Source organism: Telmatherina bonti (genome assembly GCF_933228915.1).
Source record: "Telmatherina bonti genome assembly, chromosome: 14".
Taxonomy (NCBI): domain Eukaryota; kingdom Metazoa; phylum Chordata; class Actinopteri; order Atheriniformes; family Telmatherinidae; genus Telmatherina; species Telmatherina bonti.
In genome coordinates, this window is record NC_136612.1 from 8015418 (window position 1) to 8274308 (window position 258891).

Genomic DNA, 258891 nt, shown 5'->3' on the forward strand with positions numbered 1-258891 from the left:
AGGTGGAGAGAGGCTTTGGAAACGAATCTGTCCTTGTCGTGTTTTTCTCGCACTTTTTGTTTTTTTCGTCTTTTTCTCGCGTTGTTCTTTTGTTTTTCTTGCGTTGTGCTCGCATTATTCTTGTGTTGTTCTCGTGTTTTTCTCGCCTTTTTCTCATGTTTTTCTAGCCTTTTTCGTGTTTTTCTCGTGTTTTTCTTGAGTTTTTCTCGTGTTTTTCTCGCGTTTTTCTCATGTTTTTCTAGCCTTTTTCGTGTTTTTCTCGTGTTTTTCTTGTGTTTTTCTAGTCTTTTTCGTGTTTTTCTTGCGTTGTTCTTTTGTTTTTCTTGCGTTGTGCTCACATTGTTCTTGTGTTTTTCTTATGTTTTTCTAGCCTTTTTGTGTTTTTCTTGTGTTTTACTCACATTTTTCTCATGTTTTTCTAGCCTTTTTTGTTGTTTTCTTGTGCTTTTCTTGTGTTTTTATCGCATTTTTCGAATGTTTTTCTAGCCTTTTTCATGTTTTTCTCGTGTTTTTCTCGCATTTTTCATATTTTTCTAGCCTTTTTCGTGTTTTTCTCGTGTTCTTGTGTTTTTCTTTCGTTGTGCTCACATTATTCTTGTGTTGTTCTCTTGTTTTTCTCGCGTTTTTCTCCTGTCTTTTTTTGCCTTGTTTTGCTTCTCTTTTTTTGCATTTTTCTCACATTGTTCTTGTGTTTTTTTTTGAGTTTCTGAAACAGTATAAAATCATCAAATCAGATGAATTCTGAACCAAATAAACTCCAAACTTTTTATTCCTTCACCACAATCAGCTGGTTGGTTTTGATTAAACATTTTCTATCTTGCTGAACGCAGAAATTTGTGTTTTCGACATTCCTCTGTGTCGGTACAGCAGCCTCTCTGCTGCAGAACCAGAGCAGGGATTCATCTGATGAACCAGTAAAAACAACCTCACTGAGAGCTTTGGGAAACTCTGGGATGATTTTTGGATCTGATGAAGAGGACTGAGGCTTTGCTTTCTGTTTGTGATGCTGTTAGAGAAGCTGTTTCAGGTCTCAGAGGTTTTACGTGATCATTTTTCTGTAAAGTTAAATTAATCTGGAACAGAAAAATGCTGATGTGATGAGTTTAGATGAAAATGTTCTGACGAGCAGAAACGTTTCTTCATTTGACCCAACGAAAACGTGTCAGCTGAAGCTTCAATTCAGTTCAGTTCAATTCAATTCAAGCCAGACTGGGATCCGGTTCCGCTTCCTGCAGCCAGACTGGGATCCGGTTCCTCTTCCTGCAGCCAGACTGGGATGTGGTTCCTCTTCCTGCAGCCAGACTGGGATGTGGTTCCGCTTCCTGCAGCCAGACTGGGATGTGGTTCCGCTTCCTGCAGCCAGACTGGGATGTGGTTCCGCTTCCTGCAGCCAGACTGGGATGTGGTTCCTCTTCCTGCAGCCAGACTGGGATCCGGTTCCTCTTCCTGCAGCCAGACTGGGATCCGGTTCCGCTTCCTGCAGCCAGACTGGGATGTGGTTCCGCTTCCTGCAGCCAGATCCTCTTCCTGCAGCCAGACTGGAATCCGGTTCCTCTTCCTGCAGCCAGACTGGGATCCGGTTCCTCTTCCTGCAGCCAGACTGGGATGTGGTTCCGCTTCCTGCAGCCAGACTGGGATGTGGTTCCGCTTCCTGCAGCCAGACTGGGATGTGGTTCCTCTTCCTGCAGCCAGACTGGGATGTGGTTCCGCTTCCTGCAGCCAGACTGGGATCCGGTTCCGCTTCCTGCAGCCAGACTGGGATCCGGTTCCTCTTCCTGCAGCCAGACTGGGATGTGGTTCCTCTTCCTGCAGCCAGACTGGAATGTGGTTCCTCTTCCTGCAGCCAGACTGGGATGTGGTTCCTCTTCCTGCAGCCAGACTGGGATGTGGTTCCTCTTCCTGCAGCCAGACTGGAATGTGGTTCCTCTTCCTGCAGCCAGACTGGGATCCGGTTCCGCTTCCTGCAGCCAGACTGGGATCCGGTTCCTCTTCCTGCAGCCAGACTGGGATCCGGTTCCTCTTCCTGCAGCCAGACTGGGATCCGGTTCCGCTTCCTGCAGCCAGACTGGGATGTGGTTCCGCTTCCTGCAGCCAGACTGGGATCCGGTTCCTCTTCCTGCAGCCAGACTGGGATCCGGTTCCTCTTCCTGCAGCCAGACTGGGATCCGGTTCCGCTTCCTGCAGCCAGACTGGGATGTGGTTCCTCTTCCTGCAGCCAGACTGGGATCCGGTTCCTCTTCCTGCAGCCAGACTGGGATCCGGTTCCTCTTCCTGCAGCCAGACTGGGATCCGGTTCCTCTTCCTGCAGCCAGACTGGGATGTGGTTCCTCTTCCTGCAGCCAGACTGGGATCCGGTTCCTCTTCCTGCAGCCAGACTGGGATCCGGTTCCTCTTCCTGCAGCCAGACTGGGATCCGGTTCCGCTTCCTGCAGCCAGACTGGGATGTGGTTCCGCTTCCTGCAGCCAGACTGGGATCCGGTTCCTCTTCCTGCAGCCAGACTGGGATGTGGTTCCGCTTCCTGCAGCCAGACTGGGATGTGGTTCCGCTTCCTGCAGCCAGACTGGGATGTGGTTCCGCTTCCTGCAGCCAGACTGGGATGTGGTTCCGCTTCCTGCAGCCAGACTGGGATGTGGTTCCTCTTCCTGCAGCCAGACTGGGATGTGGTTCCGCTTCCTGCAGCCAGACTGGGATGTGGTTACACAGAGAGGGACTTATACCTGCGGTTCTGCTGTGGAACCTGTGGGAACCAGCAGTAAACCTGCAGACTGAGAGAAGATCCGGTGGATCCAGGTCTCAGAGTTTATCTGAGGATTTCAGAGAAACTGGAGAAACCAGATGTTTATTAACGTCTGTTTAGTTTTCACATCATGAAAAATCCACCGAATCCCAACGAAATGAAAACGTCTCGATTGTTCGTGTTGCTTCTCCACGTTGAAATGAGCTGGGACAGAGACGAGGGGGGTCCTCAACTTATAGTCATTTTCTGCTGAAAAGAGTCCCTCCTCCTCTTCATCATCATCATCCTCAGTCTAACATGGTGTGAATAAAGTTTTCCGTTTTTAGTAGAACAGCTCTCCTGTCTGATGAGGGGGAGAGAGAGAGAGAGAGAAAAGGAGGAGGCAGAAGGAGAGAGAGCGAGAGAAGAAGATTGAAGAAAGAGAGAGACAGAGAGAGAGGAAGAGGGGAGAGGGATAAAGGCGGAGAGAGAGAACTTTTGATGTGTGTGAATCTTTCAGTTCAGGTTTTATTCCTGTCTGTTCGTCTGAGTCTCAGACAGGAAGCTTTTATACGGAGGCTGGGCGAGTCAGGTTCACTTCTGCTGGGGAGAGAGGGAAAGAGAGAGAGAGAGGGAGAGAGAGAGAGAGAGAGAGAGAGGTAGACAGAGAGAGAGAGAGGGAAAGAGAGAGAGGGGGGAGAGAAAGAGAGAGCGAGGCAAAGGTCTGATTGGTCAGTGCGGTGACAGTGATGGATTGGGCTTCCTGTGACTGGTTAATTAAAATGTGATGTCACTCATTGTGGGCGGGGTCAGAGAGAGAGAGAGAGAGGTAGAGAGAGAGAGAGAGAGATGGGTAGAGAGAGAGGGAAATGTAGAGTAAGAGAGAGAGATGGGTGGGATAAAATGATTGAGAAACCAGTTAAACCAGTGAAAATGTTGAACATTTTAACATGAAACTGGTTTTACAGGAAAAACTGAAAAACAAAATAAATCAGGGAATTTTTTAAATTAAAAAGCAAAATGATGTTTAAATGTTTTAATTCTGCTACAAAACACTTCAGTCTTTTTCTCCGTTTAATTATTTTTGTTTCATTAATCTTATTTTTAATTTTATTCACTATTATTTATGTCTTTTGTATTTATTTAAATTATCTACTGCTATAAATTCGTTCAGAATTCCATTATATTTAATGTGACGCCGGTCATGTTGTTTTATTTTATGCGACTGTAAATGAACCTAAAGTTTTGGGAACTTTGTGTGAATGATCTTCATGTCTCGGCCGTTTGAGCTCATTAAGCTGAATGTCGACCTGCAGACCTTCAGCTTCCCTCTGACATGCAAATGGAGTTATTCATATTTTTCCAGCTGGAAGAAATGAAAAGGACCATGTAAAACATAGAGCCTCTGACATCATGAGGAGACCACAGCCTTCCCTTAGACCAGCAGACCCTCAGAGACCAGCAGACCCTCAGAGACCAGCAGACCCTCAGAGACCAGCAGACACTCAGAGACCAGCAGACCCTCAGAGACCAGCAGACACTCAGAGACCAGCAGACCCTCAGAGACCAGCAGACACTCAGAGACCAGCAGATGTCTCCACTGGGAGACTTTCTCCTGTTTATTCCGTTGACACAAGACACTGTTTTGTGGTTGAAAGTGTAGAAAAACTTCTAAATTCCGGCTGAATTACAGATAAATCTACAGAAATGTGTTAGAAAAGCTCCAGAAACGGGATGATAGTGAGAGAGAGAAACTCCCTGATGGTGTTCAGACTTCCAGAAGCGTCTCTTTGTCCACATCAGAGCTGAGCCCTGCAGAGGAAACAGCAGCCCAGTCAGGAAGTCCAGAAGCCGTTCCTCATCCATGAGGCTCCATCATTCAGAGCAGAGAAACCCGACACATGGCCCGGACTCTGCTGGGCTGCACGGCTTCGACCCAAATCAATCCAAACTAAACAAATATGAGCCGGGTCCTGGCTGGAGCAGGCTGAGGGCCTTCTGGTGCCAACATCTGGATAAAGTTCATCTCTGCTGCACAAGATGAATTACTAAATATTAAAGAAAAAACTTCCAATGAAAGCCAGAGATTTCCCATGTGGACTTCCCACCGCACCGTCAACTGGTTTCAGGGGGCTTTACTGGTCATTAGAGGAGAAAGGTCCAATTAGGGTCCAGAGATGTGATGTGTTTCTCAGTCTGGCTTCAAAATGCACAAACGACATGTAATAAACAGTGGTAGCTGGAGCTGGTAGGGTCTCAGGTTATAAATGATGCCCCCGGTCCTGGAAAAACAAACCGGCTCGGTGCAGGATGTCAGAGCTCTGATTGGACAAACAGAAAACCAGCCAGGAGAAAAACACGCGCAGCAATTAGCAGCAGAGAAGTCATTTATCGCCGTGTGAAGGTAAACATGCAGAGACAGGGCGCTGATGAACCAGAGCAGGCCTCCGCTCGCCACACATTTCACTCCTTTTACAGAAAATCCTGAAAAACAAACTGATTTACGGTGATTTTTGGTCTTCATGTGGATATTTATGGAAATCTGAAGAGAGAAGCACATTTACAGGTTGTCAATGTTTCACAGATGTTCAGCTTTTCCTTCTGTAAACATGTTTTTGTTGCTTTCGTTGCATCTTTAAGATTGCAACGATCTTAAAGATCTTGTATTGCAATCTAATAATAAGCTTGTATTGCAACGATCTTAAAGATCGTTGCAATACAAGATTTGTATTTCTGCTGCTTTGTGATGATGAATGTAATTTTACTCATGAAACATTGCAGGTTGTTCTGAGTGTTTTTCTGGGATTTCTGCAGTTCCTCTTTCCGACCACAAGATGCTGCAGAAAGCCAGAGATGGAAACACTAAACAGACAGAACAGCAGAGCGACAGCAGGATTTCTGTCACTGTCACTTGTGTTTAGTCCTGATTTAACCAGAATGCATTTACACATCTGGAGTAACCGTCTACCTGGATGATGAGCCCTGAAGCAAACGGATGAACTTAAAGTGACTTAATGACTCAAAACATTTTTACATTAACAGTATGACACTGAAGGTTAAGAGAAACACGTGTGTTCACCATAGAGCCTCATTCTATACACCTAAAAACCACCAACCAGGCCAGAAACCTGGGCATAGCGATGGGCTCAGACCTAAAAACCACCAACCAGACCAGAAACCTGGGCATAGCGATGGGCTCGGACACAAAAACCACCAACCAGGCAAGAAATCTGGGCATAGCGATAAACTCAGACCTAAAAACCACAAACCGGGCCAGAAACCTGGCATAGCGATGGGCATGGACACAAAAACCACCAGTCGGGCCAGAAACCTGGGCCTAGCAATGGGCTCGGACATAAAAACCACCGACCATGCCAGAAACCTGGGCATAGCGATGGGCTCAGACACAAAAACCACCAACCAAGCCAGAAACCGGGGCATAGCGATGGACTCGGACATAAAAACCACCAACCAGACCAGAAACCTGGGCATAGCGATGGGCTCAGACACAAAAACCACCAACCAAGCCAGAAACCGGGGCATAGCGATGGACTCGGACATAAAAACCACCAACCAAGCCAGAAACCGGGGCATAGCGATGGACTCGGACATAAAAACCACCAACCAGACCAGAAACCTGGGCATAGCGATGGGCTCAGACACAAAAACCACCAACCAAGCCAGAAACCGGGGCATAGCGATGGACTCGGACATAAAAACCACCAACCAGACCAGAAACCTGGGCATAGCGATGGGCTCAGACACAAAAACCACCAACCAGACCAGAAACCTGGACATAGAAATGGGCTCAGACCTAAAAACCACCAACCAGACCAGAAACCTGGGCATAGCGATGGGCTCAGACACAAAAACCACCAACCAAGCCAGAAGCCGGGGCATAGCGATGGACTCGGACATAAAAACCACCAACCAGACCAGAAACATGGGCATAGCGATGGGCTCAGACACAAAAACCACCAACCAGACCAGAAACCTGGACATAGAAATGGGCTCGGACACAAAAACCACCAACCAGACCAGAAACCTGGGCATAGCGATGGACAGAGACCTAAAAAACACTAACCAAGACAGAAACCGGGGCATAGAAATGGGCTCAGACATAAAAAACCACCAACCATGCCAGAAACCGGGGCATAGCGATGGACTCGGACATAAAAACCACCAACCAGGCCGGAAACCTTGGCATTAGCGATGGGCTCAGACATAAAAAACCACCGACCATGCCAGAAACCGGGGCATAGCGATGGACTCGGACCTAAAAAACCTTAACCAAGACAGAAACCTGGGCATAGAGATGGGCTCAGACATAAAAAACCACCAACCATGCCAGAAACCGGGGCATAGCGATGGACTCTGACACAAAAACCACCAACATGGCCAGAAACCTGGGCATAGCGATGGACTCGGACATAAAAACCACCAATCAGGCCAGAAACCTTGGCATAGCGATGGACTCAGACACAAAAACCACCAACCAGACCAGAAACCTGGGCATAGCAATGGGCTCAGACCTAAAAAACCACCAACCAGGCCAGAAACCTGGGCATAGCGATGGACTCGGACACAAAAACCACCAATCAGGCAAGAAATCTGGGCATAGCGATAAACTCAGACCTAAAAACCACAAACCGGGCCAGAAACCTGGCATAGCGATGGGCATGGACACAAAAACCACCAGTCGGGCCAGAAACCTGGGCATAGCAATGGGCTCAGACACAAAAACCGCAAACCGAGCCAGAAACCTGGCATAGCGATGGACTTGGACCTAAAAACCACCAATTATGCAAGAAATCTGGGAAGAGGATGGGCTCAGACCTAAAAACCACCAACCGGGCCAGAAACCTGGGCATAGCAATGGACTTCAACCCAAATGTTAAAAATCAGATGAAGGAAATAATGAAGTGAACTTATTATCTCCTTGAGAAAATATGAAGGTAAAAGATCTGATGTCTCAGCAGGACCCAGAAAACCTGGTCCAGGCTTTCATCTTCAGTCAGATTGATGACTATAACAGGGTCTTTATGGGTCCTCCTAAAAGTCTGTCAGACCCCTGCAGCTCATTCAGAACTTCTGGTACTGGTTCATAAAGCTCTGAATGGTTTAGGACCCAGTATGAACCTAGCAGACCCCTCAGGTCATCTGGATCTGGTCTTTTATCAGTTCTCAGAGTTAGAAGGAGATCTGGAGAAGCTGCGTTCTGCTTCTATGCTCTACATGTCTTGAAGCCTCAGATCAGCTGGAACGTCCATTTAAAGACCCTCCAGCTGTTTCTTTTCAGTGGGAATTTTTAAACTTTATCATGTTTTTATTAGTTTATTATGTTCTTTTTATTTCTCTGTCTTATAATTTGTTGAATTGTGTTACACTTCACAAAACGTAAAGGCAACTTAGCTTGACTTATTTTCATAGAAGAGGAGGCGTTTCCAAGGGCAACCAGGAAGAATTTGCCAGTTAAAACGTAGCAGCATGAGACGTCAACAGGACAGATTCAGGTTTATTAGAACAGATCTACAGGAAGCAATAAGTCAGAATTAACTGTTAGATGATCTGATGAGGTATGAACAGTTATAGTAAAGTTATAACAAATTATGAGATGTACTAATAAGGTATGATAAGTTAGAAAAGTTAGAGTTGAGTCTGTACTGCTCAAAATCTGTCATCTGCCTAATAAAGAGAAAAAAGAGACATGAATTTGTAGATTTATTCACTTATAAAGTTTCACTTATCAAACATAAATAACCTGAATATTACCAGTTTTTTTCCATGAAGATAGGATGAATTTAATTTGTGTTTTAAGGAAATGAAATCAGATTAAATAAAAACTAAATTATGAACAACATGTGCATGAAAAGGTTAAACTGTCTTATTTATGATGCAGGACAGAAAACTAGACGTCCTGAAGACGGAATACGAGACAAGTTGCTTCGTCCAGCAGCTCTGAGGTATAAATCCAGTTCCATCACAGAGAGAACAGACAAAGCCAAGCCCTCCGTTACCCAGCAGGACGTGCTGGAGCCGGACGAGTCTACGGGCAGCCACTGGGACCTTTCCACGTCCTACTCCATCACCATGGCAACACAGAAACAAACGGAGACCAGATATTAACAGAATGTAACACACAGAGGTGATGCTAAAAGTTTTTACACCGACGAGTCATCAAGACTATTTATTAGGGTGTAAAAACATCAACTCAAGTTATTTCCTGAAACTAAAAGATTAAATATTGATTTTTTTACTTTCAGATTACTGGAACTGAATGTTGAACTGAAGCTGGTCTGGAAGCTGGAATAAACATCAACATGATAAAAATATATAAAATATGTCAATAAAATAAATGAAAAGTTTTACAAAATAACATGTATCAAAACGGAAAACAATACATTCAATAGAATATCAAGTATATTTAATATATGTAAAGTTAATATTTACAAATACAACATATATAAATATATATATATATATATATATATATATATATATATATATATATATATATAAAAAAATATTTGTTCATGTTTTTAATGTTATAATGGAGTGATGATGTAAAACAAAGTAAAAATTAGTGAAATGATTTTTCTCGCAACTTTTCAGGTCCTTAATAGTATTTTCTAAAAGGATAGTTAAATGTAAACATCTGGATGATGGGCTGATATTTATGTCACGTTGTTATGTGGTTCTGGATGTGGAACCTGGACCCGCTTCAGGGCGTCCTGGACTGAGAAACTGTTGTAGAGGGGAACAAAACCTTCTAAACCGGTTGGGAACCGCAGATCCAGATCAGAACCTGCCAGGTTTATAGTGTAACAGATGGATTCTGGGATTTCCAGACTGGGGTCATGGACTTCAAATCTAGTCTGACTCAGTGGAAACCAGTGTAAAGACTAATGTGATGTGCTTGGATCTGTTGGTCCTGACCAGGTTCCTAACTTGGTTTCTGGTCTAGTTCCTGGCCTAGTTCCATACCAGATTCCTGGTCCGTTTTCTGAGCTGGTTCCTGACCAAGTTCCTGACCTGGTTTCTGACCTGGTTCCTGACCTGGTTCCTGAGCTGGTTCCTGACCAAGTTCCTGACCTGGTTCCTGACCTGGTTCCTGGCCTGGTTTCTGACCTGGTTCCTGGCCTGGTTCCTGACCTGGTTCCTGACCTGGTTCCTGACCAAGTTCCTGACCTGGTTCCTGACCTGGTTCCTGGCCTGGTTTCTGACCAAGTTCCTGACCGGGTTCCTGACCTGGTTCCTGGCCTGGTTTCTGACCTGGTTCCTGGCCTGGTTCCTGACCTGGTTCCTGACCTGGTTCCTGGCCTGGTTCCTGACCTGGTTCCTGGCCTGGTTTCTGACCTGGTTCCTGGCCTGGTTTCTGACCTGGTTCCTGGCCTGGTTTCTGACCTGGTTCCTGGCCTGGTTCCTGACCTGGTTCCTGACCTGGTTCCTGGCCTGGATCTTGACCTGGTTCCTGACCTGCTTCCTGACCTGGTTCCTGGCCTGGTTCCTGACCTGGTACCTGATTGGTTTCTGAGCTGGTTCCTGCCCTGGTTCCTGACCTGGTTCCTGGCCTGGTTCCTGACCTGGTTCCTGACCAAGTTCCTGACCTGGTTCCTGGCCTGGTTCCTGGCCTGGTTCCTGACCTGGTTCCTGACCTGGTTCCTGGCCTGGATCTTGACCTGGTTCCTGACCTGGTTCCTGACCTGGTTCCTGGCCTGGTTCCTGACCTGGTTTCTGACCTGGTTCCTGGCCTGGATCTTGACCTGGTTCCTGACCTGGTTCCTGACCTGGTTCCTGGCCTGGTTCCTGACCTGGTTTCTGACCTGGTTCCTGGCCTGATTCCTGACCAGGTTCCTAATTGCTTCCTGGCCTGGTTCCTGACCTGGTTCCTGGCCTGGTTCCTGACCAAGTTCCTGACCTGGTTCCTGACCTGGTTTCTGACCTGGTTCCTGGCCTGGTTCCTGGCCTGGTTCCTGACCTGGTTCCTGGCCTGGTTCCTGGCCTGGTTCCTGACCAAGTTCCTGACCTGGTTTCTGAGCTGGTTCCTGACCTGGTTCCTGAGCTGGTTCCTGACCAAGTTCCTGACCTGGTTCCTGACCTGGTTCCTGACCTGGTTCCTGGCCTGGTTTCTGACCAAGTTCCTGACCTGGTTCCTGACCTGGTACCTGATTGGTTTCTGAGCTGGTTCCTGACCTGGTTCCTGACCAAGTTCCTGACCTGGTTCCTGACCTGGTTCCTGGCCTGGTTTCTGACCTGGTTCCTGGCCTGGTTCCTGGCCTGGTTCTGTACCTGGTTCCTGGCCTGGTTCCTGACCTGGTTCCTGACCTGGTTCCTGGCCTGGATCTTGACCTGGTTCCTGACCTGGTTCCTGACCTGGTTCCTGGCCTGGTTCCTGACCTGGTTTCTGACCTGGTTCCTGGCCTGGATCTTGACCTGGTTCCTGACCTGGTTCCTGGCCTGGTTCCTGACCTGGTTCCTGACCTGGTTCCTGGCCTGGTTCCTGGCCTGGTTCCTGACCAAGTTCCTGACCTGGTTCCTGACCTGGTTCCTGGCCTGGTTCCTGACCTGGTTCCTGACCTGGTTCCTGGCCTGGATCCTGACCTGGTTCCTGACCTGGTTCCTGACCTGGTTCCTGGCCTAGTTCCTGAGCTGGTTTCTGACCTGGTTCCTGGCCTGGATCTTGACCTGGTTCCTGACCTGGTTCCTGGCCTGGTTCCTGACCTGGTTCCTTACCTGGTTCCTGGCCTGGTTCCTGGCCTGGTTTCTGACCAAGTTCCTGACCTGGTTCCTGGCCTGGTTCCTGGCCTGGTTTCTGACCTGGTTCCTGGCCTGGTTCCTGACCTGGTTCCTGACCTGGTTCCTGGCCTGGTTCCTGACCTGTTTCCTGACCTGGTTTATGACCTGGTTCCTGGCCTGGTTTCTGACCTGTTTCCTGACCTGGTTTCTGACCTGGTTCCTGGCCTGGTTTCTGACCTGGTTCCTGGCCTGGTTCCTGACCTGGTTTCTGACCTGGTTCCTGGCCTGGTTTCTGACCTGGTTTCTGACCTGGTTCCTGACCTGGTTTCTGACCTGGTTCCTGGCCTGGTTCCTGACCAAGTTCCTGACCTGGTTCCTGGCCTGGTTTCTGACCTGGTTCCTGGCCTGGTTTCTGACCTGGTTCCTGCCCTGGTTCCTGACCTGGTTCCTGGCCTGGTTCCTGACCTGGTTCCTGACCAAGTTCCTGACCTGGTTCCTGGCCTGGTTCCTGGCCTGGTTCCTGACCTGGTTCCTGACCTGGTTCCTGGCCTGGATCTTGACCTGGTTCCTGACCTGGTTCCTGACCTGGTTCCTGGCCTGGTTCCTGACCTGGTTTCTGACCTGGTTCCTGGCCTGGATCTTGACCGGGTTCCTGACCTGGTTCCTGACCTGGTTCCTGGCCTGGTTCCTGACCTGGTTTCTGACCTGGTTCCTGGCCTGATTCCTGACCAGGTTCCTAATTGCTTCCTGGCCTGGTTCCTGACCTGGTTCCTGGCCTGGTTCCTGACCAAGTTCCTGACCTGGTTCCTGACCTGGTTTCTGACCTTGTTCCTGGCCTGGTTCCTGGCCTGGTTCCTGACCTGGTTCCTGGCCTGGTTCCTGGCCTGGTTCCTGACCAAGTTCCTGACCTGGTTTCTGAGCTGGTTCCTGACCTGGTTCCTGAGCTGGTTCCTGACCAAGTTCCTGACCTGGTTCCTGACCTGGTTCCTGACCTGGTTCCTGGCCTGGTTCCTGACCTGGTTCCTGACCTGGTTCCTGACCTGGTTCCTGGCCTGGTTTCTGACCAAGTTCCTGACCTGGTTCCTAACCTGGTACCTGATTGGTTTCTGAGCTGGTTCCTGACCTGGTTCCTGACCAAGTTCCTGACCTGGTTCCTGACCTGGTTCCTGGCCTGGTTTCTGACCTGGTTCCTGGCCTGGTTCTGTACCTGGTTCCTGGCCTGGTTCCTGACCTGGTTCCTGACCTGGTTCCTGGCCTGGATCTTGACCTGGTTCCTGACCTGGTTCCTGACCTGGTTCCTGGCCTGGTTCCTGACCTGGTTTCTGACCTGGTTCCTGGCCTGGATCTTGACCTGGTTCCTGACCTGGTTCCTGGCCTGGTTTCTGACCTGGTTCCTGACCTGGTTCCTGGCCTGGTTCCTGGCCTGGTTCCTGACCAGGTTCCTGACCAGGTTCCTGACCTGGTTCCTGGCCTGGTTCCTGACCTGGTTCCTGACCTGGTTCCTGACCTGGTTCCTGGCCTGGATCCTGACCTGGTTCCTGACCTGGTTCCTGACCTGGTTCCTGGCCTGGTTCCTGACCTGGTTCCTGGCCTGGTTCCTGAGCTGGTTTCTGACCTGGTTCCTGGCCTGGATCTTGACCTGGTTCCTGACCTGGTTCCTGGCCTGGTTCCTGACCTGGTTCCTGACCTGGTTCCTGGCCTGGTTCCTGGCCTGGTTTCTGACCAAGTTCCTGACCTGGTTCCTGGCCTGGTTCCTGGCCTGGTTTCTGACCTGGTTCCTGGCCTGGTTCCTGACCTGGTTCCTGACCTGGTTCCTGGCCTGGTTCCTGACCTGTTTCCTGACCTGGTTTCTGACCTGGTTCCTGGCCTGGTTTCTGACCTGGTTCCTGGCCTGGTTCCTGACCTGGTTCCTGACCTGTTTCCTGACCTGGTTTCTTACCTGGTTCCTGGCCTGGTTTCTGACCTGGTTCCTGGCCTGGTTCCTTACCTGGTTCCTGACCTGGTTCCTGGCCCGGTTCCTGGCCTGGTTCCTGACCTGGTTCCTGACCTGTTTCCTGACCTGGTTTCTGACCTGGTTCCTGGCCTGGTTTCTGACCTGGTTCCTGGCCTGGTTCCTGACCTGGTTCCTGACCTGTTTCCTGACCTGGTTTCTGACCTGGTTCCTGGCCTGGTTTCTGACCTGGTTCCTGGCCTGGTTCCTGACCTGGTTTCTGACCTGGTTCCTGGCCTGGTTTCTGACCTGGTTTCTGACCTGGTTCCTGACCTGGTTTCTGACCTGGTTCCTGGCATGGTTCCTGACCAAGTTCCTGACCTGGTTCCTGGCCTGGTTTCTGACCTGGTTCCTGGCCTGGTTTCTGACCTGGTTCCTGGCCTGGTTCCTGACCAGGTTCCTGATTGCTTCCTGGCCTGGTCCCTGGCCTGGTTCCTGACCTGGTTCCTGGCCTGGTTCCTGATTGCTTCCTGGCCTGGTTCCTGGCCTGGTTTCTGACCTGGTTCCTGACCTGGTTCCTGGCCTGGTTCCTGACCTGGTTTCTGACCTGGTTCCTGGCCTGGTTCCTGAGCTGGTTTCTGTCCTGGTTTCTGACCTGGTTCCTGGCCTGGTTTCTGACCTGGTTCCTGACCTGGTTCCTGACCTGGTTTCTGACATGGTTCCTGGCCTGGTTCCTGACCTGGTTTCTGACCTGGTTCCTGGCCTGGTTTCTGACCTGGTTTCTGACCTGGTTCCTGACCTGGTTCCTGACCTGGTTCCTGACCTGGTTTCTGACCTGGTTCCTGGCCTGGTTCCTGACCTGGTTTCTGACCTGGTTCCTGGCCTGGTTCCTGAGCTGGTTTCTGACCTGGTTCCTGACCTGGTTCCTGGCCTGGTTCCTGACCAGGTTCCTGATTGCTTCCTGGCCTGGTTCCTGGCCTGGTTTCTGACCTGGTTCCTGACCTGGTTCCTGACCAAGTTCCTGACCTGGTTTCTGACCTGGTTCCTGGCCTGGTTCCTGACCTGGTTCCTGGCCTGGTTCCCGACCTGGTTCCTGGCCTGGTTTCTGACCTGGTTCCTGACCTGGTTCCTGACCTGGTTCCTGGCCTGGTTCCTGACCAGGTTCCTGATTGCTTCCTGGCCTGGTTCCTGGCCTGGTTCCTGACCTGGTTCCTGGCCTGGTTCGTGATTGCTTCCTGGCCTGGTTCCTGGCCTGGTTCCTGGCCTGGTTTCTGACCTGGTTCCTGGCCTGGTTCCTGGCCTGGTTCCTGACCTGGTTTCTGAGCTGGTTCCTGACCTGGTTCCTGGCCTGGTTCCTGAGCTGGTTTCTGACCTGGTTTCTGACCTGGTTCCTGGCCTGGTTCCTGGCCTGGTTCCTGACCTGGTTTCTGACCTGGTTCCTGGCCTGGTTCCTGAGCTGGTTTCTGACCTGGTTTCTGACCTGGTTCCTGGCCTGGTTTCTGACCTGGTTCCTGACCTGGTTTCTGACCTGGTTTCTGACCTGGTTCCTGGCCTGATTCCTGACCTGGTTTCTGACCTGGTTCCTGACCTGGTTCCTGGCCTGGTTTCTGACCTGGTTTCTGACCTGGTTCCTGAGCTGGTTTCTGACCTGGTTCCTGGCCTGGTTCCTGAGCTGGTTTCTGACCTGGTTCCTGGCCTGGTTCCTGACCTGGTTTCTGACCTGGTTCCTGGCCTGGTTCCTGAGCTGGTTTCTTACCTGGTTCCTGACCTGGTTCCTGGCCTGGTTCCTGACCTGTTTCCTGACCTGGTTTCTGACCTGGTTCCTGGCCTGGTTTCTGACCTGGTTCCTGGCCTGGTTCCTGACCTGGTTCCTGACCTGTTTCCTGACCTGGTTTCTTACCTGGTTCCTGGCCTGGTTTCTGACCTGGTTCCTGGCCTGGTTCCTTACCTGGTTCCTGACCTGGTTCCTGGCCTGGTTCCTGGCCTGGTTCCTGACCTGGTTCCTGACCTGTTTCCTGACCTGGTTTCTGACCTGGTTCCTGGCCTGGTTTCTGACCTGGTTCCTGGCCTGGTTCCTGACCTGGTTCCTGGCCTGGTTCCTGACCTGGTTTCTGACCTGGTTCCTGGCCTGGTTTCTGACCTGGTTCCTGGCCTGGTTCCTGACCTGGTTTCTGACCTGGTTCCTGGCCTGGTTTCTGACCTGGTTTCTGACCTGGTTCCTGACCTGGTTTCTGACCTGGTTCCTGGCCTGGTTCCTGACCAAGTTCCTGACCTGGTTCCTGGCCTGGTTTCTGACCTGGTTCCTGGCCTGGTTTCTGACCTGGTTCCTGGCCTGGTTCCTGACCAGGTTCCTGATTGCTTCCTGGCCTGGTCCCTGGCCTGGTTCCTGACCTGGTTCCTGGCCTGGTTCCTGATTGCTTCCTGGCCTGGTTCCTGGCCTGGTTTCTGACCTGGTTCCTGACCTGGTTCCTGGCCTGGTTCCTGACCTGGTTTCTGACCTGGTTCCTGGCCTGGTTCCTGAGCTGGTTTCTGTCCTGGTTTCTGACCTGGTTCCTGGCCTGGTTTCTGACCTGGTTCCTGACCTGGTTCCTGACCTGGTTTCTGACATGGTTCCTGGCCTCGTTCCTGACCTGGTTTCTGACCTGGTTCCTGACCTGGTTTCTGACCTGGTTCCTGACCTGGTTCCTGACCTGGTTCCTGAGCTGGTTTCTGACCTGGTTCCTGGCCTGGTTCCTGACCTGGTTTCTGACCTGGTTCCTGGCCTGGTTCCTGAGCTGGTTTCTGACCTGGTTCCTGACCTGGTTCCTGGCCTGGTTCCTGACCAGGTTCCTGATTGCTTCCTGGCCTGGTTCCTGGCCTGGTTTCTGACCTGGTTCCTGACCTGGTTCCTGACCAAGTTCCTGACCTGGTTTCTGACCTGGTTCCTGGCCTGGTTCCTGACCTGGTTCCTGGCCTGGTTCCCGACCTGGTTCCTGGCCTGGTTTCTGACCTGGTTCCTGACCTGGTTCCTGACCTGGTTCCTGGCCTGGTTCCTGACCAGGTTCTTGATTGCTTCCTGGCCTGGTTCCTGGCCTGGTTCCTGACCTGGTTCCTGGCCTGGTTCGTGATTGCTTCCTGGCCTGGTTCCTGGCCTGGTTCCTGGCCTGGTTTCTGACCTGGTTCCTGGCCTGGTTCCTGGCCTGGTTCCTGACCTGGTTTCTGAGCTGGTTCCTGACCTGGTTCCTGGCCTGGTTCCTGAGCTGGTTTCTGACCTGGTTTCTGACCTGGTTCCTGGCCTGGTTCCTGGCCTGGTTCCTGACCTGGTTTCTGACCTGGTTCCTGGCCTGGTTCCTGAGCTGGTTTCTGACCTGGTTTCTGACCTGGTTCCTGGCCTGGTTTCTGACCTGGTTCCTGACCTGCTTTCTGACCTGGTTTCTGACCTGGTTCCTGGCCTGATTCCTGACCTGGTTTCTGACCTGGTTCCTGACCTGGTTCCTGGCCTGGTTTCTGACCTGGTTTCTGACCTGGTTCCTGAGCTGGTTTCTGACCTGGTTCCTGGCCTGGTTCCTGAGCTGGTTTCTGACCTGGTTCCTGGCCTGGTTCCTGACCTGGTTTCTGACCTGGTTCCTGGCCTGGTTCCTGAGCTGGTTTCTTACCTGGTTCCTGACCTGGTTCCTGGCCTGGTTCCTGACCAGGTTCCTGATTGCTTCCTGGCCTGGTTCCTGGCCTGGTTTCTGACCTGGTTCCTGACCAAGTTCCTGACCTGGTTTCTGACCTGGTTCCTGGCCTGGTTCCTGACCTGGTTCCTGGCCTGGTTCCTGACCTGGTTCCTGGCCTGGTTCCTGACCTTGTTTCTGACCTGGTTCCAGGCCTGGTTCCTGACCTGGTTCCTGACCTGGTTCCTGGCCTGGTTCCTGGCCTGGTTCCTGACCTGGTTTCTGACCTGGTTTCTGACATGGTTCCTTTGCTGGTTTCTGACCTGGTTCCTGGCCTGGTTGCTGGCCTGGTTCCTGACCTGGTTCCTGACCTGGTTTCTGACCTGGTTCCTGGCCTGGTTCCTTTGCTGGTTTCTGACCTTGTTTCTGACCTGGTTCCTGGCCTGGTTTCTGACCTGGTTCCTGACCTGGTTCCTGGCCTGGTTCCTGACCTGGTTCCTTTGCTGGTTTCTGACCTGGTTCCTGACCTGGTTTCTGACCTGGTTTCTGACCTGGTTCCTGGCCTGGTTTCTGACCTGGTTCCTTTGCTGGTTTCTGACCTGGTTCCTGACCTGGTTCCTGACCTGGTTTCTGACCTTGTTCCTGACCTGGTTCCTGGCCTGGTTTCTGACCTGGTTCCTGACCTGGTTCCTGACCTGGTTTCTGACCTGGTTCCTGGCCTGGTTCCTGACCTGGTTCCTGACCTGGTTTCTGACCTGGTTCCTGGCCTGGTTCCTGAGCTGGTTTCTGACCTGGTTTCTGACCTGGTTCCTTTGCTGGTTTCTGACCTGGTTCCTGGCCTGGTTCCTGACCTGGTTCCTGACCTGGTTCCTGACCTGGTTTCTGACCTGGTTCCTGGCCTGGTTCCTGACCTGGTTCCTGACCTGGTTTCTGACCTGGTTCCTGGCCTGGTTCCTGAGCTGGTTTCTGACCTGGTTTCTGACCTGGTTCCTTTGCTGGTTTCTGACCTGGTTCCTGGCCTGGTTCCTGACCTGGTTCCTGACCTGGTTCCTGACCTGGTTTCTGACCTGGTTCCTTTGCTGGTTTCTGACCTGGTTCCTGACCTGGTTCCTGACCTGGTTTCTGACCTTGTTCCTGACCTGGTTCCTGGCCTGGTTTCTGACCTGGTTCCTGACCTGGTTCCTGAGCTGGTTTCTGACCTGGTTCCTGGCCTGGTTCCTGACCTGGTTTCTGACCTGGTTCCTGGCCTGGTTCCTGAGCTGGTTTCTGACCTGGTTCCTGACCTGGTTCCTGGCCTGGTTCCTGACCAGGTTCCTTATTGCTTCCTGGCCTGGTTCCTGGCCTGGTTTCTGACCTGGTTCCTGACCTGGTTCCTGACCAAGTTCCTGACCTGGTTTCTGACCTGGTTCCTGGCCTGGTTCCTGACCTGGTTCCTGGCCTGGTTCCCGACCTGGTTCCTGGCCTGGTTTCTGACCTGGTTCCTGACCTGGTTCCTGACCTGGTTCCTGGCCTGGTTCCTGACCAGGTTCCTGATTGCTTCCTGGCCTGGTTCCTGGCCTGGTTCCTGACCTGGTTCCTGGCCTGGTTCGTGATTGCTTCCTGGCCTGGTTCCTGGCCTGGTTCCTGGCCTGGTTTCTGACCTGGTTCCTGGCCTGGTTCCTGGCCTGGTTCCTGACCTGGTTTCTGAGCTGGTTCCTGACCTGGTTCCTGGCCTGGTTCCTGAGCTGGTTTCTGACCTGGTTTCCGACCTGGTTCCTGGCCTGGTTCCTGGCCTGGTTCCTGACCTGGTTTCTGACCTGGTTCCTGGCCTGGTTCCTGAGCTGGTTTCTGACCTGGTTCCTGGCCTGGTTTCTGACCTGGTTCCTGACCTGGTTTCTGACCTGGTTTCTGACCTGGTTCCTGGCCTGGTTCCTGACCTGGTTTCTGACCTGGTTCCTGACCTGGTTCCTGGCCTGGTTTCTGACCTGGTTCCTGACCTGGTTCCTTAGCTGGTTTCTGACCTGGTTCCTGGCCTGGTTCCTGAGCTGGTTTCTGACCTGGTTCCTGGCCTGGTTCCTGACCTGGTTTCTGACCTGGTTCCTGGCCTGGTTCCTGAGCTGGTTTCTTACCTGGTTCCTGACCTGGTTCCTGGCCTGGTTCCTGACCAGGTTCCTGATTGCTTCCTGGCCTGGTTCCTGGCCTGGTTTCTGACCTGGTTCCTGACCAAGTTCCTGACCTGGTTTCTGACCTGGTTCCTGGCCTGGTTCCTGACCTGGTTCCTGGCCTGGTTCCTGACCTGGTTCCTGGCCTGGTTCCTGACCTTGTTTCTGACCTGGTTCCAGGCCTGGTTCCTGACCTGGTTCCTGACCTGGTTCCTGGCCTGGTTCCTGGCCTGGTTCCTGGCCTGTTTCCTGACCTGGTTTCTGACCTGGTTCCTGGCCTGGTTTCTGACCTGGTTTCTGACCTGGTTCCTGACCTGGTTTCTGACCTGGTTCCTGACCTGGTTCCTGGCCTGGTTCCTGAGCTGGTTTCTGACCTGGTTCCTGACCTGGTTCCTGACATGGTTTCTGACCTGGTTCCTGGCCTGGTTCCTGACCTGGTTCCTGACCTGGTTTCTGACCTGGTTCCTGGCCTGGTTCCTGAGCTGGTTTCTGACCTGGTTTCTGACCTGGTTCCTTTGCTGGTTTCTGACCTGGTTCCTGGCCTGGTTGCTGGCCTGGTTCCTGACCTGGTTCCTGACCTGGTTTCTGACCTGGTTCCTGGCCTGGTTCCTTTGCTGGTTTCTGACCTGGTTTCTGACCTGGTTCCTGGCCTGGTTTCTGACCTGGTTCCTGACCTGGTTCCTGGCCTGGTTCCTGACCTGGTTCCTTTGCTGGTTTCTGACCTGGTTCCTGACCTGGTTTCTGACCTGGTTTCTGACCTGGTTCCTGGCCTGGTTTCTGACCTGGTTCCTTTACTGGTTTCTGACCTGGTTCCTGACCTGGTTCCTGACCTGGTTTCTGACCTTGTTCCTGACCTGGTTCCTGGCCTGGTTTCTGACCTGGTTCCTGACCTGGTTCCTGACCTGGTTTCTGACCTGGTTCCTGGCCTGGTTCCTGACCTGGTTCCTGACCTGGTTTCTGACCTGGTTCCTGGCCTGGTTCCTGAGCTGGTTTCTGACCTGGTTTCTGACCTGGTTCCTTTGCTGGTTTCTGACCTGGTTCCTGGCCTGGTTCCTGACCTGGTTCCTGACCTGGTTTCTGACCTGGTTCCTGGCCTGGTTTCTGACCTGGTTCCTGACCTGGTTCCTGAGCTGGTTTCTGACATGGTTCCTGGCCTGGTACCTGACCTGGTTTCTGACCTGGTTCCTGGCCTGGTTTCTGACCTGGTTTCTGACCTGGTTCCTGACCTGGTTCCTGACCTGGTTCCTGAGCTGGTTTCTGACCTGGTTCCTGGCCTGGTTCCTGACCTGGTTTCTGACCTGGTTCCTGGCCTGGTTCCTGAGCTGGTTTCTGACCAAGTTCCTGACCTGGTTCCTGGCCTGGTTCCTGACCAGGTTCCTGATTGCTTCCTGGCCTGGTTCCTGGCCTGGTTTCTGACCTGGTTCCTGACCTGGTTCCTGACCAAGTTCCTGACCTGGTTTCTGACCTGGTTCCTGGCCTGGTTCCTGACCTGGTTCCTGGCCTGGTTCCCGACCTGGTTCCTGGCCTGGTTTCTGACCTGGTTCCTGACCTGGTTCCTGACCTGGTTCCTGGCCTGGTTCCTGACCAGGTTCCTGATTGCTTCCTGGCCTGGTTCCTGGCCTGGTTCCTGACCTGGTTCCTGGCCTGGTTCGTGATTGCTTCCTGGCCTGGTTCCTGGCCTGGTTCCTGGCCTGGTTTCTGACCTGGTTCCTGGCCTGGTTCCTGGCCTGGTTCCTGACCTGGTTTCTGAGCTGGTTCCTGACCTGGTTCCTGGCCTGGTTCCTGAGCTGGTTTCTGACCTGGTTCCTGGCCTGGTTCCTGGCCTGGTTCCTGACCTGGTTTCTGACCTGGTTCCTGGCCTGGTTCCTGAGCTGGTTTCTGACCTGGTTTCTGACCTGGTTCCTGGCCTGGTTTCTGACCTGGTTCCTGACCTGGTTTCTGACCTGGTTCCTGACCTGGTTCCTGGCCTGGTTCCTGACCTGGTTTCTGACCTGGTTCCTGACCTGGTTCCTGGCCTGGTTTCTGACCTGGTTCCTGACCTGGTTCCTGAGCTGGTTTCTGACCTGGTTCCTGGCCTGGTTCCTGAGCTGGTTTCTGACCTGGTTCCTGGCCTGGTTCCTGACCTGGTTTCTGACCTGGTTCCTGGCCTGGTTCCTGAGCTGGTTTCTTACCTGGTTCCTGACCTGGTTCCTGACCTGGTTCCTGGCCTGGTTCCTGACCAGGTTCCTGATTGCTTCCTGGCCTGGTTCCTGGCCTGGTTTCTGACCTGGTTCCTGACCAAGTTCCTGACCTGGTTTCTGACCTGGTTCCTGGCCTGGTTCCTGACCTGGTTCCTGGCCTGGTTCCTGACCTGGTTCCTGGCCTGGTTCCTGACCTTGTTTCTGACCTGGTTCCAGGCCTGGTTCCTGACCTGGTTCCTGACCTGGTTCCTGGCCTGGTTCCTGGCCTGGTTCCTGACCTGGTTTCTGACCTGGTTCCTGGCCTGGTTTCTGACCTGGTTTCTGACCTGGTTCCTGAGCTGGTTTCTGACCTGGTTCCTGACCTGGTTCCTGGCCTGGTTCCTGAGCTGGTTTCTGACCTGGTTCCTGACCTGGTTCCTGACCTGGTTTCTGACCTGGTTCCTGGCCTGGTTCCTGACCTGGTTCCTGACCTGGTTTCTGACCTGGTTCCTGGCCTGGTTCCTGAGCTGGTTTCTGACCTGGTTTCTGACCTGGTTCCTTTGCTGGTTTCTGACCTGGTTCCTGGCCTGGTTGCTGGCCTGGTTTCTGACCTGGTTCCTGACCTGGTTCCTGGCCTGGTTCCTGACCTGGTTTCTGACCTGGTTCCTGACCTGGTTCCTGGCCTGGTTTCTGACCTGGTTCCTGACCTGGTTCCTGAGCTGGTTTCTGACCTGGTTCCTGGCCTGGTTCCTGAGCTGGTTTCTGACCTGGTTCCTGGCCTGGTTCCTGACCTGGTTTCTGACCTGGTTCCTGGCCTGGTTCCTGAGCTGGTTTCTTACCTGGTTCCTGACCTGGTTCCTGACCTGGTTCCTGGCCTGGTTCCTGACCAGGTTCCTGATTGCTTCCTGGCCTGGTTCCTGGCCTGGTTTCTGACCTGGTTCCTGACCAAGTTCCTGACCTGGTTTCTGACCTGGTTCCTGGCCTGGTTCCTGACCTGGTTCCTGGCCTGGTTCCTGACCTGGTTCCTGGCCTGGTTCCTGACCTTGTTTCTGACCTGGTTCCAGGCCTGGTTCCTGACCTGGTTCCTGACCTGGTTCCTGGCCTGGTTCCTGGCCTGGTTCCTGACCTGGTTTCTGACCTGGTTCCTGGCCTGGTTTCTGACCTGGTTTCTGACCTGGTTCCTGACCTGGTTTCTGACCTGGTTCCTGACCTGGTTCCTGGCCTGGTTCCTGAGCTGGTTTCTGACCTGGTTCCTGACCTGGTTCCTGACCTGGTTTCTGACCTGGTTCCTGGCCTGGTTCCTGACCTGGTTCCTGACCTGGTTTCTGACCTGGTTCCTGGCCTGGTTCCTGAGCTGGTTTCTGACCTGGTTTCTGACCTGGTTCCTTTGCTGGTTTCTGACCTGGTTCCTGGCCTGGTTGCTGGCCTGGTTCCTGACCTGGTTCCTGACCTGGTTTCTGACCTGGTTCCTGGCCTGGTTCCTTTGCTGGTTTCTGACCTGGTTTCTGACCTGGTTCCTGGCCTGGTTTCTGACCTGGTTCCTGACCTGGTTCCTGGCCTGGTTCCTGACCTGGTTCCTTTGCTGGTTTCTGACCTGGTTCCTGAGCTGGTTTCTGACCTGGTTCCTGACCTGGTTCCTGACCTGGTTTCTGACCTGGTTCCTGGCCTGGTTCCTGACCTGGTTCCTGACCTGGTTTCTGACCTGGTTCCTGGCCTGGTTCCTGAGCTGGTTTCTGACCTGGTTTCTGACCTGGTTCCTTTGCTGGTTTCTGACCTGGTTCCTGGCCTGGTTGCTGGCCTGGTTCCTGACCTGGTTCCTGACCTGGTTTCTGACCTGGTTCCTGGCCTGGTTCCTTTGCTGGTTTCTGACCTGGTTTCTGACCTGGTTCCTGGCCTGGTTTCTGACCTGGTTCCTGACCTGGTTCCTGGCCTGGTTCCTGACCTGGTTCCTTTGCTGGTTTCTGACCTGGTTCCTGACCTGGTTTCTGACCTGGTTTCTGACCTGGTTCCTGGCCTGGTTTCTGACCTGGTTCCTTTGCTGGTTTCTGACCTGGTTCCTGACCTGGTTCCTGACCTGGTTTCTGACCTTGTTCCTGACCTGGTTCCTGGCCTGGTTTCTGACCTGGTTCTTGACCTGGTTCCTGACCTGGTTTCTGACCTGGTTCCTGGCCTGGTTCCTGACCTGGTTCCTGAGCTGGTTTCTGACCTGGTTCCTGGCCTGGTTCCTGAGCTGGTTTCTGACCTGGTTTCTGACCTGGTTCCTTTGCTGGTTTCTGACCTGGTTCTTGGCCTGGTTCCTGACCTGGTTCCTGACCTGGTTCCTGACCTGGTTTCTGACCTGGTTCCTGGCCTGGTTCCTGAGCTGGTTTCTGACCTGGTTTCTGACCTGGTTCCTTTGCTGGTTTCTAACCTGGTTCTTGGCCTGGTTCCTGGCCTGGTTCCTGACCTGGTTCCTGACCTGGTTTCTGTCCTGGTTCCTGGCCTGGTTTCTGACCTGGTTCCTGACCTGGTTCCTGACCTGGTTCCTGGCCTGGTTCCTGACCAGGTTCCTGATTGCTTCCTGGCCTGGTTCCTGGCCTGGTTCCTGACCTGGTTCCTGGCCTGTTTCGTGATTGCTTCCTGGCCTGGTTCCTGGCCTGGTTCCTGGCCTGGTTTCTGACCTGGTTCCTGGCCTGGTTCCTGGCCTGGTTCCTGACCTGGTTTCTGACCTGGTTCCTGACCTGGTTCCTGAGCTGGTTTCTGACCTGGTTTCTGACCTGGTTCCTGGCCTGGTTTCTGACCTGGTTCCTGACCTGGTTCCTGACCTGGTTTCTGACCTGGTTCCTGGCCTGGTTCCTGACCTGGTTTCTGACCTGGTTCCTGACCTGGTTCCTGGCCTGGTTTCTGACCTGGTTCCTGACCTGGTTCCTGAGCTGGTTTCTGACCTGGTTCCTGGCCTGGTTCCTGAGCTGGTTTCTGACCTGGTTCCTGGCCTGGTTCCTGACCTGGTTTCTGACCTGGTTCCTGGCCTGGTTCCTGAGCTGGTTTCTTACCTGGTTCCTGACCTGGTTCCTGACCTGGTTCCTGGCCTGGTTCCTGACCAGGTTCCTGATTGCTTCCTGGCCTGGTTCCTGGCCTGGTTTCTGACCTGGTTCCTGACCTGGTTCCTGACCAAGTTCCTGACCTGGTTCCTGGCCTGGTTCCTGACCTGGTTCCTGGCCTGGTTCCTGGCCTGGTTCCTGACCTGGTTCCTGGCCTGGTTCCTGACCTTGTTTCTGACCTGGTTCCAGGCCTGGTTCCTGAGCTGGTTTCTGACCTGGTTCCTGGCCTGGTTCCTGACCTGGTTCCTGACCTGGTTTCTGACCTGGTTCCTGACCTGGTTCCTGACCTGGTTCCTGGCCTGGTTCCTGAGCTGGTTTCTGACCTGGTTCCTGACCTGGTTCCTGACCTGGTTTCTGACCTGGTTCCTGGCCTGGTTCCTGACCTCGTTCCTGACCTGGTCTCTGACCTGGTTCCTGGCCTGGTTCCTGAGCTGGTTTCTGACCTGGTTTCTGACCTGGTTCCTTTGCTGGTTTCTGACCTGGTTCCTGGCCTGGTTGCTGGCCTGGTTCCTGACCTGGTTCCTGACCTGGTTTCTGACCTGGTTCCTGGCCTGGTTCCTTTGCTGGTTTCTGACCTGGTTTCTGACCTGGTTCCTGGCCTGGTTTCTGACCTGGTTCCTGACCTGGTTCCTGGCCTGGTTCCTGGCCTGGTTCCTTTGCTGGTTTCTGACCTGGTTCCTGACCTGGTTCCTGACCTGGTTTCTGACCTGGTTTCTGACCTGGTTCCTTTGCTGGTTTCTGACCTGGTTCTTTTGCTGGTTTCTGACCTGGTTCCTGACCTGGTTCCTGGCCTGGTTTCTGACCTGGTTCCTGACCTGGTTCCTGACCTGGTTTCTGACCTGGTTCCTGGCCTGGTTCCTGACCTGGTTCCTGACCTGGTTTCTGACCTGGTTCCTGGCCTGGTTCCTGAGCTGGTTCCTGACCTGGTTCCTGACCTGGTTTCTGACCTGGTTCCTTTGCTGGTTTCTGACCTGGTTCCTGGCCTGGTTCCTGAGCTGGTTCCTGACCTGGTTTCTGACCTGGTTCCTGGCCTGGTTCCTGAGCTGGTTCCTGACCTGGTTCCTGACCTGGTTTCTTACCTGGTTCCTTTGCTGGTTTCTGACCTGGTTCCTGGCCTGGTTCCTGACCTGGTTTCTGACCTGGTTCCTGACCTGGTTTCTGACCTGGTTCCTTTGCTGGTTTCTGACCTGGTTCCTGGCCTGGTTCCTGAGCTGGTTTCTGACCTGGTTTCTGACCTGGTTCCTGGCCTGGTTTCTGACCTGGTTCCTGACCTGGTTCCTGGCCTGGTTCCTGACCTGGTTCCTGGCCTGGTTCCTGACCTGGTTCCTGGATCAATGACGACGTTAAAGTTAAATTGTGATCGTTAGGATTGATCCGGATCCAGGCTGGTGATTCCAGGAATCTGGACACCAGCAGCAGGTCTCCAGCAGGTCTGGCTTCTTTGTGGTGTTATGAGTAGCCTGGACGTGTTTTTCAGGTGAATTTCCAGGAATGGTCTGAATGGAGGACGTAAAGTCCTTCCTCCCGATTCCCAACCGGCCGTCTGGTGACGACTTGGTACAGGCGGGAGCTCAGTATGGAGGAATGGTTAAAGAAGTCATTACCATGACAACGCTGTGTCGAAGAGGCCGTAGCGCCTCGTTCTGCTTTGATCACACACACATGCAGATGCTTTTCTGTCGGCGCTTCTCATGCACACACACCCATCCCTGCAGACATGTGAAAGCCACTTTGTTCTGCGGGTGTGAATCGGCCTCAGGCTGTTCGGGACAAAGGAGCAGCGAAGGATCTGTGACTGCTCATCAGATCCTTTGACTAGCATGTGAAGGCAGCTGGAGGGAGGCTGGCTGACGTTCTGTCGAAACGCCAGAATGGACGCCAGAACAAAGAGAGTTGATGAACAGAAGAACAAAATCCACTTGCTGATTACGAGTTCGAGGAGCACCTCAGGGGTCAGTACTCGGAACGCTTCATCTTTTATGGTGATGATATTATGTTTCCAAACTGTTTGGTAAATAAATACTTTTTCTTTTATTTCCTGGTGCAGATGAGGTGAAAAAGATGGTTTGAAGATGGTTTAAAATTTTTTTTTTTTTTAAATAATTAAAAAAAAAATATATATATATATATATATATATATATATATATATATATATATAAATAAAAGATGATTTGACAAACATGAATTATAAATTAATCGGGATAAAACATGATAATCAGTAATAAAGTCAGAAGACTGACCTGCATTTAAAGTTTTATTTATTTATCTGAAGGTATACATACTGCACATATCAGGACTGTCTGTCATTAAAACATTTAATAACAGGAGTTTTCTGAGTTAACACGACATTTATCATGTATTGATCACAGATGTTTTAAATCTGTTTCGAAGCATTATCAGGACATTTATCATGTTTTTATTTAGCATTCATGTACATGCAGTTATGGAACTAGTTACTTTAGTTGTAGACTTTTCTCACCTGAGGTTGCACATATACATGCTTACATGCGTGCACATGTCATCCCTTCACACACTCTCAGAGCACGTCTGACATGCTCACCAGGTCCTGCAGGGCTCCATCAGCATTTCCAGGTTCGTATCCACATTAGGGATGCGCAGATACCGATATTAGTGTTGGTATCAGCTCAATGCCATGTGTGTGTACCCGTACTCGGTATTAATAAAAGTGTTCTAATACCACACTGGTCAAACCAGTGCAGATGTGTTTGATGCTTCGGACGTGTTTTAAAAGAAAAAAATGCCTTGAATGTTAAAATGTGGCATTTTTTGTTCCACTAAAAGCAGATCTTTGTTCCAAAACCACACATTTATAGTTGTATTTAGGTTGAATGTGCCAAATCAGAATAAAACTTGTTGAAGTTGTTAGATCTGTAATGTTATTATGTTTGTATTGATGAGGTAACTTCAGAAAGGATGGGTCATTTATTACAATCTAATGAAATCTGACACAGTTAGAACAGCAGTAATAACCATAGTCACAATAATGTTCACATAAACATGTTTGGTGTCGGCGAATATTCAAATGTCAGATATCGGTATCGGATCAGAACTCCCAAAAAGTGGATCACTCCGTCAACATCAGCTGTTTGCTGCTGGTGGAACGATCCGGACGTCTCCGCTGGAAGCTGCTTCTCCATCGTCTTTAGAGGAGGAAGACTCTGAATCAGCTGTTTGCACGACGTACGGCGGAAACTCAGTTCACATCAACAGTCGTCTTGTTGTTCTCAGTCTTGTCCAGGGAGACATCTTTCACAGCTGGAAACCAGCACAAACACACTCAAATAGAATCTCTTCATTTATAGACGTCATTTTCTTATTTTATCATTGTTATATTGTTAGAAAAAGGATGTTTGGGGGGAAGCTGTGTGGATTCTGCATGTCCCTGTATGCCTTGCTTCTCTCCCAGTTTCCTCCCACAGTCCAAACACGTGATGTTTGCCTGATTCTGGTCTAAATTCTCTCCAGGAGAGTCTGAACGACTGTTTGTCGCTCCGTGATGGACCAGGAACAACTTCTTCAGAAACTTAATAAATGACCCCTTCATCACAAGGAGGAGGTGTGTAAAAAGCAGACCCTGCATCGGAATCAGTGGTTAGAATTATGAATGAATGAATGAATGAATGAATGAATGAATGAAAGGAACTCTGGAAACTGATCTCACTGCGGTGGAGTCTGATTCAGTTCCTCCTCCCTAAACCTGTTCTTCATCATCAGGCTGATGGTGCTGTAAAATTTGATTTTATTCCAAATTAACCAGATGACATCATCAGCACCAGCCAATCAGCTGCACTGGATTCCTGTGATGAGGAATCCTGCTGCAACGCCAAGGACACCAGAAAACAGCAGAATGTCCATCGTAGCCGTTTTCATTCCCATCTGAAGACGTTTCAGGTGGATTTTCTGTCGGTGGTCCTGCTGGTCGTTTCTTTCATCATCCCTCATTTCCACAACATGAAAAACTTGTGAACACCAGCAGCGCCACCAGCATGCTGGGTCGTTTCTATTTCTGAGACACATGAGGTCCAGAGTCTCCAACTCGTGTCCAGTTATGTCCAAAGGAACTGAACTAAAAGTGATCTTCTGTCAGTATTACAGGCTGTTTGTGTTTCAGCTTCAACTAAAGAACATGTTTACACCTCCCTCAGCTGGAGGTGACGCTCAGGACAAGAGGCTAAATGGGCCGTTACCAAGGCAACAGCAGCATGTGCAGATCTATGGTTTTCAGATCAGAGCCAACAGGACTGGTGGAACCCAGGAGACCTTCCTCTAAGGGCTCAGGTCACACCCACATGGAGATGGCTTTGGGTGAACCCAGGTGAACCCAGGTTTACCTTTTCTGTCAACGTCTCTCACGTCTCGGCTTTCAGGAGGAAAAATGATGGCATTGAAACACACACAACACACACTATTTCCATGTTTCCACACATCTTCCTGCTACTATCTACCTGCTATCCTCTCTAAAGCACCTCCACCTCAGCTGCATCCCAAACGTCTTCTTGGCTTTTTTCCAGCCATAGAGGATCATTATTTTCCTGCTTTTCTCATCACTTGTTGATCTTTGGCTGCTTCTGATTGGACGTTACCGTCAGTTTAAGCTCTCTGATTGGTGGAAAGTCTGACAGGAAGTGTCTTCATCATCATGTCCAGGTGAAAATAGAGGTCTCTTAGCAACATGGTAGTGATGGTGATGAAGATGTGATAAATAATGGTGGATTTACCATCTAGAGTCTCTGAATAAACATTACATCTGGATTGTAGACCTCCTGGACGGATAGAAACACTGGAAAACCTCCGTAGACCAGCTGGAGGGTCACATAACCATCGCAGTTTATCCCACGCCACAGTTTGCCACGCTACCGTTCCTGAGGAACAGCTGATAGTAGAAAAAGGTTTCTGATCACTTTCTGATGTCACTGTAGAAAAATTATCCAAGTCTAAAAGTTTAGTAAAATCCTCCAGTGTTATAAAAACATTATAATTATGTTATAATGTTCTAATAATGTGATAACAAAGTTCTAATTATGTTCTAATAATGTTCTAATAATGTTATAATAATATTATAATAATGTTCTAGTAATGTGATAACAAAGTTCTAATTATGTTCTAATAATGTTATAATAATGTTATAATAATGTTATAATAATGTGATAACAAAGTTCTAATTATGTTCTAATAATGTTCTAATAATGTTATAATAATATTATAATAATGTTCTAGTAATGTGATAACAAAGTTCTAATTATGTTCTAATAATGTTATAATAATGTTATAATAATGTTATAATAATGTGATAACAAAGTTCTAATTATGTTCTAATAATGTTCTAATAATGTTATAATAATATTATAATAATGTTCTAGTAATGTGATAACAAAGTTCTAATTATGTTCTAATAATGTTATAATAATGTGATAACAAAGTTCTAATTATGTTCTAATAATGTTCTAATAATGTTATAATAATATTATAATAATGTTCTAGTAATGTGATAACAAAGTTCTAATTATGTTCTAATAATGTTATAATAATGTTATAATAATGTGATAACAAAGTTCTAATTATGTTATAATAATGTTATAATAAAATTCTTTTCTATGGCTGAAGATATTCTGTAAGCGCCTCTTCAGGGTTCCTGAACGCTGTCGAGCAGCCGGTCCTCTGCAGACCTCCAGAGACTGACTCTGCTGTTCTGCAAGACACTCTGGACATGAGGACATGCTGGACATGAGGACACTCTGGACATGAGGACATGCTGGACATGAGGACATGCTGGACATGAGGACACTCTGGACATGAGGACATGCTGGACATGAGGACACTCTGGACATGAGGACATGCTGGACATGAGGACACTCTGGACATGAGGACATGCTGGACATGAGGACATGCTGGACATGAGGACACTCTGGACATGAGGACACGCTGGACATGCTGGACATGAGGACACTCTGGACATGAGGACATGCTGGACATGAGGAAATGCTGGACATGAGGACACTCTGGACATGAGGACATGCTGGACATGAGGACACTCTGGACATGAGGACATGCTGGACATGAGGACATGCTGGGCATGAGGACACGCTGGACATGAGGACACTCTGGACATGAGGACATGCTGGACATGAGGAAATGCTGGACATAAGGAAATGCTGGACATGAGGACACTCTGGACATGAGGATATGCTGGACATGAGGACACTCTGGACATGAGGAAATGCTGGACATGAGGACATGCTGGACATGAGGACATGCTGGACATGAGGACACTCTGTACATGAGGACATGCTGGACATGAGGAAATGCTGGACATGAGGACACTCTGGACATGAGGACATGCTGGACATGAGGACATGCTGGACATGAGGACACTCTGGACATGAGGACATGCTGGACATGAGGAAATGCTGGACATGAGGACACTCTGGACATGAGGACACGCTGGACATGAGGACATGCTGGACATGAGGACACTCTGGACATGAGGACACGCTGGACATGAGGACACTCTGGACATGAACACACGCTGGACATGAGGACACGCTGGACATGAGGACATGCTGGACATGAGGACACGCTGGACATGAGGAAATGCTGGACATGAGGACATGCTGGACATGAGGAAATGCTGGACATGAGGACATGCTGGACATGAGGACACTCTGGACATGAGGATATGCTGGACATGAGGACATGCTGGACATGAGGACACTCTGGACATGAGGACATGCTGGACATGAGGAAATGCTGGACATGAGGACACTCTGGACATGAGGACATGCTGGACATGAGGACATGCTGGACATGAGGACACTCTGGACATGAGGACATGCTGGACATGAGGAAATGCTGGACATGAGGACACTCTGGACATGAGGACACGCTGGACATGAGGACATGCTGGACATGAGGACACTCTGGACATGAGGACACGCTGGACATGAGGACACTCTGGACATGAGGACACGCTGGACATGAGGACACGCTGGACATGAGGACATGCTGGACATGAGGACACTCTGGACATGAGGACACGCTGGACATGAGGACACTCTGGACATGAGGACACGCTGGACATGAGGACACTCTGGACATGAGGACACGCTGGACATGAGGACACGCTGGACATGAGGACATGCTGGACATGAGGACACGCTGGACATGAGGAAATGCTGGACATGAGGACATGCTGGACATGAGGAAATGCTGGACATGAGGACATGCTGGACATGAGGACACTCTGGACATGAGGATATGCTGGACATGAGGACATGCTGGACATGAGGACACTCTGGACATGAGGACACTCTGGACATGAGGACATGCTGAACATGAGGACACTCTGGACATGAGGACACCCTGGACATGAGGACATGCTGGACATGAGGACATGCTGGACATAAGGACATGCTGGACATGAGGACATGCTGGACATGAGGACATGCTGAACATGAGGACACTCTGGACATGAGGACATGCTGGACATGAGGACATGCTGGACATGAGGACATGCTGGACATAAGGACATGCTGTACCAGAACAGAATGATTCTGGTTTGTTTCTGCAAAGATCAGGTGAAGTGAAAGGCCACGAGCAGAACTCTGACCTCTGATCTGTTTGATGTTTTATTCTGTGATTTTCAGCCTTTTTCTTGTGTTTCTGTGTAAATATAAAAATAAAAATGTCCGAATGAAGCCGAGGACGCTTTAGGAAGCAGCAGATGGAGAAGGACTCAGAACATAAGTGAATAAATGTATAAATCTGTGTGTGATGAATGAACATAGTGCAGCTAATTGAAAGCACTTGTTAAAGGTCTGCATCTCATCTAATGCCACACACACACACACACACACACACACACACACACACACACACACAATCCACAGTAAGTCATTATTCTCTGGATAAATTTAAAGCTAATTATTAAGCTCTCTGGGAGGCATATATCACACACACCGTCATGTCGGAGGTAATCATGAGCCAGAGTTAATTTATAATCAATCTCAGATGCCTGACACCAGCTGTAAACAAACACAACGGTGTGTTGGTGTGTGATTTCCATATGGTTGCTGCAGAATAGAAAGCAGCTCCACCATCTATCCATCACTCTAACCAAACCGTGATCCACATGCCGTGATTTTCCTCCCGGTCTGTGTGTGTTACCCTCTCTGATTGGTTGTAATCTTTACCACATGGCTGTAATGATGAAGCTCCCTCTCCCACCCACACACACACACTGTATTTGTTTGTTCAACCTGATCTGAATGACAACATGTGGGAGTAAATGAGCAGATGAAGAAATCCTGTCCTCCTCAACCAGATCATTACCTGCTAGTCAGTCAAAATTAGCACCTTGTATCACTGTGTTACAACAAGCTACGTCTCTAATTAACGGAGCTAAAACGTTCGCCATAAACATCAGTTTTCTTCTGCTGCTCTCCATCTAAACCAGGAGAGCCTTTTTAGTTCAGGTTCTGCATTCAGATCGATCTCCAGTGGGTCGGACCTGTAAAGTAACAGTATTATAAGTTATAAATAAGAAAAAATCCACATTTTAACTTTTCTTTTAGTCATAGACCTTTTATAAAAAATAAATGGTGCCTTCGGCGGTTAAAAGTGAAGCCAATGTGGAAGTGTATAAAACTGCAGTTCCCCCTTCATCCACTAGGGGCTGCAAAACAGAGCAAATCCCCATAGACTCCCATGTTAAAAAGACCAACTTCACAGCAGAAATAAACATGTTTGCAGCAGAAATAAACATGTTTACAGCAGAAATAAACATGTTTACAGCCTGATACAAGAATCCTTTTTTGGTTTAATAGGTCAAGTTTACCTTCATGAACACTGTGGGGGGGGGGAGGGAATTTTTTTTCTAACTCTCCCGTTTAAAAGTAATTTAATCTGCCATATTTAGGGGCGTGTCCTTTTGATTGACAGGTACCCGATCTCCCGCTTCAAGTCAGAAGAACGTGGAACAACCGCGGTTTTTAGCCGCTTGGTTTTAGTCCAGAGATGTACAAGTAAATTATTTTAAGTTTGCATCAGGGGTGATACTTGGATCAGAGTTTTAGGGGTGCTGAGCATCCAGAGAGCTGCTTGGCCAGGCAAGATAAATTTCACTGTTTGTACATAAATACAGTTTCATTCCCACATTTGTGAAAGAAAAGCAAAACAGTTTTAGGGAAAGTTATTTCAATTCGGAGACACAGTAAAAGATTATATCTATCTATCTATCTATCTATATATATATATATATATATATATATATATATATATATATATATATATATATGTATATATATATATATATATATATATATATATATATATATATATATATATATATATATATATATATATATATATATATATATATATATATAACTTTTCAACCAGGTACACTTTTATAGTTAGGCTGGTTTGTTTTTATTTTAAGAGACACTAAAAGAAAGAAAAAACTCAGATTTTAGGGATGCTTTTCTTCAATCTAGGGGTCCTTTAGCCCCCAAAATGGGCTAAAAACGTGTTTGGTTTACAGTTAATGAACTGTCCTGTTTGACTTGAAGTCTTTACACTACAAACCTGTTTTTCTGTCACAGTGAAGAGGTGTGGGAGGAAGTGGGGATGATGGTGGTGGTGATGGGAAGGGGGTGGACGTCAGTGGGCTGTTGGAAGGAATGCTCCGCTGAGGTTTGTTAAAATGCTCCTGTGTGGCAGATCCTGGGGGTTGAACGAGATCCCTCCCACGGTTCCTCCAGGCTCTTGGTGCTGCAGGGCTGTCGTGGTCGGTATGCCTCTTCAGCATCATGTGGACATCAGGGACAGCTGGTCTGGACTGGCAGACTGGTGGACCTCATCTTCCATAAGGGAGAGCAGAGGATGTGTTCCAACTAGTTGAACCTGGGACTGAGGAGGAGCAGTACCATTTTTCTCTTAGTTGTGGAACAGTGGACCAGCTCTACACCCTTTTCAGGGTTTTTAATCCTTCCAGTCCTTCTCTGAACAGCAAAAGGGTTGTGAGGAGTCTTCCCAGCTGACCTGGACAGGTCGCCAGTCCATCACAGGGGCACACAGAGACAAACAACACTTACAATCATTCCGTTGGAGGATTTAGAGTCAGTCAACCCAACATCATGTCTTTGCATGGTGGGACCTGGAGAGAACCCTGCACTCATGGGGAAAACATGCAAACTCCACATAGAGAGACCACCGTTTGAACCCCCTGCCAAAATAAAGTCCGACCTCTCCGTTACGCCGCAGCAACTGCCTGGTAAACTGGTTGTGAACTGGTTGTAAACTGGTTGTAAACAGGGATGAGATTAGAGTCTTTGATGTGTCAAAGGTTAACTGATCTGATTGCATTGATACTCTGCAGGATCAGAAAATCCCTCTGGGCACCTTCATGGCCAAAAGTGTCCCATTCAAGTCATTACAATGTAAAACAATTCTGTCAATATTTGGTTTGGAAAAAAAGTCATAATATTTTACTGGAATCCACCTTATTTAACTGGTTTTCCATTGTAAGCAGGAAAATCTGGCATTTCAACCAGTTCCATGACAAAGCCACGGGGCCACCAGGGTCACTGAGAGCGGGTTGTTTGTGTGTGAAATAGTTCCTCATGACTAAAATGTTGTTTAGATGCTGATAAAGAAAACGTTGACAAAGAAAAAGTGTCTTTGTGATGAAACCAGCAGATGTACAGATGGCTGAAGGATGACACCCTGCTGACGAGCAGGACCAGCTCTCTGTCCTCATGTCTGCCTCTTCTCCATTGTCCCTCCATCTATTCATTCCCAGATTACAGATTGTCTCTGGATTCGCCCTCCGGTCACGTTTGACCTGGAAGTGCTGTGATTGGTCTAAAGGTCATGAAACTTGTTTTTCAATGGTTTAGAGGTCATTCCATTGGCTGCTGTAGGTTCCATATCCATCCATCACTGTCAGCACAGCTTGTGTTCACACTCCATGTAAATGTAGGAGTCTTCTCCTCCCTGCAGGTTTTTATGTTTGAGTAATTAGTGGAAAAAAAATCTTACTTTCAGACATCGGGCGCCTCCACACACACCTGATCAGATCAATTAATCAAATCCAATCCAGCTTTATTTCTGCAGCACTTTTCATACAAAAGCAGCTCAAAGTGCTTTTCATAATAAATACAGGTTATGAATAAATATATAAAACCATCACACACTCAAGTTAAAACATCACAGGAACACACACCTCATACTCACATTCTCACACACACCTACGTAGTCACATATGTGACCCCTCACACACACACATTCTAGTTCCAACCATATTTTTTCTAACTTTTAGTTTCCGTCTCTTTAATCTAAACATGCATTTAATAAGAATAATTGGTGGTAAATGTGTGGCTTGACGCTGATGTGAGGAAACAATATCACCATGGAACCCATCCACACCAGGGCAGGTAGGAGTCCACGCAGCTAAGGCTGCAGTGCAGGACCCCAGCATTCCCCCTGAGCTGGACCATCTCCACACCATCACCCCTGCAGACCCAGCAGGCATGACTGCAAATGGGAAGTATCCCTGTTAGGAAAACACAAATAACCAGGAAAGAATAAAAACATACATAAATACATAAGTAAACAAGTATAAAAATAAATAAGTTAATAACTAAAAATACACTAAATAAAACAACCAAGGTGTTTTAATAAAATAAAGTTCAGCTGTAAGCTAAACTAAAAACGTAGGTCTTGAGCTTCTTTTTAAAGCAGTCTGCAGCCCTGAGGCTCTCTGGTCGTTCTACAGACAAGTACCGTTGAAACACGCCAAGTTTTAGTCCTACTTCTGGAGCACCCAAAAGGCCGATACCGCAGGACCTCGGGGTCCGCTCGGGCTCATAATTTAAGAGAAGGTCGGACAAATAAGAAGGCCCGAGACCATTAAGATATTTATAAACAACTAAAACAACCGTAAAATTAGTGCTGAAATGCAGTCATTTTAAATCTGGTATAATGTGCACTTCCTTTCTAAAGCTCTGTAACCCCCTCTGGTCTGTATGTCCTCAGGCTGACATGAAGGACCAGAGAGACGCAGCTTTTCTACAAAATAAAGATCTATCTTTTTCTCAACGACCCAGATACAGCAGCAGGATGAGTTGTTTTATATGATCATTAACGGTGATTTAAGCAATCAGAAAAGATCTTTGATTCCTTTCTGAGACAATGAACGCTCCAATCAGAGAGGCGGCTGTTTGTAGAGGACAGGGAATGGACCCGAGGCTCTGGAGAAACAGCGTTTCTATGCAACAGGAATTTTCCCAAACATCACTGAGGGTCCATTTATGCCCAACATGAAATCCAAATACAGATGGGGCCTTGTGTCCGTTTATTTCATACATAATCCTTTTTTTCTTTTAGAGAGCCTGCAGATGCACGAGCAGATACAGCAAACTGACCAGGACCTCCAGAAAGTGTGGAGGCAGCGCTGAGCTAAACAGCTTTCATACAACCAGAGGATGGAACAAAGAAGAGGAAAAAAACTGACATTAGGGGCATTTTAAGGCGGGGCTGTGTGACTGTAAACCGAGCTACAAAAAAACGTAAAAAGTACATTTTAAAATCCCTGTAATATTCTGGCAGCTGAAAAGTACTGAATAAAAACAGGTAAACAACTATTTGTAAAAAATAAATTAAAATTCTGTTTTAAAACATACAGTTTAAAGCATGTATATTGTGTATAACGATGATAATAATAATAATAATAATAATAATAATAATAATAATAATAATAATAATAATAATAGTAATAATAATAATTATTCAGTTTATTGCAGTGAAGGACTTGTAATTTCCAGCCAAATCGACCTCTTTTAGCCAACTCAGGATATTACATCAACTCCATGTATTTTTATTCATGTAAACTAGTAGCATATTAAAGTAAAGTAAATAAGATAAAGTAGCATATTAAATTCACAGTAAGGAGTAAAAAGGTAAAAAATAAAATAACAGTATTTGACTTGAATTTTGCATATTAACTATTCAGTTTTAGAAATACATTTTTGTGAAAAAATTGAAAATGTATTTTTATCTGATTTTAAATTTATATATATATATATATATATATATATATATATATATATATATATATATATATATATATATATATATATATATATATATATATTTATTTATGTACTTTTTTTTAATTGAAAGAGCAGTATTCGTTTTCTTTTTTATTTATTTTACATTAAATGTGTTTATTTGTAGTTAACATGCAACACTGAAAAACAACACGTCAGCTTGTAATTCATGTAATTGTACTTTTATCAGCAACTACCTTCTCATATAAGATTAAATAAAAAAGTCCAGTCAGATCCTGGTTAATATGTTTTCTACAGAACCATGACAACTGACAAACATTAATTCACAATATATATATTTAGTTCAGTCAAAACATTCTGACTAAATGAAAGCTTGTTATTTAGATATAAATTATATTTATGATTTTATCACATTCACCAGAAAAGTCCTTTTTTCAGATTTGTCAGCCTGCAATATCTTTTGTTATTTATAATTTTACTGAATAAACCTCTGAAATACCCATGGCACTTTTAATTTCATAAAGTCTGGAGTATGTTCAGAATTAAATTTATTAGCTTAAAGTGTTTTGCCAAATGCTTTGGCCGTGTTTACACCACAATGTTTCCACACAAAACGCAGAACTTCTTCCTGTGTGGATTTGAAATAAAGGCGTTCAGACGTCAGCATAATGACAACTACCTCCTGGGAAAACATAAACAGGACCAGTAACGATGTAGTGCACATGCCAGGCCTCTAGGGAGCAGTAAAGCTTTAACGATACACCCAGGTGTGCGTCGCATCCTCATTAACACAACAAAACAGAAGCATTGCAGGCTAACCGCGAGAAATGGTTTTGCTACAACGGACCAAATTAAGTCAAACTCGCAGCTGACACGGAGGTCCAGCGTTGTTGTTGTGCTGTTCGCAGGTTAAAGTCTGACTTCAGGTCTGAGTGTAAATGACGTAAAAGACGTGACCGTCACCAGAAGGTTTAATTCCAGTTTACACGGATTGGACTGATGTTGCAGGAAAATGTCACTCTGGAGGCTGTTGTCAGATCTTTGCAGTTTTATCCTGCAGCAAAATTCTGTAACCAAGGAAACAAGAAGCCAGAATGCACCAAACCATTTTAGTTTTACTGACTCAGCATTGTGGTACAGCAGAGATTCAATCCGGATTAAGTCTGATATGTTGCTGCTGTTTTGATTTGTAATATGTAAACACTGAGAGAAGATTCAGAAAATACATCATGGCGGATCATCAGGATCAACATCAGGAACAATATCAGCAACGTCCGGAACATCTTCAGAACAACTTCCGGAACAATATCAGTAAAATCCAGAACATTAGGAACATCTTCAGAACAACTTCCGGAACAATATCAGTAAAATCCAGAACATTAGGAACATCTTCAGAACAACTTCCGGAACAATATCAGTAAAATCCAGAACATTAGGAACATCTTCAGAACAACTTCCGGAACAATATCAGTAAAATCCAGAACATTAGGAACATCTTCAGAACAACTTCCGGAACACCATCAGGAGCAACATCAGGAACAATGTAAAAAAAAAAAAAAAAAAAATTAAAAAAAATTCAGAACATTGGGAATAATATTAGGAACAGCATCAGAAACATCAGGAACACATTCAGGAATAAAATCAGGAACAATATCAGGAACATCTTTAGAACAGCACCAGGAACAAGATCAGTGAATTCAGGAACAGATATCAGTAAAAATCTAGATCATGATTAACAACATCAGGAACAACATTAGGAACATCTTTAGAACATCAGGAGCAACATCAGGAAATTCAGGAACAAACATCAGGAAATCCAGACAATTAGGAATAACATCAGGAACAACATCAGGAACAGCATCAAAAAATTCAGGAACAAATATCAGTAAAATCTATATCATGATTAACAACATCAGGAACAACATTAGGAACATCTTTAGAACAACATCAGGAGCAACATCAGGAAATTCAGGAACAAACATCAGGAAATCCAGACAATTAGGAATAACATCAGGAACAACATCAGGAACAGCATCAAAAAATTCAGGAACAAATATCAGTAAAATCTAGAAAATGATTAACAACATCAGGAACAGCATTAGGAACATCTTTAGAACAACATCTGGAACAACATCAAGAAATTCAGGAACAAATATCAGGAAAATCAAGAACATCAGGAACAACATCAGGAAAAGCATCAGGAACATATTTAAGAACCACATCAGGAACATCTTTAGAACAACATCAGGAGCAACATCAGGAAATTCAGGAACAAATATCAGTAGAATCCAGAACATTAGAAATAACATGAGGAACAACATCAGGAATGTCAGGAGCAACATCCGGACCAATGTCAGGAACATCTTTAGAACAACATCAAGAACAACATCAGGAAAATCTTTAGAACAACACCAAGAACAACATCAAGAACATCTTTAGAACAACCTCAGGAACAACATCAGGAATATTTTTTGAACAACATCAGGAACAGCATCAGGAAATTCAGGAACATAAATCAGGGGAATGCAGAACATTAGGAATAACATCAGGAACAACATCAGAAAATTCAGGAACATATATCAGGAGAATGCAGAACATCAGGAACAACATCAGGAAATTCAGGAACAAATATCAGGAGAATGCAGAACATTAGGAACAACATTAGGAACAACATTAGGAACAACATCAGGAACAGGAGCTACATCAGGAACAACATCAGGAATAACGTGTCAGGAATCTACATCAGGAGTTCGGAGCAGGAGCTGCCCAGTGAGAAGCTGATGCGATGGAAACTCACCTGGATGAATCTCTTGTTCATCTCCAACCAGGAAACACTTTAATCCAGATCATATTTGATTCAACTTTATTCGACTGTATTTCCCGTTTAATTGCTCTTCCTGGCAGCATGACGTCTGCGCTCAAACATCTTGTTCTGTCTGCAGGATGGTATCGCTGCCAACTTCATTTTCATTAAATGAGGCAGAAGGAGAGCAAGCACACTGCTGAGGAAGCAGAGAGGCCAGCCTGTTTCCTGGGAGGATGCTGCCAAACAGGCGACATTTGGACAATTACAGGATAATTGCATTGGCGCCTTCTGTCCGTCTGCACTTATTTCATATGCATGTGTGTGAACAAACGACTGCACTCCCTCTTTTCATGTGTGTAAGACCTCACTCGGACAATCTGTGTCAACTAAAGAATAAAAACATAGTTTTCCACCCAGGCTGGATGCTCCCTCTCCTCTTTAGTCTGCAGGACATCCATGCTGTCCACAAACTATTCCACATCTTCATCCAGGTTTCCACTCAGAACATTTTTAATGAGCTTTGGTCCAGAGAAGACGGCGTGTTTCTGGATCCTCTTCACATATGATGGAGCTTTAACCTGCATTTCAGGCTGGTTTCTGGAACCTTCCTGAGTCCATGCACTGGTTTCCAGTAGAGAATCAAGTCAGGTTTAGTGCAGAAGACTCACATCCAGCTTTGTCCCAGCATACAGAGATTCCTCCTAATTCCCTAAACTTTGAGATGGTTTGAGTTTGTCTCAGAGTGGTAAAGTTCTGTTCATCTTTCCATCTGAGAGACTCTGCCTCTCTGAAATGCTTTTTTACACCCAGTCATGTTACTGGCCTGGTCCCAGTTAGAAAAGCTCCTCTAGTTGTTTCTGATTTGTACCAGTTACCTTTCCAGCCTTTTGCTGCTCCACGTGCTGCTGCAATCAGCTCCTCTTTTCCATCAAACGGTGAATTCATCTTTCTTCCTGTGAAACGATGTTTATGTTCTACTGGGAATAAAAGATGGTTTACTGAGATCTGGGAATCGCTGCATCTGCTGCTTGTGTTTACATGTTCCTGACCTTTCAGAAACCAGCGTGGTGTTTTATTCCACATCGTGCTGTGACAGAAGAGAACGTCGTTGTGACCCCGTGGCGTCTTCTGGCCGCTGCAGTGAACACTTCATGTAACACTTTATTTATCTTTTACAAACTGACGACCAGGTTGTGTTTCAGACATGCAAAATTCCTTAAAATGACTCCCAGATGTTTTCTCTTCGTTTCTTTTTTCTTTCTGACCCCCCCACCACCACCTCCACTCCACTTCCAAACATGCCACCCCCACACTGCGGTGCATCACTTCCACGACTACACACATCATCTTCGTGTCACATTCATCTGTCTGTGTGAGTGTCAGGTGGTACGCAGCCAGACCAGACTCCAGCGGGTCCACGTCCCTCGACACCAGAAGCTCTGCCAGCTGCCCTCCTCCCCCAGAGGGAATTAAACACACCTCCAGCACCAGCTGAGCTCAGCGAGGCGGGGAGGGGGTTGGGAGGAGGGGGAGACCCGTCCACTTAGAGGAGAACGCCGTGTCTGCAACGTGTGTGATGTCTGCGTGATGTTTGTGCACTTTGTGATGAACTATAAGTGTAGTAAATAAGAGTGTAATTCATGTGGATGAGCCTGTGTGTGTGTGTGTGTGTGTGTGTTTGTGTGTGTGTGTGTGTGTGTGTGTGTGACTGTTCCAAGGAGTTAGTTTGATTAATGCTCACCCCACCCTCTCTCTCTCTCCTCCCTCTGCACCCAGTAAAAAACAAAACAGAGAGAGAGAAAGAGATGGGGATGCTCTCTCTCCCTCTTTTCAAGTGGGCCTCTTGTGCTGTCAGAGCTGATTGATCGCCCACACAATGATTGGATAGGAATAAAGGTAGAGAGAGAGGGTGGAGAGAGAGAGAGAGAGGTGGAGACAAAGTGTGAGAGACGGAAAAAGAGCGACAGGGAGCTTTAAACCAATCAGCTTCCAGGACAGAGATGGATCGCCCAATGGCAACGAAAGGAGAGTAATTAAGGAAAATGAGAGGAGGTGGAGTTTGATCGTCCATCAGTGCACAAAGAAAGAGAGAGAGAGAAAGGCCCTTTTGTTAGTTTGTCAGGTTTTTTTAGTCACATCCAACATCATTAAATCTTCCTCATTGTTTTCTGACTCTGTGTGTGTGTGTGTGTGTGTGTGTGTGTGTGTGTGTGTGTGTGTTCCACACGGTGCCGTTGACGTCAGCCTGATCAGTCTCTGGTCACATATTAAACTCTGAAAGTTAACTAACGTGTTGATGAGTTAACTAACCAGTCAGCTGACTTTTACCTGCTGCAAACCGCCGAGTTTCATCAGGACAAATGTTCATCATGATCGTTTTATTTCTAAAAGTCTTTTCCAGCATGTTGGACATGAAGCATGGAAAGGAATCTGAAGGCGGGGAGAAAAAAACCTGCAGGAAATATTTTCCTCTTTTTCTGATTCAGTGAAGCTGATTTATAACCAGCGTCTAAAGTTTCAGCACGTCTGTCCGTAACAAGGCGGTGAAAACCTAAACTACAAATCCAGATTCATCCTGTAAAAACAAGCATTACAACACAAACATGTGGAAAGAGCAAGAACAAGCTCCGATCCAGAACCAGTTCCCAGCAGCAGACCAGTTCAGACTGGTCCAGTTAGTCCACATCGCTCCAGGTTGTAACAACTGTTCATAAAACAGCGGATGTCTCAGGAAACCTGGACCAGATGAATCATGTAGAAAAATCATCAGATCAGCTCATATTTTCCACCAAATAATAAAAAGTCTCCCTTCCATCACCTGCTGGGATGTTTGGCTTCTGCTGGGATGAAAACACGACGTGATGGGACCTGGAAAGAGGTTTTATTTCTGGTTTTATTCACATTTTTACCGACTTTTCCTGAACGAGGGGTGTTGAATCAGAACCAGATAAAAGAAAAGTTCCTCATGCGATGACGTAAACACCACGTCTGTCTGCAGTTAGAGAGACAGGCGGGGGGGTCACTGGTCACAGGGCACAGCGACGGCGCCATGATGACACACACACACACACACACTCCTCCTCACCTCTGCGTTTCTCATGCAGATGGATGAAGATGTTTGAACACACACATACAAACACCAGATACGATACGATCACACGTAATGTAGACCATGCAGTCTATCTGCGCCACACACACACACACACACACACACACACACACACGCGTGCGGCTAAAAAACACTCCTGGTTTGCTGGAGCTCCTGGTTTTGGGAGCAGAATCCATCAGTCTTGTTTCCATCCTTCAACCATCAATAAAATGTTTTGCAAACATCATAATAATTTCCTTTGATGTCACACACATGAAATGAATGTTTTCTGTGTCGAACCACGGTCCAGCAGCGCCTTCGTTTCAGAACCAGTCCAGAAACTGCATCAGGCGCCATGTGAGCCATTGCTCAGGACCAGAACCTCCAGTTATCGGACCCTCTCTGTGGAACCTCTCTCAGGAGGGAGGTCTGTGGGATTATAACCTGCCATAATCTGAAACTGAAAGAAAACGTTTTGAAACATTGAAAGTGTGTTTTTGAAAATTAAAAAACCTGAAATTCTACTCTATTCTATTCTATTCTATTCTGCAGTCATTTAGCAGAGGCTTTTATCTAAAGTGACGTACATATGAGAGCGAGAACAACACAAGCAGGAAATAAAACAGCAGAGGACATCGGAGGAAGATGCTGGTGGACTGTCCTGTTGGACGCAGGTCCTTCCATGAAGTATTAAAGGATTTTTTTGTTTGTTTGTTTTAAAAATAAAGTTTTGCAAGTCAGAAACTAAGTTTTGAAAGTGTGATGGCTGTGTCTACAGCCACACACAGGTGGTGTTAGTTGGTGTCTGTTTGCATCACACATACACTTAGATTCATTTTGTTTAACTAGGATTTAATTTACAGACCAACATTATTTTTGCTACACAGAAATTAGTCCAGTTAGTTTTGTAATTTTTCCATTTGGGTGACTAAACGGTAGTTTTGATTGAATGACAATGATCTTATTTTGGACTGATTTTTATTGACAGTCTTGAATGTCTTTTACTTAATTTTACATTTTGGTCTATATATACATATTTGTATTTTGTATGTATATATAAACATATGTGTAACTTTTAATTTCACAATGCAATGTAAACTGTGTATTTCTTATGGGGAATGCTGCAGTATGTTCCATCATTCATAGAGCATACTTGTCCCTATCAATAAAAACGAAATAAAATAAATAAACATTAGTTTCATTTAACATCCCAACTATTCTGAAAAAGCACACATTTTAGTTTATTTTGTGATGGTATCATTTATTTATTTCTTTTCTTTTCCCTTTGAGTTTCAGTCCCTTCACCAGAGACAGCCCCTGCTGGCCGTGAACCAGCAAGGGGCCACGGGGTGGAGCCAGCTAACTGGACCAGACCAGTGGCAGAAATGGGAGGGGGAATTTATGGTTTTCTTTTGTTCATTTAGTTTGGTTTGTCTGTTTCTGTTTGGGCTGATCAGCCACTATTTAAGTTTCCTCTTGTGTGACAGCTCAGTTTGTTTCATTCTGTTTGCTGAGTTACTTCTGTTACAGGTTCTTGGAGTATAGTTTAGTCCAGAGGTGTCAAACTCCAGTCCTGGAGGGCCGGTATCCGGCAGGTTTTAGTTGTTTCTCTCTACCAACACAGCTGATTCAAATCAAATGGATCCAGCAGCTTCTTGTCAACCTATTTATGAATTTTGGTCAAGTGTGTTGGAGCATGGAGACAACAAAAATCTGCAGGATACCAGCCCTCCAGAACTGGAGTTTGACAACTGTGGTTTTGTTAAATTGACCTTTTTTATGGGCCCAATTTATTCCTTCAGGTTAAAATTGTTTCTTTTCTTTTTGGGTTATAATGAAAACCTTTATGTTTGAGCTTTAAACTTGTGCCGGACTGTTTCTTCACTGCTCGGCCGCCACAGAAAGCTTGATGAGTGTTTTGAATGTCTGAAAAAGTTTGAGTCTCTGCAAGCATAACTTTGTAGATGAGGTTTTATTTTTCTATATCAGCAACACGGATGTTCCAGAGTTTCATCTTCACATGTTCAGGGATTCAAAGCTCATGTTGCAGCCTTGCTGTTCAGAGCTGCAGAAACAGCTTGTTGTTTCACTAAAAACTGCTGAAATATGAGATCTGAAAGCTGCTTTCTGCATGTTTGCAACAACGTTGTGAAACTTGAGTTATAAAATGTTTAAATCTGTGAACGTTGACATGTGTGTGAGCTCTGACTGCTGTTTGTGTTGCAGAGTTTCAAACCTCCAATTCACCCTGACATTTTCATGGTTTCATCCACAACCTGCAGCTCAGACTGAAGAAAAGGCTCGGGTTGGGGGGGCACCGGCCTCTTCTACCCAGTTGGTATGTTCTCCGCTGCGTTTCAATAAAGTATAAAACAAAGGAACACTAAAGTTCAGGAAGTGAAGAAGGATTAACGCGACCAGCAGAGGTACAGCACTGTGTGCTACAGCACTGTGTGTTACAACAGTGTGTGTTACAACAGTGTGTGTTACAGCAGTGTGTGTTACAGCACTGTGTGTTACAACAGTGTGTGTTACAACAGTGTGTGTTACAGCAGTGTGTGTTACAGCACTGTGTGCTACAGCACTGTGTGTTACAACAGTGTGTGTTACAACAGTGTGTGTTACAGCACTGTGTGCTACAGCAGTGTGTGTTACAGCACTGTGTGTTACAGCACTGTGTGCTACAGCACTGTGTGTTACAGCAGTGTGTGTTACAACAGTGTGTGTTACAACAGTGTGTGTTACAGCAGTGTGTGTTACAGCACTGTGTGCTACAGCACTGTGTGTTACAGCACTGTGTGTTACAGCAGTGTGTGTTACAGCAGTGTGTGTTACAGCACTGTGTGTTACAACAGTGTGTGTTACAACAGTGTGTGTTACAGCAGTGTGTGTTACAGCAGTGTGTGTTACAGCAGTGTGTGCTACAGCACTGTGTGTTACAGCAGTGTGTGTTACAGCAGTGTGTGTTACAGCAGTGTGTGTTACAGCAGTGTGTGCTACAGCAGTGTGTGTTACAGCACTGTGTGTTACAGCACTGTGTGTTACAGCAGTGTGTGTTACAGCAGTGTGTGCTACAGCAGTGTGTGCTACAGCAGTGTGTGTTACAGCAGTGTGTGCTACAGCAGTGTGTGTTACAGCACTGTGTGTTACAGCACTGTGTGTTACAGCAGTGTGTGTTACAGCAGTGTGTGCTACAGCAGTGTGTGCTACAGCAGTGTGTGTTACAACAGTGTGTGTTACAGCAGTGTGTGTTACAGCACTGTGTGTTACAGCACTGTGTGCTACAGCAGTGTGTGTTACAACAGTGTGTGTTACAACAGTGTGTGTTACAGCAGTGTGTGTTACAACAGTGTGTGCTACAGCAGTGTGTGTTACAGCACTGTGTGCTACAGCAGTGTGTGTTACAACAGTGTGTGTTACAGCAGTGTGTGTTACAGCACTGTGTGTTACAGCAGTGTGTGCTACAGCAGTGTGTGTTACAACAGTGTGTGTTACAGCAGTGTGTGTTACAGCACTGTGTGTTACAGCAGTGTGTGCTACAGCAGTGTGTGTTACAACAGTGTGTGTTACAGCAGTGTGTTACAGCACTGTGTGCTACAGCAGTGTGTGTTACAACAGTGTGTGTTAGAGCAGTGTGTGTTACAGCACTGTGTGTTACAGTAGTGTGTGCTACAGCACTGTGTGTTACAGCAGTGTGTGTTACAACATTGTGTGTTACAACAGTGTGTGTTACAGCAGTGTGTGTTACAGCAGTGTGTGTTACAGCACTGTGTGTTACAGCAGTGTGTGCTACAGCAGTGTGTGCTACAGCAGTGTGTGCTACAGCACTGTGTGTTACAACAGTGTGTGTTACAGCAGTGTGTGTTACAGCACTGTGTGTTACAGCACTGTGTGCTACAGCAGTGTGTGTTACAACAGTGTGTGTTACAACAGTGTGTGTTACAGCAGTGTGTGCTACAGCAGTGTGTGTTACAGCAGTGTGTGTTACAACAGTGTGTGTTACAGCAGTGTGTGTTACAGCACTGTGTGTTACAGCAGTGTGTGCTACAGCAGTGTGTGTTACAACAGTGTGTGTTACAGCAGTGCGTGTTACAGCACTGTGTGTTACAGCAGTGTTTTACAGCAGTGTGTGTTACAACAGTGTGTGTTACAGCAGTGTGTTACAGCACTGTGTGCTACAGCAGTGTGTGTTACAACAGTGTGTGTTACAGCAGTGTGTGTTACAGCACTGTGTGTTACAGCAGTGTGTGCTACAGCAGTGTGTGTTACAGCACTGTGTGTTACAGCACTGTGTGTTACAGCAGTGTGTGTTACAACAGTGTGTGTTACAGCAGTGTGTGCTACAGCAGTGTGTGTTACAACAGTGTGTGTTACAGCAGTGTGTGTTACAGCACTGTGTGTTACAGCACTGTGTGCTACAGCAGTGTGTGTTACAACAGTGTGTGTTACAACAGTGTGTGTTACAACAGTGTGTGTTACAGCAGTGTGTGTTACAACAGTGTGTGCTACAGCAGTGTGTGTTACAGCACTGTGTGCTACAGCAGTGTGTGTTACAACAGTGTGTGTTACAGCAGTGTGTGTTACAGCACTGTGTGTTACAGCAGTGTGTGCTACAGCAGTGTGTGTTACAGCAGTGTGTGTTACAGCAGTGTGTGTTACAGCACTGTGTGTTACAGCAGTGTGTGCTACAGCAGTGTGTGTTACAACAGTGTGTGTTACAGCAGTGTGTTACAGCACTGTGTGCTACAGCAGTGTGTGTTACAACAGTGTGTGTTAGAGCAGTGTGTGTTACAGCACTGTGTGTTACAGTAGTGTGTGCTACAGCACTGTGTGTTACAGCAGTGTGTGTTACAACATTGTGTGTTACAACAGTGTCTGTTACAGCAGTGTGTGTTACAGCAGTGTGTGTTACAGCAGTGTGTGTTACAGCACTGTGTGTTACAGCAGTGTGTGCTACAGCAGTGTGTGCTACAGCAGTGTGTGCTACAGCACTGTGTGTTACAACAGTGTGTGTTACAGCAGTGTGTGTTACAGCACTGTGTGTTACAGCACTGTGTGCTACAGCAGTGTGTGTTACAACAGTGTGTGTTACAACAGTGTGTGTTACAGCAGTGTGTGCTACAGCAGTGTGTGTTACAGCAGTGTGTGCTACAGCAGTGTGTGTTACAGCAGTGTGTGTTACAGCACTGTGTGTTACAGCAGTGTGTGCTACAGCAGTGTGTGTTACAACAGTGTGTGTTACAGCAGTGCATGTTACAGCACTGTGTGTTACAGCAGTGTTTTACAGCAGTGTGTGTTACAACAGTGTGTGTTACAGCAGTGTGTTACAGCACTGTGTGCTACAGCAGTGTGTTACAACAGTGTGTGTTACAGCAGTGTGTGTTACAGCACTGTGTGTTACAGTAGTGTGTGCTACAGCACTGTGTGTTACAGCAGTGTGTGTTACAACAGTGTGTGTTACAACAGTGTGTGTTACAGCAGTGTGTGTTACAGCAGTGTGTGTTACAGCAGTGTGTGTTACAGCACTGTGTGTTACAGCAGTGTGTGTTACAGCAGTGTGTGTTACAACAGTGTGTGTTACAGCAGTGTGTGTTACAGCACTGTGTGTTACAGCACTGTGTGCTACAGCAGTGTGTGTTACAACAGTGTGTGTTAGAGCAGTGTGTGTTACAGCACTGTGTGCTACAGCAGTGTGTGCTACAGCAGTGTGTGTTACACCAGTGTGTGTTACAGCAGTGTGTGTTACAGCACTGTGTGCTACAGCAGTGTGTGCTACAGCAGTGTGTGCTACAGCAGTGTGTGTTACAGCAGTGTGTGTTACAGCAGTGTGTGCTACAGCAGTGCGTGTTACAGCACTGTGTGTTACAGCAGTGTGTGTTACAACAGTGTGTGTTACAGCAGTGTGTTACAGCACTGTGTGCTACAGCAGTGTGTGTTACAACAGTGTGTGTTAGAGCAGTGTGTGTTACAGCACTGTGTGTTACAGCAGTGTGTGCTACAGCAGTGTGTGTTACAGCACTGTGTGTTACAGCACTGTGTGTTACAGCAGTGTGTGCTACAGCAGTGTGTGTTACAGCACTGTGTGCTACAGCACTGTGTGCTACAGCACTGTGTGCTACAGCAGTGTGTGTTACAACAGTGTGTGTTACAGCAGTGTGTTACAGCACTGTGTGCTACAGCAGTGTGTGTTACAACAGTGTGTGTTAGAGCACTGTGTGCTACAGCAGTGTGTGTTACAACAGTGTGTGTTAGAGCAGTGTGTGTTACAGCACTGTGTGTTACAGCAGTGTGTGCTACAGCAGTGTGTGTTACAACAGTGTGTGTTACAGCACTGTGTGTTACAGCAGTGTGTGCTACAGCAGTGGGTCTTACAACAGTGTGTGTTACAGCAGTGTGTGTTACAGTGTTTATTGTCAACGTAGTGATGTGGAGGACACATGGAGGACACACATGTCTTCCTGTCGCCACTTTAACAAACAGGAAACCGTCTGCATGCATGAAGCCAAGTGTGGAAAAACATTAGGAATAAAAAGAATGAAAAATAAATAAAACAAAACATGAAATAAAAAGAGTTAGTAGTAAATAAATTCATCTGAATCACAGGATGTGAAGGTAACTGAGCAGTCTGGTGTGTGTGTGTGTGTGTGTGGTTGGTCTGATCATTACATAAAACCGACATGGCTACGCCTCCGTCTGTGGTTCGCAGCGTCCCATCACACACAGCGAGCTGGTGCTGCTGGGGGCCCCTCTGGCTCCGTTAAGTGAGTCCTGAGTGAGACTGATGGGGGTCGGGACCTCCACACACACTCACACCGATACAGATGTACACACTCAGAACACACACACTCACACCGATACAGATGTACACACTCAGAACACACACGCTCACACCAATACAGATGTACACACTCAGAACACACACACTCACACCGATACAGATGTACACACTCAGAACACACACACTCACACCAATACAGATGTACACACTCAGAACACACACACTCACACCAATACAGATGTACACACTCAGAACACACACGCTCACACCAATACAGATGTACACACTCAGAACACACACACTCACACCGATACAGATGTACACACTCAGAACACACACACTCACACCGATACAGATGTACACACTCAGAACACACACACTCACACCGATACAGATGTACACACTCAGAACACACACACTCACACCAATACAGATGTACACACTCAGAACACTGCTGAGCATTTAAAAAGCACACACACATCAGAGCCTTTCCCCTTCGGCGGTACAGCGTTGCACCCCCTCACCCACGACTGCAGCTGTGCCAACGTTATGCCTCTTCATGCTGTGTGCATATGTGCAGCATGCATGTTTGTGCACGTGTGATATGTGCATGCTGGTCTGTTTTCTGAGAGCAAACGTATGTAAATGAGTGTGAAGCCATAATGTTGCTGTGCAGAGAGCCTGGAGCGAGGTCCCCTCCCTGCTCTGCATCGCCGTCTCTTCATCGTCTCTTCATCCTCGTTTAGTTCATCTTCTGCTGCAAACAGGCTTTCTCTTTGCTGTCACGTCCTTTCATATGTATCCGGTGTGATATAAAAGAAACAGATGTGGATTAGCTTCAGATAGAGACGACATGAACGACTGACAGGAACTGCAACTTTTATCCAGGAAGACCTGCAGGAAAAGGAAATATACGATTCTAGAAACCTGTTTTAAATGCGAGCTGAAGGACAAATCCTGGTCCAGAAGAACTCCAAGGTTCCTCACTGCCATACCGGAAAGTAGCCACATTAATACCGTCCAGATTAATTACATAGCTGAACAATGTTGTCCTGAGGTTTTCAGGTCCAAAGACAGAAACCTCAGTCTGTCTGAGTTTAACAGGAGGAAATTTAGAGACATCCAGGTCTTGATGTCTGTAAGACATCTTTGTAATCTATCAAACTGATTGGTTCATGGAGAAGTAAATCTGAGTATCATCTGCATAGAAAAGACAGTTTCTGCCATGCTGTCTGATGATATTACCTAAGGGAAGCATGTAGAAGGTGAAAAGTAGTACAGTAAGTAAGTAAGTAAGTACAGAACCCTGAGGAACTCCATGACTTCCTCTGGTGTGTGAGGAAGACTCATCATTTACATTAACAAGCTGAAATCTATCTGATAAATATGACTGGAACCACCATCATCAACTTAAAACACACATGGAGGGGCCGGTCACCACAACCTGTACCAGCCTGTCCCATACCAGCCTGTCCAGTACCAGCCTGTCCAGTACCAGTCTGTCCAGTACCAGTCTGTCCAGTACCAGCCTGTCCCATACCAGCCTGTCCAGTACCAGCCTGTCCAGTACCAGTCTGTCCCATACCAGCCTGTCCAGTACCAGTCTGTCCAGTACCAGTCTGTCCAGTACCAGCCTGTCCAGTACCAGCCTGTCCCATACCAGCCTGTCCCATACCAGCCTGTCCAGTACCAGTCTGTCCAGTACCAGTCTGTCCCATACCAGCCTGTCCAGTACCAGCCTGTCCAGTACCAGCCTGTCCCATACCAGCCTGTCCAGTACCAGCCTGTCCCATACCAGCCTGTCCAGTACCAGTCTGTCCAGTACCAGTCTGTCCCATACCAGCCTGTCCAGTACCAGCCTGTCCAGTACCAGTCTGTCCAGTACCAGCCTGTCCCATACCAGCCTGTCCCATACCAGCCTGTCCAGTACCAGTCTGTCCAGTACCAGCCTGTCCCATACCAGCCTGTCCAGTACCAGCCTGTCCAGTACCAGTCTGTCCAGTACCAGTCTGTCCAGTACCAGCCTGTCCCATACCAGCCTGTCCAGTACCAGTCTGTCCAGTACCAGTCTGTCCAGTACCAGCCTGTCCAGTACCAGCCTGTCCCATACCAGCCTGTCCAGTACCAGCCTGTCCAGTACCAGTCTGTCCAGTACCAGCCTGTCCAGTACCAGCCTGTCCCATACCAGCCTGTCCAGTACCAGCCTGTCCAGTACCAGTCTGTCCAGTACCAGCCTGTCCCATACCAGCCTGTCCAGTACCAGCCTGTCCAGTACCAGCCTGTCCCATACCAGTCTGTCCAGTACCAGCCTGTCCCATACCAGCCTGTCCAGTACCAGTCTTTCCAGTACCAGTCTGTCCCATACCAGCCTGTCCAGTACCAGCCTGTCCAGTACCAGCCTGTCCCATACCAGCCTGTCCAGTACCAGTCTGTCCAGTACCAGTCTGTCCAGTACCAGCCTGTCCAGTACCAGCCTGTCCCATACCAGCCTGTCCAGTACCAGTCTGTCCAGTACCAGTCTGTCCCATACCAGCCTGTCCAGTACCAGCCTGTCCAGTACCAGCCTGTCCCATACCAGCCTGTCCAGTACCAGTCTGTCCAGTACCAGTCTGTCCCATACCAGCCTGTCCAGTACCAGTCTGTCCAGTACCAGCCTGTCCCATACCAGCCTGTCCAGTACCAGTCTGTCCAGTACCAGTCTGTCCCATACCAGTCTGTCCCATACCAGCCTGTCCCATACCAGCCTGTCCAGTACCAGTCTGTCCCATACCAGCCTGTCCCATACCAGCCTGTCCAGTACCAGCCTGTCCAGTACCAGCCTGTCCAGTACCAGCCTGTCCCATACCAGCCTGTCCAGTACCAGTCTGTCCAGTACCAGTCTGTCCCATACCAGTCTGTCCAGTACCAGTCTGTCCCATACCAGCCTGTCCAGTACCAGTCTGTCCAGTACCAGCCTGTCCAGTACCAGCCTGTCCAGTACCAGTCTGTCCAGTACCAGCCTGTCCAGTACCAGTCTGTCCAGTACCAGCCTGTCCAGTACCAGCCTGTCCCATACCAGCCTGTCCAGTACCAGTCTGTCCAGTACCAGCCTGTCCAGTACCAGTCTGTCCAGTACCAGCCTGTCCCATACCAGCCTGTCCAGTACCAGCCTGTCCAGTCCCAGTCTGTCCCATACCAGCCTGTCCAGTACCAGCCTGTCCCATACCAGCCTGTCCAGTACCAGTCTGTCCAGTACCAGCCTGTCCAGTACCAGCCTGTCCAGTACCAGTCTGTCCAGTACCAGTCTGTCCAGTACCAGCCTGTCCCATACCAGCCTGTCCAGTACCAGTCTGTCCAGTACCAGCCTGTCCCATACCAGCCTGTCCAGTCCCAGTCTGTCCCATACCAGCCTGTCCAGTACCAGCCTGTCCAGTACCAGTCTGTCCAGTACCAGCCTGTCCCATACCAGTCTGTCCAGTACCAGCCTGTCCCATACCAGCCTGTCCCATACCAGCCTGTCCAGTCCCAGTCTGTCCCATACCAGCCTGTCCAGTACCAGTCTGTCCAGTACCAGCCTGTCCAGTACCAGTCTGTCCAGTACCAGCCTGTCCAGTACCAGCCTGTCCAGTCCCAGTCTGTCCCATACCAGCCTGTCCAGTACCAGTCTGTCCAGTACCAGCCTGTCCAGTACCAGTCTGTCCAGTACCAGCCTGTCCAGTACCAGCCTGTCCAGTACCAGTCTGTCCAGTACCAGCCTGTCCCATACCAGCCTGTCCCATACCAGCCTGTCCAGTACCAGTCTGTCCCATACCAGCCTGTCCAGTACCAGCCTGTCCAGTACCACCCTGTCCCATACCAGCCTGTCCAGTACCAGCCTGTCCAGTACCAGTCTGTCCAGTACCAGCCTGTCCCATACCAGCCTGTCCAGTACCAGTCTGTCCAGTACCAGCCTGTCCCATACCAGCCTGTCCAGTACCAGTCTGTCCAGTACCAGCCTGTCCCATACCAGCCTGTCCTGTACCAGCCTGTCCAGTACCAGTCTGTCCAGTACCAAACTGTCCCATACCAGCCTGTCCAGTACCAGTCTGTCCAGTACCAGCCTGTCCAGTCCCAGTCTGTCCCATACCAGCCTGTCCTGTACCAGCCTGTCCAGTACCAGCCTGTCCAGTACCAGTCTGTCCAGTACCAGCCTGTCCAGTACCAGTCTGTCCAGTACCAGCCTGTCCCATACCAGCCTGTCCCATACCAGCCTGTCCAGTCCCAGTCTGTCCCATACCAGCCTGTCCAGTACCAGTCTGTCCAGTACCAGCCTGTCCAGTACCAGTCTGTCCAGTACCAGCCTGTCCCATACCAGCCTGTCCAGTCCCAGTCTGTCCCATACCAGCCTGTCCAGTACCAGTCTGTCCAGTACCAGCCTGTCCAGTACCAGCCTGTCCAGTACCAGCCTGTCCCATACCAGCCTGTCCCATACCAGCCTGTCCAGTACCAGTCTGTCCAGTACCAGTCTGTCCAGTACCAGTCTGTCCAGTACCAGCCTGTCCCATACCAGCCTGTCCCTTACCAGCCTGTCCAGTACCAGTCTGTTCAGTACCAGCCTGTCCCATACCAGCCTGTCCAGTACCAGTCTGTCCAGTACCAGCCTGTCCAGTACCAGTCTGTCCAGTACCAGCCTGTCCAGTACCAGCCTGTCCCATACCAGCCTGTCCAGTACCAGCCTGTCCCATACCAGCCTGTCCAGTACCAGCCTGTCCAGTACCAAACTGTCCAGTACTAAACTGTCCCATACCAGCCATTCCAGTACCAGCCTGTCCCATACCAGCCTGTCCAGTACCAGCCTGTCCAGTACCAGCCTGTCCCATACCAGCCTGTCCAGTACCAGCCTGTCCCATACCAGCCTGTCCAGTACCAGCCTGTCCAGTACCAGCCTGTCCAGTACCAGCCTGTCCAGTACCAGTCTGTCCCATACCAGCCTGTCCTGTGCCAGTCTGTCCAGTACCAGTCTGTCCCATACCAGTCTGTCCCATACCAGCCTGTCCCATACCAGCCTGTCCAGTACCAGTCTGTCCCATACCAGCCTGTCCCATACCAGCCTGTCCAGTACCAGCCTGTCCAGTACCAGCCTGTCCAGTACCAGCCTGTCCAGTACCAGTCTGTCCAGTACCAGCCTGTCCAGTACCAGTCTGTCCAGTACCAGCCTGTCCCATACCAGCCTGTCCAGTCCCAGTCTGTCCCATACCAGCCTGTCCAGTACCAGTCTGTCCAGTACCAGCCTGTCCAGTACCAGCCTGTCCAGTACCAGCCTGTCCCATACCAGCCTGTCCCATACCAGCCTGTCCAGTACCAGTCTGTCCAGTACCAGTCTGTCCAGTACCAGTCTGTCCAGTACCAGCCTGTCCCATACCAGCCTGTCCCTTACCAGCCTGTCCAGTACCAGTCTGTTCAGTACCAGCCTGTCCCATACCAGCCTGTCCAGTACCAGTCTGTCCAGTACCAGCCTGTCCAGTACCAGTCTGTCCAGTACCAGCCTGTCCAGTACCAGCCTGTCCCATACCAGCCTGTCCAGTACCAGCCTGTCCCATACCAGCCTGTCCAGTACCAGCCTGTCCAGTACCAAACTGTCCAGTACTAAACTGTCCCATACCAGCCATTCCAGTACCAGCCTGTCCCATACCAGCCTGTCCAGTACCAGCCTGTCCAGTACCAGCCTGTCCAGTACCAGCCTGTCCCATACCAGCCTGTCCAGTACCAGCCTGTCCCATACCAGCCTGTCCAGTACCAGCCTGTCCAGTACCAGCCTGTCCAGTACCAGCCTGTCCAGTACCAGTCTGTCCCATACCAGCCTGTCCTGTGCCAAACTATCCAGTACCAGTATCTGTGTATCTATTTTATGTTATTTTTCTATCATTTATTTTCATATATTCCTTATAAATTTGCCAAACATCTAATTGAATTTATTTTCATAATCTTTTTATTTTTTATTTCTTTGTGTGTTTATTTTAATAATTGTACTTACATTCAAACATTAAACCTAAGTAAAAAGTTTTAACAACTTTTTTAAACAACAAAATCCCAAAGTTGCCTGTAATAATCAGACTTGGCAACTCTGAGTATTTGTCCATGTGTCTCTCTTTGTCTCTGGTGGGGGGATGAGTTAGGAAACTAATAGCTTGAGGCCTGCTCTTCCTCTTCCTCTTAGCCTCTGATGTGTTACACACTTTCACCCCTTCACACACACACAGATGGACGTGCACACGCCTAAACCCCGCTGTGACACTATGATGGAGTGTCAGGTGCTGCTGGCTAATTTCAGCCTGTGTGCAGCAGAGGTAGAGGCGATGGGTATGAATACTAAACAGCCAGCTAATGATATCTATTTTCTGTGTGTGTGTGTGTGTTTGAGTGTGTGTGCATGCAGCTAGCTAATGATATCTATTTTCTCTGTGTGTGTGTGTTTGAGTGTGTGTGCATGCAGCTAGCTAATGATATCTATTTTCTGTGTGTGTGTGTGTGCGTGTGAGGACGTGCAGCTAACTAATGATATCTATTTTGTGTGTGAGAGAGTGTGTGTGTGTGCGTGCAACTAGCTAATGACATCTATTTTCTTAGAGAACAAGCCTACTGTGCATCTCTGCAGAGCCGACTGCTGTTTCCAGCCCTCCTTTTACACACCAAGGCCATAAACATTTATTGTTTCAGCCTGACATAAAAAATGGCTGTTTGATGATGAGATTCAGCTGCTTTTTTATGGACAGATGTGTGTGTTTCTCTCTCATCTGTCATTTCTCTGTCAGCAAAACCACCATCTCTATTAAAACTGGATCTGTTGTAATTAAAGCTTGTTTGGGGTTTTAAAGCGTTTCCATATCGGAAGCTTCACTGTTTTAGGTCCAAATGAGGTCATTCGCTATGGTTGGGAGACGTAATGAGTTTCAGGAAGGGCTTGAAAAATGGGGGTGGGAAAACAGAACTGGACCGTGGAGGATACAACATGGAAACTTTTCAGATTTCAGGATTATTGAGTATCTCCATGGTTGAAATAACAAGTCTCCTTCCCAATTAGTTCAGATCGTGCATCTCAGTATCGTTCCCATGGTAACAAACCTTTCCATCATGTAAACCAGGGGTGTCCAGCTCCAGTCTATGAGGGACTGGTTCTGCAGGTCTGCAAGGAGCAGAACCAGAGGGGGAGGAGCCAATACAGGAGGAGGAGCCAAGACAGGGGAGGAGCCAACACATGGGGAGTGGTCAAAATAAGAGGAGGGGCCAGATTGGGGAGGGGTCTAAACAGAAGGAGGAGCCAAGGTAGGGGGAGGAGCCAAGACAGGATGCCACTTGCTAGCTCCTCAACATCACCTACCCCAGCTTTAAATCTCTCTGTTCAACAGCTGTTGTCCAGTTCTGCTACAAACATGTTGACCAGTCAGTCTAATTCTAGCACTGCAGTAGGAAACATCTGAAATCTGCAGACTGCAGCCCTAAACTCTGGAATACAAATGCTGGGATTTCTGATCACATGGAAGGAATCACTGTCCATGTAAACGTAGCTCATGCTGATTCTGGTGTTGCTTATTCTTAGGTAAACATGGTGATGGGAGGAGGGTGAAAACACACAGAAGTCATGTTTTCACATGTTCAGATGAAATCCTGATCAGAATAAAAACATTCCAGTCATGAGATTCTGATCCGATCACACTCACTGAGATGGGAATTTCATTCCCATCTAGTTAGAAAGGTTTGCCGACTGTTGATCCAATCAGCATGCATGAATATTGGCTCTTTTAGATCAGCTGTACGTCAACATGATGCAATACAGTACTTAAACATCATGTCTTGTCTCTGTTAGCTTAACTCAATAAAGTTTATTCAGGGTGGAAAAAATGTGAGGAATGAACCAGGACTGATTGTGATATAAATACATCACTTGAGAATCTAATATAATTCAAGGACTGCAAACTGAAATGTGAGAGATTACGTCACACATGCACACATAGTCCTGTTTGTTCGCATCAGAAATTATTGTTTTTCTTCCCGATCTGTGTCTTTTCTCTTCATAAAAACATGCAGAATGTCTTCTTTCACTTCAGTCTGATATCTTACAGAATCTGACTGGCTTAATAATATATTTCTTCACATTTTCATGATAAAATTACCAACAAGCATCCTTGCTAGCCTCATGTTTGACTGAAACTGGAGTGTGTAGTGCTAGCTTAGTCGGTGGACAACGCGGATACTCAGGTTCTTTTTGAGCCTTTTGACAGCTTATTTTCAACTCCTATGTGAAAATCTTGATGAACCGAGTTTACACTGAAGACGTTTCGGACATTATTATAGTCTTTTCAAGCTTTATTAATGTCTAGAAAAATGTATTTAATTTCAAAATACTAAAAAGAAATTTAAAAAAAGCTGCGAGCGGCATCATCAGGTCCGAGCCTCATGTCCAAACTTTTAACAAAGCCTCTAACTGAATATGGAAACAATTGCATGATTCCCCTCAGACAACTTTATCCAAATATGCTGCACAATGAGTTAAAAAAAGAAGGCAGATTCCAAGATGGAGGACACCCCGTTGTCATGGCAACGGGTATTTCACATGTGTGCCAATTTTGGTTGTTCTACGTCAAAGCAGACTTCAGGAGCCTCAAATGATAAATTTTACTCTTATGAGTTGTTTATGAAACATTGATGTTTCACAAAGAGAGTTTTACATGGTAGCATAATTACCTCCGCCATGGAGGTTATGGTTTTACCGGCTTTATCTGTTTGTCTGTTTGTGTTCAACATAACCTAAAAAGTAATGAACGGATTTTCATGAAATTTTCAGGACTTGTTAGAAACATGAAAATGAAGAACTGATTTAATTTTGGTGGTGATCTGGATCACCGTTTGGATTCAGGAACACTCTCCGAGTGTTTTTTTGGGCAATTTCTGAATTGCAGTTTTGATACAATACTTTATTTTCAGACTTTGTACAACTGTATCTCTATATTGATAAATTAATAAATGTAAATAAAAGAAAGAGTCAACCGTAGTCAATAGAAAGCAGCAACTATTCCCGTATTTTGTTCAGCATACGGTTGCAATAACCGGTGAAAAATTGAAAGCAGATCGTGTGGAATTACATTTCACAAGGTTGAATAATAATTTATTTGACCAGATAAAAATAGATAAATCCAAAGGCATCAATAAACAATCAAACATGTTAGTATCAAATTCATTTATACATTTATTTATATTTTAGCTACCTTATGTCTTAGTTAAATAGCATTATATTAAAAAAAATATTTTAGCATAAAAGCACGTCGTTTTTAATGTTTTATGGTGATGTGTATCATAACAAAATCTCTGTCTTTTGTAAAAAACCAAATTGTGAGAAAAATCAGGTAAAAAGTAGTGAAGTTATTGATGTGGTTGGGCCTAAACCTTATAAATAAATGCATTGGAGGCGCATGGAGACCCATCCAAGATGGGCACGATGAAACGTCAGCTGGTATAGGCAGCGTGATACAACTATGTTTATATGATGTTTATGGTTAAACTAAATGCTGCGGGAGGACCAGGTTTCTGGCATATTCTTCTAGACGGGGAGGGGTTTACATAGCAGCTGCTGCTAATGTTTAGTAAACTTTACATGCTTTCACATCAGTCACCAAAATCCTCCAATATCACCAGAAAAAGTTGTAAGATTTGTTAAGAGTTGCAATTTCTTTAAATAAACTCACTAGAGGAGTCTGAAAAATAGATAAATATGGCATCAAAGTTGCTAAGCCATTAGCGGAGGTTCCATGTGCATCAGTGTAATCAGTGTACCGGGAAATTGTGCACAGACAAACATTCCTGGTTCTGTGATTCATTGCGTTAATACATTAATTTTTTTGTCATTAACTAACCCTAATTAAAGCATAAGAGTCCCAGGCCTAATAATGTATACATGCATACATCTTTGTATACATCTATACCTGCAGCCAGCAACCCCCTCCCTCCCCCGGCCATGTGAACTCTGACCTCCTCTCTGGGCTGGAAGCAGATGAGCCCTGGAGCAGGCAGGTATACAAACACCCTCTGTTGTCCTGGGTGTGTGTTGTTCTGCAGCAGCTCTGTGTGTGGCCCATTTCCACTCAGGACCTTCTGCTGCTCCATAATCAGATTGCATCGTTCCTAATGAAATTATCTGGACTCTATTCCAGATTATGGAAGATGCAGAACACGGTGGTTCTGTCTCACACATGCAGGGGAACAACAGCATTTTCTATCTGACCTTCTGCTCCTAAATCTACATTCTGTCAAACCCACAGAAACACATGCATGCAGATAAATGCTTCGTCTCTCTTTCACAATCAACCCACACACACTCTCACACACACTCCTCAGGATGCCATTCATCAGCAGCAGCAGGCCTGGAGGCTGACCTCTGACCTTTGGAGAGGTCAGTTCCCAGGGGTCAGCAGGAAACAAGGAGGGTCTGTGCACATCTCTCCCCTGCTTTATACAGCATGCTGCTCCTGTTCTCTGCACCAAAAGCGGCTCTAAATAAATTACAGCAAAGTCGTGTTTTAGACCAGAATGATAGTTAAAGAGAGCAATGATCAGACTGGTTTGGCTGGACGTGTCGGGAAATAATACAGACTTTCGTCTAATCTGGACATATTGTATTAACTGGGATAAATATGAAAGACTTCTTTAGTTAAATAAAGGTACAAATAATAAATATAATATTTTCATGCCATTCTCCTCATTAATGGATCAGAATTCAGAAGAAACCAGACATGTTTGTAACCGCAGGCGTCACAAACATGTAAATGATCCACATCTGGACTCTGACCAGGACCCGAGTCGGGTCTCCTGGCAGCTGCAGAGCTTAAGCAGAGCTGTGAGTTACGGACCCAACGCAGGCAGGTGAGAAAGGTTAAAGAGGCTGTATGTAGGAGCACCAATGTGCACGTATGTCTGTGTAGGTTCTGGGATGCATCTGAGTCTGAGTCAGCAGAATTTATTTGCATAAAGTCTCTGGTCTACATCACAACTCCGAACAAATGTGTAAATAAATCAGAAGGCAATTATTCCTAAATCTCTTTATTAGATTAGATTAGATCAGATCAGATCAGATCAGATCAGATTAGATTAGATTAGATTAGATTAGAACAGATCAGATCAGATCAGATCAGATCAGATCAGATCAGATTAGATTAGATCATTTCAAATTATATTATATCAGATTATGTTACATTATATTATTAGTAGTATTATTAGTGCTTTATTCAGTAGAAGATAAACAACACATGATGATGAATCTGATGGAAAATATGAGCTGATTGTGAATCTGATGCAGCAACATGTCTGTAAGATGGAACATCAGCAAAAAAAAATAGGGCGGAAAAGTAACTGGTTTAAGCAGAAACAACTAACTGGTTAGACTGGGAACAGGTCAGTAACAGAACTGAGAGAACAGCTCTCAGATGGATAAAACTTCACCAACCTGGATCTAAAGGTTGTGGAACAACTTCTGGAAAATGTTCCTGACTGTACGTAGTGAAGACAAAACTGTTTTTGGAGTTTTGTGTGTGTGTGTGTGTGTGTGTGTGTGTGTGTGTGTGTGTGTGTGTGTGTGTGTGTGTGTGTGTGTGTGTGTGTGTGTGTCTTCAGGAGCATTATGTGCAGCTCCCAGTTTGGCTCCATGCAGGGACGAACTGGTCATCAGACATACTGAGCACTTTGGAAGTGGACACGTGATTTTTAGGCTGGCAGAGTTTTATCAGCCTTACTGGTCGTTAAAACTCAGTGGATCACTGCCCATCCAACATTGGACACGGTCCAATAAAAATGTTTAAACACAGGGAGACGTTTCAGTTTCAGTTTATTTATTCAGTCACATAATAAACAACAAATATATTTAGTACAAACATAACATTGCATAGTGAATGAAAAGGCACAGGTTGAAGCATGAGGTTTAAATTTAAGCCCACCCTGTTTAATAAGTGAAGCTACCCCTCAATATGTATAAATATTACAAAAATAAAATAAAAACAAACACAAAACAAGTAATTAATGAACAGTAAGAATAATGAAGCAAACTGATAGGATGAATAATTTACAAATAATTCTCCAAAATCACCTTAAAAACCCTCCTTTTAAAACCACAAATTTACCACACGTTCTTCATTTACATCAGCATCATTCCACAATGAAACTCCAGCAACAGACATATGTCTGCTTTTATTGCTTTTTGGCTTTTGGTACGTAAACCTGCCGACGTCCCTAAGGTCATTATATATCTCCGAATAAAAACAGCCTGTCTGCTGGCTGGAAGTGACTTTCGTTTAGCGCCATTCTGTTTTTGCATTATTTTATTATTTTATTATTTAAATCACTACATTTTTAATAATTTTTTTTTGATAAAGAGCAGGTAAGTTTGTACATAAAAATTTGCCTAATTAATATACTGATTTTTGTAAAAGAATTATTGCATTTAGTTGTTTTGTCCGTCTCCAGACAGTGTGATATGTAAGGAAGTATTAGTGAACAGTAAATAATATGCAAAAGCCTCATAGGTTAATATTTGTACAAGATCGTTATCATCTTAGAAATCTTTAATTTGATATAATAAACATGTTGTTTCCATGTAATTTACAAACAATAACCACCCCAAACTCTGATCTGTTCTGATTTGAGTAAAGGCCCAGTAAACCCAGTAAGTCTGGTCCATATGAGCCAGTTAGTAGCCAACATGCAAGCAGTTAGCGGTGAACATGCTAGCAGTATGCTAACATTTACGCCAACAATTTGCATGAACTTGTCAAAAGTTAGCAGTGAACATCTTTTATTACTGTTAGGGTGACACCTTAAAATGAATTGATAATATCAGGGTTTCCAGTATGAACGTAGCTGATTAACTGGTTGTTTTCACTGGCTAACTGGTTGTTTTCACTGATTAACTGGTTGTTTTCACTAGCTAACTGGTTGTTTTCACTGGCTAACTGGTTGTTTTCACTGATTAACTGGTTGTTTTCACTGATTAACTGGTTGTTTTCACTGGCTAACTGGTTGTTTTCACTGGCTAACTGGTTGTTTTCACTGATTAACTGGTTGTTTTCACTGATTAACTGGTTGTTTTCACTAGCTAACTGGTTGTTTTCACAAGCTAACTGGTTGTTTTCACTGGCTAACTGGTTGTTTTCACTGATTAACTGGTTGTTTTCACTGATTAACTGGTTGTTTTCACTGATTAACTGGTTGTTTTCACTAGCTAACTGGTTGTTTTCACAAGCTAACTGGTTGTTTTCACTGGCTAACTGGTTGTTTTCACTGATTAACTGGTTGTTTTCACTGATTAACTGGTTGTTTTCACCGATTAACTGGTTGTTTTCACTAGCTAACTGGTTGTTTTCACTGGCTAACTGGTTGTTTTCACTGATTAACTGGTTGTTTTCACTGATTAACTGGTTGTTTTCACTAGCTAACTGGTTGTTTTCACTGGCTAACTGGTTGTTTTCACTGGCTAACTGGTTGTTTTCACTGATTAACTGGTTGTTTTCACTGATTAACTGGTTGTTTTCACCGATTAACTGGTTGTTTTCACTGGCTAACTGGTTGTTTTCACTGATTAACTGGTTGTTTTCACTAGCTAACTGGTTGTTTTCACTAGCTAACTGGTTGTTTTCACTGATTAACTGGTTGTTTTCACCGATTAACTGGTTGTTTTCACTGATTAACTGGTTGTTTTCACTAGCTAACTTATTATGTTAATGTGCCTCCATGAATCTTCCTAAATAAAGGAAAAGAAGTGGGTTTTGGTGGATTAAGTTCACTGCTGAGACAAAGCAGCTGAGATAATTTCAAATTTTAATATGGGATGAGTTATAATTTGTTCATTAATGTTATAAAAAACATAATGTGTTGACTTTACACATTAATCTCTTAATTAATTTTCACACCACTGATAACATTCCCAAATTTACTGGATTGATGATATTCTTTTTTTTTTTTTTTTTTAACCTTTAACTGGCAACCCCCTGAAATGATCCTACTGTATGACATCATTTCACAGAACTAAAACACCTCTTAACATGTAGCTTACACGTAATTTCAGATGTTTCTCTTTGTCAGAGAATCCATTCATTCTGGACCTGGCCACACCATTATTAAAGTAAACCTCTGCATTCAGTCTTTAGAACCTGGTTGAGAAAACATCTGCAGCAGAGAAGTAAGAGTGACTGATTTTACTGGTTTTCTCTAACAGAAAGGCTTGACATTAGAGGATGCATGATTGTATTGTGTTATGGTTGAGAGATGAAGAAGATGAGATGAAGATGATTCAAAGATCTGAGCAAAAAACAGTGGCAAAAAATTTCTTTTTTTTTTTTTTTTGTCAAAGCAGTTTTTGGGAAGAGACTTCATTGTTCTGTGATGATCTCAAAGAATTGTCAGTAACTGCAACCTACAAAGACTAATTTTTATTCCTATATGTATAGTATCTATAGAAGTATTTATGCATATTTTATCAACAAACGAGACATTTTGGAAACATTGAGCGTGTCTACTCTGATTCCTGCTGACTCGCTGCACTACAGTGTTTTTAAGGACTTGTCTGGATGATGTTCACCATTAAAGAACATAAAGTTTTGTGGTCATGATCATATGGGCCGGTCTGGACCAGAATACCAGGGCCTTATTTTGTCCCAGTCCAATGGTTTCAGGAAGTGGAATCTGGAACCACCATCAGAACCTGGTTAATTATAGAACCAGGTTCTGTTGGAGCTTTTCCTTCCTGGTTCTGGTCCTGGTAGAGGTTTTTTTCTTCCTGGTTCTGGTCCTGAGGGAGGTTTTCCTCTCCGCTGTCTCTTATGCAGCTCAAATTTGTTTTGATTTTTTTATTTGCTTGTTTTGTTTCTGGTTGGTTGGTTGGTGGGTTTGTTTGTTGTTTGTTTTTGTTTTTTTGGTGGGTTGATTGGTTGGTTGGTGTGTTGGATGGATGGTTGGTTGGTGGGTTGATTGGTTGGTTGGTTGGTGGGTTGATTGGTTGGTTGGTGTGTTGGATGGATGGGTGGTTGGTTGGTGTGTTGGATGGATGGTTGGTTGGTTGGTGGGTTGATTGGTTGGTTGGTGTGTTGGATGGATGATTGGATGATTGGTTGGTTGGTGGGTTGATTGGTTCGTTGATGTGTTGGATGGATGGGTGGTTGGTTGGTGTGTTGGATGGATGGTTGGTGGATTGGTGGGTTGATTGGTTCGTTGATGTGTTGGATGGATGGGTGGTTGGTTGGTTGGTGATAATCATTTCAAACAAAAACATTAATAAAGTAACAAAATAGTTCAAGCAGATTTTTTTTGAACGACTGAAATCTGAACAGCAGGATAAAGTACAAACTGAAAGAGAAGATCCGATCCAATGTTTTTGTTTTGTTTTTTTCATTTTAACTGGATTATAAAAAGGACTCCTCGTAAAAGAGAGGAAAGAATGACATTAAATGTTGAAATCATACATCTCACATGGTTTAGGTTCTGGGCTCTCTCACGCACCATTCAGAACACGTCTGCCAAATATCAGCACTTCCCGTGTGGAACTGAGCGAAAATGTTACGGTAATGATACGTGTCAGCATGTCAGTCTGCAGCGAAGCTTCTGCCTGTTTGTTCTGGATTGGCAGGTTTTCTTCACTGTCCTGCCAGCTGTCCATCACAGCAGTTCCCACTGATGACCCTTTCCCACAACCCCTTCCTCCCACACAGCCACCGACAAGACAAACAGAGACGCCGATGAAAATAGTGTTGATGTTGGACATATCCATCAAAAACGAGAGACAGACCGAAATCTACACACACACATAGTTACACACATGTAGCCACACACACTCTGTCACTGTCTTTCTCTGTCATGCATCCATGCAGACATATAATCACTCCCACCACCACCATATGCACAAAACACACACTCTCTCCCTCCTTGGTTTCTCCCTCACACACATCCGTGCAGGCGGTGAGGATGAGTGATGGTCTGAGTCGGTGTCGATCCATTACGGCGGTCCGGCTGCAGACAGGTGAGCAGGCTGATACATGAGCAGGGCTTTATCTGCACTCACCGACTCCACGCGCCGTTTCATTCACTGCTTCACAGTGTTAACAGCCCTGCCCCCACCCCCAGCACCACCTCCCCCACTCACTCACCCTCCAACGCCACCTTCACCCTCACAAAGAGAGAAGATATTAAAATACGCAGCTACCATTTTAAAATAAGCTCATGCTAATGATATCAGAGCAGCAGGAGGCTGTTATCTGCTCCCCACGCCGGACCAATCACTCACTGCTTCCACACACTCCTTACACCTCAAAATATATTTACGTGTGCAGGAAAAAATAAAGAATTAATTCAAATGGATTCATTATCTACAGCAGAGGTATGGCTTGTGTGCAAGGCTTCAAAAAACTTTATTTGTCCCTGAAAGGCAGATGAAGTGAAACTCGAGGACAGGCCTTACGGCATCAGGAGTAGAATAACAGGAAAGAAATTAGAAATACACTAAAGTAAAGCAAAAAACATCATCGGCAAATAAAATACAAGAGAATAACATGACTATAGAACACACAAGAGTATAACATAGGTCAGTAATATAGTATGTGATGTATTACACATCACATTGCAGTTAATGGCCTTGTTTATTGGCCCACCGTGGTCAGTCCAGGGACCAGGGTCCTTTAGCCCCAAGTCCACCTGTCTGACCACGAGACTACCACTCCCCCACGAATAATCAGGTTTTTATTCACATGTGCAGAAAAATGTGTAAATTTAAGCACATTTCTTTCCATTTGTATGCAGAAAATCAGGCGGTAGAACAGAGGAACTGCAGTATTTCTGCTGGTGTCGCAGTCGTCTCAGCATCCGTCTTCATGTGGTCTAAATAATGACACCTCAACATACGACACCTGTGACAGACAGGTGAGGACTGGTCACCATTCATCTGACGTTATTAAATAATATTCCTAACTCTGCTGTGAGGTCATCAGACAATCAGCTGATCTGATCCATGAGATCATTTCTGATCAGAAGCAACTTTCTGATCCTTTTAGAAGTTCTGTCTTGGTTTAGCAGAGTTACAGTGTTACAGAGTTATAGAAACTAAACTATTCTTCGAAATATCGGAATGGTTTGACATTCCCAGTTCATCACTAAACTGGTATACATTATCCGAGTCAAATGCGTCTTTTCTGCAGAACAAAACACATTTGTTTGTCCTAAGTTATTCTAAACAGATCAAAAGAGATCTGCAATGATACTGGAATGATACTGGAATGATGCTGAGAGGATGCTTGGAATATTGCTGGGATGATACTAGAATGATGCTGGAAAGATCTTAGGGGTTGATGGTGAGATGATACTTGGAATGGTGCTTGGAATATTACTAGGATGATGCTGGAATAATGCTGGAAATTATGCTGGAGTGATATTTAGAATGATGATTGGAAGATTGAAATGACGCTTAGAGTGAGGCTGAAATCTTGCTGGAATTATACTGGAATTATACAGGAATAATACTGGAATTATACTGTAATATTACTGGAATGATACTGGAATAATACTGGAATTATACTGGAATATTACTGGAATTATACTGGAATAATACTGGAATTATCCTGGAATATTACTGGAATTATACTGGAATATTACTGGAATTATACTGGAATAATACTGGAATTATACTGGAATAATACTGGAATTATACTGGAATATTACTGGAATTATACTGGAATAATACTGGAATTATACTGGAATATTACTGGAATTATACTGGAATAATACTGGAATTATACTGGAATATTACTGGAATTATACTGGAATTATACTGGAATAATACTGGAATTATACTGGAATAATACTGGAATTATACTGGAATATTACTGGAATTATACTGGACTGATGCTGGAATGATGCTGGAATGATTGATCTGAACACGGAACTGATAAAGACGGAGGAAAAAACAAGCTGATGATCAGGCAAATGAAAGATTATTTATAAATAATTAAAAGTTCAGATTTTTCAATAATTTGTCAGATTTGAAGCCATGAGGAAGAAGCTAAACCTCTCATCCAGGTTTTTATATTAATGTGAGTAAAATTAAGTTGTGATTAACACACTTTTCCAAAGAAACTAACAGTTTCCTGCCGGCCAGGTGGTGAGGAAGGGGTTAACACATCCTGCCGGCCAGGCGGGTATGAAAGGGTTAACACATCCTGCCGGCCAGGCGGGTATGAAAGGGTTAACACATCCTGCCGGCCAGGCGGGTATGAAAGGGTTAACACATCCAACAGTCTCCACTTTAATCTTCATAATGATGGTTAAAGAGAACTAATGAGACCTTCTCTCTGCTCCTCCCAGTCCTCCCAGCTCCCCTTTCTCCCTCATTTCCACATTTCCATCCTTAACTCTTTGACCCTCCCTTTGTTACTCCCTCTCTCCCTCTCTCCCATCCCTCTCTCTTTCTCTCCCATCCTTCATCACTCCTTCCTTCCTATTAAAATCTTTCCATTTGTACCCTTTCACCTGTTCTTTCCTCCTGATACAGCCAAGCGTTACCACGGTGACAAATGGATCTTTCCATGTTGCAGCATTGCCGGTGTGTGTGCGTGTGTGTGTGAGTGCACGTGTGTCCTTGTACACTTTTACAGTGTGTGTGCATGTAAAACACAATAATGAGGATGTTTCTGTTGAGCTGACGGAGAGTTTCAGGGTAAGGAGTTGGGATGAAGGTCGGGATCGGAGAGAAGGTGTGAAGCTCAGGTTAGATGGAAAGTTGAGACGTTCCGGGTCAGGAGAGGCAAGAACAGCAGGATGACAGGAGAAGAATACACAAACAAATTAAATAATTAATAAATAACTGCATTTTTATGTTCAGTTATGTAGGATTTGTTTGGCATTAACTTATTTTCTTTTGATTTTATAAACTCATTTATTTTCTGTAATTTTTACAGTTTCTTTATTCCAGTGTTTCTATATTTCCTTCATAGTTTTTTTTATTAACATAATTATTTAATTTCTTTGTAATTTTCTGTTGTAGAGGTAATAAGGGATACATTTCTTATAATAAAACCAGATTGGTCAGAACGGAGCAGAACCTTTCTCAGGACACCAGTCCTGCTTTACAACCAAACATCCAGTTTCTGCTGCGCAGCAAAGAGACCAAGACAGAGTTTCACCTGAAAACTCTGAAATAGTGCCACATAAATAAAACAAAAAGAAAGACATTGAAATTGATTTAATAACTGTAGTAATAAATAATTAAATGAGCTAATCTATTTATTTTAATGTATTTAATTTTCTCTATGCATTTAATGAAAGTATTTATTTATTCTTGTTGGGATTTCGACCAGGTTCTCTCCACCTGCTGTACCTCTAATGGCCACTAGAGGTCACTGGTTGTCTGAACGGAACTCCAGTTAATCTGTTTTTTTATTCACCAACATTCATACATGTTCACAGTGCTAAATCATTCAATAGTTTAAAAAAAAACAGTCAGAGGTGGGTTTATTTATTTATTTAATTATGTAAATACATGTAAATATATGTAGGCTTAGAGTGGGAATTAATCAGGCAATGTGTCCAGTTTGTTTAGGTCAAAGCTGATCAGTATTTTATGTTCCTACCAGATTATTTTCTTTATTTCAGCAGGTCTTTGTAGTTTGTACCTGTTGTTTGGTAATAAAGTTCAGTTCAAGGCGACCAGTAGATGTAGCTGCACTTCACCACCACGACCACAAGATGGCAACGTCGAGCCATTAATGCAGAGATAAAAGGTTTCCTCAGAGTGAAGCATCCCAGTTAAAGTCCTGCTGCAGCTCCTCCTGACCCACTAATCTCATGTTTACATCATGACCAAACCAGTAGGTTGCATCATAGAACTGCATAGAAGATTTTCTAAATAAAGGCAGATTTATGCCCATTTGGATCATCTTTACATGACATTAAACACACTGATCCCTCTCCTGTCCTCAAGAAAACACACTTTCTCTGAATGTTTCTGATGTTAATATGGAAAATATTGATAAATCTGTATGATACCCCACTGAGTATGTGTACTGTTACATTATGACTTTACATCTTTAGCTGAATTTTATGTTTATATCATGTTTTTCAACATGACAGTTATAGTTTCCTGGTTTTTATATATTTTGTTTTGTTTGGATTCATGCACCATAAAAACGGAAAATAGAAAATAGTGAAGCAGAACACAAGCTGCCAAAAACATGTAAAACAAAGACACAAAGATTTTATTAAAATATTCTAGTAAAAAAATAAAATATCCTAATAAAAGCATGATGAATGCTGGTTGGAGGCCCCTGTGAAACGCTGCCGAGGGCCGCAGGAGCCTCTAGAATCACCTCTGCAGGTAAATACAAGTGACCTGTAATATCAGGGTGGAGACTCTTTTTCAATTTACTTTTACTACAATACTGCTTCTATTTACTCCTTTTTACTACAATACTGCTTCTATTTACTCTCTTTTACTACAATACTGCTTCTATTTACTCCTTTTTACTACAATACTGCTTCTATTTACTCCTTTTTACTACAATACTGCTTCTATTTACTTCTTTTTACTACAATACTGCTTCTATTTACTCCTTTTTACTACAATACTGCTTCTATTTACTCTTTTTTACTACAATACTGCTTCTATTTACTCTTTTTTACTACAATACTGCTTCTATATACTTCTTTTTACTACAATACTGCTTCTATTTACTCCTTCTTACTACAATACTGCTTCTATTTACTCTTTTTTACTACAATACTGCTTCTATTTACTCCTTTTTACTACAATACTGCTTCTATTTACTTCTTTTTACTACAATACTGCTTCTATTTACTTCTTTTTACTACAATACTGCTTCTATTTACTCCTTTTTACTACAATACTGCTTCTATTTACTTCTTTTTACTACAATACTGCTTCTATTTACTCCTTTTTACTACAATACTGCTTCTATTTACTCCTTTTAACTACAATACTGCTTCTATTTACTTCTTTTTACTACAATGCTGCTTCTATTTACTCCTTTTTACTACAATACTGCTTCTATTTACTCCTTTTTACTACAATACTGCTTCTATTTTCTCTTTTTTACTACAATACTGCTTCTATTTACTCTTTTTTACTACAATACTGCTTCTATTTACTCCTTTTTACTACAATACTGCTTCTATTTACTCCTTTTTACTACAATACTGCTTCTATTTACTTCTTTTTACTACAATACTGCTTCTATTTACTCCTTTTTACTACAATACTGCTTCTATTTACTCCTTTTTACTACAATACTGCTTCTATTTACTCCTTTTTACTACAATACTGCTTCTATTTACTTATTTTTACTACAATACTGCTTCTATTTACTCCTTTTTACTACAATACTGCTTCTATTTTCTCTTTTTTACTACAATACTGCTTCTATTTACTTTCTTTTTACTACAATACTGCTTCTATTTACTTCTTTTTACTACAATACTGCTTCTATTTACTCCTTTTTACTACAATACTGTTTCTATTTACTCCTTTTTACTACAGTACTGCTTCTATTTACTTCTTTTTACTACAATACTGCTTCTATTTACTCCTTTTAACTACAATACTGCTTCTATTTACTTCTTTTTACTACAATGCTGCTTCTATTTACTCCTTTTTACTACAATACTGCTTCTATTTACTCCTTTTTACTACAATACTGCTTCTATTTTCTCTTTTTTACTACAATACTGCTTCTATTTACTCTTTTTTACTACAATACTGCTTCTATTTACTCCTTTTTACTACAATACTGCTTCTATTTACTCCTTTTTACTACAATACTGCTTCTATTTACTTCTTTTTACTACAATACTGCTTCTATTTACTCCTTTTTACTACAATACTGCTTCTATTTACTCCTTTTTACTACAATACTGCTTCTATTTACTCCTTTTTACTACAATACTGCTTCTATTTACTTATTTTTACTACAATACTGCTTCTATTTACTCCTTTTTACTACAATACTGCTTCTATTTTCTCTTTTTTACTACAATACTGCTTCTATTTACTTTCTTTTTACTACAATACTGCTTCTATTTACTTCTTTTTACTACAATACTGCTTCTATTTACTCCTTTTTACTACAATACTGTTTCTATTTACTCCTTTTTACTACAGTACTGCTTCTATTTACTTCTTTTTACTACAATACTGCTTCTATTTACTCCTTTTTACTACAATACTGCTTCTATTTACTCCTTTTTACTACAATACTGCTTCTATTTACTCCTTTTTACTACAATACTGCTTCTATTTACTCCTTTTTACTACAATACTGCTTCTATTAACTCCTTTTTACTACAATACTGCTTCTATTTACTCCTTTTTACTACAGTACTGCTTCTATTTACTTCTTTTTACTACAATACTGCTTCTATTTACTCCTTTTTACTACAATACTGCTTCTATTTTCTCATTTTTACTACAATACTGCTTCTATTTACTCCTTTTTACTACAATACTGCTTCTATTTACTCCTTTTTACTACAATACTGCTTCTATTTACTCCTTTTTACTACAATACTGCTTCTATTTACTCCTTTTTACTACAATACTGCTTCTATTTACTTCTTTTTACTACAATACTGCTTCTATTTACTCCTTTTTACTACAATACTGCTTCTATTTACTTCTTTTTACTACAATACTGCTTCTATTTACTCCTTTTTACTACAATACTGCTTCTATTAACTCCTTTTTACTACAATACTGCTTCTATTTACTCCTTTTTACTACAATACTGCTTCTATTTACTCCTTTTTACTACAATACTGCTTCTATTTTCTCTTTTTTACTACAATACTGCTTCTATTTACTCTCTTTTACTACAATACTGCTTCTATTTACTCCTTTTTACTACAATACTGCTTCTATTTACTCCTTTTTACTACAATACTGCTTCTATTTACTTCTTTTTACTACAATACTGCTTCTATTTACTCCTTTTTACTACAATACTGCTTCTATTAACTCCTTTTTACTACAATACTGCTTCTATTTACTCCTTTTACTACAATACTGCTTCTATTTACTCCTTTTTACTACAATACTGCTTCTATTTACTTATTTTTACTACAATACTGCTTCTATTTACTCCTTTTTACTACAATACTGCTTCTATTTACTTCTTTTTTACTACAATACTGCTTCTATATACTTCTTTTTACTACAATACTGCTTCTATTTACTCCTTCTTACTACAATACTGCTTCTATTTACTCTTTTTTACTACAATACTGCTTCTATTTACTCCTTTTTACTACAATACTGCTTCTATTTACTTCTTTTTACTACAATACTGCTTCTATTTACTTCTTTTTACTACAATACTGCTTCTATTTACTCCTTTTTACTACAATACTGCTTCTATTTACTCTTTTTTACTACAATACTGCTTCTATTTACTTTCTTTTTACTACAATACTGCTTCTAATTACTTCTTTTTACTACAATACTGCTTCTATTTACTTCTTTTTACTACAATACTGCTTCTATTTACTCCTTTTACTACAATACTTCTATTTACTCCTTTTTACTACAATACTGTTTCTATTTACTCCTTTTACTACAATACTGCTTCTATTTACTCCTTTTTACTACAATACTGCTTCTATTTACTTATTTTTACTACAATACTGCTTCTATTTACTCCTTTTTACTACAATACTGCTTCTATTTACTCTTTTTTACTACAATACTGCTTCTATATACTTCTTTTTACTACAATACTGCTTCTATTTACTCCTTCTTACTACAATACTGCTTCTATTTACTCTTTTTTACTACAATACTGCTTCTATTTACTCCTTTTCACTACAATACTGCTTCTATTTACTTCTTTTTACTACAATACTGCTTCTATTTACTTCTTTTTACTACAATACTGCTTCTATTTACTCCTTTTTACTACAATACTGCTTCTATTTACTTCTTTTTACTACAATACTGCTTCTATTTACTCCTTTTTACTACAATACTGCTTCTATTTACTCCTTTTAACTACAATACTGCTTCTATTTACTTCTTTTTACTACAATACTGCTTCTATTTACTCCTTTTTACTACAATACTGCTTCTATTTACTCCTTTTTACTACAATACTGCTTCTATTTACTCCTTTTTACTACAATACTGCTTCTATTTACTCTTTTTTACTACAATACTGCTTCTATTTACTTTCTTTTTACTACAATACTGCTTCTAATTACTTCTTTTTACTACAATACTGCTTCTATTTACTTTTTTACTACAATACTGCTTCTATTTACTCCTTTTACTACAATACTTCTATTTACTCCTTTTTACTACAATACTGTTTCTATTTACTCCTTTTTACTACAATACTGCTTCTATTTACTCCTTTTTACTACAATACTGCTTCTATTTACTTCTTTTTACTACAATACTGCTTCTATTTACTCCTTTTTACTACAATACTGCTTCTATTTACTCTTTTTTACTACAATACTGCTTCTATTTACTTTCTTTTTACTACAATACTGCTTCTATTTACTTTCTTTTTACTACAATACTGCTTCTATTTACTCCTTTTTACTACAATACTGCTTCTATTTACTCCTTTTCACTACAATACTGCTTCTATTTACTTCTTTTTACTACAATACTGCTTCTATTTACTTCTTTTTACTACAATACTGCTTCCATTTACTCCTTTTTACTACAATACTGCTTCTATTTACTCCTTTTCACTACAATACTGCTTCTATTTACTCCTTTTTACTACAATACTGCTTCTATTTACTCCTTTTTACTACAATACTGCTTCTATTTACTCCTTTTCACTACAATACTGCTTCTATTTACTTCTTTTTACTACAATACTGCTTCTATTTACTTCTTTTTACTACAATACTGCTTCCATTTACTCCTTTTTACTACAATACTGCTTCTATTTACTCCTTTTCACTACAATACTGCTTCTATTTACTCCTTTTTACTACAATACTGCTTCCATTTACTCCTTTTTACTACAATACTGCTTCTATTTACTCCTTTTCACTACAATACTGCTTCTATTTACTCCTTTTCACTACAATACTGTGTCTATTTACTTCTTTTTACTATAATACTTTTTACTTTATCTGCATATATGTGTAGATACACGAAATATTTAACCTTCTACCATAATGCCCTCTCCAAATGAAAGTGTTGCAGTTTATCTCAGTAGAACCTGAACGTTTGGGGCGTTACCGCCTGTGGTTACCGAGGTGATGGTTCAAGTTCCGGATGTGGCAACAGAGGCGGACCACGGTGGGATCCTCAGCAGGTCTCCCGATAGTCCCAGCTGTTCTGTGATGATCCTTCCTCACCTGTTCTCCACCGGTCGCGCTGGTTAGCCCCTTGCCGGCGAGCTTCCGGGTTATATCATGTTTATTAACATGTTGGTATAAAATCAGACAAATCAGAAACTTTCAGATGAAAAAACGGCCATTTATTACAGTAAAAACATACGAGTCATGTCATGGTTTCTAATGTATCCTGAGCTTTAATTTTGTGCAAATTTACGTCTTTTTTGCAACATGTAAAGAATTTGAGCATAAATATATAATAAACTCTGGTCTTGATACAAGGAGTTCCTGTGGAGACGGTGTGTGTGTGTGTGTGCGCGTGTAGAACAGAACTTTTCTCCTTCAGATGTCGAGATGTTTGAACCTTTTTACATTTTTGGGTTTTTGAAGGATTTAGTTGAATCATTTTTTCTCTCAGCTGTGACATGAAATGTTTTTTTAACGGTGCGTTTCCTCTTCGGCATCATCATCATCATCACTTCAAACGTGTGTAAACTGCAGAATGAAGCATGTGGTAAAAGGCACACGCAGGGTAAAAGCTAAATATTTGTTGGTTTATCCATAATTTAATTAAATGAAACTACTTGTGTTTCATTAAAACCTGAAATATTTACTTGTAATTTACAGATTATTCAAACCGATACTGGGAAGTTGCCAGGCAAACCAGTAGAGGGAGCACAGAGCTGTGGTTGTACTGGGTTGTAATGGATGCATTGTGTGTTGTGGTCAATAAACATCAAGACGTACAAGTACTTATTAATTTATTTACACAGTTTAAAATACACAAATACAGTGGCATTACAAATGAGGAGAAAAGTCTTAAGATGGGAGTGAAAAGAACGATTTCCCATGAATCCACAGATGCATTGTGGGACATGAGTCACCATCTGCACTGTTAAAAGCAGAATGTGATGGGCGGTGACTAAATAAAAACCCATCCCAGGTACAGTGTGCACTGCCGTCATCGGTGAGACATACAAGCTAATCCATCACTTTGTTTTCAAGCCCACACATCAACTATACTGAGGAAAAAAAACATCTTAGCAGGAAGTCTAACGGAGCGCGGCGCCCCCCGTCCCTCTGAACACGTCACGGTGCGGACTTTACACAACAACATGTAGAAATCACAGCTACAACCCGCTCCCCGTCAACTACAACACTTTGCATCAGTCTATCACACACACACAAGATTCTACTTTAAAACTCAGCCTCCCACACACACACACACACACACACCTCCTCACCTCCCAGCAGATCTGTCCATGTTCTACACACACACACACACACACACACACACACACACACACACACACACACACACACACACACACACCCCCAGCTGCTCGTCTGGGAAACGCTCCGAGGAAGGAGCTCAGAGTTCCCGTCCAGGCTGTAATCAGACCCCCGGTGACGTTGAGTCCGTTGAGCTGCAGGAGCGCCGACTCGGAGACGCAGACGGGATGAAAACTGACTGACTGACCGCGGAGGAGGTTTTCATCACATCTGATCTGGCAAAAAGAAAAACTCTGGAAACAAAACAAAAAGTCTGCTTTTGTACCCAACACGAGGACACAGAGGAGTTAGAGAGAGAGAACCCCGCTGGAACCGAAGACACAACCGTAAACACACAAAGACCACATGGACTGACCGCCATTCACAGCTTCCAGAGGCATCAGGAGGATGGGATCGCCGCCGTATCCCAACGATTCACCTCAACACACCAGAACAGAAGGAAATTAAGACCGAAGTTTGACGGAGTTGGCGTCCGCCAGGCGCTGCTCATGATTTAATGCTCGACGCGAGGAGTGAAATCAGAAAGGTGGAGAGAATCCATGGCTTCATCGGTGAGGAGGAGGCTGTTTCCACATCTTCCATACAGAAGAAGAAAGCTTGCTGTGGCTGCTACTTTGCCAAGATGGTTGTTAAGGCAACCAAACTGAGCTCTACCTGCCCATCACACACACACACACACACACACACACACACACACACACACACACACACACACACACACACACACACACACACACACACACACACACACACAGTCTCCTGGCTGTGAAGCTCAGCCAGACTCTGGATGGAGGTTCAGAGTCCTCTCAGAGTCCCGTTGATCTGATGAAGAGGCGGTGTGTGTGCTGCAGGTGGAGGTGGTGTGTGTTGAGGCCTTTGTGGTGGACAGGTGGAGGGGGGTTTCACCGGGGAGCTGCAGACTGGAGGCCACTGGGCGTGACCCGGGACAGAGCCTGAAAGAGACAGGAAACATCCGGTCACTGGTGAGGAACTGGACCCATAAACCGACCAGACCGCGACGCAACTTCCAACTGGGACCAGAAACCAGTAGCCCAGTTCAGCTGGAACATGGTAGAACATCTAAACCTGATCCCTGCTGAAGGAAAACCACATCACTTCCAACTGGGACCAGAAACCAGTAGCCCAGTTTAGCTGGAACATGGTAGAACATCTAAACCTGATCCCTGCTGAAGGAAAACCACATCACTTCCAACTGGGACCAGAAACCAGTAGCCCAGTTTAGCTGGAACATGGTAGAACATCTAAACCTGATCCCTGCTGAAGGAAAACCACATCACTTCCAACTGGGACCAGAAACCAGTAGCCCAGTTCAGCTGGAACATGGTAGAACATCTAAACCTGATCCCTGCTGAAGGAAAACCACATCACTTCCAACTGGGACCAGAAACCAGTAGCCCAGTTCAGCTGGAACATGGTAGAACATCTAAACCTGATCCCTGCTGAAGGAAAACCACATCACTTCCAACTGGGACCAGAAACCAGTAGCCCAGTTCAGCTGGAACATGGTAGAACATCTAAACCTGATCCCTGCTGAAGGAAAACCACATCACTTCCAACTGGGACCAGAAACCAGTAGCCCAGTTCAGCTGGAACATGGTAGAACATCTAAACCTGATCCCTGCTGAAGGAAAACCACATCACTTCCAACTGGGACCAGAAACCAGTAGCCCAGTTCAGCTGGAACATGGTAGAACATCTAAACCTGATCCCTGCTGAAGGAAAACCACATCACTTCCAACTGGGACCAGAAACCAGTAGCCCAGTTTAGCTGGAACATGGTAGAACATCTAAACCTGATCCCTGCTGAAGGAAAACCACATCACTTCCAACTGGGACCAGAAACCAGTAGCCCAGTTCAGCTGGAACATGGTAGAACATCTAAACCTGATCCCTGCTGAAGTAAAACCACATCACTTCCAACTGGGACCAGAAACCAGTAGCCCAGTTCAGCTGGAACATGGTAGAACATCTAAACCTGATCCCTGCTGAAGGAAAACCACATCACTTCCAACTGGGACCAGAAACCAGTAGCCCAGTTTAGCTGGAACATGGTAGAACATCTAAACCTGATCCCTGCTGAAGGAAAACCACATCACTTCCAACTGGGACCAGAAACCAGTAGCCCAGTTCAGCTGGAACATGGTAGAACATCTAAACCTGATCCCTGCTGAAGGAAAACCACATCACTTCCAACTGGGACCAGAAACCAGTAGCCCAGTTCAGCTGGAACATGGTAGAACATCTAAACCTGATCCCTGCTGAAGGAAAACCACATCACTTCCAACTGGGACCAGAAACCAGTAGCCCAGTTCAGCTGGAACATGGTAGAACATCTAAACCTGATCCCTGCTGAAGGAAACGTTGTTAACCGGCTAAAAACCGCGGTTGTTCTACTTTCTTCTGACTTGAAGTGGGAGATCGGGTACCTGTCAATCGAAAGGACACGCCGCTAAATATGCCGAATTTTGAGATTAAATTAGTTTTAAATGGTTGAGTCACAAAAAAAAAAATTCACTCCCCCCCCAGTTGTCATGAAAGTAAACCTGACCTATTAAACCGAAAATTGATTTTTGTACCAGGCTGTAAACATGTTTATTTCTGCTGTGAAGTTGGTCTTTCTAACATGGGAGTCTTTGGGGGGTTCGCTCTGTTTTGCAGCCCCTAGTGGATGAAGGGGGAACTGCAGTTTTATGTACTTCAGTGTCGGCTTCACTTTTAACCGCAGGAGGCTCCGTCCATCTGCGGTCTATGGTTTAAAGTGACAAATCTTGCAGCTTTTACTGGAGTTATTAGAGACTTTTCTGGTGTTTTGGTGACTTGAAGGCACATATTGTTCTGCAGTTACTGTCAGAAACGAGCAGCGGGAGCCTCTCCCGTCCTAAACCACCCGGCGACCGGTCTCCCAGTCGCTCCGGCTGCAGGCTAAATGTAGAACAGCAGCAGCTGGTTGTGGAAGTTCACTGGAACTTAGTTTATATTTAGTTTATATTTATCTGTTCAGTTTACATCCATATTACTTTGCCCAGTGAAAGCTTCGTGTTATTTATTTTCTGAAAAGTGTGGAATCCTAAAAACATTGTTTAATGTTAAATAAATTCATGTTGTTAAAGATGACGGATAATTGTGTTAATTAATCGTGATTATCGAGCAGCCCTAATGTGTCCCGAGGACCCCGGCCAGGAACCTGCCAGTCACTGTACTCTTCTGACCTCTGGGGGAGCTGTGGAGCCACAAACCCTGAGGAGAACAAAGCAGCTGATGGAGCTCCAGTTCCACCACGTTCTACCACGTTCTACCACGTTCCACGCTTCAGGTTCTGCTTCCTGCAGCTACACTGACTGGTTGCCTACTTCTCATGATGATGATGTTTTGTTGTGATTGGAGGGAAAAGAGGAAGAAAAACATGGTGCAACAGCTCGAGTCTTAGTGCTGAATCGGCGGTTTCATGTCGCCGTCTTCCTCTCTTGAGCTCATGACAAACGATTTATTTACAAACACTTCGCTCCTCTCTGACCATCTCACACTCGTCTTCCACTCTCTACGTCACACCACTGCTCCACGTCTCGCCGTACCTGTGAGGTGGACATGCGGGAAGTGTCCTGGCGTCCGGTCAGGTCTGAGGATGAGATGTTGACGGGCGCTCCGCGGTGAAGACGCATGCTCACCTTCCTCTCCTTCTCCATACCTGCAGCAGAGAAACACACGGTCAAACATGACGGAGACATGAAGCCGAACCGTCTCCCGGTTCCACAGAAGTCTTGGTTCCTGGTCCCAGTTCAGAGGAACCATCAGTGAAGATGGAGCAGGTGAAGGTAAAAGGCTGGAGGCTGACCTGTGTGAGAGGCCGGGTTGAGGGGGGAGGGCGCTGCGGCGTCCTGAGCTGCCCTGGCTCTTCCTGAGGCAGACGCCATGCCCCTGGCTCCGGGGTTCCTGCTGTGCCTCAGCCTCTCCTCCCGCTCACGCCGCTCCCGCTCTGCGTCCTCCACGGCTCTGTTGGCGCCCTGACACACAACACACGAGTACTTCAGTCTGAGGCGGGAGTCGTTCTGCCTTTACAGGTAATAACGCGACTTCCTGCCAGGAGCTGGAAGGGCTGAAGTTAGCAGAGCCCGACTGCAGTTCAGTCAACTTCACAAGTATTTTAGTTATGTTTAGCAACACTTTAATCATATTTATCCACGCCACCATGGCATCCATGCCACAGAAATTTCCCTCTTTTAGCAACAAGCTCATCAGTTTGGGTCGGCTGCTCATCTTTTAGTGAATTATCCTCTGAAACACGTCTGCTACCGTCTGCCTACATGTTTGTTTATATATCGCAGCGTGCCGTAAAGCGCATCTAGACGTTAAATACTGCAGTAAAGCAGCTTATCCTGGCGTAAACGATAGAGCCTCATATGAAACGATGGACATTTTCATTGTCTAGAGGATAAATATCGTCATATTGCCCAGCCCTGGTAACAAGTGAAGTTCAGCCGGCGTTGCTTTAGGCTGAACAGGATGAGAGAGAGGGGTGGGAAAAATCGAAAAATCAAAAATCGGGATTTTTTTGCTTCACAATTTTAAAATCGGTTTTTGTTTTTTAGACAAAAAAATCGTGTTTTTTTTTCTTCAAATAAATAAATATAATCCATTACAAAATTTTGGTAATTTTTATTGTTTTTATTGATCTTTTTACGTGTCTTGGGCATTATAGCAGCAGAATGATGGTCTGGCGAGTATGTTGTTTTTTCCTCATTGAAATCAAGAAAAATGACGAGCAAAAAAAAAAAATGTTTTATACTTTTTTTTGCTTTTCATCCACAAAAATTAGCAATATTGAAGAATTGTGAGAATTGCGATTTAAATTGAATGGTTACCTAAAAAATGGGAATCGAATCGGGACGAAAGGGTATCGTCACAGCCCTAATGAGAGAATATAAAACCAGAGGAAACACAGAGAACGAACGCGGTGATGAAAGCTGAAGGTGATCTCCTAAACTTTGGCTGCTTCATCATAACTTACGAATTTGAGCATGTTCCAGTCGAAGACGTAGTCGTAGGAGAAGCCCTGTCGGTGGAAGAGGTTCCTGAAGAGCTGGCGGAGGTACGAGTAGTCGGGCTTGTCGTCAAACCTCAGAGAGCGGCAGAAGTTCAGGTAGGTGGCGAACTCAGCTGTGGGAACAGGGTTGATACTGGTGAGAAGGAGCAGCGCCGTGAACGGCTGTTTCTGTGTCAGCAGGCAAACCTACAGGGGTAGCCTTTACAGAGGACCTCGATGGGCGTGGACATCTTCTTCTCACTGATGCGCTCATACTTCTGCCTCTTGGTCGCGGCTTTGAGGCCTTGCCAGGGCAGGGAGCCCAGGTTGAAGTACATGAGGACATATCCCAGAGACTCCAGGTCATCCCGTCTGGACTGTTCTGTAAACACAAAGAACGCAGGTGAGGTTCTGAGGGACCGTCCAGGACACGGTCTCTGTGCAGGACCTGCTCTTACCGATGCCCAGGTGTGTGTTTATGGAGGCGTAGCGGGCCGTGCCGGTCAGATTTTTGTTCTCGCGGTACGGGATGTGCTGGTGTGTGCGAGCGTCGCGGTACTTCTTGGCCAGGCCGAAGTCGATGATGTAGACCAGGTTGCCCTTCTTCCCCAGTCCCATCAGGAAGTTGTCGGGCTTCACGTCTCTGTGGATGAAGTTCTTGGAGTGGATGTACTCGATGCGGCTGATCTGGAGGCAGGAGCAGGAGACAAACGTCAGCGTGATGCAGAATCACACGCAATACCATCAATTCCTGCAAACCGAGCCGAGCCGGGAAGTTCCTGCACACATTTACAGCGGCGTGCAACAATGTGCGGAGAAGCTTCGCATCGGAGAAATGAAACTACAAGAAACAAGGCTTCTGCAGCAGCTTTGTCCTCCCTGAGCTCTCCGCCGTCGCAGCGTTTAACAGACGACGTAGAGGAGGCAGAGGACGGAATAAACCACGAAGAGCCACCTTTTGTTAGATTATTGGATTCATTCAAGTTATGAGAAATAATAGTTATTGGAACAGAATTTCACTTTGCAGGGGCTTCGTGGCCACCATACTTAGACAGGATATACACTTCTGTGTTTCTTTGTCGTTGTTGTAACAATAAACGAGCGGATGGCGGCGCTACACGGTTGTTTTATATCGTCTTTCATGTTTAACAAGAAGTCTTTAAACCAGCTTCTAACTCACAGATAACAAGAGACCGTCTTACTCGCTGGTGAAGCCGAATCAGTCGACTCAATGAGTAAGGCGGTCGGTCTCTTGTCATCTGTGAGTTACAAGCTGGTTGAAAGACTTCTTGTTAAACATGAAAGACATGAACATGACTCTAGATAACTGCTACAGCCAGGTTGAAGTCCAGGCGTGACTGAGCTTTCTCTGTTGCTGCTCCAGAATGATGGAATAGCCTTCCCTACCATGTTAGAGCTGCCCAATCAGTCTCCGATTATCCGCCTGTTCTTAAATCCCACTTTTTTACACTGACTTTTAATCAAACTACAGCATGTTCTTTCTGTGTTTTAATTTCTACTTTTACTTTTGTCTTTTTTAATTCCAGGTTTGAACTGTGGAGAGTTGTTGTATTGTTTAGCACTTGTACTATATAAATAAACTTGAACTTTTTACAGCGATGCAGCTCAGACTTCACAAATCACTGCAATAAATGTGACTAAAATGGCCAACTATGAACAATTGATTTCTAGGCTGCACAACAGAGAGAAGACATATGTAAAAGCACGGGGTCCCTTCCTGAACTGTATAACGAAATGAGAATGTCAGCACACACTGTTAGGCCTCCTACGAATAAGAGGTCTTGTGATGGTAACTAAAATCTGAATCTTTTGTTTTTGTTTTTTTTTTTAAATTTTATTTCTTTATTTTTATTATTATTTCTTTATTTTTCTATTTTCTTTCTTAGGGTGATTTTATTTGTATGCTATTTACTTAAATGGTTTTTTTGTTGGTTTTTTTTGGGGGGGGTTACAACTCATGTGTGTTCATGTATGTGTTGTAACACTGTAAAATGGCAATAAAAAGTTGATTACAAAAAAATTAATAATCCACTATAAAATATTTGTAATTTTTATTGATTTTACTGATCTTTTATTTTCTTCTTGGGCATTATAGCAGCAGAATGATGGTCTGGCGACTGGGTTGGTTTTTCCTCATTTAAATCAAGAAAAACAACAATTTTAAAAAAAAAATTGTACATTTTTTGTTTTTAATCTACAAAAATCAGCAGTATTGCAGAATTTTGAGAATCGCAATTTAAGGCACCCAAAAAAATCGGAATCGATTCGGGACAAGAGCACATTGTCACCGGCCTACTGTTCATGGTAGTTTATTCCTCCAGCAGAGGCCTCCAGACCCCAGAGCGACTTAACGTGGACCCCCCCCCTCCGTCCTGAACGCTCACCATCTGGTCAGCCAGCAGCAGGACGGTTTTCAGGCTGAACTTCCGAGAGCAGAAGTTGAACAAATCCTCCAGACTGGGTCCCAGAAGCTCCATCACCATCACGTTGTAGTCTCCCTCGGCTCCACACCACTTTATTGTCGGGATGCCCACTGACAGAAGAACGGGACACAAACGGCGTTAATGCATCTGAACAGTCATGTGATGGTTTTACTGGTGGAACTGGTGGCATCTCTCTGGCTAAAACACGACCCATCCCTGTCAGTCTCAGAATAAAGAAAAGAAATTTAACAGTTAAAAAGGTAAAAAGTGAATTAAATCTAATTTCTGCTAATGAGGCAGAAGCAGATGACTTATGAAGTTGTTGTAAATATGACCGTGTTTGCTGAATGTGCAGTGTGTTTGGTGTGTGTGTGTGTGTGTGTGTGTGTGTGTGTGTTTGGTGTGTATGGTGTGTGTGTGTGTGTGTGTGTGTGCGTGTGTGCGTGTGTGTGTGTGTTTGGTGTGTGTGTGTGTGTGTGTGTGTGTTTGGTGTGTGTGTGTGTGTGTGTGTGTGTTTGGTGTGTGTGTGTGTGTGTGTGTGTGTTTGGTGTGTGTGTGTGTGTGTTACCTCCTCCTTGCATCATCTTGTAGATCTTGCTCTCTATGTGGAGCTGTGGGTGTTTGGTCTTCACACATTCCAGCTTAATGGCAACCTCCTCTCCTACAGAAATATCCGTACCTTCAGAGAGACGGGACAGAAACGCCGTCAGACTTTCTTCAGGTGAAAATAAAACAGAACGGTGCTTCATCAGGGAGCACCTGTAGCTGGAAACAGGATCATTTGGAGCAACTGAGGTATAATAAACATTTTATTAACAGGTTTTTCAGGAATTTTTTTCTGTTATATAAAATAAAGCTGGACTGTGAGGTAAATAATCTAAAGGTTGCCACTTGGCATATATATATAAAAAATAAAATTTTTTAATGTAATTTGTGATCATTTTAACTAAAGACCTTGAAGCTACTGAGAAATGGATCGTACTTTGACTTCCTGTAAAGCAAAGGCGACAGGATGATGTCTACCGTGTAAAGGTCAGAATTCCCAGATGGAAATGAGCCACATCGTCTGATAAGTTGGGAAAAGCTCCATTAGAAGATGGGGAGGTTATTGATCACCATACAACAAGAGCAATAAAGAAACAGACGAGGTTTTAGTTGGTTTAGGAAGATATACAAACAATAAGTCAGACATAGAGCATCGTGACCTCTTTTACACACACCCTATCCATGCAGAAGATATGCTTCCTCAGTGAAGTGAAATCAACCCATATATTTGATTATCTATAATCCAAATCTTCTAGTACACCTCTATCCACATTATCAATCAGTTTACTCCATTACACATTTTTATTTATTATACTTTAATCACCAAGCCCTTATAATTATGATTTATATAGATCTTCTCCATCTTCTGGTCCCTGGCCTGTTCAATGTTTCCTTCAGCACCAACATCTGCTCTGTGCGACTACGCTGCTGCCTGTTTAAACTCTGAGGCCGCCAACATGGCTCCCACGTCCCAGAATGCAACGCAGCACCCACCCAGCCCGCGTATCTACCTGAGATTTATCCTAAATCCAGATTTTCTTCTCAGTTAAACATTTAGAGTTGACATCACGCCTCATTCTGATTGGCTGCTGAGTACCGTGCGACGCTTTCATAACGTGTAAACAAACACGGCATAACAGAACAAATCAGCACACGTCTGTGATCAGCGTGACGGGACTGGATGCCACGGCTGAGTGAGAGCAGAAATAACCGCAGATCATGTTTTTATGGACCCACCCGGTCCAGAAGTGCTGACAGATCCCCGACGGTCCGCCGTAGGAGGACTCTGACGTAGATAACAAGAGCTCCTGTAACTGGACACCAGGTTACATAATCTCATTACTCACACACATCAACACGGGCTGTTCAGCTATGTACACCAATAACAGCCCTGATGGAGCATCATCGATTTCTCTGAAAGCACGCAGAACATGGTTACCACGGCGACTGTTTAACCCTGACCGTGTCTCATATGTGTTGTATCTCCCAGTTTCATGTCGACCTGCACGTAGAAGCTGAAGCTTTAAATCCCAGTCAGCCTGCAGACGGGATGTTTTCTACCTCAGCTGGCAGAGAATGAGGCTGAAACGGTGTGAAATGAACATATGAACAGATCTAGCAGCATAGAGAGCAACCAGAGCAGGACTTATTACGAACAGAAGTTTTTAGAAACAACACAGAACCCGCTCCAAACCGGACCTCCTGGTAGAAACGGGGTAAAATAGTGACCCAAGTCGACCCAAACCATGCCACTGACGTGCTGGAGATGTAGTTTTCTCACTGTGCTCCTCATCTAAACGTACCGACTACGAACACATCTAGACTCTTTATGTCTCCAAATCTAAACGTACCGACTACAAACACATCTAGACTCGTTATTAATGTGTAGCAAAAGATTGTTTTTAAGTTAAAGACGTTTCAGGACACCTGAGTCACGATGACGTGTAGTTTTATAGCTGGTGAATAAATAAACGGAGAGTAAACAAGCATTTATAAGGCGAGGATCTGCATTGTGCCAGGAATGTAATCTGTCTGAACAGATACTTCTGGGGAATGCGGCTCCGTGTGTTTGGACTGTATGTTCGGCGTGTTTCTGTGAGCTGGTGGCACATGTTAGAACACATCCCTCCACATTTCACTAACTGTGAAACCAACGCTCTTCTACAAACATCAGGCTAAAAGTATTATTTTCAGACAAAAACACCTTTTAATGCTGTTTGAAACAATGAAAAAGGTGATAATTAATCATCTTTGTTACTAAACGGGTTGTTTTATCTATTGTGACTGAAACGCTGGGATGATGTATTATTCACACCTGCTTTTGGGAAAGAAAACACGTTCACACATGTTCCACCTCGGTGGGTTATATTCCTTCACATCACACTAGTAGAATCCATTCAGATCAGCGTTTAAAATGACGTAAAGGAGACATTAAGGTTTGTTTGAATCACTTCTTTAAATTTACTGGATTTAGGTGATTCATAAATCTGATCCATTATTACTCATTTCATTTGGTGTGATTTTTATATTTATAGTGTAATTTACTTACTATTTATTCAGTTTGTTTTAATGTTTTAATACCGTATTCCTTTTATGACCTGTTGTTTTATTGTGCTTTTATTTTGGCGGATTGCGTACAGCTCTTTGTTTTGACTCTGGTTTGTTTTTAAAAGGACTTTATAAATAAAGTTGAGTTGGTTTCTCTTGTTATTCCCAGCGCCTCCCTGCAACACACTTTATTTGCATTTTCATTATAATCCACATACACTGATGGTTATTATTAAAATATTGTTATTTTAATATATTAGAATATTAATATTAAATGTTTGGCTCAGTCTGTTTTTATTAAAAAATATATTTTTATTTTCCCCTTTAAATGTTGTATTTAATCTTTATTTCCAGTGTCTGATCATGTGGTGCGTGTAGAAAGATTTCAACCGTTCAAGACGGAAATATTCTGCATTATCTATTAGCTGCCGAACTGGACATGGGGGACAGAAAGCTTCGCTTTATCAACCACGCTGTCTGAGCGCACGCCACGTTTCACCATGTCATGGTTGTATTTAATCTGTTGGTTAAAGTGATTGTGGACTGTCGGGAAGACGAAGCTAGCCTGGTTGTTAGGGTCTCATGTTTCTGGGAATACTAACGATGTGCAGGTGGAAGCTTGTGTTCCCATGTTTAGTTAATATTGTCTTAAAACAGATCTGGCACTCGAGAAGGAACAGAAAGAAAAATGAAAATTATTGCGCCGGCATTTTATTTTATGGTGCGATTAATTGACTTATTGCGACAGGCCTACGTGATAGATGTCACGGAGTCATCGAACACGTCCGGGAGTTTTACGGTGTGTTCAGACCAAACGCGTTTTGAGCGCCAAGAGCGGCGGGTTTCCATGTAAAGTCTATGGGGAGGCGCGGCAAGGGGGCGGCAAGCTTTCTCGCGTCGCATTTTGGGCATCAGCATTCCGCGCAGAATGCGCGTCAACAGCCAGAGATGGACAAACCTGAACTTTGGCCGCTCAACGCGGGGCGTCAACCAATCACAGCGATGAGCTCACAGCTCCTGGAGGATTCCTGTGGTGAACCCAGACACGGGGCTGAGACGCCATTACTCTGTGCAATATTTAGGATAACCATTCCTTGCTAAAAAGCTGAATGTTACTGATTTGGCAACGTAGCAGGATACGTTGCCTAGCAGCGCTCTGTTAGGGGGCGGCGGCAGCGGCTCTCTGCTGAGTGCGGCTCTTGTTGCATTAACACTGACTATCACTGCCCTACGACAACGTCCTCTAGCTTTATCTATTAAATAAACCAAGCCATATCTCTACTGAATCCGCCATCATTCAGACTGACCGGAAGAAAAGCGCCGCCTCCCTCCTCTCTTTTCCGCCGCATTTGCTGCTCGCTCCAGACACACAAGCGGCAGACGCGGCAGGAGCGTTGGGAGCGTTTTGGGAATTGGACACAAAAGTGGCAGTTTAGCGACCAGCGTCGAGCGTTCAGCGTTTGACGCTCAAAACGCGTTTGGTCTGAACACACCGTTAACATTAGAAAGTTACGTAATGCGTCTTTAATGTGGAAAAAATACGCATAATAATCCTGATAAGTCATTTAGTAAACGAACCAGAGCGCGCTAACTCAAAATCCTCCGCTCAGTGTTTGGTTTTATGAGGAAAAGACACATTTCTGAATACTGATTTCAAACCAATACTCTGTTTCAGAAGATTTTAGTTGTAAATATTCCTGTACACAAATAGCATCCATGGTGCTTGAATCCTCACTAAGAAGGCAGCTCCAAGCCTCCTTTCTCTCGTCTTTTCCAGCAGAAGCATTGAATCATCCTGAAATAAAAGGACATAATCCCATCCCACAACTCCTCGTGACCACTTCAAACCAACACGCGGTTATATTTATCCAGTCGTACCAACTGGGATTTATGTCACAGCAGTATCATTCTTTTTTCACACATTTTTCTCCTTCTAATCGTCAGCTTTAGAAGGATTTTATCACCACATACTTTAACTAATCCCATGCATGTATTTAAGATTCCTGGAAGATGACAGATCCATCATGTTCCCAGCTTATCAACACCACGGCCCTACTTTCACACACCTGAACTACCGAGGAGGTTTGTTAATGTGACTCCGACGTGACGGTAGTAGGAACACATGAAGCGCTAAAGGGCGTCAAGTCATCTTCCAAACTTCAGAAGAAAACCACACAACCCAGAAATGACGTCAAACCTCTCCACTTTAACCAGCAGAATTACAGAAATGCAGCAGGAAACGCGTCAGCCGTCTGTTTAAGTGTTGCCTGGCGTGTTCCAGCTTTTCAGCCTCGAGCTCTGAAACTCCAGAAACTCTAGAATTACACCCGCCCTGCTCCGTAACGTGGACACAAACCAGCACGGCAGAGAGCTTCAGCTGCTTTTCCTAACATTTCACGGCCCGATTCCGTCGGCATAAAGCGCCGACGTGTAGAAAAACAGGAAACGTCAGCCTGACTGGGTTTGGTGGGGGAGTAATGGTTTGTTTGTGGTTATAGATGCTCTTTCAGCTGAGTGTCAACATGCTGGTGGAGAGACAGTGAAGCAGCCCCTCAACGTTCGATCCCCAGCTTCTCCTGCAAACGTCCAACTTCATGCAAATACGACAGAAACAGCAGTAAATATGGCTTAAAGGTCGAAGCAGGAAGTTCAACAGGATGCATCTGCAACCGAACGCCACGCAGTCACATGACCCCCAGCCTTAGCTCCTCCCACGTCACAAGTCTGTCAACAGTCTGAGTGTTTGAGTTTCGCTGATAAAACACACAAAGAACGGTGTTACCCCCCCCCCGTCATCTGTCATCAGGACACCATGTTGCAGCATCGATGACACCATCAAGATTTCTTCACACTATTTTAATCACATCTGAAACAGATTTCTTCCTCTTTATATGCTTCTTTTCTGCAATGTTTTCAATGTTTTATGGGCCATTTCTGTGTTTTTTGTTGTCTTTTATGAGAAATGGTTGTTATGCAAGTTAAATTATTTTTTGTATTATATTGTAGTATATTTACTATTACATGTGTTACATATTTTATTTATTTTTATTTTGTTCTTTTGTTATTTATCTATTTACTTATTCTTTTTTTTCCTGATAATATTTATCCTAATAATGAGAAGAAAAAGAGTTAGAAGTTCCTGTATGACTTCTGAAACAACAGCTGATGTAAACACACACACACACACACACACACACACACACACACACACACACACACACACACACACACACACACACACACACACACACACACCCCCCCGATGTGGCTGTTTTACAGAGTTGTGACACATTATTTAACGGCCACTTGGGAATGGACGGAGAGCTGAGAGAGAACAACAAACACCCACAGATTATGTAAGCTGCTGGCAGCTCTCCCCACCGCTACCAACAGGATCCGATACATCCATCTCTTCTGTCCTCAGCTTCAGACGTAAAACTCTCCACCCAGCAGGTGGTTCACATCCAGCTAGAGGTGGCTCGGCGTGTGCTTCACTTGGCCGAGCGGTGATGGCACTGCCGTTATGCTGCGTCAGGAGACGACAACGGATCCCAGCTCAGGACGCCCGTTATGTAACATTATAACTGGTTCTGATGGGAAACTGGGAATTCCCAGAGCTACGGTTTTCCTGAGACTGGAAAAAAACCTCCAGAACTTTATTTCCACCCTGCGGCGTCGCTTTACACACCACGTCACACATGATGACCGCTGCCGCCGAGTCATCAAAGAAACCCAAAATGACGTTATCAGAGGAAACGACACAACAAGAGAGGAGATGAGTCGACATCTGGCTGACTTTTACCCTCTGAAGAGACCCAAGAGAAGAGACAGGATGAAGATGATGATGAGGCTTGCTGGGAGAAACTTCAGGAATGAAGTGTTTCTAAAATAAAATCCTGTTTTATAACCCTTATTTAATTCCAGTCGCCATCCATCCCATGCAGCCCACGACTGACTCAGACTGGATCCAGTTCATTGCTTTACTTAGCTTTACATTATTTTATTAGCTTTAATATAAACTGGAATAAAGTGGGTCGTGTAACAGATAAGTTTTAGTTAGATCATGAATTGATGACTGGAGATGACTGTTGTGAACTGGAACAATATAAATCAAGCTCAATTTAATCATTTTTGTATGATGAAGTTACTATTTACTTCAAATAGTAGATTTTTTCCAATCTTATTAATTTCCTTTTTTTTTTTTTTTTTTTTTTTAACTATATTCTATTTTTTTATCATTGTGAATTTCAGGAAGTGACTTTTTCTTACTAGTTGGCTTGATTTGAAGGGGAATAGTTAGATTACGGCTCAAATAATGAATATCTTCATTAATCCAAGAAGGTCTGATTAAATAAAACTGAACTAAAAGATGCAGATTCCATTAGTGACTAATCTAATCAGTAAAAAACCACAAGGAAATATTACTCTGCACCACTATACCCAGACGGACTACTGTTTAAAGCCTGAATGGATTAGTTGAATGGACAGATAACATTTAGTAGTCCTTCCTAAAACACAGAACTGCCAAGTATAATTTACATTAACTAGGAGATGACATTTACCAACATATTTAGGTTAATTTAAATGCTCAGATTAACGAAGACTCATCCAAAGCGATAAACAGCTAATAAAAGTACCTAATAAGTAAACATTGAAATATGATATTTATCATCTGGTTTATTAGATTATGTCCAGTCAGCAAATAAAGCTGCAGTGATGATTTGATCTCAGCAGGACACTGAGCTTGTCCTGATCACGTACACAACAGAGCTCCTCACATTTAATTACTTCACCAGTTATCTGTGTGTTTGTCATGTTTACGATGAAAACCTACCAGTAGAACCGGTTTAACCTTTTTTTAATTCTTCTCTGACCGAGCTTAAAGTGAAATATCTCATCAGAAGCTTGCATTTTGAGTGTGTGGCCTTGTCGTCCATCCAGGTGTCAGGCTACAGCTGCTCTAGATGGTATGTCTAGAAACACATATATAACCCTGCTGACTGCTCAATTTTACAGCAAACATCGGCTCATATTTTTACTGATAACACAAACATGTAGAAACATTTACTTAAAAAATTATAGGAAAAGATATTCTATTTTAAATGAATATTTATTTAAAATAAATAGTTTAATATTAAAAGATTTTAATTTATCTTAATGTGTTATTATATTTGTAACATTTTATTATATTTTATATATTTATATTATACTCAATAACATATCATAATAAATATATTTTATTATAAATATTTTATTTATCAAGAATATTTTATTTTGATTAAAATATTAATATTTAAATATTTTTATTTTAATATTTTAAAAACCTGACATTATTGACTGATAAACATTTCCAGATAAGGGATGTCACTGCTAATGTCTGGAAACACATATATAACCCTGCTGATTGCTTAATTTTACTGCAAACATCGGCTCATTTTTTACTGATAACAAATAATATGTAGAAACATTTACTTTAAAAATGATAGAAAAATATTTTATTTTAAATAAATATTTATTTTAATGTTAAAATATTTTAATTTAATCTATGATATTTTATTATAGTTATATTTTATCATATATATTATTTAATTTAAATATTTTAATAATATTTAAACCTTTTATTTTATTTTTTTTTTAAAAACATTAAAAACCTGACATTATTGACTGATATTTCCAGACAAGGGATGTCACTGCTAGCTACTTTCCTGTTAGCCTGGAAGCTAATGTTGCTAACAGCTGATTGTACTGTAGCCTCTCACGGATTTAAAACAGACATTTTCCCCTCGACTTTTAGATACATGGAAACAACATTAAAACAGTATAACAGGTTTAAGTGGCAGCAACATACCCAGATAGATGTCTCCAAACGATCCACTTCCTATTTTCCTGCCCAGTCTGTATCGGTTTCCCACTCTCAGCTCCATTGTAAGCAAACTGTGGTTGGCTAGCAAGCTGACTCGCTAGCTCCAAAATCTCCAGATTATAACCAGATTTTAAGGTCGATGTTGTTTAAAAACCAGAAAAGACAGAAAACCAGACAACCAAAAGCTGCTGAAGCGAGTAAATTTCTCTTCTGTGTGTTGTCTCCGGATGAAGTCGGCTTCCACAATTTTTCGCCTCTCGTTTTAAAACACTTCTTTTATCATATTGTGACGATACAGAGCTTGTTGGAGAGTTCGAAGGGTGTAGTTTCTGCTCTTGATGTTTTTAATGTCGGTGATGGTTAGCTGTCCATGGATGAAGATGGATTTTCACGGGATCCATCAGCGTTTTGGGTCTAGTATTCAGTCTATCTGGTTCTGCTGGACGTTTTGACGTCATTGCGCAGGCTGGGGAGTGCGTGTTACGTCACTACATGGGCGTCAGGACGCCGTCAGAGAGCGTTTAGTTAAAGATCCTCCAACAAACACCATCAGTAACAACCTCATCTGTCGTTCCTGTGCGGAAACCTGCTCAGAAACCCACGTTTTGGATTATAGTATGTCCTTGAAAGATAAAATAACAGGATCTGACATGATCTGATCATTTGAAATATTTAATTCTCAACTAGGTCATCTATTTATTGGGAAACCAGCTTATTTACATGTTATGGTTACTTAAAAAAACCGAACTGTATTGAACATATACACGAGATACATAATCTTTAGTCAGAACCAGAACAGTTTAAAGAAGATTTAACCACATGCACCGTGTCACCGTGCAGTTAGCAGCTCCCCGTTACTTCGGTTATCGGTCGTGCAGATTCGTGCCAGAGACCAATCTTCTCTCTGACAGGGTTTCTTCTCAGACAACAACAAAAGATTTGGTTCCTTTGTCCAACTCGTTTGACTTCGGTCATCTTGCCCTAGGCAGTAACCCACCAACAATTTATCTAAACAAAAAAATAAGACTTTTTAATCACTGGAGTGTATTATTATATGGTTAAAAATCCCTCTGAGCTTTTTTTTTTTAAAGAAGTTGGAACATACTGTCCTATAACACAATCTCGGATGCCCTGTGTAATATTCGTGTTATAAATCATTCAAACATGTTTCCTGAAACTATAAAAGTGGTAATTTGGTAATTTATTTTGTAATTAAAAACAACAACGGGCAAATAAAAACAGGCTTATTGAAACAACGTATTATGTTTGTATTAAAGTTGCAAGGGTATTATTATCATCGCATCTTATGATATACTAAATATCCTGATGAAATGCTCTAAATGTATTAATATTTTAGTTATTACAGACAAAAAGGATTTGGACCAGATAACTTCATCCTCATCCTTTTTCTAACTTTACAAGATAGTTAATCTGCTAAATTAGTCTGCTAAATAGAAGATTAACTTTTTTAAAAAAAAACAAAAAAAAACAATTACTACCAAATATAAATAGAAATGCAACAAATACAAAAAAGGATTAAAAACATGTTTCCCTTTTTGCATTTTCTTTTTTTTAATTTATTTATTTATTTATTCATACATGTGTTCATTTGTTCATTTATTCCACTTTATGATAGAATATTGAATCACAGTCCAAAACGATATCGCTTGACTTTTATTCTGGAGGACTAAAGCCGGAAGTTGTTTTAAATTACGTCACCTGAACTTTCCTACTTCCGGGTCGGCTTTTTCTGTCTGTTTTGATCCTGTAATAAATGTATAGAAATGGCTTTAGCTGGCCACCAAAGCGAGTTTCTTAATGAAGGAGGGAAGAGAGCGGGTCAACCCGAACCGAACCGGTACCGTTTGCAAATAAATCCGCCTTTTTATTTTATATTCAGTGTGTTTAGAAACTTTTTTTCAGTCTGAAGCCTGTTTGCAGGAGTATAGGGCTGTTTTACTCCACCTGGAAATGTTTTCTTGATGCTTCATGATTATCTGGATATTGATGACTTGAGCTCGCGACCTAAAACGTGATAAACCACAACATATTCATACGCCATTCTCTTCGTGGTTTCATTTTAATGTTTGTTTTGTTAGAAAGGAGATTTTTAGGACCATTAAAATCTAAACTTATATTCTTTATTTTTTGGTTAAACATCTGGACTAATTCTTGTGGTAGAACGTCACAGATGTGTTTCTTGAGACAATACATTGACGTGTCTGGTATATTTAGTGGGTCTTTTCCACAGCTTTATTTTGAAACTTCTGCTGGACACACCAGACTCTTCTATGTACAGCCCCAGTTCCAGAAAGCTGGCATACCACGTGAAATGTAAATGCAATATTGGAACAGAATATTTTATTCCCAACACAAGATAAACATCATACCAGATGATAAAACTGAGACATTTGACCATTTGATGGAAAACGTGAGCTGATTGTGAATCTGATGCGGCAACACATCTGAAAGAAGTTGAAACAGGAGCAACGAAAGGCTGGGAAAGTCATTGGTACAAACAGAAACAGCTGGATTTGACATCTATTTGGTTAACTGGCAGCAGGGCTGGGTATAGTCTGGGTATAGAAGGAGCACCCCAGAGAGGCAGAGTCTCTGAGATGGAAAGATGGACAGAGCTTCATCAGTCTGAAACAATCTGGACCTAAACATTCAGAAAAATGTTCCTCAGACTTTGAAGATCCAGTATTTACAGTGTAAAATTAAAAGGAATCTTTGTATGCTGGGACATGGCTGGGTGCTGGTGATCTTCTGCATTAAAAGCAGACATGATTCTCTACTGGAAACCAGTGCATGGACTCAGGAAGATTCCAGAAACCAGCCTGAAATCCACACATGCAGGTTAAAGCTCCATCATATGTGAAGAGGATCCAGAAACACGCCGTCTTCTCTGGACCAAAGCTCATTTAAAATGTTCTGAGTGGAAACCTGGATGAAGATGTGGAATAGTTTGTGGACAGCATGGACGGCGTGTCCTGCAGACTAAAGAGGAGAGGGAGCATCCAGCTTGTTATCAGCCTGCATCTCTGATGGGATGGGGTTGCATTAGTGCCGGTGGCGTGATGATTAAACGTCTCATTGATATGTTATTGATCTTATACTGACCTGATGAGGTTCTAGAAATCGTTGAATCTTGGTTTTATGAAGATTTGACAGAGTTCTGACCATGTTGGAGTTGTGGTTTTAGATAAAAAGTAGGTCAGCTTCAGCCTTTCTGTCCATCACCAGGCTGGAGTCGTGTTTGGACCAGCCGGTGGATTCAGTCATACTGGAGGTCATCAACTCCACGCCATCGCTTCTTCCAGGTCAGCTGACTCCGTCGACATGGAAACCATCAGCGTGTCTCCGTTTTTTCTGAATCTTTCTCTTTTATGTCGTCTTCCAGTCAGACATTATGACGCAGACACCACCGAACCGGTCAGCTCTGGTCTGCACACGATGGAGGAGCTGTTGTCATGGAAACGAAGTGAAGCAAACCCCTTCAATGTCGCAGCGGTCCCTCTGGCATCTCGGGAGCCTCCCCTGGCTGCCTCTCCCCGCCGGACCTTGGTGTCCCATGACATGATGGGCGGATACCTTGATGACAGGTGCGTCCTGCTCTGACCGCGACGAGCACGTGCATTTCCATCCATGTTTCACCAGAAGGTGCTGCGTTGTCTCCTTCAGGTTTGTTCAGGGAAGCAGTTCAGAGACTCCGTACGCCTTCTACCACTGGAAGTTCATCGACATTTTCAACTACTTCACTCACCAGCTGGTCACCATTCCTCCAGCTGTTTGGACCAACGCGGCGCATAAACATGGAGTCGTCGTTCTTGGTGAGCAGCTGGATGACAGAAACCGGTCCAGTTTAATTCATCCCGTACCATCATGGTGGCGAGCTGACTCAGGCTTCAGCAGCAGACGGGTGTAGATAGATGGAGCGTCGCTGTTTGGATGGTATCGACGTGTTCCTGAGCAGACTTCTCGTTGGGTTTTGAATGTGCTGTGCTGTGATTGGCCGGTTTCTCCTCCAGGGACGTTCATCACAGAGTGGGACGATGGAGCCGCGACGTGCGAGGCCTTCCTGAAGGACGAGGAGTCGTACCGGGCGGTGGCTGATAAACTGGTCCAGATCAGTCAGTTCTACGGCTTCGACGGCTGGCTGGTGAACATAGAGAACGTCCTCACTGTGAGTCGCTCTCCTACGCTTCGTTTATTTAACTTCATCTGGTCCTGGTCAACATTAGTTCCTGGAGCCAGGATCAGGTCTGGACCACGCTGAGACCTGGTCCTCCTCCAGCCGGTCTGGTTCCTGTAGTCAGGATCAGGTCTGGACTCTGACTGGACCACGCTGACACCTGGTCCTCCTCCAGCCGGTCTGGTTCCTGTAGTCTGGATGAGATCTGGACCACGCTGAGACCTGGTCCTCCTCCAGCCGGTCTGGTTCCTGCAGCCAGGATCAGGTCTGGACCACGCTGACACCTGGTCCTCCTCCAGCCGGTCTGGTTCCTGTAGTCAGGATCAGGTCTGGACCACACTGAGACCTGGTCCTCCTCCAGCCGGTCTGGTTCCTGTAGTCAGGATCAGGTCTGGACTCTGACTGGACCACGCTGAGACCTGGTCCTCCTCCAGCCGGTCTGGTTCCTGTAGTCAGGATCAGGTCTGGACCACACTGAGACCTGGTCCTCCTCCAGCCGGTCTGGTTCCTGCAGCCAGGATCAGGTCTGGACCACGCTGAGACCTGGTCCTCCTCCAGCCGGTCTGGTTCCTGTAGTCAGGATGAGGTCCGGACCACGCTGAGACCTGGTCCTCCTCCAGCCGGTCTGGTTCCTGTAGTCAGGATGAGATCTGGACCACGCTGAGACCTGGTCCTCCTCCAGCCGGTCTGGTTCCTGCAGCCAGGATCAGGTCTGGACCACACTGAGACCTGGTCCTCCTCCAGCCGGTCTGGTTCCTGCAGCCAGGATCAGGTCTGGACCACACTGAGACCTGGTCCTCCTCCAGCCGGTCTGGTTCCTGTAGTCAGGATGAGGTCTGGACCACATTGAGACCTGGTCCTCCTCCAGCCGGTCTGGTTCCTGTAGTCAGGATGAGGTCTGGACCACGCTGAGACCTGGTCCTCCTCCAGCCGGTCTGGTTCCTGCAGCCAGGATCAGGTCTGGACCACGCTGAGACCTGGTCCTCCTCCAGCCGGTCTGGTTCCTGCAGCCAGGATCAGGTCTGGACCACGCTGAGACCTGGTCCTCCTCCAGCCGGTCTGGTTCCTGCAGCCAGGATCAGGTCTGGACCACGCTGAGACCTGGTCCTCCTCCAGCCGGTCTGGTTCGGTCTTTATCGAACTGGACTGTAATGAACTTTAACCAGAAGCCTGGAGAGACGTAGAACCTCTGAGACGTAGATCCTGGATCGGGTCTTGGGTTCCAGTACGGTTGTGTGTGTTTGCAGGAAGGTGCGGTGAGGAACGTGCCTTTGTTCCTGCGCTACCTGACGGAGCAGATGCATGAGCGGGTGTCCGGCAGCCTGGTCCTGTGGTATGACAGCGTGCTCCAGGACGGGCAGCTGAAGTGGCAGAATGAGCTGAACCAGTCCAACAGGTATCAGAGGAAACCAGTCTCATCACTGGAAATATTTAATATGTCGTGTGATTCATGACCTGGGATTTCCTCTGACGCAGGATGTTTTTTGACGCGTGTGATGGTTTTTTCACCAACTACAACTGGACGGAGCAGAACCTGGAGTGGATGGAGGAGTACAGCGGGATCCAGGGCCGCCAGGCCGACGTCTACGTCGGGGTGGATGTGTTTGCGAGGGGGAAGGTGGTGGGAGGAATGTTTGAAACAAACAAGGTCCGGGTCGGTCCGTTAGCGTCAGAATTCAGATGTTTCAGATCAGAAATAATTAACGATCCGGATGTTTTCCCGCTGCCATCAGGCTCTGGAGATCATCCGCAAGCACAACTTCTCTGCAGCCGTCTTTGCTCCCGGCTGGGTGTACGAAACCCTCGGCGATAAGACCGAATTCCGCAAGAACCAAGACAAGTGAGACGTTCCCAGCGTAGAAGTGGTGAGAAACGGACATGGCCGTTGTAGATGACCCGTTCTCCTCCTCCTGCAGGTTCTGGTCTCTTCTGTCCGATCACCTGTACGTCCACCGCCCGGCTGCACGGCTCCCCTTCGTCTCCTCCTTCTGCCAGGGCTTTGGAAAGGCCATCTACTGGAGAGGACAGGTACTGAGCAGGTCCAGTTCTAAACATCTAAACTCAGTCATTCAGTCTTCATCCGAACCCTCAGAGATGTAAAGTTCCTCCGCTTTGGTTCCACGTCAAACCAGAAAGCTGTCGAGTGGAACTAACGTCTTTTCTTCATGGCATCGGCTCATCTAACCTTCCTCTGGTGCAGATGAAGGAACGCTGTCTGTACCTGAGTCTGTCTGAGTTGCACCTGGAGGCTGTTCTGGATCAGACCCTCCAGAAGATCCTGGAGGCTGTTCTGGATCAGATCCTCCAGAAGATCCTGGAGGCTGTTCTGGATCAGACCCTCCAGAAGATCCGGGAGGCTGTTCTGGATCAGACCCTCCAGAAGATCCTGGAGGCTGTTCTGGATCAGACCCTCCAGAAGATCCGGGAGGCTGTTCTGGATCAGACCCTCCAGAAGATCCGGGAGGCTGTTCTGGATCAGACCCTCCAGAAGATCCTGGAGGCTGTTCTGGATCAGACCCTCCAGAAGATCCTGGAGGCTGTTCTGGATCAGACCCTCCAGAAGATCCTGGAGGCTGTTCTGGATCAGACCCTCCAGAAGATCCGGGAGGCTGTTCTGGATCAGACCCTCCAGAAGATCCTGGAGGCTGTTCTGGATCAGACCCTCCAGAAGATCCTGGAGGCTGTTCTGGATCAGACCCTCCAGAAGATCCTGGAGGCTGTTCTGGATCAGACCCTCCAGAAGATCCTGGAGGCTGTTCTGGATCAGACCCTCCAGAAGATCCGGGAGGCTGTTCTGGATCAGACCCTCCAGAAGATCCTGGAGGCTGTTCTGGATCAGACCCTCCAGAAGATCCTGGAGGCTGTTCCAGGATCTTCATCCATCAGTAATCGTGAAGAAAGCTGCTGATCGAAGAGACTGCAGGAAAGAAACGAAGCAAACCAGCCGACAGGAAGCTTGGAGGCCATGGATGTGGTCCGTCATGTTCCTGGATCCTTTCACCAGATTCCAGTGTGAGCCAATCCTCCGGAGAGGGAACTCTGTCAAGTTTGTTTTAGAAACAATCAGTTTTTTCTCCTGAATTAAAGAGAAAGGTGTTTACTCCAGTTAAACCAGTGCAGACAGTTAGACTGGAGTCCCGTCCCTCTGAAGCACAACCAGTCCAACAATCCTGCTTCAGATCTGGTGTAACAGGAAATTCTGTCCCCTCAAAGTCTTTAACACAAACAGGACCAGCATACGTGATCAAGTGGTGTGTGTGTGTGTGTGTGTGTGTGTGTGTGTGTGTGTGTGTGTGTGTGTGTGTGTGTGTGTGTGTGCACATGCAGGTAGAGGCGAGGAGGAACTGGTTCAACCTCTCTGCTCAGGAGATCCAGCCCCTGTACTACCACCTGGACCTGCAGGACCAGGGCTGGCTGCAGACCCGATGCTGCCCAGAAGATGCCTGGAATGGAGGCTCCTCTCTGCTGATGGAGGGACTCGTCCCTGCAGCACTCAGGACTCCGCTTTGTGCCAAGTGGGTTTGGATTCTGGTTCAGGTTCTAATAACTGTGTTCATATAAACCAATGTAATGTCAAGGGTGTGACACAGAACTAGGACTCACATCCACCAAAATATATCCAGTCCCATTGAACCAGATTTATTTCTCTAAAGGTCGGTTAAAGGAAGATTTAACCAGGAAGGAAACTGTGTCCGATACTGTGGCTGGAAGTCCAACAAACAGATACAACAAACCAGCATCAAAAGACACGGGAGAATACATGCAGTTACTAATGAGGTGAAAACACCATCAGGTGTGAACATTCAGAGACGCGAGGGTCGGCTAGACTGGGCGGGGCAAGCAGACCTGGAGCAGAGACAGGGGTTAGTGGTCAAAGAAAAACCACAGTAGGCACCAGACATGAACCATTAAACAACATAAACGCTGAAACAACAACGGTGATCATGACGTGCATAGAACCAGTTACCTAGATAAGATCCACGTCCATCAGGACCAGGACCAGGATGGAAAACCTCCATCAGATACCAGGACCAGGATGGAAAACCTCCATCAGATACCAGGACCAGGATGGAAAACCTCCATCAGAACCAGGACCAGGATGGAAAACCTCCATCAGGACCAGGACCAGGATGGAAAACCTCCATCAGAACCAGGACCAGGATGGAAAACCTCCATCAGGACCAGGACCAGGATGGAAAACCTCCATCAGGACCAGGAGCAGGATGGAAAACCTCCATCAGAACCACGACCAGGATGGAAAACCTCCATCAGGACCAGGAGCAGGATGGAAAACCTCCATCAGAACTAGGACCAGGATGGAAAACCTCCATCAGGACCAGGAGCAGGATGGAAAACCTCCATCAGAACCACGACCAGGATGGAAAACCTCCATCAGGACTGGGACCAGGATGGAAAACCTCCATCAGAACCAGGAGCAGGATGGAAAACCTCCATCAGAACTAGGACCAGGATGGAAAACCTCCTTCAGGACCAGAACCAGGAACGAGGTCCATCCTCCTGGACTTGTTGGGATGGGGAGGACAGGAAAGAGGGTCAATCAGCAGTAGAAATTTAATTCAAGGTCCTGCTGAGAAACGGATGAGAAACGGACATCAATAAAACAAACATCAGATGTTTCTACATGGAGCTTAAAGAGAGCAGAGAGGAGCCCAGTGCATCATGGGACGTCTCCCGGTGCATCATGACACGTCTCCCGGTGCATCATGACACGTCTCCCGGTGCATCATGGGACGTCTCCTGGTGCATCATGACACGTCTCCCGGTGCGTCATGGGACGTCTCCTGGTGCATCATGGGACGTCTCCTGGTGCATCATGACACGTCTCCCGGTGCATCATGGGACGTCTCCTGGTGCATCATGACACGTCTCCCGGTGCATCATGACACGTCTCCCGGTGCATCATGGGACGTCTCCTGGTGCATCATGGGACGTCTCCTGGTGCATCATGACACGTCTCCCGGTGCATCATGGGACGTCTCCTGGTGCATCATGACACGTCTCCCGGTGCATCATGGGACGTCTCCTGGTGCATCATGGGACGTCTCCTGGTGCATCATGACACGTCTCCCGGTGCATCATGGGACGTCTCCCGGTGCATCATGGGACGTCTCCTGGTGCATCATGACACGTCTCCCGGTGCATCATGGGACGTCTCCTGGTGCATCATGGGACGTCTCCCGGTGCATCATGGGACGTCTCCCGGTGCATCATGGGACGTCTCCTGGTGCATCATGACACGTCTCCCGGTGCATCATGGGATGTCTCCCAGCAGCTTGGACTGTGTCTGAATGTCCACCCTGATCCCTACGTAGTGCTCACACCATTGTCTAGGTGGTGGTATCACCAGACGGGTCCATATAGACCACAGTGCAAAAACTATAAATCATTCATTTAATTTTTCTTTAATTGGATTTGGAACGATGCGTGGTGGTTGCCATGGTGACAGCCGGTAGTCACGTGGTCTGCGACGCGGAGAAAACGGCCAGCTTCGTGTCCCATTCGCCAACAGAGTGAGTGCGCTACGTAGCGTATGCAGCGGGGAACAGGACATCCGGACACAGACCAGGTTTTAGGGTCAGGCATCAGTGTTGTATAATTGTTTTCACTATTTCCTGTTTTTTCCACCCATCAGGCTCTTCTCTCTTCATGTCCCTCTGACTCTGAAGACCCTGGTGTCCATCGTCTACAAGGCCTCGGCTGGCATCAGTGTGTCGTTGCAGCTGAAGACATCCGATGCATCTCGCTGCACTCACGTCGACATCCAGGAGGTCGGATGTGAGTTTGTGAAGCATCCTCCTTTTCAGAGGCTAACCCTCCTTTTACGTCGTTTGTAGAGAGAATCGCCTCACCCGGTCTGTCAGGTCCTCCTACAGCTGCAGATGTGGGAGGAATCGCCTCACCCGGTCTGTCAGGTCCTCCTACAGCTGCAGATGTGGGAGGAATCGCCTCACCCGGTCTGTCAGGTCCTCCTACAGCTGCAGATGTGGGAGGAATCGCCTCACCCGGTCTGTCAGGTCCTCCTACAGCTGCAGATGTGGGAGGAATCGCCTCACCCGGTCTGTCAGGTCCTCCTACAGCTGCAGATGTGGGAGGAATCGCCTCACCCGGTCTGTCAGGTCCTCCTACAGCTGCAGATGTGGGAGGAATCGCCTCACCCGGTCTGTCAGGTCCTCCTACAGCTGCAGATGTGGGAGGAATCGCCTCACCCGGTCTGTCAGGTCCTCCTACAGCTGCAGATGTGGGAAGATTCTTCACCTGCAGTCGTATGAGAACCTGACAGAGTGGGTCCAGAACCCAGAGAACTGCAGGTGTTTTCTTTCAGGGTGTTTTCCTGCGGCACCATGAACCAACCTGACTCATGGTGAAACGTCATGATGATTGTTTTCTGTTTAGGGACTGGTGATAACCAGTTAAGGAACCAGTTCTCCCAGCTGTGTGGGAACCTGAATCCAGCCGGTTGGACCCTCAGGTGAGGGACGGTCACACTTCATATAAGTCTCGTCTTCGTTTCTCGTTGTCTTAATGTCGGTGTTTTAACAGATGTTCACAGCTGGAGCTCCACAGCTGCATCCTCCGGGAGGTTTGTGTCCTCATCGATCGGGTCGGAGAACCTCGGGACACGCCGTTCAGCTGCAGGCTGGGAGAGCTGATGGTGAGCTGCTGCCTCCTTACTACATGCTACATGGTCAGGGACAAAATCAGGTCCAGTTCAACCCGTTTCCTCTTCAACCTCTTCATCACAGGACCTGAGATGAAGCACGAGATTCTTGCCATACGTATGTCTGAGCAGGAAGTAGCAATGCTAGCATGTAGCGTAGCAACATGACATCATGTTTTTATTCCAGCCCTCCACTCCGCGGTTTCTGCTCCGACTCTTTGTGTGAAACAAAAACTTGTAAACTCCGGTCTAAAAGCAGGAGATCTGGTCTGTGGAGGTTGTCTGTTGGGATTTTTCATGACACTGCAGATTAAAACGTCCCAAATGAAAAAGCCTGAGGAGTGCTGGAGGAAATGTCAGCAGGTCTTTGTCATGTTTCTTTCTAGAGAAGCGGATAAATACTACTTACAAGTCTGACTGTAAGAAAGCCCCAACCAGCTGAAACCAGTTTGGGAAACATACGTAATGGAAAGAAAGCCTTTCTAGCCAAGATGTGCCTCCCAGCTGAAGAAGGATAAATTATACAAACCTACTGTAAACTGTGTTTTTATTGCTCAGTGGGATCGTTGGATCAGAGACACTGGGAACAAAATGATCAATCTGGTCTGAAAATCTGCTTTAAGATGCATCAATGATCTTTTTATTTCTGTAGGATTCCTGTAGCCTGTGAAGAATCTTATTTTATGACATTGAGGTGAATGTTTGTCTCCTCACCAGACCAGCGATGATCCTGTCTGGTGTTTTACTGTGAAATGTTTCATTTCTTTATGTTCTGGGCTGATTTAGGGGGGAAGTAACTTCAATGTGACCGTGTTTCTTCTGACTGGAAGGAATGTAGATCTTTAAAGTGTATTTAATAGAAAACAGCGTGTCTGATTCATCCTCGCAGCTACAAGCGGTCAGATATGATCCAAAGCGTCCATGCTGCTCTGAAGTACCCTGATCACCCTGAAAATGCTCGGCTGGTTTCTAGAAGAACATCATGTCCTGGAGGTGTTTCAGTCAGGCTTTAACAGCACACACTCCACTCGGACTGGACTGTTTGATGACTCTGGTAACCCTGGTTTTACTGGTTTTACTGGGCTTGTCAGCAGGTTCTGACTCAGTGCTCCACGCCACGTTATGGGCTCGGTGACACCACCTGGTGGGAATGTGTGGAGCTGCGTTGGAGTGGTTAAAGCTTCATCTCTCTGACAGACATGAGCGTGAGGAGGTTTAGACTCCAGCTCTGATCCGCTTCATGGGATTCTGCAGGGCTTGGTTTTAGGGCCAGTTGGAGTTAAAGAACCCATGATGATCATCCAGACTCTCTGACTGGACTCTTCCAGGCTGGTTTTCTGCAGAACGTGTGACTTTAACACATGAAAACATCTGCAGGAAGAGTGAAATGTTCTGCTGAATGACTTCTTTCCTCCACACGAGGCTCCAGCTCGCAGCATCGGTGGTTTACGGGTGTTCTGTGTGGTCCTGCAGGTGCTGGACGTGGCTGACCTGCAGGTGGCGCCGCCGGCTGTGAAAGGGTTGTGCCTTAATGACGTAGTCTGGCTTCGTGGTGCCGGTTCCTCACCTGAGACCAGGTCTTCCTACCTGCACCTTAACGCCACTCTGCGATGGGACTACCCCCTGGAACTGGTGCGCCACTTCAGGGTGTCCTGGCGACGGCTGAGAGGACCTGATCCTCGAGTTCCTCCGGGTCAGCTGGTGCTGGTGGGCCGGGCTTACTCCAGTCTGTTCAGGCTGACGGAGCTGGTGGTCGCCGACCCGCCCGGCCTGCTGGAACTGGTGGTGGAACCGGTGACCAGGAAGGGGGTCCCGGTCCCCGAGAGCCACTGGGGGAGAAGACAGCTGAGCTACATCGAGGAGTCTGCTCTGTGATCCCCCACCGAGGATCTGGAGATGGTTCCTCCACCGCTGCAGACTCTTCTGGGTTTTTATTCCTCTTTGTTTTCGTTTGATAAAAAGCAGCTGAGATGATGCTTCAGGAAACCCTGACAGCGAATGTGTTCGTAAAGCAGAGGTGGTCTGGAGCTGCTTCCACAAGTCCGGAAGCTTCTGCAAACCGGCAGCTGACAAATCCGAGGAAAAGCTGCTTCCGTCTGTCTGTCCTCTCAGACACACAGCAGACGGCTCCTCAGGCGGACGGCTGGAAAACGGATTCAACGTGAGGCTGGATGTGTGTGTTCTGGTTTCTACTGAAGACGGAGACGGCTCCAAAGTCACTTTGCTGTCTGGACTTCCAGAAATTCCCAACCGGATGAAAACCTGGAGAGGAAGAAGCAACTTTGGGATTCAGTCCACCGATGTTTGCTTCGCTGTGCTTGGACCGTCTTCACCGCAGACTCCCCCAGACCTCAGCTGGTTGTCATGTTCCGTCTCATTTCTGACACATTCCAGGTCTAACCGGGAATGTCAAGTCTTCCATCGGCCTCCAGGCTGGACTTCTGGACACATCACCCTTCCTCCTGCAGCTCTGCAAACTCTCACTAATAAATAAAACTTCTTTAATCTCTGTCTGAGTCCGAGGTTTCTGCTGGGACCAGAACCCAGATGCTCACACCTGCAGGAGGTAAAACATGGAAAATAAAACCCTAGAAACACTTCTCCACCTCGGTTTTACAGAGTTCTGCTCGGAAGTTGGGTTGCTATGGTAACGAAATGTCTCATCACCTTCAAAGCTGCTTTGACAGTGTTTCTTAATTCCGGTCCTCAGCCCCCCCCCCGCCCGCATGTTTAATAAAGAACTTTAACACATCTGAATAAAGACTCGTTAACAGGCTGCAGAGAACTTGACGAGGAAGTTCAACAGTCTGACTCGGGTTTTTAGAGGAGGATCAAGTCTAAAACATGCAGGGCGGGGAAGCCTGAGGACCGAAACACGGTGCAATGATGAGTCACTTCGCAGGTTTTCACAGCGGGAATTAAACATATCAGGATATGAAGAAAAAGCTTGCAGATGTAGCCTGGTGTGGTACTGTGGGTGAACTGGTTCCCAGTTTGAACTGGGCCCTATGCATTTCTGACTGAGTCATCATATCCATTCTCTAGACCTGATAGATTCATGTAGATTTAAATTTATGGGGAAATATACATGTATAATTTAAACCAGTGCTTATCCGTCCAGGTCCTCCTCTGCATGTTTTAGACATGCTCCTCCTCTACAACAAAGTCATTTCCAACTGGAGAGAACTGCTGAGAAGTCTTCTGATGCTGAACGAACCAGACGTGAGCTTTACAAAAAGAAAATCTTTATTGAGCCGCTGTGAGTGGAGCAGGTGGATGATCCTGGTTTGGTAAGCAGAGGAAAGGTCATGTGATTGTCGATGCGCTCCGGCTGCTGCAGCATCAGTGCTGCTGGGTGATCATCTTCAGCATCTGCAGGGCCATGGGCCCCTGGTCCGAGGGGATCTGGGGAGACAAGCAGAACTCATCAGGTTCAAGGTTCTGGTGGAGCATCTTCACAGCAGTCACCGCCTGCTGCAGCGGTTCCGGACCTGCCCCTCCGGACCTACCTGGACATGTTTTCACGCTTTCTGATGTCTGGTCGTTTATTAAAAGCACAAGTTCCAGGATAAATCCAGGTTCCCAGACATGAACTACTGTCTATCCACCTGCTCCCTGACCCACCAAAGAACCTGGACCTGAACCTGGACCAGAACTGACCTCATTGACCCTTTCATGCATGAATTAATAAAAAACAATGCAACTTTTTTTTTTCTTTAAATACAGTATTTTACCTCTACAGACATGTTTTATTAGTATTAGTGATATTTAGAATTTATCATTATTTATTTTAATGTATTCTATAAAATATTTATAAAATTATTTAACCTTAGATTATGCAAGTCATCTATAAAATATTGGTAAATCATTTTCTTTTCCTGTTTATTGCAAAGGTCTATTTATTGCTAACCTCCTAAACCACAAGACCTGGACCAGATCTAACCTCCTAAACCACAAGACCTGGACCAGATCTAACCTCCTAAACCACAAGACCTGGACCAGATCTAACCTCCTAAACCACAAGACCTGGACCAGATCTAACCTCCTAAACCACAAGACCTGGACCAGATCTAACCTCCTAAACCACAGACCCTGGACCAGATCTAACCTCCTAAACCACAAGACCTGGACCAGATCTAACCTCCTAAACCACAAGACCTGGACCAGATCTAACCTCCTAAACCACAAGACCTGGACCAGATCTAACCTCCTAAACCACAAGACCTGGACCAGATCTAACCTCCTAAACCACAAGACCTGGACCAGATCTAACCTCCTAAACCACAAGACCTGGACCAGATCTAACCTCCTAAACCACAAGACCTGGACCAGATCTAACCTCCTAAACCACAAGACCTGGACCAGATCGGACCTCATTAATCCTTTTATGCATGAATAAAAAAATGCAACTTTTTTTTTTTTTTTTTAAATTTTTTAAATAGTGTTCTCTTCTACAGACATATGCATTGGTACTTATTAGTTATATCTAGAATTTACCATGATTTGTATTAATGTATTCTTTGAGTTATAAAATTATTTAACCTTAATTATATTATCACAGCAAGAAGGTCACTGGTTCGATCCTTGGCTGGTTTGGTCAGTGGCCTTTCTGTGTGGAGTTTGCATGTTCTCCCCGTGTATGCGTGGGTTCTCTCCGGGTACTCCAGCTTCCTCCCACCATCCAAAGACATGCATGATAGGTTAATTGGTCACTCTAAATTGCCCCTAGGAGTGAGTGTGAGTGTGAGCGTGAGTGGTTGTTTGTCTCTCTGTGTGTGGCCCTGCGACGGACTATCGAGCTGTCCAGGGTGTACCCTGCCTGTCGCCCAAAGCCAGCTGGGATAGGCTCCAGCTTCCCCGCGACCCTGAATTGGAATAACCCTGGTTCCAAAACCCTGGTTTGGAAAATGAATGAATGAATGAATGAATCTTATAAAATAGATGCATGAAAGGGTTAAATCACAGGACCTGGACCAGAACTGACCTCATTAAACCACAGAACCTGGACCAGATCTAACCTCCTAAACCACAGAACCTGGACCAGAACTGGTTTATTCAATCTGGATGGTTCTGAAAAAAAAAGTTTTTTCCATCTCTCTGTTTTTCCCCATCTAAACCTCCACTCTGGTACCTGGTTTTCAAACGTTATTATCTTCTGGCTCCAAAACGCTGCTTTCATGCGGACGAAACGTCCAGATGAGGAAAACTTGAGCAGAGACCCTCAACTTGTCTGTGTGGACCAGAACTTTGTTTCAACAATCCCACAGGAACTCCACAGTGGAAACCTCACAGACCCCTGTGCTCACTGACGGCACTAAGGCAGGTCAGGGACCTCAGGTTGGGAACCACTGATCTAACCCACCTGGATGTCCTGGTGGGATCATCTGACCCAGCTGCAGACCCGGCTGCAGACCAGCAGGAGGAACTCGGCACTAAGGGTTCCCTCCAGGTGATTTCTTACCATGTGACCAGCTTTGAGGATCCAGTAGAAAGCAAAGTTCTTGTAAGTCTTGAAGAAGGCTCCAGTCACACCTGGGGAAGCCGGATCATCCAGGGGGGTCCACCTGAGGTTGTTGAAACCAGGAAGTCCGTCCCACTTGAGCCGTTTGACCCACAGCTCCTGACCTGTGAAGACAAACAGATCTTTGTCGTGTTTCCCTCCACAGAGACCAAACACCTGCTGCCAGGGGCAGAAACCTGCTCCCCCTGCTGCCAGGGGCAGAAACCTGCTCCCCCTGCTGTAGAAACATACCCATGGTGTCCACGATGAGGTCCAGCTGGCCGTTGTAGACGGTGACGTTGACGCCGGCGGCCAGCAGCTGGTCCACCACGTCCACCACCGGCTTCATGAAGTCTCCTGCCATGTTGGTGAAGACGTCCTCAGCCTGACCTGCAGCACAAACAGAAAACATCATTTAGGAGTCGGGTCCTGTCGGTCCGACGCGCTCTCAGATCAGGTACCTCCCCAGGTGACGTTCTGAGGGATGATAGCCAGCTTCTTCCTGATTGGCCCGTTCATGAGCTGGCTGAGCGACTGTCTGTGGAGAGGTCGGATGTGGCGCCGAGCCTGCAGAGCTGATGGACACGGAGGAAGAACGGGTCATTTACACAGAAACTTCACCAAACTGTGCCGACTGGAGGGGGTTTGTGGCGTACAGATGAAGTCCAGTCCTGCAGAAGAAACCCGTTCGTCATCCGGTTCCTGGGTCAGGATGTTGTAGAAGTTGACTCCATTGGTGTTCTGCAGAGAAGGTTTGGATTTATGACTGAGGTAGACGTCTCTGTACCATGAGGGGTCTTCTGCAACGGTACCAACCTGCTCCACCACCGTCTCTGCCACAGACCACAGCTCAGTGGCCATCAGGAACTGCTGCTGATCCACAGCCTGCTTCACCTTCTCCGCCGCACTGTTCACATCAGCCAGGCCGAAGTCGTCCAGCAGAGACTGCACACAGTGGGTCAGACGGTCGTTTAACCAGGACGTTCCTCCAGACTGAGGGGGGCCTAGCCACCAGGCAACACGTATGGAACTCCGTTCACAATAAAACACATAAAAACATCTCTGCAGGAGTATTTACATCAGCTAAATGTGATGCTGATGCAGCTTTAATAAGGGGTCGGGGCAAACTCCAGTCTTGGAGGGCCGTGTCCTGCAGGTTTTAGGCATCTCCTGCTCCAATAGCTTGTCGACTTCAACCCATTCATTTCAGTCAGGTGTGTTGATGACATGTAAAACCTGCAGGACAGAAGGCCTCTGCATTAAACTGACCGAGAAGGGCAAAGTTACGGAGCTTTAAGATGTTCTGGAGGATGTTCCAGGTCCATGGCTCAGAATAAGGAAGTAGAAATGACTGTTAAACAGCTGCAAACTGGACGAACGCTCAATAGAAAAATTATTGATTGGTTAGAAAAGAAAATCTTTTGAATAAAACAGGAGTTTTAAAGAGGAAAGTTCTGCAGAATAAAATGAACCAGTGATGTTTTCTTCTGGAAGAAACCAGATTATTGAGAACACAACTGTGTGTTGTGTAAGTGTGGTGATGAGGACACATGAGTGTCATGAGGCTCAGGTTGGCCCCTCCCTGCTAATCAGCAGGTAGCTATAAAAGACACCTGCTGATTTTCTTTTGTCTGCTGGTTGATTCTACGTTGGTGGCTGCCTTCTGTACTCCTCCTGGCTTGGTTTTACTCTCAGGGTGACCCACCTGCTGCTGTTTTCTTGGCATGGTTTTATTGTAGTGTTTCTTTTGTTAATCAGTTTTGTTTGCTTCTTTTGCTTTAGTTAAGTTTGTAAGTTGACTAAGTTTCCTTTTGTTTGAATTGTTTTCTTTAGGCAGCTGGGAACCATTAGGTGGATGGGCTAGGCACTCTTGGTTGGGGACCCTCACATTTGATTTGTTTTGATGCACTATGAGGGCTCCATGGTTATAGTTTACAGTGAAGTGTGGGTGTGTTTATAAGGTAAGAGGTGGCAACACACTGGAGCACTCCTTCCCTGTAGGCTGCTCTCCACTGGTGGTCCCAGCTGACCTGGTTTCTTTAGTTTATATAGTTATTTGGTTACTTGGTTTTAAATAGGTCTTAACAGTGGTTTTATAACCAACTAATCTTAGTCTTAAATTTTTTGTATTAAATAAATGGTTTAAACTGCCTCACACGTCTCTTCTTATTCAACAGGAGCAACCCTGCATTTATTTCCTGGAGCCCTATGCCCCAGGTGGTGGCGTCTGGCATAAGTGTTAAATAAAAGTTAACTTTATCTCATTTTATCTTTTGTTGTTCAGTTATTTTTGGTAAGGCCTTACCACTCCGCCACATAAGAATAAGAGCTAAAACTCTGGAATTAATGATGAAACATGCATATATATGATTTAACCACAGTCTAAAATGCTGAACTGTTGCCTCAACAAGTCTTTTCATGGCAAAATTAAAACAAGACGTAGTTAGATAAGAAAACCTAGGCCTAATTTTTAGGTGCTGGATGTTTATGCTGACTGTCCGCTCAGATGCAGAGTGAGAACTCCATCTTAACTTGAGTGGAATCTAGAAGAGACCATGAATTTGGTTTTCCAAAACCGAACCAGATGTGATCTGTAAATCAATAACTACAGCAACATGGAGCAGCTGAGTAGAGGAGGGTGTCGTCTGCATACAGGTTTACTTTAGCTGAGTGGATGTCAAGCTGCCTGTTTTCCATGGAGCTTATTTTAGGCTTGCAGGTAAGAAGGAGGATATCTCAGGTGAGAGGAGGGGTACAGTTCACCTGAACCCCAATATAGACAGTAAATAAGACAGGGGCCATAACACAGACTTGTGGGAACTCCCCCTGAAAACATTTCCCTTCAACATAAACACACAAAGTTCTGTCTGAAGTCTGAACAAATCCAGCCCTCAACACACCAGCTTCCCTCCAGCAGCTTCCCAGTTGGCTTCTTTACTTACAGTGGTGTAGAGATACGGTCCCCAGGTCATCACGGAGTCTGGGAGGAGAGACAAGAGTCAGGATTCAACGACATGAAGTATTGCTTTAAAATGGATCCAAGAGATGAGAGGACCTCAGTCATGTCCAGAACAAGCTGGGATGGACACAGGTTCATCCAGACTTTGTTTCAGCTGCTTCTGACTAACAGATTATGGAGCGCTTCATCAGGACATGCGGTCCAAAGTGGTTCTGATGACAGACTAAAGCGGACCTACAGGTCATGAAATGAAATTATACCAACCCAGAGGAGAAATCCAGGAGTCCCCCAGTGCCACGCCGGCAAAGTTACATTTCACCCTTCCTTTGGCTACAGCCTGACAACAAGGAAACAAACGGAGAGATGTAGAACAGCAGCAGCATGAAGCCTCAGTTCACTAAGAAACAACAAGATGCAGTAGGATGGAGCTTCTACCAGACCAGCTTCAGTCTGGGAAACTAAAGGAAGGAACTTTCTGTCGTCCTCTGTGGGAATCCAGCTGCAGGTAACTCACCTTGGTGAGCTCCAAGGAGATGGCGGCAGCCATCTTCCCTCCATACGACTCAGAGAAGATGTAGAAGGGGATACTCTGGAGTCAAACACATTGGGTTAGTTTTTATCCTCTAGAAGGTGAGAGGTCAGCTGACCGACAGGTGAGAGGTCAGCTGACCGACAGGTGAGAGGTCAGCTGACCGACAGGTGAGAGGTCAGCTGACAGGCAGAGGCGCCATATGGAGGAAAAAGTTACGAAGATTCTAAGAGCCCCACGACTTGATTGGGGCCCAAAAAGATGTACAAAGTATATAAGAAAATAATCAAACCTTCATTAAAAATAATACTTTTTCCAAAGGTTGTAATTAAAAATAGCAGTAATATAAACTGATAAACCATTTATATAAAAATAACCTAGTTAGATGTTTGCACTGTGATTTAACCCTTTACTCAATAAAATACCTTCAAATTAGAAATTTTAACCTAAAATTGTCCTTCTGGTATGAACCAAGACCTCCGTTCTGTTGTTACATTAACAACAAAAAAATTGTTTCATGCTGATATGAAAGGAGACTAAGTGATCAAAAATAGTCACTTGACTCATAAAGGGTTAAACACAGCCCTAGGTCTTTATTATTCCCATGGAAAGCTTTTTTTTTTTTTTTTTTTTTTTTTTTTTTTTTTTTTTTTTTTTTAAAATCAGCTTGAAGCAAAAACAAAAATCTAAAATTTGCGATCAAGTGGTGGGATCTATGTCGTTGTCTTTCATAGGGCCCAAAATTCCTGGTGGCGCCCCTGCTTACAGGTGGGAGGTCAGCTGGCCGGCAGGTGAGAGGTCAGCTGGCCGGCAGGTGAGAGGTCAGCTGGCCGGCAGGTGAGAGGTGACCAACCTGAAACTCCGGTTTCTGAGAGAAGAAGTGTGTGAGCAGCGTCATCATGTCTGAGGCCACCATGGCCACATCAGTGGCGAAGCGGTCGTCTCTGTCAGTGTAGCTGAAACCGGTTCCAACTGGATTGTCCACAAATAACACACTAACTGCCTGGACCTGAAGGACACACACACACACACACACACACACACACACACACACACACACACACATCAGACAGACTCTCTGAATCCAGACAACATTCCCATGCTGGGATTTATCAGCTGATATGAGATATTCCAGGATTTACTGCAGATTTATGTTCATATCAGTAAAAGTTTTACAACCTAGAAATGTTTCCTGGTACAAAGGTGCAACATGGAGCATGAAAATAATAGAAATAAAATAATAAAAGATGCTATACATATAACGGCAAGCAACAGCGTGAGATGGTGAATGTTGAAGTCCAGCAGCAGGAGGGCGTGGAATGAAGCACATAGTGCAAACATGGCAGATGTTGGTGTGGTTTTAGAAGCCAAAACAAGCATCGTACCCAGGTGGTCTTCCTGGGCTGGAGATCCCTGTCCAGCGGTCCAATCTCCTCAAAGTTCCCGAAGCCACTTCCCGATCCTCCTGGTCCCCCCTTCAAGGTCAACGCCGCCAGATTCAGTTCAGAGCAGGTTAAACATCACAAACACTCACAATCATCCAACAATAAGTTATCTATTCTACTCTATTCTATTCTACTGTCATTTAGACGCTTTTATCCAAAACGACTTACATGAGTGAGAACAACACAAGCATGAAATCAAACAGTAGAGGACATCGTAGGAAGATGCTGGTGGACTGTCCAGTTGGACGCAGATCCTTGCATGAAGTGCTACAGGCTTCTTTTTCTTTTGTTTTTGTTGTTTACTCCCTTCCAACCCCATAATATCACCTATGTTATAATACAAAGAGTCAATACCATAACATTTGTTGCAAAGAACTGGGCAAAGTTCTCCAACTTTCCAACAAATACAGCTAAACTAAGTGTTGAAGTTCTCCTTGAAGAGCTGAGTCTTCAGCTTGCTATTAAAAGTAGACAGGGACTCTGCAGAGCTGACAGTTTGGGAGATCATTCCACCATCGTGGAACAACAGAGGAAAAGAGTCTGGCTGGTGATTTAGTCCCACGTATTGGCGGTAACATGAGGCGTCTTTCACTGGTGGAACGTAGCTGTGGAGAGGGAGTGTAGGTCTGGGTTAGGGAGTGAAGGTAGACGGGAGCCATTTGAGGTATTCTTTTGTAAGCCAGAAGCAAAGCTTTAAATTTGATGCGTGCGGCGACCATCAATCAGCAGGTAATCAGTTTTGAGATTATAGGTAATCAGCCCGTAAGGCTGAGGACTAAACCACCAATCTGAGGCATTCAACCAGTTTAAATATTCAATTAAATATTAGATACGCCTGTCTTTATACAAAACATACAGAGTTTTAAGTTATAAAACTACAAGCAAAACCAGCCAGTGTCACAGGAACATGGTAGCCAATCAGGTGTCTGGATGGATGAGACACAGAGGGGTGGATGGATGGATGAGACACAGAGGGGTGGATGGATGAGCGGGTGAAGGAGGTATGGATGCTTCCTCTTCTGATGACTGAAATAGAAGCAACGTGTATTTTCATCCACCAGTTCCTCATTTTAAAATATCTAAAAAGGGGAATGTGACACAGCAGTCTGCTTCATGGTGACCCGCTGGCTGATCAGCAGAACCCAGACAGAACCACCAGCAGGCTGGGTCTAGCCATGACCCGTGGACTCAGAGCAGGATGAGGTGTGTGTGTTGGTACCTGGAGCCACATGACCAGCGGCAGGTCTGCGTAGGAAGCGGACGGACTGTCAGCATAGTACAGCCACCAGAACATGTGGGCCCCATCCCTCACTTCCACGTAGTCCCACGCTTCTTTCCCCGCAGCCAGGACCTCGGAGAGCCCTGAACGCAACACAGACACATGATGAGGAAGAGCTGGACTTTCGATTTCCAGTTTCAGCAAGGAAATCAGAAAACATTCTGGTTTTTATTTCCTACCTTTACTGACGGAAAGTGCCAGAAGAAACAGGCTGAAGATGGACTGGAACCGGACCATTGTTCATGGAAGACCTTCTGCTCGGTTCCGCTCAGAAATACGCTGATTTAAGCGGTGGGTCACGTGAACACACTCAGAGTCACGTGACCGCACCGTCGATCAGCTGATCCAAGTGGGGGTTTCCGACCAAGTTAAAAACAAAACAAGGAAGGAGCATTAAAAATCTTTTATTGCTTTTAATCGAATCATAATTAATGGATTAAAATAAATATGACGATTATTATATGAAATATTTTCCCAAATCATCTTGTTTCTGTGACCTGAACTTCCTTCTGCAAGGTTCATATCCGTCATAAATGTTGGAAAAGTGGCTGAAAAAACATGTAAACTTCACCAGCAGGTCGGAGTTGTTGGAGATTTTTTTTCTAAAAACGTAGAAATCAACATTTCTGTCATCTCAGCTACATTCTGAGGAACAAAACTTACATTTCCCACAAAAAGTTGCAGATGCTGCAGATCAGCTGTGATGTGGTGCATGACATGCACCAGAACCGAACAGTACCTGTGTGTACGCCCAGAACCGAAAGGTACCTGTGTGTGTGCCCAGAACCGAACAGTACCTGTGTGTACGCCCAGAACCGAAAGGTACCTGTGTGTGTGCCCAGAACCGAACAGTACCTGTGTGTACGCCCAGAACCGAAAGGTACCTGTGTGTGTGCCCAGAACCGAAAGGTACCTGTGTGTACGCCCAGAACCGAAAGGTACCTGTGTGTGTGCCCAGAACCGAAAGGTACCTGTGTGTGTGCCCAGAACCGAAAGGTACCTGTGTGTACGCCCAGAACCGAAAGGTACCTGTGTGTGTGCCCAGAACCGAACAGTACCTGTGTGTGTGCCCAGAACCGAAAGGTACCTGTGTGTATGTCCAGGTAGATTTGTTATTGTTCCCAACGTGAAATATGTGCGTGTTGTTACTGCTCAGCTTGTATCTAGGTTTTCTGAACTTTGGTGGTTGATTTTGATATAAAAATATTTAAATATTTATTTATTGAGTTGTTTTTCATTCATTCATTCATTTATTTAGTTAGTTAGTCATTTAATTATTTATTTATTTATTTATGTGTGTTTGTTTGTTTTGAGATATTCAGTCTGCATTAATGGAGTCAAAGTTCATCAACTCGTTCTCCTCAGACAGAAAACAAAGCACTTCTGATTTTTCTTCCATAATTATGGATTCACTAACAGGATCAATAAGTCTTTTTTAAGGTTCTACACAGAACTGATCCAGTTAAGTCATTGTCTGGAACTGTGCAGGACAAACATGTTAAATGTTTACATTAAACTCCAGGATGGCTTCATAGCGGATAAAGACATCTTCTTCACAATAATAGTTTATTGCAATGATCCCAACTGATTAGATATTTATTATCAGTTCAATCAATATACAAACTAAATTTTGTTTCCACAAAACAACATGTCTGACATAATGACATTTCTTTCAAGTGTTTAAGATTACAGACTTAGAAGTGGTGATCTCGTCATTAATGAGCTGAAATTAAACTTTGAAAATTAAACAAATCAATTCTGGAGCCAAAACTTGAGGTTTTTATCTATTTTATTTAATTTGATCAACTTTTGTTCCTTTCTTTATCTAGTTTCGTTGTCAGTTTTCATGTTTACTGAGTATAAAGTGATGCCATGGTGATCTGTGACCTGGTTCTGATTGAAAGTAAAGTTATTACAGTAAATAAATAAATAACTTTAAAATAGAAACTGTTTAAGAAGATGTTATAGTTCAAACACCATCGTAAAACCAGAACCGGAACCAGATCAGTCCCTAGAATAAAACCAGAACTTCTGGATCAAAACTGTTTAGTGTCTGGTTCTGTTCAGTTTCTTGTCCTCCAGTGATACTCCCCACAGCTGCTAAAAAACAATAAATAAACTAAAAACAATTTAAAAGTAAATTAAAAAAAATAATTTAAAAAAAAGAGTATTTCTGCAGATGACAGGACTTTGAGTTGTGCCGTGTCTTTTTTACAGCTGAGTTTAGATCTATGACTAACTGTAAGTTCTTCTTTATGTCTGTCTGCCTGCCTGCCTGCCTGCCTGCCTGTCTGTCTGCCTGTCTGTCTGTCTGTCTGTCTGCCTGCTTGTCTGCCTGTCTGCCTGTCTGCCTGCCTGCCTGTCTGTCTGTCTCCTCCAGGCCAGCAGGGGTCACTGTAGTAAAAACCGGAAGTGTTCTAGCAGCCGCTTCGTCCTGAGACCACGTGACTCTCCACCATGGCGGCTTGCAGCAGCGGTATGATCCGCCTGCGGCTGCTTTTCGACTACCCTCCTCCGTCCACCGCGGGCTGCAGGATGTGTTGGCTCCTCGTGGACCGGAGCGCGTGCCGCGTGGTGTCGGACCTGGAGAGCGTGATCCGGGAGAAGTTCGGGTTCGGCCGCAGGAGCATCTTCCACCTGTTCGTGGAGGACTGCTACCTGCCGCACACGGAGAGCATCTACGTGGTGCGCGACAATGACAGCGTCAGGTGCGCGTGCGTGGCTCGGAGAAACACATTTCTGATCATACTTAAATACCCGCTCGCGACGTGGGAGCGCGCAGAGCAGAGAGGCTTTGTGTTTGCATCCAGTCCACGTGTCTTACAGAGACCAGTTAGGGAATACCATCCAGGTGTGTTGGAATTACGCTCTGGTTTAACTGGGAAAGCTCTGGTTTCACTGGGAAAGCCAGTGGTACCAATAGCAAGACACTAGACTGTGGTGTAACTTTCTGGCTTTATATACATTTTGTTCCCAAACTGCTTGCGCATGCACTACATGGCCCTTATATGGGCCCCCAATGGGTGTGGGCCCCTGGGCCCGTGCCCATAATGCCCACTGGATAATCTGGCCTTGTGTGTGTATATATATATATATATATATATATATACACACACACACACACACACACGTAGTGTGTTTTTTGGACAGATCCAAGAAACATAAACTACTGTGTGATGCTTTTCACATAACTGAATAAGTGAGAAAGATTTCAGGAGTGGTTCATACAGGAAATAAATTAAGCCCAAATAAGCGACCAGTGTTTTTGAAAATAAGATGAAAAAACACAACCTGCGACTGATATGTACAAGCGACTTTATAAAAAAAAAAGACGAACCCAAAGTGGCTTTTAATAAGCAGACCTGGCAACACTGTTCTGTTTTCTCTGGCTGGCTGTTGATGGTCACGTGACCACCGGGTTCTGATGCAGGTTTGATCCTGTCCATGAGGAGATGGGCATCATTTTACCAGTAGAGCTTCTAAACATCTAACTGGAGGTGTGTGTTCTCTGGGTGTTTCTCAATTCAGGGTCTGCACACTTCCAAGTGAGCAGACTGCGTAGGCTACGAAGTGTTCTACGTGGTCTGCACACACCGAAGTGCCTTACTGCCAGTAAAATGAGACGGCCTATCTAATGTACGAGAATTACCCATAGTGCTCCGGTCCTCTGTTGCCTAGCAACTACATATGACAAGTTTATCTAATTACTGATTCCATTCTGACACAAAAAGACACAAAAATATTTTTTAAATGACAGAAAATGGTGCCAGTAATTAAACTTTGATTTATTTTCATTTTCCTTTGTATGTAAATGACCGACATGAGGCGGTTTCGACGAGCTCTCCTCTGGCTGACAGCTCATCCTGTCAAGCTGACGTTCAGTGGAAAATAATCCTTGTTAGACACATGTACAGTCATCCTCATATGTATTCATACCCTCCTATTAAAGGAGAAAAACAGCTGACTGGGAAATAAGATTAAATTAACAATAGTAATAATAAATAAAAGTTTTATGAAAACTATGACATTATTTTCTAATTCTGGTTCAATAGAAATATTTTTTTAAAAACCAAACCAATATGATAAAATAACATATGGTACATCACTCAAACTAATTTTATATATATATATGTATATTTATATATATATATATATATGAATGTATATATGAATTTATTTTATTTTTAATTTTTTTTTAAATCCTTTGTTTTCACTCCAGTCAGGTTTTCTGTTGACAGGTATGTTGTCCCACTGTTCATCAGTAAAATGCTCTAATTTGTCCAGGATCGATTGTTTTGTTTTGTTTTTTCTTTAAGTTGATTAAATGACAAAACAGGATTATAATTGAGATGTATTTCTCAATTTAGGGTCTGCACACTTCGAAGTGCAGATTCGTCGGCTGCATGCGTCATTGTGGCGCGCCAAGTGCTGTCTCAATTCAAAGGCTCCTTCGAATCCACCCTTTAAATGCGCACTTTGTTTGGCTCCAGATTATCTTAAAACGAAGGATACAAGAGATGTATCCTTTGCACCCTCTCCTATCCCAGAATTCATTGCGTTTCCGATATAAAATAATGAGCCGCAGAGCGCCGGTGTAGGTACCACACCAGCCAGACCGTTTATTTATTTTTATGTATAAACACATTCATATTTGTGTCCAATAACCACAAATGAATTTCATTCCAGTCGTCCTCAGATGTCTTCGTCTCCTTTCATTAAAGAAAAGGCTGAATTTATTACAGTCACTCAGATAACTGGAGACTGGAATAAGGAACAATAATTAAACGTGCTAAATTATAATCCAGTCATATAAGACACTGTTTTGTCATGTAATCGAGTTAAAGAAAAAAAAAATCAATCCTGAACAAACTAAACCATTTTACTGATGAACAGTGGGACAAAATACCTGTCTACAGGTGCAGAAGTCTGACTGAATACATATGAGGACGACTGTATATGTGTCTAACAAGGATTATTTTCCACTGAAGTTAACGTCAGCTTGACAGGATGAGCTGTCAGCCAGAGGAGAGCTCGTCTAAACCGCCTCATTTTGCTCATTTAGATACAAAGGAAAATGAAAATAAATCAAAGTTTAATTACTGGCACCATTTTCTGTCATTTAAAAAATATTTTTGTGTCTTTTTGTGGCAGAATGGGATCAGTAATTAGATAAACTTGGCACATGTAGTTGCCAGGCAACGGAGAACTGGAGCACTATGGGTAATTCTCGTACACTAGATAGGCCATCTCATTTTACTGGCAGTAAGGCACTTCGGTGTGTGCAGACCTCGTAGAACACTTCGTAGCCTATGCAGTCTGCGCACTTGGAAGTGTGCAGACCCTGAATTGAGAAACACCCTCTGTCTGCTTTCTCCAGAACAACTTCCTTCTCCTGAACTGGTTTCCTGGTTTTAATGCAGCCTATACCACCCCCCAGTGGTGACTCTGTGCAGCTTATTCACCTCAGACCAGTTCATGGAAACCAGTCGGAGAGATCTATGTCTCTTTCCTGTGACCAGCAGCTGATTGGAAAGATTTGTAACTGGTTTAAAAGGAGATGAGAGATGTAGGATTATCCTGACTGAAGCAACGGCGTGCAGCAGAAGGCTGCGACCAGACCGTGGTCACATCTCCAGTTGGACCCGGCGTACAACCTGAACATGCTTTTCTCTTCAGATCTCTGATTTAAAGGTGTTTGTCTTGCAGGGTGAAGGTGGAGTGTGCGGCCCAGATGAACGGACTGGACAGCGGTCCAGATACAACCAAGAGGAAAAAGCGATGCAGGGAGGAGGAGGAGGATGGAGAGGAAGACGATGGCGAGACGATGAAGAAGAAGAGACGGAGCAAGAAGAAGAGAAGATGCAAAGAGAGTGTGTCGGACAATGCCAAGCAGGCTGCAGCTGAGGAGGAGAAAAAGAGGATGAAAAGAAAGAAAAAGATGGCTGAGAAAAGCCGTGGTTCTCCTGAACCAGTTACTGCTCCCAAACCAGCTGCTGCTGCACCAGTACTCCCAGTTAAAGTTGGGCTACCAGGTAGAAACACCAAGAAACCCCAACCAACACAGAAACCTTCCTCTTCAGATTCCAGCAGCAGCGATGAGGATGGAGCTCCTCTAAAAACCTCCTCCACCCCTACAGCTTCCAAACCAGTTACTGCTCCCAAACCAGCTGCTGCTACACCAGAACTCCCAGTTAAAGTTGGGCGACCAGGTAGAAACACCAAGAAACCCCAACCAACACAGAAACCTTCCTCTTCAGATTCCAGCAGCAGCGATGAGGATGGAGCTCCTCTAAAAACCTCCTCCACCCCTACAGCTTCCAAACCAGTTACTGCTCCCAAACCAGCTGCTGCTACACCAGAACTCCCAGTTAAAGTTGGGCGACCAGGTAGAAACACCAAGAAACCCCAACCAACACAGAAACCTTCCTCTTCAGATTCCAGCAGCAGCGATGAGGATGGAGCTCCTCTAAAAACCTCCTCCACCCCTACAGCTTCCAAACCAGTTACTGCTCCCAAACCAGCTGCTGCTACACCAGAACTCCCAGTTAAAGTTGGGCGACCAGGTAGAAACACCAAGAAACCCCAACCAACACAGAAACCTTCCTCTTCAGATTCCAGCAGCAGCGATGAGGATGGAGCTCCTCTGAAAAACTCCTCCACCCCTTCAGCCTCCAAACCAGTTGCTGCTCCCAAACCAGTTATTGCTCCCAAACCCACCCAGAAAAAACCTATCTCATCATCTTCTACCGACTCCTCCTCAGACGAGATCCTACCAAACACCAGACCTCCAGGCCCCCCTCACCAGGTCCCTTCAGATGGGAAGAACCAGTCTGTAAACTGGACCCAGAACCAGTCTGCCAGTGTGGGCAAGCTTCCATGCGGCAAAGTGGCGGATGCTCAGGACCCCAACAGTGAAGAGGAGATTCAGCTGGTCATCCGACATCCGCAGCAGCCCACTCGAGGTCGCGGTGGCGGCAGAGGCCGGCGTGGTGGTCAGGCAGAGCGGGACGCGTCTGCTAGCGGTCAAAGAGGCTTCAGGTCCAGCTGTGATGGTGACCAGAACCCGTCCGACAGGACAGATTCCCTGATCAACAAGTCCACGGTCCTCCAGGTGTGTCATGGAGTTTCCTGCAGAGTTTAAGCTGCTGGTCATTTGGTTAATTAGCTGCCTTAGCTTAGCTAACTAAGCTACCGTAGCTTATCTTAGCTAACTAAGCTAGTTTAGCTAACAAAGCTACCTTAATTTATTTTAGCTAGCTAAGCTACCTTAGCTAAGCTTAGCTAACTTAGCTGCCTTAGCTTATCTTAGCTAACTAAGCTACCTTAGCTTAGCTATGTTAGCTAACTTAACTAGTTTAGCAAACAAAGCTACCTTAATTTATCTTAGCTAACTAAGCTACCTTATAGCAGCTATCTAAAATAGCTTAGCTATCTAAGCTAACTTAGCTTAGCTTAATTAACTAAGCTAGTTTAGCTAACAAAGCTACCTTAGCTTAGCTAAGTTAGCTAACTAAGCTACCTTATCTTAGCCAGCTAAGATAGCTTAGCTATCTAAGCTACCTTAGCTTAGCTAACTGAGCTACCTTATCATAGCTAACTAAGCTACCTTAACTTAGCTTAATTAACTATGCTAGCTTAGCTGAGTTAGCTAACTAAGATAGCTTAGCTAACTTACCTACATTAGCTTATCTTAGCTAACTAAGCTAGTTAGGCTAACTAAGCTACCTTAGCTTAGCTAAGTTAGCTAACTAAGCTAGTTTAGTTAGTTTTGCTAACTAAGCTACCTTAGCTTAGCTAAGTTAGCTAACTAAGCTTGGTTAGCTTACCTTAGCTAAATTATTTACCTTAGCTAGCTTAGCTTAGGTAACGTTGTCCAGATGGCTTGTTGAAAAGTGAGTATAACCTCATATTCATCACCTTCATGGCCAACAACTATTATTTCTTTCCTTTACAATTAAAAAAAATGAAAAGGAAAAAAAAAAAACCCAGTGATTTCTCATCACGACACATTTTTTTCCCAGTAGAAGATAAACAACATGTTAGATGATAAAACTGAGACATTTTGCCATTTGATGTAAAATATGATTTGATTCAGCAACATGTCTGTAAAAAGTCGTTCCAGGAGGATGATGTATAGCATCGTTAGCATCTCTTCTTCTTCTAACATCTGTCTGTAAACATCTGGAAGTGAGGAGAGTAGCTGCTGGAGTTCTAGGAGAGGAATGTCGTCCCGTTCTGGTCTGGTGCAGGATTCCAGCTGCTCTACTGGACCTTGTTGCTGGATTTGTGCCTCCATGATGCTCCAGATGTTTTGTCTGGACTGCAGCAGACCAGTTCTCCTGTTCCACCATCAGGATGTGGTCCAGCGTGGTCCTACTGGACCAGTTCTCCTGTTTCACCATCAGGATGTGGTCCAGCATGGTGGAACCTGCAAGGTCTTCCCTGAAAGAGACGTTGTCTGGATGAGAGCAGATGTTTCAGCATGATGGAGCTTCCCAGATGTGGAAGCTGCCCACGCCATCGGCACTAATGCAACCCCATCCCATCAGAGATGCAGGCTGATAACAAGCTGGATGCTCCCTCTCCTCTTTAGTCTGCAGGACACGCCGTCCATGCTGTCCACAAACTATTCCACATCTTCATCCAGGTTTCCACTCAGAGCTCCTGCATGTGTGGATTTCAGCCTGAACTGGGTTCACACTGGTTTCTGGAATCTTCCTGAGTCCGTGCACTGGTTTCCAGTAAGGAATCATGTCTGCTTTTAATGCAGGAGATCACCAGCAAACAGAATTGCTCCAGTATCCAGAGATTCCTCCCAATTTCCTGAATCTTTGGATTTTGGATTCTGTAGACTCTTTAAAAGTTTTTTTCTGGATGTTTAAAATCAGTTTTTTTCTCAGATTGGTAAACCTCTGTGTATGCTGAGAGACTCTGCATCTGAAATGCTCCTGTTCATCTTCAGTCACGTCTCTGACCTGTTGCTAAATAACCTCATTAGTTGCCAAATTCTCCTCCAGTTGTTTCGGATTTACTTTCCAGCCTTTTGCTTCTCCTGTTCCAGCTTTTTACAGACATGTTGCTGCATCAGCTCATATTTTCCATCAGATAAAACGTCTTGAGTTTCATCATCTGATGTTATTTAGCTCCTACCGGGAATGAAAGATGACCTGGTGAAATCTGGAAACTGTACACACATAAAACAAACACAAGCAGTGTGAAGCTGCAGGTTGCTACAGAAATGACACCTTTCCTGAAGAATCTGAAACAGTCCAGTGAGTCTGATCTGAGTTGGGAGACGTCAGTCTGTGCCGTCTACATCTGGACTGGTGGGAACGAAGCCGTGCCGCTTGCTGAGCTGCTTCTTATCCAACCCAGCAGGACGAAGCTGCTGTAAACCTGCAGAGCAGCAACATGAAGAACAATAAATACAGAAATATATTGATGTTTAATTCGCTTTGCTGCTGGTGTCTCTGCAGAACGGAGGTGACGGCATTCCCAAGCAGGACTACAGCTCTCTGCCGCTGTTAGCTGCCCCCCCACCGGTGGGGCAGAAGATCGCCTTCAAGGTCAGTCTGATCCATCAGGTCCCAGACGGTCCGATGTAACATCCACAGGAAGCTCTCTGGTTCAGTCTGGAGCTTTTCGCTTTAGTGGCGTCCAGCAGGAGACACCTTCACTCTGAATTCAGCATCTTTGTGACCTTAAAAGACCAGAAAAACAAACAGTTTATGTTAATTAAAATAAATCAGAGATGATGATTACTTTAAGCTCAGTTTTCTGATCAGATTCCACCGTTTTCAGCTGCTGGAGCTCACAGAGAACTACACCCCACAAGTGTCAGAGTTTAAGGTGGGTGGACTCCCGTCTTCTCCCATCAGGACCCTCCAGCTCTGAATACTGCTTCTAACGGCATTTCTGTGGCTTTCAGGAGGGAAAGATCTTGAGCTTTGACCCAACCACCACGCAGATAGAGCTGGAGCTTCTCAGCAACTCTCAGGGTAGGAACCGTTTCAGCACGGACGTCCAGTAAAATGTCTGGTTGGGACGTACGTTTCCACGTACGGATTGTTTTTTATTTACCTCTTCACCATCAGGGCCGTTTCCCAGATGATGACACAGTCCTGTGAAGAAAAGAGTTTTTTTTGGTTTTTTTAAAAATATTATTTCATGTGTGTGTTTTAAAGTCCCAGAAGAGAGATTTTTCTCAGCCCTTGTGTTAAATAAACTAACTTATATTAGTATGAAGGCTGTGACGATGTGTTTTTGTCCCGATTCAATGCGATTCCGACTTTTTGGGTGCCGATTCGATTTAAATTGTGACTCTCACAATTCTTTGATATTGCTGATTTTTTGTAATTAAAACCAAAAAAAAATGTATAGAACTTTTTTTGTTTGCCATTTTTCTTGATTTCATGCCCGTTTAAAAGTAATTTAATCTCAAAATTCGGCATATTTAGGGGCGTGTCCTTTTCATTGACAGGTACCTAATCTCCCGCCTCAAGTCAGAAGAACGTAGAACAACCACGGTTTTTAGCCGGTTAACAACATGACTTAGCTTTAGCCCGCTTACTGGTTAGCTCCTGTTATCTCCGGGTTAGCTCGGTTAGCTATTAGCTACAGAAAGCTCGGAGTTTGCTTGATGTCAATCATCCACCATGACGCTCACAGCCCCCCTCTCAGCTCCACCTCTTTGCCCATATTTGTATTTTCTTGGCGAGACGACGCGCATGCCCCTGCCAACATGGCGATGGTAGGAACCGCCCACTAAGCTTCATTTCAGCTCTTCAGATTCAGCCAATCAGAAGCAAAAGTTTTTCTCCATGATTCTCCAGATCCAGTTTTTCTGATTCTTTACTCTGCGTTTCTCCGACAGCTCCCTTAGAACCCGGGAAGTTTGACCTGGTCTACCAGAACCCCGACGGCTCAGAGAGGGTGGAGTATGCTGTGTCCAGAGGATGCTGGGTAAGCCGGCGAACATTCCCGCCGTTTGCTGGTTGTTTGAGCCGCGCTGGAATGATGTCTTTCCTCCGCCAGGTGACGGAGCGGTGGGACTCTCTGCTGGAACCACGACTCATCATTTAGATCGTCTACGCTGAATATTTTGGATTCGGATGTGATGAACTTTATCTGGGTCGCCTCTCAGACCCGGACCAGAACCAGATGCTTTTAGCGTTTACGGTCATGTGACCACGACAAGTGTTTATTTTCAATCTTTTTCTAATAAAATCTTCCTGATGTTAAAGCCAGTATGAGGACTGCCACCACCAGTTTGATCCAGTTTCCCCTCATGAGGTGGTTCTGGCTCCGTCTCAGAGTATTTTGTTCATATAGTTGGATGTTGCTGTCTTTGTTTGGATGATGTTGACTGAAGGCTAATTGTTTCTATACTTTATTTTCTATGTATAATTTCTGTGTTTGAAGTCTTCATGAACACCTGAAGAGGCGTTCAGGGACATTGGGTGACCTTAAACAAGCCTGGATGAAACGGACCCCTGAAGCCAAAAGGCCGAAGAGTGGAGCTTGACGACAGCTCGATGCTCCGTGCCACATCCAGACCCCGCCACGGCCAGCTGCATCCCGCTGGAAACATCTGGAAAGACATGAAAAGGAAGATGGATGGCCACAAACCGTCAAACAAGGCGGAGCTGCTGGATTTTTAAAGCCAAACCTGGATTTCTGAATCTTTAGTCCAAACTTTGTGGTCCTTTGCCTTTAAACTGGACAGAACATGTCTGGTTCAGTTCCGCTCTGAACAACAGCAGTTTGGTTTGGAAACAAAGATTTTAAAGCGTAGGCAAAGCTTTTCAGTTCACCAGCAAAAGCACCTGGAAAGACGACACCTGGATACTGGGGACAGTTGTCTCTGGTCTGAAGACTAACTGGTCTCTGGTCTGAAGACAAACTGGTCTTGCCTCTGGGAGCTTTGGGTCGTGAAGAGAGCAAAGACCGTGATCCACCCCCCGCCATGAGGTTATCATTCCTTCAGCTGTCTCATTTCTAAACTCTGACAGAAGTCCTTTTAGTCTGTTGTGTTTCATGTCAGCTGAACTTATAGGTCTCTCAGCCTGTTTTATTTTATTACTTTCATTGATCATAATTGGACCTGATCAGTACCGATCACAGGTACTGATTCATGCCTGACGTGTTGCATACTGGTGTTTCTGGTAAGCAGCAGAAATACCAGTATGGGATGTTTCCAGTACAGTTTCTATATCTGTATGAGGTGAAGAATGTTTCATGAATCTTAGTCCTTTTTTTTTTTTTTTTTCCAAACTCCAACTATAGTATATGGAGTGGTATAGTCCAGGGTATATGCGGCTATACGGATTATACCCTCTTCTAACCACCCTGTGATTGTGTTTTCACAATTACAAATGTCCCTCCTCATGTAATTATGTCAACCAGCAGCTCGGATAAGGTTTCCAGTATGCTACACTGGTGCAGTTAGCCGTCGTCTGCGTTAACTTTAGCCTGAACATAGACATAATACAGATATATGTATATATGTCTATGAGCCTGTCTCTCACCAGTCTGTGTGCCAGTACTGGTTTAGTCATTTCATAACTCTTCATCCCTGAAACCAAAGAGCAGAAATGATGTGACAATGAGCAGATATACTGATGTATATTTGAGGTAAACTACGTTGGGTAGTCTTACATCTCACTTTTTCTGAAACAGTTTTTATTGGGCTACTTTTGGTTTTTCTGTTTTGAAAAAAAGGGGCAAAAATTGAGAGTACACCCACTTCCTGGGGTACCACTACATCCCTAGATGGATGGATGGATACAGATAGATGGAGAGAAAGATGGATAGATAACACATCTGGATTATAAACCTGTCTCTGTGACGTCATGCTTCGGCTTTGAACCGTCCATCTTCGTCTTTTTCCGTAACTCCTCGCGCCCGCTGGGCGCGCGATGCTGCTGATGTCACAACAACAGAGGTACCAGTCGGTCCAGTAGACTGGTACTGAGGACTGGAGCGATCATGGCGACCGTCCTCCCGGTTCTGTCCCGCTGGGTCTGAAGGAGACTAGATCCGGGATGGAGGGGCAGGTTTTCCCGGACCAGGAGCAGCTCCTGCTGTTCCTCAGGAGGCTGAAGGAGGTGTTCGACGTCTGCGACGATGATGCTGACGGCTTCATCCGGGTGGAGCACCTACTGGACCTCGGTCTTCAGTTCGGCCAAGGAGACGAGGTGAGGTCCGGGCCTGGTCCGGAGGGGTTCTGGTCCGGTGTGGGGTTTGTCTACAACGTGTCCTTCAGGTCTGATAAGTCTGCAGCTGAAAACCTACCTGCGTGTTTTTGTCACGGTCACAGGTGCGCGAGACGTTCTCTAGCTGGAGGTCGTTCCTCCGAACAGAACCAGAACCGCCTGTAGAGGACCTGGTTAAACTCTGGATTCATCCGCTCCACATAATTATTGATTAAAATAGGAAGAATCGATAAGTGATTTTATTGATCAGTGATGGTTTAAAGGTGAAATTATGTCGCAGAATTTAATGTTTTTAAATCATTAAAACATCCAGTGATTTGATGTAAATTTAAAAAAAAAAAAAAAACCCAGCCGTCATGAGTTCATTGAAAGATCTTATTGGTTCTTCTGCTCAGCAGTCGCCTTAGATCCATTGATCAATCCTCTGATCTGTGGTGTGTTACATCATATTTATTATATTTATCATATTTATATTTATTAATCTATGATGACGTCGTTCAGCCGCATCCTGATGTCTTCTGTGAGGAAATAAGGTTTTAAACCAGTTTGGCAGATGTGAGGCGTCCTCTTCCATGTATGATGTAATGTACTGCGTTACCACGGAAACACTGTAGAAATGGATCTGTTTAATCCATCAAACACTCCGAGGGAGCAGCTCCACTTTCTGTCTTCTGCTGGATCTAAAATGTCTCCAAACAAGACAGCCCACCATGTTGATGGTTAGTCTCCTCCAGCCTGGTCTCCTCCAGCCTGGTCTCCTCTAGCTGGTCTCCTCCAGCCTGGTCTCCTCTAGCTGGTCTCCTCCAGCCTGGTCTCCTCTAGCTGGTCTCCTCCAGCCTGGTCTCCTCTAGCTGGTCTCCTCCAGCCTGGTCTCCTCTAGCTGGTCTCCTCTAGCTGGTCTCCTCCAGCCTGGTCTCCTCTAGCTGGTCTCCTCTAGCTGGTCTCCTCCAGCCTGGTCTCCTCTAGCTGGTCTCCTCTAGCTGGTCTCCTCCAGCCTGGTTTCCTCTAGCTGGTCTCCTCCAACCTGGTCTCCTCCAGCCTGGTCTCCTCCAGCCTGGTCTCCTCCAACCTGGTGTCCTCCAGCCTGGTCTCCTCCAGCCTGGTTTCCTCTAGCTGGTCTCCTCCAGCCTGGTCTCCTCCAGCCTGGTCTCCTCCAGCCTGGTTTCCTCTAGCTGGTCTCCTCCAGCCTGGTCTCCTCCAGCCTGGTCTCCTCCAACCTGGTCTCCTCCAGCCTGGTCTCCTCCAGCCTGGTCTCCTCCAGCCTGGTCTCCTCCAACCTGGTCTCCTCCAGCCTGGTCTCCTCCAACCTGGTCTCCTCCAGCCTGGTCTCCTCTAGCTGGTCTCCTCTAGCTGGTCTCCTCCAGCCTGGTTTCCTCTAGCTGGTCTCCTCCAACCTGGTCTCCTCCAGCCTGGTCTCCTCCAGCCTGGTTTCCTCTAGCTGGTCTCCTCCAGCCTGGTTTCCTCTAGCTGGTCTCCTCCAGCCTGGTCTCCTCCAGCCTGGTCTCCTCTAGTTGGTCTCCTCCAGCCTGGTTTCCTCTAGCTGGTCTCCTCCAGCCTGGTTTCCTCTAGCTGGTCTCCTCCAGCCTGGTCTCCTCCAGCCTGGTCTCCTCCAGCCTGGTCTCCTCCAGCCTGGTCTCCTGCAGCCGTGTTTCTACGTGTGATTTTGTATTTTTAATCTCCTACGTTTCACGGCCAGTACAGGTGTGGGAACGTCAGGTAAACACCTACGTCTCAGACGGAAACAGGTGCAAACATCTGAACATTTATTCATCATCAGCTTATAACTGATGGATTCCACATCGTAACAATGACTCGCTTCCTGTCAGCTGATGGTGGTGGGATCGTTTCTCTCCACATGTGAGTTTACTGATGAGAAGGCTGAAAGTCTTTCCTGGTTCCTCCAACATTCTATTCTATTCTATTCTATTCTATTCTATTCTATTCTATTCTATTCTATTCTATTCTATTCTATTCTATTCTATTCTACAGTCATTTAGCAGACGCTTTAATCCAAAGCGACTTACATATGAGTGAGAACAACACAAGCAGGAAATCTACCAGTAGATGACATCATAGGAAGGTGCTGGTGGACCATCCAGTTGGACGCAGGTCCTTCCATGAAGTGCTGCAGGCTCTCTTTGTTTACTTCCTTCCCACCCCATAATATCACCTATTTTATAATACAAAGAATTAATACCATAAAGTTTGTTGTAAAGAACTGGGCTAAGTTCTCCAACTTTCCAACAAATATAGCTATACTGAGACAGGGACTCTGCAGAGCGGACAGAGTTTGGGAGATCCTCCCACCATCGTGGAACAACAGAGGAAAGGATTCTGGCTGGTGATTTAGTCCCACGTTGTGGTGGTAACACGAGGCGTCTTTCACTGGTGGAACGTAGCTGTGGAGAGGGAGTGTAGGTCTGGATTAGGGAGTGAAGGTAGACGGGAGCCGTTTGAGTTGTTTTGTAAGCCAGAAGCAAAGCTTTAAATTTGATGCGTGCGGCAACTGGAAGCCAGTGAAGAGCGATTAGCAGCGGAGTGACATGAGCTCGTTTGGGTTGGTTGAAAACCAGACGCGCTGCGGCATTCTGGATCATCTGCAGAGGTTTAACAGAGCACGCAGGCAGAGCTGCCAGTAGGGAACTGCAGTAATCGATGTGTGGGTTGACCAGAGCATGAACCAGAAGCTGAGTCGTGTGTTCGGTCAGGTACGTCTGATTCTCTTGATGTTGTTGAGAGCATATCGGCAGGTACGGGCAACCGAGGCAACATGGACCTTAAAGGTTCCAGACTGTCCATACTTGATGCGTTATTACATTAAAAATTTAATTAATGACAAATGACAAAAAGCACTTTTTTTTTTTTTTTTTACTGGTAGGCAAACATTTAAGAAGGGTCTTTGTTATTAATTAAACTTGTAATTTAATAACACATCAAATATAGACAGAGTGGAACCTACATGTTTAAAAAAAACTGTCTAATTATGACTGTTGTTATTTTTTTTTAGTTATATTGATAAGATTGAAAATCTTACATACTCCACCTTTAAAGGTCAGCTGGTCATCCACCATGACCCCAAGATTCCGGGCAGCAGGCGTAGGAACAAGACAGCGTCTTACTGATGTAAGAAAGGATTGGCTGGACAGACAATGAGCTCTGTCTTGGACAGATTGAGCTGAAGGTGGCGAGCCTTCATCCATGCAGAGATATCAGCATGCCGAGATATCAGCATGGCGTGCACGCTCTCACAAGCAGCCGATTCTGTGGTTTATTTCTGGATCCTCGCCAGGTTGCTGCGTTCATATTTTATCTCGTTTAATCATCATTAATTCAAAAGCTGCAGCCAGAGGACAGAACTGGTTTAGACTGGATCTGGTATGTTTGTGCTGACAGTCCAACCAGGATAGAACTAGTTCACATAGATTGTAAATGACACTAGAAACCGTGCAGTCAGAGAAGGAGGAAGAAGGAAAGAAAACAGGTGAATCCTGCTGCTGTGGGACAACGAGAAGGAAAACGGGAATTAAATCCGGGGACATGCAGCAGGGAGGATTTTTCTTTCAGCTGAAGGCGTAAAAATAGCTCCGTCAGACTGGAGGCGCCTCCTGCTGCTCCCTGTGGAGGAAGATGAAGGCAGATCGTTGATTATTCGTAAATAAATTGTTCTGCACTGCAGCGTTGCTTCTTCCCTGAACTGGAAAACTCTGCTTTAGTCATTCCCTGGATCCCTGATGCTGAAATCTACTCTTCATTTAATCATCGTCATCATCCTCGTCCTGTATGAAGCCAAGTCAAGACGACGCTGCTCAGTGACAACGAATGATCAGGACATCATGGTCTTCATCCATCTGAGACCCAGTCCAGATGTTCTGAAACCAGTCTGACTGCTGGTCCCAGCATCCCAGTTCCACAGATCCTCAGAATGAACCATGTTTCCTTTCATCGTGCTGAAATAAGTTTTACAATCCGTCACGGTGCACAGCACAGTTTAGGCCTGGTCCGGCTCAGACCTGGTTCAGATGTGGGTCAGGCTTGGATCAGGCCTAGTCCGGGTCCAGTCCAGGCCTTATCATGCCTGGCTCAGGCGTGGTTCTGATCTGGTTCATGTTTATGTCAGCCTTGGTAAAGTCTCAGGTCCATTTAAGGTTCAGGAGTAGTTTAGTTCCAGTTCAGGTGCTGCGTAGACCTGGCCCTGTTCTGGCTCAGGACCGGTTCGGGTCTGGCTCGGGACCAGTTCAGGTCTGGTTCAGGCCAGATCAGGACTATCAACGGCTGTGTGTTGAAGGTTTTGGACCAACTGGATCTCCAGAACCTCCTGCTAGAGAATATAATAAAAAAATCAGATCTATCAGATCAAAATATATCATTTTATTTTGATCTATTTGTGTCATTTATGAATTTATTGATTAATTTATGTTGAAATATATATATATATTTTATATATATATATATATTTCATATATATATTTTATATATATATTATATATATATATCTATATCTATATATATCTATATATAGATATAGATATATATAGATATAGATATATATAGATATATACATATATATTATCTCCAGTCTCAAACCTCAAACCTCAGTTTTACCTCCATGTCCTGTTTCCAGCTGAAGGAGTAAAATGTACTTCAGGAAGTTTCCGTGTGATGGTTTTACTGGTAGAACTTACTGGACGTCTTGTTGTTGCAGGTGAAGAAGCTGACCAGACACCTGTATCCCAATGCTCACGGGAAAATCAACTTTAAAGACTTCTGTCATGCAGTGTTTGCTATTAAAGGTAAGACGTCTGATGGGTTCTCAGGGAGACTGGTTGTGTTTCACACATTGGAGGTGGTCCGAGGTGGGTTTGTCCCATAGACCATATATGAAAGATGGATGGAGCCTTCGGATGTTAAAAGTGAAGCCTATGCGGAAGGGCATAAAACTGCAGTTCCCCCTTCATCCACTAGGGGCTGCAAAACAGAGTGAATCCCCATAGACTCCCATGTTAAAAAGACCAACTTCACAGCAGAAATAAACATGTTTACAGCCTGGTTCAAAAATCCATTTTCGGTCTAATAGGTCAGGTTTACCTTCCTATGGGGGAGTGAATTCTTTTCTAACATTTAGGGGCGTGTCCTTTTGATTGACAGGTACCCAATCTCCTGCTTCAAGTCAGAAAAACGTAGAACAACCACGGTTTTTAGCCGGTTAACAACGTGACTTAGCTTTAGCCCGCTTACCTCCGTTAGCTGGTTATCTCCTGTTATCTCCGGGTTAGCTCGGTTAGCTCTTAGCTACAGAAAGCTCGGAGTTCGCTCGATGTCAATCATCCACCATGACGCTCACAGCCCCCCTCTCAGCTCCACCTCTTTGCCCATATTTGTATTTTCCGGACGAGATGACACGCATGCCCCTGCCAAGATGGCGATGGTGGGAACCGCCCACTGAGCTTCAATTCAGCTCTTCAGAAACCTACGGGTGACATCTCGGAGGCGCCACCCATCTTTTTATATACAGTCCATGGTTTGTCCCCAGTGGATTCGGGACACGATGTCTCATTCAGTTTCTACTGTTCAGCCATTTTCCTTCCTTCCTCCTGCAGGCTGTGAGGAGATACTAAAGATGGCCGTGGGTCCTCGCAGTCTGGCGTCCCGCCATCAGGCTGTTACAGACAACGGATACATTTACCAGGTACCGCCTCCTCCTTTTAATCAAACCTTTGAATGAAGTTGTGCACGCAGACCCACAGCCAACGAACAAATGAAGTGTGAAAACAGCACAGATTCCAGCTCTTCAGATGTTTAAATCCAGCCAGATGTTGCCAGATGATTCTTCAGGTTTCTACTCAAGGCTGGATTATCCAATGGGCACGTGAGGTCCATGTAGGGCAAACACCAGCAGTTTGGACATGAAACAAAATAAAATAATAAAATAAAAAGCCAGATAGTTACAACACAGTGTCTAGTGGGTTGCTATTGGCACCACTGGTTGAGAGATGTTAGAAACATTGTTTCACAGTGTATCATTCCCACTTTTCACAATGTTGTGGTGGGGAAGGGGGGCCCCTGGGACACTCTGGGCCCAGTGGCCTCTGCACGTTTAATCCGGCCCTGTTTCCACTCACTGTTTTACTTTCTCCTGATGTGTTTGCATTTAAATCCAACTACACGTCTTCCTCTCAGGGGCTTGGTGAACCTGGTCCATTACGCCGCCCTCAGAGCCTCTTCCTTTATATAACCCCAGTCTGTGATTAGTCACATGGTGATCCCATCGAATTAAAGCCCCGCCCCCTGCCTGCTAGCTGAGACCAAACATTCAGCTCTTTTGAAATGGGAGTCGACTCTTCTGGTTCGCTTCAGAGGAGTCACAAATTCATCATTCGTTACAGTTCCTGCAAGTTTGTCTTCCTTCCCACCAAGAGTGATTTTAACCTGTATGGAAGTAAATCTGTTCCACCAGATCTTAACATTTTATAAGCCTTTGAATTTTAAGCACCAGAATTTTATGCAGCCAATTAACGTATCTCAATTTTAATAATCTGAATTTAATGCTTCAATTTTTTAATCGTTTTAAATCGAGTTTTAAAATTCAAGACTTAAAATTCGAAGATAGAAATTTCAAAGGAAAATAATTCAGACTGCCACAATTCAACAGTCAAAATTTTATGGTTAAAATTTGCCGTCAGAAAATCTGTTCCACTGGGATTACCATCTCGTTTCTGTTGTCAGTGTAAAGCTATGATCAATTTTGTCTGCGCTACTTCCGAATATAAAAAAAATTGTCCGAGGTGACTGATGGAGTGTGACGTGAATAGTTGAATACCAGTTCGATGTTTACTGAATTGACTGGTAATCCCAGTGGAACAGGTTTTCTGACGGCCAATTTTAACCAACAAATCCTGTTTTTCTTTTCTTTGAATTTTGAGTCTTGAATTTTAAAACTCTGAAAACATAGTAGCAAAAATAAACGATTTAAAAATGTATGCATTTAATTCGATTTAATAAAATTCAGATATGTTAATTAGTTGCATAAAAGTTTGGTGCTTGAAATTGAAATTAAAAAATGCTAAAATTCAAAATCTGGTGGAACAGATTTACTTCCATAGGAGTGCACGCGTGTGTGTGTGTGTGTGTGTGTGTGTGTGTGTGTGTGTGTTGGGGGGTGTCGTCTAGAGCCCTGTGCTCGCTTCTAGAAACAAATCATCTGATTTTTAACAGCAGCTCATTTCCTGTTGGTCTAAACTCAAACATTATTGTAATGTTATCAGATTTTTATGACAAAGAAAATTTCAGGATTTTTTTAGTTAAAAGGAAACAAGTCAGAAGCTGCTTCCCTCTAAACTCTGTGGAATAACATCTGATTCCAGCCGTCCAGCCGCTTCCTGAAACATCACTTCCTCCACGGATGAAGTGATGTTTCAGGTTGATTAAAACTTTAAAATAAAAAGGAAAAACTGTGAAAGTCTTTCTGGACCTCAAACCGTTGTATTCATGGGAAAACTGTGTGGAACGTTGGGAAGGGGTTTCCATGGAAACAGACGCCAGGTCAGGTCCAACCGCAGGTGATCTTATCCTCGCTCTGATGTGTTTTTCTCGGCAGAACGGGGAGGCCAAGCTGGCTCCGCCTCTCATCTTGTGCACACACTCCTACCCAGAATGCAGTGCGTTCGGTGAGGGCTGCGGTGCTGATGCAGACATGGACAGCAGTGCAGAAAACACCAACAGCTCCGACACTCTGGACACATCCCGCTCAGACAGGTCAGTGTGCTGGCAGCGCCCTGCAGGGTGGTCCAGCGGGCCACAGCACAACTACAAGGTTCGCTGTGGATGGACTCAATTTTCAATTCCAGGATTTTATCCAGAGGATGCAGGTCTGGTGGTCTAGACACACAGTGTCACAAGAAACCAGTTCTGGATCCTAAAAAAGTCTGACTGTGATCAGGACAAAAGTCTGATGGTCAGTGGGAGCAGCAGCAGAAAGTCCAGAGCCTCCCGTACACCGGTCTCTGGATCCGGTATAGACTCTGGGTCTGATCCAGACTCTGGACCAGATGCAGACTCCAGATTGTAGTCATGGTATTCTGATGATTGATCATGTTCCTCTTTAATCCCAGCCACCTGATTGGCTCAGCATCAGCGTCCGTCATCTCTGGGGAGGAGCAGTTTGAGGACTATGGAGAGGGGGTGGACGTGGACCTGACTCCCAGCAGTCCCTGTCCTGAAGAGGACACCCGAACAAACGGCTTCTCAGACCTGGGATCCTCACTTCCCTCCAGGTTTGTTTCTGGTCTAACATCCATCCATCCATCCATATATCCATCTGTACATCCATCCATCCATACATCCATCCATTTATCCATCCACCCATACATCCATCTATCCATCCATCCATCCATTTATCCATCCATCCATATATCCATCTGTACATCCATCCATCCATTTATCCATCCACCCATACATCCATCCATCCATCTATCCATATATCCATCTGTACATCCATCCATCCATTTATCCATCCACCCATATATCCATCTGTACATACATACATCCATCCATCCATCCATATATCCATCTGTACATCCATCCATCCATTTATCCATCAGTCCATATATCCATCTGTACATCCATCCATCCATACATCCATCCATTTATCCATCCACCCATACATCCATCTATCCATCCATCCATCCATCCATTTATCCATCCATCCATATATCCATCTGTACATCCATCCATCCATTTATCCATCCACCCATATATCCATCTGTACATACATCCATCCATCCATCCATCCATCCATATATCCATCTGTACATCCATCCATCCATTTATCCATCCATCCATATATCCATCTGTACATCCATCCATCCATACATCCATCCATTTATCCATCCACCCATACATCCATCCATCCATCCATCCATCCATCCATCCATATATCCATCTGTACATCCATCCATTTATCCATCCATCCATATATCCATCTGTACATCCATCCATCCATTTATCCATCCATCCATATATCCATCCATCCATTCATCCATCCATTTATCCATCCACCCATCCATCCATCCATCCATCCATCCATCCATCCATCCATCCATATATCCATCTGTACATCCATCCATTTATCCATCCATCCATATATCCATCTGTACATCCATCCATACATCCATCCATTTATCCATCCATCCATATATCCATCTGTACATCCATCCATCCATTTATCCATCCATCCATATATCCATCTATCCATCCATCCATCCATCCATCCATCCATTTATCCATCCATCCATATATCCATCTGTACATCCATCCATCCATCCATACATCCATCCATTTATCCATCCATCCATATATCCATCTGTACATCCATCCATCCATCTGTACATCCATACATCCATCCATTCATACATCCATCCATTTATCCATCCATCCATCCATCTGTACATCTGTTCATCCATCCATCTATCTGTACATTCATACATCCATCCATTTATCCATCCATCCATATATCCATCCATCCATCCAACCACTCATCCATCCATCCATTAACCCATCCATTTATCCATCCATCCGTCCGTCCATACATACATACATACATCCGTCCATCCATCCATCCACCCATCCATCCATTCATCCATCCATCCACCCATCCACCCGTACACCCATCCATCCATCCATATATCCATCTGTACATCCATCCGTACATCCATTCGTACATCCATCTATCTTTCCATCCATCCATCCATCCATCCATCCATCCATCCATCCATTTATCCATAGTGTGTGTTAGTTACTCTGTGGCTGCAGGAGATGAGACATGAGTCTTCTGGTCGGACAGTGATATTAATCTTGAGTCTTAAATCAACAGAGTAGGGTCATCATTTAGTAGGTGTGTGGAGGTCATATTTATGGTGAATGTGAGTTTTTTTTGGGGGGTTCTGCTTCTATTCTGAATCTATTTAAACTGAAACATGATGAGCTGATTGCTGAAATACCAAGTCATCTCTGAATCAGCTGTAAAACATGGTCCTTCTCCTCACTCAGACATTTGTTGGCGCTTCACACGTGAAAAATACTCATTGTGGAACTGCAGGTGTGACTAACAGGTTGTTTCTGGTGTCGTCGTGTCTGCAGTGCAGGACAGACCCCTCAGAAGATGCGGCAGCTCTACAACAGTGACCTGCTGGACATCTACTGCTCTCAGTGCTGCAAGAAAGTGAACCTGCTCAACGACCTGGAGGCTCGGCTCAGAAACCTGAAGGCCAACAGGTGGACACATCACATCCACACTGGTTATACAGACGTCTACAAGAGTTTGTGTAACAGTGAAAGTCTGTCTCTTCTATCATCATCATCATCATCATCACTCTGTGATGAATATCTGACCGTTTAGGTGATTAACGGACGTTTCCAGCATTTCTCTCCCATCCAGGAGGTTTACAATCCAGCCACAACATGTAGTGTTTATTCAGAGACTCTGTGTGGTAAATCTACAATGATCCATGATAACAACATTATTTATCACATCTTCATCCTAAAGAAAGATCACTACACCGCTTCATACGTTACTGCAGTCATGTGATCTTTTTACAGCTGAGTGCTTCATGGATAAGTCAGGGACTAAACTACATGAAGGAGATGTTCAGCAGTGAACTGGACTGAGGACCAGACTTAGCTCTGAAATCAGGTCCACTTCTGACTGGGACCGCTGCTGGATAAACCCAGCTGTACTGATACGTGCACGCTTCTATAAACCGTCATTTGTTTTAATGTGTGGCGAAGGTGGAACATCGGATTGAGGAGGCCTCTGAGTCCTTCTGTCACTTGCACATGGTCGGGACCTGATGATGATGATGATGATAAGCACCCCTCAGTGTGTATGACTCAGTTTGTCTCTTGTGTTTCAGTCCTAACAGAAAGATTTCCAGCACAGCGTTCGGACGGTGAGTCATCTGACCTTCATCCTTCAGCTTTATTAGATGATGATGTTTTCTGGTCAAAATCATTGTGATGAAGATGTGTGTGTCATCACTTTCTAAATGTGTGTGTGCGTGCAGTCAGCTGTTCCAGGCCAACCACAGCGTTTTCGGCTCCAGTCAGGGCAGCAGCACAGAGGATCTGTTCACTGACAGCATCGACTCCTGCGACCTCGACATCACAGAGAAAGTAAATGAAATTTTATACCAAACTGCTCGTTTTAAACCAGTTCTGACAAATCTACCTCATGATCCAGTCCCGTTTAGATAAGTAATGACCGAACTAAGGAAAACCTCCATTAGAACCAGAACCGGGAAGAAAACCTCCATCATGACCAGAACCATGGAGAGTAACGTCCATTAGAACCAGAACCATGATGGAAAACCTCTATTAGGACCAGAACCAGGAAGGAAACTACAAAGAGCTGAGGCTTTGCCTGCAGGAGGGAAAGCAGGATTGGTGGTTTCCATGGCAACACCTAACCTTGTCGGGGAGTTGCGCGTCGCCACAGTGAGACTGGATGTTGGACCAGTGGTCCCAGAGGTAACAGGAGAAAAGTCCAACTTTGAGGATTTTAAGCGACTGGAGAGGAAAGTTGAACAGATTGAGAGTGTCTGTTTCTGCACCGTGTCGACACTGCGTGGATGCTGAAAAGCATCAGGAAGTGGAGAAAAAAGAACATCCTGGCACTTTGTCCCACCTGTTTCTATCCTGTATGATCAATCACAATCATCCAATATCAGGTCTCATCCAAAACATCTTCTTATAAAAGAAACTAATAAAAGAATAGTGTTTCTGGGACTTTTATAAGTTCAAGAAACATGAGACAAAATTTTACTTACTGGATGATGTTTACAGAATAAACACATGATCAGGAAATGATCCGTATGGAGAAGACGTGTTCCTGGATCTCCAGAGGAAAACTGGATTCATGGAACTCCTCTTTCCCATCTCAGCATACTGCAGCACGTATCTGGCTTACCAGCAACTCTGTTTACCTGGTTGCCTCTTTCAGGTCAGCTACCTGGAGAAGAAGGTGACGGAGCTCGAGAGCGACAGTCTGGCCAACGGGGACCTCAAGTCCAGGCTCAAACATGAGAACACACACCTGGTCCACAGGTAAAACACACACACCTGGTCCACAGGTAAAACACGCATACCTGGTCCACAGGTAAAAAATGCATACCTGGTCCACAGGTAAAATACGCATACCTGGTCCACAGGTAAAAAATGCATACCTGGTCCACAGGTAAAATACGCATACCGGGTCCACAGGTAAAACACGCATACCTGGTCCACAGGTAAAATACGCATACCGGGTCCACAGGTAAAATACGCATACAGGGTCCACAGGTAAAACACGCATACCTGGTCCACAGGTAAAAAATGCATACCTGGTCCACAGGTAAAATACGCATACCTGGTCCACAGGTAAAAAATGCATACCTGGTCCACAGGTAAAACACGCATACCTGGTCCACAGGTAAAACACGCATACCTGGTCCACAGGTAAAAAATGCATACCTGGTCCACAGGTAAAATACGCATACCTGGTCCACAGGTAAAACACGCATACCTGGTCCACAGGTAAAACTGCATACCTGGTCCACAGGTAAAACTGCATACCTGGTCCACAGGTAAAACACGCATACCTGGTCCACAGGTAAAACTGCATACCTGGTCCACAGGTAAAACACGCATACCTGGTACACAGGTAAAACACGCATACCTGGTCCACAGGTAAAACACGCATACCTGGTCCACAGGTAAAACTGCATACCTGGTCCACAGGTAAAACACGCATACCTGGTCCACAGGTAAAACACTCATACCTGGTCCACAGGTAAAACATGCATAACTGGTCCACAGGTAAAACTGCATACCTGGTCCACAGGTAAAACTGCATACCTGGTCCACAGGTAAAACACGCATACCTGGTCCACAGGTAAAACACGCATAACTGGTCCACAGGTAAAACACGCATAACTGGTCCACAGGTAAAACACGCATAACTGGTCACCAGGTAAAACATGCATAACTGGTCCACAGGTAAAACTGCATACCTGGTCCACAGGTAAAACTGCATACCTGGTCCACAGGTAAAACACGCATACCTGGTCCACAGGTAAAACACGCATAACTGGTCCACAGGTAAAACACGCATAACTGGTCCACAGGCAAAACACGCATAACTGGTCCACAGGTAAAACATGCATACCTGGTCCACAGGTAAAACATGCATAACTGGTCCACAGGTAAAACATGCATAACTGGTCCACAGGTAAAACATGCATACCTGGTCCACAGGACCTTTACTGGGACTTCTACCCAGACATTTGCCAGGACTTCATCCCGGACCTTTGCCAGGACTTCATCCCGGACCTTTGCAAGAACTTCTACCCGGAGCTTTGCTGGGACTTCTACCTGGACATTTGCCGGTAGTTCTATCTGGCCTTTAATAGGACTTCGACCTGGACCTTTACCAGGACTTGTACCCTGACCTTTACCAGGACTTTGACCTGGACCTTTACCAGGACTTGTACCCTGACCTTTACCAGGACTTTGACCTGGACCTTTACCAGGACTTGTACCCTGACCTTTACCAGGACTTTGACCTGGACCTTTACCAGGACTTGTACCCTGACCTTTACCAGGACTTTGACCTGGACCTTTACCAGGACTTGTACCCTGACCTTTACCAGGACTTTGACCTGGACCTTTACCAGGACTTCAACCCAGACTTTTACGAGGACTTGTACCCGGACTGCTAGCAGGATTTGGGCGGCGTCTTTCTGGCAACTACATTATAAAACTGCTTTTGAACATTTCTTTAGAAAGCAGGAAAATCTTCTGGCCAGCTTTTACTTCCAGCTGCTGTTTGACATATTGGTAAAACTGGATCAATGGAAGTAAAGAAACTAGGCAACATATCTGGCATTAAATACGCCTTCAGCTGCAGACCACCAGAACATTCAGTCCACATGAAATATGTTGTTTCTGTCTCGTTCCTTCCAGGGTTCATGAGCTGGAGGAGCAGGTGAAGGATGCTGAGACGAGGGCTGCAGAGAGTCTGGAGGAGGAGATGAAGAGGCACCGAGAGACTTACAGTAAAATGGAGAGAGACAGGAACTCAGAGATAGACCTGCTTTGTTCCAGGTACACTTCATTACTCACCTGCTTTCAGCATTCACACTCATCACATGCAGGAGGTTCACGGTTTCAGCTCAGTATCAATGGAAACACAACATCTGGGTGTAAACTGTTTCAATGGGGATCCAGCAGATCCAGAAGCAGCCTGTTGGAGGCAGAGTGATGCTGTCTTCTCAGGTTGTCATGGTGACGCACCTGTCCTGCTGCTCGTGTCCAGAGACATCATATATACATAGACGCCGTGTAGTATCACGCTGCCTAGACGAGTTGACGTCTCATTGCGCTGCAATCTGGGATGGGTCTCCATGCGCCTCCGATGCATTTATCTGTAAAGTCTAGGTCCAACAATAACTTCACACATTTTTCCTGAATTTTCTCAGAGTTCAGTTTGTTACAAAGGGCAGAGATATTGTTATGATACAGACCCAGTAAAACATTAAAAACTGTGTTTTTATCCTAAATATTTTTATAATGCTATTTAACAAAGACATGAGGCAGCTACAATATAAATAAATGTATAAATGAATTTGATACTAACATGTTTGATCGTTTATTGATGCATTTGGATTTATCTATTTTATCTGGTCAAATAAATTATTATTCAACCTGATGAAATGTAATTCCACACAATCTGCTTTCAATATTTCGCCGGTTATTGCAACCGTATGCTGAAAACAAAATACGGGAATTGTCACTGGTTTTCTCTTGACTACGGTTGACTCTTTCTTTTATTTACATTTATTAATTTAGCAATATAGAGAAACAGTTGTAGAAAGTCTGAAAATAAATTTAATATTGTGTCAAAACTGTGCAATTCAGAAGTTATGCAGAAAAACACTCAAAGAACGCAAACCTCCACCAAGACCTTAAAAAAGTTCCTGGATCCAAACGGTGATCCGGATCACCACCAAAATTAAACCAGTTCTTCTTTTTCACGTTTCCAACAAAATTCCTGAAAATTTAATGAAAATCCGTCCATAACCTTTTAGGGTATGTTGAACACAAACAGACAAACAGATAAAGCCGGTCGGCTCATGTATGAAATGTGCTGGGTGGATAAATCTGCTGTTGATCCACAGGGTGCAGCAGCTAGAGGACGAGAACGGAGAGATGTCGCTCAACGTTTGTAGACTCAAGTCTCAGACTGAGAAACTGGACCAGGTGAGTCCACCAGGATCAGCCAGCTCCGTATGTAGCCCAGTCTGGTTTATAGTGTGGAGTTATGGGACAGCAGGGGCTCAGGCAGTGGAGCCTGATAAATATTATTATTTATATAAAATATAGTTCAGAGTCCCATCAGCTGCTTTTCACAGAGAAAAACGGACGTAATGTCATCTTTTCTGGTGATGCATCATGTTGGTCTAACATTTTATCCATAATGGTCTTAATGGCGTGTTTTCAGCCAGCTACAGATTCAACATGGATGTTCTGCAGAGCTAAACTCACTACATCACAGAGGAGAGGTTGGAAAGGTCTCAGTTGTGGAAATGGAACATCTGAACCATGGCTGTAGATGCTGTCATCTCCTGGCTGACATGTTGGATCTGTTGCTATGACGCTTCTGTGTCTTCCTCTCTCCATGCGGCTGCAGGAGAAGCAGAGGATGACGGATAAACTGGAGGACACCTCTCTGAGGCTGAAGGACGAGATGGACCTGTACAGGAAGATCATGGACAAGCTCTGGCAGAACCGCCATGACTTCCAGAAGGAGAAAGAGTCCATGCAGGAGGTGAGTCTCTCTCTGTCACTGCTCTCCTGAATGGTGAACTTTGTAGACGGCTTTTCCGTCACGTGTTGAATCTCTCCAGCTGATTGACGACCTCCGCCGGGAGCTGGACTATCTGCAGCTGTTCAAGCTGGAAATGGAGCATCCTGGGAAAGGCAAGGGGCTGTCGGAGTACAACGCCAAGACCAGGGAGATGGAGATGGAGCATGAAGTGAAGAGACTGAAGCAGGTTAACATCACTCCCCTTCCTCATTTCCTGGCATTGTTCCCGACTGCAAGGAGACGTTGTTCCTCTTGTTCTTCAGGAGAACTTTAAGCTGCGGGACCAGAATGACGACCTGAACGCTCAGATTCTCAGTCTGAGTCTGTACGAAGCCAAGAACCTGTTCTCCTGTCACACCAAGGCCCAGTGTCTGGCGGCCGAGATCGACAACGCCTCCAGAGACGAGGTCAGTGTGTCGGCGGGTCATTATTATTATTATTATTCAATTTCCCACCTCTAATTTATGTCTTTCACATTTCAAACATGAAACTTTTTTCAGATTTTTTTTAACTGGTTATTATGGATCTAAAGCTCTTTGTGCTTCGTCATCCTCAGTCAGCGTCTTATTTCACATAAATACATCCAATAATGTTCACGAGCCATCAGACGGTATATCCGACTTCCAGGTGTTTTTCTGTCCTCAATGCTTTCTGAAAGATTCATCTCCCCAGATGGACTTCAGATTAAGTGAAATTCTGCGTTTTTAATGGGTTGCCATGGAGATGAGCTCTCAGCAGAAATAAAACTGAAAAAAAATCCCAAGTTTTAGAGTAAAAACATCTTTGTATCACGATGTCCACTCCCTCTAGAGGCGAAGAATCGAAAAGAAAAATCAAATATCGTGATTTTTTGCTTTACAATTTTAAAATCGATATTTTTGTTTAAAAAATTGTTTGTTTGTTTGTTTTTCCAAATAAAGATAATCTATTATAAAATTCCATTGTCATTTTTATTGTTTTAATTGATCTTTTTGATTGTCTTCTTGGGCATTATAGCAGCAGAATGGTGGTGTGGCTACTGGGTTGTTTTTTCCTCATAGAAATGAAGAAAAATGTTGAGCAAAAACAGTTTTGAACTGTTTTTGTTTTGTTTTTAAGTCTACAAAAATCAACAATATCGAAGAATCAAAATTTAAATCAGAAACCCAACAAACAAACGAAAGCGTATCGTTAAAGCCTCAGCTCCCTCACAATGAGACCGGAGTTTCCCCTCCCTGAAGCCTCTGAAAGCAAAGCATCTCCATGTAAACTGGGAGGATGATTCCTCGCCAAACAGCAGGAAGTAGCGACTTTTCAAAGGGCGGTAATTTCAGAATGATTTTAGCCCAGAGAAGCAAATCCCACCCTGACGTGTTCGGCAAAGCCTCCTGCTTCCTGTGGAGGGAAAATAGTCCCAGTCAGACTTCCGCTTCTGTCGCTACGTGAAGCCGTTTGAGGCAAAGTTGCAGGATAGTTTCCAGCACTTTCATCACCATGGCAACACAACTGACACAGAGCCCACAGGTCCTGCCGAAGTCATAACAATATTATGATTTTATCATCAATAAAACGTTTTGGAGTAGATCTATTTATTTCTCATCTGATTGTGTGTCTCTGTTCCAGCTGGTGGATGCTCTGAAGGAGCAGGAGGAGATCAACCTGCGCCTGAGGCAGTACATGGACAAAATCATCCTGGCCATTCTGGACCACAACCCCTCCATCCTGGAGATTAAGAATTAGAGCTGTCGGTGTAGCAGTCCTGATCTGCCTTCATCTCATCATCTCCCCATCTGTAAAACCTCTGAAGATTCCCTCACAGTTGCTGCAGGTGTTAGCAACTGTTTCCAGCCGAGCAGGCCAGCGATGTGTCCACCCCACAACCAGCAGCTGCCCTCTGGTTTCATGCTGCATGCTCCACACCTGCCAAGTGGAAGAGTTCACATTTAGTTGCCAAAAAAAAAAAAAAAAAGCAGAAGTTGTTTTGTGGACGTACTTTTGAAGTTTTACCTCATTGTTGGACACAATGAAAGCTGAACCACGTCGTTGTGATCACACATCAGCGTATCTAAAGGTTTACATGATCACCTGCTTGGGTTAGTGTGGATTTCCAGCTCTTGTCTGTAACGTAGAATAGATCAGAACACTTTCAAGGTAAAAGTATTCACATGTGCCAGTAGCAACGGTTTCCTGCCAGATCTTCACATCTCGCTCGCTGATGTCTGCGAGAGAAACACGGAAAGCAGGAAACATTGGCGGATGTCTCAGATGTCTGACGATCCTGTTTTCCTGTGAAAGGAACTGAGGAGTTGGAAACCTCCATGAGAGGACGAAGGTCCACCGTCAGATCTGTAACGTTGCTTTTAAAGAGGGTTTCTTCTTCTGTTGCCAACACGCAGGTCACAAGCTAGCTGCCGATGAACACTTCTCTTTATTCAGACTCTTCTGGTTCATAACGGGTCATAACCGAGCCGATCCTCACCCAGCTGAGACAGGCCCCGCCCCCCTCGCAGCCCTCACCTGGACGAACTGGGATGTAGAAGATGGAGCATAGAAATGGTTCTGGGTCCAGTCCGGTTCCAGGAACCTCCACATGTGTCTAAAACGAAGAGTTTGGATCTGGCTCAGACTGGGACAGACCAGAACCCCTCTGGTCTTCACCAGTCCAGCAGCCCGACTCCATCTTCAACCCCAGGAGTTTAATTTAACACAAGTTTGGATGGAAATAGATTTATTATCCGACTGAAGTGACTTTGGGTCGTGATCAAAGCTTCTGACTGTTTTTGTCCATCCAGTGTGTAATCCCAGTTCATAACTACCAGAACCAGACTCGACCCAGTCCCCTTCAGATAGTGGTTTTGATGCTGCAAACTAAACTTGGAGGAAAACTGCTGAGAAGACGTTTTAGTAAAAAGTTTTCCAGCGTTAACACAGTGAGCAGACGTAGAGAAAAACCCAGTAACGTTTCACTGCTTTACCCCGTTCTTCACTAAAACAAACACGACTGACTTGTTCGGACTCGTTTTAACTCATTCTGACTCATTTGGACTCGTTCTGACTCTTTCTGACTCGTTTAGACTTGTTCTGACTTGTTCAGATTCGCTCTAACTTGTATGAATTCGTTCAGACTCGTTCTGACTCATTTGGACTTGTTCTGACTCTTTCTGACTCGTTTGGACTCGTTTTAACTCATTCTGACTCGTTTGGATTCGTTCTGACTCATTCAGACTTGTTCTGACTCGTTTGGACTCGTTTTAACTCATTCTGACTCGTTCAGACTTGTTCTGACTCGTTTGGACTCGTTTTAACTCATTCTGACTCGTTTGGATTCGTTCTGACTCATTCAGACTTGTTCTGACTCGTTTGGACTCGTTTTAACTCATTCTGACTCGTTCAGACTTGTTCTGACTCGTTTGGACTCGTTTTAACTCATTCTGACTCGTTCTGACTCTTTCTGACTCGTTTGGACTCGTTTTAACTCATTCTGACTCGTTTGGATTCGCTCTGACTCGTTCAGACTTGTTCTGACTCGTTTGGACTCGTTTTAACTCATTCTGACTCGTTCAGACTTGTTCTGACTCGTTTGGACTCGTTTTAACTCATTCTGACTCGTTTGGATTCGTTCAGACTTGTTCTGACTCGTTTGGACTCGTTTTAACTCATTCTGACTCGTTTAGACTTGTTCAGACTCGTTTGGATTCGTTCTGACTCGTTCAGACTTGTTCTGACTCGTTTTAACTCATTCTGACTCGTTCAGACTTGTTCTGACTCGTTTGGACTCGTTTTAACTCATTCTGACTCGTTTGGATTCGTTCAGACTTGTTCTGACTTGTTTGGACTCGTTTTAACTCATTCTGACTCGTTTAGACTTGTTCAGACTCGTTTGGATTCGTTCTGACTCGTTCAGACTTGTTCTGACTCATTTGGACTCTTCGGACTCGTTGTGAACCTGAAGCAAAGACGTTGTTTTCCTCTTATTTGAATGAAACACTGAAGAGAATCATTTGCACTAATATTTCTGTCGTGTTGTCGGTTTTGTGCATCACCACACAAGGTGTGAAGAAAAGATTATGTAAGCACTTTAAGCTGAGATTTGTAGTTTTCTTCTATATTGATTAGTGATTAGATGAAGATCATTGAGTCTGTAAGTTGGGCGATTTCACATTAAAAATGGCGGATGCAATCTGTCACACGTTTGTTTACTTGTGCTCCACGTGGAACTAAATAAAATCCATCAGCATTGGCATGAAGACGTCATCTGGTTGGTTGTTTCCTGCGGTCGGGTCCACTTCAAACAAACCAGTACGCTTCCTTCACACACTGATGGGAACCAGAGGGGTTAAACTGGGGGTCCTGGTTCATTTCCAGACAAACTCTGCTGTGAAACTGTTGCAAAGTGCATTTATTAAATAATTATAATTAAAAAAGACCCCACAGTTCGTAGCTTTAGCTTTAAGAAACAAGCAAAAATTTGAACCAACTGTGTGGAACCGATCACCCCAGGTCAGGGTGACCATACGTCCTCTTTTTTACAGCCAGAGAGTAATAATAATAATAGTCGTAATAATAATAATAATAATAGTAATAGTAATAATAATAATGAAATGAAATAAAAAGTACTTTATTAATCCCGAAAGGGAAATTCTATATTTTATTATATAATAATTAATTTGAGGAGGTCTTGTTCAGGAGGCCGATGGCTGCTGGCAGGAATGATCTTCTGTATCTTTCAGTCTTACATCGGACCTGAAGAAGCCTCTCACTGAACACACTTTGTTGTTTCATCACTGTGTTGTGGAGAGGGTGTGAAGAATCCTCCATCATCTTCATCAGCTTGTGCAACATTCTTCTTTGGACAATCAGCTCCAGTGGTTTCAGAGTAATATGAGTAATAATATTATTAATAATAATAATAATAATAGTAATAATAATAAGAATAATAATAATGATGATGATGATGATGCATCCAGAGGGAATTACAGCATTGTCCAGGATCATCATCATCATTTAAATGATGATGATGCATCTGCGTCGCTTAGCATTTTTACCCTCCCTCCCACAGCTGGTGTGAGAAACTGGAGGCAAACTGGAGAAAAGTGTTGGTGATTCTACTTCCTGTTTGTCTGGGATGAGACGCAAAGCCCATCGGTCTCCTCTGTGACAAGGTTCAGCTCCCTCATTTTCTCCTCAGTTCAGCCAGAAGCCGAAGTGAAGGCGAGTCGGATGTTCTGGGCGCATGGCTGTGACGGCTTGCAGGATGAAACTGTTCAGCAGTCGGACGGTTTTAGTTTCCAGTAAAGATAAAACATGCAGGAAATTAAATGTTCACGGATGACCTGCAGACTGGTGCTGCAGGACAAGCATCAAGCTGGAAGCTCTCATCAGTTCTGCATAAAGACATTCTTGTTTTTCTCTTTTGTCTTTGTGTGTTTTTATTAATGGTTTCATTAAAGGATTGAACTGGAAGAACATTTCAGACGCTACGCGATTTCCCGTGTTTCTGACTGGTTTGACATCTCAGTGATATCTGGTCTGGGCATTTCTGGATCCATCACAGCCCAGCAGCATCCCACAGCCTCCATCACACACCAGCAAGTACACATAAACACGCCACCATGGCTGACATGCAAGAAGATGTTACCGGAGGAAAAGAGACAACAAGAGGGGAGACAGGAGTCAACAAGTCTGCATCCACATGGTCCCACATAACAGTGATTATCTTTTCTTCCCACATTTGTCCATTGTCCTCTCCTTCATCCATCCTTCTCATCCATTTCTTATTTTATTATTAATAAATTAATATAATTCTGAATCCAAATACATGTTTACAGGTTGGATAAATCAACATTATTAATAATAAGTTAAATAAACAGGAGTGACCCCTGCAGTACCCCACATGTATTAATGTCTATGTTGGATTTTATATGATTTATTTAAATAAAATGTTTTCTTGCAGAATGGCAGCGTACGACACGGACACAGCAGACTTCAGCAACGTCACGGGTTTGGAGACTGTTTAACTAAACTTGATCAGATGTTTAATCTCACGCAGGAGCAGAAATAAACACACTTCAGCTCCACTGCCATGCTGGAGAAAATCTGGAGACATAAATGTGACGCATTCATGCCCAAAAATCATACATTTCTGGGAGGTAATCCATCAGATGATAATCAAAATATTGGGCTATAAAATACTGAAATCTTGCACATTAAAGTATTTGTAAAACATTTCAGGCAATGTGTTAACATAAGACAGATATCTAAGGAAAAAATGTTACCAGCCTCCAAAAAAATCACAAGGAAATGAAAAATACTTTATTAATCCCCAAAGGGAAATTCAATTTGGTACGAAGTAATGGTACGAAATGGTACCATTGAAATGAAACTTGAAATGGTACGAAGTAGACCTGCTAACATGGCATGAGCGGCAAAAAGTTGTGAGTGAGCTGTATGTAATGGAGCTACTGAGCCACAGGACAAGGACTTCAGAAGAATCATGCTGGGAAAGATGGTTGAAGTTGACTGTTTACACGACAAGCTAAGGACACTTATCATGACTTTTTACTTTTACATGAATTTTACTGTAGACACAGGGCAACCCATTGTTCTTTAAGGCTTCTTGTTCCCCTACAACCCCGTCACCGTTCCTTTTTTCCACTTTTCTGTACGCCTTCCTCTGTTCAATGAAATATAGAGTTAAAAAATGTTTTCTTGCAATCCAATAAAGTTTAGTCGTTTTCATCTTTTGGGAATACTCTAACGCCAAGACCATAATCATAAGGACTTAAGAACAAATTTGTCTGGAAGTATTTTTGGTGAATAAGATCATAAATAAACAATAAACTCTGTTGCAGATTCGCAATCAGCTCATATTTTCCATGAAATGAACAAATGTCTCAGTTTTAATTTCTGATATATTGCATATCTTATACTGGCAATAAAATGTGGCCTCATGAAGTTAGGATTTTTTTTAAATCTAAATTTCACACAACATCGCATGGTTTGGGGGAATTGGTGTTGCACTATGGGGTGCATTAAAAATAAGTAAGTAATACAAATACTTGTGATATAAAATGTAAAAATACCTCATTATTGTTTAATTCAGTGTTTCTCAATTCCGGGCCTCAGGGCCCCCTGCCCTGCATGTTTTATAGACAACCCTACCTTAACACACCTGAATGAAATGAAGGCTCTTTAACAGGCTGCAAAGAACTTGATGAGGAAGTTCAATAATCTGACTCAGGTGCTTTGGAGGAGGATCATGTCTAAAACATGCAGGACAGGCCGGATTGTCCAATGGGCATTATGGGCACAGGCCCAGGGGCCCACACCCAGGTGGGGCCCATGTGGGGCAAACACCAGCAGTTTGGACATGAAACAAAATGTACATAAAAGTCAGATAGTTACACTACAGTGTCCAGTGTGTTGCTACTGGTACCACTGGCTGAGTTATGCTAGAAATGTCGTTTCACAATTCACAATTTCCACAATGTTATGTTGTGGAACTTGGAACACTCTGGGCCCAGGGGCCTGTGCACTTTTAATCCGGCCCTGCCTGAGGAGCGGAATTGAGAAACGCTGATTTAATTACGGGCTGCACGGTGGCATGGCGGTTAGCACTGTGGCCTCACAGCAAGAAGGTTTGATCCTTGGCTGAGGCAAGGTTTGGTCAGGGGCCTTTCTGTGTGGAGTTTACATGTTCTCCCTGTGTATGCGTGGGTTCTCTCTGGGTACTCCGGCTTCCTCCCACCATCCAAAGACATGCATGATAGGTTGATTGGTTACTCTAAATTGCACTTAGGAGTAAGTGTGAGGTTGAGCTGTTTGTCTCTGTGTGGCCCTGCGATGGACTGGCAAGCTGTCATGGGTGTACCCCGCCTTTCGCCCAAAGACAGCTGGGATAGGCTCCAGCTTCCCCGCGACCCTGAATTAGACTAAACAGTTAGGAAAATAAATTAATGGTCTACTTACATGTTATTAATGTGAAAGTGTCGGCTTTTAACTCTGTGCGCATCGACTCCCATCCTGCAGGGGGCAGCAGTGCCCTGCAGGAGCCGCTGTCTCCGCCGCCAAAATGATCATCTCACAGAAGAAATATTTTGCTTTTCGGAAGAAGATCCCGACAAAGCGGCCCTGCATCTTTTCAACCAAAAAAACGGCAAAATATCCTAAAACCGACCATGTACACCAGGACAAACACAGGCAGCACGCACGGAGACTTTCAGGACAGAAACGGAGTGAACTACGTGTCATCGACAGAGTCTTTTGGCCACTGCTCTCAGCTGTTCTGGAAGAAGGACCCCAGCGACTCCGGAGTAAGAAAACCACTGAGCGGCTAACGCGGTGCTCAACAGCCTGCATGTGGAGCATCTGCGATGATAAATCCACTTAAAAGCATCTCTCTCCGGGAGGTTTTACAACACTTGGGGTATTTAATCTGCAAGAAGCGTCGTAAGCATCTAGCTGAATCTATCAATCATCAACCTGGTCGCTCCCCGGCCTAGTTTGGCTTTTAGCCGCGATGCTAGCTGCGATGCTAGCCGACTTGTAGTGTTTTTGCTCCGCTTGTTTTGTTCACGCTGCAGCCTAACAGATCATTTGGGTAAAAATTTGCATTTTAAATCACCCCACCATGGTCGCGCATAGACAAAAACACGTCAAACGAGCCACTTTGGAGGAATACGACCATGATGAATCCGAGCATCTCCAAACATTAGCCTGAGCTAACATTAGCCTGAGCTAGCATTAGCCTAGGCTAGCTTCGGACAACACTGCTAACAGCAGCAGCCTCTGCAAACCGAGCTAGCGTCCTCCTTTCAGATGCAAACAATGCTTTGATAAGCTGACTGTTAGTTGGAAGGGACGCTGGATTAATTTAAAGAACGAGGGCAGGGATAGTCGTGATTTTGTCAGCTAGCTGCGCAGAGTAAACACGGCCAGGCTGGCCGACAGGAAGCGGCGGCGGAAGACGCCCCGCGGGGCGCTCTGAAAGACCTCTTTGTGATGCCAGACTGTGGTCTTCCTTCACAGTTTCACTCTACAGACAGGTTATCTGCAGCCTGCAACACATTAGTGTTTATGTTGAAGAGTTTTTATTTGAACATTTTAGCACAGAAGACCAAACAAGCTGCGGTTCTTCTGACACGTGCGAGTCAAATCAACATTTACTTCCTCCTCGGTTGCCATGGTTTTATCTAACTCTTCTGGGTTAATGACTTTCTAACAGCCTCCTGTCGGCCTGTCTGGATCTTACACACATTAGGGAGAGTTGACGTTACTTATTGTAGTTTATTATGTCATAGAAAATAATCAGACTCAACATGTAAACGTTTCTGACACCTGAGTTGTATAAACACAAGTTAAACGACTTCTCTCGTCTTCGGCAGACACTTCTGGAGATGCTTTTGTGTTCATAACAACTAAACGTGCATAGAAAGAAAGAAGTAGGATGAATGAGAAGTTTTATTTATTTCCCGAAAAGCTTTTTTTTTTTGCACACTTGTTTATTAATAACAGAGGTTATTTTCACAGGTGGTTTTTAAAGGAGCGGAAATGTCCTTAAAATTGTAAACCTCTCAGAGATTTTTTTTAGTATTTCTCAGGTTGATTGTTTTTTAATAAGTCTTTATGGGTTGGCTGATTCATAAAATCAACCAACCAACCAATAAAATTTCGGTTGTTTGCTGCTCCGATACACTTGATTTAAATCTAAAGAAGCCGTTTTTGTCAACTTTGTCACAATGATATCAGTCAGATGCATTGGACCAGGGAAACGACAAATAACTCTGGCACCTGTGATGTACTGTTTGTGTTTTGGTGGGAATCTGGAATAAAAATTTTGCACAATCGCAGTTTAGATCAGGATCTACTTTGAGACCAAGATCATTTACCTTCCCCAACTTCCTATACTTCCTTTCTCTGTTTGGTTTTTATTCCACCAAGCAGTAGCTGATAAACTAATAACTACTTTTGTTGTTATTATCATAAATATTATCATTATTAATACGATCATTTGTTTTTATCACACAAAGATGGTTGGTCCGCTGCTAGTGTTTAACTTTACCCAGAATGACAAATTTACCACTTTTATTTTTTGTTTTCTGGTCATAATTAGACGTCATACACACTCCCAACGTACGTCTAATCACTCTGGCTTTTTATCAAGTCCCCATTTTGTCTGCAGTTCATCTGTCATTCAGTATCCTTTGTGTGTTTCACTTACAACCTGTTATAGCAGCCGCTAAAACTAAATCTGTGTATTCTCTGTCATGCTGTATTTGGTCTGGTTGAAACAGAGACCTGCGTTTGTAGGTGGACCAGGTCCGCTTTGATCTGAATTAGAATTAGTTTTGTACATTCACATCTCCAAACCGACTTTCCAGGCAAACAGACTTGGATCTGAATCCAAAGGGCTGATGTGAATGTATCCTTTGGCCTCGTAACTCGGGTATTATTTACGTTTATCAGCGCTCGCTGTCGTAGCAACCTTAACGGGACATGACTCACAGATCAGACATTTCTCAGGACGGTGCCCCTCGGGTGGTCTGTATGTTCTTCCATAAAACCACAACATGAAACGTCTCGCCGTGTGTCAGGTGCCATCCTGGTCGGATGACGTCTGAAAGTGGAAGAAGACTGTTTGGATTGCTGCGGTCCTGCAGAGTTTAGAGGTTTTCCTGTTTCAACACACCTGAACGAGTCCCTGAGCAAAACCTGATGAGCTGTTGGAGCCATTTGAATCAGATCTGTTGGAGCAGGAAACATCTAAAACCTGCGAGGCTGCGGCCTTAGGGCCGACCGATGGAGTAATCAGATTACTCAGGTCATCATGTAGACTGTATAATCTGAGACATCTGGTGAACAGAGGGAAGATAATGATCCTGTATGGGTGGAATAAAGCCAAGAAGACGTTTCTGGTGAGGTGGAGGTGCTTTAGTGAGGATAGCAGGTAGATAGTAACAGGAAGACGTGTGGAAACATGGTTGTGACAATATGCTTTTGTCCCGATTCATTTCCGATTTTTTTGGGTGCCGATTCGATTTAAATTGTGATTCTCACAATTCTACGATATTGCTGATTTTTGTAGATTAAAAACAAAAAAAATGTATAAAACTTTTTTTCTCGTCATTTTTCTTGATTTCAATGAAGAAAAACAATGCAGTAGCCAGACCATCATTCTGCTGCTATAATGCCCAAAAAGACAAATAAAAAGATCAATAAAAACAATAGAAATTACAAAAATTTTGTAATGGATTATATTTATTTATTTATTTGAAGAAAAAAAGATATTTTAATAAAAATCTATTTTAAAATTGTGAAGCAAAAAAATCCAGATTTTCGATTTTCTGATTCGATTTTCCCGCCCCCAGTAAACATGTAAACAGTGTGTGTGTGTTTCAGATGAGAGAAGGCTTGGTCACTGCTGATCTGTGTGTTATTTCTACAAACGTCTGTAGAATAAATCTGTTCCTCTCAGTCTGACACCGTGGTTTTCCTGCTGACACGTCTGCATGCTGACTGCGAGTAAAGGCGTCTACAGATAGTGTCACATCAGGACCGAGAAAGTCTTGGATTTGGGAGCGTTTACGGCTCATTTAATTGTTTAGAAGCAGCTTTAATAATTTTATTTCTTCCTCTTTCCAGCCAAGTTCAACCATCAGCTGGTGTGATCAGCTCCCCACGTCCTCTGCAGCCCTCTCCACCTCCAGTCTCTCCTCAGCATCACTGTCCAGCTCCAGCCTCTCCATGGAGTCCCAACCACCAGCGCCACCGCCGCCAACAACCACGGCGCCGTCAGACGACACGGAATCGGACGAGAGGCCGTACGTCTGCGACCTGTGCAGCTGCGCCTACAAACACGCGAGCTCGCTGCTGAACCACAAGCTGACTCACAAGACTGGAGACTTCAGGTAAGCACCGTCCGCGCTCTGGTGTGTGGAAGATCTGCGGCTTCTCTCTGAGCTCCGCCTTCATCTCCAAACTCAGGTGTGACTTCTGCAGCAAGCCCTACACCAACTACATGTCGCTGCGCAACCACATGCGAATCCACGGTCAGAAGCGCTACATGTGCGACTTGTGTGGGAAGGCTTTCCGCTTGGCGCGGTACCTCCGTAACCACCAGAGGATTCACGACGACGGACCCAACCGCTTCGACTGTCCGTCCTGCTGCAAGAGCTACAGGACCATGCTGGAGCTGGCTCAGCACCGCTGCAGCGCCGCAGCGTCCAATCAGGTACGCCGACGCCGGGCGACGCAGACCAGCGAAGCATGGCGTGATGTTGCGGTTGAAAAAGCTTCATGACTGAATCTAAGAGGTTTCACAGCCACTCTGTTGGCTTAGATGTGAAAAGGAGGGAAAACGGGCTGCTCTCATTGGCCGATCCACAGAGAAAAAATCCCCAAATTCATCCGTTTGAATCCTTTTAGTGTCATGAAGCTTCTTCAGCAGGCATGTCTCTGTGTGGCGTGCAGATTAAGGTGATGGCTTCAGTGTTTGCAGGCAGGTTTGGAAACTCAGAATGAAGTCTGATGACTTGTTTCCTCCTCAGTCTGTAAGTGTTCACGCTTCCCTGCTGGGCTGGAGTTAGTTTCAGAAGCTCCTGTCGTCACGCATTTCCTCCACTCTGTCAGTCTCATCTGTTTACTACGGAGGGAGAAATAGCAAGCAGGTGATTGGAGAAAAGCCTCATCATCAACACACACACACACACACACACACACACACACACACACACACACACACACAAAAACGGAAAATGTGAGATTCCAGTCTGCCATGACAAAGTTTTAAAAAAGTAAACTTTCTATTCTGCTCTTTGGTAATAAAATCACTAACCAAACATAACAAATCTGTGATTATAAAGCCTCCCTCTGAGTAGCGCGTTTTCACCTCATGTTCCCCGCCGTGTGACACAGAAAGATTATAGGGATGTGACGATATGCTTTTGTCCCGATTTGATTCCAATTTTTTGGGTGCCGATTTAATTTAAATTACAATTCTCACATTTCTTTGTTATTTATGATTTTTTTTAGGTTAAAAACAAAATAAATATGTAAAACTTTTTTTCTTTGCTAGTCATTTTTCTTGATTTCAATTAGGAAGAAACAACAGAGTAGCCAGACCATCATTCTGGTGACATAATACCCAAGAAGACAAGTAAAAGATCAATAAAACAAAAAAAAAAAAAATTAGAATTAGATTATTTTTTATTTATTTGGTAAAAAAAAAAAAAAAAATTGTGAGGCAAAAAAAAAATCCAGATTTTCAATTTTTCGATTCAGTTTTCCCACCCCTAAAAAATGACTTTGACAAACCCTCTCACCGTCTCCTGGAACAAGTTTAACCAGGAATATCTGCTGTCCCAGTCTTTGTTGTAACACTTTCTTTTCTTCTTTGCTGCGGTCGTCTCCCTGTCCTCCGTGATCAATCAATGTATTTTATTTATTTTCGTTAGTGGGTGCACCGGTGCATCCGAGGTGTGCATTAAGTCCCGCCTCCTAGTTTGATTGACATGAGTAAACTCAAATCAGCAGGCGGTGTGATGTGACAGCCGTCAAATCTTTTGCCACACACAATTAGTAAAAGCCAGTTTTGGGTTTTTTTCCTTCACAAAAGTAAAGCCTGATCGTAACAATGCGGAACAGCGCCCTGTTTTGTGGGATGTTTGAAAAGTAATAGAAAAGCAGGACTATCCCGCACAAAGCGTGACATCTGGCCAGCCTAGTCCTTCCCCATTCCACCCTACCTGCTTTCAGTTGTTTCCATTACGACTGAGGCGCCCTCAGTGTTCGCGGGGTCATAATAGTAACTCATGGAGGACGTGCAGGCGGTGCTTTACCTGCTGCTCCGTCTGTGGCTCGTAGCCAGGAAAACATTCCCTGACTGGAGTCGGAGAATGCTGTTGGTGGAAAAGCCGTTGTTTTCATGACTCATCCTGTCAGATTCTAGCCAGCAGCGGCAAACTGCACGCGTCACATTTTCAGCACGACTCCGCTCTGACAGAACTCCTGAAAGGTCGATCCGACCTGGAAGATCCAGATGGAAATGCCCACAAACCAGAGGGGGGGTGGTCTACTTAAAAAAAAAAAATAAATAAAATAAAATTAATGCTATAATATATTATTTAAATTGATTTGGATTTATTCCAAAATAAATAATTGATTATTAATAAATTAAATATTAAAATAAATTTTGACTTAATAAATTTAAGATTTGAATTTAATAAATTTGTTTTCAATAAAAAATAGATAATGTGGACTCAGCCAGAATAGGGCGGATTGCCCTCTCCGGGTCGGGAGTGAGGTCCTGCCTCAAGTGGAGGAGTTTAAATATCTTGGGGTCTTGTTCACGAGTGAGGGAAGGATGGAGCGTGAGATTGACAGACGGATCGGTGCGGCGTCTGCAGTAATGCGGGCTGTGCGCCGGTCTGTCGTGGTGAAGAAGGAGCTGAGCCAGAAGGCGAAGCTCTCGATTTACCTGTCGATCTACGTTCTTACCCTCACCTATGGGCATGAGCTGTGGGTCGTGACCGAAAGAAGGAGATCTCGTATACAGGCGGCTGAAATGGGTTTCCTCCGCAGGGTGGCCGGGCTCTCCCTTAGAGATAGGGTGAGGAGCTCAGTCATCCGGGAAGAGATCAGAGTAGAGCCGCTGCTCCTCCGCATCGAGAGGAACCAGGTGAGGTGGCTCGGGCATCTGGTCAGGATGCCTCCTGGACCTCCCTGGTGAGGTGTTCCAGGCACGTCCCTCTGGGAGAAGACCCTGGGGAAGACCGAGGACACGCTGGAGGGATTATATCTCTCGGCTGGCCTGGGAACGCCTCGGGATCCCCCCACAGAGTTGGCAAATGTGGCTGGGGAGAGGGAAGTCTGGGCTTCCCTGCTTAGGCTGCTGCCCCGCGACCCGACCCCAGATAAGCGGCAGAAGATGGGTGGATGGATAAATAGATAGATTTACATTTTTAGAAAATAAATTAATCATAATTTTTGGAAACAAATAAAATTAATTTAGTAGATTCAGTTTTAAAATGTAAAATGAATCTAGTTTTTCAGCACATAAATTTAAATTTATTTTTTAAATAATCATTTTTTATTTGAAATAAATTATACATTAAAATATATTTGTGTTTATTTATAAAAGTCTACTGCGTAAATAGGTCCATTTGAACTCCTACAGGAGGCACATCATTCCTGTGTAATTGTGAGTTTTCTCCAGGTACCTCAGCTTCCTCCCACCATCCAGAGACATGACGTTAGGTTAACTGGTCTCCTGAACTGGTCGCTTGTCTCTGTGTTGGTCTGAGATGGACTGACGGGCTGAACTAGTGGACCTGCCTCTCACCTGGTACCTGTTGGGTTAGACTCCAGCCTCTCCCGACCCCAGGTCAGAATAGCTGATACAGAAAATAAAACATTGTTTTAAGTTAGCTTTGAGAGGCAAACCAGTCAGACTCTCCTCAGGAGAGTTTAGTGTGACCAGTTTACCCATCATGACTGTCTTTGGCCTGTAATATGGATCCATTTAAATCACTTTACATAATTATTTAATATAGATTATTAAATAAATACATTTTAAGTTGATTTTTAAATGAATGTTTCCTATAAGTATGTTTTTAGCTCAGATTCTCAGCTCTGTCAGTCTGGACTGAAACAGAAAGTCTGATCTGCTGCCGTCTTTCTGAACGACATCGAACCCTGACAGAGGATCAGATGAGCATAAAATAACAAGAAAAGGGCCGAGCTCCGGCTTCCTCCGAGTGCTTTCCCTTTACAACAGCGTTTTTCCTCCCTGATGGTTGGATGCTGCTGGAAGCCACCTCCATCACCACCCCCTGTCATTGTCTCCATCAACCTGTCTTTAAAACATCATTTGTGTGTTTTAACTGGAAACGGGCTGAAAGTCTGAGTAAAGCAGGAATAAATTTACTTTCTGAACGTCTGACAGATGTGCTGTTCAGCCAAACATGGAGGATTAAAACCAGGACCACTTGAAAATGAGCAGCTCAGGTGTGAAATCGCTGTAGATGTGAATCATTTTGTTCCCTCGCAGCGTAAAATGTGAAACTTTCTCATGGTTGGGTGCTTCTGCAGCATTCAGCATCCAAACGGGAGGCGCTTTAAGGCGGTTTAATGAGTAATGTGTTGGAAGTGATCTGCAGAGAGCTGCAGGTTCTATGTGATGCTCTTAGACCCGCTGCTGGTTCTGCTTATCTGGTTCCGTCTCTGAATGCATTTCAGCTCCTCTGCTTGGTCTCGTATCTCTGCAACGTAAACTCATCCTAAACCTGTGACTTCTGCCGTCCGGGGAAGCTGCTGAGTTTTAGAAAGCGGCCCAAACCAGACTTTCTGTCCAGATGTGACTCAGTCAGATCCTGGATCCAGATCTGATGGTGGCCAGGACCACCTCAGTCTGAATCGTCGTGTCTCATTTCTATCATGTCCCTTTTACTCAAAGAGTGGAGTTCACTGTCTTTTCCACATGAACTAAAATACATTTAGTTTACTCTTTAGTTCACTTTGTTTTTTCATAGAAGCCTGAAGGTAGAAGCTGCAGCGTTTAATCCCAGTCAGCATGCAGGTGTTTCCAAGCGGGCGTGACGTTAGTACGCGGGCGTGACGTTAGTACGCGGGCGTGACGTTAGTTCGTGGACGGGACGTTAGGACGCGAACGGGACGTTAGGACGCGAACGGGACGTTAGGACGCGAACGGGACGTTAGGACGCGGACGGGACGTTAGTACGCGGACGGGACGTTAGTACGCAGACAAAATAAATGTATGAACAGATAAAGCAGCATAAAGAGCAACCAGAAGTTTGTAGAAATAACACACATAGATCAGCAGTGACCAAGCCTTTCTCATCTGAAACGCACACACACACTGTTTCCATGTTTCCACATGTCTTCCTGCTACTATCTACCTGCTATCCTCTCTAAAGCACCTCCACCTCAGCTGCATCCCAAACGTCTTCCTGGCTTTATTCCAGCCATAGAGGATCATTATTTTCCCGCTTTTCTCATCACTTGTTGATCTTTGGCTGCTCCTGATTGGACGTTACCATCAGTTTAAGCTCTCTGATTGGTGGAAAGTCTGACAGGAAGTGTCTTCATCATCATGTCCAGGTGAAAATAGCAACATGGTAGCGATGTTGATGAAGATGTGATAAATAATGGTGGACTTACCCTCCAGGGTTGAGACCTGCAGCGTGATTGTAGCCTTAGTTAGCTCGAGGCTAGCTGACCTACCTACAACGTTCCCAGGCTTGGGACCGGGTCGTTTTTGCTGACTTTATCGGCTCGTCGCTGATCTTATTTTCAGTCCAACACAAAATCCTGAGCAGAAAAAAAGAGTTTAACTGCATAATGCAGCAAAACGCAGCTTTGAACAGTTGTTTCCATGACGATCTCTGAACCTGCTTCACTCAGACTTTAACGGCTGAACAGAAACACAGCAAACGACAGATGAGGCCACCAAACTCGTGTTGTATTCTGGATCCCTGGTGCCCATCAGGCTTCCAGGCTCCTGGGACAGGCTCCAGGGCCCATGAAGCAGAATAATGTAGTGAAAATCAATTGTTCCAATGTAAATTTGATGTGATGAAGTTAAAAAAGGAGGAAGTGTAAACGCTGCTTTCAGGATGCCGCACGCTCCAGGTCTAACCTTCCTGGCTGGGATCGCTGTCCTGCTCCCACTACGATGCGCCGCTGCAGCAGAAACTTGCATGTTTGGATGTGGCTGTGCATGGTTAACGGCACCGTTTTTACATGCATGTAAAATGTTGCATGTTTGTCTTGGATCTTTGTCCTTTCTGCAGCTTCAGACTTGATGTTTGGGAGGAAGGTTTTCCAGCCCTGGGAATGTGTGCTGTGGAGTCAGGCTCAGACCAGGCTTAGGCGAAGTTCAGGGAAAAGATCAGATGTCAGAATGAAAACAGTTCAGCAGATTTCCTGCACAAGAACAGTAATCCAAACTTATATGTGTGTGTTTGTGTGTGTGTGTGTTTGTGTGTGCGCATGTGTGTGGGGTTGGTTCATAAGAACCGGTTCAACTGCCCGTCCTGCTTTAAGAGCTACCGAACCATGCTGGACCTGGCCCAGCACCGCTGCAGCGCCGCGGCCAAAAACCAGGTTGGTGTGAGCGTGACTGAGGGTGTGTGTGAGAGTGTCAGGAGTGTAGCTGTGAGGACGAGACAACAAGGTGTTGGCATGAAAAACCTGCAGGACTGACGACGATCTGGTTTTCTCGTCCAGCTGAAACCTCTTTAATTCTCTAGAAGCTTGTGAGAAACACAAGTTTATCTGATTGGTTCTGTGTTGACATTGTGGGTTTCAGAACCATCCACTGACAATGTAAAAAAGTTTTAGTCATGTCTCTCTGTGAAATGTAAATAAAACAGAATTTGTGTTTAAAAAAAAAAAAAAAAAGAAAGAAAGAATTAAGTGTAGGGCTGGGCGAAATGACCTTTTCGTAATATCACGATATACAATATATATCTGGATACTCAGCCTTGAATTAATGCTTTAGTGCATACAATCACATCAGTAAGATGATTTTGTGTCTAGATTAAAACATAATTGTTCATACTGTATAAAGATATGCTGATTTTAAACATTCATGCCAAAAGGATGAAATTGTAACAAATTGATCAGAACCATGTTTATTGAACAGTTAAAGCAGTGGCACAAACATGTCATTTTAAATTTGTGGTACTACTACCTTTTACGACACACTTTGCATACGACAGTTGTTTGGTCAACATCCTCTCTCCGGTATCCAAACCACCGCCAGATGATGGATCCTGTACTATTTTTTTTTCAGAACAAATTCTTCCTCCTCCATTTTTTGTAACTTGCGCTGCTACTGCTACCGGAGTTCTCTGCTAGAAAAGCTGCTCCACGCTGCCTCTCATGACGTAGCACGTAGCTCACGTTATGTACGTAACGAGGTGCGCTTGCTTTAACTCTCTGTGCAAAGCGGTGGAGAGTCGAGGAGGAGGGGGGAAACCCCCCCCACAACTAAAAACACCTGTTTGACAACAGGCTACTCCAATATGACAAATATAGACATTTTCTATTTCCCACAGGGGACTAGCCACGATATCTCGAGTATATTCTATATATCGCCCAGCCCTGATTAAGTAATTTCTCATCTGGTCATATTTGGTTCCCAGTAGAAGATAATCAGCATATCAGACAATAAAACTGAGACGTTTCATCATCCAAAGGAAAATATGAGCTGATTGTGAATCTGATGCAGCAGCTGATCTGTTAAAGTTGGAGCTGGAGCAACAAAAGGTTGGAAAAGTTGTTTAAATCAGAAACGACTGGAGCAGCATTTAGCAGCTAACTGGGTTAACTGGGAACAGGGCGGTAACGTGACTGGGAATTAAAAGGAGCATTTCAGAGGGGTAGAGTCTCTCAGGTCAGAAGATGAACAGAGCTTCACCAGTATGAGACAAACTGGATCTAAACATTCAGGAAAATGTTCCCCAGACTTTAAACATCCACCGTCTGCAGTTTATAATATCCTCAGAAGATTCAGGAGGAATCTCTGTGTGCTGGGGACAAGGCTGCGCGATCTGCGAAAGGGGCAAGCCAAGAAGAAGACATTATGATGTATTTAATGACGCCACAGACCATCTCCATCTACGACACTACCGCTTTTTCCTTTTCTGTGAATAAAGATCAATATATCCTCCATCAGCGCCATGTTTATCGTCTGAGACTGACATCAGACCTGAACCGCACGTCTCGCCGCCTTCTGCTGGATGTTAGCTAACCACCCACTGACAGAAGGGACACGTGGAAGTATAACGACAGTGACATTACAGGAAGAAAAGTTTAGTGTCTGGACAGATGTTTCATCCAGATTTTTGACGAGTGTGAGATGTTCTGCCAGGATTATCCTCCATAAAGTCCACCTGATAGTGGTGGTCTGGACAGATCCAGCAGGGTTACGTTCACTCTAACCCTCACCCCCTTCGTCTGAAGGGGGTGAGGGTTAGGGTCTGAAGGGTCCGGGTCACTACAGGACACATATTTATTGTGTTTCTTCTGGTAAGGAAGCCAGAATATCTGATCCCACCCCCCTACTTTACGGGACTCCTCCCATTAACGTCCCAGTCTCACCAGTCCAAGCCTCCAGGGCGGAGCTTGACACTAAAAATCCTCTGATTGGTGGAAAGAATGACGACGGCAGGTGTCTGGTGGACAGGTGTGTCTACACTCAGATCAGCTCACGTGTGAAGGTCGCAGCAGATCTTTGTGTGACTCGATGACCTCCAGTTCTGCAGGTAAAATAAATGAAAATCTATTGAAAGAGGTGAAATTTACTTTAGTTTTCACTTTCAAACTGGTCGTCTTCACCGGGCGAACGGAGCCCACCTGGTAGCTTCTCCTGCTGGAAGGTGTCCCAGAGCAGGTAATCCTGGTCTGGAGCATCCTCTACCAGACTAGAGATTCCAGACCGGACACAGAAACGATGCAAACCAGGAAGAAAACCTAAAAAGATGGACTAGAAAGAGATTTTCACATTTACGTTGTTGTCAGTGTGAAGATGCACCAGCCCATCCATCCCCAGTCGGCCCAGTAGCAGCAACATGGAGACCAGCGGCGGCTTGTTAGAGCCGGTAAACGGAAATGCTTCCCTTTCAGAAAAGCTGGAGCACGACTGATGTGTTCCACCGTTTACAGCAACGTCATAAAGTCCAGCATGAAGAGTTAACCTGATTCTGCCTCGCAGAGCGGAACAAACCACGGGAAAAACTCATTTACAGACGCTGCCTTACAAAACCGACAGCGTTAAACCAAGCAGTCGGCAACACGTCGCTGGGTCCTGATCTCCTTCAGGAACAGAACAGCTTTAGTCCAGAGATGGGAAGACAGACTCCAACGATTCAGCCACAAGAAGCTTCTCATTCAGTCCATAAAGGCTTAACCAAAGAATGGACAGAAAATTCACTTTTTATTTGTCCCTTTTAACAAAATCTGTGCTGTAAATACAAAAGTTATACTTGTCCAGAAGACAAATCAGCCTGTAAGCGACAGGTTTGATCAGAGATGCATTAAGTCTCAGTGTATTTATCAGACGTGACGTGCACAGCGTTAAGAGGTTTACTTCCCACACAGGCTAGTTTACTTAGATGTATAAAATGTTGATAATTGCTTAGTCATTTTTATTCCAGTTTTTTCATAAAAAGTTATTTTTTTAAGAGGACTGAACACAGAACCACAACAAACAAGTAAAGACCAGAGTCTTCATGGAAACACTTTATTCCACAGTAAAATAGTAATCTTGGATGTTTTTAAGCATTATGTTGACTTAGATGAACTACTTTCTCCAACCTTTCGTGCTTAAATCCAGCCGTCTCTGTGCACCTGGCCTGCCCTCTGAGACTCTGCCCCTCCATTCTTTCACACGTCTGATTGGACATAAACAAATCCCTGCCTCTTGAAGATTTGGCGAGTTCATGTAGGCTGATTTAAACATCGGCTAACGCCACAGACCCACGTCAGAAAGGCTTCATAAGTAAATCAGCTGATGTATCCGGAAACGAGAGCCTCGCCGTCCGCCTGGCGGAGACGTCTTCACTGTTGTTCCTGTAGAAAAAGGAAAATAAGGACCATATTACCCAGCCCTGTGACAACGACGATGATGATGATGATGATGCATCGAGTTCATTTTATTCTCGGAACAAACCCGGAGGTGGTCAGGTTAATGAGATGTGGTTTCCATGGCGACAGGATCAGGTGTGTGACCATGTCAGAGCTGTAGGTTAGGTCCAGTTGATGTGTGTGTGGGTGTGTCTGTGTGTGTGCGTGACTGCAACTTGACCACTCCATCCCGTCATATCTGCAGGGTGAGGGAAGTCAGGGACCTGAGAGGTGGCGAGTTGAGATAGGACTGAAACCTGAGCAGCACCATCACATCCATCCCTCACCTCCTCAAACCTGTCTCATCTGAGCTGGACGGTGGAAGAAGGGCTTTTAAACTCTCTGCTCCTTTCTGTCCCCGCCTTTTTCAGACTGGTGGTCGGCGCTCCAACTTCGCCACCACCCCCCGCCGCCAGCAGCAGCAGCAACAGCAGAACAACGCTAACGCCATGATGCAGCAGCAGCACGGAGGTCACGGCCAGCAGGAACCTCTGTCCTCGCACTGCGTCTCACCCATGTCCCAGGGGGGGCAGGGCGCTGGTGTGGCCAACCAGTCTGTGCCGGACCCCCACCAGGTAGGAGGAGGCGGCTCCCAGACCAGCACCGACACTGGGAGGGGCAATGAGTGTGCGTTAACGTGTGTGTGTGTCTCAGCAGGGCCGTCCCAGCTCAGTGTCCTCTCAGAGCAGCCAGCAGGGCATGAGGAGCTCGTCCTCCAACAAACACGTGTCCTCCTCCAGCGCCACCCCGTCCTCCTCCTACTCCCTCCTTCAGCCCCTGGTTCCAGAGGTGAAGGAGATCAGCTCGGGATACACCAGACTGAGCGCCAACCCCATGGTAGGTGTCTCCATGTTTTCCCGCCTTGCAGTTTTTTCCCGCTTGTTCCTGGAGCTCTGAGCCGGACCGATGACCCAGAAGAAAACAGTCAGCTCCTCTTTTCTCTTTATTTTCTCTTCATTTAAACAAAGCAAAAACTCAGCCTTAAAAAACAAGAAAAAAATATACAAAAATGAGGTAAATGTTGCTTAAAATAAGATAAATTATCTGCCAACAGAACAAGAAAATTTGGCTTGTCAAGAATTCCCAAAACACGTAAAAATACTCTTAAAACAAGAGGAATTCTGTGGTATAAAAACTAAGAATTATCTTACCTTTAAAGAAATAAGAAATATGTACAAGATTTTTAATTTTACTTAGATTTCAGTTTTTGCAGTGCAGGAATGAAAGTTTGTGTAAAAAATATTTCCATCAGGAGAAAAACAACAAACACATTTAAACGGCTGTTTTTACTGATATTTATCCTTCAGATGGGAATAAATGGCGTTGATTAGTCTTCCTCCCCTTAGTCCTCCCGTTCTGTTTAGCGTGGTCATGTTTAGGGAGTGGCTATGAAGGGGAAGGGTTAAGGTTGGGGACCACGCAACAAACAACCCAACAATATAAACAAAGACATATAAAAATTTACATCAGACATGTTCCGATACGTTGACAAAGATGGGGACAGAAGGAAGGCAGGTACACGTTTGCTTTAAAGTTTGTGAACATTTCTCGACCCCCAGTTCACCATCGGACTGTTGTGAAAATCACTAATCAATGATGTTTCCACACAATCAGACTGTGTAACATCGCATTATCGTTTTGTTTAGTCGCCTTTTTGAAGACAGAAGCAAAACAACGTCCACGTCCCAGGCAGCTGAAGACGGCATCTTGATTTGCTGCCATTCGGTGTCATATAAATCTTTTCCATCAGTATCTTGTCTCAACTCGCCTCGTCTCAGCTTGGTCCGGTTTCTTTTCCATTAGTTTAGTACCAGGTCTGAAAGGGGCAGGGTTTGTGTGAAATCACTGTGATGTCAGTGTTGTGCACGACAAGCTCTATAACAACACAGGACCTAGAGGCAGTCTGCTACTTGGTTTATCGCTGACCATAAATCGTTTCCATCTGTTGGAACCACTTCCAGTCTCGTCTGTTTGATCCACTCCGACCTGTGGTCCTTAACCTGCCGATAGTCACTTCTGAGTTTTTAAAGCTTCTCTCGACGCTGCTGGAAACTCCTTTGCTAGCTGTAGACGTTGAGTTGGAAAGCTCTTGATAGATTTTTTCATTTTGTGCCGCTCCATCTAGTTCCCTCTGTATCCTTTCCTCAGGAACCAAAGAAATGTCTCCACCTCAGAGTTGGACCACAGATCAGACTTTTGTTGCACCATTGCTTGTCACGTAATGTAAACAACCTGCGAGTTGGGGTCGATCTTCCAGTGATGTCGCTCCCTGACCCCTGATTGGCCGCGCCCCCGACCAATAGCGTCATGCAGTCTGGTGATGTTGCACACAACCCGACTCAGCTCGCTTAGAACCTGGGCTGAGGAGTTACAGAAAAACTACCGGTTAACAGGTGGAAAACTCTACAAGCCGAGCCGAGGCGAGGGCCAGTAGATACCTTTCACATCATGTGACGTAGCAACCGTGACGACTTCTGTCGACATGTAACAGTAGAGTCGGGGTATCATTTCCTGGAGAGATGTTTTCATCCCTGCCCCCTTAATGTCTTTGTTTTAACAGACGAGTGGTCGGGGAACCAAGGGAAGGAGGTAGAAAAGAGAAATGGGATTTAATTTTTGAGGAAACCTGTAAGATCTTATTATCTCCTACACTTAAAGTGGAACTATTATGTACATTTTGGGCTAATTTAATTTTATTTATGAGCCCAGAAGGGCTAGGATTGATCGAGTTATTGTCCAAAATGGCTTTATTTACTTCAGACCGACCCTCTCCTTAGGCTGTCAGATCAGCCTGTGGGCAAAACAAGTGGATTGAGACTCTTCCGCATTAAGCCCCGCCTCCCGCCACTGCACTACATCAGGAGCGCGCACCGCACCTGCTTTCTCCGTCATTGTAACATCTCATAAACAGAAGGATTAGGCTAATATAAAATCAATAAAAACCAAACTACAATGTCAACACATAGCATACAGCCCTACATGTTGGAACCTGAATCAGAGCCTGAAAACGAAGTGGAAAACAGCAACCCACAGCAACGAATGCAGCAGGATGTCTCTCTTTGGTAAACTCACCAGCCATCGTTGGAAATAACTTTATCCCACGTTTTACACCCACCTGATGTATTTGTACATGCCCTTGTTAACCAGTAGAAGGTAACCAATCACCGAACCTTATCCCCCGGGACGTCACAAGGATTTCCACGTAGAAAAAACTCTCTAAAACGACGCGTTTTTTGTCGTTTTTCGAGTGCTGGAACTCAAACTCAAACATGCGTTTAGGTGATAAAAAAAAACAGTGCTGTTCACATGTCTGATGAGGATTCAACACTGTAACACTGTAGAAAGCTCAGAAAACTCCAAATACCATAATAGCACCCCTTTAACTCTGTTAACTTGTCTGACTCAATGGATACGTTTACATGGGAGTTTTAATTCCAAATTAAACTTAAATCTGCTTTAAACGGGTGAAAAATATCCATGTAAACAGCAAATTCCTCATGAAAAACTCCAACCTAATTCCAAAGTAAGTCTGGTTTGTTCGCATTTTAATTCTTGTCATGTAAACCTTCGTTCCGCTCTACATTAACTCCAGTCATTCTGCACATGCTCGCTACGTTATCCCATCCCGATGATGCTCATATTCCGCGTGTTTTACATCCCGTCTTTGTCGTCTCTCTTCCTTCTCAGCTGCTGAAACAAAATGAAAGTCGGATGTTCGTGTCGAGCTGCTGCTTCTAAATTATAATCAAATTAACATTAAAACCGGTTCATGTTAAGTCATTTTTTACAAGTTACGACCGTAAAGACGAGAAACAGGAAGCAAACTTTGATTCTGGTGAACGTCACGTCTGCCCTCTGTCCAATCAGAATCCTCCCCAACCCGTCCTTCTAAACTGGAGTTAAGTAAGAACGTCTTTCGACTAGGGCTGCAACGATTCGTTGACGATAAAAATTCATCGACGCAAAATTTCATTGACGGCGCTTTGTGTTTTAAACGGCCGTAACGGCTTTGCTAATAAAACGCTGCGCCAGGCAACTTTACGACTTAACGCCATGGCGTTTCAGACAGCATAAGAACTGTAAACATCAAATAAACTCAAAGCCCCACAGGAAGGGCAGGGGGCAGTATTGTCATTTTTTGCAGCGTCTTCTTAACCAATGAAGAACAACTCTAGACCAATGGCGGCGCAACCTAGCTGAAAAGCTGAAAACGGCTTTAGACTTTGTGCTTCAAAGGTTTGGGAGTTTTTTCAGCTAAACAACCTGTCCTAAAAGATAAAATGTGTCGTCTGCCACACAGAGTTGACAATCCACGGCAGCACGACAGTCATGCATGTGAAGAGAAAGCACCCTGGTGTCATGGTTTCTGCTAGCATTACCGAGTAGTTATGTAGTTTTGTCATATCTGTCAAGTATCCCGTTTTGGCGCAGAAACTCACGTTTTTTAAGGGGTCTTTGCTGCACCTTCCTGGATTGTTATTTTCCCGGAAATTTCCCGGATTATGAAACGGGGAGAAAATAAACCGACACAATTGTACGATTACAATATTTTATTTATTTTGTTTTCTTTTTGAGGCAAATTCTGTAGTTTGGATGTGACATTATAAGTACGTTTGTTTCAAAATAAATTTGTAGTAAGCTGTTAAGTTTATATTTAATATTCAACTGGTTCAGGAGTCATTTTACTTTACGAAGGAACATTATGTTGTGATCGACTGGAAATCTGACATATGATGCAAATGAAGAGAGTGGAGTAAAACATACTGAAGCTTGTTAAAAAAAAAAAAAAGTTGCATCAATTGGAAGCACAGATGGTGGACGTGACAGAAATAATCCTGACTACTACTCAACTAATCAAAAAAAAAAATTTACAGATTAGTTGACTATTAAGATAACCGTTGCAGCCCTAGTTTCCACGCAAACCTCCATTCCAAATAATTTCCACGTTAACTTGTAGGAGAATAACGTTAATTCCAAATGACAATTCATGTCACCGTACCGTGTCGGCGTTGCTGTTAGCTCACCCAGCTACTAGTTAAACGAGTTACACACTAAACCAGACTCTCCAACATCTGTGGAAGTCCAAAAGAAAGGTGGTTTCACTGGGAGCAAACCAGCAGATCCCCATACCCAGATGTGTCTCGCCAACATTCAACGCCTCCTCCTGGCTGGCGTGTTGCTCCGTTGGTCTGATGTTGGTCCCAGCTGTGGCGCGCATGGCGTCATGGATGAGCATTTTCCTCCGGCCGCTCGCGTGGAATTAATCCTGTTTTTTTCTTTCAAATGAAGTTGGACTCAGCAGTGCGAGACGAAACTGTCCTAGTCTGTCCATTGCGGGACACTCCGTGTCTCTTCGCAGCTTGGCTTTCTCACCACGGATGTGGAAAAGTTCTGGTGTCATCTGGGAACAGTCTAAGACACTGGACACAAGACTGGAGACGACTATCAATCTCGAATGAGCAATTAATAAATAGTTCATCCACATGCTGATCAACGATGTAGGATGTTTCAGCTCCAGCTGCCCAGACAGATAAAATATAAAACAAGTCGCGGGGAATGAAAACTACTGTTGTAAGAGAACAGATCCTTACAACAGCTGTTTACATGGAAAACCGTTAAATCTATTTGACTGAAATCCATCCGATCAGATTCCAGCACACATGTTCAATAGACAGAGAGATTGATCAGTTGTTTTTTACATGATTTATTACTGTCATCAGGGGTGGGAAAATCAAATCGAAAAATCTGGATTTTTTTTTGTTTCACAATTTTCTGTTAAATTTCTTTTTCAATTAAATAAAATTAATCCACTATCATTTTTTTTGTAATTTTTATTGGTTTTTTTTTTTTATATCTTTGTACTTGTCTTCTTGGATAATGATGGTCTGGCTACTGTGTTGCTTTCTCCTAACTGAAATCAAGAAAAATTACTAGCAAAAAGAAGTTTTATTTAAAAAAAAAAAAAAAAGGTTTTTAATCTACAAAAATCAGCAATATTGAAGAATTTTGAGAATTGCAATTTAAATCGATTAGCACCCAAAAAAAATCTGAATCAAATCGGGACAAAAGCATGTCGTCACAGCCCTAACTGTCATAATGTTTTGTTTTGTTTTTTTTAATTATTATTTTGACTGTTGAAATGCTGAATAATCGTGAACACTTCTAACGAAACGTATCCGCCACAGTCCCGTTCTGTTCTTCTGTCGCCATCTTTTAAGTCACCGTACCGTGTCGGCGTTGCTAAGACCTATAACGTCACGTAACCTCCATGTGATCTAATTGTTGATTGTTGATTAAATTGTTTACGAGCTCTATGCTATGGAGAAGATAACATTCTTCCTCATTTTTTGAGATGTGGTCCAAATGTGTGAGTATGTGAAACCAACCAGATCTGATTTCATTGATATTTTATTCTTGCTTTTCTTCATAAAATATATATTGACTGAATGGTGCGCTCCCCAATGTTCTGTTTTTATTATCAACCGAAACAAGAAGAGGTCCATGAAGAAAATACAAGGAAGACACCAGGGACAAAATCACTAAAATGTCCTGTATATGTCTTCATTTACATGTTTTACATCACATATACATGTTTTCCTTTTGACTATTGGAAACTAAAACCAATGTGAAAGTGGAGACTTAACGGAAGGATTCGATTAGTCTTTAGGGACAGAGGAGCGAGTCCAGTTGGTCATTTTCCATCCTCGGTGGGTTTGAAAGCAAAGTTCCCAAAGGGGGGAAGTTTCCATTAGAACGTCAGACGTTTTAGTCCTTTCCTCAGAACTTTTGGACCAAATCATTGTGAACACAGCAGACAGAAAGCTGTGTTTCCATAGTAACAGGTTGAGTGACAGTACCAGTCACAATGTGTTAGCTTGATATTAAGGTGCACCGATCGCTGTAGAGCTGTGGACGATGGTTTTTAACCTCGTCCCATGTAGGGTGCAGCATGAGATACTGCAGTCCAGCTGTTTGCAGAAACTAATGCTAACATGTAGCGTAGCAGCAATGCTAACATGTAGCGTAGCAGCAATGCTAACATTTAGCGTAGCAGCAATGCTAACATGTAGCGTAGCAGCAATGCTAACATGTTGTAGAGCAGCAATGCTAACATGTTGTATAGCAGCAGTGCTAGCATGTAGCATAGCAGCAGTGCTAGCATGTAGCATAGCAGCAGTGTTAACATGTAGCAAAGCAGCAGGGCTAATATGTAGCATAGCAGCAGGGCTAACATGTAGTGTAGCAGCAATTCGAACATTAGCATAGCAGCAATGCTAACATCATTTCTCTCTCTCCCCCTCCAGCCGAAGCACCAGGACACTTTCTCCCTGGCCCCCCAGCGGCCCCTCACCACCATCAACCCCATCGGCCACTCCCTCCATCCGAATGGCGCACCGTCACTCAAACCCTCCCCGGTTCCACGCACCATCCAGGCCATGCCCTGGGAGCAGCGCTCCCTCTACAATCAATGAGACTCCTTGGAAGCTCATACGCCCCTCTCCTCACCCTCTTACTCACACCCTCTTCCTCCTCAGCACCCTCTCAGATCCAGCATCTAGGACGGAGGACTGGTGGACTCCGTCAGCACTCCTTTGGAACCTTGTGAGGATGACGACGGTCGCCACGGAGACTAGCTGATTGATTTCTGAGTAGTTAGGATAAACAATGTGATGCCTTGACCTCATGTATGATCTCTGACATGTCCTGGATATAAGTTAAACTGTCTGTGCCCCAACTGTCCTCTTACTAAGAATTTACCCCCTCCTCCTCTCCTGAGCTAGTTAAGAAGATATCTACCCCCTCATTATGAATAGTCCCGCCCCCCCAGGCCCCAACGCCCTTTTCAATATGGTAAATGAAACAAAAAGATTTTTATCAGGTGTTTGTTCCAAGCATCCTTCCTTTGGTCCGACATGTTTTCCCAGAGGAAGCTGAACGTTGTGGATGACGTCAGAAAGGAGGCGGCGTCCGGTCTGCGCGGCCCGCCGCCGCTCATCATGTCCACGTTCCGCCTCCGAGGCACCGATAGAACCACAGTAGAACGGGATCACCACGACGACGGAGGAGGATTCACTCTGCACCACTCTGATCTGACTGGTGGATTGTTGTACTTTATGAACACTTACTGGGAATTCCGTGGAGAAGATTCCGTATCCTGAACGTTCCCAACAGACTGTTACACCCCGTGTTCGCCACCCTGAAGCCGGAAACACGGCTTCATCACCGCCGTCATCTTCATCATCACCGTCATCATCAGCAGGGATTCTGTAAAGCTCCGTTTCCACCAGCATGTCCGGGTCTGGACGGAGCGGTAGGTAAACGCTTCCATGGCAACCGTATCCTGACCAGGTGGAAGCGGCGAGGAACGGCGGGTTGTCATGGTGACGTGATGATGCGGACTGGGAGGAGGATGGTGGACGTTCAGCAGGTTTTTCTTCTCCTGGATTAAAATGATAAAACATGGAGCTGTTCCACCCTCTGCTCCACCCTGACCCCCCTCTGCTCCACCCTGACCCCCCTCTGCTCCACCCTGACCCCCCTCTGCTCTACCCTGACACCCCTTTACTCCACCCTGACCCCCCTGTACTCCACCCTGACTCACCTTTACTCCACTCTGACCCCCCTCTGCTCCACACTGACTCACCTTTACTCCACCCTGACCCCCCTTTACTCCACCCTGACTCACCTTTACTCCACCCTGACTCACCTTTACTCCACTCTGACCCCCCTCTGCTCCACACTGACTCACCTTTACTCCACCCTGACCCCCCTTTACTCCACCCTGACCCCCCTTTACTCCACCCTGACTCACCTTTACTCCACCCTGACTCACCTTTACTCCACTCTGACCCCCCTCTGCTCCACACTGACTCACCTTTACTCCACCCTGACTCACCTTTACTCCACCCTGACTCACCTTTACTCCACCCTGACCCCCTCTGCTCCACCCTGACCCCCCTCTGCTCCACCCTGACCCCCCTCTGCTCCACCCTGACCCCCCTTTACTCCACCCTGACCCCCCTCTGCTCCACCCTGACCCCCCTTTACTCCACCCTGACCCCCCTCTGCTCCACCCTGACCCCCCTCTGCTCCACCCTGACCCCCCTTTACTCCACCCTGACCCCCCTCTGCTCCACCCTGACCCCCCTCTACTCCACCCTGACCCCCCTCTGCTCCACACTGACCCCCCTCTGCTCCACACTGACCCCCCTTTACTCCACCCTGACCCCCCTCTGCTCCACCCTGACCCCCCTTTAGTCCACCTTGACCCCCCTCTGCTCCACCCTGACACCCCCCCCGCTCCACCCTGACCCCCCTCTGCTCCACTCTGACCCCCCTCTGCTCCACCCTGACCCCCCTGACCCCCCTCTGCTCCACTCTGACCCCCCTCTGCTCCACCCTGACCCCCTGGCTCCACCTTGACCCCCCCCCGCTCCACCCTGACCCCCCTCTGCTCCACCCTGACCCCCCTCTGCTCCACTCTGACCCCCCTCTGCTCCACCCTGACCCCCCTCTGCTCCACCCTGACCCCCCTCTGCTCCACCCTGACCCCCCTCTGCTCCACTCTGACCCCCCTCTGCTCCACCCTGACCCCCCTCTGCTCCACCCTGACCCCCCTCTGCTCCACCCTGACCCCCCTCTGCTCCACTCTGACCCCCCTCTGCTCCACCCTGACCCCCCTCTGCTCCACCCTGACCCCCCTCTGCTCCACCCTGACCCCCCTGACCCCCCTCTGCTCCACTCTGACCCCCCTCTGCTCCACCCTGACCCCCCTCTGCTCCACCCTGACCCCCCTCTGCTCCACTCTGACCCCCCGGCTCCACCATGCCTGCAGAGCTGCTTTTCTGAGTGAAAAGTAACGACTTCCCGGCTGCACGACGGTTTGATGATGGATGAAGGTGGAGTTTTCCCGACTGACCTGCAGTTCAGAGTATTTTGTAAATCGGTCGATCAGACGAATAACTGTTGATCGATCCAGTTTGTAGTTAGGTTCTCTAACGTGGTTTCATGGACATACCTTTAACTCTTCTGTCTTTTCTCTTTTTAAAGTTATTTCTATTTTTATTCATGACATGTTTTCATCGTTGCTTTCTCTCTCCTTGTAAAGTGTCTTTGAGTATTTAGAGAAGTGCTATACAAATAAAAATGTTTTATTATCACCAGCATTTCTCCACTTCTTATAACATCTGAGCGCTCCCAGCATGCCAGGCGGCCTTTACTGGGAGACAGAATGGTGTTGGGAGGGTTCCAGACAGTGGTAATCTTTTCTTTATGAATTCAGAGAAGATGTTTTGTCATCATGTCATGATTTCATGTCAGGCTGTAAATGTGAATGCTGGAAGAAACTGGGATGTTCAGAAGTCTGCAAGCAACAAATCGGATCCAACACTGCATCACGTGTGCTATGAAAACTTACCTCTGTAAATAAAACCAGAATTCTGTGATTTAAAAAACTCATTTCATTCCCAGTAGAAGATAGAATGTCAGATATTGAAACTAAAACATCTTTTCATGGAAAGTATCAATGAATCCAGAGAATCAGAAGGAGCCTCTGTATGCTAGGACCAGGCTGGATGCTGCTGATCTTCTGCTTTAAACCAGACATGATTCTTTACTGGAAACCAGTGCATGGACTCAGGAAGCTTCCAGAAACCAGCCTGAAATCCACACATGCAGGTCAAAGCTCCATCATATGTGAAGAGGATCCAGAAACACACCGTCTTCTCTGGACTCATTTAACATGGACGGCGTGTCCTGCAGACTAAAGAGAGGGAAGCAGCTTCTTATCAGTGGACTGGTTCTGACTGGTTCTGTTCACAAATGCCAGTAAATGTTTTTATCGTCAGACCGGAGCTTCCACCTCTACCAGGCTGAGTTGAGCTGTATCCGCTCCATCTACTGATGATCCAGAAGCTTCACTGGTGACTCTGGGCTCCTGTGGAGTCCACTGGGCTGGTCTGGTTGTTTACTGGCTGTACTGGTGTGGTTTATTTAGATGTTGTTAAAAGCTGAGCTTCCCCAGCAGGTGGAGCTGTTGTTGTGTGCTTCTGAAGGACAGGTGAGTGTTGCAGTCAGGAGGGAGGTATGAACAGACCTGCTGGGTGACTGCAACAGGCACTCTGGGTTTTTCTTTCTTTCTGAACCCACAGCGCAGCGCCTTTTTTTTCTATTAAAAGTCAAATGAAGGTTTGGACATCCAGCTGGTACCATTTCACACCCCCAGAACCCATCACAGGACCAGAGTTTTAATCAAATTATGGCTGATATTTAAAAACAGACTTTCTCTTTTTTTCTCACAAAATTAAAAAAACTAAAACACTGATTTAAAAAATTATCATGCGATATTTATCCTGTTTATTAAGTTTATTGTCAATACATTCAGGTTTGTGAACTGTATTGTTTCTTCATGGAAGATTAATAATCACTGAAAAGCCTCTGAGGGAAAACATAACTTTTGTTTTTATTATTTATTTCTGGTATTTTTGTTTTCCTTTAGCTGCAGGACGTCTGAACACGGGTCTGAAATGTGTCCTGGACGTCTAATCATTGAGCTGGTTTGTGAAGCTGATGCAGAAAACATCTGCTAAAAGTTGGAACAGGAGCTAAATAAAGGCTGGGAAAGTAACTGGTGCACATCAGGAACAACTGGAGGAGCGTTTTACAACTAATCAGGAACACATCAGTAACAGACTGGGAATAAAGGAGCATTTCAGAGAGGCAGAGTCTCTTAGATGGCAAGATGGACAGAACTTCACCAGTCTGAGACAAACTAAAAATTCAGTGAAATGCTCCTTTGAAGATCCACCATCTATTATCTACTGATTTAAAGATTGAGAAGGAATCTCTGTATGTTTGGGGCAAGGCTGAAGATGTAAACTGGATGCTGGTAAATCTGAGGTTCTCAGGGTGCACTGCTTTAAAACTAGACATGATTTTCTGCTGGACATCCTGCTGCTCCAATCTGAATATAAAAGAGGAAGACTCCTTCAGGAGAACCAAGCTCCAGCCTGTGACTTATTATATCTTCATTACATACAAGAACAAATAAAAATAAAAATGATTGTGTAGCTGTGTCAGTCACTTGACCCAGTAAGGTTTTCAAATGACCCGGTTCTGATGGGTCCAGTCTAAGTTCTGGAGAAATATTTATTCATTAATAAAAAAAAAAAATTCATATTAAATTCCAGATGTTTAAAAACATGAATGATAGAAATATAAATGTTTATTATTACTGAGAAATAAACAGGTGGATCAGGTCCAGTCTACATAATCCAGTTCTCACAGTGAACAACGTGCACGCCACGAGAACGCGCTCTCTGTGATGGAAATCAGTGTCGGGTCCGCGCGACTTTGTCCGACTGATTACCTGTAGCCAGGCGTTCACCTGCGTGCGCCTCCCGTGTGAATCACGGTGAATTAATTTCTGGGTGGAGGTGGGCGTGGCTTTGGTTTCGGACGGGTTGCGGTTCTGGACAAAAAATCGTTTTATTGTTCGATGGAAAGACTTATTTTTTCTTTCTCTTGCAGGCGTTTCCGGGCCTCGCAGGCCCGTTTCTGGGTTCTGACAGACTCAGATGCTCCGTTAACCGGCACAGCGACTAAAACCGGGTCTGGAAGGGATGGAGGTGACGGGTGGCGCAGTGTGGAGCCGCGCAGACAACGGAAATCCGCAGAAACTGCGCTCCTTCGGCCAAACAGCCGGAAGCGTCTTCATGCACACACGTTTCTGTGGGATCAAGTAAAAACACAAACCCATGAAATATAAAACTATGTGGTTTTGATCTGTTTCTGCATGAAAATGCATCTTTAAGTCAAATTAATCCGGATTTTATCCGCAGGTTGAAATTTGTTGAGGAAAATAAATGAAAACGGAAAAAACAGAATCTCATTTCTGTAAACAGATAAAATAAAAACCAACTAATTACATGTTTATTTATGCTTCCAGTTTATCCGTTCCAGCCCGAGAGGCCTCACCGGAGCCGCAACGGAAGGCCGCGGCCTCAGCCCGGAGCCGAGGCCCGACTGCAGCAGTTCGCGTCGGCCGCTCGGTGGCGGTGGTGGTCCGGGCAGGAGGGAACCGGGGCCCGGATCGTTTTCAAAAACACACGCTGCTGTTGTTTGTTGTCTCAATAAACAAATAAAAGTTACGTTTTAAGAATTAAAGTATAAATTGTAAATTAATTAAATAAGCGAACATATTTTAGGTGAACCCACAAGAAATGAGTTCCTGTTTGTTTCTGCACATTTCCGCTTTCTTTTCCTCTCTATCCAATCTGTTCGCAGAACATCTCCAGATATTTCTTTTTTTTGTGCTTAAATTTCCACAAAAACGCACATTTGAAGTCGTAAAATGCCGCCTTGTTGTGCAGGAATTAGACGGGTCCTTTTATCCGTTCATCTCTGGATGTTTGTGAAGCTCGTGTAGAAGCTGTTCCCTCCCCCTCTCCTCTTTCTTCTTGTTCTCCTCCCCTCTCTTCTCCTCTCCTCCCCCTCTCTCTTTCCCTCTGCCTCGCTCCATTTTGTGTTGGAACACAAAGCAGTGAGGTCCGTCTTCTTCCTGCCGTTCGCCTCATGAGGGAACTGGACTAAAATTTGACCGAGTTCCGTGTCGGTGAGTCCGATTCGCTCCTGGTTCATCAGACTCTTTTAGACTGGATCCAGATCCCAATCAGCTGGGAATGAAAAAATGCAGTTTGACTGGAATGCGACGGAATCCTCAGCTTAAAACTTCCAGCTTCATCCTGCGAACAGTTTGGCTCCATTTAGGTTGAAACGATCAAATCACACATTAAATTTTCCTGATTTCATATAGTTTCCTTTATTTTCTGTTTTCTTTCTGAATCCGTTTATTCGTTAAAGGCGGGTTTCTGGGTTTCTTCCATGTGGAAAAGTCCACAAGTTGTTGTTTTAGAAACAACTGAATCAGTAAATTTCTATAATCTGATTTTTTTGGGGGTGGAAAATTATTCACATTTTCATAAAACATGACATTTCCCAATGAAAGCCAGAGATTATTTATCTTCAACCAAATTTGACTTCATACAGGCTAAATATTTCACATAACTGATGACAGAAACTGATCAAACTGAATGGATTAAATGATAAATGTTATCAAAACCGTCTCTGACAGGACAGATATCTGCTACATTCATCTGATTTTCTCCCTCAGGTCTGCTTTAAACTCTTGCTGTATTTCCTTTATCTCAAATAGTTTTTATACATCACTGATAAACAACAATAAATCCACTAAAAAAAACCCTCTCTTTTTCTTTATTTAACTCTACATCCCTCACCTCCTGTTTCCATTATGTCCAAACACCTGAAATAAACGTTCACTAAACGTTTCACTGACACTGAAAAGATAAAAGTTTACCAATAAAAACTTCCCTGATCAAATAAACTGATAAAGAAACTTCCATAGGAATTATTTAACACATTTTCTTCTGTTATTCATTCAGATTTTTTCTCTTTTAGAAAATATCTTTGTTTTTTATGGAAATGTTTGGCCATTGTTCAGCCTGGTGGAAATTTGATGGAAAAAATCCTCAGAAAAATTATATGAATTACGTTAATCTGCAGGAGTGAAGAGATTCTGCAGGAAATAAGTTTATTAGAAAAAGTAGAAAAGCGACTCAGAGTCAGTTTAATTTCACATAAATCTTCAGCTGATCTGCAGTTTGGTAAATAAAATGTTTCAGTGATTAGAAAATAAATTAGCCTGAGCATCCTTACTAAATATGACACCAACAGTATGTGCATGTCAATAATTTATCTGATCATTTTATTTACTTATTTAAACATATTTACTTATTTAAACATCAAAACCATTCTTATTATTACTGCCTAAAGAAATAAATGCAACAAACATTTTACAGCTTTTTTCCTCAGTTTGAACTAAAGTAAAATCTCATGTTAAACATGTGAAACGTAGAAAAAGATGCTCTGTGAATATTTACGTTTCCTCCAAAAAGCTGGTTGTTTTTTCTGAGCGATGGTTTATTTAGCAGAAATCCAGATTATTTGTAAATCCACTTTATTTTCCAAACCATGAATACATCATGTTTTCAAGCCAAACTCCTGGAAGCTGAAAGTTTTCCTGGTTTCCGTCTTGAGTGTTGCCTTCTGCTGGTAATTCCTTCTCAGTTTGTCTCCTTGGAAAACATGCAGATGAAGAAAACGGATAAAAACAAATGGAATATTAGTGGATTAATCTACATCCTACAGGAGATTCAACCTTAGTTAATGATGAAAACATCAGAAAAGCAGAAATTTTACATTTCTGTTCATGGGAAAATCAGTTTACATGAAAACAAGCGAAGATGATGAAATTAACTACAATATTTTTGATCAAATTATGAAAACATGTTTAAACAGTTTTATTCTGCAGGATTTTAGACATTCTGCAGATGTAAAAGGAAATTTATTCTTCTCTGACTTTGAGTTTCTCAGTGATTAAATAATTATTTTAAAGTAAATTAATTTCTGAGGGGGGAGGCCGAGTTTTCCCACCTTGGTTCAACAACAACAAACTGCTCATGTAGCAGAAAACTGGTTGAAAAGCAGGAAAAACTGATGGAGATGTTCTTCTTCTGTCTCCTCTTTTCCACCAGTTGATGTTTTCTTTAAAACCTTAAAACTTTAATTCTGATCAGGTTGAAAAATGACAGAAATAATCAGCTCATAAACTGTGATAAAACTGGAAAAGATGTTTATTTTTGTTAGTCAAAGTTTAGAGCTTATTGCACAAAACCAGACTGAAAGTGTGTTTTAGGTCAAACATTAATGTTAAGATATGATTTAGTGGAAGCTGATCATTAATCTGATGTTAGAGAGAAATAAATAATTCTTTACTAAAAATTCTCCAGACACGTCTGAAACTGGGAATCCGTACGGAAGTCGTCGGATGCAAGAACACAAAGACAAACCTGATTACTCTGCTTTAACGCTGCCTGGTTGGGAGGGTTTTCTGATGAACAGGTGGAAGAAGTTTACAGATGAAACATCAGAAAAAAATTATGAGAAAAATTAATTTGTTAAAAGATTTCCTTCATTTCGTGTTTATGAGCCACAAACGGTTAAAATAAATTTAAAGCTTCAGCTGTTTTAATGGAATCTGAAACATGACGCGTTACCAGCTGCACAGGCATGAATCTGAGTTGTTATAATAAAGTAATGACACTCACATGCATCTTTCTGTGGTTTTTAGGGGTTTTTCTTTTCTAAATCCTGATTTTAAGACAAAAAGTTTAAAATTTCATTTATCTCTGACTTGTTGTGTAAAACATAAATTTAATGAGCCGATGATTCGTTTAGAAACCCTTTTATATTCATATCAGATTTAGGTCACATGGTACATCTGATCCATCGTTTTTACACACATGCCTTTAAATAATGAGCCGAGAACACACACGACCCGTTTACGGGTTCAAACAGCAGGAGGGAGGAAGGTGGAACGTCTGAAAAGCAGACTAGATCAGAACCGGTCTAATGCCGGTTCTAAGCACTGGACAGACATGATGAAAACCCGTGCTCCGTTGTCTTCAGACATGATTAGAAATGTAGAAAAAGTCCAGAAGCTTCACAGTGAGAGCAGAAAGCTTCTGGTTCTGAACCAGGTCTTTCTGACATGACCTGGTTCTGCTGGACCATCAGCAGGTCGGTTCTTGGTTCATCTCTGCAGGACATCATGGACCGTTCCCACCTGGACTGGTGAAATGAAATAAATAACAATAATCAGAAATTATGAATACTTTTAATAAAACTGCTCTTTTTTCTCTTCCAGACATAAAGTTCCTTCTCCAACGGGAACTTTGGGATGTGATGTAATCCTGGAGATCTTCGGAGGAGCTGCAAACCTTCGCTGATCCTTCACCAACACTGAACCAGTTTCAAAAACCATTTTCTTTTTCTGCAGCAGGAATTTAAATGGACAGATGAGTGTTTGCATGAAAGTTCCACATTCAGGAATATTTATTTTCTCTTCCTGAAATATATTTTTCCTTAATCTACAACCCAAATTTCCAAACAGCCGTGACTCTGTAAAACATGAACAAAAGCAGAATGAAATGATTTATAATATATGAAAAGGTCGTTTCTGATTCCCAGTGGAAGATAAAAAACAGACATTTTATCGTTTGATGGAAAATATGAGCCGATTGTGAATCTGATGCAGCAAAACGTCGGAACAGGAGCAACAAAAAAAGGCCGGAAAAGTAATTAATTTAAATTAAAAACAACTTTAGGAGCATTTGACATTTAATTAGGCTGCTTGTAAACAGGTCAGTAACATGGCCGGGTAGAAAAGGAGCACTTTAGAGAGGCAGAGTCTCTCAGATGGAAAGACCAATCTGAGACAAACTGGATCTAAATATTCTGACTTTGTAGGTCCACCATCTACAGTGTAGAATTAGAAGGAATCTCTGTAGGCTGGGACAAGGCTGGATGCTGGTGATCTTCTGCATTAAAAGCGGACATGACTCTGTTGGAAATCGCTGCACGGACTAGAAAGACTTCCAGAAATCACTGAACACATTTCACCCCCAAATAGAGCTTTAACTTCACGCGTGGATGATATGTGAAGAGGATCCAGAAAAACCGCCAACTTCTCTGGACCGAAGCTCATTTAAAATGTCCTGAGATGTTTCACAGTCAGATGTTCCATCAGATGATAAAATATATGTCTCATCATCAGATATGTTTTTATATTCTACTAGGAATAAAATGCGGCCTGATGAGGTTGGTAAATAACTGAATTCTAATTTTTTTATTTACATTTTAAACAGATTTCTGTTTGGAGTTGAGTTTATATAAATTTCTATAAAAAATTCTTGGTTATTTTAGGAAGCAGCTGATTACTGTCAGCTGTCTTACAACAGAAACTCACGTTCTCGTTCTGCAGAACTTCATCTGTTTATATGTAAACGTCAGACGTTCCCGGTTCTTTCATTCTGATCAGTTTAAATTCTGGATCCATCGAGACAGGAAGAGAACGTCTGACCTGATCATTAGAAACGATCCGTCTGGGAACACCCATGTCCACAGCAGGTCAGTAAACACTTCTAAACACGGAGGAGAACCCAAGAAGAACTCATGAGGGGGTAAACAGGAACACAGGAAACAGGAAGTGGACTACAGATGGAGAACATATTAAAATATTACAAGAACAGAACACCACACTAGAACCAACAGCAGAACACAGCACTAACACATAGGAGTGGAAACTGGGAAAAGGAAACTACACAAGGAGAACACAGGAGGAGAGAACACAAACACAAGTGACCTAGAACAGTACAGGAGAACTCATAAGGGAGCACAGGAACACAAAACAGGTAGAACAAATAACAGATGATAAATCAGGATATCTTCCACCAAACACAGGAGCAGAACGTGGGAAAAAAGGGAGAACAACTCCTAAAGGAACATGAAATGGAAGTAGAACGCAAACAGAATACAGGTGGAGAACGTAAAATAACAGGAACAAAACACAGGTGGAGAACATAGACTAATGAACGGAATACAGGTGGTGAACGTAGAATTACAGGAATAGAACAGAGGCGAAAAACAGAATTACAGAAGCACAAAACAGGTGGAGAACGTAGAATAACCAGAACAGAATACAGATAGAGAACATAGAATAAAGAATACAGGTGGAGAAGACGGAGCAGTGCAGGAACAAAATACAGTTGGACAACACATAATGTCAAAACTTATATGGAGAACAGAAAAACATGGGAACAGAAAACAGATGCAGAACATAGAACATGGGTATTAACTTTGGTCCTACAAGGTCCGCAATCAGCAGGTTTTTCCATGTATTCCTGCTTCAATAGACTTGAATCAAATGAAATGGATCCAGCAGCCTGTCAGGTTCTGCACAAAGAATCAGTCATTTGAGTCAGCTGTGTTGGAGCAGGAAACATGGAAAACATGCTGAACTGTAGACCTGGTAGACCAATCTGAGTACCCCGATATAGAATAACAGATACAGAACACAGGTAGAGAACATGGAATAACAGATACAGAACACAGGTAGAGAACATGGAATAACAGGAACAGAACACAGGTGGAGAACGTGGAATAACTGGAACACAACACAGGTGGAGAACATGGAATAACAGGAACACAACACAAGTGAAGAACATGGAATAACTGGAACAGAGCACAGTTGGAGAACATGGAATAACTGGAACACAACACAGTTGGAGAACATGGAATAACTGGAACACAACACAGGTGGAGAACGTGGAATAACTGGAACACAACACAGGTGGAGAACATGGAATAACAGGAACACAACACAAGTGAAGAACATGGAATAACTGGAACAGAACACAGTTGGAGAACATGGAATAACTGGAACACAACACAGTTGGAGAACATGGAATAACTGGAACACAACACAGGTGGAGAACGTAGAATAACAGGAACACAACACAGGTGAAGAACATGGAATAACAGGAACACAACACAAGTGAAGAACATGGAATAACTGGAACAGAACACAGTTGGAGAACATGGAATAACTGGAACACAACACAGTTGGAGAACATGGAATAACTGGAACACAACACAGGTGGAGAACGTAGAATAACAGGAACACAACACAGGTGAAGAACATGGAATAACTGGAACACAACACAAGTGAAGAACATTGAATAACTGGAACAGAACACAGTTGGAGAACATGGAATAACTGGAACACAACACAGGTGAAGAACATAGAATAACAGGAACACAACACAGGTGGAGAACGTAGAATAACAGGAACACAACACAGGTGAAGAACATGGAATAACTGGAACACAACACAAGTGAAGAACATTGAATAACTGGAACAGAACACAGTTGGAGAACATGGAATAACTGGAACAGAACACAGTTGGAGAACATGGAATAACTGGAACACAACACAGGTGGAGAACATGGAATAACAGGAACAGAACACAGGTGGAGAACATAGACTAATTAACGGAATACAGGTGGAGAACATGGAATAACAGAAACAAAACACAGGTGGAGAACATAGACTAATGAACAGAATACAGGTGGAGAACATGGAATAACAGGAACAGAACACAGGTGGAGAACATGGAATAACAGAAACACAACACTGGTGAAGAACATGGAATAACAGGAACACAACACAGGTGGAGAACATGGAATAACAGGAACAGAACACAGTTGGAGAACATGGAATAACTGGAACATAACACAGGTGGAGAACATGGAATAACAGGAACAGAACAAAGGTGGAGAACATGGAATAACAGGAACAGAACAAAGGTGGAGAACATGGAATAACAGAAACAGAACACAGGTGGAGAACATGGAATAACTGGAAGACAACACAGGTGGAGAATGTAGAATAACAGGAACACAACACAGGTGGAGAATGTAGAATAACAGGAACACAACACAGGTGGAGAACATGGAATAACTGGAACACAACACAGGTGGAGAACATGGAATAACAGGAACAGAACAAAGGTGGAGAACATGGAATAACAGAAACAGAACACAGGTGGAGAACATGGAATAACTGGAAGACAACACAGGTGGAGAATGTAGAATAACAAGAACACAACACAGGTGGAGAACATGGAATAACAGGAACACAACACAGGTGGAGAACACGGAATAACTGGACCAGAAGTGAAAATATGTGTAGAACATGGGGAACACAGCAGACAGAGGACTTGAAAACATGAACTAGATGAAGTAATTGTCTTGGTTCTACATCTCCCTGTTCCAGCCAGTTACTCCTCCACCCACCGGCCCCTCCCCCAACAGAAACGCTGCTGACTGGTCATGTGACCACACTTTGTAGGAGGTGTTTTTACCACAAAAGAAGAATGTCATTAGGCCCGAGCACCTTGGCGGTGCGAAGGCCTATTGTAATTGCAGCGTTTCTTATTATTATTTTTATTCGGACACTTCGCGTGCTTTTTTGGAGGCCTGAACGTGCTCGAAAACTCACCAAATTTTGCGTACCCCCCCAAGGGAATGCGAAAAATTTGATATTTTGAGGTGCTCGTGACCGTTCGGGCGAAGCTGAATGAGAGCGCCACCTTTTTTAGGTGCCCCTCCACTGCATGTCATTAATCTTTATGAAAATTCATACACAAGATCTACATGCTAGGGCGAACAAAAAATCCTCTTAATGTCATGGTGAAATGTCGACAGGAAGGCGGCCATTTTAGGTCAAAGTCAATATTTTGGCGTTTTAGCACCTCGCATTTTAACGAACTCGTCCTAGAGCTTTTATCCCACTGAGCCACAAATTGCTCAGGATGTTCAGGAGGCATGTGTGATTAAATGTTGTGTTATTTTTTTAATTAGGAGACTTAGTTTACGAGGGGCGGGGCCTCAAAGTTTGATGTCTCGCCATGAAAAATTAAACGGATATAACTCCCACATAACGCAACATTTCTGCACCAAATTTGCTAGATATGATGGCAGTCCCCTCCTACAGAGTTCTATATGTCAATATTTTGATTATGAAATAGCCACGCCCCCTGGAGGTCAAAAGTGTTGTTTTTTGCTCACACACCCATAACTCTGGCTTGGTGGACACCACATGGCCCATATTCACTCAGGCATCACAAAATATGTTGGTGAAGAGATCTGGTAAAGGACGTTGCTCTACGCTGCAAGGCGTGCCCGTGACGCCATGGCGAAGTTCCATGCGGCGGCGTGACATCATAAATCACTATAAAATTGTCAATTTTTATCTGATCACCCTAAAACTTATAGGGATTAATAAGGGATCAGTCCTGAACAGATTAATGTGACCATTGCTGGTGTAGACCTAAGCCCCGCCCACCTATAACAGGAAGTGGTTTTTTCCACGTTTGAGGGTCATGCTTCTAAGCAAATGGTCCCAAACACTTGAGACTCCTCCAAAACATGTCAAACCCTTTCATGATGCCACAATAAAAACCTCAAGTCGCTACGCTAAACGGGACATGGCGAATGGCGGCCCAACGCCATGAAACAGGAAGTACCTGTGACCAAGCCATGGAACCTTGGACCGCCACCAAACTTGCCATGACTGATGACAGTAAGGTCCTGAACTAAGCCCCATTGAAACATTATGGAATAAATGGAGCATGTCTCCATAGCGCCCCCTACAAAATTTCAATCAATCAGCCCCGCCCACTACATGGACCGACATGGATAAAATTCAGCACAGTTGGAGAACCTTCCAGTCCCTTCAAAAAAGTCTCTTGGACATATGGGCTAAATCCAACAGGAAGTCGGCCATTTTGAAAAAGGTGCCATTTTTGGGGTCATTTCTTTGCCATGCATTTTAAACAACTCCTCCTAGGGATATTGTCCAACTGACACCCAACTTGCACAGGATGCTCAGGAGGCATGTGTGATTTAAAGTTGTGTTATTTCTTCTAATAGAAGATTTAGTTTAGGAGCGGCGGGCCCTCAAAGTTTAATGTCTCATTAACAAAGACTTAATGATAAAACTCCCACATAAAACAACATATCAGCACAGGAATCACCACATTTGATGCCAGTCCCATGATGAACAAAATATACAATGCAATAATACGACTATGTATTAGCCCTACCCCTTGGCAACAACAAGTGTCTGATATCATGAACCAGGAAGTACCTGTAACAAAGCCATGAAACCTTTGATCTTCACCATACTTGCCATGAGTCATGACAGTTATCTCCTTAATAGAGTAAAATTACAACATAGTGGAAAAGATAGTAAATGGATCCATAGCGCCCCCTACAATATTTTAATCATTTTGCCCCTCCCACTACATTGACTGACATGGATAAAATTCAGCACACTTGTAGATGCTTCCAGTACCTTCAAAAAAGTCTCTTGGACATATGGGCTAAATCAAACAGGAAGTCGGCCATTTTGAAAAAGGTGCCATTTTTGGGGTCATTTCTGTCATTTTCTTTGCCATGCATTTTGAGGAACTTCTCCAAAGAATTTTGTCTAACTTTAACCCAAATGAGTCAGGATGCTCAAGAGGCATGTGTGATTAAAAGTTGTGCTATTTCTTTTAATAGGGGATATCGTTTAGGAGAGGCGGGGCAGCAAAGCAGATGTGATGCAATGAAAAGGAAAACTGACATAACTCCCACAAAAAACAACCAACCTGCACCAAATTTGCTACAGATGATGCCAGTCATATCCTTCACATTTCTGTATGTCAATAATTAGAATATAAATTAGCCCCGCCCCTTGGTGACAGGAAGTGACCCTTCATAAGGCCTAAATGGCCTGAAGTGCAGTCTGGCTGCACTTTAGGTTGAGAGAGGCATGGGAAGGATGTTGCCAGGGGAGGCGGTGGCATTATGCCGAGCGGCGCCATGGTGCGAGGGCCTATATCACCGCTTGCGGTTTTAATTTTGTCTTGTGATTCCAGTCAAACTTTCCAGTTCAATTTTTAATTTATTCCAGTAAATAAATATTCATGTCCTGCATTTAAAACAAATCATCAGTTAAAATGCATCACATCATTTGACTCAGTGTTATAATTTAATCACATTTTATTCCTTATTTCTGTCCTGGTAATAACTGGGAAAGGCTCTGGTTTTCCGCCACCCTGAACTGGACTAAATGGTTTGGAAAATAAAGGAGTGAACTTCCTGAATGTGATGTAATAAATTTGTTTTTCCCAGCAGATTGTTCTGAAGTTTTATTTACATATTAAACAAATAAAATGTTAACAAGCGTCATCATCCTCTTCCTCGTGTGTGTGTGTGTGTGTGTCATTTTAATCTGAATTATCTGAGTTTCTTCAGACGCTGTTCTGTTACTGTTCACACTGTTGGTATAAATTTACCAAAACTTTGATAAAATATTCCAAGTCTCGCATGAAAACAAAGGAAAGTCAACAGGTAGCTTTCGCAGGAGGAAGAGGAGTAAAGATGAAGGTTTAACTATCCTCAAACATTATAAAGTTGTAGAACTGACTGTAATCTGGACCAAACTCCAGTCAGAAAGTCACACACGTCTTCCATGTCCATTAATATGCAGCCGCTGCCTTTACTGACCCTGAATACCATGACCTTTGACCTCTGTGTGTGTGTGAGTGTTTCAGAAAAAGAAAATGGGGGTGGGAGAACAACTAATCTCAGGCAACACCGTTTTACAATGAGCAGAAAAAAAAAAGTTTCCGCTCTGACAAGATGGGAATTTATAAAACATCCTTCAGATTTTATTCCTGCACTTGATCCATTTAATCCAGTAAATTATTAATTTAATCATCAAATTTAATATTTTTGGCAACAAAAACAACTGAAGTTAGGCTTCTGTGTGGACAGAATACATCTAAGTGGCACGAGCCGTCCGTGAAGAGCGCACGAGGCCTCATCTCAGCCTCTGCTCGGTTTTGGATCCATTTTGTGCGCACAGGAGCCATTTTGTAAGTGCGCCGGCGCAGAGGAGCAGTGCGGAGCGCCACGTCTCTTCAGGCTGTCAGGAACTCTTCTTAAAGTAATAAAAAGCAGCTCCGTGGAGCCCACCTCGGTCCAGTAGAACTGTACTAAGAACCAGAACGTGGTGCAGGCCTGTCCGTCCCTCCCTCCATCATGAGAGGTTGTGAAGTTTTGCGCCCACCTACTAAACGTGAAACGGCTCCAGGGTTTCCTCGCCCTGGTCTAATCCAGACCGCGAGTCCTCCAACATGTGACACCGCCTGTTGGAAGTCGTTTCCCACACAGCAGACCGGCAGCTGTTGCGGCAGGTCTGTGTTGGCGCAGTTAGGCCGTCATGTCTGATGAAATGTTTGAAAGCTGCGCGTCCAACACCTCCAACTCTGATCTGGACCTGAGGTTCTGGTCCGGGTGTTTGTCCGACCGTAAGTGGAGCAAATCTCCAGACTAGAGCACATGGCGCAAAGGTGGAGGCAGCACGCGGCGCTCTGGAAGCTTAAAACGGGAACAATCAGGCCGCCTGGGCTCCCAGTTGGATGTTGTGTTCGGATTGGGTGTACTGGGTTGTAGAATAACACCAGATGGGCACAGGGAGGTCGGCGGGTCTGGACTTGGGCCTACATGCTCCACTGGTGTCTGAATATAGCCTAATCTGCGCAAGCACGAGCAGAAGCGCATTAAGCGCATGTGTTAGCCGGGTTGCATAAAGACTGTGGCGCGCAACAGAACATCCAGAACCAGAAACGGAACCAGGAACCTCTGGTTTGTGTCCACATGCGCACGCGCTCATCTGGCACATACATCGTATGTAAGCCATACCCCTCCCCTTCCGCATCTCTAACCTACTCCAAACAGAGCACGTGGTTTCCCCAGGAAAAAAAACTGAATCGGAGTCGGTGGAGGGGCGGCGTCACCCTTCCTCCCCCTCCTCCCCCTCCGCCGACAGCAGGCTGAAACAGGGACGGATACAAAACTGGAGAGAGAGAGAGAGAGAGAGAGAGAGAGAGAGAGAGGAAACACTTCTCCTGGTCTCACACCGCCATCGCTCCCAGTCCTCCACCGCAGACCCATCACCAGTGAACCCAGTTGCCACCACCTCCTCCACGGCGCGGTACAGAGCTGCTGATCGGACCGCCGGGACCGGCTGCGAGTCCACGGATCTGTTTGTGCTTCATGCTCCGCCACTTCTGTCGCGTTTTCTTCTGACTTCGCTTCAGAAATTTTGCTTTTTCATTTTTATTTTTTTGCATTTATTTTTCCCCCCTTAAAGATATTTTAAAATATCTCCAGTTTCACGCGATTTCCACTCTGCGTGCGTGGAAAGTGACGGGATCTCTCTGCGTGGGGATTAAAAAAAACTTTATTTTTTCTGGTTTGAGTTTTTTTATTTTAATTTTCTGGCTTTCTCCTTCATTTTTTATTTTGTGGACTGCGATAAAGAATTTCCACCATGCACAAGCTCTACATCGGGAATCTAGGTGACAGCGTGACCGCCGAGGACTTGGAGAAAACCTTTGACGACCATAAGATCCCGTACACCGGACAGTTTCTCATGAAAAACGGCTACGCTTTCGTGGATTGTCCCGACGACCACTGGGCCATGAAAGCTATCGAGACGTTTTCTGGTGAGTCCACATGGACCCCTCGTCTCCTTCTCACCCCCCCTTGTTAATGTCATTCATTGTAGGCAATGTGTGGAGGCTGGATGCCGGTGTGTTGAACCCGGCTGCATGCTCCCCTTCAGCGGCGCGCCCCCCTTCCACGCTCCGTCCACCTCCCTGCTACTGGATAAAAACGCATTTACGCTTTTATTTTATTGATAGTAGTGATTGAATCGTGATGTGAGTAGTATGTGTGTGTGTGTGTGTGTGTGTGTGTGTGTGTGCGCGCGCGCGTGGGGGGGACTACACGCCCAAGGGAGTCAATTCAACTTTTGCAGGGGGATGAACAGGAGAGTGTGAACGCAGAGTTGTAAGCTGCTGGGAGCCAGAGGACGTAAAGATCTGCAGCTCAGCGTGCAGTCTGAGCACGAGGACATATAAATGCTCGTGCATTTTTACATTTTAAATAATTACACACCAGGGTTTTTTTTTCTGCACCCCCCCCCCCCCCCCCCCCCTCTCTCTCTGGCAGGTTAGCTTGAGCAGCCTTTTCTCCTGTAATACAGAAAGAAGCCTCGCTGCCTCCCCTCCCCCTTTGAGTCCACTCTCTGACAAAGATAGAGGCATATTTCCCAGTATTCCCACCAAAACCAGACCCCACAGAAGCACCAGTCCACGCCGACGTACCATCTGGGTCTCTGCTACAGGTTCCTCCGTGGGTTCTGGTTTAGTAGTGTTTTCTCCATGATTAATATCTCCCTGTGAAGGCATGGACCCTTAATTCCCAGAACACCCAGTTTGTGCTGCCATTAAAAATCCCAAACAAACTGGGTAAAACTAAGAGTGAAAGAGCCGCCATATGATGGAGTGGGGGGGGGGGGGGGGGGGGGGGGGGGGGGGGGGGGGGGGGGGAGAGCTCCTAACCTGGAAGACTGTGTTTTAAATCTGAGTTGCAGTCACTTTTTCATGTCAACTGGGCGCGTGAACAGGTTAAAGGGGAATAATGGGGTGGAGGGTGTGTGTGTACTGGGAGCACCAGGCCTGCTCAGCTAGTCACCAGTTAGCATGTAGCTGCTGGGTTCAACTCCCCGTTTGCTTTGTGTTTTCCAGGGAAAGTGGAACTTCATGGCAAACGGATCGAGGTTGAGCACTCTGTCCCCAAGAAACAAAGGTACAGAAGCACCTTCACCCTTCCTCTCCATGTCCTCCTCCTCTTCCTCTCTGAAGCGAGTCATGTGTTGCATCTCAGGCCTTCCTCTGCAAACAGCTTCTCTTTCTGGACACGAAATGTTGGCAGGGCCACGAGCACGCGGATCTTCCAGGCGTTGCATGTCGTCTGGAAGCTGGAAGTGTCCGTGAGTTGGGGGGGGGGTTAAAGGTGGTATTTTTGGTGGTGTTTGGTTTGCGTCACTGTTGACGTTGTCGGCCATTGCTGTTGAACTGGAAGTGGAGCAGCTTTGACTCCACTGTGTGTGTATGTGTGCGCGCGCGTGATTTTTCTACTTTCACGTGAAGGTCTGGTGGTGGTCAGAATCCAGTTGAACAGGTGGAGATGAAATCTAGCAGAGAAAAGACCCCAGCAGGAACTACACCTTTCATTTACAGTGCCCACCTCCCAGGCAGTAAAATATTCGCTTCATCTGGGAACGTTGTCATTCTTTCTAGCATTAGCCTAAAGCGTATATATATATATGTGTATATATATATATATATATATATATATATATATAATTTATTTATTTGCAATTTTTGATTGACCGGACTTTTCGTGTTTTTTAAATCTCGTGACGCAAAATAGTTCCACTTTTTTTTATCATTATTTTATTACTTTTACTATCATAGTTAATTGAAACGAGCTAAACGTTTAAGAGAACAGATTTTCAATGGTGGATTTATTAAGCACGTATTTTAAATTTATTGGATTTCTTTAGTTTAAAGAAAAAGTTTCCTCTAAGTAATGAATTTAGAAGAAAATTATTTTCAGCTTCATCAGTTTCTCTGTAGCTACTTTGTGGACAGAGTTGGTTTGGTTTTATTTTATTATATATATATTTTTTGTCGTGATATGTATATATGTATTTTTATTTTACTTTGAACATTTTTGTTTCAGACGTAAAAATTAGGATTTTTAAAATAAAAGTTTCTCAGTTAAAAAAAACGAGTCTGCGTCACGTTCAACCAGAAACTTTAATGAACATAATTATTTAAATTGAAATAATTTAATGTGGTTGGAAGCTCGCTGTGTTCGTGTGTTTTGGTTTATGTTTACGTGTACTGCTGTGTGTGTGTGTGTGTGTGTGTTTTAGTGCGTTTTGGTGCTCAACTCGCATTTGATCTCAATGTGTCCTGGAATTTGCTTCCAGTCCATCATTCCTGCCTGTAACCTTTGGCACAGATACGAGAAGAGCACGGCTGTGTGCACGGCCCAGTCCTCCGTGTGCGTGTGTGTGTTTATGATCAGGATGATCGATGAAGCAAGTGGCTTTAAATAAACACCAACATAATTGCTGGCTTGTTGTTAAACATGAATTCAGGTTAAACATGGAGGTTAGTCTGGGGGGCTCGCTCTGCTGCGCGCGCACAGTGAAAAGGCTGCAACATGGCAGCAGAGGAAGAGGAGAATAAGGAAGGTGATTTGCGTGGGGAGTTGTCCCCAACATGGCCGCAGTTTGTCAGACTTCTCCAGAGGATCCAGATTTGTGACCCGGGACCTCCGTGGGCCTCTCCGTGGACCCACTGGTCCCACTGCACGTGGCGCATCACCACTCCACGTCAGGCAAAATGGCGCAGGATTGCGTGAACACTTGCGTGCCCTTCCGGGTCTCTTCGGCGGCGCCTCGTGCACTTTCCTCTCAGCAGCGCAAAGTCGGCTGCTGCACGTGCGCGCGTGGAAGCGTGGAAGTGGGAAGGAAATGGTTAAAATGAGAGTTTTATGTTTTTGGAAGCGTCTCTTAAAATGGCCGTTCACGCAGTCAGCCAGCACGCGCCACATCATCCTCATCCACTCACAAAAGGGCGGTTGTTTGTATATGAACGCGCGCGCACGACAGTGGTTCACCCTGGACGTGCACGCGCCCATAGGAACCAGTTTATTTTCAGTAGAGGATCCAGTAGGTTTCTGGTCTTTATGCTTTAAAAGTCTCACCAGTTTGTTTCTGCCAGTCTGGTTGTAAAACCAGTTAGTCTGAACTGGTTTGTCTCTGAAATGGAGCCTGGATGGAGGGGTGTGTGTGTGGGGGGAGGGAGGGGTGTTTAGAGGGAAACAACCCTTATGAAGTGGGGGGGGGGTCTACTTTCCACAAGAATACCATTTCAATCCTCTCTTTTGGCCCTGCCTTGGCGTTGCTGCTCCAGGGGCTGTGGGGCCCTGACCCCTGACCACGCCGCCAACATGGCGGGTGTGTGTGTGTGTGTGTGTGTGTGTGTGTGTGTGTGTGTACGTACGTATGGCGTTCATAGAGAAGGGAAATGGAGGAGTTTTAAATTTCTGAGACAGTCATCGTATTCATGGGGAAGTCGCAGGAATGTGTATCACGCTGGGGGGGGGGGTTGGAAGGTGGAGGAGGAAGAGGTTCGGGGGGGGGGGGGGGGGGGTGTGAGTGGGGGGCAAGCTGGCCTGTTAGGAGAGGAAACGTAAAGACTTCCCCTCTAATAAAATCCTAAAACTAATCTGCTGCCATTATTTGGGACTTCAGGACGATTTAATGTGTTGGTTAATTAATATAATTATAAAGCTGCAGGAGGGGGGGGGGGGGGGGGGGGTAAATTTGAAAACTTATATTTCAGATTTTTATTGATTGAAATGTAATATTTCTCTCCTAGTTTTTTTTTTATTTGGTTGTGTTTTTGTTTCTTTCACACACCAATAAAATTTCCAAAACATTTCCATCTGGAACTTGAGTTCAACTGGTTTCTAATGAACACACACACCCCTCTCCACATACACACACACACGTCCAACATACACACACACATATGCACACCGTCCTTCTGACGTTTAGAAGAAATTTCATGGCTGCATGTTTTGGTGACTGAGGGGGATGTGTGTGTGTGTGTGTGTGTGTGTGTGTGTGTGTGTGTGTTGGGTGTGGGTTTTAAGCTTGTGTGTGTGTGTGTTTTCAGACTGGGAGGATTTTTAAAACCAGTTGTTTGTAATGGTTTAAGGGGTATGTGCTGGTTCGATAAACAGTCTGAAAGCCTGCAGATGTAATTTATTTTCTTCATATTTTATTTTTAAACTCGGTGATTCGTTTCTTTTCGCTGATGAGGTTGAATTCTCCTGGATCTGTTCCCGTCCCGGACCGGGATTTACAACTATTCCTCTTTTTTTTTTTTTAAATCTTTTTTTTGTTTTTTTAGAGAATGTTTTAAATGGCCAGTTTTTGTCATTTCCTTTCATAAATCTCCGCTCAGGTCTTCTCCCTGATCTATCTGCAGCTGATTTTTTCCTACGTCTGGGAAAAACAAACTGACTTCCGTAAAAAGTTAAGAACTTTTATTTTCATATAGATTATATTTCAATTTGAAAAAATTCTTTTAGGATGTTGATTGTCTGATATTTTGATAAATAATAATAATAATGATATATATAATAATAATATTTATTATTATTATTATTATTATTAATAATAATAATAATAATAATAATATTTGTTATTATTGTTATTATTAATAATAATAAAAGATAATAATTTATCACTTCCACTGTTCTCACAAAAAGTATTTATGGAAAAGTATAAGAATTATAAACTCTGGATCCATCCATCCATCCAGTGGTGATGGTCCAGCAGGTTGGTTGTGAACTGGGCAGACTGGTAAAATGGCTCCTACATTTTGTTGATACTGTTTCGAGCTGTTGTCTTTGGTTTGAGGAAATTGATCTGTGCGGTCTGATTGGAAGTGTGTGATTAATGAGAAGATGAGGACACAGATGGAGCGGGGGGGGGGGGGGGATGTCTGACCAGCTGCCTCGTGCCACTTTTATGTCAGTTGGGACTCAAACCAACAAGCTTCTGATAAAAACACACATTTGCAAATATCTGGAATGGTTTTTACGTAAATTCAGCTCTCAAAGTGCAGCTCGTGGGCTGAAACAGTTACTGCTATCTGTTCATGAAGGACTCAACTAGAGACTGGAACCAGCGGCGTAGGGACTGGAACCAGCGGCGTAGGGACTGGAACCGAACTAGCGGCGTAGGGACTGGAACCGAACTAGCGGCGTAGGGACTGGAACCAGCGGCGTAGGGACTGGAACCGAACTAGCGGCGTAGGGACTGGAACCGAACTAGCGGCGTAGGGACTGGAACGGAACCAGCGGCGTAGGGACTGGAACCAGCGGCGTAGGGACTGGAACGGAACCAGCGGCGTAGGGACTGGAACGGAACCAGCGGCGTAGGGACTGGAACGGAACCAGCGGCGTAGGGACTGGAACGGAACCAGCGGCGTAGGGACTGGATCCGAACCAGCGGCGTAGGGACTGGAACGGAACCAGCGGCGTAGGGACTGGATCCGAACCAGCGGCGTAGGGCCTGGATCCGAACCAGCGGCGTAGGGCCTGGAACGGAACCAGCGGCGTAGGGACTGGAACGGAACCAGCGGCGTAGGGACTGGAACGGAACCAGCGGCGTAGGGACTGGATCCGAACCAGCGGCGTAGGGACTGGAACGGAACCAGCGGCGTAGGGACTGGATCCGAACCAGCGGCGTAGGGACTGGAACGGAACCAGCGGCGTAGGGACTGGAACGGAACCAGCGGCGTAGGGACTGGAACGGAACCAGCGGCGTAGGGACTGGAACGGAACCAGCGGCGTAGGGACTGGAACGGAACCAGCGGCGTAGGGCCTGGAACGGAACCAGCGGCGTAGGGACTGGAACGGAACCAGCGGCGTAGGGACTGGAACGGAACCAGCGGCGTAGGGCCTGGATCCGAACCAGCGGCGTAGGGCCTGGAACGGAACCAGCGGCGTAGGGACTGGAACGGAACCAGCGGCGTAGGGACTGGAGATAAGTTTCAGTCAGTGTAAAACCAGTTTAATCTTTTAAAAAAAGGTCAAACCTTCCAGTTTGCTGCATGGAGGCTGGAATATCCAGGAGATCCACTTCTACATGTCGGCTGTGGTCTTAATTCCAGCCGAACCAACCTGAAAATATCAATAGTCCAGAAAAGAAACCGATCCTACTAGTTGTTTTCTGATATCATTGTTATTTTCATCATCATCATCCGTAGCAGAGTTCTGGCTTTTCTGTCTGTTGCATAAATTGTGCAACTTGAAATGAAGGAGGTTTCCTGCATGTGAAGAGCTGCAGGGAGGGAGACGGGCTGGGCTGGGCTGGGTTTCCTTCCCTCTCTCGGCCGGCCAATGGGAGGAGGGGGGGGGGGACGGTGGGTGGAGGGAGGAAGGGGGGGTGCGACCAATCAGCTGGCGGCAGCTCCTGTGAGTGGTCACCCGGCGCTTTGCTCCGACACGCTCTGTGTTCACAATGAGATTTCCTGCCTCTGTCGGAACGCCGCTGTCTTCCGAACGATGGAGAGGAAGGCAGGCGGTTGCCGTGGGCGACGGGAAGATGGATGCATGTGTTTCACACCTTTCTGCATTTCTGGAGGGTCGTAGACAAACGGATCGGCTGATGGTGACGCTGTAATGTGAGCCGACAATCCACATCTGTAGTTTTTACTTCCGTCAAACTACCGGCTGGCCTCAGATCAGTGAGGAAGACAACGGTCCGTCAGTCTGCTGACCTGGTTCCAGCCGGTCTGAACGTACCTCCGCTTTATAAGACGACCTGCAGAACGTCTCTGTCCTGCTGAAGGGGGGTCGAACTGAAACGGAGTCATGTCAGCTTCCAGAGCAGATTCTCTGACAGACGTTCCTGATCAGTTTTCCTCTCCGGAAAATTTCACGATCAGGAAAATGTGTCTTCAGGACAGCAAAAAACAGGATAACTAAACCTAAAACTGCCCTGAAAGTCTGTCAGCTGCTCCATCTGATGCAGGCCGGCCAGCGTGGAAGGAAGGATAAACGTGTTTATTTGTATCCAAACGGATCCGGATAATACGACCGGATCAACCAGGAGTCATTCATTCTGTCTGGAGAAGACTTGACATCAACGCCTGGTTCCGACGGCCCTGTTTGGTCCGTTTCACAGCCATACATCATCATAAAAGACCAAAGAATGGAGAACATCTGTGTGATCCAGGTGTGCTGTGGTTTATCTCTCCATCCCATGAATACGGCGCGTTAATCCGTTCACTTCCAGGTCCAAGCTGCTTTCTCAGAACCGTCAGCAGAACGTTGAAGAAATCTTTATTTCCCTGCTTTGGCCTCGTGCCCACAGATGGAGTCGGAGGAGATGGGAATCTCATTTGTCCACATCGGATTAAAGAACAAAATCCATGGAAACTGTTTGTTTCCTGCAAAATCTCACCAAATTTTTCCATCCAGACTCTGAGAGAGGAAGATTCCCGCTGTTTGCTTCTATCAGAGACCAAGATCCAGAACTCGCTTTGAGCAGGACGGAAAGGAATTCTGGGCTGGAATGACCGAGCCGACCCGTACCGAACCATACTGTACCAAGTGGTCTCATACTGATCTGGATCCTCAGAGGTGATGGAGCTTAGCTGAAGGAACGGTTTTAGGATGCGTAGAGTGTCTGCAGGTTTTTCTTCTTCATCTGAAACTCTTGGAGCTCGTTTGCTGGTCGATGCAGCTGAGCTGATTCAGGTCCTGTATGTTCAGCCTGACTTGGTGTCAGCTGATGATGATCATATTATGTATTATTGCTAACATTCATGCATCATAGCATCATCTTCATCAGTGAGGCCCAACACCTCTGCCTCCGGTGGATGTGTGTGTGTTGACATTTTAGACGTCATGCAGCTCTGACTGGTTTCAGACTATAACTAGTTTTCCAGATTCCAATCTGGATTTTAGCCGAGCAGGTTTTTCTGCTCATGACTGCTTGTAGAATCTGTAACGTGGTTTTTCTAAACCTTTAGTCACTGTCCTGTTATCTTCTGGGCTGTAATGAAGGCATCATCGTGTAGTTACCACCCTGCAGCACGGCCCTGATAAATCCAGATCCGGCAGGCTGTTTCAGTCCTCAGTATGGAACCAGAGTCACACCAAGCAGGATCTGCGTTCCCAACATGGCTGCTGTTCCAGGAAGACGGATTAAGGACAAAAAGATTCCTGGATTTTTACTGTTTTAGTACCAATTAGGTTCATCAATACTTTCAGGCTTTTTTGGTATCATTTATATAAGCCAGGATGCAGCAGATGTAGCAGACAGGCCAGGATGCAGGTTTAGTTAAATGCTTTGAATGTTTAATTAAAAATCCAGAAAAAATGTCAACATCAGTCTGAATAGATCTGAGATTCAGAACCTGCAAGACTAAAGATAAACAGAAGAATTCACTTGTTCAGTGTGCAATAATATTCAAAACCACTACAGATGATTTGATTCATTTTATTAAATTAGATAATTTTTGTAGTATTTATACTATTTGATCTTGAGGATTTTGGATGCTTTAAACGTCATTTTGTGCTTTGTTTTCTTATTTATATTGTTTTATTTTCCTTTATTTGTAGTTTCAGTTGTGTTGAATGTGTGTGACAGATATTTATTGTTATAAATAAAATTACTTGACTTGTGCATGACATTTACAGAAAATACTAAACACGTTAAAGTTTAAAATACATGGTGCTCAAAGCAAATAGAAGTAAATAAGAATAAAACATGTCAAAGTGCTCTGAGCTGTTCAGTGTTAATAAAACTGTAAAAAAAAAAAGTGTATATAAAGAAATAAAGTCACACATTAAAGTAATATTGATTTAAATAACCACTATTTAGTAAATATAGCTTCATTTTATTTGTTAATAATAATCTTAATGATCAGATTTTCTGGTAATGTTAAATAAATCCATGCATTTTATTTGAATCAGTGGAAATAACTTTGTGCTTGTGCTTTTATTTAGCAGAATGATAATACTTTAAATGACCTCATAGTTTTTAATAGAACTTTTTATGGGTTTATGTGTTGGTTGATAACAGGCAGAAATAAACACAGATTTTACAATCATAGAAAGGAAAGGGTTAATCTTATTTCCTCGTGGTTATAACGACCCATAAAGAAAAGAATCCAGGCAGCAGCGTCACAGAGAGGTAAAATCACGTCTGCATCAGCTTCCCGCTGCGTAAACGTTCATCAGTTCTCCTCATCTCTGCACCTGAACGCACCACGCGTGTTGACGGGGAAAAGATTTCACGTCATTTCCTTCCAGTTAAAGAAGCAACAAGTTTCTGCTGAAATGAAACAAATTATACGAAGCTGATGCTAGACGGACGTTTTCACGTGAACATCAGAGATATAGTAGAAAAACTGAATTCCTTCGTTCCAGTAGACGTAAACCTGATGGGTGGACCAGCATGAGTCACACGTCAGCGTCGGGTGTCGTCGTGCTGGGAGGATGACGAGGAGGATGAAGAGGACTGATACAAACTGTTAGCCGAGTATTTATTGATCCGTTCCGGTTTGGGGTTAATTATCCTGTTGTTTAGAATAAATACTGGTCCTGATCGAGGTTTTCCTTCCTGGTCCTGATGGAGGTTTTCCTTCCTGGTTCTGGTCCAGATGGAGGTTTTCCTTCCTGGTTCTGGTCCTGATGGAGGTTTTCCTTCCTGGTTCTGGTCCTGATGGAGGTTTTCCTTCCTGGTCCTGATGGAGGTTTTCCTTCCTGGTTCTGGTCCAGATGGAGGTTTTCCTTCCTGGTTCTGGTCCTGATGGAGGTTTTCCTTCCTGGTCCTGATGGAGGTTTTCCTTCCTGGTCCTGATGGAGGTTTTCCTTCCTGGTTCTGGTCCAGATGGAGGTTTTCCTTCCTGGTTCTGGTCCAGATGGAGGTTTTCCTTCCTGGTTCTGGTCCTGATGGAGGTTTTCCTTCCTGGTTCTGGTCCTGATGGAGGTTTTCCTTCCTGGTTCTGGTCCTGATGGAGGTTTTCCTTCCTGGTTCTGGTCCTGATGGAGGTTTTCCTTCCTGGTTCTGGTCCTGATGGAGGTTTTCCTTCCTGGTTCTGGTCCTGATGGAGGTTTTCCTTCCTGGTTCTGGTCCTGATGGAGGTTTTCCTTCCTGGTTCTGGTTCTGATGGAGGTTTTCCTTCCTGGTTCTGGTTCTGATGGAGGTTTTCCTTCCTGGTTCTGGTCCTGATGGAGGTTTTCCTTCCTGGTTCTGGTCCTGATGGAGGTTTTCCTTCCTGGTTCTGGTCCTGATGGAGGTTTTCCTTCCTGGTTCTGGTCCTGATGGAGGTTTTCCTTCCTGGTTCTGGTCCTGATGGAGGTTTTCCTTCCTGGTTTGCCTTCATGCGGACCCAGTTGTTCTACTGGACTCATGTGGGTCACATAATGAACTGTATATTTTGTCACCATTTTCCGTTTCAATTTTTCTGTTTCTTCTGTTTTCTTTACAAGAAAATGTAATAAAACAAAAAGGAGTCTGCAGCCCAGCAGAACGTACAAATCAAGGCGGATCTGCAACATGAGAGAAACATGAGAAAAGGAAAACCCGACTCGCTGGGATTCAGCAGTCTGCACATCCTGTGTTTAAACCCAATCACGCGTTATCTAGATGTAGCTGCTATCATTCCTTCATTTCCAGCTGAGCTTTGAACCTCTATTTATGCCTTAACAGGACGAGGTGGCGGGTTTCTAGTGGCCTAATCCTGCATGTTGGATTGTTTTTATTAATGAATTAGAACTGAATCTTACTTTTTTTGTATAAAAAAAAATAGTTAAATTTGTTAAAAAATTACTTTGTATTCATAAAAAAAACTAGTAACATTTTTAAATGTAGCATTTTAAAATAAACAAGCTTTTGCAAGCTGCATTTTGTCACTCAGACAGAAAATGGAGAAGCAGATTTTTAGTGTACTGTCCCTTTAAGAAAAGCTCCTCTGCTCCCCTCCTCCACTCCTCTGATTGTTTCTTTGCTCTGCCTCAAACCATCTGTCCTCCCTCTCTCCGCTCATCGATCGCTCCTTTGCTCACCAAAAATAAATGGCGCACACATCTGGGCACATGCATGACACACCAGCACATGAGAGGGACCGGACGGGGGAGGGGACGGAGGAACAATCAAGAAGTGAAGACAAAGAGAGGAGGAGGAGGGTGGAGACTTGTTGGTTGGGGCCCGGGGGCTGGGTCTGCATGCTGGTCGGGGGGCCCCTCGTGCTACTGTGTGTGTGCATTCACCAGACCGCCGCTCCTCCAGTCCCGCTTGTGAACTGGGTCCATGGCACACGTCACGGCGTCTTGTTTCTGTTTGGTCCAGAACTTTCTTCTTGTTTGGGAACCACCGAACCCTGCAGGTGTGGGTCGGTTCGGTCCGTCTTTTCCGGGTTTCCTGCCTGCTTATCCCGTGCTTCCCAGTTGGTTTCACTCAGTTTTCCGTTTTCATGCAGAATTCCTGTTGAAATGATGACGTTGAGCCCGACTCTGTTAATGCAGGGTGAGCGTTCTGGTAATCTGGCTGTGTTACCACGGTAACATACTGGAGACATGACCTGCTGGGATGTGAAGGCTCCTGTCAGGTGATGGGAGGAATGGTCCTGGTGTCTGAGTGAAGTCTGGGAGTTTTTCCTCTGTCAGACTGGAGGAAGGATAGACTCTGAGGCCCAGTTTCTCCTTCCTGGTTCTGGATGCTCCGTGCTGGTACCAGACAGGAACTCATCTGGTTCTGGTTCTGCCTCGCTCTTGGTTTGAGTTTGGGAAAAACTGAATCCACGACAGCTGAACAGCTTCTAGGTTGGATCAGAACCTAGTCTGTGACGACGATGGAGGGAAATGTCCGACTCATCAGGCAGCAGGGATACGTGGGAATAGTCCGAACCGGATCATCTGGTTTATTAGTGGAAGATGCTGATGAGTCCTCGCAGTGGCGGCTCCTGCTGTGGAAAGCGGCTGTAAAACTCTTTGTAGCAATCAAACGGCACGACTGTGCGGCTCCGCATGTGACGTGTTGCATGTCGGGATCTTTCCTGTCTGAGCATCGCCGAAGTTTGTTCCTGTTCAGGGAGAAAATCTGATTCCTGCTTCGGGAATTTTACTCAGAGGAGAAGCTCGTGTTGTCATGTGATGTTTTTGTTCCCCTGGAAAGCTTGAAATGATGATAGTAATGATGATTATTTATATTTAAAACTAGTTATTTGTAGATAAAAACATCACAGCGGACATAAAACCTTTTTTATCCAAACGAAAAAAGATAAAATAATTAAATTTGACCCTCTTTTTGCCTTCGGATGTGCAGAATCAGGATCTTTCAGAAGTTTATGTTTAGTTAGACTTTTCAGTAAAGTGGAAATTAAATTATGAATTTCCCGTCTCAGTGGATGATTTCTTGTCTTGGATCAGTCCTTCATCAGACGCAGTTTTTACTGATTAAACAGTCTTTTAATTTTCATTTAATTTCCAAACTGCTCTGCATGTTTATTATAAATAAAAACAGATAAAAAATTAATTTGTTCACATCTTTTCTGACAATCCCTGTTACCGTCTCATTAAATTCTCTTTAATGTTCTGATTCATGATTTTATGAATAAAGTTGGTGCCATGTGGTTTTTCTTCCGGTTCGGATCGTCATGTTTTGTCCCTCTGAAGTTCCCGTTTCTGTTGGAAGCAAAGCCTTCCTATGTGCTGATGGAAGGCAAACCAACGCTTTCCTTCAGCTCCTCCTCTTCCTCTTCTGGTTTCAACAGGCCTCTTATAGAAAGCATTAAATGGAGAAGACCCGCCTCATCTTGTTTAAAACCATCAAACTTCTTTCTTTTTAGTCAGGTTTAGAACAGATTTTTAGGCTTTTTTTGTCTTTCTCTTCATTTGTATTTTTTTCTTTCTGTGAAATGAGACGTAAAGGAAGAGAGGGGAAGAAGTTTTTTTTCTCACCGGAGCTGAATTCTTTACATTTTTCAGCTGGAAAGGGAAAGAAAGTGAAGATTAAAGAATCTATAGGACACCGGAGCTTCTGATTGGCCAGCAGCTGTTTCATGCTGAGCTCTGATTGGCTGGGAGGAGTTTGTCTGTCTGGCTGTTGTTTCACAAACAGACGTTCCTGTGTTTCTTCTGCCTGTTTGACCCACTTTACTGCTTTCAGTCAGCTCCACATCAACACAGATACAAAAATAACAAATAAGAATTTTTCTATTTTCACTGAAACAAAAAGAAATTTCAGATTTTAGCAGGAAGTTTATCAAGTTTGTTAAACTTTCATTTGATCAGAACAAGCTTTTAGCAAAACAATTTGTTTCTTACATGATTATAAGCTAAAACAGCTTTTTTTTCTCATTTAATTATTTTAGACATGAAGAGAATATATAAGTACATACACATGTTTTATCCTGACTATAATCCAGGTGTTTTGGTTTTTTTTTTTTAATCAGTTTTTGGATAGAAGCTGAAAATGTGGAGCTGAAGTCCATCACAGCACTCAGGCCTCATTAGCAGACATGGTGGAGTTAAACCACCATCCAGATAAGAATTCCAGTTGAAAGCTCATCCAGCCGCCGTTTAGCAAAGCTGGAAGTCGCAGCAAGTTGTTGAACGGACCGCAGCTCTGATGCGGCTGCTGCAGAAGGAAGCCGCGTCAGGATTTACAGAACTAGAACAAACATTTCGAAATGGGAACAAATAGTCTGTTTTCATGTTGCCGTTGATGATTAGTCCAGTTACAAACTGGACATGAGCTGGAAATATTATTGTAATATCAGTAATACTAATTATTGTGTTACTGTTAATAATATTACAATCATTAAATAATCGGTAATAGAATTAATTAATAATACAAATAATAATTCCTATTTGTGCTTTTTGTCTGGTCTTGTTAGACATCTGAATGTATTAAAAAGAAAACATTTTAGAATTAACCTCCATTTTATCAGCTGTTTCTGAATTCACCTAAAAACGGCTTAGAAAAAGAAAAGCTGAGCTGTGGACTCTTTACTTCGTATATTAGAGGGATTTATTTGGATAAAACTTTGTACCAGCAGTTTTTCAAAGTACTTCTCTACATATTTGGTTGATACATTTTTTTATTGTGTAATAAGAATAATTTAACGACCCAAGAAAAAAACCCTAAAAAAAAAAAAACAACGTCCCTTTTCCATCAAACTGAGAAGTCTCATCGTTTTTCTTTAGTTTTGTTTCTCTGTTTTGCATTTTAATAAATCAAAATGAGATATTTAAGAACAACAAAAAATCTTGAATTCATCTCACGTTTGTGATGATCTTCAGCTCCAGATCTCTTACTGGGAGGAAACCAGTTCCCAGGTCTGGTCTCCGTATCGTCCCCATATAAGCAATAATTCACCTTTCACCATTTCAAGTTTACAGACACGTTCTAGACATGAAATCCAGTTTACCTGCTAGGATGATGATGATGATGAAGGGTTTATCATGTATGTTGGTAGAGTCATGTGACTGCTCTCCACTCATATGTGTAAAACCAGTTAGCAGCTGCTGGAGCGTAACAGAGAGGCTACTGGTTTGAGGGGTCAGGGGTGCCCAAGTCCAGTCCTGGAGATCTCCCATCCTGCAAACTTTAGATGCCACCCTGTCCAACACAGCTGAGTCAAACAGCTGAATTCCTCTTCTGCATGTCATTCAGCTCTGCAGAGGCTGCTAACACACCAACTTCCTGCTGCATTCAGGGACATCGGTTCATCCCATGTCCACACCAACTTCCTGCTGCATTCAGGGACATCGGTTCATCCCATGTCCACACCAACTTCCTGCTGCATTCAGGGACATCGGTTCATCCCATGTCCACACCAACTTCCTGCTGCATTCAGGGACATCGGTTCATCCCATGTCCACACCAACTTCCTGCTGCATTCAGGGACATCGGTTCATCCCATGTCCACACCAACTTCCTGCTGCATTCAGGGACATCGGTTCATCCCATGTCCACACCAACTTCCTGCTGCATTCAGGGACATCGGTTCATCCCATGTCCACACCAACTTCCTGCTGCATTCAGGGACATCGGTTCATCCCATGTCTACACCAACTTCCTGCTGCATTCAGGGACATTGGTTCTTCTCAGTGATGGGAACCTTAACATATGAGAAACATTACACCATTTTTATCACATCAAATGTCTTCATCAACCTCATGGACTGACAGCAGCTCTACAGAGGTCAGTTCTACAGAATCACATCATTTTTATGCCATCAAGCTTGATTTATGTTGTTTTTTTCCTTATGAATTAAAACCAACCTTTTAAAGAACATTTCCAAAGATAGTTTCATATTACGGAGACGTTTTCCAGAGTGTAGAACGGATTCTCTGCTGCATTATCCCGGTGTTCAGGTATTGATGGTGAGGTGTCTCCCATTGGTTCTGGTTGTGATAGATGGATGGATGGATAGATAGATAGATACTTTATGTGGATTTGCTTATTCTAACTGATGAATGTTGATTGATTCCTGTTTTCTGACTTGCATAAATGTTCTCAGGCAAGTCAAATAAATGTGAACCAGCCTCAACAATCCTGAAAAATATCTTAACAACTACAAAGACTTCATATAAATATCATCTTGGTCCGAAAGGCAGCTGTGTAACATTACTGCAGAATGGCAGACACATGACATGTAAGACCATATTGTATGTTTCCTTTCATTTATCAATATTTGCTCTTCTATCATCAAAATATTTAAAACTATGTTGGCTATGACGTCTAAACTAAAGTGATACTGAAATAATTACTAAGTAATAGTAATCAAGGTAACCTGTTAAATTAATTGTGATATTATTTGATGATTGCCCAGCTGTAGTTTCTCCCATCATGTTGCTATGCTACATGCTAGCATCGCTACTTGTTGGTGTTTGCGGACATCCTCTGGACTGTGGGATCACAAGCTGCCTCCTTTTACAGGGGGTCTAGTTAATGAGAGGCCAATAAATCGTGATGTTGTGGTCAATGATGACTAAAATGGAGCTTCTATGGTTGGTCAAAACAATGATAAATGTTTGGTTTCAGATGGAAATCACTGGTTTCTAGGATGCTTCAAGTGTACTTGACAGAGCTGGTTTGAAACAACCACATTTGTTCTAAATGGTCCAAGATGACCTTTGTTTGGGTTGTGGTTCTAGTAGCATGAGTTGCATCATCTGAATAGTGTTTTAGACGTTTCCATGTTGGAAAAGCCAACATTAAGTGTGTTCGCCATAAATACATGTGGACCATCATTATCTATTGATCAGAGGGAAATACAGATTATAGATTTCGACTAGATAATATCAGTATGTAAACGATTTTTCAGCAGAAACAGATTGTTCTGGTTGGATTACTTGTTCCAGTTGCCATAAACCAACCCATTACCATGGAAACCACAAAGCTTACTCATCCCCTGAGTCCTTCAGGGTTGTTGGTTACCAGTACTTTGTGCCTGTAGGAACTGTTTGCAGTAGACCTGGTTCCTGTAGGAACTGTTTGCAGTAGACCTGGTTCCTGTAGGAACGGTGTTTGCAGTAGACCAGGTTCCTGTAGGAACGGTGTTTGCAGTAGACCTGGTTCCTGTAGGAACTGTTTGCAGTAGAACTGGTTCCTGTAGGAACTGTGTTTTCAGTAGACCTGGTTCCTGTAGGAACTGTTTGCAGTAGACCTGGTTCCTGTAGGAACTGTTTGCAGTAGACCTGGTTCCTGTAGGAACTGTTTGCAGTAGACCTGGTTTCTGTAGGAACTGTTTGCAGTAGACCTGGTTCCTGTAGGAACTGTTTGCAGTAGACCTGGTTCCTGTAGGAACTGTTTGCAGTAAACCTGGTTCCTGTAGGAACTGTTTGCAGCAGACCTGGTTCCTGTAGGAACTGTTGGCAGTAGACCTGGTTCCTGTAGGAACTGTTTGCAGTAGACCTGGTTCCTGTAGGAACTGTTTGCAGTAAACCTGGTTCCTGTAGGAACTGTTTGCAGTAGACCTGGTTCCTGTAGGAACGGTGTTTGCAGTAAACCTGGTTCCTGTAGGAACTGTTTGCAGTAAACCTGGTTCCTGTAGGAACGGTGTTTGCAGTAAACCTGGTTCCTGTAGGAACTGTTTGCAGTAAACCTGGTTCCTGTAGGAACTGTTTGCAGTAGACCTGGTTCCTGTAGGAACTGTTTGCAGTAGACCTGGTTCCTGTAGGAACTGTTTGCAGTAGACCTGGTTCCTGTAGGAACTGTTTGCAGTAGACCTGGTTCCTGTAGGAATGGTGTTTGCAGTAGACCTGGTTCCTGTAGGAACGGTGTTTGCAGTAGACCTGGTTCCTGTAGGAACGGTGTTTGCAGTAGACCTGGTTCCTGTAGGAACAGTGTTTGCAGTAGACCTGGTTCCTGTAGGAACTGTTTGCAGTAGACCTGGTTCCTGTAGGAACTGTTTGCAGTAGACCTGGTTCCTGTAGGAACTGTTTGCAGTAGACATTGTTCCTGTAGGAACTGTTTGCAGTAGACCTGGTTCCTGTAGGAACTGTTTGCAGTAGACCTGGTTCCTGTAGGAACGGTGTTTGCAGTAGACCTGGTTCCTGTAGGAACTGTTTGCAGTAGACCTGGTTCCTGTAGGAACTGTTTGCAGTAGACCTGGTTCCTGTAGGAACTGTTTGCAGTAGACCTGGTTCCTGTAGGAACTGTTTACAGTAGACCTGGTTCCTGTAGGAACGGTGTTTGCAGTAGACCTGGTTCCTGTAGGAACTGTTTGCAGTAGACCTGGTTCCTGTAGGAACTGTTTGCAGTAGACCTGGTTCCTGTAGGAACTGTTTGCAGTAGACCTGGTTCCTGTAGGAACTGTTTGCAGTAGACCTGGTTCCTGTAGGAACTGTTTGCAGTAGACCTGGTTCCTGTAGGAACTGTTTGCAGTAGACCTGGTTCCTGTAGGAACTGTTTACAGTAGACCTGGTTCCTGTAGGAACTGTTTGCAGTAGACCTGGTTCCTGTAGGAACTGTTTGCAGTAGACCTGGTTCCTGTAGGAACTGTTTGCAGTAGACCTGGTTCCTGTAGGAACTGTTTGCAGTAGACCTGGTTCCTGTAGGAACTGTTTGCAGTAGACCTGGTTCCTGTAGGAACTGTTTGCAGTAGACCTGGTTCCTGTAGGAACTGTTTACAGTAGACCTGGTTCCTGTAGGAACTGTTTGCAGTAGACCTGGTTCCTGTAGGAACTGTTTGCAGTAGACCTGGTTCCTGTAGGAACTGTTTGCAGTAGACCTGGTTCCTGTAGGAACTGTTTGCAGTAGACCTGGTTCCTGTAGGAACTGTTTGCAGTAGACCTGGTTCCTGTAGGAACTGTTTGCAGTAGACCTGGTTCCTGTAGGAACTGTTTGCAGTAGACCTGGTTCCTGTAGGAACTGTTTGCAGTAGACCTGGTTCCTGTAGGAACTGTTTGCAGTAGACCTGGTTCCTGTAGGAACTGTTTGCAGTAGACCTGGTTCCTGTAAGACGGAGGGAGTTTTGTTTGGTTTATGTGAATCCTCTTCCATAATTCTCCTCCACGGGTTTTGGTCTTTCATGCTCTCTCTCTCTCTCTCTCTCTCTCTCTCTCCCACTTTGGGATTAAAATGGAGGCTACGCCTGCAGGTCACATGTCTGACACAGGCATGTGGTCTGCACATGCACGCACATGCACATACATGCAGATACATGCACATACACATGCATACAGACTAGTGCACACGGCCAGGCAGACGTATGTGAAGAGCAAAGGGAGGAAGAAGGGCAGAGAAAAGAGGAATCCCCTCCCCCCAGCTCGAAAGTGTGTCACACCTCCTCCTCTCCCGAGGTGGGTGTGTCCAAGTCGGGGGTGTGCCATATCACATCCCCTGCACAAGCTCACGTGGTGTGAAGCTGAATGTGTGTGTGGAGGGAGGAGCTGCTGTAGCAGATCATGGTGGTGGTGGCTCAGAGCCTTCCAGAAAATCCTCACAGAGACCAGTCTCTGCTGCAGGACTGCAGGGTCCAGGTCCAGTCTGCAGGACCGTGGGGTCCAGGTTCAGTCTGCAGGACCGCAGGGTCCAGGTCTAGTCTGCAGGACCGTGGGGTCCAGGTTCAGTCTGCAGGACCGCAGGGTCCAGGTCCAGTCTGCAGGACCGTGGGGTCCAGGTTCAGTCTGCAGGACCGCAGGGTCCAGGTCCAGTCTGCAGGACCGTGGGGTCCAGGTTCAGTCTGCAGGACCGCAGGGTCCAGGTCCAGTCTGCAGGACCGTGGGGTCCAGGTTCAGTCTGCAGGACCGCAGGGTCCAGGTCCAGTCTGCAGGACTGCAAGACCGCAGGGTCCAGGTCCAGTCTGCAGGACCGCAGGGTCCAGCGAACCTTCGAACCACATGAGGAGGAAACGAGCCGACGAGTCGAGGAGGGAAAATACTCACGTTGTCGTTCTGGACTAACCTGGGAAAATATAAACTTTAATTTCTTCTGAGTTTAAGTCGATTAGCTGGAAAACAACATGTTCCAAAATGTTGCTTTTTTTTAACTTTAGATCTAAATAACTTCCCTTCTGATGAATTCACTTTTCTGCATCAATTTACAAATTAATTTTTTAATTATAATTACATTTTTGACTTGAAAATTAATTTTACATTTATATATATGTATATATATATATATATATATATATATATATATATATATATATATATATATATACATATACATATATATATATATATATATATATATATATATATATACATATACATATATACATATATATAAATGTAAAATTAATTTTCAAGTCAAAAATGTAATTATAATTAATATATATATATATATATATATATATATATATATATATATATATATATATATATATATATATAATGTGTTGTTATTAACCCTTTAATCCGAGTTCAGATTACCAGACAAACCTCAGTGACATCCGCAACGTAATAATCAGGAACATTTAGACATTTAGGAACATTTAGGGACATATAGGAACATTTAGACATTTAGGGACGCTTAGAGACATTTAGGAACCTCATGAAATGTGTCCGTCTCTATGTCTGAGTAAATTACAATAAAATAGGATAAACATTTCTTTATTTATAGGATAGTGTTAAATGTTTAATCATTAATGTTGGGCTTGGAGACACTTCCTGCCTGGTTTGTGGACATCAGCCTCTAAACTCTTCGTCTCATTAATTTATCTTTATGGCAACTAAAAGATCAAGATTTCTGTAAATAAGTTTTAAAGAAAAACCTGGAAGAGATTTTAGTTTTTATACAGAAAAACATTTTCTATCAGATTCAGGTTTGAAGTTTGAGCAAGTTTAAATAAATTTGTTTTTATTATTATTATTATAATTATTTATTTTTATTATTATTCATTTATTTTCTGAACCGCTTAATCCAATTCAGGGTTGCGGGGAAGCTGGAGCCTATCCCAGCTGGCTTTGGGCGACAGGCAGGGTACACCCTGGACAGCTCGCCAGTCCATCGCAGGGCCACACAGAGACAAACAACCACTCACGCTCACTCCTAGGGGCAATATAGAGCGACCAATTAACCTAACATGCATGTCTTTGGATGGTGGGAGGAAGCCGGAGTACCCGGAGAGAACCCACACATACACGGGGAGGACATGCAAACTCCACACAGAAAGGCCACTGACCAAACCTTGCCTCAGCCAAGGATCGAACTCTTGCTGTGAGGCCACAGTGCTAACCACTGTGCCACCGTGCAGCCCATTATTATGATTATTATTTAATCGTTGTTGTAGTTATTTTCCTTTTTTTAAAATAAATGTCCAGCCCCTTGCTGTTTTATTTAATTGTAAAAAAAACAAAACAACAGAATTATTATCTGAATTTTAACGTGAACTGTAAAAGTTTCAACGTCGCTGAACAAACTTATTTCTTCTCTTCACACCGTTTTAGCTCCAGTTTGGACCAATGTGTTGCAGTGAAATTTGTTTCTCAGTGGATGTTTCCTGCAGCTTCCATCTCAGAAAACATTTCAACATTTTTCACACATAAATTTGATTAAATCTGTTCAGATATTTAAAATCAGGAGTTTTATTTCCACTCATATTTTAATTCTGTAAATTAATATGAAAAGCAACTTAAATTAATTAAACTTTAAATTTGATCCAATGAGCATTTTTTGTCTTGATAAGGAATAAAAAGCATCTGAACAGAACTGGACTATGTGGCTCATATTATGTTCTAACTGGGGTGAACTGGAGCGTATCTGTAAAAACATGAGAACCACAAAAACAACAACAAATAAAACGGTTTGTGGAAAAAGAAAACTTCATATACTGCAGAAAGTCCAGAAAAACTATAAAACTCCTTTTTTCCTCTTAAATGGACGTTTTTCTGTTTGTTTTGAAGCAAACTGAGCTAAACGCAGTGGATGTAGGAGCCTCCGGTCTGGCTCGGATAAATTTGGAAAAAGTAAAAATAACACATAAGATATTAACTGTAGTAATAAAAGTAACTGTAATCTAATGAAAGTAACTGTAATCTAATAAAAGTAACTGTAATCTGTAACGAGACCAAGGTGAGGTCTGACGTTTCTTCTCTGCAGGAGGATAAAATGCTCCGTCTTTCCCATCTGATACATGAGACACCCCCCCCCCCCCCCCCCCCCCCCCCATTAAAGAGGGAAAAGCAACAAACTGTCTCTAAAATCATCTGAAACTGAAAAAAAAGAATAAATAAAAATGGAAAAATGATCATGACTCTGGTTTTAAGTTGCAGTTCAGGAGAATTTTTTTCCATAAAAAGCAAACAATCGTGATGAAATGATAACTTATGAAGCTAATATTTAGCTGAATGATTGTTCGATGCGATTCCCATGTTTTCAGACTTCTGCACCTGTCGACAGGTGTTTCAGTCATAGCGCTCTGTTTTCTATTCTTCTTATTTCAGCTCCAAACAAACGTGGTATTTTCCTGAACCATGATCCATCCTGACCTGTTTCTGTGTGCGGTTGTGTGTGTGACTGTTGGGAAAATCTCCCTTCCTGAGGTGTGTGAGTACGTCTGAGGCGGCTGCATGTTTAACTTGTAGATCTGGAAAAGTTCCTCTCACCATCATGCGACTTGTCATTTCCAGAAACGTGGAATTAAAAATATTGTCTAAGTTGTAGCAGCGTGGGTGATGTTGCTCCTGCTTGTCGTCAGACAGTATTTCTGCGTTATGGTGCTGCTGTTTTCCTGCTCCGACCCACTGGTTCCAGCTTGTTCTGGCTGCGGAAGCTGGACTGGGACGAGCTGGACCTCCATGCAGGAGTGTTTGAGTTGTTGGTGAGTGAGGCGAGTGCAGCAGAGGATCGGCGGCTCACTCGGCCCTCTGCTGTTGGGAGCCATCATCAGACCGAGGAGGTGGAGCCGCTGGTGTGTGGAGAGGAGACGGGCCCCTCTCCTTGCTGCTCCTGGATTGGCTGCTGTCGGTCCCACCTCCTTTCCCTCTGATTCATGGCAGAGCAAGGACTGACGTCACACACACACACACACGGCTTTAGACAAAGCAGGAACTCCCTCCTTCCCTCCCATACTCGTCCTTCTCCCCCATTTTGTGTTGGAGGAGGGGCAGAGACTGAGCCCCCGTCCTCGTTTCATTTCCTCGGCGGAGGATGTAAACTAGAAATGTTGGAAAGCAAACGTTAAGTCCAGGAATCACGAGGACGGCTGTCCTGCAGACTCGACATGTGTAGCCGGATCCAACAGGGTCCCGGTTTAAATCAAACAGATCCAACAGCTTGTTGTCCGGTTCTGCATGATGATCCATGAATCAGAATCAGGTGTGTTGGAGCAGAGAAACACCTAACCTGCAGGACCCAGCAGAGCTTGTCCTGACCTGATCAGACAGTGTTTACCGTGTGCTCTTTCTCTGCATTTATGTCACATTTGTTTTGAAAATCCTCAAATTTCTAACAAACTTCTTCAATATCAGTTTAAATTAGAGAAAAGCTGCAGTTAAAACTTCTGATCTGCAGAACCTGATCCTGTAAATCCGGAAAAGATCGTTTCTCACTATGATTTCTGATTAAAAACTACGTTTTCTGACTTTCTACTGCAGAAAAGAAAAACACAGAAAGGTCTAAATGACTTTCCTGAGCTGGAACTGCATGTAAAGAAGAAGAAAATTTAAATGAAAAGTCTGCGCTCATCATTTTCCTACATGTTTTTCCAAATGCTGAAAAATCCAGATGAGTGTAAAAAGAAAAGAAATGTTCCTGCATTTCTGGACTGGAAGTTTTCTGGAGCTTTCCTTGTTATTTTCTGAAATTAATTTGAAACAAGAAAAACTGAAAATAATCTGCTGGAAATAAAAACTTCAACAAGTGTTGGAGGATAAAAAACAAGAATGTGTTAAAAATAGTTTAAAATGTTAAAATAAAAATATTTAAACAGCAACATCTGGATGAAATGTTTTAGTTTTCAAAATTGTCCTGTTTTCAACTTTATCAACCTGAAAAAAAAAGAAAAATTCCCTAAAAGAATTGCTTTCTTTTGTTTTATTTATTTTACTTCAACCTTCAACTAATTGAAGCAGATTTTTACATCTCTCAATGTATGTGTGTATATATATATATGTATATATATATACATATATATATATATATATAAAATTTGCTACAAATTTTAAAAAGCGTGTTTACTGTCAGTATTTCCTTCCTGCGTTTATAAAAAGTTGGTTTGTTTCTGTAAATGTTTCTGATAAATTTTGGAATAAAATGTTTATTCTTTGTGCTGGATCTGCTGGACTATCTCCTCCTCTGAAACAGAGGACAAAAGTTTGTATAAAAATTCATAGATTCATGTTGTTTTGCATAAATGTTTTAATCAGCTGCAGTTCTGCTAAAACAAGTGCAACGCTGAAAATGTTGATTTTAATCCAACAAGTTTTCTTGATGTTATTGTTTCTTATTAAAAATAAAAAACACATAGTTATTTTATACACAAATAATGTTGGAAGCAACAGAGTTTTAGATTTTATATTTCCATGACAAAGATTAACTAAAATACTGGCAAAAATAATTTCGTTTTTATGTTGCATTATATTTAAAATGAAGACATTCAGGATAAAAATGTTAACTTGTAAAAATAAAATGAAAACTTTACTGATTTAAATATTTTTCTGTTTTTTTTTTTTAAAAGGTTACAGTTTTTAGATCAGCTTTAGTACTGATTAATTTGATCACAAATAGTTTAAGGATACTAACCTTTTAATGTCAGTTTGATGACGTCAACATTTTAATAATAAAAAGAGGTAAATTTACTGAGATATTTTTATATAACGGATGTTGGGGATCAGTTTTTGTGTTTTCCCTTGATGAGAGACTTGAGCTGATATTTAAAGGGTTAAAATCTGCAGATTTTGTGAAGTTTGCTGGATTTTCTTCAATTTTTGAGTTTAATGTTGATCTGTGGCGTTTTCACTGCAGCTTATAGGAAAAGGACATTCGTGTCCTTCAGGACTTCACAGGACAGTAAATAAACCGCCTCGGGGTTTAATCTCAACCAGAACTTCATCAGAACCAGGTTCTGACTGGAAATGGACGGAAACTGGGAGAACTGGTGGAGCCAGCTCCCAGTTAAATCTGCGGGAGAGGGGCTGACTGAGCCACCAGCGGCTCCGTGATGCGGACTTCTTCTCCTCTTCCTCCTCTTCTTCTTCCTCCTCCGTGCAGTTCGGACCCGCTTTATGAATGAAGCTCGCGCTCCTCTCCTCCACGCCACATATTTCTGCGCGTGCTTACAGAAAATCTAGTCATGATGTGGTGATTGATTACTTTCCTCCTCCCTCTGATCAAATTTTCCTCTTCTGATTATCGATAAAAGTGATCGAACAGGACTGATTAGTAATAAAAACCTGCTCTCTCCTGTCTCCACCCACGCGCTCTGTCACGTGACCGCCCACTCATTGTAGTAAATGGGCGTTGCCTGTTTAAGATGGCGGCTCGCTGATTCTCACGTGTACGTGGCCTCTCTGCTTTGCGCGCGCACGTGTGTGTGAGCGATGAAGCCTCCATGTTTGAGGTGTGTGTGAGAGAATCCTCTCAATGATAAAAAAAAAACGTCCAGAAAAGCGTCTTCTGGTCGTGATCAGGCGTATCCCTCCGCGACCCCGCCGGATCTATGTTTTATTTTAAGTTACAGATAAATTTTAATTTTTTTTTCTTCAGATGAATCAACGCGTGTTTCACTGAACAGAAGTCTTTGTCTCGCGCTATTCCATCATTTCACCTCTAACGTCATGGCAGTGCGTGTTACACGTGCCAAGCTCTTCTCTTTATCGATATTTGTGTTTTTATTCTCATATATTTAGTAATTTTTCTTTCATTCTTTGGTTGAATGAGGCCCGCAGTCCGCGCGCGTGGGTGAAGGAGGACAAAATGGCGAACATTGCTAAGAGGGGGGTTGTATGAGAAGTTTTCCTGGAGAGGAGGTCCAGGTGTGGAAGACATGACCAACAAAGAAGCAGTTAGATCCTGATATGATAAGAAATTTATCTTTATATCCGCGGAGGACGCTTCTGTCCGCCTTTACGTAAAAACTGCATGGTGGATGTTTCTGGTCGTTTTCCTACGATTTAGTATTGATCGAACTTTGATTTCAATAAATTTTGGGAGTTATGAGGAAGGATCTGTGGAAATAGAAAATAATAAAACGATTCTTTATCACGTGTGTGGAAATGAGCTGCTCAGCGGAGGTCTGTGCTCTCCGCGTGCTTTCCTAGTTTTCAGCACGCGCTTCATAAAATCACGGGCAGATATTTTTTCTTCCACAAACCAGATGAGAAATCAGGGAGATTTTTCCTGTAACATGGCAGGACCACCAGCTTCCCGTCTTAAAATGGAGACCCCCACGTCTGAAATGGAGTCTGTAGCAGCAGGCGGGGTCACGGTGGAGAACAGAACCTGAACTTTGACCCCTCGCCTATACTGCTGCACCTCCTCCACCACTTTGCCCTGTAATGAATTCCAGATCTGAGGCCTGTGTCTGCAACGTAAATCCCACCCATAGACTAAATATGATCCCACCACATGTTAATTTCCCCTTTTTCCAGAATATTCTGAGTGACCAAACCTTTCTAATGGTCTTCATTCTGTTTTAGCATATTAATCAGTTTAATATTATAAATATAAACTAATCAGTAAATAAACAATTAGTATAATTTTAGTTTTGCCCATTAAGCTTTTTAAAATCTTTAAACTGGTTAATTATTGGTAGTAGGCTAATGGGTTTGGTTTGAAGGCATCATGACGTCCATCCAGATCTCACTTACAAAACATTTCCATATATACTTGTAGATTTTAACTGCTTATTTTATTTGTTTATTTAATAAGAAGCAGGGGAATTAACTGGGATTAGTGTCCTGTTAATTTTATTTCGTGAGTGCGTGTCGGAACAGTTAATAAATCGGCTGCAGTCGAGGTGTGATGGCGGTTTTAAAGCATTATAGTTTAAAAAAAAAAAAAAAAAGCTCCTGGAAAACATCTTCTACCCTGACTTTCAGGTCCATGATTGAGCTTTATAAGTCAAACATCGTATTTTATCTGGTGGAACCGCTGAAAAACTGCAGGGATGTCGGTGAAGTGTTTGTAACCTAGCAACAACGAAGCTGATGATGTCACACGGCAGTTATTAACGTGGCGGTAGCGGGTCCGACATAATGTGACCAGAATCACGCAAACCAAACTCTCTGGGTGGGTAATGTGGACGAAAACTTGCGGATATCAGTTGCGTGCCCATTGTGCAGACATGACTTGGTCCAACCCCGCAGCTACCGTTAGCTTTCGGCTAACCGCCATGTTGTGATCAGCGCGTGCAGTCTCTTAACCCTCTGTGCAAATACCATAGACTGTATGGCAAATACATACGAAACTCAGAATCTGTTCGGTCAACCATGTCTCTGAAATAAAATAATAATAATAATACTGCATTTCCTATATTTTTTCTCAGATTTTCTCAGTCCATTTTGTTAGCAACCTCACGTAAGCCATAAGAGGTATTTTCTCTGCCTCGCTTCATCCTCCTTTTCTTTCAGTTTTTATAACATGTGCAGCACTGGTTTTTAAAGCTTTTAAAAGTTCACTTTAACTGGCTCGTTTGGGGTTTGGTTTGTCATTTCACTGGTTATCTTGATGAAAAATGAACTTAACCCGATATTTTGGGAAAGTGTATCTTAAAACTGGTTTGCTGCCACCTCGCGGCGCGTGGCGCGTTTATCCTGTCACGTGCGTTCAGCACCATGTTTAAAATGCAGGATTATAACTATTTATTAGATTATTAGTTAAGCAGAAGGTCTGATGCAGATCTTCTTTACTGGACTTCTGCATGAAGGCAGAGAGCTGTCAGATAAGATGCGTGTTCCTGGAAATGTGCTGCATTTTCATCTGAAGCTGATCTGAAAAGTGAAATTTCTGCTCAGTAAAATCATGTGAAATATTTAGACCATTTCTTATTGTTTATTCCCCCTGAAAACAAACTCATAAATACGTCACAGGGTCTCAGACTTGATCAATTCTACAAACTGATCAGGAGTCTTCAGTTTGAGTGAAATAATGAAGTCATAAATAGACTTTGGTTATGATTTATCATGTCTGTGATGCTTTTCTGAAAACAAAATTTCAGTTGTTGACACAACCAGAAATGTACTTTCTTATTGTTTTTGTAACTTTATGAATATTATCACAGACTTAATGACTGTATGTGATTTTATTCAGATTGGGCAGCACGTTTATCGTGACACATCTTTCCATCCAAACTGTCTGACTCATTTTCCTTCCATATTTCCTCTGATGAACTGATTCTTCTCCGCTCTCCTCCATCTTAAACATCCTCCTTTTCCTTGTTTCTCAGTCATCCCTGGCTCTACGGTTCCTCTTCCTCGCTGCTTCCTCCCCCCGCTAGAGCTTTCTATTTAAAGATCTCGTACAGCGATACTTCTTCCGGCCAGGGAAAGACTCCAGGTCTGGACGGGAGGCGTGGTGGGAAGGAGAGGAGAGGTGATGGAAGGATGTGGAAAGCAGAGATCAGGCTGTGGGACGTTTAACAAAGATGGCAGGTGGAAGACACATCGCTCCAACATGGCTTCTTGTGTTTGTTTCTCATGCAGCTGGGCAACGGTGTTGTTTGACTCCTCACCATCAGCACTAAAATATTCATCTGTGATTTTTTCTGGAGAGATAGTTCTTATGAAATATTGAACTGGTGCACTTCAGCGCTGATGCATCAGGATCCAGCAAACATCTGGGGGCAGATTGGAGTCGCCTGGTTTAGTTTTGACATGGCAGCAGGTAACGATGCGACTTTCTGAACGTCCCAGACTTCAGAAAATCGGAGAATTAATTTAGAACCAGTCATTTAATGAGGATTGGGAACCAGTTCATGTCAAACAGCGACTAAACTCTCTGGAAGTGAGCAAAAGTTTGTGTAACGTATCAATAATGACAAAATTCAGACTTGTCCACAAATCAATGTTTTTACTTATCCTAAAACAGAAAAAAAATTCTCAAATATTAAAATAAAGCTAAATCTTCTGCTTCCATGATGCTCCAGATGTTTTGTACTGGTTAAAACATCTGGACTACAGCAGACCAGTTCTCCTGTTCCACCATCAGGATGTGGTTCAGCATGGTCCTGCTGGACCGGTTCTCCTGTTCCACCATCAGGATGTGGTCCATCATGGTGGAACCTGCAAGGTCTTCCCTGAAAGAGACGTTGTCTGGATGGGAGCAGATGTTTCAGCATTGATGGAGCTTCCCAGATGTGGAAGCTGCCCACGCCATCGGCACTAATGCAACCCCATCCCATCAGAGATGCAGGCTGATAACAAGCTGGATGCTCCCTCTCCTCTTTAGTCTGCAGGACACGCCGTCCATGCTGTCCACAAACTATTCCACATCTTCATCCAGGTTTCCACTCAGAACATTTTAAATGAGCTTTGGTCCAGAGAAGACGGCGTGTTTCTGGATCCTCTTCACATATGATGGAGCTTTAACCTGCATGTCTGGATTTCAGGCTGGTTTCTGGAATCTTCCTGAGTCCATACACTGGTTTCCAGTAGGGAATCATGTCGCTTTTCTTTCCTTTTCCCAGCATACAGAGATTCCTCCTGATCCTCCAAATCTGTAAATTCAAAGTTTAAAATTCTTGAACATTTTTCTGAAATAGTTTAGTAAATTCTGTGTGAAATCTGTAACTTCTACGCGTGTCTACATCTGAGAGACTCTGCCTCCGTAAGGTGATCGTCTCATGCTCAGAGATGTTACTGACCTGTTGATAATCAGTCTAAAAAGCTGCAACGTGCTCTTCCAGTTGTTCATTAGTTTAAAAAGGGACATGCAGATTATCACACATTGTACATGTGCAGAGTTTAGCCACAGCTCTGTCGGCGACATCACATCAGGGCGCGAAGCAGCAGTGCCTTTTAAAGACCACTTTACTTTCCAGCTCCAGTCACGTTGCTGCTGCCGCCACGTTCAGGAACGACTCATTCGTTTCTCCAACCAGTAAAATATCTCACATTGATCCTATAAGTCTATCTTCATATTTACACTTTTACCAGTGACGTGCACGCGTCGTGTCAGCATCTGTCATGTTTCCTGCTTCATCAGACATCTCGGTGAGGATGCAGCTGCTGTAACGCTGAGGTGAGCTGCATGGACGGAAATACAGATCCTCCTGAAAACAGAACAGCTGGTTCATCTTCCAAAGCTCCTGAGATGCAGAGTCCTGAATCAAACGCCTCTGTTAGACCTTCTTCATCCTCACATTGGAGTGCAGAGATGGCTCGATGCTTCTGTCCGAGCACCTGAACGCACCGTCTGACGTGCAGCAGTCTGTTTCTGCGTGTCCTGACTGTGTTTCTGATTATTCAGGCTTTCAGACGACACCGTCAGTTTGTGTCTGAATCGATGTCGATGTCGGTGCCTCTTACAGTCTGTTTCTGTGATGAAACGTGATCTTTGACCTGCAGCTCTGACCCAGAACTCTGACTGAACCGGACCGGACCGGATCCAAGCCAATAAACTTGTCTGCAGCTGTCAGGACTGAAAACAGATGAAACTCTTTGCTCTGTGGAGGCAGGTGTTGGTGGGTTTCGCCAGGGTTTTGTCCTGCTGGACAGGACTTTAGAAGCAACTTTTGCTCTGATGGAGATACCAGTCAGCACCGTCCTCAGCTCCACAGGGTCAGGTGTTGTAGACATTTTATTGGTGCAGGTCTTTCCTCCCTTCAGGACGGAAACCTTCCCTGCCACGAGCTTCACCAGCCGGCTTGTTCCACACGTTGTGTCGGCTGCCGCCTCCTGGCAGCAGAGTGCTACAACAGCCAGACGTCCACCTGAGGCCCAGGCTGCAGAAGACTTCATGCTGACTGGATTAGAAAATCTTTCTCCTGCAGTTCAGAGGCCACTTCGCTCTGGTTGGAGGAGCTGACCCTTGACCTTTCACCCCTTCTGAAAGCAAAGGCTTATTCTCTCCCTCGCCTTCTTTCAGAACCAGTCTTTTCATTTTCTCTGGGGTCTTTTGTCTGGCTGGAAGATGGAGCCCAGAAGAAGACACAACTTCACATTTTCTTTCTTTCTGCAAAAACAGCAACATGTCTGACATTTAAAACTCCAAAACATTTTCAGATGTTCTTGGTCCAGCTGTTTGTTTTTTATTTTAAAAGTTACAAACCATCCTGAAGCCTTTAAACTCAGTCAGCATGCAGACATGAACGTTTCCATACAGACATGAACGTTTCCACGCAGACATGAACGTTTCCATACAGACATGAACGTTTCCATACAGACATGAACGTTTCCATACAGACATGAACGTTTCCATACAGACATGAACGTTTCCATGCAGACATGAACGTTTCCATACAGACATGAACGTTTCCATACAGACATGAACGTTTCCACGCAGACATGAACGTTTCCATACAGACATGAACGTTTCCATACAGACATGAACGTTTCCATACAGACATGAACGTTTCCATACAGACATGAACGTTTCCATGCAGACATGAACGTTTCCACGCAGACATGAACGTTTCCACGCAGACATGAACGTTTCCACGCAGACATGAACGTTTCCATACAGACATGAACGTTTCCATACAGACATGAACGTTTCCACGCAGACATGAACGTTTCCATACAGACATGAACGTTTCCACACAGACATGAACGTTTCCATACAGACATGAACGTTTCCATACAGACATGAACGTTTCCATACAGACATGAACGTTTCCATACAGACATGAACGTTTCCACGCAGACATGAACGTTTCCACGCAGACATGAACGTTTCCACGCAGACATGAACGTTTCCATGCAGACATGAACGTTTCCACGCAGACATGAACGTTTCCACGCAGACATGAACGTTTCCACGCAGACATGAACGTTTCCATACAGGCATGAACGTTTCCACACAGGCATGAACGTTTCCATGCAGACATGAACGTTTCCATGCAGACATGAACGTTTCCATACAGACATGAACGTTTCCATGCAGACATGAACGTTTCCATACAGACATGAACGTTTCCACACAGACATGAACGTTTCCACGCAGACATGAACGTTTCCATACAGACATGAACGTTTCCACACAGGCATGAACGTTTCCACGCAGACATGAACGTTTCCACGCAGACATGAACGTTTCCATACAGACATGAACGTTTCCACGCAGACATGAACGTTTCCACGCAGACATGAACGTTTCCACGCAGACATGAACGTTTCCACGCAGACATGAACGTTTCCACGCAGACATGAACGTTTCCACGCAGACATGAACGTTTCCACGCAGGCATGAACGTTTCCACGCAGACATGAACGTTTCCACGCAGACATGAACGTTTCCATACAGACATGAACGTTTCCACGCAGACATGAACGTTTCCACGCAGACATGAACGTTTCCACGCAGACATGAACGTTTCCATACAGACATGAACGTTTCCACGCAGACATGAACGTTTCCACGCAGACATGAACGTTTCCACGCAGACATGAACGTTTCCACGCAGACATGAACGTTTCCACACAGGCATGAACGTTTCCACGCAGACATGAACGTTTCCACACAGACATGAACGTTTCCACGCAGACATGAACGTTTCCACACAGACATGAACGTTTCCACGCAGACATGAACGTTTCCACACAGACATGAACGTTTCCACACAGACATGAACGTTTCCACACAGGCATGAACGTTTCCACGCAGACATGAACGTTTCCATACAGACATGAACGTTTCCACGCAGACATGAACGTTTCCACGCAGACATGAACGTTTCCACACAGACATGAACGTTTCCACGCAGGCATGAACGTTTCCACGCAGACATGAACGTTTCCACGCAGACATGAACGTTTCCACGCAGACATGAACGTTTCCACACAGACATGAACGTTTCCACACAGACATGAACGTTTCCATACAGACATGAACGTTTCCATACAGACATGAACGTTTCCATACAGACATGAACGTTTCCACGCAGACATGAACGTTTCCACGCAGACGTGAGGTTTCCACGCAGACGTGAGGTTTCCACGCAGACGTGAGGTTTCCACGCAGACGTGAGGTTTCCACGCAGACGTGAGGTTTCCACGCAGACGTGAGGTTTCCACGCAGACGTGAGGTTTCCACGCAGACGTGAGGTTTCCACGCAGACGTGACGTTTCCACGGAGACGTGACGTTTCCACGGAGACGTGACGTTTCCACGCAGACGTGAGGTTTCCACGCAGACGTGAGGTTTCCACGCAGACTGAAAGTTTTCAGCCTCAGCTGTCAGATTCTGAGGCTAAAATGATGTAAAATGAATGTATGAATAGATAAAGCAGCATTAAGAGCAACCATAAGTTTGTAGAAATAACACACATAGATCAGCAGTGACCAAGCCTTTTCTCATCTGGACATCATTCTCACATGTCTGAAACACACACACACACACACACACACACTGTTTCCATGTTTCCACACATCTTCCTGCTACTTCCTGCTACTATCTACCTGCTATCCTCACTGCAGCACCTCCACCTCAGCTGCATCCCAAACGTCTTCTTGGCTTTATTCCAGCCATAGAGGATCATTATTTTCCTGCTTTTCTCATCACTTGTTGATCTTTGGCTGCTCCTGATTGGACGTTACCCTCAGTTTAAGCTGTCTGATTGGTGGAAAGTGTCTTCATCATCATGTCCAGGTGAAAATAGAGGTCTCTTAGCAACATGGCAGTGATGGTGATGAAGATGTGATAAATAATGGTGGATTTACCATCTAGAGTGTCTGAATAAACACTACATGTTGTGTCTGGATTGTAAACCCCCTGGATGGATAGAAATGCTGGAAAACTTCCATAAAGGGTACGAAAATTGTAGCCTGTTCATCCATCACAGCGTTCTGCACTGTTATTCACGGTGGAAGAGATACAGCTCAGGGAGATCTAAAGGACTTTTAGGGGCTGAAGGTCTTGGCCTGCTTTTATCTTTATTTTCAGGTTTGTCTGCGTTCAGAACCAGGATCTGGCGCAGAAGATCTGTTCCTGTAAATGTTGGAAGAAGAAAAATCCCGTAATTCCAGCGTGAAGTCTGGAGCGTGACCGACGGCTGCCTGGACGTGTCAGTTTAGCTGCAAGTTTGGCCTTTTTCATATGAACCCAGCTGCAGTTGGAGCTTTTTGGTCTGGAACTGGTTTTCATTACAAGGGGGAATATTTTCTGCCATGGTCCTCTGAGGAATACCGGAGCCGGAAGCCCATCCCGTCTCCACCAACATTACCATGTTAACAATCGCCGACTCCTCCCAGCTGAGCATCAATAGCCCTGAGCAACCCCGGTCTCCACATCCCCCACCCCAACCCCCCAAGAGACTCCAGCAGAGATGAATGCTCCTTTGTGACTCTAGAATACCTGACGGCCCCCATCCTGGACTTTTAAAAAAAACTTTTCTCTGTGGTCCGGGCTTCACCCTCAGCCGCACCTCCATCAAGCCTTCTGATGTCCCCCCCAGCCTCCTCTTCCTCCATCAGTCTGCCTGCTTACCAACCCCCATCAGCTCACCGTCAGGGAACTTATCTGACCCCGACCAGGACCACCTGCTTAGCCCCCAGCTCCCTCCATTGGCTGAAACCATGGCAACAGCTTAGGCATTGGCGGGAAAAGAAGATGGATGGACACATCCTGGATCTGGATTTAGAAAGGATCTGGGTCCGCCTCAGTTGACCAGGTCCAGACTGGTTCACATTGTGAGGATAAATCAGGGTCGGACTGGGATGGATCATAACCAGAGATCTGAGTCCAGCTGATGGGTTTTGGGGGAGTTAGGGACAGGTCTTTGGACAGCATCTCTGCTCTTCATCAACCTGAGATGTTCCACAGATTCTGCTGTTAGATAGGCTGGTTCTGGTCCAGAGAGGATGGTTCTGGTCCAAAGAGAGGATGGTTCTGGTCCAGAGAGGATGGTTCTGGTCCAAAGAGAGGGTAGTTCTGGTCCAGAGAGGCTGGTTCTGGTCTAGCAAGGCAGGTGGTGGTCTAGTGAGGCTGGTTGTGGTCTAGCATGCTGGTTGTGGTCTAGCGTGGCTGGTTGTGGTCTAGCGTGGCTGGTTGTGGTCTAGCGTGGCTGGTTGTGGTCTAGTGTGGCTGGTTGTGGTCTAGCATGCTGGTTGTGGTCTAGCATGCTGGTTGTGGTCTAGCGTAGCTGGTTGTGGTCTAGCGTAGCTGGTTGTGGTCTAGCGTGGCTGGTTGTGGTCTAGCATGCTGGTTGTGGTCTAGCATGCTGGTTGTGGTCTAGCATGGCTGGTTGTGGTCTAACGTGGCTGGTTGTGGTCCAGCAAGGCTGGTTGGGGTCTAACGAGGCTGGTTCTGGTCCAGAAAGGCAGGTTTTGGACCAGAGAGGTTGGTTCTTGTCCAGACCGAATGACAAATGAGCCAAACTCTCCTTCTGGGTCTTTAAGTTGGGTTTATTTCCATGGTTTGAGGCAACGTGACTAAATATAAAGAAACACTGCTGGTCTCATGCTGGTTTCCATTAACGGCTGCTTTTCTTCTTGTCTCTGCAGGACGAGGAAGCTGCAGATCAGGAACATCCCACCTCACCTGCAGTGGGAGGTCAGTGCTGCTTTTCTCTTCCCAGCTCTCACATACGCTGTGACGTAATCAGAGTTCAGAGATGGAGACCAGACGGCGTCCCCGGGACAGAAATGTCGGAGTCTCCTCGTGTCGGCGGGTTTATACAGAAAGCCTGTGCATGATAACTCCCATCCATGCACATGCTGCTGTCAGAAAACATGGAACTAGATTAGACTGATGGCGTGGAATGTTTTAGAACGTTTCAGAACCGAGTGAATAAACACACACAAAGGTTTGGGCGTGGCTGTGTGTGTGTGTGTGTGTGTGTACGCGCTACCATCTGTGTCCACATGAGGGCAACGTCTGACAGAAAACAGATTTAAAGTAAATCATTAAAAGAAGAATAATTTGAACATTTTATTGCATCATATTAATGGTATTATCGTTAAAATGTTCTTTTTTAGTTGGTTTTTTACTGGTTTTCTTCCTGTAAGGCAGGTTCACACCATGAACACTGACATTATTGATCAAGTAAATGATCTAAACATGAATGTTTGACCTAAAATACGCGTTCATTCTGGTTTTCTGAACTTTAGGGTCGAAAAAAAGGTAATAATTGTAGCTGATTATGTTGTCAGTGTTTCTGTCCCTCTGAGGACCGATCAGGTTGATAAATGCAGCTCATGTGCCTTTAATGTGTCTGATACCACTGTGGACATCACCGTAAACCTGACCAGTTGTTTGTCTGTCCATGTTGCAGTAGCTCTAACATTCCTCTGTGTGTGTGTGTGTGTGTGTGTGTGTGTGTGCACATCAGGTTCTGGATGGTCTGTTGGCGCAGTGTGGAACCGTTGAAAACTGTGAACAAGGTGAGACTTCAGCTTCATTTAACCTTCTGCTGTGTTGTTTCCATGTAAACTCACACATGCTGACTCAGCGTTGCTCGGCGTCACCGAGCAACAGCTGGACATCGACACGGTGGTCTCCACTGAAGTCCAGCAGACAGAAAACGCTCCCCACTCACACGATGACTCACATAAACCCACCCATCCACTCAAACAGATGATTCCAGACAGGTTGGAGGGGAGAGGCGGTCTCAATAAGAGGTTTAAAAACGTTCCAGATCCACAAAGCTTGACGTTTGAATGAAACAAGGGCCCACCCATGTGGGGCCCCTGTAGGCCAAACACCAGCAATTTGGACATGAAATAAAATGTACATCAAAGCCAGATAGTTACAGCACAGTGTCCAGTGTGTTGCTACTGGTACCACTGGCTGAGAGATGTTAGAAATGTCATTTCACACTGTATCATTCACAGTTTTTACAAGGTTATGTTGTGGAACGGGGCCCCTGGAACACTCTGGGCCCAGGGGCCTGTGGACTTTTAATCCGACCCTGGTTATAGGGAGCTGGTTATTCTCAGCAATGGCAGAAAAAGGAGGAAACATGAAGTCATTGTGTAACCTGCATTCATACTGGTTGCTTGTTCTCCTAGTAATTCCACAGATTTGACAGAATATTCCACAATAAACAGAAAAATAATGGATTATTATCGACGAGTTCTTTTCAGCAATTTGATGAAAATGTTGCAACACCTTTTGTCATATTTCATTATTTCTGAGTGAAACCTCATAAATCGTTTAAATATCTGTTATTAACCATTACTGACTAGTTAACTGTTTAACTAATTGAAGAAAAGGTTTCAGGTTAACTGATGGTGATTAGGTTTGGTTTAGTTATTGATGATCCCGCTCGGTCAGATCGTTTCAGATAAATGATGATGTATGTTACAGATCAGCAACATGTGACCATCTCTGTCCAAATCCTCCTTTTTTTTATGTTTTCTCCGTTTCTCCTGCAGTGAACACAGACAGTGAGACTGCAGTGGTGAATGTCACATATGCATCCCGGGATCACGCCAGGCAGTAAGTTCATCACTTCATCTTCCTCGGCGCTCCTCTTCATCTTCCAAATATCACTTTGCAAAAAGAGACAAAACACTCGAGGATATCAGATATGTGTTTGGTGCTTCAATTCTGGTTTATCTGTTGTTTAATCTGTTTAAATGTCTGTAAAGTCAGTTTGATTGTGTTGAAATGAGAAAAATTCACCAGCTATGAGTTTCCATCGTGTTTGTTCTGCCATCTAGTGGCCGTTTAGCAGAACTACATCGTAATATCCACTTTCATGGAAAGCTCTGCCAAAGTTGTCCAAAACAGATGAGCAGGTACTGCTTTTAAAGCAGAAAATTACAGAAAGATTGCTATGAAGTTTAGGATAATAAATCTGTTTGCTGATGGTTGGACATGTTTACTGATGGTTGGACATGTTTACGGATGGTTTAGTCGTGTTTTATGAGCTCAAAGAAAGCATGTGAAGAGTGAAATGAAAGTCAGTTCCAGGCAAAAGGATTCCTTTATACAACAGACTCAGAACCAACGACTCTTATGCTGATCCTGGTCATAGAACTGTTTGTAAAAACTTTTTAATGGTGTTTAATGGAGACCCTGCAATGAGATGTTTGTTGATGTTGAACCAGAGCCATCCAGAAACTGAACGGGTACCAGTTTGAGAACAACGCCCTTCGCGTCTCTTACATCCCTGATGAGAACTCTGACATGGAGGGAGGACAGCGGGGGCCTGATAACGGCCGGCGTCCCGGATATGGACCCCGCGGTGGGCTCCGCGGCGGGTCCCCTAGCTCTGGAATGCTCTCCAAAGCTCCACATGCCGACATCCCTCTCAGACTGCTGGTTCCCACTCAGTATGTCGGAGCCATTATCGGCAAAGAGGGAGCCACCATCCGAAACATCACCAAGCAGACGCAGAGCAAGTAAGTCCTTCACTGCAGGACATATCCTCATCTGCCAGAGCTGGGGCTTTACGGGACTTTAATACCCACTTTTCCACACAAACATCAGCAAGAATTGAGCTGGTGCTGTTGCATTCAGGCTGTTACCAGATCTGTGTGTGTGTGTGTGTGTGTGTATACTAGGAGTGTTACGATTTCGATGTTTCATTGTAACTGATCGAAATTACGTCACGATCTCGAGCATTTAAATGAAAGAGAGGATCGACGATTTACACCCCCTCTCTTTCGGGTTTTTGTGTGTGTGTGCATGCGTTTCCCCATTCCCTCACCCGTCTACAATGGTGACTGGTTTGGTCGACATACATTAGGGAGGTGTGCAAACAAGTGAAAGCGCATGAAGTCGCTGCATATTGTGGCCGACGCTACTCGTTAGCTAACCTGCAGTTTTTGAGACCAAGTGCCGATAAAGGAGACACGGTACCGGAGCTGTAGAGCTGCTCCTGCTTCTCTTAAACCACCTCTCTGGAATTTTTTTGCGTTCTCAGTGAGTTATGTGGACAATGTTCCCGTTGTTGACAAGACGGCCACAGTGTGTACGATATGCTATGTGCGTGTACCATACCTGGCCAGGGGAAACACTACGGACATGGTAGGACACATTCGCCGGCATCACAAAGATTTAGATTTGACAACCGGGAAAACACCATGACTGGTCCAGCCAACTATTCCATCCTCATTTGCAATAAAACTTCCACAGACCTCAGCTTGTGCAAAAGCTAAAACGAACGTTAAAGGGCTATTTATAGCAGCAGACCTGGAGCCTTATTCGAATTGTTCCATGGCGTTGAACATGACTATTATATCTTTATTTATTTTTTGTTGCACATTGCTATTTTGAGTAGCGCACACTGCTGAAACCAAAAAGAGTCACTCGATGGCAGGAACCCTCTGTAACTTCTCATTTTTGTTATTTTGTTGTTGTTTTTTTTACTTGACTGAGGACAAGATTATCTTTATATCTTTATATTGTAAAAAAAAAAAAATCATTTCAAATTTGACCATAAGGGTCTAATTACACAAGTATAATGAAAACTGCATCACTTAAATGTTTCCCGTCTTTTGACATAAGACTTACTGTACAAACGTTAATGAAAACAAATGATCATAGAGAAGACACGTCTAAAAATGTCAGAGGTCTCTGTGCTGTAAGAAAAAAGGAAAAATATCGAGAATCTAATTAAATCGTGACCCTAAAATTAAAAACCAAATCAAATTGAGGATTTGAAGAATCATGACACCCCTGGTGTATACTGTTGTGAGATATTAGCATGGAAGCTAACACAGGGAGGTCAGGTGCAAACTTTGTAAACTGATGACAACATGTGTTGCTGCAGGATTGACGTACATCGCAAAGAGAATGCAGGAGCTGCTGAGAAGCCAATCAGCATCCACTCCACTCCTGAGGGCTGCTCGGCCGCCTGCCGGATGATCCTGGACATCATGCACCAGGAAGCCAAAGACACCAAGACGTAGGTTGAAGTCGGACTAAGCAGACTGGTTGCTTGACTCAGACTGTGTGACTAAACCTGATCTGTTCCTCAGGGCCGACGAGGTTCCTCTGAAGATCCTGGCTCACAACAACTTTGTTGGTCGTCTCATCGGGAAGGAGGGACGCAATCTGAAGAAAGTGGAGCAGGACACAGACACCAAGATAACCATCTCTCCGTAAGACACACACTCCTGTTTAAAAGCTGGTTGAAGTGTGTTTTCCTGTTCAGTTTTACAGTTTCTTCCCTCCTGAATTTCATATCAGGACATAAAAGATCACCTGGTCTTCATCAGGAGATAAAAATCATTCCTTCCAACCTCGAATGATCATCATAGTGGTGCTGTAGTGGATGTGTGTTTTCCAGTTTTACTGCTGCTCCACAGCAGCTGGTCAGCCAGAGAGGTGAAGTCGTCGTAACCGGAGCGTTTCTCTGTTGGTGTGACATGCAGCCTCCAGGACCTGACGCTGTATAACCCAGAGAGAACCATCACAGTCAAAGGCTCCATCGAAGCGTGCTGTCAGGCTGAGGTGGAGGTCATGAAGAAAGTCAGAGAGGCCTACGAGAACGACATTGCAGCCATGAACGTAAGTACAGACAAACTTTTTAATCGCAGACCAATAAGAGATATGCGTGTATCCGCCGTCAGAAGCAACTGTCATGAACTCAGTTTATTATTTTCACATCGGTTAGACATGTAACAAGTCCAAGTAGTCGTTCATAAAAGGTTCAATAATGACTTTTCAGTAGATCCATGTAATACTATGTTGTTTATTTTATTTGTATAAAAGAAATGGGGAACCATTTTCTTTGTTCCGCCGGTTCACATTGTTGCTAGGGGGATATAGTTAATTGATGCACTCCAAGAGCCACACGAGGAGCTGTACAGGCCATAGACATCATATATACGTAGACGCCTTGTTGGGTGCTGGAGAGTGAACCAGCATCTCTGCCATATTGGATGGGTCTCCGCTTTCGAGTCTTGCGGCAGACTCAACGTAGTTTCCCCACATGACTGTTTTCTGTGGAACAATGCGTATATATTACACACAAATAAAACACTTTTCTACATAAATGGTTTATAAATAATGTTAACACAGTGAATAATCTACTAAATGCAAATGATACATTTTACTCCTATGAGGTGTTTATGTAAAAATATGATATTGCTGCTTCACAAAGAGAGTTTACATGGTAGCATAATTACCTCCAGCAAGGAGGTTATGTTTCTACCAACTTTGTTTGTTTGTGTTCAAGATAACTAAAGATATGCACGGATTTAATGAAATTTTCAGGACTTGTTGGAAACGTCAACAGGAAGAACTGATTTAATTTTGGTGGTGATCTGGATCACCGTTTGTATCCAGGAACTTTTTTAGGTTTATGCTCTGCGAGTGTTTTTCTGGGTAAATTCTGAATTGCACAGTTTTGATATAAAATTTTATTTTCAAACTTTGTACAACTGTATCTCTATATTGATAAATTAACAAATGTAAATAAAAGAGTCAACCGTAGTCAATAGAAAGCCAGCAACTATTCCCGTATTTTGTTTAGCATACGGTCGCAATAACAGGCAAAATATTGAAAGCAGGTCATGGGGAATTACATTTCACAAGGTTGGATAATCTATTTGATCAGATAAAATAGATAAATCCAAATGTGTCAATGAACAATCAAACATGTTAGTATTAAATTTATTTGTAAATTTATTTATATTGTGGCTACTTTATGTCTTAGTTAAATATCATAATAAAAAATATTTTAGCATAAAAGCAAGTTGTTTTTTAATGTTTTACAGTGATGTGTATCATAACAATATCTCTGCCCTTTGTAACAACCCAAACTTTGAGCAAAATCAGGTAAAAATTGGTGAAATTATTGTGGTTGGGCCTACACCTTACAGATAAATGCATTGGAGGCGCATGGGAGACCCATCCAAGATGGCGGCATGATGAGACATCAGCTGGTATAGGCAGCGTGACACAATGCTATGTATATATGATGTCTATGGTACATTGACTGTCTGGAAGAGACAAGTTACAAGGATGTAACAAGAAAATGGAAATAAGTCCTTTATCCTTTTAAGAAGCTGTGGATATTTTTATTCCCTTGAAGTTAATGAGGTATTTGTTCATCAGCAATTGGTTCATCATGTAAATATCATGTAACTGTATCGCTAGTTAAGCCTTTAATTTTATATATTTTGGTAAAGTTTACTTTTGCTGTGTCTCGTGAATTCCCATTTTATGTACCTCCTCTGTTTTGCTTTAAGTTCATTTGAGATTTTTTGTATTTCTTATCTCAGACGGCATAATTGGGGCAATTAAGGATCTTTTAAGGTCAAGTTTAAGACACTGTCCATGAATAAATGCCTGTGAAAAATCCAAGAACAATTTGGAGCTTGATTCAACTTTGAGGGAGTAACACTAGGGAGTAGCAACAGGACTTTAAAGTCTGTCCTCTGACGGACAGGCAGCCAGTGTAAAGACCTCAGAACTGGACTGATCTGGTCCGCTTGATTGATTTGATTGTAAGATATCAAGCAGCAGAATTTTGAAATGAGCTGCAGGTGTCCTATTGATTTTTTTAGGAGGATCTGTAAAGACCCTGTTACAGTAATCAAGCTGACTAAAGATGAAACACTGGACCAGTTTTTACAGGTCCTGCTGGGGCATCCGATCTTTTATCTTAAATTTGGGTCTGAGTCTATCACTAAACCCAGATTTCTGGCCTGGTTGGTTTTTTTGGGTCTGAGTCCATCGCTACGCCCAGATTTCTGGCCTGGTTGGTGGTTTTTGGGTCAGAGTCCATCACTATGCCCAGATTTCTGGCCTGGTTGGTAGTCTTTGGGTGACAGTCCATCACTATGCCCAGATTTCTGGCCTGGTTGGTGGTTTTTGGGTCAGAGTCCATCGCTACGCCCAGATTTCTGGCCTGGTTGGTGGTTTTTGGGTCAGAGTCCATCACTATGCCCAGATTTCTGGCCTGGTTGGTGGTTTTTGGGTCAGAGTCCATCGCTACGCCCAGATTTCTGGCCTGGTTGGTGGTTTTTGGGTCAGAGTCCATCACTATGCCCAGATTTCTGGCCTGGTTGGTGGTTTTTGGGTCAGAGTCCATCGCTACGCCCAGATTTCTGGCCTGGTTGGTGGTTTTTGGGTCAGAGTCCATCGCTACGCCCAGATTTCTGGCCTGGTTGGTGGTTTTTGGGTCAGAGTCCATCACTATGCCCAGATTTCTGGCCTGGTTGGTGGTTTTTGGGTCAGAGTCCATCGCTACGCCCAGATTTCTGGCCTGGTTGGTGGTTTTTGGGTCAGAGTCCATCGCTACGCCCAGATTTCTGGCCTGGTTGGTGGTTTTTGGGTCAGAGTCCATCGCTACGCCCAGATTTCTGGCCTGGTTGGTGGTTTTTGGGTCAGAGTCCATCGCTACGCCCAGATTTCTGGCCTGGTTGGTGGTTTTTGGGTCAGAGTCCATCGCTACGCCCAGATTTCTGGCCTGGTTGGTGGGTTTTCAGGTGTACAGAATGAAGATTTATGGTGACCTTTACTTGTTTCTCTTTGGGTTCAAAGATGATCACCCCAGTTTTGTTTATGTTTAGCTGAAAGAGTTTTGGTACATCTAGTCATTTTAATCCTCGATGCAACTACCAAGAGCCTGTTCCAGGTCTCGGTCTCCTGGTGACGTTGTAATATAGTATGAGTAATAAAGTGCAGAGGACAGCGTGTTGTGTTTTTTCCCGCTCTGCTGAGGGTCCTGAAAGCGATGTAAATTTCAGAGATAGACCGTGATATTGGTTCTTCAGGTGGGCTTTACCCTCTGATGCTGTGGACATTAAAAGCAGATGCTGAGTTTAAGGACCTCTATCACTGGTGAGGTAATTTGGTTCTCTTTACCTTCAGAGGTCCATCTGGAAAAGTGTCTCCAGGGTATATGTCCATACAGCAGCCATGTTGGATCGTCCATCTGTGAAATCTACGTTAAGTAGAAAGATGAAAAAAGAAGACTAAGAGAAAAAATTCTACTTCGGCAAGAAAGAGTAGAGTTTGTTTAAGAAATGAAAATATATTTGATATTTAGTAAGTTTCAGTCAGATCTGGAGATGGGCTGTGAGTCGGTGGACGGGGAGTCCAGTCAGTTCATACTGGTGGTCTTCAGCTCATAATGGTGGCCTTCTTTTTTGCAGCAGCAGACCCACCTGATCCCTGGACTTAACCTAGGGGCTCTGGGTCTTTTCCCGTCTTCCTCCAACATGCCCCCTCCACCACCTGGAAACTCTGTGGGTGCCACCCCATACGGCTGCTTTGGGGTAAGACCTCTCCGTAACATTCCTGACGTACCATAGCAGATCTGGGACCAGTCTGATCAGGTGGTCTCTGTGTGCACCCAGGCCCCGGAGCAGGAGACGGTCCACGTTTACATCCCAGCGCAGGCGGTCGGGGCCATAATCGGAAAGAAAGGACAGCACATCAAACAGCTGAGCCGCTTCGCCGGGGCCTCCATCAAGGTCCGCTCAGCAGAACCAGCATCAGCTCGGATCTGAAGACCTTAAACTGGTCACTGAGTCTTTGCTCCTGTGTTCGCAGATCGCTCCAGCTGAGACTCCAGACTCCAAGATGAGGATGGTGATTGTGACGGGACCACCTGAGGCTCAGTTCAAGGTGACGGCTGATTGACAGGAAGCCTCGTCAGCAGGTTACCCGATGACCATCAGACTGCTGGAAGTGTCCTCTCTCTCCTCCAGGCTCAGGGCAGAATCTACGGTAAGCTGAAAGAGGAGAACTTCTTCGGTCCAAAGGAAGAGGTCAAACTGGAAACTCACATCAAGATGGCGGCTGCTGCTGCAGGGAGGGTCATCGGCAAAGGAGGCAAGACGGTAAGTGCTGAGAACTGCTGCTTCCTCCTCCAGACTGTTTGTGCGTCCTGAAACAAGCAGAGTGTCTGTGCAGGTGAACGAGCTGCAGAACCTGACGGCAGCTGAGGTGGTGGTTCCCAGAGAGCAGACTCCAGACGAGAACGATCAGGTCATCGTTAAAATCAACGGACATTTCTACGCCAGCCAGGTGAGCCTCCTCTTCCTCATCCTCTTCCTCACCCGTCGGCTTCAGGCACACACATGCAGTCATCACAAGCATCCATTTCTCTTCAGCTGGATGTGAAACATCTTTAAAATCATCGATTTGAGGCGCAAAGAGAAAGTGGTCTGTTAATGAAGTCGGAATGTGATGAATGTTGTGAAAAAAGGAAAAAAAACGTGACTGGAAAATCGTCTTGAAGTTTAAAACGATTTATTAATCCTGTGTTTGCTGATGTCACAAATTCTGCCATTTGGATTGGATTCAGGATCCAGAGATCAATGATGCTGATTGGTCCCTGTGTCATTCCTTTATTAGATATTCTATTCGGAAATCAAGATGATCAGCTTGTTGTTTATTTTTTATTAAAAATCAGAAAGAAAAAACTAAAATCAGGCTGTTTTTGTACTTTTCATCTGACAGTAAACAGTCTGTGGAACAGAAAAACGTCCCACGGGCAGAAATGGATTTAATATTTCCATGATTTGGAAGTTTCCTGCTTCATGTGTTGCAGAAGTGGTCTGTTCTCAGTGGTCGTCCCCCCCCCCCCCCTCCGAATAACACGTTTGCATGGGACTGGTTTTTCTGATTCCTCCATTGTGGTCTTGTCCACCAGTATGTAGAGGAGGGGTGGGTAAATGGGAGCTGGTTTCGATTTCCTGATCAGTAAACTGATGTATTGATGCAGATTGAAGGATTTTTACTCCCCTGGTTTAATCTGAAGCTGATTAAACGATGCAGACTTCTTGTCCGTGCAGAGTTGTGCCAGTGTAGTGGTTAAAGAAATGAGCTCTTGTTCAGCTGTTTGGGGGTTCGAATCCTGGTGCATTACCATTATAAATTAAGTTGCATAGATGTGCTGCTTCTACAAATGGTTATACAATTGCAGATCAATCATTCAGCATAGAAGGGCATTCACACTGGGGCGGCTGTCGCTCAGGAGGAAGAGCAGTGGACTTGCAACTGGAAAGTTAGAAGTGACCTTGGGCAAGACACTGAGCACCCCAATGTGCCTGTGAGCGTATATGTACATCGCTTTGGACAAAAGCGTCTGCTAAATGACTGTAGAATAGAATGGGACACCCACATCCGGTCTGAGCCCACTGTAGGCTGAGTTCTCCCAAACCCCCGTATGATTTATAAAAAGTATTCACCATTATTACCATATTAATATTTTGATGATAAACGTTGCCGTGTGGTCCCTGTAGTCCAGAGGTGTCCAGCTCCAGTCCTCGAGGGCCAGAATCCTGCAGGTTTTCTATGTATCCCTGCTCAGACACACCTGATTCAAATTAATTAGTAGTAGAGCTTAATCAGTTGTGCACGTCACTGGCAGTTTGATCCATTTAGTGGAAGCTAGATGTGTTGGAACAGGAATACATGGGAAACCTGCAGGACAGCGGCCCTTGAGGACCGACTTTGGACACCCCTGCTGTAGTCCATGTTTTTAGGTTTAGACATGTGGAGCAGCTGATCAGGATCTGTTCTGTGTTGCAGCTGGCTCAGAGGAAGATCCGGGACATCCTGACCCAGGTCAAACAGCCACAGAAAGGCGGGATGGGGATGGGCTCCAGCCCCAACCCTCAGGGCTTCACAGAGATGGGCAGCCCCACGCAGGGACTGACTCAGGACCACCAGCCACGCAGGAAGTGAGGGTACCGCACCCTCCTCGCACGCCGTGGCCCCCCCACCGCCTGACGGACCGACGGACACGCGCACAGACGGATAGACAGACGGATACAGAAGAGCGACACACGGACCCAGCGATAGACAGGGAGAAATTTACAGAGGGAGGAAGTACGCCCGATAGCCACTGAGAAACATCGGCATGATGAGATGAAATTAAGATAAAAAGAAACTTGAACCAGAGACCCGGTGCCAGGCCAGAAGAGAGACTGAGTGAGGATGGAAGGATGCAGGAGCGAGGGATAGAAACAGAGGGCTGGTGTCCTCCTAGTGTGCCTTGTTACGGCTGCAGCCAGCTTGTCCTCTGCTGCGCGTCCCACAGAACCGCAGCAGTTTAACGGCGAGGCTGCGCTCCAAACCGACCCGTCCACTCCACGGACGGGAGGCTTGGTCTCACCATTCTGTCTCCTGAGACACACTAGCAGCGTCCCGTTTGTCCTCCTTAGTTCGCCCTCGACAGACCTCTCCGACCATCTGCAGTCAGCCCTATATTTTAAGGGTGTTTTTTTTTAAACATAGAGATATATGTATAGAAATGTTTTATTCAGAGCTATTATTGATAGAATGCAGTGAGGTGGATCCGGGAGAGGAAGCAGGGAAACTGCTGCAGAGGCTCAGGAGACCAGATCAGGGGTCAGAGGCTTGCCTCGCCCCCCACCTTCGCCTCCAAGCCAACGTAAGTGTAGAAGAGGGGCCGCAGATGTTAACACTGCTCTTTAAAATCTTCTCTGGATGACAGAGTAGAGGATAAAAGAAAATATGAGGTTGTAAATATATCATCTTCATGTAAATCTTAAGAAACGCTGTGTCCGACCACCCCGCCTCTTTTTGAAGTTTACTCCCCCTCGTCTACGATGTGTAGCATGACGTCGCCTAGCAGACGGAGGGGGGGCTGAGCCAGGTGGGAGGCGCAGCCAGAGACAGTAAAGGAGCGGGAGTTGCAGCTGATCCTGCAGTTCTATTGCAGGGCCTCGGCTCACACGCCTGATCACACAACAACCTTAACCTGCCAGAAGCTATGCTAGCTGGCTAGCGGCCCGCCCCTTCAACGGCATATTTTATATATATTATATATATATGATATGTGAGTTAGCCCGGCCCCTCAGGTGAATGTATTGAAGGCAGCGAGTCAGGTGTGAAGTTTTGCTTCACCTGTGTGCGAAAGTTCTGCAATGACAGACAGACAAGGTGTGTCTGAGACCTTCTGCTTGTTGCATTGTTCCAGCGCTGGATCTCCACGCCGCTGGATCTCCACGCTGCTGGATATCCACGCCGCTGGAACTCCAAGGCCAGTCAGGAACAGGATGACTTTTCCTTCAGTGCCTCAGAACATCGCTGCACTTAAAGTCATCTCTGCTCTTTAAATAAAATGCCTCTGATGGTCGGACTGGTCTTGGTGAGCGCAGGAACCAAATAAGCTCTTTGTCTTGAGGTGAGCAGTGGTTACAATCAGACTGAAAGGGAGCAGCTTACTGGTTTCCTCTCCCAATCTGCCAGAGGCATGTGGGCGGAGCCTCCAGACCCCGCCTGCATATGATAATGAGGGGCGGGGTCAAAGTATGGACGCTTTAGCCAAGATTAGAACAGATTAGAGAAGAAATGGAAAAGAAAAACCTACCTCAGGATAAAGTTACCTCAGTATTCCTAACCTTTTTTTTTTTTTTTTCGCTTGCTGGCGTTTTATATAAGAAAAAAAATAAGAGCTGATAGTCCTGAATATTTTTATTTTTTATAAGAAAAGATTTTTTTTAGGTATTGTCTTGTTGATTTGGTTATTTTTTTCTGTTTTTTTATTTGTTTGTGAGATGAATGAATGAATGAGTTCAGGAGAGATGAAATACTGATGATGAGAAGAAATGGGGCTGGTGTCACTTTGCCTTTTTAGAGAGGAAACCTACTTTTCTGTCTTCCTGAAGAATGACTGAAGCAGCTGGGGTCGGAAGTGGAAAACTGGCCAATGGGGAGTGGTGTGAACTGGAGAAGGGTCCTGATAGGCTCTAGGTGACACAATCAGTGCTTGAAGACTCGTTTTATTGCTTCCATAATTGAGATTGAGAGTCTAGAAAACACATCGTCTCGATGTATCATACTGATTACCCCTCTGGTCTTCTCTGACCAGTCCTCTGGCCTTTCCTCTGGCCTACTACTGGCCTGTCTTCTGACCAGTCCTCTGGTCTACTGGCCAGTCCTCTGGCCTACTACTGGCCTGTCTTCTGACCAGTCCTCTGGTCTACTGGCCAGTCTTCTGACCAGTCCTCTGGTCTTCTGACCAGTCCTCTGGCCTACTACTGGCCTGTCTTCTGACCAGTCCTCTGGTCTTCTGACCAGTCCTTTGGCCTACTACTGGCCTGTCTTCTGACCAGTCCTCTGGTCTTCTGACCAGTCCTCTGGCCTACTACTGGCCTGTCTTCTGACCAGTCCTCTGGTCTACTGGCCAGTCCTCTGGCCTACTACTGGCCTGTCTTCTGACCAGTCCTCTGGTCTACTGGCCAGTCCTCTGGCCTACTACTGGCCTGTCTTCTGACCAGTCCTCTGGTCTACTGGCCAGTCTTCTGACCAGTCCTCTGGTCTTCTGACCAGTCCTCTGGCCTACTACTGGCCTGTCTTCTGACCAGTCCTCTGGTCTTCTGACCAGTCCTTTGGCCTACTACTGGCCTGTCTTCTGACCAGTCCTCTGGTCTACTGGCCAGTCTTCTGACCAGTCCTCTGGTCTTCTGACCAGTCCTCTGGCCTACTACTGGCCTGTCTTCTGACCAGTCCTCTGGTCTTCTGACCAGTCCTTTGGCCTACTACTGGCCTGTCTTCTGACCAGTCCTCTGGTCTTCTGACCAGTCCTCTGGCCTACTACTGGCCTGTCTTCTGACCAGTCCTCTGGTCTACTGGCCAGTCCTCTGGCCTACTACTGGCCTGTCTTCTGACCAGTCCTCTGGCCTACTACTGGCCTGTCTTCTGACCAGTCCTCTGGCCTACTACTGGCCTGTCTTCTGACCAGTCCTCTGGTCTTCTGACCAGTCCTCTGGTCTACTGGCCTGTCTTCTGACCAGTCCTCTGGTCTTCTGACCAGTCCTCTGGCCTACTACTGGCCTGTCTTCTGACCAGTCCTCTGGTCTACTGGCCTGTCTTCTGACCAGTCCTCTGATCTTCTGACCAGTCCTCTGGCCTACTACTGGCCTGTCTTCTGACCAGTCCTCTGATCTTCTGACCAGTCCTCTGGCCTACTACTGGCCTGTCTTCTGACCAGTCCTCTGGTCTTCTGACCAGTCCTTTGGCCTACTACTGGCCTGTCTTCTGACCAGTCCTCTGGCCTACTACTGGCCTGTCTTCTGACCAGTCCTCTGGTCTTCTGACCAGTCCTCTGGTCTACTGGCCTGTCTTCTGACCAGTCCTCTGGTCTTCTGACCAGTCCTCTGGCCTACTACTGGCCTGTCTTCTGACCAGTCCTCTGGTCTACTGGCCTGTCTTCTGACCAGTCCTCTGATCTTCTGACCAGTCCTCTGGCCTACTACTGGCCTGTCTTCTGACCAGTCCTCTGGTCTTCTGACCAGTCTTCTGGCCTACTACTGGCCTGTCTTCTGACCAGTCCTCTGGTCTACTGGCCTGTCTTCTGACCAGTCCTCTGATCTTCTGACCAGTCCTCTGGCCTACTACTGGCCTGTCTTCTGACCAGTCCTCTGGTCTTCTGACCAGTCCTCTGGCCTACTACTGGCCTGTCTTCTGACCAGTCCTCTGGTGTACTGGCCTGTCTTCTGACCAGTCCTCTGATCTTCTGACCAGTCCTCTGGCCTACTACTGGCCTGTCTTCTGACCAGTCCTCTGGTGTACTGGCCTGTCTTCTGACCAGTCCTCTGGTGTACTGGCCTGTTTTCAAGCCCTGCTTTGTCGCCTACCTCTCTTCTTCCCTGAGCCCTGAGGGACCCTTGCCTTTTGCCTTATTGTGATGTCACCACGCAGCACCAGACATCAGGGGACGTTTGTCCCTCAGTAGACATGTGAAAGTGAGCTTTAAAGTGAATCTTCAGGCTGGTTCTGGACACTGAGACCTTGTCTCGATGTGTGGGTCATCCATGGAGATGGCAGAAAACGCCTATCGCAGGTCTGATGTCTCTGAATGTGAATATTTATTCCCGGTGCTGAAGCCTCCCCCACCAACACCCCCTGATGGCCTCTGTGTGTTTGGATGAATGCAGCTGTGTGTTTGTGTGTGTTTGGTTTTAGATGTGTTTTTTTTTTGTCTTTGTCAGAGGATGTGGTTGGATGAAAAAAAAAGCAGAAAAAAGTAGGACAAGAACCTATGGCCCCTCCATCTGTGTTCGACTACGATGGAGAGAATTACAAATCTTGTGAAAAATGGGAGCAAAAAAACAACACTGCTGCATAATAGATTCAAACATGTACGTGTTAATCATGATACTTTTGTATTTTTGGAGAAAAAAACGTATAAAAAGCAGAACAGCAGAAGCCGGATTGCGCAATTTGTTGAAGGACACTGCCAGAAAACTGAATCTTTTCCCGCCAGCGCTCGGCAACATGCAGCAGCTTCCCTACAAGCTCAGCAACAAACTGGGAAAAAGGTTTGCTGTCGTGTCTGTGCTTCCATTTTTACCCCGAGGTGCTGATTTCACAGCCAGACATGCTGTCCCGTGTTCGGTCCCACCTCAATCCAAACCATAGAGCTCTGTTCACAACCACCAAGACACAACGCTCATCTCCCAGCCTCGGCTAGATTCACCACTTCTGTGTCAGTTCAGGTTTTTGGCAACACAGCAAGCTTTATTTGGACGTGACACCTACGGACGTACTGTTGCACAGATTGGTTTAAAATGTCGACAACGTCTGACTAACTGAGAACACCTGAAGCAAATCTAAAAGGAAAAAGATGGAGCGCAGAAGGGAGGAGAGATGGAAAGATGGGAGGGAGGAGAGGATGTGTTTACAAGCTGGTGATTAAAACCTCCATACTGTCCCCCCATGTACACCTCACAGTCTTTCGTCCTCAGCCTTCAGCACTCAGAGCGATTTTATTTATTTCCTTTTTAAAGATAAATAAAAAGATAAGGAGTTTTTGGGGCGGGTGGGAGTATCAGGGTCCCTCGCCCTCTCTTGCGCTGGTCATCGTGTTTGTTTTGCTCACTTCTGTTCAAGACTTTTTTTATTTTTACTTAAACCAAGTCGTTTGATTTTACTTTACGCTAAAGATGAACAGTCCGACTGGAAAAATGAAGATAGTAGAATTCGATCTTTTTTTTTTTTTCTTTTTTTTTTTTTAGATCTTTTCCTTTTTTGATGCACAAATCTCTGAACATAACAGCTACTAAAGCTGAAGACGTAGCCTACTAACCAGTAGCTCAGAACATGACTGTAACTGTGCCAAACCCACAGACGGGCTCAGTCCAGAATGCAGTAGAACCACGGCGAACTGGTGATCCAGACCTGATGGTGGTCACCTGTCTCATCCCTTCCTCTTTTCTGCGTACGGGAGAGCCAGAACGGACCGGGAACGGTCCGCTGCCGCTCTGTGAGAATGTAGCAGAAACAGTACCAGAACCAGGCAGAACTTTGCCATCAGAACCCAGATCTGGATCATTTCTCAGCTGGAAGGTGAACTCGCTGTTCAGCTGGAGTTCCCAGCAGCCACACAAGCCACTCCGTTAGTTTCCAGTCGACCTGGCATGTTTGTTTCCCTCTTTACTGCGGAGCTTTTTCCTTCTGAGTTGTCTGTAGCTGGACAAGACAGAAACAGACTGGTCAGCATCGTACGGTGGCCCACAGTCCCACCACATGATGCTTCAGGACGTGCTCGGCACTAATGTGAAGTATATGCAGTAAATTAGTGTAAAACAAAGAGAATATAGCAAAGTTTCACTGTTATTGTACCTTTTATAAAGCAGACGCTGGTCAGCGGTCGGTGTTTTATAGACTCCGCTTGTGTGTCAGACCGTCTTGACAATAAAACAAAAAAACCCTGCAGGGTTTCCAAACCGCGAACTAAAAAAGAGAGAGAAGAAGAAAACATGCAAACCTCGTATCACATAACCAGTAACGCTACCTCAAAGCAAAGCTGGAAGATTGTTGGTCTTCAGCTGAAAATGAACCCAGAAACTCGACCTCAGACATGCAGACATGAGGACATCAGTCCGTCTCACACTCACCTTTCTACACTCTTTAATTTATTTTCTCCTTTTCAAATTGTACCTCTTCATCTTAGAGATGGGACTGTAAAAATAAAACGAGTAAACTTTTAAAAAAGACAAAAAAAAGACGACATGGCACACCTGAAACGCAACCTGGGAAGATTTCAGCGCGGCACGTGGTCAGGGTGCTGCAGCTCCGATCCGAATCACCTGTAATCCACTTCGTGTTTTCTGTTCGCTGAACTTCCCACACCCCCCACTTCTCTACGACCCCCCCACCCCCACCCCCCAACATGCTGGACACCATGTAATTGTGTTTTTGTTTTGTTTTTTTAATCTACCTCTTAGGGAAAAAATAGATAAACAGTAATTTCACAGTTTTGAAAAACATGAAGATCCCCCCCCCCCCCCATGCGCCCCCCAAACACACACACACACACACACACACACAAAATGAAAGCTGAAGACAGAAATTGCTGTAAAGGAATCTTTACAAACATGAATAACATGAACTGTAGAGGATAGTCTGTTTAAAGGAAAATCTTTCTTTCTCCTCCAAAGATGACTTTGATTTCTTTCTCCACTCTTAGTTGATGATGAAGTGGAATAATTGAGGGAGGGAGAGGGGGGACAAAAGCTTTCCACTTATTAATATTTTCTTTAAAAACCCAACATAAATGAGATTTCTTCCTTCAGTTAGCATCTTCCTTTGTTCATTTGGTTAAAGCTGTACTTTTTAACACGTTTCGTCTCGGATGACTCCTAACTTTCTTTCCTTTTTCTGACAGCAGATTGTATCTCTTGTGTTTGGGTGCATTTAGCATTTTCTTTCTCTCTGTTAAAGCCTTCATGAGTTAGAGCGCCCTGTGAGGACCTGCTACACCAACAATGATCTGTTTTCACTTGTGATGATTTCTTTGAAAAGCAAAAAGGACCTGTTGTTTTAGCAGACTGGGCCTCAGCAGGAGGATGGCGGGGTCCTCTTCATCAGTCAGACCTCAGCTCCGTTTCCCATGCTGATGTGCAGCGATAAGGAGACTGAAGCAGGTCTTCCTGCCTCCTCCTGCTTCTGGCTTCGGTCTAGACAGTGTATGGACTTTCACACTCTGCCTGCCTGATTCCTTTAGTCCTCATCAACACTTGTTTTAATTCCTTGTAAACAAAAACAGAGCATAGATATGAATGTGTTATTAAAGATGAGATAACAGATGCATTATGGGTCTTTGTTTGTTTTGGGGGAAATGAGTAAAGAGGAAGAAGACAACAGATTTCAGGAAAATATTTAGACATGTTTGACATTTTGGAGAAATCAGTCTGTCGGGGATAAAACGGCATAATTCAGCTTTATTTATACAGAAATAGTTCACAGCAAAGTCACCTCAACTTACCTTTAGAGACACAATAAATTAAACTCATCACCTGCTTCATCCTTTCTGCACTTTGTCTCTATATGATATAATACGATGAAGGGGAGACCACTTCACTTCAGTACCTGTAACTTGCTGAAGTTTAGCCATATAGTTCTCTAACTTTATACAAAATACTCAAATTTAAAACTTCCAAATATTTTTCTCGTGTGGTTATGTCAAATACACGGTGGTCCGTTGTTGCATCCTACCTGACGCACCGCGGGGAGAACTGCAACAGTTCAACAACACAAGCAGAAACAAAAGCCGTACCTTACGATATGTTTCCAAAAGATGAGCAGAATAACCCAGAATAAGGAGCAGCATTATGCTTACATTTTATTTGGGTCTAAACTTCAAAAGACTGAAACGTTTTATCATCTGAGGTCTTTCTAACATTTCCAGCTGACACATGTATGTCTGTTTCTTGTTGATTTAAATGCATAAAATGAAGACTTTATTAGTTTTATGATGTGATAATAACACAACCCACTCCAACCCTGTCGGACATTATTAAGCTGTTAAAGTGGTTTGAAATTAGAAACTGGAAAATGCATCACATCTAAAAGACTTTTTAATTTACAATCGTTTGTATTATTTTACCTTCAGATACTACACAAAGGTGTTGTAGTTAACTGTAGTTGTAGTGTTGGCCCAGCAGAGTATAAATGGGGTCTGAAACCTGCAGAAGCTCAGAGAACTCAAAGTACTGGAGTTTTAAAAGGACTGATTTTGTTTCTTGATTCATTTAAAAACCTTTCCAACAAACAACGTGAGTTGAGTTTAGTTTAGATTAACAGCAGTGCTGAATAAATATAAATACCAGCATGGAACAGAATCTGCGGTGGAACCAGGAGCGGCTGGAGCCCCAGCACTCAGCCACAAGAGAAAATAATTAAATTAATGTATATATGATTAGCTAAATAAATATGTAGTTAGTGAGTAAAGTTCTTATGTTATTCTATTGTCTAAAGTTAGAAATTGGACACGTTGTTTTCTCCCTGAGGACAGACTCTGTAAGCTGTACGTGCGCAGTTGCTTCTCTACATTATAAGAGTATAACGGATGGCTGGGGCGCTGCTTTCTGCCCAAAGCTGGAGAATCCCATTAGATTTAAACAACACCACCCACCATGCCGTGTGTTTCAGCTCGAGTTGGAGACGGTGAACAGAGGAAGAACCAAGAAGCAAAATGGAGAAAATGACGTGAAATAATTCAGTAAAGTCTCTTAAAATGACACCATTTGGGAGGAGAAAGTTTCAGGAGAAGTTCAACGTGAAACAATTCGAACATGATCAGCTGGACATCACCGTCAATCAGTCGTCCAAAGACAGAGGAGACGATGCAGGTGGACATCTTCCAAGACCTGGTTCAACAAGAATGGTGTATTATTCAGAAAACACACCTTAAACCAGCCATGTATCATATAATGTACTTTTATAGAAGTACTGTGTTAATTTGCATTGTCCCTTTAAATCAAATGAACAAATAATTAATAAAATAATTAGTTTTAATATATTATTAGATTATAATTATATGTAGAAAAGCAAACTCATCTCCACATTGGTTAAAATGGCTGCGTTAATGTTTTAGGTGTGACACCATCTTTAGCCGTAGAAAACACAGGTTCTCCTTCAGCAAGCAGCTGATCAGAGCTGCATCTCTACACGCAGACAGATTCCAGGAGAACAGCAGCCAGTTGAACACCAGGACGTTTACCCCCAGCTGAACCACAACAAGCTGGAAACTAAACTGGCCTTCGTCTCCAGTTGGGGTGCCCAAAGTGGGGCCCGCGGGCCAAAATCGGCCCGCCAGCACTTTGCTTTTGGCCCGCTAGTCGTTGTTAATTTACCCTATAGAGCTTACTTTCAGTGTCATGAACTTCAATAAGACCAGACTCATGACAATGACATCCTCACGCTGTCAGTGAGCCGGGTCCAACCCAACATGGAGAGACTGGTAATGTCCAAAGATCAACTTCATGTGTCCCACTAAGTATCAGCAACTTGCCTTGTTCCACACGTACTGTTTCTTGTTGTTGACATGTTGCACTGGGTTGCCGTTTAGTGGCTATAATTATTGTTTCTCGCCCTTTTAACTATGGCTTCATTGTTCTATTGCTATATTGATTATTTATGTAACATTTAATTTGCCCGAATCTGAAAGAATAAACTGTATTAGGTATTGGACAGTAATTGAAATAACTCCATGCATTTTCTCGTGTTTCATCCTTAAAGCTGCAGCGTTTGGCCCGTGGCTCACTGGATCTTTTTCAGTTTGGCTCTTGGAGGCAAAAAGTTTGGGCATCCCTGGTCTACAGCAATGATAAGTTGCACTGGTGCTGTGGCTTTAGACCAATTCTTCATGGGAACAATCTTCAGGACACCTTCTCAGAGACTGTAGCCCTGCTTAAGGTCATCATCACAACTGGTGTGACTGCAGCTGAATCTGAGAGGAGCTTCTCAACACAGAAGACAATCCCGACCTTCCTCAGGAGCACGATGACACAGGATGGTCTGAATGCTCTGGCAACGCTCTATGGAGAAGACTCTTATCTAAAACATTCCTGATTTTAACCAGTCATTGATAAATTTGTTTCTCTGAAGGATAGAAAGGTTAAATTTATGTATAAAAAGTAAAACGTGTCATGAAGTTCCTGTTATGTTCATTTAGGTAAATAAATACACTGATGTGATACTTTAGTACATTCCGCTAACTTTTTCATACATGTCTGCAGTGGTGTATCCTGGGTACACGCGGGTATAGCCACTTCTTTTTCAGTCACCATAGAATATACCCACTTCTACACTACTAAACCCTCTGGGATGCTGATTTTACAATTACAAATGTCCTTACACATGTAGTTATGTCGCCCAGCAGCTCAGCTACGTTACCAGTATGCTACACTGGTGCAGTTAGTCACCAGCTGCGTTAACTTTAGCCTGAACATAGACATAATACAGATATATGTATAAATGTCTATGAGCCTGTCTCTCACCAGTCCGTGTGGCGGTACTGGTTTTGTCGTTTCATAACTCTTCATCCCTGAACCCGAAAAGCAGAAATGTGACAATGAGTAGATATACTGATGAACTTTTGGGGTGAACTTAGATGTCACGTTTTATGAAATGTTTTTCTGGGGGTTTTTTGGTTTGTTTTTATACCCACAGTATACCCACTTCTCGAGGGACCACTACACCACTGCAGGTCTTTTTTGGAGTTTGGTTGTTGCCTTTTTGTCTCAGTGAATGAGGAGAAATTCAAAGAAATGATGCTTCACAAAGTCGGATCTGTTCTTATCCACCAGATGGCAGCATCGCAATACACACTCACACTCATATTGACTCTACAGGTTGGCCCACCTCCTCCAACACACGAGCTGTGTGTTGTGTGAGGTTATTACTCGCTGTGTTACATGACAGTCCTGAAAGTTGTGTCTTTGTGTTAAAAAGTAAATAAAATCTGAATCCCATCAGGTCATAGTTTCTTCCCAGCAGAAGAAAAACATCAGATGAGATGATTGTGAATCTGATGCAGCAACACATCTGGAAAAAGTTGGACCAGGAGCAACAAAAGACTGGAAAAGTAAAAAACTGGAGGAGCATTTGACAACTGATCGGGTCAGGAACATGACTGGGTATAAAAGGAACATTTCAGCGAGGCAGAGTCTCTCAGATGGACAGAGCTTCAGATCAAGCTGACTCCAGCAGGTTGTCAGACTTTAGCATCCAGCTGGAATCAAGCTGACTCCAGCAGGTTGTCAGACTTCCGCATCCAGCTGGAATCAAGCTGACTCCAGCAGGTTGTCAGACTTCAGCATCCAGCTGGAATCAAGCTGATCTCCAGCAGGTTGTCAGACTTTAGCATCCAGATGGAATAAGCTGATCTCCAGCCGGACGCTTCATATTAACAAGCAGCTGCTGCAGAAAACCCACCAACCCCATCAGCAGCTGCTTTTACCAACAGAAACCAGGAGAAGACCTTCCTCTGCGGAGATGAAACCTTTCCACTGCAGGAAGGCTGGAACTGAAGGATTTACTGACAGCGTTGTGTGTGTGTGCTCCTCTCCATCACCAGACGGGGCGCTGTGGAGCAGAGAGGACGGTTATGTAACAGGTCATGTTCCCACATGGAGGACGTGCAGGATGAGAGGGGCCGCCACAGTCTGTGTGTGTGATCACAGATCTGTATATCAAACTGCATCATGCCTTCAGTAAGACACACATAAACAGACAAATAGAAGTTGTCTTAAGTCAGGAGTCAGGAAGGAAAGACTTCACATGAGTTTGGGTGATAATGTGTGAAACAGGAACATGCTAAGTAATAATAATACATTTTATTTATGGGTGACCTTTCCAGACACTCAAGGTCACTGTACAGATAAAAACATGGTGTAAAATGCAGCAAATATAGAAGATAAATGACAATAAAACAAATATAAAACAAATATAAACAAATAAACGTTACATCCTACGCCTGTTCATGGAGAAGCCTGACCAGGTGGGTTTTAGCTGTGACTTAAAGAGTAAACAGATATTATGTGGATCAGTGGGGGTTGGGAGTTCCACAGCTGGTCTTCAGCTCACAGCTGCATTCCTTATGTATTCCTTTATTATCAGTCAGAGGACGAAACCTTCAGCTGGCTGCAGCACAGAGCAGTCACTAAGCAAAGGAAACATTTCCCCCGGGAGGAGGAGGAGGAGGAGGAGGAGGAGGAGGAGGAGGAGGAGGAGGAGGAGGAGGAGGAGGAGCTGAGGAAGCAGAGGTGGTGCAAGCTGCAAACCCCCACAGCTGATGCAAACATTGATTATAGTTATTCTGGAACATGAGCATCGATGAAGTTCCCTTCAGCTACACACTTGCAGGCGGAAAAACAACCTTAACTGACTGGTAAATTAAACAAATAAATAAACAAATATTTCAACATGTAGAACTGAGTAAACATCCATCAGAGCAGGCTAAGAATAACTGCTGAATGCGCTAAGAACAAAACAAGATGTTAAATTCAGCCAAGCTCAATAGGAAGAGGGTGTTGATAAACAACAGGTGTGTTAACAGGTTCACCTGGGGGGAGGTGTGTGTGGGGGGGCAGAGGTGTTAATATGTTGCTAACACCAACGTGTCATCTTGGGGGTTTGTGGGAAGGTTTGGGAAACGCTGATATGATGGATTTGGATGAAAACTGAACAAATATCATTAAGAATTAACAAATTAATTATTAATTAAAATGTTTTTGTAAAGGTGATCAATATGACTTGTTTATTTCAGGATCTTCCATAATTTTTATAGAAAAACATAGTGAAAAACAGAAATCATCCATAAACTCTTCATCCAGCTCAAACATGAAAGTAAAAATAAACTTCATACAATGTTTTATTTGTTTATTATATGTTATATTATATGTATTATATTCTGTATGTTAAATTATGCATCAGTTGATTAAAAGTAAAAAGTAAAAGTCACTTAACTATATCTGTCTCTCTGTGAAGAAATCCACGTTTTAACTAAATAATCATTTACTTTTAGATGAGACTTGATCTATAATCTCATGTTTTCTCTCAGTTCTGTATTCATTTCTACTTGTGAAGGCTATCTTTCTCCATTTCAAAAGTCAAACCCTTTATTTTCATTTGATTATCTCCATCCAGAGGATAAAAGCTCAAACCAGCTTGACTGTAGAAATCCATTAAACATCATTTTGATCAAATAATTTCTGATAATAGTGGGTTCCTCTGACTCTTCTGGGTCCCGTTAACATGTATTCTTTGTTGTGATCATTCTCCTTCATTTGACTCTGGACAGAAGCATTTTTTATTTTAGTTGACATGCAGCAAAAGTTGGGATTGTGCTGACTCCTCTGCTGAGACTGGGGGCGGAGCTAAAGAAGAGCTCGCCTCTGATTGGATACTCCAGTTGCCTCCTCAAGTGATTGACAGATCACTGGGGTGCACAGATACATCTTTCCAGACCTGCATGAACCACCAGTAGGAGCATTCCCACTGCTCCAAACATGGAACTACCAGGATCCAGTAGCATGTAGCATAGCAGCAGCAATGCTAACATGTAGCATAGCAATGAGGCTAACATGTAGCATAGCAATGATGCCAATGTGTAGCATAGTGATGATGCTAACATGTAGCATAGCAGCAATGCCAACATGTAGCATAGCAGCAATGCTCACATGTAGCATAGCAATGATGCTAAAATGCAGCATGGCAATGAGGCTAACATGTACCATAGCAGCAATGCTAGCATGTAGCATAGCAACAATGCTAACATGCAGCATAGCAGCAATGCTAACATGTAGCATAGCAACGATTCTAACATGTAGATTGCTTTCTGAGATATTTACCTGGTAACACCTCTATAAAACACCTGGAAACCTGCTCAGCTTCACTTTTTACTTTCTACTGTAGAACAGTTCATCATCACAAATTACTTTACTCATTCCTGAGACGACTTTACTTATTCCAGGATCACTTTATTTGTCCCTAGAATTACTTTACTTGTTCCTAGAATTATTCATTTACTTTAATTATTCCCGAGTTACTTAACACATTTCCAGGATTACTTTATTCATTTCTAGGATTACTATGCTCATTCCCAGGTTACTTTACGCATTCCTAGGATTACTTTACTCGTTCCTAGAATAACTCATTTCTATGATTACTTTACCTGTTCCTAGGATTACTTTACTCATTCCAGGATTACTTTACTAATTTCCAGGATTACTTTATTCATTTGTAGGATTACTTTACTCATTCCGGGGTTACTTTACTTATTTCCAGGATCACTTTACTCATTTTTAAGATTACTTTGCTCGTTCCTTTGATTACTTTATGCATTCCTGGTTTACTTTACTTCTTTCCAGGATTACTTTACTCATTTCCGGGATTACTGTACTCATTACTAGGATTACTTTACTCTTTTCCTTAGATTATTTTAATTATTCCTCGGATTACTTTCCTTGTTCCTAGAATTACTTTACTTGTTCTTAGGAATATTTTATTCATTTCTAGGATTACTTTACTCATTCCAGGATTACTTTACCCTGATTATCAGTTATAGGATTACTTTACTCAGATTATTTTACTCATTTATAAGATTACTTTACTCATTAGATTACTTTTCTCATTCCTAGATGAACTAGACTGCTACCTTCTGGCTTCCTGTGTGTAACAGTAGCAGGAGGCTGAATGTATCTACCTTTGAGGATGTGGGCAGTGAGGGACGTTTTATTTCTAATTTCTCTCTAATGTGACCACAGTTGTTACTCTGAGCGGATGTGAGTGTGTGGAACACAGTCATTTCTTTTTATAGCATGTTAATCAGGGAGTGGAAATGTGATCTCTTCATCTTCACACTGAGGATGAAGATGATGGGTGTAGTCCTGGACCCTTTTAGCTGGACTGATGAGGCACATTCTGTTCACTTATCGGTGTTTTGTCTCATGATATCGCCCAGTTCCACTATGAGGGGAAGCTGACAGGAAGTCCTGAGCGTTGTGTTCTGAGGAGGTGTGAAAGGTGACAGCTCCAACGCAGACCAAACATTTCCTGCTTCAGGTGACAGTACATTCTGAAGAAAGGCTTTCTGCTCTCCTTTACGGTCTAAATCTGTCAGAATGTGCAGGAGAGCATCTCTGCAGCCACAGCTGCGGCCAGCGCAGACTAAAAATAGTGTTTGTTGTGTCCTTGCTGTCAGCTGCGTGAGACGATGCTGATGATGATGCTGATGATGAGGAGGCGAGAGGGCGTTAGGACCCAGCGGCCGGGCCTCTGCGCCCCGCTGACGGTCTGCAGGCAGACGTGCATCTCGAGCACGACTCGGTGCTGAGGCAGGAGGCTGGAGGAGGAGGAGGGACCGCGCGCTGCTTCACCAGCCGGTAAGGAGAACAACAGTTTGTCGCTTTTTACATTTCTGTCATCGAGATTCTTCCAGTTTCATGCAGAAATATTTCCATCCGGAAATCAGGAGATTATTCATCATTTAATTTTAATAAACACAGTTTACGACGCGCGATGCGTCACTTCTTCTGCCATACTGCACACTCAGGGATGGGACGGAGCTAGGGGTCCCGGAGGGTGGGGGGCGAATCTTCAGGGTGGGGTGGGGATGATGGTGGTGATGATGATGATGACGATGTCACCTAAACAGAAAAAGTTAAAAAAAAAAAAAAAAAAAAAATGGTCATGAATTGATTAAATAACCATAAACTTCATTTTCTTAATTGATCTCAGATTTTTTTTTAAGTTTAATGATATCAGTCAATATTTTAGACCTTAAAGCTAAAGAGGGTTAAACTAGTTTTTAACTGAATTATGAGCTTTGCTGTTAATGAAGAAAATGTAAAAAAAAAACAAAAAACAAATGTTTTCTTGACACTGTTGTTAAATTGTGTCTCAGTTCGTCTCCAACATGTCTAATTTAAGAAACTTTATTAATAATGCTTTAGAAATGTGTCATCGTGTTTTTGATACGTTGAATTAAACAAAAGTCTTTATCTATAACCAAACTCCATCATGTAAATAAAAGCAGAATCTCATCAGGCCATATTTCAGTAGAAGATAAACAACATATCGAAGTTTAAAACGACAACGTTTTGACATTTGATGGAAAATATGATTTGATGCAGCAACATGTCTGTAAAAAGTCGTTCCAGGATGATGTTTAGCATTGTTAGCATCTCTTCTTCTCCTAACACCTGTCTGTAAACATCTGGGCAGTGAGGAGACTTTAGGAGAGGAATGTCTTCCCGTTCTGGTCTGATGCAGGATTCCAGCTGCTCTACTGGATCTTGTTGCTGGATTTCTGCTTCCATGATGCTCCAGATGTTTTGTACTGGTTAAAACATCTGGACTGCAGCAGACCAGTTCTCCTGTTCCACCATCAGGATGTGGTCCAGCATGGTGGAACCTGCAAGGTCTTCCCTGAAAGAGATGTTGTCTGGATGGGAGCACCCCATTCGGATGTTATCACTCCATTGAATGGACATTATTAGTGGTTATCAGCCCATCGGTATGGGACAGTAGGCCCCTACTGTGCCTGCTAGTAGCTCCAGTTTTCAGCATTGATGGAGCTTCCCAGATGTGGAAGCTGCCCACGCCATCGGCACTAATGCAACCCCATCCCATCAGAGATGCAGGCTGATAACAAGCTGGATGCTCCCTCTCCTCTTTAGTCTGCAGGACACGCCATCCATGCTGTCCACAAACAATTCCACATCTTCATCCAGGTTTCCACTCAGAACATTTTAAATGAGCTTTGGTCCAGAGAAGACGGCGTGTTTCTGGATCCTCTTCACATATGATGGAGCTTTAACCTGCATGTGTGGATTTCAGGCTGAACTGTGTTCACACTGGTTTCTGGAAGCTTCAAGGGTCCATGCACTGGTTTCCAGTACAGAATCATGTCAGGTTTAATGCAGAAGATCACCAGCATCCAGCCTTGTCCCAACATACAGAGATTCCTCCTGATTCTCTGAATTCATGATATCATAGACGGTGGATCTTCAAAGTCTGAGGAACATTTTTCTGAAATTGTTCTACATCTTTAACATCCAGTTTGTCTCAGACTGATGAAGCTCCGTCCATCTTTCCATCTGAGAGACTCTGCCTCTCTGAAATGCTCCTTATGCCACTGACCTGAAGCCAACAACCCCGTTAGGTGTCTCCTCCAGCTGTTTCTGTTTGTACTTTTCAGCCTTTTGTTGCTCCTGTTCCAACTTTTTACAGATGTGTTGCTGCATCATCAGCTTCACAATCAGCTCATATTTTCCATCAGATGATAAAATGTCTCAATTCCATCATTTGATTTATTGTTTCGCTTTTACTGGGGATAAAATATGGTTTTATCCGAGCTGGAAATCATTGAATACTGGTTTTATTTTCATTACACAGCATCCCATCTTGTTTTTGGATTTGGGTTGTGCAGGAACTTTCCATAAACACAGTTTAATGCAGATTTCATAAAAATCAAACTAACGTGGGTAAATATTTGAGCAGCTGAGGTCTCCGCTGACAGTCACCACAAAAACAGAGCTGACAGGCACCTGAACACACCAAAGTTTATTTCTAACATTTAACCTGAAGTTTAGACCTTTCTGGGACAGTTTATGACAGGAGAGGAGACAGATGGGCTGATCCTGAAAGACTTGTTTGTGGTGTTGAACATGATCCCATGTTTGCGTTTCCATGGAAACAGGCTGACTGTGACACCTGCTGATGAATGAGAAGAAAACCAAAGTTTGATGGAAAACCACCAGCTGAAGTCTGACAGATTTTATTTTTGACCAGCTGACGTCACATCCGAATCAGCGCGAGCGGGGCGGAGTGCGCGCGCGCACGCGCTGCTGTCGCCGGCGGTAAGTTTTCATTTGGGATATTAATGGCATCACCTTTTGTAACAATCATTATGAGGAAGGTCACGTGGCGACTAGTGAACCTGTAGTGCCTCGCGCATTCAAGAGTCAGACGCCAGAAGCAAACAAACAAAATCTGCATTTTTCCTGCTGTTGTTGAACGCAGCATTTGGGGCCGTGAACGCAGCACAGGTTCGACTCGCCTGCTGTCCCTCTGCGTCAGATTGGTGAGTTACATGATGAAATGAGTCGATCAGGATCATTGATCAATCTGCTGATCAGTCAGAGTGTTCATCTGACAGCTGCACGTCCCCCTCCTTCCCCTCTAGGATTTCAGGCACATGCTGCAGGTGATTTCCCACCTGGGCAAACTTCCTCCTCTTGCTTTGTTTTTTTTTTTTTTTTTTTTTTTTTTTTTACAAGCAACTGATCTTTATTTATACAGCATCAATTCACAACCAAGTTCATGCATTAATAGACATTGATATTCACCGGAGTTATGACCAGATTAAAACAAATCCATGATATGATCCCCATCACACCAGTTTGGGATGATAGTTAACTGTAAAAATATATGGAACTCAGATTTTTACATTTCTTCTTGATTAAACCCTTTTTTCCTGCTTCCTGTGAGAAGTGACATCCCCAAAATAAATTCAGCATCATCAAACTGCAAGGTGTATCTGTATAAACCTGGTCTCCCCAGAAGCCTGAGACATGTGAGATTCCTACATACATGTCAGGAGTAATCCCAGGAATGAGGAAGGTAATCCCGGGAATTGGTAAAATACTCATATGGTGGTCCCAGAAAGTTGTTTTGTAAACGAGTCAAAGGCAAGATCCTGGTCCAGATTAAATTCTCGCTGCAGAAACTGAGGTAATACCATCCAGAAAAATCCCAGTAATCTGACCTGCTGACTGGTTTCATCAGTGGTTAAAAGTTCCTGTAAGATGTGCTTTTAGACTGGTTCCAGTCGTATCTGGCAGACAGGAGCTTCTCAGTCTGATGGAGTCGCTCCATTTTCTGTCAAGTGACGATAGCGAAGCTGCTTGAAAACGGATCACATAATGCACGTAACAAAAGTAGGAGATGTACAAACTGTCCGCCCTTCTATGTATCCGTGTTCTGCGTTGTTCTGAGTTCAGTTGTGGTGTCCCACAGCGCCCTGTTCTGGGCCCCCTTCTGGGTCCAATTCTTTATTCTTGATACATGGCTCCATATTTAGGAAGCCTGGACTCACCTTGCAGTGTCTCTCTGACGACCTACAAATGATGAGTCTTGTGGATCTGTAGACATGTTTGAACTGTTTTGCACATTAATGGTTAAACAAAAAAAACAAAAAACAAACATCCTATTTAAAGAGACAAGACAGAAATAGTTTTGGTCAGTCAGACTTAATGGAGGGGCGTGTCATTGTAGTCGCCCGTTCTCAGTACTGGAAGCACTTTGTGGGAAACCTCGGGGTGATTTTATTTATTCTGGTTTGAAATTTGACTGACAAATTAGCTGTGTGGTCGAATCTAGTTTCTTTTTAAGTAAAGTAAAAATCTCTTCTCTTTTCATAGATCTAGAGGGAGTTCGGATTATTGTAAATCTGTCCTGGAATTGATGAGTTGCTGCTATAAAGATTGTTGCTCTGACAGGGAGGAAACAACGCAAGCATACCACTCTGCTGCTGGCTTCGCTTCACTGGCTGCCTCTACAGCCCAGCATCCAGTTTAAGACTAACTGAGGCTGTTTTTAAATGTGCTTCACAAATAAATTCGACCTTATTGAAGATGGAGACACTAATGTACGATTTAGACTGTTTTTTCATCTAATATAAGACATGAGCCTGTGAGCATGTTGTCTGCTCAGGTTGTGGTATGCAATAAAAACGCGGCCACAGAACCCCAGAGGGAAATAAATCCCCGGGTCCAGCAGCTGAACCGCCTCATTACGGTGAATAGGAGGACAGAGCAGAAGAGTAAATCACACTTGTTGTTCTGGTTGCTGTTTGTTTGTGATTACAGAGAAGAGAGACACTGACTGCTGGATAGAAAAGCCTGTTTATTGTGTTTATCTGGTAAATTATATATTACATTTAAAAAACAACCACAACTTGAAGGGATTTTTAATTCGTTTGTACATGCTCTCTGGTGGACACTGTGGTTGTCTGAAGCCTGCAGCCTTATAAAAGGCACAGGGTTGAACATGGTCTATGAAGACAAGTTAATTTACTCTGACTGGATGGACCTCACACCAAGAAATTCCCATAGTCAAGTACGGATGG

The 258891-nt window shown here is 44.6% G+C and overlaps 7 protein-coding genes across 7 annotated transcripts; 5 read left to right on the forward strand and 2 right to left on the reverse strand.

Moving 5' to 3' along the window:
* Positions 1 to 76244: 76244 nt before the first annotated feature.
* LOC306765353 (casein kinase I) lies at positions 76245 to 93678 on the reverse strand. The gene is made up of 9 exons (XM_079252773.1): positions 93220 to 93678; positions 84847 to 84957; positions 84240 to 84388; positions 82293 to 82521; positions 82046 to 82216; positions 81820 to 81968; positions 80647 to 80815; positions 80387 to 80499; positions 76245 to 77746 (listed from the first exon to the last, which is right to left on the reverse strand). The coding sequence occupies exons 1-9, from the start codon at positions 93293 to 93295 to the stop codon at positions 77696 to 77698; spliced, it is 1218 nt and encodes a 405-aa protein (XP_079108899.1). The 5' UTR covers positions 93296 to 93678; the 3' UTR covers positions 76245 to 77695.
* Positions 93679 to 95004: 1326 nt separating this feature from the next.
* engase (endo-beta-N-acetylglucosaminidase) lies at positions 95005 to 106558 on the forward strand. Its single transcript, XM_079252655.1, has 15 exons — positions 95005 to 95092; positions 96481 to 96557; positions 96638 to 96839; positions 96919 to 97067; positions 97266 to 97420; positions 98677 to 98825; positions 98906 to 99077; positions 99163 to 99269; positions 99346 to 99457; positions 100757 to 100944; positions 103083 to 103225; positions 103324 to 103659; positions 103844 to 103919; positions 103991 to 104102; positions 105582 to 106558. Exons 1-15 carry the CDS (start codon positions 95019 to 95021, stop codon positions 105981 to 105983), a joined length of 2454 nt encoding a protein of 817 aa, XP_079108781.1. The 5' UTR covers positions 95005 to 95018; the 3' UTR covers positions 105984 to 106558.
* An 808-nt stretch (positions 106559 to 107366) lies between these two features.
* Positions 107367 to 116126, reverse strand: scpep1 (serine carboxypeptidase 1). The gene is made up of 13 exons (XM_079252315.1): positions 116000 to 116126; positions 115761 to 115903; positions 114482 to 114571; positions 113950 to 114105; positions 113082 to 113156; positions 112832 to 112904; positions 112551 to 112588; positions 110425 to 110553; positions 110265 to 110349; positions 110070 to 110183; positions 109861 to 109998; positions 109570 to 109733; positions 107367 to 107513 (listed from the first exon to the last, which is right to left on the reverse strand). The coding sequence occupies exons 1-13, from the start codon at positions 116055 to 116057 to the stop codon at positions 107451 to 107453; spliced, it is 1326 nt and encodes a 441-aa protein (XP_079108441.1). The 5' UTR covers positions 116058 to 116126; the 3' UTR covers positions 107367 to 107450.
* Positions 116127 to 118277: 2151 nt separating this feature from the next.
* Positions 118278 to 126980, forward strand: coil (coilin p80; the record flags this gene model as incomplete). Its single annotated transcript, XM_079252741.1, has 7 exons — positions 118278 to 118528; positions 121527 to 122931; positions 125297 to 125386; positions 125622 to 125669; positions 125749 to 125818; positions 126694 to 126782; positions 126855 to 126980. 7 exons carry the CDS (start codon positions 118278 to 118280, stop codon positions 126900 to 126902), a joined length of 2001 nt encoding a protein of 666 aa, XP_079108867.1. The 3' UTR covers positions 126903 to 126980.
* A 1883-nt stretch (positions 126981 to 128863) lies between these two features.
* rab11fip4a (RAB11 family interacting protein 4 (class II) a) lies at positions 128864 to 146655 on the forward strand (the record flags this gene model as incomplete). The annotated part of the gene is made up of 15 exons (XM_079252359.1): positions 128864 to 129016; positions 133737 to 133824; positions 134632 to 134720; positions 136629 to 136786; positions 137143 to 137304; positions 139169 to 139303; positions 139942 to 139977; positions 140092 to 140200; positions 141027 to 141130; positions 143027 to 143167; positions 144241 to 144322; positions 144753 to 144890; positions 144970 to 145116; positions 145193 to 145336; positions 146532 to 146655. The coding sequence occupies 15 exons, from the start codon at positions 128864 to 128866 to the stop codon at positions 146646 to 146648; spliced, it is 1803 nt and encodes a 600-aa protein (XP_079108485.1). The 3' UTR covers positions 146649 to 146655.
* A 6373-nt stretch (positions 146656 to 153028) lies between these two features.
* Positions 153029 to 175265, forward strand: LOC306765117 (uncharacterized protein). The gene is made up of 6 exons (XM_079252475.1): positions 153029 to 153220; positions 156549 to 156814; positions 156891 to 157137; positions 166925 to 167128; positions 167211 to 167390; positions 173858 to 175265. Exons 1-6 carry the CDS (start codon positions 153086 to 153088, stop codon positions 174023 to 174025), a joined length of 1200 nt encoding a protein of 399 aa, XP_079108601.1. The 5' UTR covers positions 153029 to 153085; the 3' UTR covers positions 174026 to 175265.
* Positions 175266 to 192417: 17152 nt separating this feature from the next.
* Positions 192418 to 238688, forward strand: igf2bp1 (insulin-like growth factor 2 mRNA binding protein 1; the record flags this gene model as incomplete). The annotated part of the gene is made up of 15 exons (XM_079253344.1): positions 192418 to 192592; positions 193679 to 193739; positions 227594 to 227642; positions 228421 to 228472; positions 229466 to 229529; positions 230144 to 230437; positions 231811 to 231945; positions 232019 to 232141; positions 232415 to 232550; positions 236147 to 236269; positions 236351 to 236467; positions 236547 to 236621; positions 236705 to 236836; positions 236910 to 237023; positions 238533 to 238688. 15 exons carry the CDS (start codon positions 192418 to 192420, stop codon positions 238686 to 238688), a joined length of 1806 nt encoding a protein of 601 aa, XP_079109470.1.
* Between the last annotated feature and the right edge of the window lie 20203 nt (positions 238689 to 258891).

Excerpts from the sequence above, each read along its gene's own strand:
- LOC306765353 (XM_079252773.1), bottom strand. The coding sequence starts at position 93,295 with ATGGAGCTGAGAGTGGGAAACCGATACAGACTGGGCAGGAAAATAGGA. Across the intron at positions 82,522-84,239 it reads TGCTGCTGGCTGACCAGATG|ATCAGCCGCATCGAGTACAT; the intron begins GTGAGCGTTCAG and ends TCCTGCCTCCAG. Across the intron at positions 80,500-80,646 it reads CAACCCGGCCTCTCACACAG|GTATGGAGAAGGAGAGGAAG; the intron begins GTCAGCCTCCAG and ends TCTCTGCTGCAG.
- LOC306765117 (XM_079252475.1), top strand. The coding sequence starts at position 153,086 with ATGTACACCAGGACAAACACAGGCAGCACGCACGGAGACTTTCAGGAC. Across the intron at positions 156,815-156,890 it reads CACAAGACTGGAGACTTCAG|GTGTGACTTCTGCAGCAAGC; the intron begins GTAAGCACCGTC and ends CTCCAAACTCAG. Across the intron at positions 167,129-167,210 it reads CTGTGCCGGACCCCCACCAG|GGCCGTCCCAGCTCAGTGTC; the intron begins GTAGGAGGAGGC and ends GTGTCTCAGCAG.
- scpep1 (XM_079252315.1), bottom strand. The coding sequence starts at position 116,057 with ATGGTCCGGTTCCAGTCCATCTTCAGCCTGTTTCTTCTGGCACTTTCC. Across the intron at positions 112,905-113,081 it reads TCTCCTTGGAGCTCACCAAG|GCTGTAGCCAAAGGAAGGGT; the intron begins GTGAGTTACCTG and ends CCTTGTTGTCAG. Across the intron at positions 109,999-110,069 it reads TCAGAACGTCACCTGGGGAG|GTCAGGCTGAGGACGTCTTC; the intron begins GTACCTGATCTG and ends TTTGTGCTGCAG.
- engase (XM_079252655.1), top strand. The coding sequence starts at position 95,019 with ATGGCTTTAGCTGGCCACCAAAGCGAGTTTCTTAATGAAGGAGGGAAG. Across the intron at positions 96,558-96,637 it reads CACGCCATCGCTTCTTCCAG|TCAGACATTATGACGCAGAC; the intron begins GTCAGCTGACTC and ends GTCGTCTTCCAG. Across the intron at positions 100,945-103,082 it reads AGGACTCCGCTTTGTGCCAA|GCTCTTCTCTCTTCATGTCC; the intron begins GTGGGTTTGGAT and ends TCCACCCATCAG.